Source organism: Maniola hyperantus, chromosome 6 (assembly GCF_902806685.2).
Source record: "Maniola hyperantus chromosome 6, iAphHyp1.2, whole genome shotgun sequence".
NCBI lineage: Eukaryota > Metazoa > Arthropoda > Insecta > Lepidoptera > Nymphalidae > Maniola > Maniola hyperantus.
The window spans coordinates 6051854-6325610 of record NC_048541.1 but is presented as its reverse complement, the minus strand read 5'-3'; the positions used below and the strand labels follow the sequence as shown (position 1 = coordinate 6325610).

The 273757-nt window shown below is 37.3% G+C and overlaps 15 protein-coding genes across 32 annotated transcripts; 9 read left to right on the top strand and 6 right to left on the bottom strand.

Moving 5' to 3' along the window:
- Positions 1–10598: 10598 nt before the first annotated feature.
- LOC117983189 (proton channel OtopLc-like) lies at positions 10599–18511 on the top strand. Its single transcript, XM_034969668.2, has 12 exons — positions 10599–10647; positions 11394–11544; positions 11920–12028; positions 12110–12259; positions 12800–12950; positions 13367–13563; positions 14350–14509; positions 14870–15001; positions 15089–15185; positions 15673–15828; positions 17265–17514; positions 17974–18511. Exons 1-12 carry the CDS (start codon positions 10608–10610, stop codon positions 18292–18294), a joined length of 1914 nt encoding a protein of 637 aa, XP_034825559.2. The 5' UTR covers positions 10599–10607; the 3' UTR covers positions 18295–18511.
- A 58377-nt stretch (positions 18512–76888) lies between these two features.
- On the top strand, positions 76889–93416 carry LOC117982769 (proton channel OtopLc-like). 4 transcript variants are annotated; one of them, XM_069499001.1, is made up of 15 exons: positions 76889–76976; positions 80947–80976; positions 82103–82206; positions 88080–88235; positions 88917–89078; positions 89810–89924; positions 90047–90149; positions 90422–90538; positions 90610–91061; positions 91142–91241; positions 91466–91638; positions 91715–91829; positions 92066–92220; positions 92415–92561; positions 93193–93416. In XM_069499001.1, the coding sequence occupies exons 2-15, from the start codon at positions 80974–80976 to the stop codon at positions 93364–93366; spliced, it is 2076 nt and encodes a 691-aa protein (XP_069355102.1). In that variant the 5' UTR covers positions 76889–76976; positions 80947–80973; the 3' UTR covers positions 93367–93416. The 4 variants fall into 4 exon arrangements, with proteins under 4 accessions (XP_069355102.1, XP_069355103.1, XP_069355101.1 ...); XM_069499002.1 differs by lacking the exon at positions 76889–76976 and adding an exon at positions 80635–80747; XM_034969166.2 differs by lacking the exon at positions 76889–76976 and adding an exon at positions 81362–81601 and having other exon boundaries at positions 80786–80976.
- Positions 93417–94312: 896 nt separating this feature from the next.
- On the top strand, positions 94313–105747 carry LOC117983188 (proton channel OtopLc-like). Of its 3 annotated transcripts, XM_069499079.1 has the most exons (11): positions 94313–94355; positions 94930–95055; positions 97951–98064; positions 99142–99259; positions 99352–99439; positions 100081–100289; positions 101648–102079; positions 102271–102474; positions 103193–103416; positions 104521–104716; positions 105564–105747. In XM_069499079.1, exons 1-11 carry the CDS (start codon positions 94333–94335, stop codon positions 105744–105746), a joined length of 1917 nt encoding a protein of 638 aa, XP_069355180.1. In that variant the 5' UTR covers positions 94313–94332; the 3' UTR covers position 105747. The 3 variants fall into 3 exon arrangements, with proteins under 3 accessions (XP_069355180.1, XP_069355181.1, XP_034825558.1); XM_069499080.1 differs by lacking the exons at positions 94313–94355; positions 94930–95055 and adding an exon at positions 96612–96784; XM_034969667.2 differs by lacking the exons at positions 94313–94355; positions 94930–95055 and adding an exon at positions 96612–96883.
- A 6055-nt stretch (positions 105748–111802) lies between these two features.
- Positions 111803–113933, top strand: Roc1a (Regulator of cullins 1a). The gene is made up of 5 exons (XM_034969169.2): positions 111803–112029; positions 112116–112143; positions 112352–112473; positions 113056–113141; positions 113810–113933. The coding sequence occupies exons 1-5, from the start codon at positions 111937–111939 to the stop codon at positions 113820–113822; spliced, it is 342 nt and encodes a 113-aa protein (XP_034825060.1). The 5' UTR covers positions 111803–111936; the 3' UTR covers positions 113823–113933.
- A 107-nt stretch (positions 113934–114040) lies between these two features.
- Hmt4-20 (Histone methyltransferase 4-20) lies at positions 114041–122948 on the bottom strand. 3 transcript variants are annotated; one of them, XM_069499209.1, is made up of 4 exons: positions 122706–122948; positions 122039–122368; positions 121601–121958; positions 114041–121252 (listed from the first exon to the last, which is right to left on the bottom strand). In XM_069499209.1, exons 2-4 carry the CDS (start codon positions 122357–122359, stop codon positions 120186–120188), a joined length of 1746 nt encoding a protein of 581 aa, XP_069355310.1. In that variant the 5' UTR covers positions 122360–122368; positions 122706–122948; the 3' UTR covers positions 114041–120185. The 3 variants fall into 3 exon arrangements, with proteins under 3 accessions (XP_069355310.1, XP_034825055.1, XP_034825056.1); XM_034969164.2 differs by having other exon boundaries at positions 114041–121958; XM_034969165.2 differs by lacking the exon at positions 122706–122948 and adding an exon at positions 122449–122584 and having other exon boundaries at positions 114041–121958.
- Positions 122949–123975: 1027 nt separating this feature from the next.
- On the top strand, positions 123976–129341 carry LOC117982770 (mitochondrial ornithine transporter 1). The gene is made up of 7 exons (XM_034969168.2): positions 123976–124077; positions 124154–124274; positions 124838–125082; positions 125648–125794; positions 126933–127065; positions 127671–127868; positions 129109–129341. Exons 2-7 carry the CDS (start codon positions 124205–124207, stop codon positions 129228–129230), a joined length of 915 nt encoding a protein of 304 aa, XP_034825059.1. The 5' UTR covers positions 123976–124077; positions 124154–124204; the 3' UTR covers positions 129231–129341.
- Positions 129342–130416: 1075 nt separating this feature from the next.
- Positions 130417–132680, top strand: LOC117983007 (uncharacterized). The gene is made up of 2 exons (XM_034969461.2): positions 130417–130749; positions 131788–132680. Exons 1-2 carry the CDS (start codon positions 130436–130438, stop codon positions 132020–132022), a joined length of 549 nt encoding a protein of 182 aa, XP_034825352.1. The 5' UTR covers positions 130417–130435; the 3' UTR covers positions 132023–132680.
- A 329-nt stretch (positions 132681–133009) lies between these two features.
- On the bottom strand, positions 133010–134141 carry SkpA (SKP1-related A). The gene is made up of 2 exons (XM_034969329.2): positions 133951–134141; positions 133010–133871 (listed from the first exon to the last, which is right to left on the bottom strand). Exon 2 carries the CDS (start codon positions 133869–133871, stop codon positions 133383–133385), a length of 489 nt encoding a protein of 162 aa, XP_034825220.1. The 5' UTR covers positions 133951–134141; the 3' UTR covers positions 133010–133382.
- A 1973-nt stretch (positions 134142–136114) lies between these two features.
- Positions 136115–140680, bottom strand: LOC117982894 (transmembrane reductase CYB561D2-like). Its single transcript, XM_034969328.2, has 2 exons — positions 140271–140680; positions 136115–139922 (listed from the first exon to the last, which is right to left on the bottom strand). Exons 1-2 carry the CDS (start codon positions 140496–140498, stop codon positions 139407–139409), a joined length of 744 nt encoding a protein of 247 aa, XP_034825219.1. The 5' UTR covers positions 140499–140680; the 3' UTR covers positions 136115–139406.
- Positions 140681–141501: 821 nt separating this feature from the next.
- LOC117983187 (uncharacterized) lies at positions 141502–162213 on the top strand. Of its 7 annotated transcripts, none has more exons than XM_069499015.1 (8): positions 141502–141555; positions 150194–150418; positions 150778–150962; positions 151453–151608; positions 153499–153631; positions 154017–154109; positions 155249–155321; positions 155884–162213. In XM_069499015.1, the coding sequence occupies exons 1-8, from the start codon at positions 141527–141529 to the stop codon at positions 156028–156030; spliced, it is 1041 nt and encodes a 346-aa protein (XP_069355116.1). In that variant the 5' UTR covers positions 141502–141526; the 3' UTR covers positions 156031–162213. The 7 variants fall into 7 exon arrangements, with proteins under 7 accessions (XP_069355116.1, XP_069355119.1, XP_069355117.1 ...); XM_069499018.1 differs by lacking the exon at positions 141502–141555 and adding an exon at positions 141562–141770; XM_069499016.1 differs by lacking the exon at positions 141502–141555 and adding an exon at positions 141596–141627.
- Positions 162214–162267: 54 nt separating this feature from the next.
- On the bottom strand, positions 162268–229046 carry btv (dynein cytoplasmic heavy chain beethoven). The gene is made up of 77 exons (XM_034969665.2): positions 228911–229046; positions 228259–228395; positions 227770–227934; positions 227557–227656; positions 227215–227344; positions 226526–226653; positions 225487–225731; positions 224944–225043; positions 223739–223878; positions 223105–223326; positions 222481–222624; positions 222101–222322; positions 220837–221022; positions 220281–220409; positions 220040–220185; positions 219694–219846; positions 219020–219232; positions 218356–218608; positions 217429–217572; positions 217070–217275; positions 216250–216365; positions 215589–215734; positions 215330–215497; positions 214696–214854; positions 214069–214190; positions 198350–198563; positions 197458–197703; positions 196844–197214; positions 196631–196772; positions 194766–194885; positions 193996–194190; positions 192677–192900; positions 192126–192308; positions 191409–191532; positions 190757–190864; positions 189578–189734; positions 188866–189073; positions 188282–188456; positions 187770–187922; positions 187091–187260; positions 186013–186115; positions 185713–185841; positions 185065–185210; positions 184699–184822; positions 184505–184618; positions 184179–184389; positions 184006–184091; positions 183133–183270; positions 181709–181886; positions 181009–181174; positions 180497–180695; positions 179722–179936; positions 179331–179427; positions 178241–178377; positions 177499–177708; positions 176979–177192; positions 176312–176412; positions 175630–175786; positions 175073–175227; positions 174466–174653; positions 173987–174096; positions 173431–173721; positions 172959–173111; positions 172755–172874; positions 172225–172417; positions 171621–171763; positions 171058–171198; positions 170101–170199; positions 169298–169442; positions 168474–168709; positions 166332–166455; positions 165732–165856; positions 165082–165213; positions 164551–164692; positions 163910–164035; positions 163685–163824; positions 162268–162656 (listed from the first exon to the last, which is right to left on the bottom strand). The coding sequence occupies exons 1-77, from the start codon at positions 228945–228947 to the stop codon at positions 162483–162485; spliced, it is 12363 nt and encodes a 4120-aa protein (XP_034825556.2). The 5' UTR covers positions 228948–229046; the 3' UTR covers positions 162268–162482.
- LanB1 (laminin subunit beta-1) lies at positions 199941–206458 on the bottom strand. The gene has a single exon (XM_034969582.2). It carries the CDS (start codon positions 206407–206409, stop codon positions 201058–201060), a length of 5352 nt encoding a protein of 1783 aa, XP_034825473.1. The 5' UTR covers positions 206410–206458; the 3' UTR covers positions 199941–201057.
- A 670-nt stretch (positions 229047–229716) lies between the features above and the next one.
- LOC117983118 (succinate dehydrogenase assembly factor 2-A, mitochondrial-like) lies at positions 229717–237691 on the top strand. 2 transcript variants are annotated; one of them, XR_011236805.1, is made up of 4 exons: positions 229717–229875; positions 229994–230133; positions 231145–231499; positions 237580–237691. XR_011236805.1 is itself a non-coding variant. In XM_034969591.2 (3 exons), exons 1-3 carry the CDS (start codon positions 229858–229860, stop codon positions 231413–231415), a joined length of 429 nt encoding a protein of 142 aa, XP_034825482.1. In that variant the 5' UTR covers positions 229717–229857; the 3' UTR covers positions 231416–231523. The 2 variants fall into 2 exon arrangements, 1 of the variants encoding a protein (XP_034825482.1); XM_034969591.2 differs by lacking the exon at positions 237580–237691 and having other exon boundaries at positions 231145–231523.
- On the top strand, positions 232920–254567 carry Bcat (Branched chain amino acid transaminase). 2 transcript variants are annotated; one of them, XM_034969587.2, is made up of 9 exons: positions 232920–233276; positions 237580–237750; positions 238624–238833; positions 240612–240842; positions 243421–243604; positions 244174–244296; positions 245590–245744; positions 246223–246417; positions 252946–254567. In XM_034969587.2, exons 1-8 carry the CDS (start codon positions 233256–233258, stop codon positions 246409–246411), a joined length of 1284 nt encoding a protein of 427 aa, XP_034825478.1. In that variant the 5' UTR covers positions 232920–233255; the 3' UTR covers positions 246412–246417; positions 252946–254567. The 2 variants fall into 2 exon arrangements, with proteins under 2 accessions (XP_034825478.1, XP_034825477.1); XM_034969586.2 differs by lacking the exon at positions 252946–254567 and having other exon boundaries at positions 232922–233276; positions 246223–247887.
- On the bottom strand, positions 252772–272496 carry nompB (intraflagellar transport protein 88-like protein nompB). Of its 3 annotated transcripts, none has more exons than XM_069498975.1 (19): positions 272284–272496; positions 271162–271304; positions 270205–270331; positions 269787–269891; positions 269224–269337; positions 268722–268825; positions 267329–267438; positions 266754–266872; positions 266513–266673; positions 265684–265933; positions 265175–265370; positions 264658–264826; positions 263816–263918; positions 263038–263151; positions 262570–262678; positions 260898–261005; positions 258311–258376; positions 255296–255353; positions 252772–253007 (listed from the first exon to the last, which is right to left on the bottom strand). In XM_069498975.1, exons 1-19 carry the CDS (start codon positions 272494–272496, stop codon positions 252881–252883), a joined length of 2496 nt encoding a protein of 831 aa, XP_069355076.1. In that variant the 3' UTR covers positions 252772–252880. The 3 variants fall into 3 exon arrangements, with proteins under 3 accessions (XP_069355076.1, XP_034825483.1, XP_069355078.1); XM_034969592.2 differs by having other exon boundaries at positions 265684–265930; XM_069498977.1 differs by lacking the exon at positions 272284–272496 and adding an exon at positions 271491–271546.
- Between the last annotated feature and the right edge of the window lie 1261 nt (positions 272497–273757).

Below are 273757 nucleotides of genomic sequence, written 5' to 3'. Positions count from 1 at the left end.
TTACGCCTTTATTATTGATATGTATCACGGATAACGGATGATAATATTTTTTTTTTCATTACATTTGCGATTTAAATATCAGAATTGATTGTTCATGAAGGGGACATGCCGTACTTCCGTAGTATAGCAATCTGGGAAATGCTACGTTACTAATTGTGATTTATGAATATTTCTGTATAAATATTATTTGAGTATTTAGTGAAAATGACGGAACCAAATATAGATAAATCGGAGATTTTGGACGAAATAGTGAATAGGAAGAATTTGGGTGAAAAAAAATATCACTCTGAAACATCGTTGCAGAAATTTGGAGACGAGAATGAGGAACAAAGCCCAGAAGTCACTAAGGATCCAGGAGTAAGTACTTATTTATAATTTAATTTTTAATATTAAGCTAAACTGACACTATCTGCAAGTTACTAAAGATGCAATATAATCTAAATTGTATATTTAGAAGATAATGTTTTTAATTTAAGTAGTTTTAAATGTTCTAAAAGATAACTTCTACTGCTTTTATTTAGCTTTAATTTCATATATGTACATAATACTACTTAAATATAGGAATACATTGTTTTGAAATCTTGGGATGAATTTTTTCTACTAAGTAAACCGAAATTTGTAGAACTTTGCACTTTATATAAACTGCAAGTTTCAACGCCTGATGCTGCAGAGGAAAACGTAAGAGCATTAGATCACTACCCATATTATTATGAATGCGAAAGTCTGTTTGTTTATTGGTTTTTTGATTTTTTGGTTTGTCCTTCAATCATGTCGCAACGGAGCAACGGATTGACATGTCTTTTTTGCATGAGTATAGTTAAAAACCTGGAAATAGACCGGGATATAAATTACTCTATGTACTTTATATCCCGAAAAATCAAAGAGCTCCCACGGGATTTTGAAAAACCTAATTCCACGCGAACGAAGTCGCGGGCATCAGTTAGTCTAAATATATAAAAGGAAAAGTGACTGACTGACTGATCTATCAACGCACAGCTCAAACTACTGGACGGATCGGGCTTATATTTGGCATGCAGATAGCTATTATGACGTAGGCATCCGTTGAGAAAGGATTTTTGAAAATTCAACCCCTAAGAGGGTGAAATAGGGGTTTGAAATCTGTGTAGTCCACGCGGACGAAATCGCGAGCGTAAGCTAGTATCATATAAATTAAAATGAATTACTTTTATTGAGGGTATTATTTTGCTTGTGTCTTTCTTCAGTTACAAACCACCTTCCAGAACGCCACGTAGGTACAAACCAGCTTTCAGAACGCCACGTAGGTACAAACCACCTTCCAGAACGCCACGTAGGTACAAACCACCTTTCAGAACGCCACGTAGGTACAAACCACCTTCCAGAACGCCACGTAGGTACAAACCACATTTCGGATAGAGTCGTAGATCTCTTAACTTTTTTATAATCTACACTAGTCCGGTCGCCGTGTAGCTCGCAGTTGCAGGATATTTACGTTGGGGATTTTGTCCATTGCGAAGCTTGCCATTTACAAGTGCACCTAGTTTATAGGTGCACGTAGTTTATCTTTCCCAGTTTATTGCATACTTTCTGTAAATATTGGCAAATTTAAATTTTTCGAAATAAATAAGTACTTGCCTACCGCAAAAAGGTACTCTATCACAAACATTATCATCTGTACGTCTGTACTTACTGATTTATTACAAAATAATAAATCAGTGGGTACAGTAATTTTCTGGCAGTGCCTATTGATTAATTATTTCTTAATAATTATTAACAATATTTTGATAAACCAGCCAAGTGCGAGTGAAATCGAGCACGAAGGGTTCCGTGCCATTATCCGTAGACATCGGCTATTAAAGGATTTTTTTAATTCAACCCCCAAGGGGTTAAAATATAGGTTTGAAGTTTGTGTAGTCCACGCAGACGAAGTCGCGAGCATAAGCTAGTTTTTCTATAAAAAGGAAATTTATTTGAGCGTTCAATATAAAGATTACCTTGACTATAAACATAACATATAGGTAGACCTACATTAGTATGTACCTACCTATTGCAAGATAGTAACATAATATTATGACAATTTTATTAATTAAACCGGTCAATGATTTTTTGTTTCCTATGTTTGATGACTCAATAGTTGTTAAAATAAGCTATCTTATCATCATACGATTATGATCAGCAATATGACCATATTCAATCTTACTTACTTGTTATTACAAAATAAAGCAAATTCAGTAGCAGAATAGTAATCTTGTAGGTACAGCATCTAAACAACCTTTGGCTATGTAACTATCAATGTGTATAAAAAGAAAAGTCTTTACTCACTCATGGCTCATCAACTTCCATTCCAACCCCTTGGACCTAGAAAGCTGAAATTTTACACAGAAGTTCCTATTATACAGGATGTAACCAGAACGCTAGCAAAAACTTAGCGTTATCGTTATACTATCTAAACACAAACCAATACCAATAACCATTTACCTCATTTTGTAGTTTTAGTATGTTTCAAATCCGCAATGTATAGCGTGCAAAACTTGGGTCAATGCCCCACCTACGACGCGACGCGATTGACTCCGAGTGGCCTACGTACGCAACGTACGTTGATCTCTAGCGTCAGTCAGATGTTTTATTTGCAATATATCGCGAACTTTTACAAAATATATAGCATTTTTTCGCGTTTTTTTTTGTGGTAGTTTTAGTTACGCCCTGTATAATCATTGTAGGAATAGGGCTAGATTTTTTAAAATTCCCGCGACAGGTACTATAGGAGCCAAACTAGTTCTTCATATAACTATCATTGCAATTGTTTTTATTAGCTGAATCTTAGGTACCGTAGGTACTACTCGCTAAAACAGTGCATTTTAGCCAATATGAGAAGCCGATTGCACCGCCAAGTAGATATATCTACCTATAGTCAATTATGTATTCTGACTTCTGAGTTGCTGAATTTTCCTCTGTCCCGAAAAATCAAAGAGCTCCTTCCAATGTGATTTATAAAAACCTAAATTCACTTCGAAGAATTCGCGGGCACAGAGACGGTTTTGCACACTGGAAACGGATATGGACTACGTAATGTGTCGTGGAAAAGCAAAGAATTCCCTCCTAATTAAAAAAAAACAGAATTCACGCGTACGAAATTGCAGGCATCATATTAATAAAATATAATTATTTATGACAGGTCCTTAATACTTCGGTGAAAGCACTATCTTCAGCTGAAGATGTGCTGGAGCGGCGGCGGACTATGTCCCAGCCGGGACCAGCCTCTGGCAGCTTAGTCACCGCTACAGCAGGCCGCACGCGGCGGCGACCGCCCCGCAACGTCATGTACGCCGCCGATCTTGAAAGAACTGTGAGTTAAAGTTCATTTTAAAGTTAAGTTAAGCCATTAAAAGCAAATTACTTCCGTGGCGCAGTGGTGAGTGCTGTGGTCTTGTGAATGAGGGCTACTAATAGAAACACCATGGCAACGAACGCCACGCATCACATGTACGCTAACAATAAATTCGAACATTTTTTTTAATTTAGGATTCTCGATTTTAAAAAATTAAACTGCATTTATAAATATTTCAAGTATTGAATTTTGATTAGACCAGGTTTAATTTTATTTTATGGTAATAAAAAAAATGTTTGTACCTACTTAAATGTCATTTAGGATTTTATGTCGCAAGCATTAATTGGACACTTACTTATACCTAACGTTTAAGTGCGGGTAAGTCTGACTCTATTTTTACATGAAGATTCAGATACTACGCTGATATCAGAAGTATTCTCTTCACGACTTTTAAATTATATGGGAAATGGTGGGTACTACTCATAACAAAACGTCATGTTCAGATTCCATTACGCAAATAAAGGATTAGTAGATAAATAGGCGTTAAAGTGTGATAAAATTCTCACAACCAACGCTCAAGTAAAGTGGACATGAAATCATAATTGATTGGATATTCTTAATTCCTTTATTTCAACTGCGTACCTATCTGCTTAGGGGATTAAAGTCAAGATACAACTTGATTATATCGGACATACATATTTTCTTAAATTAATTACAATCAGTCAACTATTATTTACGATACCTAGGTACTTCACTTTAAATAAAACAAAGGAAAATCTTTAACAAAAATGATGTCATATATCTGTGATTTACGATTGTGAAATCTTTGCTTGACATCTTAATATCGAAATATAATCTTAATATTAAGCACACTTAATTACTCAATAACCATAAAATCTACTATAATATTCGCTTGATAGAAAATCTAGTGGCTCTATTAAACGATAAAATCTGATACGAGTAATTAATAGATAGTAGAGATTGTTTAGCTGAAACTCATGAATTACACAAAAATATGAATTGTCTACAACAAAAAATACCACGATAGTTATTTGAATCTTTGGCCAGAAGGAGAAACAGTGTTTATTTAATTTACTCTTAAACACTATTTTAAGTACCCTAGGCGGTAGTTCTACACCAGTTGGTAAATTGTTGTGTTTTTGAGAAAAACAGTAACTCCAAATAAAAGAGCTGCTAAAATCTCTTAATACAGTGTCGAATGATAAACGAACTGAGACGTACCTAATCTAAAGGTGGCGGCTGACCTAATTGTACTGTACCTAAGGTAAAATTTGCAGACTGTGTAAACGTCACGGTCGCGACGTACCCCTCGCAGCTTTAGTTTTAAGTTTAGTAATAATTATCACCACTATATCTTACAAATCTAACACCATACCAGACCATCAATAAGAGTAATTTATTACCTATTTTGAATAAATCATTTGACTTTGACTTTCACTTTGACGGCGTCTATCTGCTAAAACTGTAGGTAATGAGAAGCTCACGATAAGTGGTTCGGCTCGCTGTACTGACTATTACGAATGCTCAAATTGTAACAATATATTAGGGGTCGATTAGCTACTAATGTAAATCGACCCTAAGTTATGTTATGTTAATAACTTTATCATGATTCAGGGCAAAGTAAAAACAAGTTATTATAATTCTCAATTATTTATTGTAAAAATCCATACTATAATAATATAAATACGGAAGTATATTGTGTCTGCTAGCTTATCACAGTCCATTTTTAACCAGTTTTGACAAAATTTGGTACAGAGATAGCATACATCTCGGGAAAATGGCAAAATATCCCGGAAAATCAAAGAGTTCCCACGGAATTTTTAAAAACCCAAATCAACGCGGACGAAGTTGCAAATAGCATCTAGTAGTACAATAAATAATTGAATCATCAGCCATAAATATTGTGTAATCACAAAACCAATACACTGCTACCAAGGGATTTACTTCAATAAAACTACACTTCTATTTTGTGATTATAGAAAACATAATGTTCTACACCTAACAGAATTTATCTGGATTAAAAGATTACACAAAGTGATACCCATTATAATATTATCGACTTTTACATTCAAATAGAACAGAATTTTTTCCATAATAATCAATCAATGGATCCGAGCAAATTAAAATATTATCACGGCTTAATTGTGATACACAATCAGTGTTGCGTGATAATATTGTATTTTAATATGAATTGCTAATTGTACTGAATCGATCCAGTTTTACTCTCCGTATAATCTTAGTGAAAATAGTTAACTTATCTAAATCGAAAAGTGCCTACTTACACATTATTCGTACTGGATAAATTATAAATCCCGTAGAGACTCATTGATTTTCCAGGATAAAATGTATGTCCATCTCCAAGATGCAAGCTCTCTCTGAGGTGTCAAATAGACGATGTCTGCGACTTCATTCACGTGGATCGAGGTTTTGTAAAAATCCACCCTTAGGTCTTTTTAAAAATCCGTGGGAGTTCTTTGATTTTCCGGGACGAATTTCATCGAAATTGGTTAAACAGGTGGAACGTGCAAAGGTAGCAAACAGACCAGTTACACCTATATGCTTATCTTTGGATTTAAAAGTGCATAATTTATACAGAGCTATAGTAGGGGTAGGTACAAGATTCGCACTTCATCGAAGGAGCTCTTACTATCTTCAGTTAGAAATTTTCAACTCAAGGATCATGTATTTCACTTCAATGAGATACAAACAATAACAATACTTTAACTACAGAAATATTAACACTAACCTAACCTAAACTTAAAACGAAAGGATATATCTTACATAACAATTGATAACAGATTAGTCGAGAAAAGGTTTTATCAAATACTTGTCACTCACTTGAACTTCTCCGTATAAAACTTTATTATCTGTAACGGTCTATGAAATTTTAAACAATAAAAATTGAAGCAATCATACGACTTATACTACTCTAAGGACTTATAATTTTTATGATAGTCTATTAACTTCACTTCAAAGAAATTTCTAAGTTATTTTAAATTCATATCAAAAATTGCGAAACGGAGCGCCTTAGAGCGCTAGACCACGGTTCATTACGGATGCGATGCCAAGGGAGACGCAGGTTCGAGTCCTACCGGTTCCGCATATTTGATATGTATAATATTTTATTTAATCATACAACTTTTTAAACGACTAAATATTATGTTCTAGATAAAAATATATAGGTACATAATATTACAGAAAATTTATAATAATATAATCTTCTTTATAAAAGTGCAATAAAATTATACAGGTAAGTACCTAATTACTCTTTGTACTATCCCACACACCAGTGAAACAATTTTTATTCTGGTTATAGCAGTACCTACCCATTACTAACTGAGCGCTTTTAATTATGATGATTACGTAAGGCTATGACGAATACGTCTTAGTCATTAATTATAATGATTAGAGATATCTAGTGGATGTACATTGTACACTAGATATCTACTCCAGGGAAAAGGGCGATAAATGCAAGACCAACATTCCAAAGATAAATAATAATTAGTTTGCATATTTAATTTATTACCAAAAACAAAAAGATTAAGTCCATACCTACAAATATTATAAATTCGTAAGTGTTTCTTTCTGTCTGTTGTGTCTTCACGGCCCATCTGTGTAGCCAATTTTGACGAAAGATACCTACGGAGATAAATATTCAGATATTCATTTATTTATTGTGAAAATATACGTAAAGTGGTGTTACAATATTTTTGATAGCAGTGCACTATCGAGTACTTTGTATCCCGAAAATCAAAGTGGTCCCAGGGGATTTCAAAAACTGAAATCTGCGCGGACGAAGGTTTTTAATAAAACAAGACAATAATGGACGTACATATTTGTCACATTATTTGATAAGTTGTGGAGAAATAAATATAATTAATATTTCTAGAACTATCAATTTTTGGTTTGCTATTTGTACCTACTAGAAAATCTACCTATAAGTGCACTGAAAAACTGATTGTTATTCCTAGGCGTCCTAACAGAAACTTGTTACTTGCTGAGCCCTGCTTTCAAAACAAATTTATTTTGAGCTCCGCTGGTAGTTTGAACAGTGAATTCACATGTAGGTGAGTAAAAACTAGAGTATGGAAGCAATGGGCCGTAATAATTTTACCATGAGGATGGCATAGACATGACACTCACAGTGGATACGGTTTTCAATATAGGTAGGTATGAGGTTCAGAAAGACCTAACTAATTTACATCAATATTGTAATTAATAAAAAATTGTTGATTTATAGAAGTTAGTTTCAACATATTCCGTGCATAACCGTACTTTATAATAAATCACTAGCTTATGCTCGCGACTTCGTCTGCGTGGACTGCACAAATTTCAAACCCCTATTTCACTTAGAGGGTTGAATTATTTTCAAAAATTCTTCTTAGCGGGTGCCTACATCATAATAGCTAGCATGCCAAATTTCAGCCCGATCCGTCCTGTAGTTTGAGCTGTGCGTTGATCAGTCAGTCAGTCAGTCACCTTTTCCTTTTATATATTTAGATAAATTTATAAAATAGCAGGAACTTACCTATGGACCTGTGCCTATATTTAAAAATTAAATTGGTCTTTACCAAAAGTGGTAAAAACTTGACTCAAAAAATATATATTTCAATGAACAATATTGAGTGTCATCAGTCCTGTATCGAGTAAAAATAAAAGGCAATAGAATTTGTGTAAAAGGCCAGGTTCAGTTCCATAACATCAAGCGAGCGTCGAGCGCGGGCCGTGTTTGTGAGGCGGGGACTCTCGCGCAGCCAACTGTAAACCTTTTGAGTCCATCCGGCCGCGAGCCTCCCTCGCACCCTCCAGCCCACCACCCCTCGCCGGCTCAGCTGTAAATACCGACTGCGGACACATCGTGCCGCCCCAGCGCCTCGCCTAATGAAAATTCAATCTCTTACTTTTTTACACATACTGCTAACCGGCCTCGTCAATGGAAATATTCATTAACAGCTCCAGTGGCCGACCATTGGAGCTGTTCATCTATCAAAATGTAATTGAGTACCACGATAAGCGGGAGTTCATTACCTACCGATCTACATTTTACTCACACCTTGATTGCATCGATTTCTAGCTTAGTTTAGATCATAAGAGGAATGTGCAACATCCACACAAACTCTAGAGAGTTTTTGGATGTAAAGCGGATAAAGGTACATTTATTATTTTGGTCGAAATAAGGAGAAAAAAAAATCGTTTCTTTTTAATCGTTCATTTAATTACATCATTTCACGTGATTAACGATTGCACTTGAAAACAGAAAAAAACACTAGGTAGATCATCTCACCTTATTACTGTATCTCACTGGAGTAGGAACAAATTATTTAATTGAAAGTGATTCAGCTGCTAAGGTAATTCTATTACCTACAGATTAGATACAGATTGGTACTTGTCCTGCTCATAACTATTTTTAGCTTAGGTTATACTTAATAGGAAAATAAAGCAAAGATTACAAGTGCTATAAATAGCCCAGGTACCATAAAAGTGGATGTAAATAACATGATTGAAAACTGTTTTTATTATCATAATAAAAGATAACTTCGTCGAATTTTGATATGCGAAATCTGATATAAACAGGAAGTTAGGGAAATCCGAAGAATTATGTGCACTGCACATAACGCGTTTTAAAATAATTAAATATGTATGTAATTTGAAATCTTTATAAACATCAACTTACCGCCGCCTCACTATACTTACCATTTTGTTCTCCTCTCGAATGAAAAGTCAAAGTCAAATCATTTATTCAAAATCCATTCTAATATTATAAATGCGAAAGTGTGTCTGTCTGTCTGTCTGTCTGCTAGCTTTTCACGGCCAAACCGTTCAACCGATTTTGATAAAATTTGGTACAGAGTTAGCTTATATCCCGGGGAAGGACATAGGCTACTTTTCATCCTGGAAAATTGATGAGTTCCCACGGGATTTTTAAAAACCTAAATCCACGCGTACGAAGTCGCGGGCATCAGCTAGTAGGAAATAAATTACACTTTTTGATGGTCGGTTGTTGGATTTGTAAGATGATATAGTGGTGATAATTTTTACGCGAACTTAAAACTAAAGCTACGAGGGTTCCAACGCGCCCAGGTCTGAAAAGAGCCCACAACAAACTGCAGTTAAATATCATTTACTTTAACGGTGAAGGAAAACATCGTGAGCGTCGTGTCTTCATGCTGAGAATTTTACATAATGTCCGCACTTGGCCAGCGTGACAGACTATGGCCTAATAAGCCTTCTTATTCTATAGAGCAGACATGTGCTCCGTAGTAAACTTGCGATGGGTTGCCGGTTGGTCATGATACTGATGATGATATCAAAAAACTGCTGACTTTGTAGCTTTTTACAATCGTACCTTCATATACCAACATTGTGTAGTTTTTTCTTCTCTCGTTGAAAACATACAGCCGAAAAATTTGTTTCGAGACCGTGGAGCACCGTAATGGGATTATAGTGAAATACAGGGTGGTGTCGATCGGGAGAAACAAGCGACTAATGAAGTTATTAATCCGATTTTGCCCGGCTTTCCATGTTCACGCAACATTTTTTCGTTCAGATTTACGATGCTGTGAGCTGTATCTCTATTTAAATACAACATTCCTGCACTAGGTAATAAATAACTTTGTTTGCAGGACTCTACAGAAAGACTGCCGAAGTTCTTCGTAAGTAATAGAGAGGATTATCCCTTTCCTCCTACGCCATTAGGTAAGTAACTCAGCCTATTTCCAACGTACCTAGATTTTTTTTAAATCTGAAAATGTATTTTAACATCGCACATAACATAAGTGGATTTAAACTGATGACCTGGCGAACAAAACAATGTACTTAAGTAATTACAAAAGTAAAGAGGAGCAAAAACTAAATAATTTTATTCAGATACAAGTTAGCCCTTGACTGCAATTTCACCTGGTGATGATGCAATCTAAGATGTAAGCGGGCTAGCCTGGAAAGGGTACAATTTTGGGGGAGGGCGGGAATTGGGAAATGAGTTTTGAACATTATGGAGAACTCTCAGGCATACAGGTTTCCTCACGATGTTTTCCTTCACCGTTCAAGTAAGTGATATTTAATTACTTAAAACGCACATACCTACTTAACTCGGAAAAGTTAAAGGTGTGTACCCGGGATTGAACCCCCGATCTCCGATTAGAAGGCGCACGTCCTAACCACTAGGCTATCACAGCTTATTGCACAATACTATGAATTAATTTTGGTTTTTCCTTTTGTTGTTAAAGCATACGAAAACACACCAAGTCCACTTCCGTACAATGGAAACGGAAATGGAAGTATGTACGGAAATTTTAGAAATGGAGACATCAAATCTCTTAGTGAGTATCTTTATTTGTCCTAAAAATAATTATACCTAAATCAGCCCAATACAACAATATAAAACAATTTAAGTACTTTATAAACTGGCGTGGACATAAAAATATCATTTAACTATCTTTATAACATTATTAGTTATGCTTTCATTGGTTTGTGAAACTTTTTAAAAAACCAGCCAAGTGCGAGTAAGGCTCGCGCAACGAGGCTTCCGTAACCGGGTATTTTTTTTCGACATTTTGCACGATAAATCAAAAACTATTATGCATAAAAATAAATAAAAATCTGTTTAAGAATCTACAGGTAAAGCCCTTTTATATGATACCTCACTTGGTATAGTTATCTTACTTTGGAAATCGAAAATACCTAGGTACAATTATTATTTATTAATGAACACATTTTTTTTTATGAAACTACAAATTTACGGTTTCAGATTTTTTCGTTTAGCTACTTGTGCTATAAAATCTACCTACTTATCAAAGTAATGTACCTAACTGCCAAATTTCATCATTCTAGGTCAACGAGAAGTACCTAGGTACTTAATAAATTTCATGATTCTAGGTCAAAAGAAAGTACCCTATAGGTTTTCTTGACATACACGACAGACGGACAGACGGACAGATGGACAGACGGACAGGCAGATAGACAACGAAATGATCCTATAAGGGTTCCTTTTTACTTTTGAAGTACGGAGCCCTAAAAAAGAAAAAAGATTTTTTTTAAAGTGAATCAAAACTCAGGAATGTTTTAGGTAGCTATCGCATGAATACACCAATCGAGATGCGTGGCGGAACGACCCCGCGCAAGAGGTCAGTGGTGACCATGGACGCTCAGTCCATTCGCTCCGTAGAGACTCAAGCGCCGCCGCCTACGAGTCCGGAGGAAAACGCCCGCCTTACTGTGTGAGTGTCATAAACATCGCACTTATTGCGATTGAGGGCCGATTTTTCAATCGCCAAATAATATTTATCTGAGGAATAAATTTTGGCTTAGGACATAAAAGGATGTTTGGCAGTTTTTGAAACTTTTTGTAAGGAAAGCAGACATTGTCTACGGAAAACGAATTATAAAAACATGGAACTTAAAAAACAGATAATAGTCATGCGACTTAGATTTATTTTCCTTTAAAAAATATATTCGCAAAATACTTATTTGTGAAATTAAAATCCTTTCAAAATAAAATTTTACTACAAGATCACTGTACAAAATATTACTCTTAATTACATAAATGTTGTGTTCAAAATAAATCGGTTTTTTAATGAGTGTTTCTTTTTCAGAAAATACCTCACATTAATGTTAAGCTGTATGTACGCAGTATTATTAGTGACACTTGCTTTCATAGTTTACCTCACTGATCCATTTCTCCGAGATATATCAACGTCTCCGGTAATCATTGCTTTCTTATTAGGTACTTCTAATTAAATAGCAGTGTAGAGAAGTTTAAAACGTAAATCTTTCAATTTACAGATTTACTCCCTGGTTCTTCTGGGAATCGGGTTTTTCTATCATATCTACTTAGTGATCGATATCACAAGATACAAAAAGATAGCAGTAAAAAACCAAAAGATCAAAGGAGTTCATAATAAAAACATTCAAGATTTTTTCAGAAAACAAGAGGTAAGAAATTCACAATTTTTTTTTCACTTAGTCAATTTTATTCTAATAAAAAGCCTGCTTTTTGAAATCTTGCGAATGAAATTCTAAAATTTGAACAAGATTGTTTCAACTACGATTTAAACTTGCCATTTGGCAATTTTTATGAATACTTTGTTTATATACATTTTTGCTTTTTTTGAAAAATAAAACCAGCAAAACGCTCTTTATTTAATTGTCTATCTATTCGTTGCAAATTAATCGTGTTAGTTGCAAGTTAAAATAATGTTTAATTTAGGATGCAATGCAGAAATCAATAAATCAATATACTTATTTCTCATTTTTGAGGTGCTTTGGTTTTTAATTTATAATATATATTTTAAAGTATCCAAGTATATATTTTATGAAATTCAATTAATATTATATTTTACCAAAAAAAAATTTGATTTGATAGTTCTTTAGAATAGATTTTCTTTAATAATACAGCTAGCGCAGCGTTTTGCTTGGGGACGCATCTTAAAGAAGCTTATTTATTACCCCAAAATATACATATCTACTTTACAGGAGGAATTTGGCTACAGTCCTGGTGAGCGTACTCCCGGTAGCACGGCATCACAAGCATTCCCCTCAGCGGCTCTGCTCCCTATGAATCATGACTATTGCTTCAGCCATGGACGGCATTCGGGCAGCTTTTATCTCAAGCTAGGCGCTGCTGGTGAGACATTTACCTTTTACTAGCTAATGCCCGCTACTTCATCCGCATGGACTACACAAATTTCAAACCCCTGTTTATCCCTTTAAATTTTCAAAAATCCTTTCTTGACGGATGTACTACGTCATAATAGCTATCTGCATGCCAAATGCTCGAGCCGTCCAGTAGTTTGAGCTGTGCGTTACAGCATAGAGCAGTCAGTCAGTCAGCGTTTCCTTTTATATTTAAAAATTGAGAAACTAAGTTTAACTTCAAACTAGAGTTTGTTCACAAAAAAAGTTATATTCGTTGAGATTATTGTATATTATAATGATTATGAACCCATTGCCCTACTAAGCACGGGTCTCCTCTGATAATGAGAAGGTAATATAAAGATTATGAAGTTTTAAATGTAATCAAAGCTTTATTCTATTTTTCAGGTTTTGCACTTGGTCATTTAATTCATTCGGTCCTACAGATAACCGTCCAAGTGGGCTATCTCGTTGACGATGATATTAACAATGACGAGTGCATAGATTATCCGCAATTCGCTTACGATATCGCGAGTCCACTGTACTGCTTTATACAGCTTTACTTCATCTTCAAATACTCTAACGTCCACATATTAAAAGCTCAGGTACGTGTTTGCAAGTATTCAGTGATTTAGTCTATTTAGCATTTGCCCACACATATAGCTCAGTTTACGACAGTGGAAACTTCTGACAAAACGGCAAGGCTTTCTACGTCACTGGCAGGCGTCAAATTTTATTAGTACATTTGACGCAAGTAGCCTTAATGTAGCCCTATATTTCTTTGATTTTATGTCACCATAGCCTAATATTTGACATATCGTAGATTCAGGATCAACCCGAGAGGTTTACTCTAGTTCACTCTGCTTATAGACTATACCTATACAAAGAGCTAGTTCACTCTAGCAAGCGCGCTAGCGCCAAAATCTTTATAAGTATCTTTACTTATATTGTTATAAATGCGAAAGTGTGTTTGTCTGTCTATCTTTCTGCTAGCTTTTCACGTTTAACGTATTGGTAACTGATTTTGATGCTTGAATCCCGGCGACGGATAAGGCTATTTTTTATCCCAGATAATCGAAGAGTTCCCATAGGAAATTTAAATTAACATTAATTTCACGTGGACAAAGTCGCGGGCATCATCAAGAATATAGTACTCTAGGGACTCTACTTGTAAAACCTCAAGTTTCTAAACACAATGCAAAGGCTTAAGCTGTACTTGAGGTTGTGTCAGTCATTCAGTTTTCCTATTAGATGTATAATATTAAGATACCCACCGACAGTCGTAACTGCTAGTGGTATGTATGTACCTAGTATTGAAAATAGATGTAAAATATCAGTTACCTCAGTGAAAATTGTTTTCAATTAATAATCATTTATTTATTTTTGAACAGGGATTAGCCCACTTTGGGTTCATGCACATGATCGGCAGCAGCCTGAGTTTCTGGCTTTACAACATAGTGCGGGAGACTGTTCTAGCTCTGACTATATATGCTGGCATTTTGCATGGCAACAAAACAGTAGCAGAAGAACCTCCTGTGGATCCTATATTTGGTAAAATTATAAGTTTTAATTTTTTTATAGCCATTTTTTACAATTAGTCAGTCAGGGTTTCGATTCCGGGCATACACCTCTAACTTTTCAGAGTAATGTGTTTTAAGCAGATGAGGAAAACATTGTGTGGAAATCTGCCTACCTGAGAGTTCTCCATAATGTTTCAAAGGTATGTTAGGTCTGCCAATCCGCACTTAGCCAGCGTGGGGGACTATGAAACCCTTCTCAGTCTGAGAGAAGACCCGTGCTCAATACTGAGCTAGCGATAGGTTGATCATGATGATGATGGCATTTTATATAAGTTACATATTTTTTTTATAACCGTGGTTAATTAATATTTAATTTTTGATTTTTTTTTAGTGCAGCAGCCTACCCTTGATGTAAGCATTCTACACAACGAGAACTGTACGGGTTCGCGAGCTATCACGTCGATTATTGAAAACTTTTCACCCTATCTATATCCGTTCGGTGTGGAATATAACATCCTCATCGGTGCGTATGAGAAATAAATTCTTTGATATGATTTAGGTATGAGTACAACTGGAATCACTATAATTTTGTTCAATACATTGATTGCAGTTGCCGTTTACTACATGATCTGGAGCCATATTGGAATTTGTGACAACGAAGATTCAGATGACAGTTCTGATTCTGGCGATAATCAAACTGTTTGCAAGTGCGTAGAAAATTTAAATGCTTAAAGTATTCAGTGGGCATTCAGTCGGCGTTCAGTTCTAGTTCGGAAATACAGTGTGAAAGGAATGTCTAATGATTTTCGATACGTGTAAAAAGTAGCCGTAAAATAGGACGAATATGTAGCTCAGGTCTAAAATTGGATTACTACCAACCAGTGGCGTGCACAGTGTTTGAAGCCAGGGTAGGCATTAGTTAGGTAGGTGCCTGTTTACTGGCAGATCATAATGAAAAATATGCATTGAGCTATTGGAACTGGGGTAAGCAGTGCATTTATGCCTCTATGACCTGCACGCCACTGCTACCAACGGCACCGACTACTTAAAGTGTTCTCTGAGACAAAAAGGCTAAATTCAGACTTCAAAAGACAATATTCATTAATCAGTTGACTGAATTGCGCAGTCGCAACCTCGCTTCGCCACCCTCATCAATATACATATATTGAATATAGATCAATCCTGTGTTCACAGAATACCAACAGCAAACGAAGAGAACGACTACACGAGTAACGTTGTCATCCACGCGGACTGCCACGCCTCCAACAAAGGCTTGTTCCTAGGACTCGTACTTAGTGTGGCAGTCGCTGGGTTGCTCATACTTGGATTTGTTTTCAGCAGTGTTGGAGAGTAAGTCTTCATTATTCTAGCATTTACTCGATTTAATAACCTAAACGGTTTAGAACAAAAAGCAGACTATTATAAGTAAAGACAATAAATATAAAAACATAAAACTAACCGGCCACAAATTTATACATCTGCAACCGGCTAAGAATAATTTAGTAGCCTGATTAAAAACCCTTTTTCTACAATTATTATCAGATGTTAATAATAATATCCGGAATAGATGGCGGAGAAGACGTGCAGGGGAAATTTAGTCTAAATTAAAATTTCGACTTTAAAATTCCTAGTAAATATGTAAGTAAAATCCACTTACCAACTTGTGTCAACGTTGCCTCACCCTCAAAAGGATGGTGTGGCCTCAGCATTGGAAAATAGTTTGGTAGCTATATAAAAATTATACCGTTGCCTTCAATACAAAAAAACCGGTCAAGTGCGAGTCAGGCTCGCACACTGAGGGTTCCGTACTACAGTCGTATTTTTTCGACATTTTGCACGATAATTCAAAACTATGATGCATAAAAATAAATCAAAATCTGTTTTAGCATGCACAGGTAAAGCGCTTTCATATGATACCCCACTTGATATAGTTATCTTACTTCGAATAGTAAAAACCTTATTATTAGTTCATGACCACAATTTAATTTTTTTTGTGTGATCTAACCCTAAATTCACGGTTTTCAGATTTTTCCCCTAAAGCCAGCTATAAGACCCACCTACGTGCCAAATTTCATGATTCCCTTACATTACATTACCCTGTAGGTTTCTTGACAGACAGACAGACAGACAGACAGACAACAAAGTGATCCTATAAGGGTTCCGTTTTTCCTTTTGAGGTACGGAACCCTAAATAATTAAACTTCCTGTTCTTTCACGAATCAAAACAAGCTTTCTAAATCATAAATTGAAATATGTAGTTTTTTGGCGGCTCTGTGAATTTCTTTGATGCAGACATCAACACATACTCGAAAACATAGCAATAATATGACGACGGAATAAAAAGTTAAAAGTACTTATTTTGATTGAAACTCTATGCCATTCGATGCTGCAAGAATTCTACAAGAATTTCATATCAAAGTGCACCAAAAAAGTTTCAATTTTCCTCAGATTGTAATAGAAGTAATAAAATGCCTGCATGTGTTTACTATTCCTATTACATCATCATCATCCTCAACCGATAAAAGTCCACTGCTTGATATAGGTCTCTTGTAGGGACTTCCAACGCCTCGGTCTTGCGCCGCTTGATCAAGCGGCTCCCCGGAGATTCGTTTGATGTCGTCTGTCTATCGGAGGGGTCTTCCAACGCTGCGCTTTCCGGTACGAAGTCGCCATTTCAACAATTCGGGACCCCAACGTCTATCGGTTTTTCGAACTATGATATCCCTATTGCAATATTCTAGATCATATTCTGCGAATCCTATAGCAATATCCTTTTATCGTTTCAGTGAATACCTGGAGCTGGGTTATTTTCTCAATTCCTGCACTAAACTAGGCCTGCACATACTCATGCTCTTTGCTGTTGTGATCGCTTACAACCAGACGAGGAAGCTGGACATCAACGAACACCCAGTATCACTCCTTGATGATATTCTTCTGTTCATTTGTTTGCCAGCCTTCTTCATGGAGACAGTATTTTCACTGATTGCCACCATCAACATATTGAATATAATCAAATCTATTGACGTTCTTGTTATGGTAAGTAACTAACTAAATAATTTATTGGTTAATCTATTGGTACATCTAGATACACATAATACAAATTAGGGTAATTTATATGTTACCAGAGCATGGGCAAAATAAACGCCCATTTTTTTAAAAATCTGTATGTCCGCGAGATCTTGTCTTTAAAAAGGCCAAACCGATTTTGACGAGACTTTTTCAAATAGGTAAAGACTTTGCAAATGATCTGGACTTCTTTTTATTCTAAAATACCCACCCCATAAAACGACAGTATTCTGCTGTCTTCGCGGGTGAAGACGTGGGCTACAGCTAGTTTTTCTATAAAAATCAAGGCATGCTACTACACACTACGTTTCACATAAATCTATTATTCACTTATGTTAAGTACTTTGTTTTATTTATTATAACAAATATATGCTTTAGGTAGTTAATTAAAAGTTACTATAATCTTCTAATGACAAAATTCACCCTCAGGCCATCCAAGTCATCATTCAAACAACTCTCCTCGTGGACGGCCTTCGACGCTGCAGCAATAGTCGCAAGCTACGGCGTTCGAAGCCAGGCAGAGAGGTTCTCATGTTCCTTCTCATTGGCAACGTGGCGATGTGGCTCTTGTACACCTTCTCTTACAAAGCTCCCGACAGCCTCGACGAAAGATACGAATTCTATGGCAAAGTGTTATGGACTATTCTGGGCCACGTCTGCTTGCCACTTATCATGTTCTACAGATTCCACTCCAGCGTGTGTTTTGCGGATATCTGGGGTGGCGCTTATAAACCTGGTTCTGATCATTAATAACATAATATGCATTGTAGTTGTAGTTAATTACATTAGTTTGACGTTAAGGCCCACTTGCCCAGATCTAGTTAAATTTTGGCTTGAGCATAATGCGGTTGCCTAAAAGTGATACTATTAAAAAAACTAAATCAATTTGAGTGATCCCTGTGCAAGTGAGCCTTAATGTTTAAATTAAATTAAGTTTAGTCATTAATAGTTATGTAATAGAAATATCTTTTATAAAGACTTTTGTAGGTAGCCCAATTATGTTATTTAATAATAGATCTTAAATATACGTTTATTCCAATTTGCAGTATATTTTTTACACTTTCTACTAAATAAATATACATGAGTTTTCTAAAATGAGTCTTCCCCGATACCAGTACAGGCAGATGCGGTTCGCAAAGCACGTATCAATTCGGCGTCTTAGCCTAACCAAGTCGGAGAGGCAGTTAATTAGTTCTACTGCCCTATAATACAATTACCGAATATTAGGTTAAGTACTCGGGCGGTCCAGCATCGTGCAGGACGCACTTAGATGCCGAGATACAAACTAGTTAACGGAACAACCCCCATACATGCACAGCGTTGTCTGTTGCATACTTGCACATAGTATGTTACATTAACTGACTAAAATGTTATACCCTCTAGGTAAATAAATTTAGGTTTCGTTGTAATAAGAACTTTATGCCCAGAATGTAAAGTATGGGCTGTTAAAACTATTGAGATTCTGAACCAAAAATATTAAATAATTTTTTATTGATATACCTACTTATTATTTATAATATGTTATTGATTATGTAGTACTAAAATAACGCTTTCTATAACATCTTTTCTTTGGCAACTTAAAATAAAAATATTTTAAATAAAATCTGTAACAGTGCTATTAGAAATCATACAAAGTGTGCACTCAAATATTGTGTTTCCCCGCTCTCATACCTACCAGAGAAAAATAATCTGCAATTGTTCGATCGGCAACAATTTCCTATTGGAATATAGTATGTGTATCACAAGCAATAAGAGCTATGCGTGTGTAGTAGGTGAGGCCCAATGTATCACTAGGGCAGAACGCCAGCACGGATATGCGCTCGGCTGACCAATGCCACAGTTGTCTAATTGTTTCCGATCTTCTCTACATAACCGCTGCGTTGAATTGTCAAAATTTGAACACGTGAATGGCGGATGGCGGCCGATAAAAGGTGTCCAAATGCTCCAACGATCCCACTTTGGTGATTTGGTAGGCATATCGATCCGATTTATGAATGTGAAATTTAGGACAAGCGTGAATTGTACCTAGACTTGTTGCCGGTAGATATTAATTGGTCTTGAAGAATAGAAGTAAGTAAATAAATAAGACATTTGTTGAATGTACCTAACCAACTATGACTCGAACCCGTTTCTATTCGAACTTCAGGGCCACCCCGAGCAAACTTAGCGTCCTAGGCGAATTACTGGACTCGCGCCCCTTACGACAAAAATTTAGCAAATTTAAAAAATGCAATAATAAAACACCAAAGACCATTCAAATACTCTCCAGACAAGAAACTTAGACAACATAAATAAAAAAATTAAATAAAAGAGAATCAAACTCGAACACCTAGGTACTCCTTGTCTAGGAGGGTGGAACGCTGATGTATTAGGATTTTCAGATCACTACCCATATTATAAATACGAAAGTGTGCTGGTTTATTGGTTAGTTGGTTGGGTATAGTTATAAAGACCTGGAGAGTGACATAGGCTATTTTTATCTATCTTTATTAACTAAATCCACGCGAACGAAGTCACAGGCAAGAGGCATCAGTTAGTACTGAATAATATCGAGAGCCAAGAGTGCTTATAAGTTATGTAGATTAAAAGCTTACTTACGTACTAGATTTGAGAATATTACGAAAATATATTAACATTGAACCTGTTATACAAGCATGACTAACACGACAAAATTTTCAGACATATTATGGCACTAATAAAAACTAAGTATATTTTTATATTTTTTATTGCAATTTACTATGCTGACTAACATGCTACATGCATGTCCAGTGTCCCATATGTTCGCTATAATGCCACTACACAAACTCGAGTTCAATACACATAGCATGACAAATATATTCGAATATTCAAGTAACATGATACTTATATATACATAATTTTATTAAAAAGTAAAAAGTATTAGTAAAAAAGTAAGCATATTCAAATAACATCTAGTAGAACTAGAACCAATACTTAATTTTATTTAAAAGTAAATGGTAAAAATAGTAAAAAGTACACTCACGCAAATCAGTTACAATGTTCCACTTCACTCTTATCAGTAGGTAGTAGGTACAATATGCCATTCAGTTAAAACTATCTTACAATTTTGACTTAATTAATTTTTGCCGAAAGCAAAATTCACTATTATTCGTGAATCCTGATAGTAACAAAATTTCACCGTCGAAAACACCTCAAAGGTTATTGTTAAAAGCATATCAGTATTTTCCTGGAAAAGTAAATTTTATATGATGAAAACATTTTAAAACAAACGCTGAAGTGCGGGACTTCCATTAGCATGTCACTATTAAATTGATACCCCGTTTGTTTTTCGCAACACTTAATAAAATGTATCCAGTAATTGCATCATAAAAGCCATTGGTGTACGTGGTTCTTACTAATTAGTTTAAACAATGGACCCTTTAATGATTGCACTTTAATAAAGAATTTAATTATTTGCCAATTTAAATTATAAGTACCTACATATTATATTATATGAAAAAGCCGTGATAGACAAGTAACACAGAATATATAATAATTAGTAATTAAGACGTCCGCCTCCTGCTCGGGAGGTCAGGAGACAGGGGTCGACATCTCTAACTTTTTGGAGTTATGTGCGTTTAAGCAATCAAAATCACTAGATTTAATGGGGAAAACATAGTCTGCCTGAGATTTCTCTATATGGTCTCAATGTTGTGTGAGGGCTGCCAGTCCACGCGTGGTGGACTATGCTCAAACCTTTCTCATTCATAAATATTTTAAAGCTATTTATTAATTCAGGAACGACAGTGAAGCGAGACGAAATCATTTCATTTTTTAAATAGAGCAGAAATTTTTTTCAGATTTTTTTGTTTTTTATCCGCTTTTTATTAAACTAATTGATAGTAAAGTTAGTACTTTATTTACTCGACTCATAAATGCATAGTAACGGTATCATAAACCTATGTAAATTATAACAAATCCATGAGCTTGGTACATGGTTGGTCACGGTGGTTGCGCGGCGCCCGCGCACCGGAAGGGCGCGACATCGCCCCGACCAGTGACACGGGCACACGCGTATTGTTACCCACAAACGACACACGCGATATTATACGAATCCGATTTGCAATGATTTTAGATGAAAAAATCTTTTGTTTATTTTTTTTAAATAAAAACTTTATTTCCCGTACTTTCCGTGCTAAAAGTATAAGCATGATTGTGTGATTGATTTTACCTTATTTAAAAGTGTCACGCCAACTAAATCAAATCAAAATGACGTAATTGGGTGTCTACACTCAGCGGGACCCCACATTGGTACAAGTTTGAACTGAAAAAGAGTTGAACCAATAAGTATTTTTATTAGCTGTTTACCAAGTACCAATAAAATGTGTTTACCACTAACTATAGTGTAACACTGTGATGTACTCAAGATACCCTCGCTTATTACATTTGACGTGAAAAGGCAATTGCTGAGCTTTACTTTCTCCTTCAAAGGTAAGTAAGTGATCATTCAATCTTTCAATCGAGAAACACATTAATTGTTTTTCTGCTTGTACTAGACGTCTTAGGCTTGCATTGTAAATATAGGTGACTTCAAGATTGAATAGGCATCTTTTAGGCAAGCACGCTCCATCTAAGGCTGCATTATCACTTGCCAGCAGGTCTAATTGCAGCCAAGCACTATAAATTAAAACTACTCTACTCTATAAATTAAATAAAAAGACGAAAATCGCATAGACTGCTGAACAAGTAGGTAATTATAAACTACTTCACAAACGTAAATATGTACCTACCACAAAGCTCTTCTAAATATAAAAGCAGCAAAGATCTTCTAAATATATAAAAGGAAAAAGTGACTGACTGACTGACTGACTGATCTATCAACGCACAGCTCAAACTACTGGACGGATCGGGCTAAAATTTGGCATGAAGATAGCTATTATGATGTAAGCATGATAGCCCTATGAAGCAAGATGGCCCTAACAGCCGTACTCAGAGTCGTTAATCGTTACTTAAGATTGAGTTAAAATGAGACAGATTTATGTGAGAGATATAGCTCTGTCTCGTTTTAACTAAACTTAAGTAACGATTAAGTGACTCTGAGTACGGATGTAAGAGGTTGAAATAGGGGTTTGAAATTTGTATAGTCCACGCGGACGAAGTCGCTAGCATAAGCTAGTGCAAGCATAAAGTTTTACAAGAATATTTACAGAAAGTAGAAATAAGCAACGAAGCCATAAAAATAAGGGAAATTGCGTTACTAAATGGTTATCACCCTCGCGTACGTTGATTTTTATAGAATTTGTCATCTACGCGATAGTGAATTCAATTTATTACATCACTAGATTTATTAAACGGTAAGTAAAGCTTGGCGAAATCTAATAATTCACTCCATTTTGTAAAAGAAGTTGATATAATATTTTACTGTCCTTAAAACTTAACAACAGGAAGTTGAAATCGTAATTAATTATTAGGTATCTATAGCTATGCCGTTAAATTTCGCTACTAGTGTAAAGAAAACATGGGCATACATAGATATTTTATGTTATTTTATGTACATAGCCTTATTAATTTGTATAATATAGATATTATTTAAAGAGATTATTAACAAATGGACTTTCGTTTAAAATTTCACATTTGGAGACAAACAAAAAAATTCAGTCTATTCTCATTGTCAATAGCTATACCATTTATTTGGGGTGAAAAATTGAATTACTATGCTATCGGAAAACGGTTTCAGACAAGCGTCAACAAAATATTTTGAATAATTAAAAATCTAAACAATTGAAAAGCAAAACGTTCATTATTATGAACAAAATTCTCCATACTTTTAATAGGGTAAGGTAACCTATCAACTTACCCTTACTTTCCCGTACTAAATTTCGTAGAACTAAAAGAATAAATACTAATAATATTTTATTTTTATCATCAAAATATACCTATTCAAGCCTTTGTCCGTGACTTCATTCACGTGTTATACTTAATTAGCTTATGCTCGCGACTTCGTCCGCGTGGACTACATAAATTTTAAACCCCCATTTAACCCACTTAGGGGTAGAAATTCGAAAAATCCTTTCTTATTGGATACCTACTTTACAAAAAACACACCCCCCAAATTTTATGTCTCTAGTATATATTAATTTATATTTTAATTTTAATATAAATCAGTCAGTCAGTCAATCAAGACTTTGAATTTTATATAATATACAGATTTATAATCCATAGCACTCGGCGATAATGGAGCTATCTACGAGTATCAGTGAAAGAATTTTTAGAATCCGATAATTAGTTCCGACGTAATCCCCCTATATAAAAATTCACACATTAACAAAATACCTCTTTATAATAAGTTCAGTTCAGTCACTTTTATAGGTCACTCGAAATCCGTACCGTCTTAAGACATTATCCATTGCAACTTTCCGATAACAATCTTAGAGATAAAATATAAACAAATCAAATTACACAAGCGAGCGCTGAGGACTTGTTAGCCATAGTTACTTCGTCAATTTGACTTCTCGGGCTAGTCGATGGTGATCAAAGAAGCGTCGCCGCTCGTCCGGAAAATTGCCCGAACCCAATGAATATTATTAAACTCTTCAATAGTTCCACGTACTTTATCCTCGTTAAGAAAACCTTGTGCATTTTCCTAGGAAAATGTGCAACTGCCTTGTGCACTATTAGCGAGCGGATATTATGATGCAGATTACATTACTGTTTCTCATCCAGATAATTACATGTCAACATCATAAGTGATCTATAGAGTAACATGCTCTTGCAATCTTAAATCGTTTTCGTAGCTCGTAGGCCGTAGCGCTCCGTAGCAATTTATACGACAACTAAATGATTCCCGCGATTTCGTTCGCGTGGATTGAAATTTTTAAAAATACCGTGGGAACGATAGGGGATAAAAAGTAGCCTATGTACATCACCATGACACTAGTAGGCTAGTAGCCTATGTCTCTCTATAGGTTTATTGTATATCATAGCAAAAAATCATGATACTCTTGCTTCGTTGCGGCGTGATTGAGGGACAATCCAACAAACAAACACACTTCTGCATTTTTAATATGGGTAGTGATAAAGTCAAATGAATCATGCCATATTATACATGTTACATTCATATTACATAGCGCTCTAGAAAATAAATGTGACTCACCCAAGTGTCATAAGTTTAAGTCTTCACTTGAGATAACTTATGTAACGTATCTATTTCTTTTTTACATATGTATAAAATATCATTAAAGAAAGATATTTTGGTACATATTTATTTAAGACTCGTAGATTCTTTTGTAGTTAACCTGTCTTCTGTAATGAGCTTTCGTACGTAAGCGTTCCTGATCATGAAAGCAAGCTCATATGGTAGGTAAGCGAGCGTTGGATGCGCTTAATCCGAGCGGTGTGAGCGCCACGCTCCGCCGGTCATATTTAGAGATATGTGACGATCCAGCGGATGCCCAGTGAACCGAGAGAGGATGTGAGTTATTAAGTGGTACACTTTCAGGTGATCTCTCGAGTGAGAGAATCGCGCCGGATCCCCGTCCGACCTGATTCCCACTGAATAATCCTAGCTCTACAAAATATTGATACAGCTTTGACAATAATAACAATGTAATATTGTGTTTTTCATTTGCCATTTTTTTAATATAAGTAAGTATGTGTTCAATTTTGTAGGCTTCATATTTTTCGTTGACTGAATTCAACAACTTTGAATATATTTTTACTATAACTCTGAAGTAGAAACGACACAACAATATAAAAAACTGGCCAAGTACGAGTCAAACTGGCTCAGTGTGGGAACTGTACCTAAGAAACGTACAGATTAAATTAATCTACCAATTCAAAAACAAAGTTTCGGACAACACAGTTTCGGCAACACTAAAAGCTTAGTGCTAATTTGTAAAAAAATGTGTTGGTCAGAGAGTTAGGAGTTAATTTTAAATTTTCTTTACTATTTACATAAACCTCTATTTTTTTATTTTATTTTTTGTTATATTTTAGTTTTTCACTTTGAAACATGGAACATTTTTTAAATATTTGTTTATTTTTGAGTCATAAACCATGTGATTTAAAAATGAATGAAAGTATTTAGTAAAGAGTGAGCAAACAAAGCTCTTTCGTAGGATATCCAATTACACCTAGTTTTAAAAATTAAAATTCCAAACTCTCCGTTTCAGCCCCTTTAAAAATTAAAATAAGTATATTTTTTGTATTCATTTGCAAAAAATTGGTCAAGCTATTTTTAAAACTATACCAGATTTCAAGTTAATAAGAAAATTTAATAGTTACTGAATTAGCAGCTGTGATGGACGATAAAAGTCGCACCACGGGTTCCTTTTTTACCATTACGTTACTGAACCCTAAAACCAATAAAGGCGTTGCATTTATAAAAATTACACCATCTTTTACCATGGTCTTTTTGCAGGAAAGTGAACTGCAGTGTCGGTATTGCCCTGTACGGTTCATAAATTCCAATCACTCGTGCCATTATAAACACTATGAAACATGGCAACGAGAGCATTTTACTTTTTAACGGCCTCTTTGTGAACTAGAGTCAATTTAGAAAACAATGTTTCGAAAATTGCCTCAGGCATTTTACTGCCCCAATCGCTTGTGTAACTATTCAAGTTATCTTAACAAGACATATTATCCGTTGACTTTTTTTTTCAACACGTTCAATACATAATTTTATCAGAGCCCTATTTTTATTAATGTTGATCTTATACCATCAATATTCGTTATTTGTTAAAGTGTAGTTGATCAAATAACTAATAATAATTGTGAATTTATTACATACACAACAAGTTCAGTATAAAAACGACAACGATGAAATAAACTTCCTGATTAGATAGTTCTATACGATTCTGGTACTCATACCCAAAGAAAATATAATAACTAACGCGGCAGCACGCGGCAGAAAGTATGTTCATCGGCCTTTAGGATGATATTTCGCCTTTGTAGAGCGTTGTCTCTGTCATTCATACCTATATGACGTTTTGTCGGTCTCAACGACAGAGAACGCTCTACAAATCTGCTGTCTCCTTCTAAAGGTCGATATACATTACTTTCTGCCGCGTCCTGTACCTATTAGTCGAGGTACTAATATTATATACGCTGGACTTGCTATTGCCGACCGGTTCCCTCTCTATTTTCGATATTTTGGCACTGATCAGCATTGAGCGCCAAGTGAGCGTAATTGGAACTAAACGTTAGTGATGAGACATCTGTCATCATAGCGTTAACATAATATTTAACGCTATGTTGAAAAAAGCGTCAATTTCAATTCCCCGTACGCTCGGTGAGACACCTGGAATCGGCACAAAAATTAACTGTTATTTTGTATGGCACACTTCTTCCAACGTACTTGTATGATAGGTATGTCGAATTCAGTTAGAACTACGCATAAGATGGGTCGCGTATAAAATAGTATTCAAATTAGAATTGTACAAAATAGACATGGTATTTAAAATTATTTGCCTCATCCATTAACCTGGTATGCGATAGAGCGTACTGCAATGTTGACATTCATGTCCCGCGCGGTTCATCCATTCGAATCACCCTCTGATGTTATTCATACCATATCAAACGTTTAGAAAGCAGTACACCGATTTATCTTCTTAATGTGATTATGATAATCACCTGATTGTTTAGATACATCCAGTGTTTTGCGTTTTTAATTTTTTGACGCAGAGGTTATATTAACTTATTATAATTTATATGTTAACGACGACGCTGAATTTCTTTAAGTTTAAGCAAACTAGTCGTGTAATCACTCATAATAATCGTTTTTGTGTCTGCAATACGGTATTTGCCTATGTAAAAACTTAATTATAAATTATTAAGTGATTATTAAATAGAGGGTCTTCCAAAATACATAAAATCCACGTCCTTTCTTAGTTTTAAGTATAATAAAAATTTTGAATTATCGATTAAATTAAAAAAGCTCAAAGATACAAAGTAGCCTATGTCCTTCCCAGGGATGCAAGCTATCTCTGTACCAAATTAAGTCATAATCAGTTTAACGGATAGGCCGTAAAAAGCCAGCAGACAGACAGACAGACAGACAAACAGACAGACGGACACACTTTCGCACATGATATTAGTATGGATTTCATAGATGACAGTTTATGGCTTTGGCGCTGCAAAGTAGATTCTTTCTACTAAATAATCATCAACACATCGCCAGCTCACTACTGAGCACTTTATCTCACACAGAATGAGAATGGTTTGGCCAAAGTCTATCACGCTTGCCAAAAGCGTCCAATCAAAACTACCTACAACAGCAACCTACCTACCCATAATTTCAAGTCAAAAATAATAAACATAGATTTAAAAAATCCATAAACTAAAGTGTTACGCAACTAAAAACGCTCATTAACCCTAATTAAATGTTTTAAGTACCCGATCATATCGGGCGACCTCGTGAAAATTAATTACCCACAACGCATCACAAAGCTTATGTGGTGTATGGGAGGCTGCAACGGAACCGAGCTTCATTGGCCCCAGTAAATCAATATCCGGTGGGCGCGCCTGTCAAGCTTTTGCCTCCATTTGAATAAAACTCTAACTACGTTTGGCTACAATACTCGAGTTGCTCCTGAATAGTTTTCCCATGTGTAGCCTCGCAGCTAAATGTAAGAGTTAACTTACCGGCAGTGTTCATATTAGGTTTGTGTATAGTTTTATGTAAAAGTCAAAGGCACCGTGATTGCTTATTGGTTAAAACGTCCGCCTCCTTTTCGGGTGGTTGGGGGTTAGATACGTCGAACATCTAACTTTTCAGTGTTAGGTATAATAATAATAATAATCTTTATTTGATACAAATTTACAAGGTATATATAAGTACATAACCCTGGTAGTAGCAATGCAAAGTTCCTGGCCCCCAAACTAGGATTCCCTGTGCTATGGGAAGCCAGTCTTTCTAGGTATATTATGTGCGTTTTAAGTAATTAAATATCACTTGCTTTAACGGTGAAGGAAAACGTCGTAAGAATGCCTGAGAGTTCTCAATTATGTTCTCAAATGTGTGTGAAGTCTGCCCATCCGCACTGGGTCAGCGTGGCGGACTTTAGCCTAAACTCTTCTCATTCTGAGCGAAGACCTGTGCGCAATAGTGGGCCAGTGAAGTGCGATGGGTTTATCATAATGAGGATGATGATGAAAAGTCATAATAAAATAGACTAAAAAACTGATCAATAGTCCATTTTTGGACCCGAGAGCTGTCATATTACTGGAGGAGCAAACTAAGAAACGTCAAAAAAGCGCCACTAACATACGTTACAAAATTACCAGTTTGCAATAAAATGAGCCATCCTTTCAGTCACTGAAAGACGCAACCAAACGGTAAATATTATCTTACTATGTAACTTAACGAAGGATGCGAAAAAGATTTTTAATTAATTTGTTTCTGTTAAATTATCTAGTAAAAATCACGCATGCGGAACGTATTTTCTAACCCTGAGAGGCTTGCAGAAACACTTAAAGCAAGGTCGAAAGTCTATCAACAGGCGAGTAGCATGGCTTGCAGACAGTACGGTCTTCGTGCTTCGTTTACTATGATTGCACCATTAGAAACGTAGCTTGCGAGATGAGCAAAACTCGTTAGAAATTATTTCGAACGAGTTTTTCTCATCTTATTATGACACTAGCTGATTCAACTGGCTTCGCTCGAGAGGCATTTCCAAAAAAAACCTGAAACGAGTACCCATTCCCTAATTTTTAACTGAAAGCCTAAATATAAGTACTTTTCAAGCATAGGTGTAAATTGAAAAATAACGGACTTTCATACAAATGGTCAGCCCCTTCAGATTTTTTTTGCAAGTTTCTTAGATATGAAAAAAGATTCCGACGAAAAAAAAATGGATAACGAACGCCTTTTCGTAAAGAGAGCATTACAAAAACCTCAGAAAAAAAATCGGGCATAGGTAGTCCGTCGTTCACGCCTGTGCCATTCGTGCTCTTATTCTTCAGCATTACCTATACATACGATAACGATATTAACTTAGCTTGAGAGGAAGTTATTTCAAACCCTTCCTTCGTGAAGAGGAACAGCCTTATGACGTCACTTCCGTTTCATAATCAGCTCCGTGCCGCGAGTGTTTGTAAACATACATTTTGCTATCTTGTAACGCCGCGCCACTATAGAAATAAAAATTTGCAGGTTTTTGTATATCTATCTACAAGTAGAGTAAAAACCTACTTGAGATCAGGGAGTAAAGTGCAGTGGTTTGTCAAAACGGGGCCGAACACGGCCGGAAGCGCCGTTAAAGGCATTATTATCCGGACGGTCGCGCTGCAAATAAATCGTCTACCGAGCGGCCGCTCTTTCGATTATCCTCAAATCTTCATTACACCGACGTATGCTTTCGCCTTACACCCCTCAAGTGTCGTTTTATTTTCTATTTCGATTATGAAACGATTATCGCAGTATTTTTCGAAGACATTTAACTTTATTTTTATGGCGCCGTCGATCCTGCTGTCCACAGCTCAGAGATTTGCCTCACTAGATAACAGTACCTAAGTATGATTTTATTTGGCAAACTGTGTTAATTGGATATGTGTCCAATGTGAGAAAACTCATAAAAACTGCACTTCGTTGTACGGAATTCTTAATAAACCGAAATCCACGCGAACGAAGTTGTCAGTTACACAGAAATAGCTTGCGTACTTCATACGCTAATTTTTATCCTAGAAAATCAAAGAGTTCCCACAGGATTTTAGAAGAAACTACTTAAATCCAGGCAGACGAAATCGGCGGGTATCATGCTAACAAGATAAATTCCAATAAATGTATTTTATTTTAATTTTGGTCAAGACAAGTATTTTACACAATATGATGTTTACTATGTATATATTCCGTTACAATATTTATTAAGAGTACAGTTATTATGAATACCGATCACGTAATAAGGAAATCCATTTGGTCTTCAAAAACTTCCTTAGTTAATATTGGTTTCACATTGCGATTTCAAGAAATTCTGCCAATACGCCCGGTAAGTATGAAGAACTTCAGTTTGGTAACAAACTTTTAATGAAACATCAATAGTTTATAGAAACGTGAGTTTTATTCGTTTTGAAAAGTAAAGATAAGGATATTTTGACAGGATAATATCGAATGATGAATGATTGGCAAAACAGTATCTAAATAAGTATCCATACTACATATTTAATATTATTATCAATGCGAAAGTGTCTGTCTGGTAGTCTACTAGCTTTTCAGGGCCCATCCATTAACCGATTAAGATGAAGTTAAAGCTCAATTGTATAGTTCCCACAGGATTTTAAACTACATCCACACGGATGAAGTCGCGGGCAGCATCTATTGTGTTACTTAAATGAAGTTTTAAAATTTTGTTAATTTGTATTTTTTTACAAAAACAATTCTAAATTGTGCAGAAACATTTTCGTAATTATAGATTCTGAACTCATAATAGTCCTAGCATAAGTATAATGGGTATTATGTCACTGTAATACTTGGCGCAAAAAATAAAGCCATCCAGACCGACATTCGAGCACCCTGACTCCACGCAGTCTTGTATGTCTCTTACCCCTAATGTGATTTTGTAAAACGCGAAGCCAGAAACTTACGAAGAAGGCTGTAGCCAAATGAAGGTCGAGTAGGTTTAAAGTTGAATGAAGAGGAGATGGACCGAGTCATTTAAAAAACTGGATACCTCTGGATTAAAAATGGTGCCAACAGTGACTCTCAAGCGCGAATTACTAAAGTACCGCTAGCGGCATCCTCTACAGTGCCTGTAGAAGTTTATGGTATGCCGCTTATCACGGCAACGCAACCCAAAGTGATAGAATACCGCTAAAGGGCCCGCATACACTTCCTAATTTATTTTTTCTTAACAGTTATTAAAATATTAAGGATGTCTCTCAGTTTGAAAGTTAGCTAATAACTGAGGGACACGACAGCCGCGTCAATAAACATGACAAAATAGGCCCATAATAAATATGGAATAGGGTTTCCAATCAAGTCTACTTCGCGCCCCCCGCTTGCGTCTGCCCCACTAGGTGAGTGCTACAGAGCTATGAATATCACAGACATTTTATGATATCCATACCATAAAATTATGACCGTGTCTGTATCCATGTTTCGTGACACAAGAAATAAGTACGAAGCATACTAGACTTCCAGTGTAATCCCAGATACAACTAATATCATACCTTCCTACTTGATAAATCCGCGTTACTTCTCCGCATCTCACTATAATTGAGCTACATAAGCCGGGAAATAGCCTAACAAGGAAAAGCAGACGAAAAGTAAATTTTACTACAGATAACGTATTTTTACAAGAAAGCCCGAAAGAAACATTGATATGTAAACCTGTAAATCGGTTAAACACTACCCCTATTATAAATGCGAAAGTGTTTGTTTGTTGGTTTGTCCTCCAATCACATCTCAACGGAGCAACAGATGGACGTGATTTTTTGGATGGGTATAGTCTGTGACCAGCAGAGAGTGACATTACTACACTCTACTTTTTATCCAGGAAAATTAAAGAGTTCCCATGCGTTCCCATCTTTTTAAACTAACTTGTGCCAACTTATTTAAAGCCCGCTGACCACGCGATGACTACAAGAGGGCTACCAAACTCTCGAATAGAGACTTTTTTACCCGACTGGTAACACAGAACAATATTCATTGTTGTGTTCATCAGTCTATGTGATACGTTTGTTTGTCCCTTTGTAGTGTTCTAGAGACTAAACGCGTAGACTGATTTTAACGATTCTTACACCTTTGTCTTTGTAGCAAAAAACATTAAAAATAAAATCGTTATGAAAAAATAAGTTGGGTGTCATTGGATTGATCTTTTAAAGTCACAGGTAGGTTTCAAAACTTGACACTAGATGATGCCTTGCGAATGACTTTAGGTTTTTTGGAAAAAAATTAAATAAGGTAACTCTAGGAGACTTGCAACACTGCATGCGGGGGCGGTTTGTGCCAGGCGACCGGCACCTTGCCCGCATAATATAGACAACGCAGGCGACGCCTTCGGGACAAATTTTTAAATTGCCTAAGCCCTACAGACGTATATGCGCTCATTGCTACTAATCTAATGTATTTGCAGTACGCAGTGTTTCCTTAATGCATAAAATATTAAGCTACAAGATAAGCTGAACAGAGTAATATACAAAGAAGATTAGCTTATGATAATCTTTATAAAATTATGCATACAATACACAATATATGGCAGATACCTCAAAATGTTTCTATACCTACAATAATAATCTAAATACATAAATAAAAATCATGTATGAAATTTTGTTTGGTTTGAGGCACTAATATGTTCAAACTACTCATTTCACAAAAAAGTTAATTCCACCCACCGTAAACTTACGAATGTTGATCGCAACACTTATTTAAGGTACGCTTACCTGGGCAATTGAAATTCCTCGATTTCAGGCAATTTGTCATTTGTGACGTCACGACCCCATGAAGCAATTTACTGCAATACCCAGCAATATCTGAAAATTATAGCAAACTTATAAAAAATACTTGCTCCAAATTTCTCCACTTATAACTTTAGATTCATACGTGTTTCCGAGAAAAAATTAAAAATGAAAAAAATAAATTACTTAAAAAATTGCCCATGTAAGCGCACCATTAGACATAATTTATTATGATCGCCAAAACAAGCACTTTAATTTCAGTGTGAAATTCTACATGCACAAAACTATGGTTAAGGTTCTCCGTTATTGTTTACAAGCAAGTCTCGCCGCTATCCCCAAGCAGTACAATGTTTATTCGGACAAATAATATATTTGGATATTTGCATAATTCCGCCGGCCGCCAGAATGATTCCGCGCTAGATCTGTTATACACTAAATGAACATATCCCAAGATCCCGCTTACAAATTGAGCCACGTTCGGGGCTTATTCTATGAGTACTCGCAATTTCATAAGCTTAATTAATATGCAACTTGGTTAAATTTATAAAATTGTCAAATAATTTTTTAATTGACATTAGTTCATCTGTTTTAACTATAAATTGTTTTTATTGGTTATTTTTTTAAATTTACTATTGTCATTGTACAATATACCAACATCCAAACTCAATAACATATAAAATTATTTATCTGCCTAAAATTCACGTTACCAAATAAGCCGTAGGAATAATAAATCTTTATAATATTAACTAAAGGATTAAAGTTAAGAGGAATTCAGAGAATAGGAGCTTTCCTACCCATTGGGACGTTGTTGGGCGAATGGAGCGCGCATACTAATTCGTGGTCGTTCATGGCACATTCAAATAGCAAGCAAGCCAGGCTTACGGGGGATATGTGAGACGGGCCCCAAGATTTAGTTTACAACTTAGATTACGAGCGCCGCCTGTGCCACTAGTGGTCAAGAATTAAACAAGTAATCTAATGGGCCACACGTACTCCCCCAAACAATCCATTTGAAGGGATTTCAATTATACACGATACGTATTTTGCGGTACACGTAATCAAAGAGGATTATGGACCTGTTTCAATTTATTTTAATGTTAAAATAAAATTTAACGGCTGCAATATATTCATTGCCATATATGTATCCCCAAATGAATCGCTGCGAGTATCGCAAATAAAATAAATAAATACTTTTATATAGAGTTTTATCGTATTACGGGAATCAAGAAAAGACAAAAATTCCCATCCAGATAATAAACAAAATCCTGTCCCAGGAATAAATTTGCGCTTTAATCCTGCCGACTCTTATAAACAAGCAATTTGAATTGTAAATTAGACATTTTATAATTATTTGACAAATTCACCTTCCTTTTTCATTACTACGCGTAGCATAAAGTCATGTACCTACCTATACTTAAATCGATTTGATACCAAATGGCTCTTTGCCAATGGGTTCGGCTTGTATGTTTTCTTTAAATCTGTCTCTACTTTTTCATAATAATATATAGCATTGATATAGAATTAGTAGGTATATAATAACTGTTTACATTACATCATTCAATAAGACACTATTTATTCGTAGCAGTCGTAGCACTCATCCATTTTGAAAGACTATAAAGTTAAGTAGCCATAAAAGAATCGTAGCCGGGAAGCTCGAGTGAGAAAGCTGTACCTGTTGCGCGAGCTGGCACTACGGCCTACATCCCGTGCACGGAAGCTTACAGCTCACTTATTTTCTTTTTGTATGCATTTACGTTTCAGATTAAAAGATCCAATCGCCACCCCTAGCACTCGGCGGTGCCCGGCTGAGATCGGAAGGCTTCGCTAGAATCGACGTGGAGCCATTGGTCGGCTGGAAATGGGGTGAGTGATGACGCGCTAAAGGGAAGTTTTCATCGTCGAAAATCAGTTGTGGTCGCGGGGTTGAATAGAGCGGCCGTATGCCAGCTGCAATCTGGCAACCCGCCGTTCGTTGCTCGCCGCCCGCCTCGAGGGTAAGTGAACATTTTATTTGATTAAAAAGCAATTTCTTCGGAGAAGTCGTGAATTTAACGGCTGTAAATAGCAAGAAAATCACGTCTGCAAAACTACAACCCATGCTGTGCTGAGTGAGGAAATGCAGTCATGGATCAAATCGTGGATTTCAGGAAGTATTTTATTTACGTCATACTAGTACCGGCACGTGCCACGTGACTTTTGCAGTTTCGGTAAGAAATGTTAACACTTTAAGCGAGCAATAATAATTTTTTACTTTATTTATGTATATGTATGTACTTTATGAAATTGATTTCTCGGAAATGGTTCTAATGATCTGAATAAAATTTCGTATTTATATAATGTTAAGTTATGCTTTGCAAGTTTATCTAGAGAAAATTAATTATGATCAAAAATGACAACTGAAACTAATCGCCAATGTACTATAATATTACGACTATTATGAGTACAATAGTTGTGATTTTCATTTAATTCATAAATGGAGTAAGATTTAGTTTTTAATGAGTTGTTGTTGTGAAAAAAGGACTGATAGGCAATTTTTTACTTATTCAATACTAGTAATTTTATATGCCAAGTTTTGAAGTTTTTACGTGGAATTTAAAATTTTAATAGACGAATAATAAGGCCCGGGTTAGGGGTGAAAATACAATTAACTTTTATAATTACGCGTCTTCAACCGTGTATAGAATGCAGTCTTAAATCTATTAAATGACTTTTATTTATAATTATTTTGCTCAAATTCATATAAGAACACAAGATTAGCAAAGCAATTTTACAGGGCAAGCTTATTTCTACAATATAGGCAACCTACCTACCAAATAATATTAAAAATATAGTATTTCAAGATATAAATTGTTCAGTTTTTCAAATTTACGTTTTAAAAATCAAAGAAACGTAAAGGTTACGTATAGACCATGTAAATTCTTAAAAATAAATGCGATCCATGCTAATATTATAAATGAGAGTGTGTCTGTCTGTCTGTCAGCTAGCCTTTCACGGCCCATCCGTTCAACCGATTTTGACTTAATTTGGTACAGATATAGCTTGAATCCCGGGAAAGAACATAGGCTACTTTTTATCCCAGAAAATCAAAGGGTTCTCACGGGATTTTTAAAAACCTAATCCACGCGGACGAAGTTGCGGGCATTATCTATTTTAAAATAAAGTTAAAAGAAATAGATATCAAAACTATAACGATTCCTGGAATAATACCATAAAAGCTGATAGGCGAGTTGCTTAGTTTCTAATCCGATAAAAGTTAGATAATAACCCGGCGCAACTAAATGGCCCCGTATTTACACAAGAACATTGGGTTTGTGGTGGAGTTTTCCTATCTGGAGCTATTAAATTGCAACTGATTATTATATTCCTAGCAAAGATATAAGAAGACACTCTAGATAGGCAAAGCACACATAATTTCATTTTAAAAAGTGAAGGCAGATAGCAGAAGCATAACTAAATTTTGTGTAGATAATGACGCATCCTGTTCTTGCTAATGTAATATGAAAAGGACAGACACTGTCTGACAGTTTTCAATTTAATTTAGGCCTCATATTTAATTCAAACCCCGTGACCTTAGCTCGTGCTAGTCGTGTGCCTATTGCTTGCGCACTAATTTTTTTTGTATTTAAATGTATCATTCATGTTCCATTCCGTTTTAGTAATATTAAAAAGAAAAAGATGCAGATACTCTTTTAGTTTAGAGAAAGACAACAGAACCAGCAGTATTGTACGCTTGTGTCTGACACACATCTGACACAATAATTACGCGTAACACAGACTACATAGATATTGGTGCGAGGTTTCCGCACCTTTTGACAACTACGACCGTGCTTCAAAAAATGGCACCCAGTTGCCAGAGTTGATTTCAAGTAAGAATTTTTTTCTTTCTTTGTTTTTGAAATTTATTTTCAGGCAGAAAAATATAAAACAAGCAGTTAAATTACTTATTTAAATAGGAAATCGGTTTTTTGCATCGCGTTTTGACCTATAAAGTTGGACTCTTGTTGAAATTGGTTGTTTGTGGGTAGCTCGGGCATGAGAACGGAACTATTTGAGAATTTTAAATACAGAAGTTTGGACGTCTCTGTAGGCGATATGTGTATGTAGCCTAACTTTTTTATTAATAGGCGCTTGACGACAATCATACTACTCAGCTTTTAAAAGCTCAACGCAGATTCTAGCTTCCGAAAAGCTAGCGAAGCTTCCATGATCAAATCGTGGATCGATATTATCGTTATCCCTAAATATTAATTAACCATTGAATTAGGCCTACTTTATAAGCTCTTATTGAAACGTTATGTGACTGATTTTGTACTCTACCACCGGCTTGAAAAGCAGAAACATCAGTGAGGGACCCGTGCCCGGTATAAACCTTACACATGAAACTTAGTAGATGCTAAAAGTGTCGTTAGCCCTTAATAGTATCATCACCTCATCGCTGGCTCACTACCGAGCACCGGTCTCTATAAGAATGAGAAGAGATATAATTGAATATTTCAAATAGGCCTACTCTACTGTAGAGGCCTCGGTAGAGGTTCACTTAAATGCCAAGCTTGTGTCATGTGTTCATTATGTGGAACCGCCGAATTTTTTTGCTGGTTCTTCTCGATAGGAACAGCATTCCGAACCAGTGGTACCTAAATTATTTTGAAGAAAAGCACCTGTCAAAGTTTATTTAAACAAAAATACTTATATCGTATTTTTTTCTATGTGACTCTACATCCGTTTTGAAAACAGAAAGAACTCTAATAAAACTGGCATAAAACTTACACGCAAAGCTCTACATGCTGATATCTAATTTGTATAACGCGCTTCAAGAATTAATACGCAATTAGCAACATCCTAAGAGTTAAAGGAAAATCTTATAAAGTAATTTGCATTACTTATTAAGTTTCAGAGGAAGCTCTCTTTATTATTTTTCAGCACACATTATACATTGTAAGTACTTGTACTACATAATCGTTTTGGTTCAAAAAACCGTAGCTGTAAAAACCGTATTCAGACTGAATAAATTATAATTTATGTTTACAGGTTTTAAGACAATTGAATAGTGATATCGTGAATTCGTTAATCGATATTCTTTGTTATACCTTACGCTTTTTTTTCATTACGAAAAAATATGCTGACTCAAGACTTTTAGGAAGCATCCATGCACGAATTCCTTACAAATTGTAATACACATAAGATAGATATATCATAACAATATAAAATCATAGGTAGGTTCTTAATTTTTATATATTTCGCTCTCATAAAAAAATACGACCAAAAGAACTCATCAACTATAATTGGAACTACAAAACTTCAAGCACCGGCATGTTATACTATGTGGAGCACAAGACCGGAAATAACGAAATGTTATAACAAAGGGAAAGCCAGTGTTATACCACCGCCAGTCGCCATCGGTCCAGTCATCTGTAGTAATGAACTGTGGCCCAGAAGAGCCACTCTATGTGAAGCACACACATAGAATGCGCCCCCATTTTATTATTTTTTCACTCCCTGGACGCACAGATCACTACCCATATTATAAATGCGAAAGTGTGAACTTAGTAGCTATATTTTTTTTCTATTCCAAACAACACTAATAACTAAATGCAAAAGTGTGTCTGTTTGGCTGTCTCTGTTTAATTCATTTTGACGGAATTTGGAACAGAGATAGTTTGCATGCTGTATACGGACATAGGCTGCTTATTATCCCGAAAACCTAAATCCACGCGAAAGATGTCGTGGGCATCATCTAGTAGGTACCTATAATACGCGACAGGGCGAGATGGTAATCGGGGAGAGAACGCCCCGCACACCCACACAACCCCCGCGCTAAACCAGTGCGCGTAAACGCGGGTGACATGCGGGTGTGCGGGGCATCCCCCGTCTCATACCCCGATTGCCACCTCGACCCGTCGCGTTCTATACTTATCAATAAAATATACCTACACAGTAACCAAAAATAATGATTTTAGACTTAATTCATGGTTAAACGATTTATTATAATGTTAATATCTAAATTAACTAATGGTATAATAATTATGGCTATTAGTTATTTAATTAAATTTTAATAGAACACATTTTTCGTCGAAGAATAAAAAAAATATAGGTATATACTTATTGCGTAAAGCTTATTACATAAAAATACATAGGTACCTAAACTGATAAAATAGGAACTCATGGACAAAAAAGATAAATGCTTTTTTTAATCTAATTGAATGTGGCCCAGATCTAGTCATTGTTGGTGCACGGCATCTGCCACACCCCGTATGAACCGTCGCGTTAGCTCGCTCAATCATGACTTTCCACAAAGAAACACTACAAGGTGATATTGTGCCATAAATAAAAAGTAAAAGAAATCTAATTTTATAAACAAAAAAAACAAGTTACAGCTAAAATTATATTTTACCATATTTGATTTATGTTACGACATTTTCTCTTCACTTTTTAATGAGTTTTGATGATTTCACAACTTCTTGCGACTTGAAACCAATCAAACTTTTCCGTGTTTGTCAGCGCTTCTATGAAAATACCGCATATTATAAGATATACAAATATATTTTCAGATCGAAAAATTATTACGTGTGCCTCAATAAATGTCAAATGCCTCAAATGAGACTTCACGCATGTAAGATTTTTCAAATCTTCTGTCTTGTTGATTAAAAAACTCTTTAAGGTCTAAATAAATTTGAGACTTATCGTACCTCAAGCTTGGACCGAGGCTTGAGTCTGAGACAGTAAAACGACGCAGGAGCATGCATTTTTTAAGCCAAAAAAGATAAATTAGGAACCATAGTGTGTCTCTTATAATTTGACTGTTTCTGCCGTACCAGTTGAAAGATTCTTATTACTCTAGTACTTAGTTGACGTGTTAAAGTTTGATAAAGCTAGGTAACCAAGTCAATATTTATTATAAAGGTATTTATTATTAACAATATTTATTACAATGGCAAATTTTTACAATTATTCCAGCCACGTGTAGTAATATATTACCACAGCTATACGATGTAATTACCTACTTCAACTTCTATATCGTGAATTTTTATGTACTCATCGAGATCGGCTCGATCAAAGCCAACAGCTTTCGCTTATTTGAAAGGTGTAAGGGAATACTTTAGGCATATGTAGAAAGGCATAAATAAATATCTCTACAACCTTTAAAAACATTGCTTACCTTAAAAATAGCCCTATAACCTTTAATAATAACTGGTTCCTCATTATATAAATAACAAAAAAATGATTCTGAAGGAAATTCACAGCTTGATCAAGTTCTGAAGCAGATGGATGCCGACAACATGATTTATTGAGTATCAATAACATATTATTATACCATACATATTATGTAAATACCATAAGTGCAATTCAGCAAGCAGCACAGTTCAAATAAAGAGAAATTTTATGAAGATAGCAGAGGAAATAAAGACGATCGTAATGCACGGTAAACGCCGTACTATTTCACTTCGCATTAAGCGCTATACGCCTTGTATACGACTACGGCACAGTATTCAGTTGATTGATCGAATTCGCCCGCCTTCCATTCAATGTCCTATTGTAGACACGTAGATAGGCTCAGCGCCGCAGACGCGTTGACGTCAATAGTCGGCCGTCCATGCTTCGCTCTTCATCCCATCCATGCTGTGATTCGATAACTTTGCCGTTTCATGAACTCACACTTTTAACGTGACAATCTCATCTTCGAAACAACAAGCCTGCAAAGTACAAATATGAATAAGAATAGCCCATAAAAAGATTTTGATATTTTATCTTCGGCTAACAAAGTATAAAATTATTTTTTCTCAAAATATTAGCCAAAGATCTATTAACTCTACATTTGTTTTGATGGCAACTTTTTAAAGTGCTAAGAATTTAAAAGAACCAGGATTTTTACATATAATATAATTTTATATAATTTTTGACCCACGCCGGCTTCGCACGGGTATTATTACCACTCACGTAGCACACGCCACGGAAGTTCTCAGATGGGACGGTTTTTTCGACTTAATTCACTTCATCGTCATATTATGGCTGGTGGCTTATTCTCGAAATTTTTAGATGATTTCTCTGTATATGGTGAAAACCGTATGTAAATCCGTACATTAGTTTCTGAGATTAGCCCTAACAAATACGAAGTCAGCGCGGCGGGGGACCTTAATTTATATGAGTGCTACGCTTATGCAATAACTCTGTGTCACAAAGTTCAATCGGTCAATTCTGATATTTTACCGTGAAAATATTAGTCTTCTATTAATATTACAAACGTTGCTAATGTGATCACGAAATACGAATAGTCACGTAAGTAAGTTCCATTTAAGATAGCTGAAACTACAACACTCTGCCACTTCAGAAAGGACAAAAGAAAACGACGGGCAACTCTGCGAACTCTTTTCAAAACAACATAACGTGATCGATAATTAATTTTAATACCTACATAATATCTGCTCATTAGCGGTTATGTAGGTAAATGTATGTAATGTAGGAGATACGGAGGAAATGAAGATGCAATGTCGAAAGTTACGGCATTTCAAGAACTTGTAACAGAACTATGCTAAGCTACACCTACCAACGTAATACTACATCTCATAATGTTAACATAATAATTAATAGAATTCTGATGAAACTGTTCAGTATCGAGATTCACAATGTACCTAATACAATTATTGGCTGTTAAACATCAAAGTGAACCTTGCCTAAATAAATGATGTAAATACGCGTAGGTATATAACTTATGGGATACCTTTTTTATTTTCTCGCTGTCTCATATATCTACGGTCAGTCCTTCAACTATAAACAGATTTGGGGTTCTTAAATGTTTACAATTTAGGCTTTGCACATCCAGCGATGTGACATCCCTTTAACATGAAGTACCTCATTATTACTAATATATGTATATGTATATGCTGGTCAATCAAAGACATTTAACAAACTTTATTTAATTTTTTTTAAACTAGATTGTTAAGCATCTAGTATCAAAATATAACATTAGTGGACGGAACGGAAAGCTGGTTTCATTGCCTGCGTGTTTGTCGAAACTCTTTAATCTTCCGGGATAAAAACAGCTTCATCCTCCAGGTCTTTAACATAATATACATAGATACTTACATGGAAAAAAAATAAAAAATACATCATTTCATAGCTCCATTCCAGCGTTATTGAAAGACAAACAAACACACTTCTATTTTAAAATGTTCTTATTTGATTTTTCGGAAGGAATAAATTATACTACACCAAAACTTATTATAGAAAACCTACATATAGGTAGTCGTAGGAGAGCAATTCTTTCGAATTACAATTTAGTATTCTCAATCGTAGGAATTCATTTCCAAACCAATTAAGTTAACCTTAAGACTAATGAATAGCTTATGAACCTATTCATTAGTCTAAAACCTAATTGGTTTTTCTTTAATTTGAGTCGACTTAACTTACTTTTCCTACAGTATATATTTACTATGTCCCAACCTTTTGTGATGCCAGTGAGCCAATTGAGTCGTAAAATCAAAATCACACCATACGTAATTTGTATTATGTGTAACAAGTAATATGATGCAGGATGCAGGGCATTACGTTATACACCCATTCTGAAATGACATCCTAGATACAGATAATCTAGTTAGGAGTCAGATCTACCAAGTTCTGGCCAAGTTGTAACTTTTAGAGTTTCCTGGTTTATTAAGTATTACGGATCGATAAGGCCGCCTTTGCATGCTACAGCTATTAGATGAAGATCCTTGTATGTTCTTTTTATGTTTACTTTGTGTTGTGTGCAATAAATAAAGTATAATAAATAATATAATTGATAATTGATTCTGAGTAACGTCACAGATGAAAAATGTAACATTTGTATTTATCCTATGACACCATTGGTGACAATAATTTTCTGTCTTTTATTTACTTCTTAGTAAATTAATAACCTGTTCAATTGTTATTCCTAATTAAATAGGCACCTACATGAATACATAAGTCGATTGCAGTAAATGCGGTCGGCGTCTTAACGTATTATAAAGTCGGCAGACAAAATAACGATTATGACTTTTCACGGGCGGTCGGCTTACGTCCAACCGCTTAACTTTGTAAGTCTGCCACAATTACTTCTAGCATAGCTTAATAAGAAGACCCGTAGAGGCGGAATTGTGAGGAGTTTAAGAATTTCCGCCGCAATAGTCCGGCGCGTTCGCTCGTATAAATGGAGCTCGTTCCACGTATGCTGGCTTTAATCCTCTCAATGTAGGTAATCGTGCGTGCAGTTATTGATATTGCTGTACCTGCCTTTTATTTCAAACTTTCCTTTTAAATTAATATCCCAATTTGAGTGCTGCTCGGGTTCGATCACGGACACGCACCTACTATTCTATATAACTATTTGGAGTTATATGCGTTCTGCAATTAAGTATCACTCGCTTTAATGATGAAGCATTGTGAGGAAACCTGCATGCCTGAGACTTCCCCATAATGTTCTTAAAGGTATGTCTGGCGACCGGCGCTTGACCCACTTGGTAGACTATAGCCAAACCCTTCACATTTTGAGAGGAGACCCATACTCAGTAGTGAGTCGGTGATGGATCGGTGATGATGATGATAGTCATTTTATGAATCACTACCCCTATTGTAAATGCGAAAGTGTGTTTGTTTGTTGATTTCTTGGTTTGTTGGTTTGTCCTTCAACCACGTCGTAACGGAGCAACGGATTGACGTGATTTTTTGCATTGGTATAGTTTTTTTTTTAAAGAATATTAGCCATGTTAAATGACTAATATTCCCCTTTCCTCTCCAACTAAGCGTCAGGCTTGTGCTAGGATTAGGTACGACAATAGTGCAACGGGCGGGGTTTGCAGTCCACTCCTTTACCGGTTGAGCTATTGAGGCTCTAAAGTTTGAGACCTGTAGAGTGACATAGGCTACTTTTTATCCCGGAAAATCAGAGTTCCCACGGGATTTTTAAAAACCTAAATCCACGCGGACGAAGTTGCGGGCATCAGCTAGTAAATACATAAACTTCATACATATTAGGTAGAAACATTGTAAATTGTAATGCTAGGAAACATAAATCAAGCCATCTTTAATATCGAATAGATTCATTTCCATTACGCAATATTGTAGCTGTCTCGGAATATTGCAAGGAAAATTTAAGGCGAAGCCAAGCACTTTAAATGTAACCAATATTGGTGTAAGGGATCCGCTGATTGTCTGCAGACGATCCTTTGCCTAACGAGCTAGTCGTGACTCGTGGCATGTCCTTTGTATTGCTGTCGCCGCAATCCCCGGTGAGCAACTTGCACTCACCGAGATTATCCAAATATTATGCTGTTTTAAGGCCTACTTCTGAGTTTGTTACATCTTTATTGATATCTAGACTGGATGATCGGACTATAACTTTAAAAAAATTCTTGATCATTAAAATAGATTATTCAGTTCCCTCAATCCGCACTTGGCCAGCGTGATGGACTAAGGCCCTTCTCTTACTTAGAAGAGACCCGTGCTCTGTAGTAAGCCGGTGATGGGTTGATCATGATGATGATATCTCCCTACCGAATGTCGATAGACTTTTAAAACTATTTAAATTTTTAGGTCATTATGTTCGCAGAACTCTGCAATGAGGAGGTTTTCGGGCAACGTTCGAGAAAAATTTCATAGATGGCGCTGAATATATTACCACCACTAAAGACGAAAAATAATACCTATATTTATATCATGCTTTAAATTTTTAAATTTAAATCGGATGCGGAATTAATTAATTATTTCTATTATATTAGGCATATATTATAGTTCACAGATTTTGTGGGGAAGAAACCTAAGGAAAATTGCAGCGCACGCTAGCTCTTTACTCTTCATCTATGTCATTGATTGACACAACCTTAACATTATAGATATAGGTATTATTATTTCTCTTTCGTGGCGACCTATGCGAAATATTCAAGAGACATCTATGAAAATTTTATTGAAGCTGTCCCTGAAACTTCCTCATTGAGAATTAAGAAGCGCAAGAAATGTAAGCTATAGTGGTGTCAAAGATATGGCTAGGTGTCTGCAAACAATACTGCATCTAACGAGCAAGTCGCGACCCCCTCTTTGTAGTGTTGTCACCACAATCCACTCTGAGCGCCTTGCACTTGATTGGATTATCTAAATACATAGCTGCCTTCAAGACCTACTTTCATTACTATTATAATTTTTCTGGACATTTTTAACTTAAACTTGCTGTCGCGCTACGGTTTTGCTTGTGTATAATTTTTTAAATACTTTCTCAATGTCTTTAGAGAGTAAATTATTATTTAAGTTAGTGTGCAGTGGTATACCGCAAATCTACGAGAAGGAAAATGAAAAATATCAAATTTCTAGACCCAGCGCGGCAGTTTGATCTGTGCGTGATGTAACTATCAGTCAGTTTATTCTTTTCGTGTAAATAGGTATCGTATTTTTTAGTTACACACTGGCTATAATTACTCATTTGTGCCATTTGGAGTAATATAAGCCATGTATTAAATGCCTTGTATTTATTACTTTTGTCATACTTTTATAAATAAATTTTATAAAACCATTTTTCACTGTTGTCATGTTTACGGATTTCATGTTCTTTATATATTTACAACATACTTGCAAACTATGTCTATGTATATTATCTAGATCTTCTAGATACTATTTTGATACAATCTCTGTAGGTATACCTAATGCTGTGGCATACCGACAATATTGCGATGGAAATATATCCGTAACGTCTCGGGAAGATGAGGTTAGGACCGATGTGTAGGTGTACCAAAAAAAAATTTGTATAGAAGCAGGCGTTACTTTGCGGAAGTCCATGACATACAATGAACCAAAAAATTAATTTGCTGTAATCCGCGGAGTGCTGTAACAATTTGCTGTAAGCGGATTACAGCAAATTAAGTTTTTGGTTCATTGTAAAAAAAAAATGAGCTCGTAGCGTAATACATATTACATACCCGTGTAAGATACTTAAAACACCCTTTAAATACAGGGCGTATAGTAAGGAGGAGAGTATAAAGGAGAGTTAATAGTATAAAGGAGAGTAAATGCAGCAACCCTACAAACAGCTGATCGCAGAATGAACTCGTCAAAAACTTCTGTGAAATCGAAAGAGATTTGAACTTGTGTCAAGTAACAGAGAACGAAATAATCTATATGGCACTAACTATTTGGTACTACACACCTCATATTTTGTCATGTTGTATGAATTATCCAATACGCTGAATGCATGGAACGGCTAGTCTGAACAATAATCGTGTTCTATGAAGCTAGCAAAATTAGTATGGCAGTGGACGTACAGTTGTAAGAAATAAAAAAAATTTACAAAAAATAAAAACCGACTGCGATACACAAACACTAAAAATTTAAAATAATTTAATTTATTACCGAATATATTATGTATACAAGAGTTAATATAGTTTCATAATAATACTTTTTGGTGCCGGTGCCAATTAGCTTTAGCTGCGCGAATCGTCTAGACTTCATATTATTTTTATGAGACTCCACAATGGCACCTCATTGGCACCGACCCCAAAAAATATTATTATGAAACTATATTAACTCTTGTATACATAATATATTCGGTAATAAATTAAATTATTTTTCAATTTTTAGTGTTTGTGTATCGAAGTCGGTTTTTATTTTTTTTGTAAAAAAAATTTATTTCACAATTTTTAGTGGTCCCATGGAATTATGCTATGACTGGTTAAAAATCTACTGTTTACTAAGCTATTACACTGATCGCGAGCAATTTACTCTTATCCGTTGAAGAGTTCCAGTATCTATCTTCGAAGATGTTCATCAGATCTTCACCAAATTTAAATGGGACCAACTTTGAAGTATACCCTTTCAAACAAAAAAAGAATTTTCAAAATCGGTCCAGGCGTCTTCGCGTAATCAGGGAACATACATAAAAAATAAAAAATAAAAAAAATAAAAAGATTCCGACGAATTGAGAACCTCTTCCTTTTTTTGAAGTCGGTTAAAAACAAGGTGCGGCCCACTTAAATTGTTGTTCGGGATGGCCCGTCTAGTGCGTAGTCTTGGTAGTACTACAGAGAAGACGTTGCCGAAAACTTAAAAATCGAACAAGATTAAGTGCTTCCATATATAATTCTTATATATTATATACAACAAAATATTATAGATGCGACGGGGCGGAGTGCATTTCGCATTGTCCTCGAAGAATACCGCTTTATTGTCTGCGAAACCAAATAACCTCTTTTATATCTCAGTTTTATATCAGACGCTTATCGAGCTAACAAACGGTTCGGAGTAATATCATACAGCTTATTTCGACTGCATAAAATGAATATCTACCTACTTACCACTCCTTGAATTAAATTAATGGAACGGCTATTCCGAACAACAATCGTGTTCTACCAAGATAGCTTGTGTCCCGCACGCACAACAGACGGAAAAGTTTAAGTGCGGAAACCAGCCCAGAGAGAGAAGAAGACAAGCTTGTGTCCCGAAGAAAGACATAGGTAACTTTTTATTTCGGAAAATCTCAGAGTTCCCTCGGGATTTTCAAAAAACTAAATCCAAGACGACGAAGTCGCGGACACCATCCCCAGTACTTTTAAATTCAAGTTTACCTTTACAGTGTAGTGTTGTAAGTAGGTATATGTATATTCAAAGTGCACTGTAGAGGAATGGGATGAAGTGAGGCGTAGAGTGTAGTAGGTTGCGTAACTACCGTAAGTAATGTCAAAGCTTTCATTGTTTCCACGATAAACGTCGAGCGACGCCCAAGCAGCGATGGGCCAACGTCGAGCGATATCCCTCCTACATTGTCCAATGATCCTAATTGAACAGAACTAATGGACCACGTTCTACGGTACGTACGGCCATGTATGCTTCTTGAACTGTAAAAATGAGACTTATTTCTGCACTTGTCTGCCTGGATTCAACGTTTTGTCGATTTAACTTAAGGGCAGGTAAGGTTTACTTCCGGTAAAGAGCCTAAATTAATGTGCTCATTTGTCTGTCATACTTTTTATTTGGCAAAAATTTTGTTTAATGTCGCTTAACTTTTTTTCTTCCTTCCATGTAGCAAGTTTCGGTAGGTATGACGTCTGAAGTAATTCTACCAGTCGATTGTTGCTCTGAATTAATTAAAACTAATAGTATATGTTAGGTTATACAGCGTTTATATTAGTTTATTTTCTCTCTCGTTGCTAAATAAATTTAAAAATGCTTTTGTAGCTAATGTCGCGCCTGCCTGCCCATCCGTACACAAAGTGTTTTTCAAAAGCGTTCAACCGTTAGCCTTTCGAGTAAAATAAACAGAGGGGTTTCATATACTAGGCCCTATAGAGTACACATAATATGCTTGGATTAAATTACTTTAGCATTTTATTGCAGTTTATACCGGTGGAATATTTTTGCAACAACACGCGCCTACTACCAATGTTAAACACAATCAAGTATTGGAAATTTTGAAGAGGTGCTTGATAAAAACTGTAAAAAGGTTTAGTGATCCTTCGCCGTTGCCTGATTGGTAAAACTGTTGAACTGAGCACTAGACCTGCAGCTGTTTAGTGGTGTCATTATGAATACTGCCGTAATGTTACTCCGGATTTCTAAAAACTTAACAGAATTTGATGGTTCCTTTTCGTCTTCAGATGCGACTTCAGATTTTCGCTTCCTTATGATTTGCATTATTAAAATGCAGCTCAACAAAATGTTTCAATAATGAAGTAGGTATCTATCTATTTATTGTGGAAGTTGACCCAATTTTGTCTCCAACTCCACTATTACCCGGACCCTTCGACAGCACAATAAAAATGATTTATAGAGCGTCGAAATCGTCCGCTCAAGAATATAATACGACTTTATTTATTGTGAAGGAAAGTGATAATAAACATCTGGGTGGCACTGATTTTTATTGAGAAAGTAAAGCTTTTCTTGTGAGCTAATTATTTGTTTATTACTAGGTAAATTGTGTTGGGGACGAACTCTATAGATACTGAGGTCCCAAGATTGACGCGGCCGCGGCGGGCGTTGAGGACCTAATCCACCTTTTTTTTTTTTTTTTTTTTTAATAGATATAGCGAGCAAGCGAGCAGGCGGGTCACCTGATGTTAAGTGATTACCGCCGCCCATGAACATTTGCAGCACCAGAGGAGCCGCCGATGCGTTGCCGGCCTTTTAGGAATTTGTTGGTCCGCCCCTTGAATAACCCCATGTTATAATCTAGTGGGAACACCGCCGATGGGAGTTGGTTCCACAGTTTGCACGTGCGTGGAAAGAAGGATCTGGCGCAGCGGACGGTCGAAGTGCACCAGACACCCAGATGGTGAGGGTGAAATTCCTTACGGTGGCCTAATGTGGGCTATCTTACATCATGATAACAAGTGCGAGTCAGGCTCGCGCAACGAGGGTTTCGTAATACAGTCGTATTTTTCGACATTTTGCAAGATAATTCAAAAACTATGATGCATAAAAATAAATAAAAAACTGTTTTAGAATGCACAGGTGAAGCCCTTTCATATGATACCCCACGTCTTGATATAGTTATCTTACTTCGAAAATTGAAAATACTAATTTTTAGTTCATGACCACAATTTAATTTTTTTTGTGTGATGTAACCACAAATTCACGGTTTTCAGATTTTTCCCCAAATGTCAGCTATAAGATCTACCTACCTGCCAAATTTCATGATTCTAGGTCAACGGGAAGTACTCTGTAGGTTTCTTGACAGACAGACGGACAGACGGACAGACGGACAGACAACAAAGTGATCCTTTAAGGGTTCCGTTTTTCCTTTTGAGGTACGGAACCCTAAAAATTAAAATAAATGAATAAATCTATACTTCCATACTAATATTATATAAATGCGAAAGTGTGTCTGTCTGTCTATCTGTTTCCTAGCTTTTCACGGCCCAACAGTTAAACTGATTTTGATGAAATATGGCACAGAGTTAACTTACATCACGGGGAAGGTCATAGACTACTTTTTAATACCTAATTAGAGACAAGATAGTTTAAATTTCTAGAGCGTAGAGGTTTTTACAAGAATTTAGTGTAATTGACGAGGGCCCCCGCGTGGCAGGGCCATTATTATTGGCCACATATTTGCGGCTAAGCGGCGCTCTACTCGCTGCTGAACAAACTAATCTGAAAATTACACGCGCACTCGACTACCCCTGCTCCCCTCCACCCGACCCCCTGCCGCGGTGCATGAAGCGGCAAACTGGACGTAATGTTAACAAACGGGTTGTTTGTTAAGGTTTACTGGTTACATATTTTAAAGGCTTTAAGTCTATTATTTAAAACCAATAGGCAGCAGTCCCATCGTGAAAGTTACCTACTTTGTTAACGATGGTAATATTGTTGTTCTCTTTTTTCAGCGCCTTGTATTTGTTTCAGGAGTACAATTCATTACAACTTGCTTATAAAATCACAATCTAAATACTCAAACAAACAGTCAAATCTCAACTTAAAAGTTACGGTCTTAAAAGTAACCTTAACTTTAGAGCAATGAGCACTAAATATGTATTATCGAAAACAGTGATAAGAATTGGTAAGAAACAGTTAGATACTTATAAGACTGTCATATTATTGCACCGCCTAACTGTTTCATTTCCTCATAAAATATTTACGTAATAAAATCCGATAAACGTTCCCACAAAGTAGAAAATCCTTTGCCGCGAGGTCGAGACATTAATTTCAAGCAAGCAATAAAGGGACAACGAAATGTCTTCACAACGGTGCGGTGGCGGCCCGTACGGTGATGCTCTTAAACGCTGCTCTATAAATTTTCCCATAAAAACCAGCTCTCATAGCATCACCGCAAAATACACCTTCAGGGGACTAAGTAAAACATATCTCCCACGGAACCCTAAGTGTGCACTTTCGGAAATCACGATTAACGAGGAAATAATATACTATGATACAATTTACTTTTCATAACAGCCCCGCGCACGAGTTTAGAACGTAATCCCTCCGTTTAAGATCCTTATTCAAATATTGAAGTTTGAGAAAATATCATTTTGGGCAATTGATTTTACCTAGGAGATTAACGCTGTGGCTTTGGCCTCGCCGTGTCGTAAAATGTAAGCGAGCCTTATTCAATTAAATTTGGCGACATTATAACAATCTCGGCGAGCTCATTTTGAGTTAAATCGCTGTCAACCTCGTTTATTGCCCTGAATTTATATCCTGAAAAATTACTCCTTATTTTTGCTTTTAAATAAACATCTGGTTCTCTAACACGATGAAATCGCTTTAAGATTTTTGTTTGCATTATAGACTTTACAAACATCTTTCTAAATCAACATATCACCACAACGCAACACAACAATCACATCCTACAACACCCAAATAGAACAAAAAGACCGAAGAAAGTTTGTCTATAGGTAGAGGCTGTAAAGTTGTCAGACAAAAATCTTATACTTAACTTCTTCAAGTGTTGGAAAGAAACCTACATATAGATATTTGCTAAATATGTTAGTCAGTTAACCATTTAAAATTTTACTGCTACTTACATTTAACATTTTACTTAGCTTTATATTAACAGGAGATTAATAACAGATTATCACTGCTGTACATAATCAGCCCCAGATGTAAATAACAGTAGAATTTCCACGATTGTGTTGATCAGCGCGGCTCGTGAATAGCGTTCTGTTTGTTGATTAATAGCACAGCAATTCAACAACCAAACCACATTTCCCGCGTCATTGCAAACAAGAACAATCAATGAATTCATGTACCTTTCTAAAATCAATAAGAACTCTCCACAATCATCCGAAGTGCTGAACTTAATTACTTAATTAGGTATCCCGTAAACAGGTTGACAATAAAGGGGTAGATAAAGATCCGGCTCCGGAGGTATATAGATTCATTCGCTTGTATACATATAGTACGCGACAGGTCGAGATGGCAATCGGGGAGGGAACGGCCCGCACACCCGAACCCCTTGCCATCTTGACCTGTCGCGTACTATACAATTCAAGACAACGACCGATAAGAAAACGTTCTCAGCAAATACCTTAAAATAATATAACACCATTACGAACCTTGTCTAAGTAAAAAAGGGTTTATTGATATAAGGCTTAATAGTCATTGGGCTTGAAAAGACAGAGAACGAAAAACTTTAAGGTATTTGGTAAACCTTAACGACGTAGATTTGCTCTTTTAGTAGACTCCCAGTGATATGATATTAAGTCAATGTAGACTCCAGTCAACCTGAGAGTGAAGACTGCTTACAAGTTTGCAAACCGTAAGCACGAGCGTACCTACTCAAAAAAATAATTTCTGTGTTATAAAATACGTAAACGAAAAGCCTATTTTCACCTAAAATCAAAAGACCTAAAGAGAAATCGTAAAAACGGGACAACAATGAACAACTGTAAAATACCAACAAACCAGTAGGTAGTTCAAATCGATTCTGATTGTGTGTGCAATGTGCATACCACTACGTAAATTGAGTTACATAAAAATTGCACGCCAATGATACGTTTTAAAGTCCCTACGATAGAATTTCCACCGTAGCTTCGTAATAGCCCATCGCTGAGCTTATTACCTGATGCCATCTATTGAGAACGGCTTTACAGGGGCGTCCCGAATAGGTTGTAGTCTGTGCTAAAGCTAATATAGCTGCTTATTTTATTTTCCATTTTCATACCTGCGACGTTGCCTGCTAGTTGTTAGGTACAGGCTAATGTTTCATAAAATACTTACCTCTACGAGCGCTCAACGGTTTCCATTTTTATATGCAATGAAGCTTGAATATAACCTTTTAAAAAGGTCTTTATGAAATTTTTAACCTAGCTATTGCTTGCCACGCTGGCCGAGTTTGTTACATAGTAAATAATATGCAATGATTTGTTATATGCACCATTTCCATCGTACCGCCCCAAAAACGACAACAAAAAAAACTATTTACTTACTACACTCCTTCAAAGCACCAAAGTTTTATACTTACCTATCTATTCATTTTTAAATAGTGATTCTATACTGAAAAAATTGCGACAAAGTATATTTTGTAATCCATTTAAAAAACAATGCAGACAAAACAAGTTTAATTTTTGGATAAAATATTTAATATTAAACGGGCGTTATTAAAGGAGCTAATACATTCTTTTCGTTCTTTCGACAAACTTTTGTTCATAAAAACAAAATTAGGTATTCAATTTGAGTTATTTTATGGGATGTTTTCTTTAGGCTCAGGTTCGAAACAGCTTGTAACTTATTAAGTGCAGTAAATACTAATTAAAGTGTTGCTAAGTTCGGCAGTTGCTGCGGTGTCCGCGGTCAGGCGACGGCAACTAGTCGGCGTAGCTGCAAACTTTTGTCCCCCGAGTCCAAGTTGTACGCTAAGAAAATTATTCTACTAAACAGCAACTTAGAGCGCACACCTATCGTTTTATGCTCTAAAGACTGTATATTGCTTTGCATATAAAATTAAGGCTTAAGGGCAATTTACAAAAGGATAGTGTGCCGACGATAAAGGTTAAGTTAAGAAGTCTGCGGGTTTGCAGGAGACGAACCGGACACAATTACAGGCGACAATCGCCGTGGCTGGCCGTTTCAACGAGCGGAATATAAGCTCTTATACTTAATGGAGAAGCTCTTTCATTATCGTGATCCGGCTACGATTCCCCTCGACTGACCACTACGCTCTTTACTTTCAAACTCAATAATACCTATTGTAGCCATAGAGCTTTCAAAGTTAAGTAGTTAAACTCTACCTTTACATTACACAATATAATACCTTATGTTTGACCAAAAACACTTAATTGTTTAAGAATCTTTAAATAGATAGATAAATAACCACAACTTTTTGTAAATCGTAACACGCAAGCTAAATCACCAACAACTTTTCAATTTAAATGAGCTTACAATATGAGAAGAGAGTAGAGACTATAAGAATGAGTACGGTATTATAATTTTTTTATTAAAAGCTTTTTATTAGGTTGCTTTGTTCGTATGTTTTCTTTCCGTCGAAATTGGTAACTGATTTTTCGGCTACTGCCACTTGTCCGATTATGTTGTACAAACGTGTGGCTTGTATTAGACATGCTACGGAGGTTCGATTCCGATTCCGAAAGTTCGGAACTTTCAATTGATTTTGCACCTTCGATTCCGATTTCGGTTCCGATAAATTTTAATATAATGATATAACGACTTCCACTGATGATGGAGGCGTGAGATGGACATTGGAACTCTCTGATGACTTAAAGCATGATAGTCAAATGAAATGAAAACAAAGCAAATGTGACCAAATGGTTTTTTTTTTTTTAATACAATAAAACTTAAAGCTAGCCTTATCTAATTACTATATAAATCATGACCGCGTGGAATGGTGCCAAGAATACTGGCTGCATTTCCGCGCTGGACAGCTAGGCTGATCCGCTGCGCAAAAAATGAGCCAGCCCTTCTGTCACCAGTTGAGGCTATTAATCGCGGTGAAATGTCTCGTAAAAAATTTTTAGCACTAAGACTCCATGGCCCCAGGGTCTCCACGGCAAACGGCACAAAAATGTAACTCTCTATAAGAGAGGCATACTTGCGCCGCTTGCCGTTTTCAGCTGTTTCTGCTGCGGCTCCCGGTCTTGATGCTGTCTTCCTGATATGACACGGGGCCAATGTGTCAACGCAAGTTGCGTCCCACATTAGCGCCCGTCCCCGTTCCCAGGGAACCAGCGTCAATCCATCAGGTCTCTTGCCATCATCCCGACTAATCCCTGCCGGCTCAATGAGCGCAGGAATATTTATGGTGGCAAGAGCTCTTTTAATTGTATCGTTAAGAGAGCCATGCCTAAACAGCCTACCGGAGCTCCTTTGGCAAGAGAGTCCGTGGATTCCAAATTTATCAACCTCTTTTCCACACGGACATCTGTGCTGATGGCACAGTGGTGTTCCCAATCTGAGACCTAGAGCCACACGAAAACTTTCGTTATCTAAAAGTGTGCCGAGATTTTTTGATGGCAAGGCATGCAGCCAATACCCAGATTCCTTTTCGGATAATGCTAGAAGCCTGGCACGATCTCTGTCACTTGTAAGATTTTGGAAATGGTTGCATTTGCTTTATTTTCATGGGTACTTTTCAAAAGCACAATGATAAATCTCTGACGATGGGAATTGGGACGGAATTGGATCTAATAGCATATGGCAGAATAGTTGAACTTGGATATTTGTTTTAATTTAATGAATTACACTTGGTGACTAGTAGGTACATTAAAAGGGTTTTTTACATTTAACTTATTTAATATTTAAGTTAGTTCTATTCGTATTCTTAAACAACCGCAATCCTAGTTTTATTGTAGGCTCCTTGAAAGCCAATACACCTCGTGGAGTGGTTAATGCGCCGACCGTAATATCAATAAAGAGGGTGAAAGAGGGGCGTCCTCCAGGTGTCGCCTCCGTGTAGACTTTCTTCCGATACTTAAAATATGGCGTGTCATCTTATCTGATCCGGTTACTCGTTTGAACAAAGAGATTTGTCTCGCGATTGTTTCGGAAAATACATTTTTGTAATCCGACGTTTATGTATTGCACTATAAATAACTCGATACGAGAATTTCAACCTATTTTTTAAATAAAAAAAATAATTTTACGAATTATACAGATATAAGTTTATGCTCGCAACTTCGTCCGCGTGGACTACACAAATTTCACCCCCTATTTCACCCCCATATGAGTTCAATTCTTAAAAAGTCCTTTGTTAGCGGATGGCTACGTCGTAATAGCTATCTGCTAGCCAAATTTCAGCCCGATCCGTCCAGTTGTTTGAGCTGTGATAGATCAGTCAGTCAGTCAGTCACCTTTTCCTTTTATATATTTAGATTAAAATGCCCTCATTTATTTTAAAGACCGCCAGCGATTGGGAATATCTTATTTCTATTTTCTAGGCCTGTGGTTTTTTCAAAATGTGTTCAATTGCTTCGTTGTCTAGAAAAATGACCACAAATTTGGGCCTTTTTTGATCGAAAAATACAAATCTTTGAGCCTGTGTAACTTTGAAACTACAAACTTTTAGAGAAATTTCGAAACTACTGTCACATATATTTGTTTCTAGAATGTGTATGCAAAATGTCATAGACTTTGGGTGCTTAATATTCAAATAAGAATCAAACTACAACTATCACTGTTACTACTACTACCTACTACTATAACTATCCATACAAATGGAGTAAGTGACGGAGAGACCTCTGTTAACAATAAAATTATGCTTTAGAACCGCGCGTGATTAGACCGTCGCGGTTATGTCACGCGTGCAAGGGCATTTTGTTTGATAGAACTATAGGCGTTATTATGTTGTTCTATAATAGTATCGTTTTATTGAATTTCCTATTTTGTTCTGTTTAGTGGTCAATACAGATTTTATTTATTAATTTATTAATTTTTATTTATATATTTATATACCTACCTACTATTCATCTGGTCTCATAATGTTATTATTAAGTAATGTCAGACATGCATTGCGATGCGACTCGTGCCCCACCTTAATGTACATTGATGGTACTGTATCAGAAAGTCCGAACAACAACTGTACAACGCACGTTTCAATTCAATCGATCGAATGATGCACAAACGCATATGCAACGATTAGACGGAAAGACAAACATTAATTTTAGTCTGCCAATGGTAGATGAATCTGATGATTCAAAAGTACTGGAAGTTTATTTGAATAAAAAATGTTTATTTATCTCAGATATATCTTTTTTTTAATTAATAGGCTAGCGCTTGGCCGCTATCAGACTGGCTAGGTGATTCGCTAACTCAGTGTCTAACACAGAATGATAGCCACCGAGGTTGATTGGTTCTATATTGCTGCTTCACTGGGTGGTAGTAAAATATTTATTCGTAGAAAACCTTCAACGGATTAAAAAATGAGCTCTGTGGCTATCGTTCAGTGTTAGAACCTGAGTTACAAAATCACCCCGCTGCCTGGCGTAAGATGGAGCGCGCTTGATTTAGATCTATTTACCTAAAACAAGAAAAAAATACTTTAATCATTATAGTTTCATTTTGTTGACGTAACATATGAGATTATGGTTCGAATCCTACAGTGACTCGCTGATTCATAATAATTTCGATATGGCCCCTCTTGTTTATAAAACTTTTTAATAAAATAATTCATAATAATTATTTAATGTTAGGTACCATGGCCACAAACTTAATTACTCATGATTTTTCAATATATTAATCTTAATGGTTTCTTCCAATGCATTTTCTTTTTTATCTTTTTATAAATAAATAAAATAAAAATAAATAAATAAATATATATATTTTTTCAATTAAACTTTTACAAGTATTTTTGAATCGTGAGATGCATTTACCACTGGTTCGGAATGCCTTTCCTACCGAGAAGAACCAGCAAGAAACTAGGCGGTTGTCCTCTTCAAAGATTTGATATACAATACTATGCCATATAAGAAAAGTATTTGCTGTCCTGCGCGTTGCATGCTGGAACGAGCTACAGGTCAAATTCACGATCTTTTAGCATTTAGATAATCTTTAATTGTGTAATATGCTTTTTTCAGGAGCATACTTTTAATAGATTTTTAAACTTGTGTAAAGGCAAGTTTAAAATAGTTTGCGGGATTTTGTTATAAAAGGTTAGGTGTACCCACAAATGACTTTTGGACTTTCCTGAGGCGGAAGGTAGGAGTTGCAAGCTTATTACCGTTTCTAGTTAGCTTATTGTGTAGATCACACCGAGTTGGATAAATGTCTGTGGTACCAATGTTCTTGTAACTAAGAATGTCGTACAAAAATCTCTACTCTACTCTAGTATTATTTGCGTATTTTCAATGCGTGTAAGAGATTTCACCCTCTCTAAAAGGGTGATAAAAGCCTGCAATGTCAACACGCTGTATAAAAGTAATCTCAACTGTTTTCTTTTTCCTCACAACCTACCGCTCAAAATATTCCACTTGAATATGATCACACATTACTTACCAACGAAACTATTTATTTATGAAACAAGAAATAAGAAAAGGTTATAAATAAATTAATAATGTTATTAAAAGACATAAAATCGATATCTATAGGTACTAATGTTATAAATGCGAAAGTGTGTTTGTTTGTTGGTTTATTGGTCTGGTTTTTTTAGGGTTCCGTACCTCAAAAGGAAAAACGGAACCCTTATACATAGGATCACTTCGTACGATGTACAAAAGCGGCCTTTTAAATAAATTCGATAAGTAAAAACCGGCCGAGTGCGAGTCAGGCTCGCACACCGAGAGTTCCGTAGTACAGTCATATTTTTTCGACATTTTGCACGATAAATCAAAAACTATGATTCATAAAAATAAATAAAAATCTGTTTTAGAATTTACAGGTGAAGACCTTTCATATGATACCCCACTTGATATAGTCACTCACTTCGAAAGTTGAAAATACTAATTATTAGTTCATGACCACAATTTAATTTTTTTGTGTGATCTAACCCTAAATTCACGGTTTTCAGATTTTTCCCCAAATGTCAGCTATAAGATCTACCTACCTGCCAAATTTCATGATTATAGGTCAACGGGAAGTACCCTGTAGGTTTCTTGACAGACAGACAGACAGACAACAAAGTGATTCTATAAGGGTTCCGTTTTTCCTTTTGAGGTATGGAACCCTAAAAACAAATCAGCTCAAAGAGCTTAGGTACTTATAATATTTTTTGCCCACAACTCGTTGTCATTATCCATACTTTATTCAGAAAAAACAATATATGGCTTTTCAAATCTCCAATCTTGAAGCTGAAATTTTCAGATTAGCAATCGGAATATAGGAAGCATATTCACTAACACCACTCACCCGTCTGTTACGGGAACGACCTGTCAGGATGCTTGCACATGAATTAACATGCAACCTCTGATTTCATACGGAACTGATCTTTTAGCAGTTAAGTTTCGAAATAGCTGATGATACGAGCTGAATACGTAATATTACGATGATGTATAGTGATCTATAACTGATCGTTCAAATAGTTATTATGTTATTAGGGAGGATTTCTGTAAACTAGTCTGATCTAAAAAAGCCTTGTGTGTAGGTAAGATACTTACCTAGGGTACGTTAGTACTATTATATATTCTGTGCCTAGGGTTAGCACTTAGCATCTCAACCGGAGTCGAGTAAACTGAAAATTATATAAAGTGCCTATGGTTTTAGTGCTGCTATACAGCTGGCCGATTCTATTCTACGATATGGTATTTATGTTTTTTTTTTGATTCACATCAGCTCACTGGCCCTATACTCTTAATAACGATATCAGTAGGAACTTTTTTATTATAAAAATGCATATGACAATTTTGTAATGGTACTAATTTATGACGGTGCAGATAAGTTGACAGTTACCTACGTGATTTGTAGAAACGTTTCACAAGATTTTCATTATAAAACTACAGGCGAAATGACTATGACAATTTAATTTAAGGATACTTTAATAACTTAATATCCGGTAACTTCTTGAGGATCTTACATTAACACTCAAAGATATAAAAATTGATATCCAACTAACAACTTTTACGAATTACTTTAAATCACATCACGGTATTTAATCAAATATCAAATAAGACCACTTAAAAATAACCCGGCTACATCCAATTTAAGTTTAATTTTCAAACCATAAATTCAGTTTAGCTTCCCGGAGCGGTGCGGGATTGAGTCGTTGACTCTCCGCGAAATTGCAGCGTACATTTTTATCCCTTTGTTGTAGTTGAGAAATTTAAGAGATCCTTTAAGTCTTTGTAATTTTGTTACTCGTTTTGATTGTTCCGCCGATGAAGCGTTGCGGTCGAGCGACTCCGATTGTAAAATTTAAAAGGCTTAAAATATTGCGGTCTATTTAACTATTGGAAATAAACAGTAGGTATGAGACTAAAATACTTAATGTCTGTTTACTTGTTATCTGAATGAAACACATAGTGTTATATCTTGTAAAATGGTACGGTAATGTAAAACTCTTCTGTGCAAGTCTTACTCGCACTTGACCGGTTTTTAAAAAGCAAATATTATAGATTGGTATTTAAGTATGTTGTAGACTACCTAATTACACAATGAACTATTTTTGTGCTATTTCTTACTTACTCACATACTTAATATAATATGAATTGGTAAAAAAGTACATTTTCCAACATTGCCTATACCCGATGCTTGCCTACATGAATACGGTTTGGCGTTCACACTACATTCATGGTAAAATAAAACAGTTTTTTCGCCAAACAATCCGCCCCTTTCGTATACCAAATTAAATTTGAAAGTAATTTTTTCCCAGAAAACAACTTTTATATTCGCCATTTTGTAGACTTCCTTTTTTCTCCCGTAAGCGATTATCTGGAAATTCTGTGAACAGATTTTCTACTAAGGAAAACCCTAAGTTTTGCTATACTTTGAATCTATTAAAATTAAAAAGCTTAAATATTTTAATCAAGTAAATTACTTTGTTCTGTCCGTCGTTGATAAGTAAACTTGCAGTAGTTTAATATTATTCCATGATTAGAATATAATATGTAATTATAGGCGAAACTAAAAGGCGAAGATTTATTTTAATAGTAAATTATATGAGGAAAATCTTCACTCGAGTACAAAAATACGTATCTACATGAAAGATAAGCTTAAATATGCACAAGGCTTTCATATCGAAACCAGCCCGTCACTTCTCTTTGAGCAGATTTTCTCAATTTCTACGCTTTTCAATTTCTTTAGTTAAGAAATGAGACCTGATCAAATGATTCATATATTTTGTAATGTGAATGCCTGAGAATACTCTTACCAGTGCGGGATCTCCGGGCAAAACCCATCTTTTTATATGTATAGCTTGTATATTATACCTACTTACGTAAAAATCATTTTTTAATAAAGAATATGATTTTGTGATAGATTCATAATTTAATCGATGTAAAATGTAAAGCGACGTGTAAAACGATTGCGCATTAGTGGAAACTGTTTCGCGTCGATGTATGTTATAATACACCCGCGTTAGCACCCGCTGCATTCGCATTTAAATATGAATATGTCGTCGTCTCGAGGCGGTTAATAAGCTGTGATTTTTCCGCACATCTGATCCTGAACTCTATGCACTAACAGATGCGAAGCAATCAAAGCCGTTCTATACACGATTCACGGCACTAACGAACATACAAAATAATAATTTAACTTGCATCATTTTATTTTATACTCGTACTTTTTCGTAACGTGTTAACATTTTAAACGAATTTAAAGATTTTCTTTTCTTTATAGAGTACCTACTAGCTTTTGCCAGCGACTTCGACCGCTTGACGAAGTCTAGAAGAAAATTTGTAGCCTATTATCACGCACCTAATTTTTCAGTCAAGATGCTCATCAAATTTTTTTGGTGAACATTTCCCTGCTTGGAATATAGAACCTCAATTAATTTTAGATGTGTATGTAAATGTGTATGGTTTGCCACTCTCTTGATAATATTACCTACCCTACCTATACCTAATTTATATAAGAAAATTGGAAAACTTACCTACAACTTTTAAATATCTTGTCTTACAAATATTTGCCAGAGTCCTTTTTTGATGCTTTATAATTTTTTTGTCACGTCTTAAGTTTCCTTATGAAATTGAGATAACAATCTCGTCATAGACGTTTTGTATGAGAGTAATTTGCGTCCCTAGGGAAAACTTTCGTCACTTTTTGTACTATAAAAGTTTTGATTTGTATTCTTTTACCCAGAAAAAAGGATCCCAATTTTGTACATTCACGTGATAGAATTTTGTTTACTATCTATTATATCACACTATCACACTAATATTATAAAGGCAAAAGTTTGTATGTGTGTATGTTTGCTACTCTTTCACGCAAAATCTAGGTACTACACTGATTTCGATGAAATTTGGAATGGAGATAAATTACACCCTGGAATAACACACGCTACTTTTTTCCAGAAAATCAAAGAGTTTCCAGAGATTATGAAAAATCTAAATCCACGCGGACGAAGTCGCGGGCATTAACTGGTTTGTTATGTTACCTATATATTTTAAAATAGTGAAGAGTGAGTAGTTCTTTGAATGAATAGCGATATTTAAGCTAAATCCTTTAAAAGGGCTCTATGCGTATAGTCAAGATTTACGGATACCTACGTACAAAAAATATCGTATACAAATCCACAGACACACTTAAAACGTGACCAAGCATAAAATAAAATAAGTAAGTGGGTTTGTACCTCGCTACATCCAATAAAATGAATTGAGCCAAAGGAAGCCAGAAGATAACCTACTTACTGATCCTGCGTATTCTATTTGCCTGTAATAATCGCGATGACAATCTGATATTACATAAAAGATTTGCCCTCTTTTCGATCGAAATGCGATTTTCTCCCTTCATAGCTATTGCCGGGTCGTCTCAAAAATTTTTCTCTATTGAAAGGAGCGCTACTACTATTAGAAAATTTTGAATGTATTCGAATGAATAATAAATTTTGGCACCACGGGAGCATCGCGTTGAAGAGCTCTGTGGACGGGGGAAAATTATGAGAAATATCTAATTTTGAATTGAAGTTTAAAAGCTAATTACTAAATTTATTATTTGTACCAATTTTGGATGAGGAAAATAATCCACATGTTCGGATGAAATTTTTAATATTACATATTAGCTTCCCGTAGCAGGAAATTCTAGCTTGGAGGTTTAGGGTAGGAACTTAGCTAGTTTTTTATCATTTTGTACCTACTACGTACCTTGTTATGCATCACTTCATGCATTGTTTATTCCTAAATTATGTATATATCTATTTGTACCTAAATGCATGTTTGATACAAAACCAGTATACTTACTTGAAATTTCTTTCTTGAATAAAACTTTAAACATATAGGTTAAGTAGTATAGTAGGTATAATGACATCACAAGCATGACATCAAATTATCTTAAAGTGATTCACATCCAAAAATAGATTTTGGGCCCTTCATCAAACAATCCCTCGAATGATTATAAGCTCACATTCAATACTATGTTAACATTATTCAAACAAAACTAGGCCTATGAGTTTCGGCTATTATATAGATATTCGTAGGTAGGTGACAATTTAGGAAGATAACGTTATAGTAAGTGAATTTGGGCGTAGGCACGTTGCGACCGCGGCATGGGGCGTTTGTAGCATTAGCCTCGGGAATAAGTTTGTTCATTACGGCGGGAACAATGCGGGTAGGCTCGACGGCTGCGGAGGAAACGTGCGCCGACGCTGCGACAATAGGCCCGCCCGCCTTATCATGCCGGAACGCGGCGCCCGCCGCCGCACCCGCCCGCCCGCGTCGTCGCGCCGCTACATCCACTTGACGTATGAGCGCTGAATAAATGGTAAAACTTTTAGCGGCAGCCTCTATGAAGACTCGAACAATTGGTCATCTGTTTTGCGGGAAAACGCTTAAATATACCTTATTCTTCTGATGTACCTACAGCTACATCATGAATGAAATTGTGGTATACATAATAATATGTTGAATTACCACATTTGAATAGTTTCTATTAAGATTTTAGTTACTTACGAGGCGTTTTTTAAGTTTTATAAAGCTTCAATGCTTTGTGCTTTATGTATACTTGTATAACAAGTACATATTTCCCACTTTTTTGATAAAGATAGTGGAGACTTTTTACTTGAATGTAAATAAACAGGTTTATTTAATTGCTATCAAGGAGTTGACTGTAAATTCTATCTTTGAATTTTAAAAGCGAGCAGCATCCTACTTTCCTAAGAAACAGGACACCGAGACGACGACGGAGTCACTCATCAGTTTGTTTATTAAGCAAGGCCATTTTCCTAAGTAATTAATTGCCCGTTCCAATTCCATAATTAAAATTTAGTTAAACTCATTTTCTCCTTTTGTGTAGGTTTCATTGGATCGTTATCGTGGAGTCGAGATAGCCTGCCAAATGAGCTAGAATAAAAAGACCTGGGTTTTGAGAACATACTGGAAATAATACATACCTACCTATTTATATACTTAGATTATTTCTGTATACTCACATACACTTATATTCACAAAAATCAACCTGACACAACTGCAATATTATAATATCAAAGATAGGTATTAAAGACCACCAGATAGGCAAAGCTCAGTAAAAAGTGAAGACATAACTCGTAGGCTTGTGCGTGATAAATCGCTTAGCGCCTTCGAGCACGCTTCAAAAAATGGCAGTCCGTTACCAAGGTTGTATTATACATATTAATATTACCTAACCATATTATTGTGAACATTTTGTAATAGTATATAGATTAAATATAATAGAATAGTATAAATAAGTTCTGAAGATAAAAGAGAAGATAGCAGTAAAGAAGAAACCGCACATAATTCGGGTTTCGGGACGATGAAACCGTAATAATTATAGTTGGTTCGTTGTCGACGAAACCTGCAAAATGTGCGGCGAACTCCAACTGATGCCTAACTCTGAAGAATCAACTTCACTCAATCGGAATATTATTATGACCAATCCCCTCGATGGAAGCCTGTCGCGATGCTGGCACTGCCTTAATACTTGCTTGTTGTAAGCTGGATAATGTCCGTGACTTGATGCGCGTAGGTTTAGTTTTTTAAAAAATCTGTGGGAACTCTGGTTTTTCGGGACAAGTAGTAGCAAGATACGTAGGATACAGGATACTGCGACAAAAAGTAGAGTATGTGGATGCTCTTCTCTGGGATGCAAGCTATATCTGTACCAACTTTTATCAAAAACAGTTAAACAGTGGGCCGTGAAAAGCAAGCAGAAAGCAGACAGACGGCCGCACTTTCGCATAATTATAATATTAGGACGGATCTGTTTCATATTTAAATGTAAAATAATGATGGCAAGGACCACTGATCGAAGTGCAAAACAACGAATGTTCTTATTTTGCGATTTGAATAATCAAAAATATGTGAAGTACTATTATTTCTACATAACTTATGTTTGTATAAAATATTTCAATTTAACTTCAGAGTATTCTTTAGTTATAATGTTATTCATTTTTCTAGTACGCTGTCCACGTTATCGTTCACTAAATATTATAATATGTGTATTTTCGCAAATAATTTAGTTATTATATATAATAACTGTCCAGGCTTTACTCACGTGTTTAGTCGACGTTAGCCCGACTAGTTTCGAACCCATCCGGGGTCCTTTTTCAAGGGAGTCAGTTCGCGCACGCGTTGCGGTTTTGACTGTAAGGACCCGGATGGGTTTGAAACTAGTCGGGCTAACGTCGACTAAACACGTGAGTAAAGCCGGGACAGATATTATATATAATGGAAATCACTCACGATAGTTTAAACGCTAATCTAGTTATTCATTCAAATTTATTGTACCTAATAATAAAATTATTCAACGCATTTTAAATTCACAGTAAACTTTAAGGTTTTGTGGAAGCACGGCGCACACCGGCGGTTGGATGAAGAAAGAAAAGAAACTTATATTTCGTCGACTTACTGTATTGTAATTTAAATTATGAACATAATTTTAATATGTATAAGGCGACCAACATTACACAATCATTGTTAAATTTTAAATTTATATTTTCTTTATTGTTATTAATGTGTGTTATTTTATATAGCATGCTGCATGGGTATTGGGTACCTACCTACCTACTATTTACAAAGTAACTCTTGAGTCCACATTGTCAATTACTTAACTCATCTTCTATAATATAAAAATGAATCACTATATTTAGATACAGAAGTAAAATTCAATTAAAAACACACAATTTATTAACACAAAACCAAATACTTTTACAATTATCAAACTTTTAATGATTGGAACAAAATTTAACACGTAAGACACAAAAAGTAAAAGTCGGAAATAAAGAAAAACATAATTCAAACCAGACCACGTTGATTACAGCACAAAAATCAGCAGCGAAATGAGCCTCATACTTGGGCGCACCTCGCTTTTATAGGCGACTACCGCCTACAATCTAAGACGGCCTCTCCTGACTATGCGGCGTCCTCGTCCGCCGTCATAGCCAGAAAAGGTCGTGAGATCTTCTCTGCGGAGACTTGCAGCTGGTGCCGCAACGCTGTCGGCGTGCGGTGCGCGAGGGGAGACCGGTGAGGAGCTCGCCGAATGGAGCGATGCCTCTGCCTCTACCGCGTAAGGTGCCGGGGCAAACTCAGGTGCGGAAGGGGGACCAGCACCTGGGCATACTACTTCATAGTCATCACCTGAAATTAGTTTCGATATAGCACAACTCCATAGCTACAAATGTTAACACAATGGGTAAGCAATTCGAAATGCGACTTAACATTAGCTAGACATGTAGATAAATCATTTTGTTTTATGGGGTGTCCCTATCACCCAGAGGAGGTGACACCTATCAACCTATGAGACGTCTTAAACCTAGCGCGCGCTTCTTCTCGTCATCTTCAGACCGCCAGACTCGGGGAACGGTCTCAGACCGCCAGACTCGGGCAACGGTCTATGGAGCAGGAACTTGAGATGACCTTCATCAGACCACCAGACTCGGGCAACGGTCTCAGACCACCAGACTCGGGCAACGGTCTATGGAGCAGGAACTTGAGATGAACTTCATCAGACCACCAGACTCGGGCAACGGTCTCAGACCACCAGACTCGGGCAACGGTCTATGGAGCAGGAACTTGAGATGACCATCATCAGACCACCGGGCTCGGGCAACAGTCTATGAAAGTGCATCTCAACCAGCCACCGTTGAACTTCCCTTGAGGAGTAAAGCATTACCGTGATTCGTTTAGTCATAGCAGAAAAATAGATGTGTGTCAGTCCGTAATTAGATAAGTAGGTAAGGGAGCAAGCAAGGCCTTTTTAGTTAGGAGGCTAAGAGTTTTAGAGCTATGATTAACAAAATCACGACTTTAATCTTCACCACCACAAAGTAGGCAACAAGCTGAACTCGCACTTGAAGAAAGCAGTACACGCGTCCAGGCGCCACTCTCCTCGCCAGGGCACCATGCCCTCCACTGCCACCTGAGTAGTCGTGCCATACGACCCACTCAGCAGTTCCAGCTCGTAACGGCTGCTTGGCAGGGTATTCAGGACCTTGTATGGCCCCCGCATACCAGGATCAAGTTTCCCCGTGGACTGGGAGTACTTGATCACAAACACCATGGCTCCAGCCTGAAACACACGAGGCGGACGACGATTCTGATTAGCATAGGCATCCCTGCCGGGCACGATTTCACTCAGCAGCTCAGTCGCCCTGGAGCGTCACATTTCACGCCATGCCACTCGATCAAGCCGTACAGTTTCAGCAACCACACTGTTGTCTGCTAGTGCGGAACTCTAGAGATCTGCTTGTTTGATATACAAACCAGGCAGTGAGCCACATACTTGACTACGAACTGAAGTAGCCCAGGAAACCAGAAGTACTTCGGGATCAGGTTCAGAGTCTTTTCGGCAAAGACTTGCAGCAGACGACGGTATCACAACTACCACGCTTCCGCTCTTACTGGTAAGTAGCGGTAATAGAGCGTAACACTTTAATACCGATGAGAGTCTAGCTGTCCCACTTACAGATACTCGACGAGCTTGTCCAGATCTGCGACCTGCACCATCTGAGCCCAGTTGCTCGGCTTGGTGATGCTGTTGACTTAAAGGGTTGCAGCTAAAATAGTCGCCATAGCACATCATCGTGCGCTTTTGGTACTCAAAGTCGAAGATGAAGTCATGGTAATAAATCCACATACGAGTAACTTGCAGCAGTAACGTCTTCTTGCGCTCGGTGGCTGTGAAAGCGTTGTAGTTGGTCACACCCTTAAACTGAAGACAAACCAAATGGTGGCGGAAGTGTTGACTGCCAACGCTTCCAGCACATAGGAGTACTGCCTACTCACTGCACCCTGGGTAAACCTTGCTAAAACAGGCGACCACACGCTTCTTGCCGTCGTTGTGGATCCACCTCAGCGCCGGGCCATAGCCGATGCTGCTGAAGTCAGTGTGCACCTCTGTTTGGCAAATCTGTCAAGACTGCTACCTTGGACTCAGTGGTGAGTCCCCGAGTGATGTCCTGAGATACCTTTTCCTGCTCTGGCCTCAATGAAAAGGAACCTCTTTTTCCGACAGACGTGCAAGGGAGGCTGTCTGGATAGCATACTCCTCAACGTAGCGCCTAAAGTACCCAGCTAGATCTTAGATTGCCAGATTTGTTGTACTCAAGGGACTTTACCTACGTTATGGCCTTGTCTTAAAGACTCGGCCTCGCCTGACCCTAACAAATGAATCTAATCAAAACGGCAAAATCGGAAACAATCGGTAACGGGAATTATCAGATTTTCTAAAAGAGTTGAATCTACCCACGTTACATTATTTACGAACGCACTACAGTGCGTCACTGACTCGCATAATATACGAAACACCTTTAAGTCCAAGACGGTATGCGTAGGTAACGTGATTTACTACAACACATAGGTACCTATCGAAATCATGGACACTAACTTTAAAAAAGAACATTCTCACCAATCAGCTCGTACAAGGGCTCGGCAGCACTTATGTTGCCCCACGATGCGCGCGGCATCGTGTCACAATACCAGTGAGCTGCAACGTTTGCGAAGGGCGCCGAAGCTTGGAGCAGGATGCGCGGTTTGGTGCCGCGACACCAGTGAGCCCCATGCTCGCGAGAGGCACCATAGCCCGCAGCGGCGCACGCAGCGCAGTACCACCAGCGCGCCGTCACGCTCGTGCAGAGCGCAGAGAGGCGCAGCAGCTGCGCGGCACGGCGCGGCACGGCGCAGCAAGGTGCGGCACGGCGCAGCAAGGCGCGGCACGGCGCAGCAACGCCAGCGCAGCGTCAGGCCAGAGCATAGCCAGCCTCGCTCTCATGCAGAATTCCAAAGCCCGCAGCCAAGCGTGCAGCATTGCGTCGGAACATTCGAGAAAAGAAAGATAAATGTGAGCACTATGTTCGACTATGTTCGAATCGTGTTCGAATATAAGTATTTCCCAGTTGGTTTAGTACAGTCCTTATTACGACAGATCCACCTATTCATACAACGATCTAACACGACATGAAGACTGATTTCTAATCTTGTGGAAACTCAATTTGTTATCTCGTGGCAAAAATAATTGTTTAGCAAAAACTCATCTACCTACATTACGGTTACTCTTTTTACAAAAATAACACTGAACTGCATCAAAACCGATGTTTTTGGTTTTCGATAAGTTTTAACTTTTCGCACAGTAGGTACACTCTGTGATCCTAATTTTCACTCAGAAAACCGCGTGATTGGAAAGTACTATGACTAAGACTACGCTTTCTAGTCTTAAACTGCGAATTTAAATTGCGGATATCTTGGTGAGATACTTCATGAAGTGACTAATGGACCGACATAGACGTGTTCTTAATCTCAATATCAACCTTTCGTGGGCACAGCGGAATAAATTCCGTTTTAAAATTGATCTAAGACTGATCATAACAAAACCCTTTTGTACAAGTTCCAATACACGAGACTACCTCCCGGCTATGCCATCGGTTGAGGTTACGAACATGATCAACTTTTTCTACACCATGCATCAACATCATTAAAAATCGAGACCAAAAATAAAGACATGGTTGGATCTCACCTGGTTAATTCCACTACGTTCCACTAATTTTACGACACTGACTAGCACGCCTTTGTTCATTATGCAATTTACGTGAATTACTTTTATGCTTACATCGATTACCAGATTTAGACGACGGCATTATTAATTCACAAAACACGTAGGGTAGGCATAAATTTTTTACACTTATAAAACTTTTTTGAACAAAAAATCGGGACAAGAATATTTAAACTGGATACGTCCACGTGACTAATACGTGCTTAGCCATAAAGCCAAAGGTACTTGATTTTAAAGATTTAATTGCAGTGACTTCATCTTGTGCGGAACAAGGTGCGGAAACGGGAGTGATGCATTCTGTTTGAACGGTCACAGTGTTACGGAGACGATAAATATTACACTCGCGTGTAGTTACTACCGAGGTTAAACTATTTTCGACAAGTCTCGACACGTTTTTCTATCGCGGAGTATTGAGTGTAACGTTTGGATAAAAACACGACTAAGTGCGTGATCTCGCGACCTATATCTAGGCCCTGCTGTTTCACATAGACGTGGTCTGCTTCAAAAACTTCGAGTTTGATCACGGCACATCACGGCTACGATCGCGGTTACGATACCCGCGATCCGACATCGTACAAGAACAACAACAAAAATTTAAAGGTTAGAATTTTGTTCCAATTTAAGCAAACTGATTGTCAGTGACTAGATTTTAACTATAGTGGGCTATTGAATAGGAATCCCAGTTCTGAATTTAGATACAGAAGTAAAATTCAATTAAAAACACACAATTTATTAACACAAAACCAAATACTTTTACAATTATCAAACTTTTAATGATTGGAACAAAATTTAACACGTAAGACACAAAAAGTAAAAGTCGGAAATAAAGAAAAACATAATTCAAACCAGACCACGTTGATTACAGCACAAAAATCAGCAGCGAAATGAGCCTCATACTTGGGCGCACCTCGCTTTTATAGGCGACTACCGCCTACAATCTAAGACTATATTATGTGTTGCTCATCGCAAATCTCGAGAACAGCTGAACCGATTTCGCTAATTCTTTTTTATAATATTCTTTGAAGTACGAGGATGGTTCCTACGGAGAGAAAAATTTAAAAAATTTGAATCAACTGTTAGGCGGAACGAGGTTCGCCAGGACAGCTGGTATCATATAAATTCTTGTCAGCCAATAGATACATAAGTACAACAACAACAACAAGTTCAACTTCTCTTGTTAGTTTATATTAACTATTATTTTAAAAAGCTTTCAGTAAGTAAGCCTTTATTCGCAAACTTTTGACTTCAATAACCCATAGGTGAGCAAAATTCAATTACCTTCGCAGAAATTAAAACTCACTCTGTATACTATCGACAGGTACATTTTACCAGGTTTATTTTGAATATTCAAGTGCTTTTTTAATTTGACAGGTGAGCGAACACGCCTTACTCTCGCCTATTGTATCGTGAAAGTATCGAAATTGAACGAGCGCAGTCCATTTGGTAGCTGTATGGGACCCGACAATACCCAGCCGTACGATTCTCGCTCTCTGAATATCAGAATGATTTTCCTCAATTTCATTTCATTTCGACTGCTGCCATTTTGTTGCAGTGATTTTTATCGCATCATCCATAGGCACGGCGATAAGTTAATTACGCGAGTTATCCGACGTTTTATTAACGTCGCTCGTTGGCTTTAAAACGGATTATTATTTATTAGTGGATTTTATGTTATTTTGTTTCTGACTGGTTAATGGCTGGGCTATTTGGTTGCAATAAAGATATTATAAAGCTTTAGATATTTTAAACAGTGAAGATAAACCTTGTGTGCTTTTTTTTGCCTACCTTGTGACACAGACTACATAGATTTTTTAATTTTTTTTACAGCTCTTGATACCAATATAAAATCGCTTGGTACTAATTATTATTGTAAAGTTATTACAATATTGGCACAGCGTTTACACACCTATAACATCTACGAGCGTGCTTTAAAAATTGGCGCTCCGTTACCAGGGCTGGGTCGTAACATAAAATATATTGTTTTTTTTTTTAAATAAAGGACCTATCCTAAGGAGAATATCTATTAAACGCAATTTAACTTGATTTTACATGAAAAATTCACAGAAGTTTTTTACATTGATGATGAATGATTATATTGATGCACTAGCTGACCCGCCCCGGCTTCGCTCGGGTGGAGTATTTCGGACTGGGAGTGTCATCGTGAAGCCGTTGCTTGATACCTAAAATATCAATTCACTATCAGAAATTCTAAAATCCCCACGATTTAGGACTTTAGTACTTTGCAGCATCAGGATTGAGGAGTTAGGATCCGAAGTTCAATGATGTAGCCTATGCTTGGTACCTAAATTAATTTTGCATCATCCGCAGTTACTGAAACATTATAGTTTAGGAGTGCTGTACCCTACATCATCAGGGTTGAGGAGTTGGGACTTGAAGTCTGAGAATGAAGTCGTTGCTTGGTACCTACAATATGAATTCACTATGAACATTTCCTGAATCTTGATAACTCAGGCGGGCAGTAACCCTGCAGCATCAGGATTAAGGAGTTGAATCCAGAATTTTTTATGTGACCACCACGAAAACTTTTTTTGTTGATTTAAAAAAAAATTGCAAATCGGTCCAGAAACCTCGAAAAAATCGATGTAGAAAAAAGAACCACCTCCTTTTTGACAGTCGGTTAAAAACCGATGACCTTGAAATATTTACGGATCAATTTTTAAAATATCCCCTTTCTAACAAAAAAGAATGAATGAAATCGGACTACGCGTTAATGAATTACAACTCAGTATACATTTTAACTTTCATCCCCTCTCCTACGAGAACCATGCTGAATTTCGGGATAAAAAGTATCCTATATTCTTCCTCATAGTATGACCTCAAATCGTACCAAGTTTCATTGGAATCCATTCAGTAGTTTCAGCGTGATGCGCGGCCGTGATACAGACAGACAGACAGACAAAAATGAAAAAAATTACAGTTTTGGGTTCAGTATCGATTATAGAGTGCCCTCGAAAAAAAAAATTCAAAATATCTTCAATGTACAGAATTTGACCTGTTACAGTTTTATTATAAGTATATATAATAAATATGATATATATATATTGATTGATGATGATATTTTTGTCCATTGCATTTATTATTATTACTATACATAATAAATTATAAATATAAAGACGTGTTTGTTTGTTGGTTTGTCCTTCAATCATGCCGTGACGGAGCAACTGATCGATGTAATTTTTTGCATAGATATAGTTAAAAACAAGGAAGGGACCTAGGCTGCATTTTTATGCCGGAAAATCAAATAGTTCTCACGTTTTTTTGCAGGTATCTGCTACTCTACTATAATTTCAAGAGTTCTGAAAATGTATTTTTACAGATTTGTAGGCCTGTGTGAACCACTATTTGGTTACACACAGACCTAACATCATTTGGTAGACATATCATGTCTTACATTATCATATTATATTCTCGTGATAGAGTATCACTATAATGATAGAACCGTGATTGGTGTATGGTTAGATGATGAGGTTGAGTTAGTATCCAAGCCACTTGCATTGACAAATGTGCAGCCAATGGTAAGGCAGTAGTTTCCGTAATAATAGCTCTATATCAATGCAGATCACGATGAATGGCGATCATTAGGCCACTGTCGAATTATTGTGATCATCATTTGCATCAACATTGACGTTTGGTATGCAAAGTGGAATACGTTTGAAATACGTTTAAAATAAAACTTAGGTAGGTACCTATATCTATTTTACTTAGATTACCTATGTAATTTATTTATGTTATTTACTAGCTGACTAGGTACTTTGCCCAGCCATTTAACTGATTTTACAAAAGGTACAGTATTAATATTATCCTGGTGTGGGGCATATGCTACTTTTTATCCCGGAAAATCATAGAGTTCCCACGAGATTTTTAAAAACCTAAATCCACGCGGACAAAGTCGCGGGCATCATCTAGTCTTGAATTCTAATCCTAATAATATTATAAATGTGAAAGTCTGGATGTTTCGATGTTTGGATATTTGGATGTTTGGATGTTTGGATGTTTGGATGTTTGTTACTCAATCACGCAAAAACGGTTGAACGGATTTAGATGAAATTTAGAATGGAGATAGATTATACCCTGGATTAACACATAGGCTACTTTTTATCCCGGAAAATCAAAGAGTTCCCGCGGGCTTATAAAAAATGTAAATCCACGCGGACGAAGTCGCGGGAATCAGCTAATATGTTAAATATTTCTAAAAGTAAAAGTTTATAAAAGTTTGTCATCGCCCAAGCTTAAACCACACGAGTAGATATATAGACCAGAGGGGAAGCTTCATACTAGCGGCTGGCTGTAGGTTCACTCACTCTAGCGCAGCTCACGCACACCACGACGTGTCACGGCCGCTCCGTTTGCCGCCAAACTGGGCGCACGGAGCGTCCGTGGCACGTCGTGGTGTGCGTGAGCTAGTGTGAAGCTTTCCCTCTGGTCTATAATACCTACTCGTGTGCTTAAACTGAGTTTTAATTTTTTTACAGGCGGATAATAACTACCAGCACTTAGCTTTTACACTTTTGAAATAGTACAAAAATGCAATTTCCTTGACCATTAGCTTTTAAAAGGCTTCACACGATTCATATTCAGTAGGCCGGAGCATATTAACTTATTCGTGAGCGCAAATCGTAGCAATGAATGGGCATGCAATGACTGCGGAGTGCAAGCTTTGAGTGCAGAGACACGTGTGTGTCGTCATCTGATTCAGGTGTGCAGGGCGCACCGTCGTCCAATTTCGCGCGCTAAATTGTTCATAACGGAAGTTCATATCCGGACGTCGGGCCGCCCTACGCTTCGGGCGAGATTAGGCGGTAATTACCATTTCCTGTGACACAGGACGCAGACAGCGTTCGAGAAGTGGTTCCTTCTCAGGAGCGGCTCGACGGAAACGTTCCGCATTCGACGCCAAGGGAAGGAAAAATTACGGCTGCAGTTCCCCGCGATATTGCTTTTTAATTACCCTATATTGTAACATAATATAATTTAGTGACAGGATATCAGCAAAAGAAACAAGACCTGCTGTCAATATCAAAGCAAATAAAAGATTCCGCAAAATAACAGCTCCAATGGAAGAGGTTATTTACGTATACGCTCGCTTAAATTGAGTGTACAGCATTTTGAGCCGGAAAAACTGATTATATGAGAATGAAGTAAAGTAGGTACACGGATAGGCTGCATCGCATCGCCGTATGGAAAGCGTGCCTCGCTGCCGATATGATTGAATAAGTGAGCACGGTGCTCCCTAATGAAACATATTGAACGTGTATCGAATCACTTAGGCGCGTCGGTGCGCTCCTGCACTCGCTTTTTGGGGCAAGTCAACAAGCGTAGGTGAAGCCAACAAATAACATTATGACAGAGTTTCATTTTAAGAGAGACAACAAATTGAATTAACTCTGGTAACTTTACGTCAAAGAGAAGTAAAAATTTCATCTTCATTTTGCTAAATAAATTTCACGTGGCATCAGCGCCTCACTCTTTGTTCAAGAAAATATTTATTTAAAGCAGTGCTTTGAATGACCTAATTAATAGACCTAATAAATCCTAATTGATCCATTTAAAATTTCAGCTTTGGGTTTGGGTAGGGTATTGATGAATCAATCAATGAGTGAGTCAAGTCTATTCTATTTATATTAGAACTACCTTATGCCTGCGACTTTGTCTGCGTGGACTACACAAATTTTGAACCCCTATTTTACCCCCTTAGGGGTTGAATTTACAAAAATTTTTTCTTAGCGGGTGTCTACGTCGTATGTCGTATGTGGTGTCCGTCCAGTAGTTTGAGCTGTGCGTTGATAGATTAGTCAGTCAGTCAGTCACCTTTTCGTTTTTGTACATATATTTAGATTTAGATATATGTATATACTTATAGATTATTATTTACCTTTCCATTTTCATCGTAGTAGTAATTCGATTTTAACAAACTTTTTGGCAAACTTCATCGGTCTGACAAGTACGAAGCGAGCGCGGGCTTACAAAGCTACGGATTTTTCGCCGCTCAGTGCAGACCGGACACGCTCAAAGAGCTTTGCTGTCCACCGCAGTGTTATTGGGTGTCACCAAGTTGGTTGCTACTCCACTAAGTTTTTTTTTTCGTAAAAATTTCAGTTTTGTTTTCGTAAAATTATCTTGAAATATTATAAATAAGAAGAATCAGAACTGTTATGATATATAAAAGAAGTGACCAGTAAAGAAAAATATATCGTCTAAATTATTGTTTTAGAGTTGTAAAGTTGTTTCCAGACCAACGTAATAAGATCTGGGAGCAGGGAAAATTAATATGTACTTTTTATCAGTTTTTGCTGAATTTTTCTAAGTATAGAGGCATCTCAGACGATCATTTGATTGAAAACTAGAAAATTACTTTCCGTGAAAAATCACCAGTGAATAAAAATAATAATTACACGAAATGAAATGATTTAAAAGTACAAACTTAGGAATAATATCCACAAGCCATAATTTCATCTACTTACGTATTCTTAATTTTAATAAAATTTAGATAGATACACGCACCGTGTCTGCTTAATTAGGTACGTTACTTACAATAAAATGCATAGCTATTTTACTAACCGAAATAGTATGCTGGTGACAAGAGATGCTATGTCATAAGTTGCAATGCAATGTGTCTAGCACAATGGCCTCAACCTGAAACGAGTCGTACATTCTATCGTTCATTAAATTGGTGCAGTGCAACCTTTTACTCTGATTGTCAATCATATCGCTTTCTTTACTATATGACCATATGATCCTATAACTGGACTAAAGTAAGATAATACTAATATTTTCTTCAAAAATGTGTATTTGTTATCTTTGTAATCAACTAATCATGAGGTGGGGAGGCTTTTTGAAGTTTGCTATATGGCTCTGTATAGCTCTGTACTCTGTACTGACTGACATATTTGATACAGCTCAAACCACTGGGTCTAAAAGCTTAAGATTTTGCATGTAGGATTTCTCAATATAGAAGACCTCCTGAAGAAAGGCTTTTCAGAAATCCCACTGGAGCAAAGCCATAATGGATCAACGCATAAATTTCCACGTCATCATTAACCGATAGACGTTTACCGCTGGACATAGGTATCTTATAGGGACTTCCACAGTATTGCGCCACGCCGCCTGCACGAAGGATTTTCCAATGCTACACTTTCCGGAGGGAGATCGCCATTCCAGCACCTTGGAACCCCAGCCCCTATCGGTTTTTCAAACTACTTATTTGCCCCACCCATTGCCATTGCAGCTGAAATTTGGAATAGAGATAGCGTATACCCTGAATTAACACATAAGCTACTTTTTATCCCGGAAAATAAAAGAGTTCCCACGGGATTTTTAAAAAACCTATACCGATTTCGCGGGCATTATCTAATGTAATATTTATTTATAGTTACTTTAATCAAGGTGCCAATAAACCATAAAATGTATACAATTTAAAATCGTGCTATAAAATTCGTCATTTAATTAGCATACTAGGTATTGATTACAGCTGGCGACTTCGGTAGATGACTTCAGTACAAAATAAAGCAAAATATGGTGCTCACCTCTGATTTGATGGACGATTTTCTGTGTGTGAATACCTAAATGAATACGGCATAGGATTAATGAAGAACGTAAGTTGCTACTAAGAATTAATTAATACAATTAACATTGTAATTCAGCCCTTTATTATATTTACCCGTTGAAACTTATTTTAGGCATTTGTTTCCTCATTTAATTTCTAAAACTATGTTAAACCCATTTATTTCGCAATAATCGAGGTAATTAATATTCTCAATTTTGAACAGCTAAGTGTAATTTTGCTAACCATAATCGGCCCATATTAATTTTGCTATTACAAAACTTTGCTCGCTTATCTAATATTTTATTATTTAGTGAAAATAATTCCTATTTTTAGCTATGTTTATACTTTTAAATGTTTTAAAATTACATTTAGCAAATCTGAAAAAATTGTTTATTTTTACGAATAATAAGTATGTAGATTGTAGGTGTTTAGTGTTTGTAATTGATAAAAATAGTTTGTTCATTGAATCATTTCTCTATAAAGACAATCTGATAAAAAAACAACGCATTTTTACATCATAGCAAATAAACTCCCTATCAAACGACATAGCTCATTTGGTGTTGAGCTAACAATTTCAATATGTGGTTTGCAGTATTTTGTGTAGTCCACGCGGATGAAGTCGCGGCCACAAGCTATAGTCTCTACATAGTATAAAAAATTACAAAAAAATAAAAACCGACTTCAATACCTAACCACAAACACTAAAAATTAAAAAATAATTTAATTTATTACCGAATAAATTATGTATACAAGAGTTAATATAGTGCCATAATAATACTTTTTGGTGGTAGTGGTAAGATTCCGACGAATTGAGAACCTCCTCCTTTTTTGAAGTCGGTTAGTAAAGTCTCTTCCCGCCGTATGTCCCTCTGTACGGTTTTCATCAAAAGATAGATAGATAGATAGAATGGTTTAAGAGGAAGCTTAATACGTATACTTACTAGTTTATTATTGTTTTGTGTTAATTTGTTAAAATGTGATTTTTCAACTAACAGCTACCATCATTGTTTACCATAGATCGTTAATAAATTAATAATTACATTTTACGATAGGAATAATAAAATACGTTCATGATTTGTTATTTGCGTCTAACATTATAGACGCAAATAACGTGCAAAATACGCAAATTAAGATAGATCACGAGTTGAGGCGCTAACTGGTGCAGAGTGATTGTTTACAATGATCGCACTTGACCAATCGACGACAGCTAATAAGTTTATCTATCAGGTAATAAGTAAATTTCATACCTACATGAAAACTCCAACCACGTTTGTGTGAGTCTCAATGTATATTTAGATAAGACTTGGTCCCGTGGATTTAGATTTTAAAAATCCCATGGGAATTCTTTGACTTTCCGGGAGAAAAGGATAAAAAGAAGCCTGTGTCTGGCCCGGGGACAAAATGTAATTCTGTAACAAATTTCATTAAAATCGGTTAATCCAATGGGCCGTGAAAAACTAGCAGAAATACAGACATTGTAATATATAAATTACTAGATGATGTCTGCGCCTTCAACCGCAAGGATTTCGGTTTATAAAAATCCCGTGAGAACTCTTTGATTTTCCGAGATCAAATGTAGCCTTAAAAAAAGTCCTTCCCCGGGATATTAAGCTAACTCTGTACCAAATTTCATCAAAATCGGTTAAACTGTTGGGTCGTGAAAAGCTAGCAGACAGATAGACAGTAGACACACTTTCGCATGTAGTCACCTTCATATGTTTTGACATATTACAATCATCTACTAAACAAATCTAGCCGTTTTCATGAAAAATAAATATAAATATAGTCATGTTGCATAATATAGCAAACTAAAAAATATTAGGTCATCTACTATTTATTACTATTTATTGTAGGTTTGTACAGTAAGTAAAAGGAAAAATGATTCGTACACTAAGATAAGTTACATGTTCATCTCGTCAATTATAAGATACATTTTGGCTCATTTAGAACGGTTTTTCTTTAAAAATAATCCAGTATTTTTCCGTATGGGGAAGTCCCCAAAAAATAAACCATCAAGATCATTTAAGTTGAAAAGTATCTGAACCATTTACCTATGTGAAAATATATTGTTGTTGACATTAAAACAAAATACAAAATATTATATTACAATATATCATAATTCTAGTATCTATTTATTCATCTACTCATAAAAATGATAATGAATGATGGTAGAGAATAAAAATAGCAAAATCCTTTTAGTTAAAATAAAAGTATTATACTTACTTTCCATCAGGCAAAGAACAAGAAACAAATGTGAATGTCTAGGATTTAAGCCCAGGTGTAAATACATCTCACAAAAACTGCAAAACCATGGAATGCTCCATAAGCAAAAAGCGCATCTTCTTACATAATGGACTAAGAGCCAACGCGTGCCAGACCTTCGTTATCTTATAAAAGCTGAAAGTTTCTCTGCCTATCATCCCCAACACTGGGAGTAACGTTTGTGTGCATGTTTGTTTGGATCATGGTGGCTTTGGGAGATAACAGGTAACAAACATGTAACAAATCTTACGTCACAAACGTGTTACACCATCGCGTCGTACGAGAAATAATATTCTTGGCGACCATTTTGCAATTTTTATTATTTGTATAGCGGCAATGGAAATACACATTATGTGACAACTCTACCTTTATGGTTCACGAGCTACAGCCCGCTGACAGACAGATGGACGGACCGACGGATGGATAGCAAAGGCTTAGTAGTAGGGTCATGTTGGCACCCTCCGGGTACGGATCCCTAAAAATTAAAAAACAAGACTGATCTGCCATATTGATCTTTTTTTCTTCAACAAAAACATGAGGAGATTAATTTCTCAAAATAATAATATATGTTCTGTACTCTATGTATTATATTATTAAGTATTCTTTTTGTTTCCTGTGAAATATTTTGAAATATTATTTACTATTTGTACAACAGATTATTTTGCGGCACCCGTAGTTACTTTTTCACTTCAATATTTGCTAGCGGCTTTTTGTTTGCATAAATCACGGCGAGTTTAGAGTGCAGCGACATCTAAGGCATCAGGTGCGATACACTCACGCAAATATTTTATGAAAATACTGAGAATGTTCTGCTAGGGACGCGCTCCATCGATACTTGTAAAATTATGCAACCAAAACAAAGAGTTATACTTAATATGCTACTAAAAGGCGTCTAGTGTAAGTTGTTGGTATTTTGACAAAAAAAAATTAAAGCAAAGTTGGCAAAGTTACCTTTAGGTAAATATAGACGAACTATACGGTCTACCGCTATCAGTAGTAGGTAGTCGTCTCTCGTAGCCGTAGCCAAAGATATTGACAAGTAAAATATCTTTGGTCGTAGTCTTCGCTATGCTGGTCGTAGATAATATTATTATGTAGAATGGTGGCCGCAAAACTCACTCTCATATTGATATAAATGCACTTATTTGTAAATACTTGTGATAATTAAGAAATACAATTTTTATTTTACCTGTAATAATTTACTAAACAACCGAATTTTTAGGTTATCGTTTTATTATCAGGTATCTTAAATTTTCAACCTAAGTAAGAATTTTAGCTTATTAAAAAACATTAAAGCTAGTATCATCTTGATAGAAATGACATCATATCACTCATTGGACGATCATAAAACTCATGATAAAAATGCAAATTGAAACAATACATTGTAAATGTAATTAAGAAACTCATTTAACTTTCTAGCCATTTAGTATTCAGTCCGCAATTATTAGTTTGAGACATAAAAAGTAATAAGTTTTAAAAATATCGAGTATAGCGTTATTAGACATGACTAGGAGGCTGGAGGGGTGTCGGCGACGCGGCCGCATCCTACAGCCAAACGGTAAACACTTTGCTGTAATCTCGAGATGAGAAAACTTTCAGTTCTCTTAATTCAGAAACTTATTCAACAACCTAACAACCTTAGAGCGGACCGCCCGGCGGACACAAGACAAACAAACTTACTCTTTAATCTTTGTCTTTATTAAAATAAACATTAAATAAAATACTCAATATGAGATCACTTTTTTATCTTTTTACAGAGAATAAAGGAATAAAAGAAGTTTAAAATGGTGAGTATAATAATTTAGAAGGGATATATATAAGTACATTTAAGTACATAAAATTTAAATACATTTTACATTTCCTTTATATACAAAAGTATGATACATGGCATACACTTACCTGCTCTATTAATATTGAATAAAATTATTGTATATATATACTACTTACCTATTATTATTATATGTCTCACAGAATAATGTTAGAAATTAGAATAGCTTAAAAATATCAACTCTATGAAATGTTTTGTTCAATTTATTGACAGACTGAAGTGGGGCTTCAGTAACAAAAAGTAGGCGATAATACAACCAAATGGATATTATAGGATTAGTTATCTATCATAATCTGCATATCTGAGCCATGATAATGATCTCAATGAAACATCTCCGCCAACAGAATCACATTTTGCCGCTCAGAAGTAACTGAGCATCATAGGAGACGTATGTCTTTAGCAGTCATATTCATGTACCTATAGTTCAAATGGAATAAAATGAAAAAATAAAAACATTCGCCAAAAGCAATTTGGATGTGCCGTGTCAATTCAATTACTAACGCCGAGCGCTTCAGTACCTCGTTGAAGATTAGGGCAATGAAAAAGTATTGCAGGAAAAAATCTAGCAAACATTTAATAGACAGGTAGGTGCCCTAAGCTTTTGATTATTTCTCAGATATATGCAAAGTTTATTAAGACTTGTATTTTGCCTAGGCATGCAAACCTTTTAGGCAACCCTTTTTGTTCAACTCCCATAATACCATGTCTATTATTATGGACAAAATAAAGCAGCGGATCAGCCTGACTGTCCAGCGCGGAAATGAAGCTAGTATTCTTGGCACCATTTCACGCGGGAATTATTTGTATAGTAATTAGATAAGGCTAACTTAAGGTTTTATTGTAATATTTTCTACTAGAAAAAGAAACATATATATTTAAAATAATCTATATTTTACCTAATGAGTAATGCTCTAACCCAATATCACCCTCGAATCGAATGAAAAAACTAGTGCGCGTTTAAACTTTTCCCTTTATTTAGTAAGTATTTCAAATTAACGTTATACAATATGTGGTACTTCAGGATAATTTAGATTGATCTGAATGTTTTGTTAGCAAGGCCAAGTGATGATGTTGTCATTTCATAGATGAATTCAGCCAAGAGGATTCCACTGTGCGAAGCGACTGAGACGCGTCCGGGCGTCACTGTAACTGATATGGACACCGTCCAAGAGGAAAATGATAATGACAGGTATGTTTAAAAAATCAAAAAACTAATTAGGGTAATGGCGTGATAGATGCCCAATTTTTGAAAAAAGTTCTAATTTCAAAAATAATAATATAATTTGAATGATACCTGTTAGTATAGCTAGTTTTATCTTTCATGTAACGTCACGACTAGTTTTTGTTGACCTAACAATTACTGGTTTTGCAAAAATTGAAGTTTTGCAGACTCATTTTTATGGGGATAGATGCCTTTTGAAGGCATAGATGCCCCGCCATGAAAATGCCAAGTATAGATGCCCTATGGTAAAAAATAAGTAAAATATGTAATTATTAAAATGTTTTATTTATAATCTTTGAACATAATTCTAAAGTGAGTCTCACAACCATATTAAAATTAAAAAAAAACCGGCCAAGTGCGAGTCAGGCTCGCGCAATGAGGGTTCCGTACTACAGTCGTATTTTTTCGACATTTTGCACGATAAATCAAAAACTATGATGCATAAAAATAAATAAAAATCTGTTTTAGAATGTACAAGTGAAGACCTTTCATATGATACCCCACTTGATATTGTCACTTAGTTCGAAAGTTGAAAATACTAATTATTAGTTCATGATCACAATTTAATTTATTTTGTGTGATCTAACCCTAAATTCAGATTTTTCCCCAAATGTCAGCTATAAGATCTACCTACCTGCCAAATTTCATGATTCTAGGTCAACGGAAAGTACCCTGTAGGTTTTTTGACAGACAGACGGACAGACAGACAGACAGACAGACAACAAAGTGATCCTATAAGGGTTCTGTTTTTTCTTTTTAGGTACGGAACCCTAAAAAAACCCTTTCCAACAAAAAATAACTCAACATTTAACTTTTAACGTTCCCTATGTAATTTCATTGATTCCCATGTTGTTTTGGTCTATTTCTGAGAACTATATTTCAAAATATATAGTAGTTCCATAACAACATTAAAATAGTTAAAATACGCTGACATATTATATGTAAAAGGGTATGGGGGATAGATGCCCCTAAGGAACTCCTAAGGGCATCTATCCCGCAAAAAATCGAGGCGTCTATCCTTTTTGATAAGGATAGATGCCCTTTCATTTTTAACTAAATTAAGTACAAAACAGAGATTAACACCTAGTTGTGTAGATACTTTATGAACCAATGTATTGACATAAAAAAACAGAACGGAACTTATTGGTACCTACTTATAAAGTTATGCAACAATAAATACTTACGTTTGAGTTTATCAAGCATTTTTCGCGCTCGCGGAGATGATCACACGCACAAGCCAAACACATCTGTTCTGCAAGACGACCTGCGGGGACTTAGGTGTGTGGTGCCTAAACTACTTATTTAAACTATTAATTCTTTGTTGCGATTTTGGGAAGTTTGGTTTTTTGAAAGTGTGGCATCTATCAGTAGTATATATACATATAATCAATTTTAAAGGAAAACTATCATGGCTAAGTAGGGTTCACAAGTTAAGGAGTCATATCTGTATTTCGAGGTTAATTGTGACTACGGAACCCTACACTGCGCGTGGCCCGCCACACACTTGGCCGTTTTTAGTAATAGAACCTACATATTGTTACTCGCCCTCCATCTGTAAATAAAACTATCTTGTTTTATTTTACATTTAGTCCAAAAAATACTGATTTCAATATTATTTTTATTATTTCAGCATTATTTTATTCATATTTCCAGCCGCAAAGTTAAGATAATATTATGCTAACGATTTAATTAAAGTTTCTTTTAAAATGCCTTTACGTTCTTTCTTTGTCTTGGTTAGATCATATCGCTTATCTTATGAGATCAGTTGCACGCATACTTCTTTGTTTATTAAAGAAATCTCTTGCTTTAAGTCTTTCTACCATTTGCTGATGGTAGCTACGCTAGGTAGAATATTAATTAAAAGCGTTTTTATCTATTTTATCACTATTGTACGCGACAGGTCGAGATGGCAATCGGGGTATGAGGCGGGAGAAACCCCGCACACCTGCACGTCAATCGCGCTCGCCCGCACCGGGTTAGAGCGGGGGCTGTGCGGGTGTGCAGGGCGTTCCCACCCCGTTTGCCATCTCGAACTTTCGCATACTGTAGGTAGTTACTTGTCCATGTAGGTAATATTAAAATTGTGTGATGCAAACTTTGGTAAACAATAGATCTCGACTCTAGTATCATAAGGTCGGATGTGTACTTCCGACCAAACTCACTTTTTTACATAAATGTAATGAGCATTTCGGGCTCTTTCTGCCAAGCTGACACCAGTATTTCTATCTCTTTTCGTTGCAAAGATAAATACATGCATAATGTCGTATCTGAACACATTCTAAAAATTTGGAGAACCATAATTATATTTTTTGACTTGCGTATGTATGCACCAAAGCAATGGAGAAAAATGATAGATGTATTTTGAGTTCGACCATTATGCTACGAAATTAGTTTATTTGTAATACTAGCTGGTACTCCAGTTACGCACTTCTGCTTCTAAAATATGTAATAATTTTGTTAGGTAAAATCACAACAGATGTTATGCTTCGAATTTTTTGTATTAATATTTGGACTGTGAATCATTTAAGACTTTTTGCCTTGTAATATAAATAATTTTGCAATAAAATTCATGGAAGTAAGTTGAAATAAAGCTTTTTGTTTGTGACTACATTAAAGTTGATGTGATTAATAGGTAGGAGATCCATCCTATTTCACCAAAATTTTGGACTAAACTGCGGGAAAAAAGTAAGGAGCCCGAATAAAGCTGAAGACATTATGAAAATGTAGACTAGAAAATCTTTTAGGACCACAAAAATCACACCATGGAAATCTAAAACTATATTATAATAATACCCCACTAAGCAAAAAACCGTGCATTTATGGTGTTTTTTATGAATCATAGTTCAAATCATCAGTTCAAAAATTTATTGCCCTAGTTTTTAAGGTAGCCTTAAAAAATTAGAGTACCTAATCAATTTTTTTCTTCTTTACCCGTCTTATAATCGACCGAATTTCATATTAATCGAGAGCAGAAATTATAAGTCACCTACAATATGTGATGATAGTGATTCTAACAAAACATACCTAATTATAGGAAGCTTTAGATTATGTTAATTTAAATATAAATGTAGTATAAATTAATTTATTAATTAAACAACTAATAAAAGTGAAAGTAAAAAAATAAAAAAACTTAACTAAAACACGAAAGAAACAGTTTAAAAAAGTATCTGTTAAAAAGAACAGTCGAAACAGAAGCAATGGAATTTTCAAGAAAGCAGAAAGTATTTTTTTTATTAAAAAAGTGGCAATGCCGGATTTGACTAACAGTAAATCCTTATACCTGCGTAGTTTCTGCACCTTAAAAACGATTCATGATGCTACCAGCAGTGTTGCTACTTTAATGTGGTCTGAAAACATCAGCTGCAGCGGAAGGAATAAAACAGTATCTAGTCTTATTTCATTAATCTACTAGAGAAGAAACAAAGTATTCTCGAAATTGTTGAAGAATCGACTTTGTGGTCTGAAAATTGTGTCGGTCATTATCGGAGCATGATAATCGTTATGGCTTACTTATGATTATTATAAGGATTGCCACACTAAAAAGTGATAAATCACAAGCTTTATGCTAAAATGCAACATGTACCTACGTGGAGTAAGATATAATCCATGCACAAATAGAAAAAAAGGGAACAGCTGAAAACAATGCAGATTACTAAACTAAGAGATTGGTCACAGTTTACATGAACATGCGAAGGAAAAAAACTTTTTGATAAGTTTGATTTGGCACTACAACATATTTTTAAAGACCACATCCCTTTACAAAGGTGATAGACCATTTGTTATATCAAAAAAAAAATAAGAACGGCGGGGATTTTCAGATTTCGGAATATATTACCTGGCTACAACTAACGCAATAATGCTGGGTGTTAATTTTTTATTAAAACTACTTACTTTAAAGACTTTTTTGTATTTCATTAGTATGTTATAGGTACATATAAACTTAAAAATTCTTCCCCGCTTTCGCCCAATATACGACATAATGAGAAACCATTATCCACTGTAAAATATAACCAACTTTTGCAGTAGGTACCTGCTGACCCCCATTCTTACTTTACGTACCTAATCATTATAAGGAAAATCAGGCTATGTTGGCATGTTTTAGATTTCTATATTGATGTAACCGTCATGTATGCAATTCCACAAAAAATGTTTGGCCCACTGTAGGTTTCTAATTACTTTGTAAATTTTTTTTTCAATTTTTGGCCGTTGTTTTTAATTAATGGGCTTTATTTGTGAATTTGTAAATGTTATTTTCATTCATTCAGAAGACACAAGGTTTACACGGATGCAATGGTCAGACTATCGGGCGAATGCAATTATTATGTTTCAGATCTAACTAATCAGTTTCAGAAAAATCAGATAGGTACATTGTTGCTATCTCACAAAACTCCTAAATGTTTTTTGTGAGATAGCTACTGTGATCTTTTGTCCGAATATTACTTATGTATAATCAGTTAAGACGTATTATGAAATATTAAGTAATAGATCCGACTTTTATTTCAAATTTGTAATAGTAAAAATTGCAGCCATAAAGTCGGTTTACAACTTATGCACACAATTTTTTAGCACAGTTACGAATATTACCAGCATAAAGTCGCATATCGTCCATTTTGAAGAAATTGTGAGTTTATATTTTATTTATTAATGATAAAGTATTTCTAGTAATGGTTAATGATAGGTACAGTTAAGTGTTAAATATTACAAAAACAACTGAAATTGTATCTCTAGTAGTTTAGAAATTATGACCCGATTTCCCTAGCATTTTTGTTTTGGCTCTCCTGAAAAGTAGCAAAAATCCACATCCGACCTTATGATACTAGAGTCGAGAGATAAATTCTATACAAATCTGGTAAACAAAGACTTCATGCATGAATGTGTTATATTTTTGAAATTCAAAAGATAGATATTTATGGAAGCTTACGGGATCATAGACGCCGTAGATATAGGAGCATAATATTTGGAGATTTGGCGCTTAGTCTTGGAGTCGAAATAGCTCAATAAAGAAAGACTGGATTCCTATTTTTAAAACTTTAAATAAAAATATTGAGTAGGTACTCTAAATAAAAGGAATCTATTAATTTGAATCTTTTGCTTAGTAACTTGTAATCAGAAGTGAGAAATAATAATTTGATATACTGTATATTTGTATTTAATGCGCTTAATCCTAATACTTGGAAAATGCTGCAAAAATAATTCGCCTAGTAAATAAGAAGTATTTATTTAAATATTTTATGAAATAAAATATAAACCATGATGTTGCAATGGTTTTATATATTAAATTCTGATTTCTGAAAGTCCAATTCAGGACGCGCTTTCGATCAGTCTGTATGAGATCGGAAAGTATGAAATGCGTACACAAAGAGGGATTTCGGTGAAGAACCAGTACATGAGCTGTGAAAATATTTATGACCTTTGATAGACCGCTTTGTGTCGCATAACACTGTTCAAGCTCGTCTGCTCTCAAACGAACTCAAAACTAAGCTCTAAACTTGTAATCCGGTCTCTACCATAATATGTGTCGTTCTATATTTTTACACACAGAGCTATTTGGGCTTTATACCTAAGCCATCACACTTTTTTACAAGGGAATTTTAATATTAATTTTTCAAAAAGGGCTTAGGTGAGGTTCAGACTAATAGTAAACTTTTAAAATCAGAATAGTTAAGGTGCCAAAATTAAAATTTGGTTATTCTGAGTAAAACATATCACTACGTTAATGTTACTGAATATGTAAACATGTAAAAATATTAGGTTTCCTAACCAGGTAGGTAATTAGACGAAAATTGAATTGAATTTGAAGAAGAAAAAGATGATTTTAATTTCTGTTTTTTCACCATCAGTGATGAGTCGTCGTACTCCGACCTGGGGCATCTAAGGGAGCGCACCCAGGCAATGTTAAGCCCAGTTCAGGAACCGCTTATTCAGAATTCCTTGCCGAACAGTCGACGTGTCTCCCATGACATAGATTCCAAACTCGCAGCTAACCTTAACACAAGGTACGTATTTATCTAAATACTTAGTATAGTAAACAAAATGAAATCCACACACTTTATATTTTTATAAGGAATTGGCGAACAAAATGGAGTAATAACATTTTTTCTCTTTAATCCTAACGTTTTTGGCCCATTGAATAAAAATCATTTATTCTAGTTTTAATTTTATTTTAAATGAAAATATTATAATACAACTTAAAGCTAGCCTTATCTGATTACTTTACAAATCATGCTCACGTGGAATGGTGCCAAGAATACTGGCTGCATTTCCACGCTGGCCAGCCAGCCTCCGTTGCGCAAAAAATGAGCCACCAGAGCCTTCTGTCACCAGATTAGGCTATTAATCGCGGTCTCTTAAAAAAAATTTGCATTAAGACTCCATGGCCCCAGGGTCTCTACGGCAAACGGAACAAAAATGTGACTCTCGATAAGAGAGACAACTAAAAAACTATCCCAACTATACACTCGTTTCTCGTAGCTGCCAATTCGTTTCTGAAAACAAATTGGCAGCAACGAGACTGGTTTATAGCGCAACTCGTTTCTCGCTAATCGTCGGCAGTCGGACAAGTTACCTAATTAAAGACTGTCAATATTTTTGAAAACGTTTTTACATAGTGGCCTTACATTACTACCATATTCCTGTAGGTACCTATATGTAAATTTTTGATATTCTATTCTGCAAAGGCGACCGTCGGCGATAATAGCAGCGTTTCGACGTCCGTCACAAGCTCTTGCACTATGCGCTGCTACACAAAGACGTTTCTTGTCAGAGCTGTCGCCCAATTCGCGAACCTCTATGGCTTCAACCCATGAGCACCCTGCGTCTGCCGCGGAAATCATGGGCCAGTAAGAACAAAATATTACAGTATACAGCGTGTAAAGAAAGTTCTTTAAAATACTGAAGGGTGTGTGGTAAACTCAAGAACTGTATGGGGCTTCGGTTCCAACACCTATGCTCAAAAATTGTATAGAGTGTATCTGTAGTCATACGCCTATAAAATCCATACTTCCCTTACGCACTGTATAAAAGTTATCAGTAAAATTTTTATGTCCAGTTTCATTTCGTTTCTAACATCATGTATCATTCATTTACCTACTAGTCCTAATATAAATTGGCTTAGAAATGTAACCTTAACCATATAAAAACATATTGCTTTAGATTACCTACCCATATTTTCAAATAGAATTAGATGCTAAAAGGCTCATCACGACTATAACCGATGTACTAGACGAGAGACCTATTTCAAACTAAATAGCTCCGATGGCGCTATGCCTGCATTATATCTCTGACAATACTTGACACCTACAATGCGTCCACACAATTCAAAAGCATACACTTCAGTTGTTAACAGAGAGACTGCTTGACAATGCTTTTGTTAGCATTCGCTATAAATGCTCCTCACAAATTGTAATTAAAATATGAATATGTTTTCAATATACTGCACGTCATATATCTCCATTCTCTCTCAAAAAGGTCGTTTTATTTCTTTACTTTCACGTCGTTTTTCACAATAATTGTGGTAACATAAATGTTTCGCCATAACTACATAACGTTTTAATGGTTTGGTTATTTTTAGCGAAGCCTTGAGCAAAGCATTATCTGCTCTATACGCTAAACTTTTAGTAGTGCTTGGATTGGCATTTCCAGTAACTGAAGTTATAGCAAACGGTGTACCAGATGCTTATTATCAGGTAAAACCACCATCAAAATCAAAGACATGCTTTACACATTTTTGTAGAAATAGAAAGTAGAAATAAATATTACTTAAGTATAACATTAGAATATAGCATAATTATTATTGCATCTTTTACAGGGATTTTACATGTATCTTTACTTAGTATCACTCATATTTGTAATATTTCAATATGCGAACTTAATGCGAGAAAAGGCATTCAACACACTAATTAATACCAGAGGTAAGGATACGTCGTCTAAGCAATTAAGTTTACTTTAAGTTAAGTAAAATAACAAAAATCTCTAGCCTTAGTAATTAGTCGCATTTGCGTAACAAAATGCGACATTAAAATCACATCTTGTTTGCATAATTACCACTGCAAAGAATACCTTCTTAACTTTGTATTCCACTAACGTTTTTAGTCATTCATGTAATGGATGTTTGTTAATTGTATATGACTATTTTTATGACTGTCAAAATATGTACCTTAACGAAATAATTGTTCATTTTTAGGTGTAGTAGACAAAGAAGATAAGAACTGTACCGGCAAAGCTACACCTACTGAAAGGTTGAAAGGAAAGGAAACAATATCTCGTTATGGAAGTTTTTATTTAAGGCTCGGGGCTATAGGTATATATGACGTGACATCTGCTCAATTTGTTATTTGTTAACTATGAGTTTTATAACTAAATTTTTGGCAGCGTTTGGTATCGGATCGATGGTATATAGTGGATTGGAGTTCGGCGAATATTTTGAAATGTCTGATCGGTGTCGTTCGGTGTTGGCTGCGCTAACTCCGGCATTACGCATGGCGTTAACACTCGCTCAAATGCAGTTCATATTTCTAACAAACAAAGACATCGAAGTCGGGAGCTACAAAATGATACAAAGATTTGGATTTATGCATATGATCGCAACGAATCTATGCGAGTGGCTGTACGTTCTCGTTGAAGAAACAAAACATGAAATAAATCATCTCGAACATTCAATGTTTGCAAAGTCTAATAGTAGTCACAACAGTACAGAGGAGATGCCTTGCCGGCGATCAAATATTATGGGCACACTTGTACAAAATGCATCTCCATTTCTATTTCCGTGTACTATTGAATACTCACTTATCTGTGCTGTTATTTTGTACGAAATGTGGAAAGAGGTAAAATTTCGATATAGGCAATTTATTCAATTAATATTAATTAACTTGGGGCATCGTAACTAAATTGGTGTCACTTTCAGGTTAAATGCACACCTGAAGATTTTGAAAAGAAACTTATCCATTCTAAAAACAAATCTCGTAATAATTCAGTAACTCCTGAAAAAATTTTACAACAATTTGGTATGTAGTTTTATTAATCATAATTCAAAATTAAATGTTCGGGTATAATAACCTTTGTTGGTGGTGATAATAATGCATTAAATTGCAATAAGGTGTAATTCCTTCTCATCCTGTGAGGAGACCCATTCATAGTAGTGAGCCGACGATAGAATGATCATGATGAAGTGGTAATTAAAAAAAATTGAACTCTTACGATAGGTGTAATTTCAATCTTTTTTTTTCAGCTGGCATGCTGGGTGTAACTTCACCTCACGGCAGTCGCACAGCACTACACCATTTCTCAGTGGATTGTTCACACGCGCATAGAGGCCTTTTCGCAGGAATACTCCTTATTGTTCTAACAATCATATCATTAATCATGTTCTTCGTACTTGCAAGCATCCCAAACACGGTCAATGTAAGGTGAAGTTTGAAGATAATCATAATTTAACGAATCACTATAAGAGTTATATTTTTATCCATTTCTTTTTCAGGACGCAATATTCCAAGTGAACATATGCGAGTTAATATTGTACACGTTAAGTATATTAGCGTCTGCAACTGCTTTGAAACAAATGAGAGTACTTCCATACAAAAGAAAAACACAAGGTTGGTTTTAATAACCGAGTTAAAAACTGCAACTTGCTCTTTAACCAAAACAAATCTAATCAGCCATTCTGAAATGATATCTATAGAACGTTAAAAATGTATTCAAACCAGTCCAGGAGTTTCTTACCCAAAATGCTTAATATTTTCGTGAGTGGAAAATATTTATTGCTTTTGCAGTCATAAATAGTCCTGTGGAGATATAGGATTTTTTAAAGATTTTATTTTATTTGTTCTAGCTGTTTTAGTATTAGATACGTCTTTACTAATTCTTGCGCAATCTGGAATGTTCGTGTACTGTATGTTCAGCCTTATTGGGTGTCACCACACGATCAATAACAGCAATGGGGCTGGTCTAACGGGTTTCTTCTCTGAATTTTTATCTTTGAATCAGGTAATTCTCACCTACTTACATATTTTTTTTAAATTGAAAACTATTTATAGAATTCACACTATAGTATGACCTAATAAATTAAGAATTTATCTAAAATATACCTATCTAGAAATTAATCATTGTATCAGGATATTTTCATGGGTCTTTTAATAAGAAATTAATAATGGTGATATAACCATACAATAATTTTTCAGACAATTTTGCAGTCACTGTTCATAATAGACGCATGGTGGCGCAGAAGTGGCACCTCAGAGCAAAGAAGAAAGAAACCAGGGAGACAGTTGGTCACGTTTCTTCTTGTAGCAAACATGGCTATGTGGGCAATCAATACGCTCGAAAAGGTATGGTTTAGTGAAATTCGAAACGAAAAGTAAGCGTTTGAGGCACAGACACATGCAACCGATGATAGACCTCGCCTGATAAGAAAATATTTATTCCGCACTTGGTCAATATACCAATACAGGTATCTAAGTGCGGACCGTACTAAAATACCTATATTGATTTCAAAGTAAGTACCTAAGGTTGGTGGAGGAAATCGGAAACTGGATGGCCCAGATCTTAGCAGTGCGAATTAGAAACAATTTTCGAAAAAGTAACTTTAATTTAAAAAAAAAAAAACCGACTTCCAAAACCACACCAAAGTAAAAAATAACTTTTGTTTCTAGTTTCTACACGTGCAGGTATGTATGTATGTTGAAGTCGGGTGAGCTACACGCTTTGATTCTAGTTTCTTTTATGCTTTATTTTAAGCTTTTACTTTTTTTGCAAATCGGTACTGTAAATGTACATACATTAAAAAAAGGCGAAAAAAAACGGGCTGAATTGAGAACCACCTCCTTTTTGAAACTCGGTAAAAAATACTAGTTTCTTTAGAAGACCTACATTTTTCCTACAGGATCCTACACTCTCGCTCGCTCATCTTAAATGATTCTTTTATTTTGCCTTGTCTTAATCTTAACTCCATTTAAACAGAATCGTGCAGAATTCCGACCAGCCCACCTCGCTTTCTACGGGCCCTGGGCGTGGACAATCATCACTCACGTCTCCATGCCACTTGCTATCTTCTATCGATTCCACTCTACAATCTGCCTCTTCGAAATCTGGAAAAACAGCTTCAAAAATAAACCGATATATTTAAATATATGACAAAAATGTTTAAAATATGAAAATAAATGAATAAACGATCTACATTCTTGTGTACCTGCTGATTTATTGAAATTATTTAGAGCCTTGTTTTAAAATATTTTTTCTAGATATAGAGGTATCTCAGTAAATTTGAGAAAATATATTATGAAGGATTAAGGTATTATTAGATCGAAATGACAAATAGGTATTGTGAGTAGATATTACTTGTTCCTAAAAGACGGCGTTCACTCAATAGTTACTAAGTAATATGGCTGATTTGAATGATTGTAGCAGATCAAAAATCAGATAACAATAATATATTCATTATATTAATGGTAAATTTTATATTTCCTACAGACTTATATTCTGTCAAGAAAATAAAATAAACTAAAGTATTAAATTGTTTGGTCAAATTTCCGCCGAACGTGATGAAGCATTTAACGCATCGAATGCTTACCCTTTGTCACGACCAACACTCGCAACAATACTCGCTAATTGTTTGCATTTACTCCACGACTATATAATTGCTCCAATATATTAACCCTGAAAAGGGAAAACCAATGCTGTATTTCTGCTACGAATTTCAAGTATGCGTAGGTAGGTACCTACATCCAATTTTCCATCTTATTACTAGTCGACTAGACAAACAAAATCTGTTACTCGACATCAAGATCAAACACCTATGCGTCATCGGTCATAAATTTTTACGGCAGTACTTACTGAGAAATTTTTGGGCAGAATCACAATATCATATAAGCAGCACGCCAAAACATCAGTACAGGATTGCGTCACTGATTTTATCATTAGATTTCCTGAATCTTCAATATTATGAGATATCTTATCTCGTAAAATTGAATATACTATCCTTAGACATTCATGATAATCATCGCAAGGGCTTTGAGCGAGCCGAAAATGCAGAAAAAACAAAGATCGAGAAACACAAAGTACATTGATCCTGCAACACATGCTGATTCGAAGACAAACAAAATGGACGACTTTATCGAACAATGGTAAGTAAAAATATTAACAATTTACGTCGCTTGTCTACTAGATATTATAGGATGCTATTAGGCAAAACAATACTTAAAATTTTAACTTAAATTATAGGCTGCTATTTAAATAAATTCAAAATTACGTTGTCATAATAAATACAGATTGATATAATCCATATTAATATTATAAATGCGAAAGTGCGTCTGTCTGTCTGCTAGCTTTTCAAGGCCCAACAGTTTAACAGATTTTGATGAAATTTGGTACAGGGGAAGGACATAGGCATATACTTTTTATCCCGGAAAATTAAAGAGTTCCTACGGGATTTTTAAAAAACCTAAATCCACGCGGACGAAGTCGCGGGCAGCATCTAGTTATAAAATAAATACATAATGCATTTCTCATTACATAATCAGAAAAGTGTGTTCGCATTGACTGTCTGTTTGTAGCGCTCAAGTGTTTACCTACTCAAGTTTTCACCAAAAAATTAAGTGTTTCTCGGAAGAAAATTCTTATAAATACGTAGAGGTAGGGGCGAGTCAGCTATTGTTCGTAATTGTTAATATAATAATAATTACATTGAATATTTTATAGGACAAGTGACGCACGAGATTGGAACAAGTCTTCGACTTCTACAGTTTACGAGCACGGTCCACATCACCATTACCACCCTCTTCGGCAGACAAGCACTAGCTTAGAACGGAAAATTCGACACGGACGGTTGGTAGTTTGTACCCTTGCTTTAGTTAAGATGCACTCTAGTCTAAACTAGAACCTTGGTCATGATTTCATATTTTATTTAAAGCTTATAACTACTGAAAACGCATTAGATTTTTTTTATTTGTTCTGATGAAATTGTCTTTATTTTTTTTAACTGTGCTCCAAAAACTATTTAACTCATTTAACTTCGTAAATCAAACAATTAGAATTTTCTCCTCTGAATATTGGCAAAGTTATACTTTAGTTTTCTTGAAAGGACTTTTTGAATAAGATATATAGTTTTATGGCGAAGCTATAATATGTACCTACCTAGCTGTGACCAATATTATGTGGCGTCAGCAGTAAAAATAAAAATACCGACTAGCTTGCAGAAACCTAACATGCAGACGCAATTTAATGTTATTTTTTATTTATATTTATCAGATTAATATTAGCTAAGATAGATCAAACGGTAAGGCAGACCTTTTAGAGGTAGACGTCTAATTAATCGCGTAGTGTTGAGGATAAGAAGTGGAGGGAAGGGGTGCATGTGCTCGTTAGGAGGGCCGTCTGAAACTGACACCGCCCGTGCTAATTATTTACCCGTAAGGACATCTAGCCTACAGACCAATGCAAATTTAGTGCAATTAATAGAACGTGCATTATATAAAGGAGATGCAGAGCTAGGTTTTTCAACTCCGCACAGAGTGTAGGTATCTCATAAATCTCATATGTATCACATAAAATGCCACCATTATTGTAGATGATATTTTAGTATAGACAAGTTATGGGTAGCACAGTTCATTTTAGTCTGTCAATAAACTAGGCAACTTTCAGTTTTTAAATATTTTAATCACCTGGCCGGAAAATAGATTTTCCTGAAAACCCGTTAGGCAAAAGCCGCAGTTTTGGCCTTGGACGAAGCTCTCTGTGCATTTCTGAGGAATGCTTGGCCAATCGCGCAATGTACCTACTACCTACCGACTTTTGGGCTTTGGGCTACTAATAAGTAACGTAATATTATTTATGAGAGCCCCTAGTGTAAATTTTCAAGTAAGTAAATGACCGTAACGCCAAAATTACATTAATCTTTTAAATTTTTGTGGAATTGTCAAATCACTACAAAATGACAGGTTTTACACAAGCCCCGTTTCACGTTTGAAAACTTTAAAATTACACCAAGGATTAAGAAAATATTTCAATACTAGCTGTCTTCATCCGCGTTGATTTAGCTTTTTAACAATCCCGCGGGAACTCTTAAGATTTTCGGGATAAAAATGACTTTGACTATACCCATGCAAAAAATCAAGTTAATCCGTCGCTCCGTTGCGACGTGATTAAAGGACAAAGCAATACACCAACAAACCAATAAACCAACAAACCAACAAACAAACACACTTTCGCATTTATAATAATGGTACCGATTCTTGTGGACTGTAAGCCAAAGATTACCGTTGTTGGTAGTAATCTATTTTGCATTTAAGCTACCTAACCTTATTACAAATTATTATCAATTACTAATTCTTTACACACATGTGTAACTTCTAGCGTCACAATAATGACTCTTCGGAACTTAACACAGTACGCTAATAACACTACGAGTATCCACATGAGATATTTTCGTCTCACTATTTTATTTGATCTGGCTAATCTCGTTAGCGACTTTAGGAGTAAGGACTTGGTGGCGTAATTAAAAAGTGATTGTGTAAACGTGATGCAATTGAAGTGAAAATCTGAGTCTAAGTGAGAGGTAAATTATGTCTAAAAATAAAGAGAAATCCAATCAGATAGCGGCAAAGGATTGGCGGGAGAGATCGGAGCCTCTGCTCTCGGTGCCTGAGGATGAAAGGTGAGGCCGAGAGCTTCATTAAATGCACTATTAGGCGAAAAGCGCTCGTTCGAACAAAACACCTCTCTTATTATTTATTATATCGCCGCCTGATTTGTTTCAAAATACTTTGCTAGAGCCTTATTATTTTAAGCCAACGTTTTGTTTATGTTGGTCTACGGTTAAGGAGCTTATAATTTAATAACCACCTAGTTACTTACGTCCTATTAGATACTTATTACTACCTTCCTTCATTCTCTAATATCTATTCGACTCTTGGCGATAGGATTACAATGATAAAATTATTGATGGTGATAAAAATTGCATGGCAACATTTCATGCGGGAAGAATTTAATAAATAGCAAACAAGATTAAGTACAAGCGAATTCTGAACGGTAAAATTATTTGCATTCATGATACATTTTTAACGAGCTAAAAATCATTGACCATTATTTTATGCGTAGCCACTGGTTAAAATATTGATAATGTAATTTAGCTTATATACAGTTTTGATTCAATTAAATTTATATACGTACTTTACATCAAAATTAACAATATTAGGATAAATAATTATGTAGTGTTATTATGTTACGGATGAAGTAGGTACAAAATGCATTATAATACCTATAGCTTAAAAAAATAAATTATGTAGTCCCTTTGGCATTATCATTGTGGACAATAAATACCTTTGTGGGCTATCTTGGAGTGTGCCCAAGATTTTTTGGCCTGGTTACTCCTTTACCTTTTTACTATCTTACCTACCTCTAGGCATCGTTAAAGTCTGCAAACGTACGTAGTCGTAATTTCACAGATACATGGATAAGAAGCGATTTTCCTGCTCGTTTCTAATTCGACCCACTTATATCCCAGATATTGAACGCCTTTTCGGCATCTGTTTTCACCTGTATTTTTAATAAAGTTATCTAAGCAAGTGCGCTGTATCATAGACTGGATCCTCAATTGCCAGCAATTTTGATTGCAGCCCAGCCCAGTGTTACAAAGTTTAAAAAAAAAACAAGAATTACATGTACTGTAATTCTTGTTTTTTTTAAAACTTGAAAACGTATACTTACTGCGATTTTTTTCAGAGAGCACCCACCACATGCACTACCAAGACTTAGTGTGGTGTTGCCGTGCAGTACAAGCACCAGCGTGGATCGTATATCTATTGTACAAACCACAAAACGGCTGTCACATGGCGAGTGAGTAAACTAAACCACCTACTAAATCACAATTAGACATACCCATTCGTAGGTAACGTCCACGTAACGTTTTTTATTAATTGATCGCGTAAAATTTTCAAGATTTAAAAAATAATCTATTCCATTACATCCATCTGATAATTTAACTTTTAAAAAGGACTCAATTATAAGGCTGCCTTTCCACCAGAGATTTGCTTGGTTCCTAAGTTACGAATACAAACCCATACGAATAGGTTCACTAAGCTTCCTTTTTATAGATTAGCTAAGCTCTGGTGGGTGGAAAGGGCTAAGTGTTTTCACATACTAGTTGCGAGGTAAACATGCGAGTTAAAGATGTGTGCTAGTGATACGCGAGTGGTGTAGCTATGGGAGGTATAGAACTATAGAACACAGCCAATGACTAATTGTACTTTAGCTTGCGTTGAGCATGATGTTCCTCGCACAGTTATCAAAGCAAGACACATCTTCATATCACATCTTACCCGCTCCACTACTACAACTTTGGTAGAAATAGACACATAGTTTCGTAGCTTGACTTCAAAGTTCAACCTCGCTCACCGCTTAGCTGCATCGCACATATCTGGTGGAAACGCAACCTAATACCTACCCAAAGTACCCAAGGGATCTTATATCAATATATCTATTTATTATAAACGCGTACAGTATACAATAGTGATATATAGATAGGGATATCGTATTTACTAATATGGATTAATACGGTGAATTTGCTGAACGCCTGACTACACTAAATCTACTACAATACATAGATACCTAATTATAATAGACTAGCTTCTACTCTACCGCATGCTTTGCTCGCGGAGTAGGTACAAGCAGTATGAAATGATGTGTTCTCATGCTTGGCCGGTTTTAATGCCTACTATAGATTTAACGCCTACAGTCTTAGTCAGTTATATGATAAATCTACTAATTCTATATCAATGCCTATAGTGCTGTGATATAGATCAAATTGCCAGATTCTCAATATAGTTTGGAAACTATTCAACAGGTACACTAATTTCTATTGCCTCCATTGTTAGAGGATTACACTAATTAATACAATATATCAAATTGTTTCAGTGAATCTATGACCGTGGTGCTGTCAGCATTTTACGCAAAATTGTTAATAGTTTTAGGCTTAGCATTACCTATTACCAGCACAATCCAAAATGAACTCTACACGAATATCACATCTGATGTATGTACCTACTTATGAATTTTCAAATTAAATAATAATTGGCAAGGGCATAATAGCATTTCAGTGCGTATTTGCATATTATTATGTTTCAGATATTTACAATGTATCTCTACGTAGTGAGTATGCTGTTCCTTGCGTATACGTTTTATCATCTTCGAATTGCAAAGAAAACTAAATATGGTTAGTACCTCATATTGTGTTATCGTTAGGTAATTAAGGTTCACTAGACAGACACTAAACTAAATTAGGTTTGTTTAATAACAAATAAAAACTTGAAATGCTTGAATTAGCTTTTGCGTTTCCAAAGATCCAATTTTTGTATTGTGTCAGTTTCTCATACTAAGTATGGATTTTGTCGAAAAAAACCGGCCAAGTAAGAGTCAGGCTCGCGCAATGAGGGTTCCGTACTACAGTCGTATTTTTTCGACATTTTGCAGGGTAATTCAAAAACTATGAAACATAAAAATAAATAAAAATCTGTTTTAGAATGTACAGATCAAGACCTTTCATATGATACCCCACTTGATTTAGAACTCATTTAGTTATCTTGCTTAGAAAATTGAAAATACTAATTATTATTAGTTCATGACCACAATTTTTTTTTGTATGATCTAACCCTAAATTCACGGTTTTCAAATTTTTCCCCAAATGTCAGCTATAAGATCTACCTACCTGCCAAATTTCGTGATTCTAGGTCAACGGGAAGTACCCTGTAGGTTTCTTGGCAGACAGACAGACAACAAAGTGATCCTATAAGGGTTCGGTTTTTCCTTTTGAGGTACGGAACCCTAAAAAGTAACAGCCAGGCCTATTTTTTTCAGATAATGTAAAACGAACGCGATACGGCAGTTTTTACTTGCACATGGGAGTGGCAGGGTTCAGTGTGGGCTCCATTATCTACTCCTGCCTACAGTTTGGCGAGTATTTCGATCTCTCTGGCGACTGTCAGCTAATTATTGTGGCTCTCAAGCCTGCGCTCCGAATTCTCTTTTTGGTGGCACAAACGATTTTTATATTTTCTTACACGGATGTAAGTACTCAGTTTGCGTTACAACGCGACTCGCGCGTCATCTGTTGTTCTTTGATGATTTTTTATTTATTCCGATACAAGTTAGCACTTGACTGCAATTTCACCTGGTGGTAAGTGATGATGCAGTCTAAGATGGAAGCGGGCTAACCTGGAAGGAGTATGGCAGTTATATGGGTAAACTGTTAAAAATTATATGGGTATAAAACCCATATATGGGTTTAATAAAAACTGCCATACTCCTTCCGTGTATACACCTTTGGTTTCTGCACGGCATCGTACCGGAACGCTAAACCGCTTGGCGGCACGGCTTTGCTGGTAGGTTGGTAACTAGCTACGGCCGTAGTCTCCCGCCAGACCAGACCAAAAATTTAGAAATTATAAAATTCCTAACCCCTGCTAGGAATCGAACCCGGGACCTCCCACTAATAAGACCACGGCGCTTGCCGCTTACCACTGCGCCAGGGAGGTCGTCAAGTACCTACCAAGTATGTCAGAAACCTACTCGGAAGTATCGGGTGAACGATGAGCAAACATAGTTGAGCAAACACATAGTTTACAAACTGATGGACAGATAGACAAACAAACAGTATTTTTTATATATAAGACGATATAATAAGACATGCTTAAAATTTAAATAAGACTAAAATATTTGCTTAACCGTGTAAAGCCTGTGCTAGGTACAATAGTATAGGTAATCCCAGGGATAGAATTTGAACCCAAGACATTTCACGTTTCATTTCAATAAAAAATCCATATAGGATTGAAAAAAAAATTGATAAAACTATATACTTATTATATATTATTATGGTTGTATCTAATTCAGTGAACACGAAGTTTTATAATTATAAACAAACTTTAAGTAGTTTTTAGGATTAGCATACTAAAAAGTGCTAATTGCAAAGCCAGGATTTGGTGACACTGGATTTCAGATTATTTGCACATGACTTTGACCGAGTATTTGAAGGTTAAAATATTTATTTTGATGCAGTCTAAGATGGAACCGGGCTAACCTGGACGAGGTATATTTGTTTGGATCATGGTGACGTAAGATTTTTTTGCACCTTTATTACCTGTTATCTCCCAAAGCCACCATGCTCCAAACAAACATCCAAATAAACGTTCCTCCCAGTGTTTGGGGCAACACGCAGATAAAGCTTTTTATAAAATAACGATGGTCTGGCACGCGCTGACTCTTAGTCCACTAGTCGACATAGGACCTATTAGCAAAAGCACTTAAGTACCTACTCCTAAAAAGTCCTTTTCGCCTAATGACTTATTTTAAAAAGATTTGTTCGCCAAATGACTTATTCTTAAGATTTACTTTACAAAATTATTTTTAAAATTTTATCTTATTGCAGGTTCTAGATCCTATGCGAGGCGTAGTTCTAGACAGATTTGGTCTAATGCATTTAATAGCTACTAACGTATGCGAGTGGCTTAACGTAGTTATACAAGAAACTAGGGATGATATTGTCGCGGTTGCATACGATCAACCAGCTCAATTGCGGTACACAAATATGAGTGGTCCATCGAAACTAGTTATGACTGAAGAAGTAATAAACACAACTTCACTAGAAGACTATATAAATGGAAATTTCACAAACAGCTCACTAATTCATGCAAACTTAACCGCTAAGGTAGAGGCTTGGAGTTGCAATGTCTCGGACATGATAACGCCACTAATTAGAACCATGAATCCTTATTTGAGGCCTTGCGGAGTTGAATACAGCCTGCTCTGCTCAGTAATCATAGTTGTTATTTACAATGATATCTGCACCGTACCTGGATCGGTAATTATATTGCTTTATATGACTAGAAAGACTGATGTTTAGAAATTAGTTACGAAGCCTTCGTTTTTATTGATTTTTTTCCAAAAAAGAAGAGTTTTATTGAGGTTCTTCCGAAAAATGTCTATCCTGTTGTACGTATCTTCAAATTCTGAACATCATTTTGTTTTTGAATGAACTATCCAAAAATGCAGAAAACTGAAAAAACCAACGTAAAGCTTGATGAGAGGCAATGCTGCGGAAGGATAAAATCGAACAGCCACTTCTCAGTAGACTGTGGCAGTGCGCATAAAGGTCTTTTCATGGGCGTAGCAGTTCTCGCCGGCACTATCGTCAGTCTTATGTTGTTCAATGGACTTTTCCAAAACGAGAAACACATTGAACTTGCTTTACTACAAGTAAGTTTACCTGACCTCTTTATTTAAACTAATACCTTACTATATTTAAACTACCTTACTATATTATTACAATGAACGCAAAACTAGTACTAATTTAGTCCAATCTGAATTTGCAACATAGCGGCATGAGCAGTAAGTAGGATAAAAAATACAAGCCCCCACGCTGAGATCTGTTTTTACCGGACATACGGCAAACTCAAAATGAAGGGTTATGATTTTGGCAGTTTATGTATGTATGTAGGTTTGTAATAACAATAACAGAACAGATAATGTCCCGACGGCTTTCAGGTTATAATGATCGTTTGCTTCAGGTCATTAGTTCTAGCCATATCTATCATTATTTTATGTTTCCCATCACTTGAAGAAATGAATAAAATGTATGAAAATGCGGAATCATCGAACGTGTATAACTTGGTTCAAAGCAATCCTACAACTTTAGTGCCATATTAACTATTGCTCTAAATGGCTAGTTCTAACAATACCTACGTGGCATTTTTTTTTGTTAGCTGGCACTTTCAGAAAAGGCCCAAAAATTATGATCTCCTTTATACCAGCGATATAGGTAACGTCATCTTGTTTTAACAGTGTCGCAAAGTCAAAGTGCGCTCTTTAGATCTGGTGGTGGCTTCGCAGTCAAGGCCTAACATGTACTTATCCGAATAAATAAATAAAATGAGAAAAGTAAGAAAATAGTAACCCACGAATTCTATATTTTCAGATAAATATATGGGAAACAGTTATATTTGTACTAATGATAATGGGATCAGGAATATGTATACAGCGGATGCGCAAACTAAATTTACGCCAGACGTCCGCCACGATGCCATTAGAACACGCTCTGCTATTGGTGACGCAATGTGGGGTGTATCTTTATTATTTGTTTCAAATAATCGGTGCTGGTTTCCTCATACACCAGGGTCCAGAGGGAAAGAGAGCAACAAGGTGACAACACGATGTACATTGTACAATTAATATAATATTAATTTTAAATAGACGCCTTATGTAGTCTGGTATTAAGATCAACGGAGCTATATTAATAATTATTTTATGCTGATTTTTTAGTCTTTTTTAGTAATAATAATATGGACTTTATATCTTCTGTAAGAGTTTGTCTGGCTGGTTTTAATTTTCGTTAGAGGATCAAAACGATCTAGGAAATGGTACATTACTATACGAGACCGGGAAGTAAGCGTTTTCTGGTCGAGTGTGAGTTAGACGACCGAGCCTTGGCGAGGAGGTCTATAATACCCACCGAGGAAAAAGTCTCTGATAATACCTAGCTCTTTTATATAGCACATTAAATCTAATGTGTGCGCCAAAAATCAGTATCACGTCTCGTGCAGTAATGTACCTACTATTTCTTGAGATCAAATCACTGGAATACGTACACATGGGTTGAGCCATGGGTGTTCTCCATATTAGATTAAATATTTAAAAAAAGCCCATAAAAATAATTTAAGTATCTTTGTTTGTTTGTACCTTATGCGCTCCTACCTTATAATATCATATTATGTACATCCGATTGCGATGAAACTTTGTTCAGTCGTTGTTGGAACTTATAGGACTTGCGAGAAAGTTTCTTACAGTATCATTTTACGTGCAATAAGTGGCACGTAGTAATTCATACAGAATGCCATTCCAACTTATTCATCATCACTAGAAATGCCCGCGACTTCATCCGCGTGGATTTAGGTGCGTTTTTAAAAATCCAGTGGGAACTCTTGGCTTTTTCGGGGTAAAAAGTTGCCTATATCAATTTCCGGGATGCAAGCTACCTCTGTACCAAATTTCTCATAAATCGGTAAAACGGATGGGCCTTTAAGAATCCCGTGGAAACTCCTTGATTTTCCGGAATAAAAAGCGGGATGTAAGCTAACTCTGTACCAAATTTCATCAAAATTGGTTAAACTGTTGGGCCGTAAAAAGCTAGCAGACAGACAACCAGACAGACACACTTTCGCATTTATAATATTAGTATGGATATGGATTATAATCAGAACCCATCGCCGACTCACTACTGAGCACGGATACTTGTCCACGTTTCAGAATCATAGCACCACTGTGCGCCGTAATACAAAGCTCATGTCAAACCCTACTGGTGCTGGACGCGTGGTCCCGGCGCTGCGCTGGCAGCAAGGAGCGGCCAGGTCGCCAGCTGGTGACCTTCCTCCTCGTGAGCAACCTGGCGCTATGGCTGCTCAACCGCGTCAAGAATGCCCGCGCTGAATTTCATCCAATGCAGGTAGATCTCATTCTATTCTGAGGGTCCTGGGTTCGATCCCGGGCAAGCACCACTAACTTTTCGGAGTTATGTGCATTTTAAGCAATTGCAATAACTTGCTTTAACGATGCCTGAAAGAAAACTGAGGAAACCTGCATGCCTGAAAGTTCTCTATAATGTTCTAAAAGGTGTGTGAAATCTGCCCGTCCACACCTTGTTCAGCGTGGTAGACTAAAAATCAAATCCTTCTCATACTGAGAGGTGAGCAGGCGACGGGTTGATCGTAATGATGATTTGTATTTTGTTGGTATGTTGTCATTTGCAGCTTGTTGCCTAGCGCAGCGGTAAGCACCAGCGGTGTGCCAGGTTCGATTCTTGGCTAGATCATAATAAGGGAATTCCTAATTTCTAAACTAGCTCAGTTTTGCTTCGATGGCAGCCATTGGCCGAGGATATTTATTATTTGCCACCCGACAGTGCCACTAAGCAAGTAGGTACTTTAAGGTTTAGGTGCGAAGCCTACCTACAAAAACTGATCATCAATGGGTATGGGTTTTTTAAATATTTTTTGCTTGCAACTGTGACCACAAACTTAACCTTTCTACCACAAAATACTTTTAGTAGGTACTTTAGTTTCTAACTGACAATTAAAATATTATAACAAATGAAAAACCTAGCACCAGAAGGTCTAAAGCGCCGGGCAAATGGCGTCGCTTACGTGTTTCTCCGAAATGGTTGCTTTCATTTGTTTATTACATCAGCTAATCGTCTGAATGAAGGAGCGCCATAACTGTTGAGTTGTTGAGACTCTAAATAACATTATTGAATTGATTGAATAATAATACATAAATGAATTTTGAATTTCTAGATGGAGTTTTACGGAGTGTGGGCTTGGACCTTGATTACCCACGTGTCAGTTCCGCTCTTGGTGTGCTACAGGTTTCAGGCAACTGTGTGTTTCTACGAAATATGGAAGAACTCATACAAAAGACAAAAAGAAGGCTACACTCAAGCTGACGAAATTGAATTAAAAAATTATCATGTAGCATAAATATTTGGGGGTTGCTATAGAATACAATACCATCCATTGGGATAGAGGGCAGTAAAGGGGGTGCTCCTGAAACTCTAAGTTAAAATTTCAGAGCTCGAAAATCATTTTTTTAAATAAAATTAATCACTTTAATCACAATTAGCGTTTATAGAATAAACTCAACAAACACAATACAAAATCGCAAAATACGATAGATACTGTCATAGGTTACCACCGTTAACACCTGTAATACTTTATTTTTAACTGGTTTTACGGCTCTGGGTTCTAATCTATAATACTCTTGCTGCTGCTGTACAGACCAGTAAAGTAAACTTTTTTTTTCTATAGGCTTTAAAGCGAGTCTTCTGGCGTAGCCTGTTTTAAAAAACTTAAGGATTGGGTAGGTTAGGGGGGGGGGGGGGGTTATCCCCTTCTAACCTAACCATTCCGAGTCGGAGTGCCCCAAGTCCCGAGCTCGCTTCGCTCGCTCTTGATGGTGGGAGCGGGGGGGAGGAAAGAGACCCCCCACCATAGTGGTGGTCTCTTCTCGTCGACCGGGGCCCGTCGACGGAGCCCCGCTTCGCGGGGCTCCATTTTTCTGGGTGGTAAAAAAAGAAATAACCCACGAAGGGGATGGCGGGGTCTTACAGACCCCGCCATCCCCTTCTAACCTAACCGTTCCGAGTCGGAGTGCCCCAAGTCCCGAGCTCGCTTCGCTCGCTCTTGATGGTGGGAGCGGGGGGGAGAAAAGAGACCCCCCACGATAGTGGTGGTCTCTTCTCGTCGACCGGGGCCCGTCGACGGAGCCCCGCTTCGCGGGGCTCCTTTTTTCTGGGTGGTAAAAAAAGAAATAACCCACGAAGGGGATGGCGGGGTCTTACAGACCCCGCCATCCCCTTCTAACCTAACCGTTCCGAGTCGGAGTGCCCCAAGTCCCGAGCTCGCTTCGCTTGCTCTTGATGGTGGGAGCGAGGGGGAGAAAAGAGACCCCCCACCATAGTAAGCGGTCTCTTCCGTCGGCCCGGTCGACATATAAAAGATTTAGTGAATTCTTAAAGTATTTATCAAACAGTTAATTTTATCAAACAATTCATTTTATCAAAAAAAAGTGCGATATGTTGTTTTACTAATTAACACGATTAAAGAAATCAATTGTTTGTCAAATGATATTTTATGAAATGACAATTTGTCTGGTAATTTGTTTTATCAAGTGAATTATTTGTAGAAATATAAGTTTTATAACGATCATAAAACGATTCATAATTTTGCCAAAATTTGTTTAGGAAATGAAACTTTGTCATTTGTTTTTTGTCAATTGGTTATTGGTCTTTGGTTCCCAGCAAGATTATTATAGATTAGAACCCAGAGCCGTAAAACCAGTTAAAAAAAAAGTAATATAGGTTTATGTTATGGTAATCTTTATAATATGAGTTCGTAGTTCGTACTTTGCGATTTTGTGTTTGTACTTTGTTAAGTTCATTCTAAAAATGCTAGGGACCTAATTAATTTAATTTTATTTACCTAAGTCTGTATAAAATACGCGATTACGTGTCTTGAAATTAAGAAATTACGTAAAGATCAGTGCAAATTAATCTCTTTCCAGTGAATATTAACGAAATCTATGTAGTAATCGTGTTTTCTATTTATAATGTTAATCATTTTAAAATTGTATAAATCTCTATAAATACGTGTCTCCAAAACTTGAAATTACAGATATGTAAAGTGCAAATGAACCTCTTTACACTGAATATTACCGCTATACCTATATCAGTATAATATTCGTGAATAAATAGTGGTGAACCTTTCTATAGTGGAGCCATGTACCTACCTACCTACCTACCATAAGATTATAATAATTACAATAATCCTAGCAGGTAGGTAGATATACCTATGTAGTATGTACACTTTCAACAAATAAACAGACACGCTATCTATACTTAGTACTAAATAAGTAGGACCTTTTGAAATCGTATCATCATACCCAATAGGTACTTTCCTTTTATTTTTTCAAATAGTGATGTCTAGAATAGATAGCCATGAGTGGTCGCTTAAAGCATTAGGTATTCTGCCAATGGTGCATGCACTTATTGCAAAAATATGATAAGATTTCATTTTTAATAGAAGTGTTTAAAGTAGGTACGCTTTCGGTAGCCGGCGCGGCGTACCATCTAGCGTAACTCAGTCCTAACCACAACTAAGTAGTCCAGTACGAAGTCTGATCACATCACATCGACTCCACGTATTCTTGACTCTTACCTGTTCTACTCCTACCCCTAGTGCATAGATTCCCTAGTGTTTTTGTTTTTGTAATGGGTGAAGCCAAAAACTTGCTAGGAAGGTCATAATGTAATATAATAGATAATCTATGGTCCTAAAATCCTAAATGAAGCGAACACACGAGGCCGAGTGGAGCCAGCCGTAACGAAACGAATTACCTAGAGATGTGTTAACTCGACTTACTAACTCGAACTAACTCGAGTTGTGCTAAGTTCGATATAACTCGAGTTGAATAATAATTATTCTCCCTAACTCGTGTTTGAGCTGGAAAAGAACGAATCAAGCGAAAAAGCGAGAGCACGATTCGCCGTTCATAGGGTGCCGCCATTGCATCGACCGAATGACACCGACGATGACGAAGTTTAGCAATGATAACTGTCAGAGGGTTAGATGGAAGAATAAAATATATGTAAAAAAGTAATTTGTAACAAATCAAACACTCAGTTTCTTTCTATTAACTCGAGCTGTTGTGCAACTCGAAACCCATTCCGAGTTAACTACCTGAATTTCAACTCTAGTTAATTCGAGTCGTATTTTTTCCGAATGTGCACATCTCTAAAACGAAAGTCGAATAGCTGAACATCTCGAAACAATAGCACGTGTAATCACTAATCAGCGTAGATAGAGGAATAAACGTAGATAAAGGAACGTTTGCTTTCTCATTCACACTAAAAAGAGAGCACAGATAAAGTTACTAATGTGATAAACAGAGACGCAGCTAACCTATTTTTTGTCCCTTATCGTGTAACTGGTTTTTTTCAAGAATACATACAACTTACATACAAGCTTGGACGATCTAACCTAAGGACGCGCCTCGCATGATTATTCCCCTCTGTCAATAGTAATGGATTTTTAATCCACTGCGTTTATAAACACTGTTTGCGGAATCGATTTTGTCATTGTCAGAATCGTTTTCGATGTGTGACGACGTCTTACACGCTGGGTGAAAAATGCCTGTTTGTGCCGTTAGTGAGTGCAAGAACAAATCAAACACATCAAATTTACAAAAAGATGGAATTTCATTTCATAAGTAAGTATTTTTGGTGTAATAAACGCTTTCTATAAATTAAATTACATAAATTATTATAATAAAATAACAATCGAGAACTTTACCGATTCAGTAATTGAGTACGTAATAATTCGGTAGAAACGAGTCACACTTCTCACGAGACTATATTTTGTTTTTTCTAAACAATTGCAACCCTCGTTATATACAAATTAGGTTAAAATTTGAATACGCGTGAACAGCATGAAATTACGTAGTAGTAAAAATAACACTAGTCTCGTGGGAAGTGCGGTATACTAAAGACGGAGAGCCAGCGCCCAAAAAACTGTTTGAATTTACTAAGGCTAATTTTTTGCGCATACTGACCAGCTCTGTCCCCATATTCCCCCATGACTCCCCATGACTAACCATTACAACTTTTATTTATATGCAATATACAAGTTATATAACAATTTTCAGCCTTAGTAAATTCATTTTATTACCTCGCAGGTACGACACCTTTGATAGCGCACCTGAGTCACTGTTCTCAGGTTCACTTGACTGACCGCAGTATGTTTGTGTACGCAACCGTTCTAATGAACTATAAAAAAATTAGCCTTAGTAAATTCAAACAGTATTTTGGGCCCTGGCTCTCCGTCTATAGTATACCGCACTCCCCACGAGACTATTGTGTTATTTTTACCAAATTTTTCAGTATTAGATTTAATTGCATAGGACATAAGGTTCGATTTTTAAGAATCATGTGATAGTGATTGCGGTTCGATTATCGATATCGATGAAAACATTTTCTTTATTATTAACGACTAAATTACCGTCTTCAAGTCAAGTAAAGAATAGTTATTATTAATTACCACAATTTTTTCGCTACCTATACTTGTAATAAAACTGGTCGATTTCTGTGATTTCACGTACTTAATACATTTAAAAAAATATTAAAGCAACGCAATTTTAGTGATAGGCGAGAAACGGGGTAGGGTGTCTCTGAACTGGGTAATTTGTAGCTAAAAGGTGTACCTTTCTCAAGGATGAGGATTAGGTAATAATTTATCATAATCGTTTTATTTTTACAGATTTCGATATTTTTACAGAGAGAATCGCCAAGAATATACATAACATTAACCTAATGGTAAATAATGGCCCCGATTCTCTAGTCTCTCTCTAAACTAAATTTAGAGTATCTGCATCCTTTTCTTTTTACTAATGCTAAAAAAGGAACGGAACATGACTTTCACATTTAAAGACTCTAAATTTTAGTGCACAATACAAATTTAAACAGTAGGTTCGCGAGTGCGTGCTAAAACACGGGTTTTACCATCTAAAAATTTAATTTAGAAATGTCAAACTGCTTCTGTCCTTTTCATATTACATTAGTAAGAAGAGGGTGCGAATACTCTAAAATTAGGTTGTGCTTAGAATCGGTGCCAATGACGTGTTAAAAATAGAAGAGGCCACCGTGTGTGTTTACTAATTTATTTTCATAGTATCATATATGTCTTATGGAATTTTGCTGTGGGGTAAAAGCGGCAGGTATTGAGAAAAATTTTGCATTGCTAATTTGTAAGGGCAATACGTGTAATATTTAATAACTTACATTTAATTTTTTTGGACAAAGAGTACACCATATTGGAATTACCATGTAAACCCAATGTGCAATAAATAAATGATTGATTGGAAAGAAAAAAACATTTTATTGATTGATATACCTACTAATTATGTTTGGTAGGTTTTTGCGCGGTCAGGTTTATTTTGTATTATATAATAATATAAGTCATTAATAAGCACATTTTCACTATCGAAATTTTAAATGAAAATTTCGTTATATAAAAAAATACAAAAGATTAAAAATGATATAAAATAAGTAAAAAAGTATGTGCATATTTTTTAAATAAATATTTTTCTTATTTTTACGTTGCATTATTAGTTTTTGGGATAATTACCTATTAAGTGAGGTGAATGTATGCAAGAATACGCTACGCTGACCAAACACTGGTTTTAAGTAATTAAATACGAGTAATAAATTCTTACTTCTACTTTTGTTTCTGAAAAACTATCGATATATTTTAAAATATCGATACGGTAGCATCGCAAATCAATTTGACTGTCTTACACTCGTAATGTCTTTGTATGTTGATGTATATAACTTATTAGTGTGCGTAAAATGTAGTAGTGTTGAAGATTTAGATATATGTGTGTTAATAATGACACAAAACTTTGTTGAGTCAGTGTGTCAAGTTGTCTATGTAGTGTTTCCTCGTCCCGCACCAAAAGTGACAGAAATTTTTATTCGTAATATTAGGCGCGTTACAAGTCCATAGGTTAGATCGTCCAAGCATACAAGGCATGCAACTTTAGTTGCGAAACAAGCTTTGAGAATTCGTGGCGTAATTGTATTTCTCATGAGTTATTTACTTGTTTTCACATAAAAAACGTTTAATACAAATATTGTTGATCGGTTAATACAAATATTGACTACTAAACAATGGTAATAATAATTGTCGTGTTATTCATCGTTACGTCGTGCTATCGCTATCTCATACGCGGTTACACAGTACTATCTACCTATTATTCTATCTAGTGTATCTAGTAAATGGTTAAGAAACCTAACTCCAGAAAAACACCATGTTTAAGCAAAACTTTCATCATGCCATAAAAACGCCCGCTATCAAACTAATGTTACCCATTTCTACCGTAAGTTGCCAAGTTTCTGGTCGAAATCGAAAGCGCTTCGTTCCTAAATTCGCAAGATTTCAGAACGGTAAGTTGTCTGTCAATGTCAACTCTTTGTCTGCGGCTGCTGTCAATGTTAATCGACTACCTACCGAGTAAATATAACGAAAATAATGAAATTTCCTATTGCCTAAAAAATAAAACTTACAAAAATTGTCATTTCTAAAATTTTACGTTCAATAGTAAGGTATTCCTAAAGAAATGGCTGCAGCCATGGATGTTGACGATGAAGAGGTCGAAATGGCTTCTTCCAGCAGCGGTAAAGGTGATAAAAAAAGATTTGAAGTTAAAAAGGTAATAGTCATTTACGCTTACTCATTGCGATGTTACCAATTATGTTTATCAACAAAAAAGAATCTCATCTGTATTTTTGTCCACAGTGGAATGCTGTAGCGTTATGGGCATGGGGTATGTTAAACAACAATAATTAATTTATCAAATGACAACATAACCCTAGTTATAACGAAAACGCGATCCTTTGTTTCTTACCTATAAGATTTCAGTATAGTACAGATTTTTGCAATTATATTGGTTTCTTGCTAGGTCAAAGAAGTCATGTTGTATGAAAAAAATAGTAGGTAGTTATCTAACCATAATGCATTTTACTTTATTTTAGATATTGTGGTAGACAACTGTGCAATCTGTCGTAACCACATAATGGACCTATGTATAGAATGTCAAGCGAACCAGGCATCAGCAACAAGTGAAGAATGCACAGTAGCATGGGGAGTATGTAATGTAAGTTAGAACTGAATAAACCCTGACCTCTACTAATACAAGTATGCTAGACTTACTATTGCGGATCTGTTTTTGAGACGTGATTATCACCATTTTGAGAGCTGATAACAGCAGTGAGCGTCATATAAGCATACTTCAACTTAAAATATCAGTGGTGAGACATCTGTCAACATAGTGTCAACACAAAGACCATTGAATTTTAATTCCCAGTACCATCAACAGGGTGCTTTGAATCAGCACAAAAACAACTGCCATTTTATATGGCACACCTTATCTAGGGTACTTGATAATATGTCATTGGGGCTAATTCCATTGTACACAATCTCTAAACTAAACTAAAATGGCACGTCTAAATCTATTGCTATCCCTTTCATAATGTTGCTTGCGGAAAAGGATAGCATTAGATTTAGATCTGTTAATTTAGTTTAGTTTAGAGATTGTGTACTAGAGAATCGGCCCCAATATCTGTGGAATAAATTTTGAAAAGTACATTTATTCTGAGATACATATTTTTAGAGTCACAAATGTTATATTTCTGAGAGATCAGGATAAAAATATAATAATGACATATATTTGTTTCAGCATGCATTCCACTTCCATTGCATTTCTCGCTGGCTCAAAACTCGGCAAGTGTGTCCACTAGATAACAGAGAGTGGGAATTCCAAAAGTATGTTTCAACATTTTTACTTAAGATTTTTTCTGTTTTCTTAATTTTTAAAAGTTAGGACAATTTTACAGATTCAAGTTGTTACTGGATTAACAACTACCTTCTTATTAGAATATAGACTGATAGGTACATTGATTTAGCTAAGATCTAATAGAATCTGTTTAAAGTTTCATTGTGCAGTGCCCCCAGTTGAGTGGTGCCGAGACATGGTTTCTTCCCTTTTTATCAACATAATTATGACATAATCTTTTAGTTGAAATTGTTATTATAAATATGAGCTCGCAATCTAGCAGCACATCGCGTAGAGCCTAGTCCACGCCACTCGCCACGCTGCATGTGAATTGTAACTCTTAGTGTGCTTGATCTGCTGGTTGTGGATTTAGTCTGTGGCCCAGGTGAGAGTTGGTGCGTTCTGCGGGTTGGCCAATGTGTAGAACAAATTCTTAATGTCGAGAGAGGATCAGAGAGTACGGTATCGCGCTCGCTGGTCATCCCGAAGGACGCACCCGTTCCCACCTGGGCCACAGACTTTATCTTTAAATCCACAACTTGTTCACAAAAATTGAAACATCTTTATACAAATCAATCTTCTGAAATCTGAAAAATGTGAGGCACTTGAGCAAATTTTGTTTAGTAGTGTATTCTGAAAATGTTTTTATTCTTTACAGATATGGACATTAGAAACTGCATTAGTACAGCTGAAGCTGTTTGCTACAGGCATCCCTTTTTGTGAATCTAAGGAGAATTAATGTCATACAGCATAAGTTTTAATAATAAATTTACTCAGAATAATTTTTGTTATTAATTTGGCATTTCTTTCAAATTTGTAAGCAGGTAAATAATAATAAATAAATGTACTTATGGTAATTTTGACAAAAAAAATAGTAAAAGATGACCCATCCATGAAAATGTTTATTTTTAAAATAGCAATAATTGTAAGTAACTCAAATTTCAAACTACACAAAATAATTTTGAATATACATGCTTACCATGTCTATTCTATTCCAGATTGGTAACCAACTTTGGAGGTCTAATTTGAGTTACCTTCCCACTGTGCCTGTCTCTGTACGATACGCTTCTTTATGGTCGTATTTACTCATTGGTGAGGGTTGCGAGTTGTGACTCCTTACCGCGAATCAGATGACGGCACGAGTTCTCTTGGGACAATAATGTGGTGGGTTCCCAGATACTTCCACATGCAACTCACTAAGAGAACGAGATTTCGATTCTTAGGTTTTACAGTTACTATCAGATGTTAGTGATAATAACCGGGACCGCCGGCTTAGTCTGCTCTCCAAGGCACGGAGGAATTGAGAAGGCCAAATTTGGACCTCCAAAGTTGGTCACCCATCCAGTTACCGACTTGGGTCAACGTAGCTTAGCAATCGCAAAAGAACGCGACGGCTGTACGTGCGCTTGGACCTCCAAAGTCGGTCACCCATCCAGTTACCGACTTGGGTCAACGTAGCTTAGCAATCGCAACAGAACGCGACGGCTATACGTGCGCTTCGCAATATGTAGGTAGGTATAGTTGCTTACAATAAAATATTTTCTAGGAATCATTGTAGGTAGCACACGATGCACGATGGTTGCAGTTGCTAGTGGTAATTGTATTGTATAGTACGCGACAGGTCGAGTAAGTCAGCAATCGGGGAGGAAACGCCCCGCACACCTGCGCACAGCCCCCACGCTAACCCGGTACGGGCGAGTGCGTATCTCTTTCAATCGACCGCCATAATGAATTTATGAGCGGTGATTATTGGCCTCCTATTCGGGTGGTCGTGGGTTTGATCCTGGGCACGCAGTTATGTGCGTTTTAAGCACGAGACGGTTTTAAGCAATTTAAATAAGCATCACTTTCTTTAATCGGTGAATGAAAACATCGTGACGAAAACTGTATACCTACTTGAGGGTTCTCCACAATGTTCTCAAAGGTGTGTGATGTCTGCCAATCCACACTAGGCCAGCGTGGCAGACTATGGCCTAAAAACACTCATTCTGACAGGACACCCGTGCTCAGAAGTGGGCCAGCGATAGGTTGATCATAATGATGAATGACTTAATTACTCATTCAGTCTGGTTCAGTTTAATGAACGCTAACCCGGTGCGGGATAGCAGGTATGTGCGTGGCGACTGGCGTCCCCTCCGTCTCATTCCCCGATTGCCATCTCGACCTGTCACGTACTATAGGTAGGTAACTGAAAATTGATTAGAGGAATTGAAAATCGTAAGTTAATATGCAAGGTGCATAATCAAAATGTTATAAGAGTTGAGGCTTTTTATTATCATAATTAATTTTTACATACACTAACTATTCCTTTTTGGAATATCACAAAAGCTAGTCATCCTCTAACTAGCAGTTAAGTATATTTTACATATAGGTACATAATATATCACCAACAATATATTATAACTTTACACAATTAAAGTAAATGATGCGCATTTTTAATGAAGTAGGTTTGCGAATTGACAAATTAACCTACCTAGCTGCAAAAATAATTGAAGCCATGCACTTTTGTCTATCCCTACCCCTACCATTCTTTTTTCTAGTTGGGCTGCAATTACACTAGCCATTCCCTTACTTCTCACTGATACAAGTTAGCCCTTGACTGCGATCTCACCTAGTGGTAAGTGATTATAAGTAGTGTATGTAGGTACCTACTGTACTTTCCGAATAGAGTTAAATAATCGCACGACATCATTTATAATCATATAATAATTACATTATCATTTTAGCCTAAGACTTACTTATCGACTGTAAATTGGCAACGGGTAGGTACCTACTATATCAATTTTAACAACTTTATGAACTTTACGTATAGTTCTTGCAATTCACGAAGGCGAGTGAACTTTACTTGTGGCTACGTCGTATAAATGGACATTGCGTAAGTGTGCGTGCACGTCGGACCAATCAGTCGCGAGCAAGCGTTAGCAAACGCACACATTTACTGCTTACATATACCGATACAACTTACACACAAGCATGACCCACTCGCCCTCGTGAATTGCAAAAACTATACAGAATGAAGGAAAAACTAGTTTCCTTCAACTAAGTAGTGATCGTATACGCCTCCCAGTGTAGGTTAGCCTTGTGCTTTTTAGGGTTCCGTACCCTATTAATGTCACCATGATACTCTCTGTCCGCGTTCGCAGGTATCTAGCTCGTAGACGAAATGAGTTACAAAGCTGAAATTTTGGTCTAGAATGTTGATCCAAAATCAAATATTGAATCAGAAATTCAATTAAATTATTTTTCATGAAAGCTCCCATACATGAAAAAGGAGCCCAAAAAAATGTTTTTTTTTATCCTAGCATGTGGAGTATCATTATTTAGAGCTTATTGAACGAATATATTTTTTAATTCTTTTTTATCTTATAAGTAAGGAAATGAGAGGGCCATCAAAGTTGTCAGTTTTAGACCATTTTTGTGACGGGAGCTAGCTCAAAACTAAACAAGTTAGGATAATATGAAATTTCGGTATATTATGTACCATATTATATTACTATATGCAAACAAAAAATACTTAAAACAACGATTTATAGAATAGTTTGTGAGCTGTGACTAAAACAAACGAATATTTTTGGGTTCTTGTTTCAGTTTATTGCGATGTTCTAGCTCGGCAAAGAAATATTACATACATACGGAACCCTTAAAGAGCGAGGCCCGACTCGCATTTGGCCAGTTTTTCAATTTTTTGTTCCAAGCTAGATAACTGTCTTGAACTGTGACACTGTGGAATACGAAATACTAAGTATAACATCAAAAAAATTATATATGTAGGACAGAGGTAATTATTGCCAGTTGACAGTTGATATTACGAGTTTATAAGTGCCTTTACCCTACTAAGTCATAAGTGCTATGATAAGTATAAATAACACACTAATTACGTAAATGTGATGTCAACGATTATCAAAATCATTCGCAAAATTAGCGAATACCATAAGACAAGATAAGTACCTCTTAGAAACTATTATTACGTAAACAGTAAAATAAAGTTCAGGAAGCGTTTGCAATATTAATTACCATTAAAGAAAGTACACCTACTGTATACTATTGGATACTACATATTTAATGACTTGAAATACTGTAGGTATTTGATTTTACAAGATTTTTTCAGTAATAAATAATTTACTAGTGGTTCACCCCGAACTAAGACCTCGCGATATCCCATAATTCCCACCCATAAGAAAGTTTTAACTATATAATATACCTATTGTATTATTTAACTTTTAAGATTATAGTGGAGTCAATGAAGCTGTAAAACAGCCAATCTTAGGAAGTCCTTAGTTTCTCTTTATGATTTTAAATAATATATAAAAAACAAGAATTTTAAAAAAATCGGAGCTGTTTCTAAGGACTTCCGACGAAAACGCTTCATGACTCCACTATAAGCCGCAAATAGAGCTAGAGTTATTGGAGACGTTCGTCTGTTAAAATGCTGAGAGCAGTAACGCAAGAAGTTCGCTTCACTATTATTTATTGCAAAGTTATGTTAAAAATACTGATGCCCATTAAAAATGAAGTAATTTTGATTCTTTAAAATATTTGTATTTTTTGTTTAAGTCCAGGATATAACTGAAATTATTCACAAGTTTCAGTATCTAATATGTAGCCGTTTTTGATATATAGCGTCGAATTCAATCTCCACTTTAAAGCCCCCATTTCGTATGGGAGCCCCCCTGAAAACTTTTTATATTTTTTTTATGCAATATTCGGATGAAGGCCATCAGTTTACATATTGTTTGAAGTACAGACTTTGACAGACGGACAAGTGCAATTTCACTCAAGTAGACTCCGCTCGGTCAATTAAGTTCATAATATTGTAACATTTTCAAAATATAAGTAGATGCGCACCATTTACATTTTAAAGTTCCCACACTGGAAAGGTGGTGTAATATTAAGGTATAACAAGTTCAAACTAGGAATAGGACTGAATTTCTGCCATATTGTGACCTCATACCTGGAAATTATAATATGTACTACCCGTGCGCGATAAGTTGAGACTCGCCTGGAATGCAACCCTCCGCCCGCTTGCCCTGTAACTTCCCCTCAAGCTTCCGTGTTGTACTGTAGACAACGCCATTTTTTTAACATCTTAGTCTCGTACTTGCTTACGTCACGCAACGACGACGCGCTCCGATTTTTGTCTACAGTACAACCACGCGTCTGTGGCGTCACCGCCCCCCAGGTCTCAACTTTTTGCGCACGAGTAGTACCTACCTATTTTAATTCAACAATTTTTAAATTAAAATTAAAAATAATGTTGAAAAAAATCGTTATTTTTCTTGCAACCCGAAAAGGCTCTGTCCCAATGCAAGTAATAGGTAGAGTTGAAGTTTTCACAGAATGTATTTTTCTATTGCCGCTATTACAACAAAAAAAAAAATGGCCGCCATGAAAATTACAGTGTTATTTCTTGTACGATGGCACGGAACCCTTCGTGGTCGAGAACGATTTTTTTTAACTTCAAGTGACAGTTGACAAACGGAGATCATTGGCCGGGTATTCTTAGTTTGAACGAGTATTAAAGTGAATGTTTTTGCTTTATAAGGCCGGAATTACACCTCAAGAAATCAGATTGCTTTGGCCACTTAATCGTGAATCAGAAGAATGAACATTGGGTGCCCTCAATCGAGGAGTAGAGTATGGGGTGCGACTAAGTCCGTCTGTCTGTCAAATCTGCTTATTTCAGTAACTACTTGACATAATATTGTATTTAAAATTTGGAATAGTTTAAAAAAAATACTTGCCTTCCCTTCCACATTGCAAAAGAATTGTGAAAAAGGAAAAATGACCCCAGATGGGTTCGAAACTAGTCCGTCTTACGTCGACTAAATACGTGAATAAAGCCGGATTCTTCTTATCTAAATATATAAAAGGAAAAGATGACTGACTGACTGACTGACTGATATATCAACACACAGCTCAAACTACTGGACGGATAGGGCTGAAATTTGGCATGCAGATAGCTATTATGACCTAGGCGTCTGCTAAGAGAGGATTTTTGAAAATTCAACTCCTAAGGGGGTGAAATAGGGGTTTGAAATTTGTGTAGTACACGCTGACGAAGTCGCGGGCATAAGCTAGTATTAATTATAACTGGGATTTGTTTTTGAGACTGTAGATTAATTTTAAGCAACTAATTGTTTCAAAGCTACGGAACCTTGGGTGTACGAGTCACACTTGGTAGGGTTTTTAATTGAATATAATGTGACTACAAAAAGGTACTTTATGTGGAATCTTCCTAAAGATTTGTATTGTTATCATAACACTTTAGACTACCTAGTGTTCTGTGCTAATTTCAATCATTACTTACAATTAATTAGCGTAATTCCGGCAGTACATTTTCTTTAACTATTTAGGGCCAACACACACGCCGTTTTTTTCATCTGCAATTTTGATACTGTATCGGTTGAATGTGAAACATGCAATCGCTGTGTCGATTCCGGTACAAACAGTGCCCTCTTAACAGTTTAATTCCCAGTTTGTAGCTTCCGAAAAAGGATCATACACTGGTTGCAGATGCTTAAAAGCAGTGTGTGTATGTTAGCCCTTATATCTCAAATTCTCGTCATTTAAAATTATTACCTATAATATACATGTTTCTAAGTATCTTAGAAAATCCAAATTCAAAATTTACACTGACAATACTTTACATGCATGGAATAGAATGTACTGGTAAAAAGTAAATATTAAATATTTTATAAAAAAATTAAAGCTGGAAAAAAGATATACACATAGATATGAAATAAAAATAATGCAAATTGGTTCCTTATAGTTACTAATTTTACAAAAGCATAAAGGAACCTTAATTTAAGCATTAACTTTTGACAATATTTGAAATAACACAATTGCATTTTCTTTCTTACTAAATAATTTCATGGATTTATGAATTAAAACAATTTGTTACCTATCACAATACTTGAATTCAATTTCACTTTACAATAATAAATACTAGATAAAATAATCCTAGTCAGTGACATTAATTAAACTAATAATTGAATATTAACGGTGGAAACATAACCACAAGCCTGTTGTGGCTGTCAGTCTGCTGATATATCAGGAGGTAAGTCAATAGTACGACTTTCATTACCAAAAATTAATCTTAAGCGTTTCATAGGAGGCAAGGGACGGATAGGGCTATGCTTGCGGTGCCGCTCTTTAGATCTACGTCTTTTCTTTAGTCGTCGTGCTGTTTCAGGGTCTACACCCTCTAATCTTAGCACTTCATATTCAGGAGCCTCAGCAGGACCTCCACAATCCATAACTTCCTCAACAACGGGGCTGCGCTTGACGCGAAGAGTCAGTTTCAAACCACGGCGTGGAGGGGTACAGGGGCATTCACTGCTTTTGTTAGAATTGTCTGCCAACCATGGAGGTCCTGATTCAGATTCTTTTTTCGTTTCTTCAGTCCTACTTGAAACATCAACTTTATGATGCTTATTTATTTTACTATCCTTAGATTCACTTGGGTTAACATTTTCTCTAAAGTCACAATTTTCACTTTTTATACATGCATCATCACTTACACACTTAATATTTTCTATAGCTGGTTCATTTGTATTTACATTATCTGTTTTGGAAGTTTCTGTTTTTGTAGTAACTAATAAAGGCATTTCACTTTGCTGCAGAGATTCATTTGTATCACATTTGTTCTCTGTCGGTAATGTATCCATTTCACTAATAGTAACCTGCTGAGGTTCAGATACACAGTGTTCTTTTTGTAGGTCTTGGGCAGTTTCAGATTTAATACTTATATTGTAAGTTTCTAAATTAGCAGTGTCAGAATCAGTTTTAGATATAATATTATGGTCTCCACTCAATTTACCTTCAGAAACTGATTTAATAGAATTCTTAGTTTTTGAACAAGTTGATTGATTACAATTATCAGTGAGACGTTTTTGACTTCTTAAAACTATACCAGAATGTGAATCTCGACTGCTACGAGAACTGGTAATACTACAACACCGCACCGGAGGTGCTCTGGCAGTGGGCATGGCTCCGCTCTGACGGCCGCTGTCCGTCCGGCGGCGCAGGCGCTCGCCGCGGCTCGAGGCAGACGACTCTCTGCTGCTCTGAGCTTCTTTGCTAATGGCTCCATCTACAACATCTGCAATGCATCCCTGAGCTATTAGTAGTTCAGCGTCATACTTCGTTAAGCCTTTCTGCTTCATTTCTTTCATACTTAGTGGAGATACTATATTATTAGAAACTTGCCTATTTGATATTCGAGTTTTTTCTGGATTTTTACCATTAATGGGTTTTTGTGTTTTCTTTGCTTTTGTCCTATTTATTCTATTATCTGTTTCTCTAAATCTATACCTAGTTGCTTGTTCATCATTATGTGCATTTTGTAAAGAAAATGCACCTTTCCCACGTCTTTCACAAGTTTCACATTCACAGTAACAATTGCTATTACCAAAAAAATCTTCACCATAAAAACATGTTATTTCCTCACCTACATCAATATCCCTCAACACACGAACGAAGGCCTTACCACGATCGGTGGCTTCAAATGTACATGTGGGCCTGCAATCATGATTGATGTAAGCAGCAGGACCCAGCCACAATTGAGCACAATTCTTTCTACAACTGTACATAACTGAAAAATCATTTTTCCCAGGATGAAGCAACTGTTTTTCCTCCTCTTCAGTCATCTCAGCTATGCAGCCAACCAAAAAATCAATCCTTTCATGTTTCAAAAATTTTTTTGTAGTTGAAATTTTAGCCCCAACCTGACCTTCTAAAGAATATCTATAACATGGCTCGATTGCAAACCCAGCTTTTTTATCGAAAACTCGAAGATAACGGTATATCTGAAATAGGTTATAAATTTAAATTAATGAAATACCTAATTCGAGTTTTAAAAATTATCTGATTAATAATAATTACTTACATGTTCTCTTAACTTATTTTGTTGATGTTTATTTTTACTAAAATGTCTTGGCATCCATTCACCACGGGCAAGTTTTGAGTAAGCCTTATTGTAATCTTGAGTTTGGATAAACTCTTTGATTATGTTTTTTAATTCTTCCTTATTTGCTTTCAATGGTCTGTACCGAATGTTCATTTTGTGTGTTGTAATGCCGAGATAAGGATCCACTATAAGTGCCGTGGCAATGTCGTCGTATTCGGACAACTCGCGGGGCGTCATGCCCATAGGCTGCATTTTGTGGAGCACTTGCCTCCCTGGATAAGCCGCCGAGCCAACAACCATCCTGAACACCTAAAAACAAAGACGCGACCATCATAGTAATGGGGATAATAACGACTTAATAAAGACTCTTAGAATATGTAGGTAACCACAATAATGGCTCGGTAACAACTTCCTTTTGTGTGATACACGTGTACAGAGAGCCGCTAATGTGGTATCTTATTAGAAATTTAAGCATTATTACTAAACTGATACAATAAAGTTATAAAGGACAAACATGGCGGCCGAGCACGAAACTAAAAACGACACGTCAAAAATATTCTCAAATTTTCTGTTCATAGATCACGGGAAATAGCAAAATTTTAATTAAGTACTTCGGAGAAGATATTACACAATTAAATGCACTTACTTAAAACATTAAATGTGATTAAAATTCATGTTTATTTCTATTACAAACTGAACTGTCTTAGCACTTCTTGACATTAACAGTAGGTTATTCATAAAATTCATCAAGTATAACCAAAAATTTAGGTTTTAATTATTTTTTTATAATTCATAATTTAATTGTAATTATAATATTTGTGATTATGTACTAAGATTTAAAAACTCTTAAAAGAACGCTGAAAAACAACCATGTTTTCGTGCACTTCATTCATAGCGGTAGGTAGCATTTACAGAGCATCACAAAGTACTTTGTTGCAGAGCATCAACAATGAACAAACGGGATTGGGTGCTAATAATTTTACTATTGTTAAAAATGGTGGGGTTGACTGTTGAGGTTTGGATAACAACAAAATTGTAGAAAAATCAAAAAATATACTTTTGAAAAATTTCGTAACCATATAAAAATACAAAGGTTTTTTTAAAATCTTTCTTTGAGATTCTTTGTAAATGTTAAGGCTTAACTTCATGCGGGTAACATTGACTTTCAACGGGGATTTTACTTTATGAGATTATAGAAATCCGTAGATGGAGACTAATCAAAAAACATAGGTAGGTACTTTTGAAAAATTTCGAAACCGTATAAAAATACAAAGGTTGTTTTTAATCTTTCTTTGAGATTCTTTGATGTTAAGGCTAAACTTCGTGCGGGTAACATTGATTTTCAGCGGGGATTTTATTTTATGAGATTATAGAAATCCGTAGATGGAGACTATAGATCATCTATAGATAGAGTAATAAAGGTAGATTAAAGTACTGTGTAATCGCGTATGAGATAGCGATAGCACGACGTAACGATGAATAACACTGTTTAGTAGTCAATATTTGTATTAACCGGTCAACAATATATTTTGTATTAAACATTTTTTATGTAAAAACGAGTAAATAACTAATGAGAAATACAATGACGCCCTGAATTCTCAAAGTTTGCTTTGCAACTAAAGTTGCACTCCTTGTATGTATTTTGAAAAAAACCAGTTACACGATAAGGGACAAAAAATAGGTTAGCTGCGTCTCTGTTTATCACATTAGTAACTTTATCAGTGCTCTCTTTTTAGTGAGAATGAGAAAGCAAACGTTCCTGTATCTACCTTTATTACCCTATCTACGCTATGTAGGATGCCCTAGGAATAGGATGCCAATAAAAAATGCGATAAAGTATTGTTGGAAAAACTCGTAGTGATTATCATAGAGTAGGATGTACCTATATCAGTAAATGTGTTCTGTGATGTATATAGGGTACCTATTTTATTCTCTTTGCATAGGGAACAAAAAAGGTTTATGAAGTTATGTTATGATCTTATTGGCCTGTGATGATCTTGATCAGATGATTTGTAGTGATTAGGTATATGATTTGTAGTGATTATATACTCTTTGATCATTTTAACAAAGAGTATATTATAATCACTACAACTACATTTTAATTTCAATTAACTTTTTGGTCCTAAATGTGTTAAATGTTTAAAAATGGCTCATTCATCAGGATCTAATGGCAATTTGAAAAGTGGACTTATAGATTTTACTGCAGGGTCTCTAGGTAAATATATAAATTAAGTTAGGTATGCGAATATTTTAATTTTTTTATTCGTTTGGAAGGTTTTATAGTAATTACAGACAATTCTAATAAATAAACTTAATCTAAATCAAAATAAAAAATATTAAATTAAAACTATTATTAAAATAGGCATACTTTATAGATATCTCCTTCAGTTCCTCCATCGGAGTTCTATTGTAAAACCTCAATAGCTCAGCGCACGTTCAAGCAGTGGACCACCGACCAGAAAAAAAAGCAGTGGACTGAAATCCGAAAAGTTGACGGTCCAAACCGCATTCTTTGCGAGCTAATGCGAGTCATCCTAGAGTTTGATAGAGCACTATGTTCCTGAATCAACTTACTGGGCTGTTTCTCAAAAGTACAACAACAACAAGTTACAAGAAGATAATGTGTTAATTCAGCATTTACATTTAGGCCATCTCCATTCCCAATTCTAGCCAAATTGGTTTAGTCATTATCTTGTGAACAATCATTCAAACACATTTTTTGATATTAAGTTAGATTGTAGTGACCGACGGTTAAACAATGGCTTATTAAAATTTTAGGTGGAATAGCTGTAGTATATGTTGGACAGCCATTAGATACTGTGAAGGTTAAAATGCAAACCTTCCCTCATCTATACAAGGGGATGTATGATTGTTTGAAACAAACATTTAGAAATGATGGTATAGTCAGAGGACTGTATGCGGGAACAACACCAGCAATCATGGCTAATGTTGCTGAGAATTCAGTCCTCTTTGCAGCTTATGGTTACTGCCAAAAATTTGTTTGTCATATGACAGATACTGAGGTAATAATTATTAGTTTACATTTTTTTCATTGCCGTTATTATTGAAAAATAATAACAATAAAATTTATTTATTTACTTAAATTCTAACATGACGATTTTTTGACATTTTGAAGCAATTCGCTAGAGAACAAGATCTGTTTCTTGTCTAACAGAAACTTGTAACAAATAATTAAAAGCAACAGCTGTATACATGACATGCTAAACCTCTGGAAACAGGAAGTTGTTTCGCTCTCTTGTAAAGTTGCTAATTTTGACTTACATGGTGTTACCCCCGGCCACACACTGCCTGTGTGGCATGGGCAGTAGCAAGGAAATGAGGTAGAGATGTTGTGTGTGACTCTACTCTTTTCTACAAAATTTATTTGTAGTGTATATATAGGAACTAGCTGATGCCCACTACTTCGTTTGCGTGGAACCAATAAACTGACAAACAAACAAACATACTTTCACATTTATAATATGGGTAGTGATGTGCAGTGCTTAGATGAGCCGTCAAATGTTTGAAAGTGTGAAGAAATCATTTAACTATAATTTTTAAATAAATAATAAATATATTTCCTTTTAGAGTGTGGATCAACTATCAACCCTGGGCAATGCGACAGCTGGTTTCCTTGCATCATTCTTCTCATCATTCACACTGTGTCCAACGGAACTAATCAAGTGCCAGTTGCAAGCGATGAGGGAAGTCAATGTCCAAGGCTCACAAACAGCTGTATGATGATATGATGACTCCTTTGGGTATTTCGTTAAATATATTTCACTATTGAGACACCACAAATATTAGCACCCGAATACTGAAATTGATTTTAATACAAAAGCTGGTTTGTATGTGAGTCAGACTCGCATACAAAGGCTTCTGACAAAGCAATGCATGATATAGCACACGTTTATGCATAACATTGTTTCAAAGTTGCGGGTGTTGCGTGTGCATCCACAAACGAGGGAGATGTAAGAAAGTGTGTACATTGTTGCATGCATCACATACATACATCTGGGTAGTCAGCGCATGCATCTAATGAGAGTTGAAAATGCATTAGTGTAGTTTGTGTAGTTTGACCTAAGGACTGATTTTTTATATTAAAATATCTTTCAGTATTCAGCTGTGAATATATTAAAAGAAGTATATTTTTTTTTCAAGTATCATTCTCATTATTATTAAGTACCTATATCATTTAAAGCTTTTGTGACTGTTTGCACTTTAGACTGATTTCACTTGCTATTTCAGCTCTATGTTTGTCATGCAAAAGTATTTCCCTTTTTCAATTCAATTCCCAATTATTGGCTTTTAGGTGTGCCAGCTGGGCACAGAGTGTTTTCCCTTTTTAAAATGAGGACTAAAATGACTAAAATCGTACTTTTGACAATATTATGACAGTTGACACATAGAGCTAAAATGGCAAGTGAGATCTCAAAATGTATGCATCATTAGGCCAGTTAATAGTAGGTAGGTGTATACCCTGGGTGTCATGTCTTTTCTGGATTATTTACATAATATGGAAGTTTTTTGTCAACTTTAGTAACTTTTTAGCCAAAAGATTCAATTAAACAGCTGTTAATATTCAAAAGTGATTGCATATTGAAATGAGTCCTCATCCCTGTAATAAAAAAGTCCTTCATTTGATTATCTCTTTATTACTAACAGCCGCACTCAGAGTCGCTTAATCGTTACTTAAGGCACTCCTTGTCCATATTAATTCATGCCTTAAGTAACGATTAAGCGACGAGTGCGGCTATTAGACAACCTGTGAGGCTGGGCATGCTGCATGCAGCATCATATTATCGAAACAAAGTTTTTCGTTAGAATCTATGTATTTTCAACAAATATAATCATCAGTAATCACATATTTTAGGTGAAAACATCTCCTATCCAGTTAACACAACAGATATTTCGTCAATATGGCATACAAGGTTTATTTAGGGGACTTGTACCCACTATCATGAGGGAAATGCCTGGGTATTTCTTCTTTTTCGGTGCATATGAAGGTAAATACTTAATTTATAAACCATAATATATCAACAGGAACAACCTACTCCAAACCATACTCTGTTGGATGGCACTTGAACATCAACACTACTTCTTTTAGTGCTTTCTAGACCTAAATTGAATCACAACCTAACTTTATTTACTTTAGTTTATTTTAACTAGTACACCTAATTTAAACCATAATATTTTTAATAATGTAATGGTTGTATAGTCAAAACAAATTGAATGAAGGACCGCACCGCGCGCCACTTATATCGCTAAGCTAAAGTAAATAAAGCTTAGTTTGAGACGTATTAAACACCGGTAAGCGGCGAGTCAGACTCGCATGCGAAGGGTTCCGTACAAGATTTTTATTGTTTGTAATTTTCATTTTGGTTATTTTGATATTTTTATTATTTGTTGTTATAGCGGCAATAGGAATACATATTCTGTGAAAATTTCAACTCTAACCTCTATTACGGTTCATGAGATACAGCCCCCAGACAAACAGACAGATGGGCGGACGGACAGCGGAGGCTTAGTTAAGGGTCTCGTTGGTACACTTGATGTATGGACTACGAAACCCTAAAAGCAAGATTTTGTCAACGTGGTGCGTATTTTTCAGGTACCAGAGAATTGTTAGCGAAGCCGGGCCAGTCTAAAGACGACATTGGTTTGTTCAGGACCATGATAGCTGGAGCAGTGGGAGGCCTAGTGCTGTGGACAGTCATATTCCCGTCGGATGTAATCAAATCGCGTGTTCAAATATCGAACAAGAGCCAAAAATTCATTACCGTTGGTCTAGAGATCATACGAAAAGAAGGTTTGTACAGCCCTCGCTAATCTATTGTAAATAGCCACATAACATCATCATCATTATCAACCGTAGACGGAGTAAAAAATCTAGACAAAGGAACGTTTGCTTTCTCATTCACACTAAAAAGAGAGCATAGATAAAGTTACTAATGTGATAAACAGAGACGCAGCAAACCTATTTTTTATCCCTTATCGTGTAACCGATTTTTTTCATGGAATACAACTTTAGTTGCAAAACAAACTGAGAATTCGTGGCATCATTGTATTTCTCATTAGTTATTTACTTGTTTTCACATAAAAAAACGTTTAATACAATTATTAATGTTGTTGATCGGTTAATACATATTGACTACTAAACAATGGCAATTGTCGTGTTCATCGTTACGTCGGGCTATCGCAATCTCAGTCGCGGTTACACAGTACTAAACACGTACGTATAAAAAAGCTAGACTAAAGTCTAGCTTTTTTGTTCAGTCTACGTTATCAACCGATAGACGTCCACGGCTGGACATAGGTTTCCTGTAGAGACTTCCACACACCACGGTAGTCGATACCTATTGCGCCGTCTGAATCCAGCGGCTTCCTGCTACTCGTTTGATGTCGTCTGTCCACCTAGTGGGGGGTCTTGCAACGCTACGCATTCCGGTGCGAGGTTGCCATTCTAGCATCTTGGAACCCAACGTCTATCAGATTTTCAAACTATGTGCCCTGCCCATTGCCACTTTAGCTTCGCCACCCGCTGAGCTATGTTGATTACTCTGGTTATGCTACGGATCTCCTCATTTCTCATTTGATCACAACATACAATAGACATATACCTAGACTTAAAATTTTGTACACAAATAAAATTATCCTGCACAGTGTATACCTAGTGTAATTAATATTATAGTGATCTCTTTGCCGTGATAACCTGGTGGTTACGACGTCCGCCTCCTATTCGGGAGGTCGGGGGTTCGATCCCGGACACGCACTTCTCACTTTTCAGAGTTACGAGTATGTACGTTTAAAAAAAATTAATATAACTTGCTTTAACGGTGAAGTAAACATCGTGGGAAATCCTGCATGCCTGAACATTATGAAGATCTATAATGTTCTCAAAGGTGTGTGAAGTCTGCCAATCGCGCCACGAAACCAATGCGTAGTTTAGTTTAGTTCAGTCATCATTGGTGCATTGGTGCAGTCAGTCTTGCGATTCGCGGAGGATATAATGTTCGTATGTGTTCTTAATGAATTTAAATTTTTTACAGGACCTTTAGCTCTTTACAACGGGCTCAAACCTACGCTAGTTAGAACCATTCCAGCCACGGCAGCTCTCTTCGTGGTATACGAATATTCCAAAAAGTTTATGCACCAGTCCTTTGGGGATTGATGTGGGATTAATATTATAAAATTGCGCACACATGATTAGTCTAGTCTCAATAAATAAAGTAGATGGGTATCATAACGGTTATCATAATAAACTTATTTTATTGACGTTAAACGTATTTTTATTAATACTTACTACGCATTTGACCTAATTTCGTTTAGTGCTAATAAGATAACGTCAATCTAGTATCTACGTCTTATTGTTTTGATTGTATTAATTTGATAACGTTAGGTACAAATATTAATAAACTAGCTGATGCCCGCGACTTCGTCCGCGTGGAATTAGGTTTTTAAAAATCCCGTGGGAATTCTTTGATTTTCAGGGATAAAAAGTAGCCTATGTCTAGCCACTCTCCAGGTCTCATTCCCATGCAAAAAATCACGTCAATCCGTTGCACTGTTGCGACGTTATTGAAGGACAAACAAACACACTTTCGCATTTATAATACCTAATAATTAGTGTTTTAAATTTTCAAGGTAAGATTACTATACCAAGTGGGGTATCATTTCATATGAAAGGACTTTACTTGTACATTCTAAAACAGATTTTTGTTTATTTTATGCATACCTAATAGTTTTTGATTTATTGTGCAAAATTTCGATAAAAATACGCGATTACGGAACCTTCGGTACGCGAGTCTGACTCGCACTTGGCCGGTTTTTTTTTCTGAAACAGGTTGACTGCGATCTCACCTGATGGCAAGTGATGATGCAGTCTAAGATGATAGCGGGCTAACTTTGAAGACAGTTTCATTAAAAACCCAAACCTCAGATCGGCTTCTAGTTTCTACATTGCATCATACCAGAACGCTAAATCGCTTGGCGGCATGGCTTTGCCGTTAGAGTAGTAACTAGCCACGTCCAAAGCTTCCCACCAGATCAGACCAGAGGAAAGTTAGAAAATATAAAGTTCCAAATTGTCCCTGCCGGGAATCGAACCCAGAGCCGGAACCTCCCACTATGATAGCTAAGCGGTGTGCTCTATTAAAAAGGTTTTATTTTATTAATAAAGATTAAGAACTTTAAGAATCTCTATGATTCAATGACAGAGTCTGAGTTAACAATGACGCTATGACGATTGACGACATGATGATTTGATAAAGGATTTATTATTGACTTGTTGATAAAGCTCTACTTGATACATTAAATCTGTACCTACATAATTAATTTATATTTACGAGGTATTTTTGTCCATAAATACCTGCTCAAATGCCAAATGAGGAATACCAATTTAAAAATATTTTACACTACAGTAGAAAAACATTTAAGAGCAGGATTGGTAACCCTTTAGAAGTCTACACTAGCAGGAGAGAAGATACTAATGAGGATTTGCCGGACTCTCCGAGAAGTGATCGAGTGATTTTAGACCCCACTGCAGGCTGCAGTTGTGAGAATGGTCCAGACAGCGAAATTGCTAGCATCCTTCACAAAAAGTGTCCTGTAATTGCTTTAGCGCAACGACAGCTCAACAGGCTATTAGATGAAACGGATAAATTGCTCTGTGATAATACAAGATGTTGCAGGTGACTGTTAGGCGCCATCTCCACAGGCGAGGGAATCACAACGAGTCCGACCTAGTATCGTCGGTAGCCGATAGTATCGCCTTGTGGAGATTTATCTATAGCCCCCGCCCCCCGGGCATGGAAAATAGCGAGGAAAGGAGGCAGAGACGTGGTATGGCTGCGTTACTTGCGTTCATGCCCGAACGAGGAACATGGCGTGCGGCATGCGAGTAACGCAGCCACACTACGTCTCTGCCTCCTTTCTTCGCTACTTCCCATGTCACACGGGCAGTGTTGCCGGGGGGTAAGAGTTGTACCTAATTTGGTGGCACGGCGATACCACCGATATTATCCCTCGTCCGTGCAATGGCGCCTTTATTAAGTAGTTTAGCCTAGATGAGCGTTTGCTGAGCGCGACGAACGAGGGTGTCTCCTCGGGTTTCCACCCGCGCCGCTGGCTTACTTACATCGTTTATCCACCCTCTAGCGTGTCTACTCGGAGACGTGTGTCCATCCCGGACGGCGAATATTTTTTTGTTTGAGGTGGATAGACATTAGACGGACACGTTTTAGAGTAGGTATAGTACACTCCCTAGCTTGGCTGCTTTCGGGTGGATAAGCAGCTCCAATACATTGATAAATGAAAAAACGGTCAAGTGCGAGCGACTCGCACGGTACCTAGTCGGTTCCGTACCATTGTACAAGAAATAACACTTAAAAAAAAAAAAATGGCGGTAATTTTGAAATGAAATGTTTAGTAGGTAGGTATTTGTTGTTATAGCGGCAATAGATAATACACATTCTGTGACAGGACCTATTATATGGTTCACGAGATACATCCCGCTGACAGACGGACGGACGGACATCAGCCTTAGCAATAAGGTCCCTTTGGCACCCTTCGGCTACGGAACCCAAACAATGAATATCTGTTGGTTTGCGCCTTCAGTGTGTTAGAACGTACAGTAGGTATGCTACTATACGTTCCACCGTTTTTAAGAATGTATGACCGCCAAAGTTTTAATAATGTTCTTAATTAGAGTTAACATTTTATTATTTCAGATCAGCCTACGATTTTCTTATTTTATGCCAGCAAGCACTCTCGAACCAAAACAAATTGTGGTACATATTTGTGATTTTAGTCGTATTAACGTTCGGTTTTGGATTGGTTCTGGGTGCAGCCTCCTGCGGAACAACCTTTCGGAAGTTTAATAGTCCCTTACTTACATGCATAGATAACTTTTTCATATCTGATAATTACTTAACCAGTAAAGAAGACTTTCGGGGCATTGTATAAATAATAATTAATTTGGCCTAGGTACCATGAACATTTTATTGGCCTAGTAGGATAGGCATAATTGCATAATTTTATAGCTATGCAATGGTTTGTGCTAAATACCTACCCAAAAACCTATTTTAAGAGTTAAGTCAGCTGTAATTTGAGCTGTATGTAGGAAATAATGTGGTTTTTCTCATATTCTGAAACTAGCTGATGCCCAGGACTTCATCCGCGTAGATTTTGGTTTTTACAAATCCCGTGGTAACTCTTTGATTTTCCTGAATAAAAAGTAGCCTATGTCACTCTCTGTCCATTGAACTATCTCAAAATCTCATTGATCTAAAATCAAGTTAATTTGTTGCTTAATTAGGCTGTTGAAGGAAGGAAAAACAAACATACTTTCGCATTTATAATATTAGTAATAATAGTATAGAAAGAAAAATCTGTCCACAAATACCTACTGTGGGGTTTCAACATAGCTACAAATTATTGTTTTAATTATGATAAAAGATACATATTCGAATTCAAGCCCATAATATGAATTTATTTATATTTGAGTAATAAAATTAATGTCTTATTAGTAATAATTTAATTATTAATTAAATCAATACTGCCTAGTTTCTACCAATTAGTAGTATCAACTATCAATCAACCAATTAAAGTATATTATGCACCTACCCTGTTGGTTTTATTTTTTAGAAATACTTGTAACTACAGTAAATTGACTATAAAACACACAGGCCAGGTGGGGCTTGGGCGTTGGGGCACGACCAAGGTGATACAAAATACCAGAACTGCTGTGGTATTCTGAATCATATTTTACAAAAATCTAACTTTGTAAATATCCTGCCTTGGTGGTACTTTTTCCGTAATCAAGCAATTAGCAAATACACAACTAACAATAATTGATTATGTGGTTGATTGACCATGATTATTTAGATTATAGAATGTAACAAATATCATGAAACATTAAGTTTATACAGGTAACAAATCAAAGCCTAGATGAACGTGAATTTCATATTAGTGATAAAGTTTTATTCACAAATTTGACAAACATATTCTAATTTAAACTAAAAGAATGACACCATAATGCATTCATTAATACACAATGTAAGAAATGCTCTTAATTAGCTTTAATATTTTAGATAAAAACGTAGATAGATCAAAGAAACACATCAAACCTGTTCTCAAACTGGGATTTTATAATTTGCTTTATTTTGGTATTTCATTAATATTATAATACCATATAATAACTGAAAGGTAATCAAGTCTGGGGAAACATATCATTTTAATGCAATTTCAAACTGGAAGCAGAAAATCAGAAATGTTAATTGATACTTCTTATTAGTGTAATTTGTTTAATAATTAATCATAACAATTATTTCTCCTCACACCATTCATTTTCTTTGCGCACCTGTTCTTCTTCAGCTGCTGTAAAATCATTTTTGATATTGAACGTTTTGCGAATTTCTTCAGGTGTTTTGCCTTTTATCATATTTGCTACTGTTTTACATGTAACATCCAACAGCCCTTTAATATCTAAATAATTAGCTGCCAGTATTAGTTCGAATAATGTGCCTTGGTCAACTTTCAAAAAGTCTGCATCCCATGAAGAAATGTCGTCGGTTCGTTTTTCTTTGTTTTCGTCGTCTTCGGGTAGAGGAGGATCATCTTTATGAAAAGTAGCCCATTGGATAACCTTCTTTAAGATAGCAGAATTCACGTTCGGTAAAGGAACCACTTCTTCCTCGTCATCGTCCATTCCCAAGTCTTCCAACATAGTTTTTATAGTAACCGAACATTTAGCGATTTCCACGTCAACATCAAAGATCTCATTATCAGACGATTGCAATTTAATGTTCGGCATCTGTGAAAACATTTATATAAAAATTCGAGGTGAATATTGAGAGAGACGCCATCTTATTTTTAAAAATAGTGCAACTTACCGTATTTCTTGGATTTTTTATTCGCTAATTACTTATGAGGTAAAGTGAATACTGGTATCTGAACAATATTAAAGTGTATTTTATGAAAATCCCTTCAGAGATTTGAACATGGAAAATACGAAAACAATGATTTGCTATGGATTGGATTTGCTGAATTTTGAATTTGACAGCACTGCACACAGATCACAGACTATAGTCTATTCTCAAGTAAATGTATTCTGTGGTCTATTCCGCACCACAGATGTACAGTGTGACAAGGCTATCTTGGCGCGTGGCGAAAATCGGAACTAACGTCACTAACGTTGCCATCAAGTGTCCCATTTGTTCTTGTTATGAAATATTCATATTCTAAGCATTTGTTTTCCAACAGCGCCTCAGCAACGGAACCATTATAGATTCGTCATGTCTGTCTCTGTCCGTCCGTATGTAACAGCCACTTTTTTCCGAAACTATAAGAGATATACTGTTGAAACTTGGTAAGTAGATGTATTCTGTGAACCACATTATGATTTTTACACAAAAATAGAAAAAATATTGGGGTTCTCCCGTAGATAGAATAATAGGTAGATTTAAGTACTGTGTAACCGCGTATGAGATAACGATAGCACGACGTAACGATGAATAACACGACAATTATTACCATTGTTTAGTAGTCATTGGGGCCGATTCTCTTGTACAAAATCTCGTAACTAAACTAAAATGACACGCGTAAATCTATTGCTATCCCTGTCATAATATTGCTTGCGGAAAAGGATAGCACTAGATTTAGACCTGTTCATTTAGTTTAGAAATTGTGTACAAGAGAATCAGCCCCAATATTTGTATTAACCGATCAACAATATTTGTATTAAACGTTTTTTATGTGAAAACAAATAAATAACTCATGAGAAATACAATTACGCCACGAATTCTCAAAGTTTGCAACTTCTTGTATGTAAGTTGTGTATTCTTGAAAAAAACCAGTTACACGATAAGGGACAAAAAATAGGTTAGCTGCGTCTCACATTACTAACTTTATCTGTGCTCTCTTTTTAGTGCGAATGAGAAAGTAAACGTTCCTGCATCTACCTTTATTACTCTATCTACGACTTCCCCATACTTAGAACTGAAACTCAATTTTTTTTTCATCAAACCCCCGTCGTTCTATCTAGAACAAATGGGACTAAGAGCGATCACGCACTCATCCGATCCGAATCCATGAAAATACGGACATAAAAAATATCTACGTCATAAAGTGATTTAAGCTAGGTACCATACAAATAAGTACTTACTACCAGAGACATGCTTTAGGTATCACGTCTCTACGACTACTCCGGAACGTATTACGGACTCGGATCGGATGAGTCGGTAACCGCCCTTACGCCTTATCAAGAACTGAAATAATTGCTTCAAATGCGGTCCGAAGTCAAATGATTTATTATAAGATAGATTATAAAATAGGTAATAAGTTACTCTTTTTGATGGTCAGATGTTGGATTTGTACCTAAGATATTATAGTGGTGATAATTATTACGCAAACTTAAAACTAAAGCTACGAGGGTTCCAAACGCGCCCATCTGAGTAGAGCCCACAACAAACTCAGCTCCGAAAATAAGAGCCAATGGTCCTTATTTCAAATCACTGAAATTTTAAGTCTAATTGCTGTTAGCCGGCAACAAACTCTGCAGTTACACTTTTCTAAACAAGTAGGAATAGGTTAGATTATTACGTAGGTACCCTAAGAGACTTGAAAATTATAATTGCTTAGATTATGGAAGTTGGAACTATATTACAACTACAACTATATTACAATTAGTTAATTACTACACGTAATTAAATATCACTTACGTTAACGGTGAAGGATAACATCGTGAGGAAACCTGCTTCATATAATGCTATCAAAGTTTTTTGAAAAAAAAAATCTGTATTGATGTTTCTTGAATAAAACAATTTATTTATTTAAAGGTGTGTTAACTGTTAAGTCTGCCAATCCGCGCTTGGCCAGCATGGTAGACTATGGATAAACCCCTTCTCATTCCGAGAGGAGACCCGTGCTCTATAGTAAGCCTGCAGTGAGTTGATCATCATGATTATGATGATGATACAATTATTTGCAGTGTGCCTTTCTATAGACTGCGTCATTCATTCATCAGTCTTAAACTGTACACATAATAAAAATAAAAACTTATTATGCTTGCATTCTATATATTAATACATCTTTTATTTATATGATTATAATTTTGGTAGACAACTATAGGTACAAATAGGCATATTACGTGGTACATGACACACAATACATAGGTACATAACACATGATGACATACAATAAGACGAGACCCGCGGTGAGCGACGCTCCACGCTTTACATATTTATACGACTGTAAAGACTACGAACCATAATGTGATACAGTTCTTGCAATTCACGAAGGCGAGTGAACTTTACTTGTGGTTATGAAAATACTGGTGGTGATAACTGATAATGGACGTACCAGTAGTGGTGGTAATGGTGGCAGTAATGAGAACATGTGAAAAAAAAGAGTCTGTTTTTGCATGCGTGCAATCCATATGATTGATTAAAAACTTCTGTAGTGTTTAAGACAGACAACTTGGTGGATGGTGTATTTTTCGACGGAAATTCCTAAACGTATATTTTCACAGAATATTCTGCCAGTCCTATGTAGTAAATAAAATCAAATTCAGCCAGAGCAGTCATTCTGTACCAATCTATTACTACTATTCTAGGATGCTCTCATTTGTCTGATGTTATCGTGCTTAGCGTATAAGTTAGGTACATATGGTTTATTTCTTATTAAAATACAAGATATTAATAATTATGTAATGTATGTATATATTTTAATAAAATAAGTTACAAAGACATTTAATTTTATAATATAGGTATTATGTTAAAAACAGACAATAACAAATAATAATCAACAGTTGATTAACAAGACTATTTAAAGCTAGGCTTGAAAGGTAGATCAATAAAAAATTCACATGCTAGAATGGTAGAGTAATGGTACTATTCGAGTTTAATTTAATTATTATGAATGACAAGATTTGGCACATTTTAAAAATGATATTTATTCTAAACTTATATTACGAATAAAACTGTTTAATAATAGGCAGAATAGTATACGGTTGCAACATCATGCAATACTATAATATTATGCAACCACATCACTGATAATTATATGTATTATTTTATAATATTTCGGTCATAGAAAAACTTATCTATTTTTATTGTACACCACAAATGTGAAAATACAGACTTTTTAGTGAATAAATGCATTATTTTAAATAAGAATATACAAAAAATATGTTTTGGTTTTGAAATACCTACACAAACACTGCAGGCACACAAAAATATATTTCTCTACTATATTAACTAGCAAAGCCTGACTTTGCACAGGTTGAACTATGCATATGGTTATTAAGCCTATGCCCATCTGAAATAACGTCATATTCAATTGGTGAACGAATTTTTCAAATTGGTGGCTGTGGTTCTGTATGACCACATATACAAACAAACTCACAAAATTCACACTCTCACATTGTAGTAGTTAGATTATTATCGAAAAATAACAACACAAATCATAATGCTTTTATAAAAATATACCATAGCATTAACAATGAATTAAAAATATATTAACAAAAAAAAAAACTATTTTGTCGAGATCTTGATCATTTTATTTAACTTTTTGAAAATCGACGTTGATTTAGAAGTACCTACATATTTGCTTATTTTAACGATTTAATAAAATATATCCTATAAATAAGAGTTATGCCCTACCGCCTAAGCACATCAATAAAATATAATTTACCTATAATATTAGATAGGTACTTCAGGATAATACAAGCTTTATTTGACGTTTTTATTACAACAATTTTACACAAGTAGAAACTGTAAAATTGATAAAAATGAAGATTACTTATTTGGCATAATTACAGGCAAGAAGTTCATTCATAACTATTTTTATTTGAAAAATTGAGCAAACATAAAAAATGCTAAGTATAAGTACCTAATGAAAGTTTTTTTTAAATTATGGTTTAAAAGTCTGTATGTTACATAACCGATACAAACTAATATACTATATAATAATGTTAATTTGCTTAGCATATTTAACTACACAGTATCCAAATATAGGTAAAAAATAAAAATGGAATAATAATAATTACGATGTATTTTGTTATAAGTAAATAAACTAGTTACTTACGACACTTCAATCCTATTTTGCGAATTCTGTGAATTTTGAATTTACTCATTTACTTAAATTTAAATAACAAGAGTCATCATAATTCAGATCAATCAGAGTCTTAATGGACTAAGAGCCAACGCCACAAAAATAACGTCAGCGTATACAGTCAAATTTTTTTTCTTCTTCAGAATAGTATTAGATATCACGTCATGCATTGCAAGACACTAAGTATAATGGCAACTCCCTGCCAACAAGTTGGATGTAAGATTTTACACCTTTATTACCTGTTATCTCCCATGATCCAAACAAACGTTCCTTCCAGTGTTGGGAACAACACGCAGATAAACTTTCAGCTTTTATAAAATAATGAAGATCTGGCACGCGCTGGCTCTCTCTCTATAACGCCACCACTGTAGTAGGATGTAGCTTTAGATAGTGTGATAAGGCAAGTATAATAGGTATCATATTGATTTTATTATTACCTATAATATATGTAATTTTAATTGTAGTGGGCAGATCTGAAGGAGACAATTTGGAGATACTTTCTTGACCTGTCTAGTTTTTTGAATAGTAGGAATATTAATATGATAATATACTAGCACATACTAGATTTTGTTTATAAAAATAGAGAGTACTTACTACTAATTAAGATTAATCAATTGGAATGATCAGTTTGTGCATTAGTATTCTAAAATATAGTTACCTAATAAACAAAGTAAAATTCGAAAACTTTAAGAGCTAATATTCCATACTCGTAAATGTATATAAAATATTCTAAATCTGAAAAACTTTGTATAAATGTAATCAGAATTTCAGGTAAATCACACAATTATCAAAATTAAGTGCTTGTGACATATTATTACACTTAACAAGATATAACATCAAATTCAGAATTATAATATTAGGTTTCATTGCATTTAATGTATAATCTTGCATTAGAGCCCCAATAGCTCAACGGGTAGAGGAGTGGACTGAAAACTGAAAGGTTGACGGTTCAAACCCCGCCCGTTGCACTATTGTCATACCTACTCCTAGCACAAGCTTTACGCTTAGTTGGAGAGGAATAGGGAATATTAGTCATTTAACAAGGCTAATATTCTTTTTGAAAAAGAAAAAAAATAATTAATGTAAAATATTGTGCCTTGCTACATGTGTAGGTGTTATAATAGAAAATGACACATTTGAATACATGGAAAATATTAAATCTTTGCTACAACACTAGGTATTTATTGCACATTGATCGCTCTGCACACAAAGCATAATATTTTTATATCATTTAAAGTTAATTATTTGAATAACCAAGCCTTTCCTTCAAACGGAAATAAACCTTTAGACAAGGGCGTAATACTGTTAATATCAGTATGATAAGAGCTAACACTAGACTTGTGTATCTCAAAACTTCTCCAAATGACCACCATTTTGAGAAAGTTCCAAGTATGATCGTTATAGTACCCAAACAAAATGTTACCAGACCAACTGATGCATGGAGTAGTTTTATATAGATAGGAGCCAGATAATCTTTCAGTTTAAGACTATAAAGCGCACCTAGACCACCAAAACTTGTGAAGCATACAAATACCAAAGCAGCCAAACCAAATTTAGCATGAAGAGTTTGAAAATGATACTTGTTGTTAATAATTTTATTTGAAAGAATAACTAGAAATCCAACAAGAATGATAAGACCTGCTAGTAATTGTAGGACCCAGTGGCGAGCGCTTCGAAGCCTGATTGGCATCCACTCTGTAGCGAAGTCTCCCGGTGTAACAGCATTGATAGCAGAAGTCATCAGAATCAGCCACTAGAATGTGATTAATACGCATAGGTCAGATTAAGGTGCAAAAATGTCACAATGTTAATTTGTAATGTCCTATGTTGCAATTTGTAATGTCTTCATGCGGTCACGCTTAATATAATATTTCATGAATTTTAAAGTACTTTTAAGTGGAATATATTATTATACATCGCAAGACTCATAGTTGTTGGATCAACAATTAAATACGTTATTTCCCCAACCGGTGACCTGCTAGCAGCGTTCATAAAGAATAAAGTTATTTGATTTGTTAGTACTAAAACGAAAACAAAACAAAGTCCATCTAAGCACTTAATCATTTATTTTAAAAGTTATTTTAGATTCAGGATTACTTACCCCTAGAGCCATTAACGTGGGATGGAACGAGAAAAGACTTGCTCCATCCTTGAAACAACAGTAAAGTATTATTCCCGTAAAAATCAATGCACATATGTTACTGACAAGGTTCAAATAACTCGGCTTCGGCGAATTATTTGGTGTAACTAGATGAGAAGATTCGGATGTCCTTTCTACAGGCGGCATTTCTGAGAGATTTGTCGTGATCTGACTGGCCTCCGTTTCCATAGAATATACTGTGGACCTTAATGATTACGCCTGAACTGAACCATCTGTTGCGCACAATGTTCAATGTAATATTACTTTACAATGATTTTTGACACTTTTGTGTAGCATTTATCGAGCGATTTCAAATTTTTTCATTTTCCCATCATTTGTCATTTCCTTCCTAGAATTTAGTCCACAGAGTATTATATTTAGTCCGACACACCGGTCCGACAGCCGACCTCTATTCAGGCGACAAGGCTCTTTGTCTATATACATCCTACTCTATGCTCTTTGTCTTTTGCACTGCTTTTGGCACTTGAATGACATTGACAGGGGGGCGTAGGTAGTTGTAGAACAAAGACTGCCAGCAAATAAAATCTCCTCAATTTTACGGAATATATTGAAAATATCGAAAATCGAGAAAGTTTTATCGAATTTTAACTGAATGAGAAATTGGGAAAGCCGTCCCTGTTTCAAAATCGAGAAAGAATAATAAAAACCATTTATAGCCCATGGGTTTGCAACTTATCATGTTTACCTGCTCAAATACTATATTTACTTAGTGCTAAATATAGTTATAAGATACAGACACATTTATGCTGTGTCTATTATCAGGATATATAATATCATGATGTTACGTACTTATATGGAATGGCTATAATATTTGAAAAAACAGTGAATTTCAGATTTATTACATAGCAACACCACGTATAAGGCAACATCGTGACACTTCACCATAGAAATATAAAACAAGAATCGCAGTGGTTGATGCAGGTTTTACGAAATCGACCTACTGCATTAAATCATTATTACAATCTCAGTTGTTGTGATTGGTTGTATTTGTGCAATTCTTATTGCAACAATGCATTGTAGCCAATAGTGAGCGAGTGTCAACCAATCAGAGGTGATTGCGATCGTGACATTTTAGCTGTCATTCTACCGCAATCGAGCCTTAATCGAGCGCACTAATTAATTGTCTTTGGTGCTGACTGGCACCTGCCTCTTTTCAATAAACTGTAGATGACAGAGAAGGAAAATGAAACTCGAGCATGTCGAGACTTGTCTTCTGTCCGAGCAGGTTGCTGTCAATTTTTTTACTGTTTTTGTATTGTTTGTATCGAGATGAAGCAAATATTATCATGTTGAATCAGTCAGTATTCCTCAGTTGATCCCATTGTTATGTCGTGCGAATTGTGGTTGATCCTATTAAGAATAATATCTGTGCAGTTGGTGTGTAGTGTATACTGTATTGGTGTATTTAAAGAACTACCTACAATTATTAATCATGGAATGGTATGTTAAATTATTTAAAACTAGATGATGCCCGCGACTTCGTCGTGGATTTAGGTTTTTTTAAAAATTCTGTGGGAACTTCAATTTTCCGGGATAAAAAGTAGCCTCTATGCCCTTCCCCGGGATGCAAGATATATCTGTACCAAATTTCGTCAAAATCGGTTGCACGGTTGAGCCGTGCAAAGCTAACAGACAGACAGACAGACACACTTTCGCATTTATAATATTAGTATGGATAAAAGTCCAATATAATAATGCGTTCAGGATTTTGTTGCGGCAACCTCGGTTCTGTAGTGCATCAGCTATGTTTGCTGAGGCGCGGACAGATGGCTTCGATGCCATCTGGCGCAAGAAAACAGCATCACTGTTGTCCAGAGTCCGAGGAAGCAGCAACGGGATCCTGCGCATGATAGCGGGCAAAATGGATAGTCCTCTGTTGGGGAAACTCGTGCAGAGGACTAAATCCCTTTTAGTTATTAAGTACTAACATAGTGATTAAGTATTTTGTTACTAACTCCTTAGTGTTTAAGTATTAACATAGTTATTAAGTATTTATTGTTACTAACACATAATGGATCAATTGTTGTCCGACTTAATAAATAAATTAAATTAAATTAAATTAAATTAAAGGTGCCATTACTTATGACTTGTGGTGAAGATGTCGACGTCTTAATCAGGGGGTCTTGGGGTCCAATCCTGGCATGCACCTCTTTTCGGAATTATGTGCTCACTTGCTTTAACGGTGCAGGAAAACATCTCGAGGAAACCTGCATAGGCACTGAGAATTCTCCATATTGTTCTCAAAGGTGTGTAAAGTCTGCCAATCTGCACTTGGCCAGTGTAGTGGACTATGGCTCTTCATTTTAAGAGGATACCTGTACTTATAGTGTGCTAGCAATGCAAATGGGTTAAGATGATGATGATGTTAACTTATAGTCTTAGAATAAGCTTAGTGGTAAGTAAATAAACACTTTTGGGTTGAGTATGTAATAGTTTTAGCACAATACTCTGCCACTACCCATATCATAAATGCGAAAGTGTGTTTGTTTGTTGGTTTGTCCATCAATCACGTCGCAAGGGAACAATGGATCAATGTGATCCTTTGCATGGATTTAGTTAAAGACCTGGACAGTGACATGGGCTACTTTTTTCCTGAAAAATCATAGAGCTCCCACTGGACTTTCAAAACCTATTTCCATGCTAACAAAGTCGCAGGCATCAGCTAGTAAGAAATTTAATTAAAAAAAAAATTAATTCTTCAAAGAAAGTTTTTTCGTTACAAAATTCATGATTCTAGGACTTGTATTTCACATACACTGTCCATGTGCATATTAACTGCCTTAGTAATAAAAATTGTACAGCAGTTTACACCAATTTTGGAAGAACAATTAGTACAATTGCTATGCAACATTTATTAGTATAGGAGTTTAGAAATAAGTTATTTTATTAGCAAGATGATAAATAAACACAAGGATAATATTATTATGATAATTATTATACTACTATGCATAGGTCAAACATATTTTAATATAGGTGAGTAATGCATCTCAACTATAATACAGTAGCCAGCAAGAAATATTGTACATCAACCTTTAGAATGAGATTTTGGCTTTGTAGAGTTGTCTCTGTCACTCACACCTATGTGACGTTTTGTCGGTCCCAACGACGGAGACAACGCTCTAAGAAACCGTTATATTCTCTTTCTAAAGGTTGATGTTACAATATTTCCTGCCGGGTGCTGTACGTCCATGACAGATATACATTGGCATTTTCAAATTGTTACACAAACGGTTATTACTACCCATCATCCATACTAATATTATAAATGTGAAAGTGTGTCTGTCTACGTCTGTCTGTCTGTCTGTCTGCTAGCTTTTCACGGCCCATCCGTTCAACCGATTTTGACGAAATTTGGTACAGAGATAGCTTGCATTCTGAGGAAGGACATAGGCTACTTTTTATCCCGGAAAATTAAAGAGTTCCCACGGGATTTTGAAAACCTAAATCCACGCGGACGGAGTCGCGGGCATCATTTAGTTACCCATATTTATAAATGCGAAAATGTATTTGTTGGTTGGGTTATTGATTTTTTTGGTTTGTCTTTCAATCACGTCGCAGCGGAGCAACGGGTTGACGTGATTTTTAGGGTTCCGTACCTCAAAAGGAAAAACGGAACCCTTTTAGGATCACTTTGTTGTCTATCTGTCTGTCTGTCTAGGTAGGCAGGTAGGTGGGTCTTATAGCTGGCTTTAGGGAAAAAATCTGAAAACCGTGAATTTAGAGTTAGATCACACAAAAAAAATTGAATTGTGGTTATGAACTAATAATTAGTATTTTCAATATTCGAAGTAAGATAACTATATCAAGTGGGGTATCATATGAAAGGGCTTCATCTGTGCATTCTAAAACAGATTTTTATTTATTTTTATGCATCATAGTTTTTGAATTATCGTGCAAAATGTCGGAAAAATATGACTAGTACGGAACCCTCAGTGTGCGAGCCTGACTCGCACTTGGCCGGTTTTTTTGTATGGATATAGTAGAAGACTTGGAGAATGCCATAGGCTACTTTTTATCCTGGAAAATCAAAGAATGCCCACAGGATTTTTAAAAACCTTAATCCACGCGTTAGTTCTATTTAGTTTAGCCATAAACAGGTTTAATTTGATAATTGGTTTGTCTAGTTTTGAATATTGATATGAAACAATAGGTAGGTATCTGACTGAAATTGGATTTAGGTTGGCGCATGCCTAAACTGTAAAATGGGGGTGATGTGATCACAATAGATCTGCAATGGTCAACGTGGTACAGGGTCTGGAAAAACCCTGCACAGCTGCCAATGACAAAGAAGAAGAAGAACAGTGCCTAGTCCAAACTAAGATCAGTTTGTTAAACCAACCTATGTTTAAAATTTCAAGCCCCTAGCTTATCGGAAAGTTAGTTTAAAATCGATTGCAAATTGCCAGACAAACAAACAGACGAACAAGAAAGTGAGTTAGTAATGTGTCAAAAAGTAAGTTCACAGTTTGTGTTGGGCCCTGGAAGTGTTTGAAAATCTGTATCTCAGGGTCACTGCTCTTCCTTTTAAGTCCTTGTTCTCTGTCTCAAACATAAATATTTTTAAGTAACAACTACTGACGATAAAATTAAGTACAAAATAATTAGCATGCAAAGTGTCCTGTGTGATAATATGACGTAATATTGCATCATAATAAATTATATCACATTGACATGGTGCGGGCGCATCCTTTATCCCTATACCTGTGAATGAAGTAACCTGCGCGCGCGGCTAACGACTTTTTTGTTTAGTTTTTCACTTTTTGTTGTTGCTGTGATAGCCCGTGCTTGGCACTCGCTATCCCGCGATATGGTGACTCATGCACTCTCCGGTCCTAGCCAAAGCCTACCGCGAGAACAAAAACCGGATTACGGCTGTCTCTTTCTCTTTTTAAAAATAAAATACATAACGCCCTGTAACCGTGCAAACCCGTCCACCATGCCATTTTAAACTTTAAAGACGTTCGTGACGCATCACAAACAGAGCTGGCGATACCAACACCATAAATGATAATAATGATATTGGTTCATCTCACGCTTTTCGCTTTACGTTTTACCACCTGTTAAGTAGGTATTGGTATAATATTATTAGGTAATAGGTACTTACCAAGTTTGTAAGTAACTATAGTCCGCGACAGGTTGAGATGGCAATCGGAGTATAAGGCGGGGGGACGCCCCGCACACTCGCACGTCACCCGCGCTCGCCCGTACCGGATTAGCGCGGGGGTTGTGCGGGGCGTCCCCACCCCGATTGCGATCTCGACATGTCGCGTACTAAATGTATACCTAATGTATTTTACAGTTTTTGTAGTTTTGATTGAGCCTCTCACAGAGACATTGTAGATATAGGTATAACACTACTTACCTACTTTGATCACGTTTATTTGGAACCTGAAGGTCATCTTCGGAGACGCTTTTTGTTTTGCCGTTTGCGTAACAAATACCTACTCACTTGCTTTGTAGGTATATGTACTTAGAGTACTTATTTATTTACTAGACAATGAGCCCGCGCCTTCGTCCGCAAGGACATAGGTTCTTTAAAAATCAGATAATTCTATTCCGGGATAAAAACAGCCAATTCGGTTCGGTTCTTGACCCCATGGTGGTCCACAATACGCTCAAAGACCGAAAAAGCTCATTGACTGAAAAAACACAACCATTTACAACGCGTTGTGGCAATCGTAGAAAGGCCACAACGTGAAATTTGTGTTAAAAAGTTAATGGCTCTTGAAAACGCTTACGAGACGTTGTTGCAATCGCAGAAAGGATAAATAGCGAAATTCGTGTCGTGGCTATCATCCTATTCGATCACAACGCGTTGTGGCTATGAAGGAAAGCCACAACGCGTTCTTAACCCTAGTTGGTGTTGACTGTCGTAACTCGCAGGCCGCAGCCAACTAGCTTAATAATTAGACGTTAACAACTAGATCAATTAATGTGACAAAAAAGGAGGGTAGGACAGGCATGACTGCGTGGAGACGGGGTGCTTAAATTTTGTTCTGGCTTAGTGCTCATAATGCGGTCGTGGCTTTTCTCCATTGCCACCACGCGTCGTGAGCGTTTTTAAAGAACCTTAACACAAACTTCGCGTCGAGGCTTTTCTGCGATTGCCACAACGCGTTGTGAGCTATTTTTTCGCAAATGATAATTTAGGTATGAGACAGAATTTTCTGCCGCTTACGGAACTACAAGGCACCCTAATTAAAGGGCAAAGATAACAAGAGTCTGACTGAAAAATCTGCTTGATATAACAACACCTAGATTACCTACTAGATGATGTTTGTGACTTCGTTCGTGTTAATTCGAGCTTTAATATTTCCTGCGAGGCTAATATGTTCTATAGTTGGCAAATAGGTAACCTACCTAGATGATAGCCGCGACTTCTTTGGTGTGGCTTAGATTTTTTTTAATTCCGTGTGAACTCTTCGACATTCCAGGATTAAAAGTAGACTTGGGCAAGCTATCTGTGTACCAAATTTCGATACCAAAATCGGATCGGTGAAACGGATAGGCCGTGAAACGGTAGCAGACAGCTCGCATTCATCATATTAAGTAGAGGTAGAGATAATAATATATTGTAGAGGTTACGTCTGGTCAGATTGTACCTACTCATATACCTAGATTGTACCTTATTACGACGAAATGAATGCACATAACAAAGTAGATAGTTTCAAAACGCTGAATTTGCTTTTTGGACCTCTCACTCATTCTTCAAAGTTTTTTTGGTTCTTATTTACCTAGCTGGTAGGTAATAATAACGATGAAATAAATCCCTTTGACAAGTTTTAACATGTTTGAGTCAGGTTTATTGTCGTTCTAAATCGAAAGGGTGTAGATAAAAGAATCGATCAAGTAGGTACGAGTCGGATACGCACATGGAGGTTTCCTTACCGGCCATCGTACAAGAAATATCTAATACTTTTAATAATTTTTATGGTGATCATTTTAATTTTTTTATTAAGTAGGTATCTACCTACTTATTTATTGTTATAGCGGCAATAGAAATTTCTGTTATAATTCTCTACCTATTACGATTGACAGACGGACCGGACGGACAGTGGAGGCTCAGTAGGTAATAGGGTCCCGTTGGCTCGCTTCGGGTACGGAACCCCAGAAGCAATATTGTACAGATAGTTTTACTTATCGAAAAAGTGAAATTCTGTATAGAAAATACATACATAATAAACATAGGTACATACTACATACAGGTCAAAACCTCCTTTGGGCTTCGCCGCAGTCGGGTAATACGAGTTCTAATGAAGTTTGTTACAAATAAACCAAAGCTTCAAGTAGGTAATTTTATCGTTGATTGCATCACCGTCTGTTTTAGAGGAGCTCGCGTACAGGACACGTGTGTGGATTTAGTATTAAATTAAAATAGTGCAGTGAATAAGCAGATCGGCGACTCGGTAAAGACTCTTGGACTCTTCCCTCTCGCCGCCGTTGTATCTGTCGGTCTCGGCGATTATCCTTTTTGTTGTTTTGCACACCTCATGTTGCAAAGCTTCTGTTAGTCATGTTTTCTAAAAGTATTTTATTTATACTTGCCTCTGGTTCTACGTCTAATGCTTACAGCTTAGTCTTATTTCGATCAAGTGGAGAGCTAAAAGTAAAACACCGAAAGCATTCTACTCACGAGTCACGACAGTGCGGCAGGGCCGATTTAGGAGGCAGCTAGATTGGAGCAATCTAGGGTGGTTTCTACACATGGGTCTGCCGCTCAGTGGGATATCGGATGCATAAATAATAATATCTGCTCCTGCCGGCCGATCTGAGATCCGACCTAGGTCCTAGAATGACCCTATACACGACATGTTTAGGAGGTAATCTAGGATCCTCCCCACTTTTTTACCCTAAATCGACCCTGTCGCAATGTCGTGAGTAGAATGCTTAAAATAAAAACCGGCAAAGTGCGAGTCAGGCTCGCGCAATGAGGGTTCCGTACTACAGTCGTATTTTTTCGACATTTTGCACGATAATTCAAAAACTATGATGCATAAAAATAAATAAAAGTCTGTTTTATAATGTACAGGTGAAGACCTTTCATATGATACCCCACATGATATAGTCACTCACTTCGAAAGTTCAAAATACTAATTATTAGTTCATGACCACAATTTAATTTTTTTTGTATGATCTAACCCTAAATTCACGGTTTTCAAATTTTTTCCCAAATGTCAGCTATAAGATCTACCTACCTGCCAATTTTCATGATTCTAGGTCAACGGGAAGTACCCTGTAGGTTTCTTGACAGACAGACGGACAGACAGACAGACAGACAACAAAGTGATCCTATAAGGGTTCCGTTTTTTCTTTTGAGGTACAGAAGCCTAATAAGAGCTACTTAATAATAAATGAAAATAATTGCTACTTCGTAATTATTGTAGACCAAGATAGCATGCATAATAATAATAATAACTGACAGATAAGGTGCGTGGTATTGGAGATCAGACCATTTTATCATTATCGCCTCATTCGATGCGTCAGCGAATCCGGAGGCCGGTCGCAACGCGCACCGTGCAACGATCTCGAGTGACGAAGGCTGCACTTGTGCTAGGTAGTAGGTACCTATAGTACGCGACAGGTCGAGATGGCAATCTGGGAGGGAACGCCCCGCACACCCGCACAGTCCCCGAGCTAACCCGGTGCGGCATAGCGCGGGTGACGTGTGGGTGTGCGGGGCGTTCCCCCGCCTCATGCCCCGATTGCCACCTCGACCTGTCGCGTACTATACGTAGGTAGTACTCAGAGACTGGTAGGTACCTAGTACCTGTGAACATACTTGTTTTAAAACACAAGTCATAAGCATAACACACAATATGTTGTTTATGTGTAATTATCTCGTGCTTATTACAGCTCATACTTATAAAGTTATATGTTTGTATTGTTGTAGATAGCTTGTAAAATATTTATGTAGGAACTTACCTACTGCTACAATTTTCGCCTGATTATCTTTAGTTTGAAAGTCTAATATCGGGAAGTTTTGGAAAGATAAATGCTGAGGTTCGGCTATCAATCTAATCAATACAGGTATCAAATACTTTTTGTACTTAATGAATATAATATGTAAGTATCTATTTGTGTGAAAGAAACTCGATTAACATTACTTAAACCATTTCTTTTCTATAAATCTAAAATGTTTGTTATATTGCAACTTTAATTTTTTGTAGACATGCTTTACAAAGTCTTGCTAAAGTTAAAAATAAAAATGCTTAACAAAAAATTCGTGGCCGAGTATGTATGTAGGTAGTAGGCACTATCCTATTTATAAAATAGTGCACCCTAATAAATAATGCCTACAATATTTTTTTTCATTGATGGACATGACTCGACCTAAACCCATTTTTCGATTGGGCAATAATTCCCTTTTTCAGGATAAAGAAAGCATATACCTATGAATACTCAGAGAAAAATATTATTCACCTAGAAAGAGATTGCAAGAAAATTATTTGCTTAGCATTTAAAATGTTAGTGGCTGTGAGACTTTAGGAACTTTTTGGAAACAATACTTTTGCGGGCGAGCGCAACAACAATACAACAATACTTGAAAACAATAATCTTTAAAACCAGAAAATTTCAAATTTGAAAAAGAAATCTTTTAGGATACTTACTAATTTGTTCTACTAGTAGGACCACGAGGAAGCCCAGTTCCTCATGGTCATAAATCATAATATATATACCAATAAGATCCACCATATATATTATACATATACCCATATATACCAATTTATTATGTAACTGTTTATGAGGTGGAATAATCTTAGTTGAATTTTTCTTATCTCACTATTCATCTTGCTTGCACAACTTTGGTTGACAGCTACTTGGATATTCCAATTTAATACTAGAGGCTTTATTTTTTTTTACAGGGTCGTGATAGTTTGCGCGGCTACTGCGTACGTTCACATGGGTGCGCATGCGCAGCCGTTGACGTGTAAAACAGACGACCAATGCGAGACCGGCTTCTACTGCGACCGAGATGTTGCGTACGTCTGTCGACAATGCCTCGACTGCGAGCAGCTGAAGCGGAACCCGCCGCTGATGCCTTCCCAGTGCATCAAATCTGTCGCGGAGTGCGGATCTTGCATCACAGGGTAAGTTTCATGTTATCTATGTAGTAAGTATAGTCCGCGACAGGTTAAGATGGCAATCGGGAATCGGGATACGAGCCCCACAAACGACCCGTCGCGTACCTATTATAATAAAGTAGTTTGATGACCTCCCGTTTTCTATCTATACCTAGGTGAACTAGATATATGTAGATAGAAAACGGATCAATTTTAATTAGCTTTGGTTGCATATTATATTTATCGGTATACGTTTGTCATAATATTACCACAGTGTCATCATCGACATCATCATCATTATCAACCAATAGACGTCCACAGCTCTATAACTAAACTACCTGTGAGCTAAGGATATTTTGAACAAGTGAATCGTGTTATTGTTGCAGACTGGTGGAGGACCTCAGAGGCGACGTGACGTTGCAATGCGTGCCAGCCGACGTGCACGGGCACGCCGCTGTGCCGGCCTACGTGTGGGGCATCATCAGCGTCGTGGCTCTGCTGCTGTTCGCGCTGGTGGTGTTCATCGTCACCTACGTGCTTCGCAATACTTACACCTTCAAGATATTTGCGAGTGAGTCTTTTATTAACGCACTAATTTGCGACATTGGTATAGTCATCGTCATCTACAATTACATCCTTCGCAACACTTCCACCTTCAAGAAACTGGCTTGTGAGTAACTGACCTAATTACTCGTATCGTACCTACGAGTGGTTCATTTGAAGGTCTAAACCACAAAGGCGGTGATATCATTGCTATAAACAAGGATTGAGTTTATGATCGTATTTATGGCTCGTGGTCCATCGATCGATACAATGTTAACTAAAATATTTGTTAAATTATTGCAGTTACCGAAAAATTGAAGAGTTCCCACAGTATTTTTAAAAAGCTAAATCCATGCGGATGAAGTCACGGGCATCATCTAGTTTTATATATTTCTCTCTCTATTAGGAGATCGAAGGGAGAGCTGCCGGCGAGCCGCGCTGTAGATGTACAATGTACATCTCGGGCCACGTAACCAAATGAGTCCAGCCTAGTAACAATATGAATTTGTATTGTTTAGTGACCCGTGCATCGGTCCAGTCGCCGCGCGGCGCTGGCGCAGGCGTGCACGGCGGCCCGGCCAGCGCGCCCGAAATGCCGCCGCCCTACAACGCGCACTACATCATTGACATGCCGCCCGAGCAGCATCACGACGATGCGCACAACCACGATGAAGGTAACATAACACCTAAGCTACAGACGGAAACCTAAGGCCGCGTATGCCACTCTGCGGCTATACAGGACTGCTGCAAAGTAACATGAAATGAAAGAATTTGCCGTCCGTCAATGTGACACACTTTGTAATAAATTCTCATAGTCTTCAGTTTAAATACAGCTTCTTCTGGACCGCGCGCCCTTCTGAGGCGCGACGTTGGCGTGATGAATTAGATAAAACAGTTAGGGGGCTGAAGAGGCACGGAATAGGGAGTTGTGGAGAAAACGGACATAGTTGCCCCGTTGTGATAGTCGGGATAGTCTAAGGTTTGTTATTGTGAATAATTTATTTCACTTGAGCTTTGTAAGTAATTATGATTCATAGTAATAAAATAATTTCAGTAAATTACTTTTAGGTTTTCCTTAAAGATAGCGAACCAAGGTTGGGATGAAACTATTAAACACTGCAAAGTGCATTGTGCTGAGTCATGCGTAGTGTGATGCATATCACTCACCTATTGCACTAATAACGCGCACCTTAGTTCGTATCGTACATTCAACCGCTAATTCACTTACTGGTTGGATTTGACCTTGTATCTTACATATTTAATAATATTTTTCGCCTTGTAGAGCGTTGTCTCTGTCACTTATACCTATATGACATTTTGTCGATCTCATCGACAGAGACAGTGCTCTAGAAATTTGCTATCTCCTTCTAAAGGTCGATGTACATTACTTTCGGCCTCGTACTGTACGTCATATTGTACTTTATGGCTCATGGTGCATTCATCCTGTTCCCGTATAATAAGCTATCGGAAATGATCGTACATTATAATACGACGTCATCACACTGCATGCACGGACCGCCTACTGCAGTCGCCATGCCGCCATTATTTTAATTTTGTGATACCTCCTAAGATTATTCTAAATTAAATGATACAAAAGACAATGGCATCGATTCCGTTGTCTTTCTCTAAACTAAATTTAGAATATCTGCATCCTTTTCTTTTTAATAATGCTAAAAAGGGACAGAACATGAACTTTACATTTAAAGACTCTAAATTTTAGTGCACGCTACAAATCTAAACGGTAGGCTCGCGACTGTGCGCTAAAATCACGGGTTTTGCACCATCTAAAAATTTAATTTAAAACTGTCAAACTGCGTTTGTCCTTTCATATTACATTAGTAAGAAGAGGATGCAAATACTCTAAAATTTGGTTGTGCTCAGAATCAGTACCAATTTAGGTCTAAATTAAATACTTGAGAAGCCAACAATTTTATTTTGATAAGGATTTATACGTTAGTAAAAACACATTCGAAAGTAAAGATTTGTTTTAGACCACATTTGAAAATCACAAAAATGGAAATTGTTAGATATATATGCTATCGCGGACGTTTTTTAGAGAAACAATTTCACCATGGTATTGTTTTCGTCTAACTTTAACTATTTATGCAGCGCACGCCAAGGAAGATCTCAGATAAGACGATTTTTCTCGACTTAATCCACATTATTACAATTTTCATCGGGATGTCTATTTTTTTAAAAATATAATAACGCCTATGTTATTCGCTGAGTATGTAGCTTTCTATAAGTGAAAGAATTTTTCAAATCGGTTGAGTAGTTTTTGAGTTTATTCGTTACAAACATACAAATATCTTTCCTCTTTATAATATTAGTGTAGATTGGAAATGGGAATAAGTATAATCTAAATCATTTCTGAATCGCTCATATTTTTTTTATTTTGTTTATTTGAAAGTATAATTATTATTTAAATCTAAATCTAGTTTTAACAGAAGGCCACAAGGGATTACTTAAAATTATAATGAAAACTATTTTTATGATTGTAGTTTTTTTACTTTAGAAATGGTGTTCAACTGAATAAGCAGCAATGCCTTGTTATGTTTGTATAGAGTGGCCGTTCATCAAACGCACACCATCGGGCCACAGCGCGCACCAGGGCGGCGCGCGCGAGTCAGCGGACAGCCAGGCGGCGATGGTGTACAACAGCCCGGCCTACGTGCGCGGGTCTCATGTGCCGCTGAGGTAAGTCAGAACCGTCCTGGTCGTTCATCAAACGCGCGCCGTCGGGCCACAGCGCGCACCATGTCGGCGCGCGTGAGTGTACGGCAACCCAGGCCCAGGTCAGCGCGTTTATTGGTCAGAGTCGTCTTGGCCGTTCACAAAGCGCAATTGTTGTGTAATTTGCTAAATCCCAGCGGTTAGAGCTTTATACGTATATAGTACGCGACAGGTCAAGATGGCGATCGTGGTATGAACCGGGTATATTAGTTTAGAAGTACAGATAGTCTAGATATAAATTTAGATTGATTAAAAACGTATATAGTGTACTTACAAAAGCCATGTAAAATTTAGTTTTATAATCCTAATTTAGTCGTGTTATTTTATGTTCACATTTGTACCACCTCAGCTACAGCGACGAGGAGCGCGACATGCTCGCTGTCGACGACGAGACCGTCGCGAGCACCTGGACGCCCGGCAGCAGCCACAGCGACAACGCCAAGTGAGTAGCGAGCAGCTTCTTACAGTACGCGGTAGAAAATAATGTACATCGACCTTTACAATGAGATTTCGGCTTTGTAGAGCATTGTCTCTATCACTCATACCTATTTGACGTTTTGTCGGTCTCAACGACAGAAACAATGCCCTACAAAACCGCTATCTCTTTCTAATGCTCTTTCATTATTTTCTGCCGCGTACTGTACTTCGGAATAGCGGTGCTCTAAGACAATTTGCTATGGAAGCCTCCAACTTCAAACTGGCTCTTACTGTACACATTTGGGATTTTAGTAAAAAACTTGTCAATGTTTGGAGCTTAAGGCCACAAGACTCAAGACCTGGGACAGATCGCCCTTCCGCTCCACCCTGGGTCCACCAATGTTTCCAAAACTATTTTTAGACCAATTTTTTTTTTCAGTACGGGAAACTGATGTAGTCCAAGTTCAACTGTTTTCTATATTTTAATGGGTTATATTGTAAGTACTAAACAAAGCGACGACGCACTTCAAATGGTATAGATTGTCTTCAGTCGGCGTATAACCCTGCACACGTGAGCCACCGCGACGCGATATGCACGTGGCCTGGCTCGTGTGATGCATGCTTTATATCTGCTTTGGACGCCATCTCCACGGGCGAGAGTATCGCGGCGATAGTCTCGCCGTGCCACCAAATTCGATACAACTCTTATGGGCTAATCTTCACAGGGCGATACCATTGAGTCTCGCACTGATACGTTACGCCGGAGTTGAGAGGCGCAAGTCACGTCACACGGCGATCCGTTGAGGTCTCGTGGCGTTTCGTGACACGCTGGCGGAATTGGGATGACTATGTCAAAAATAAATTATTTCTTACGAACTATTAAATTGAAGATGTTTCAAAATTCCTAAAATTTGTTAACCATTTTAAGTTAAAAGTATGTTTACGTCAAATGTGTAGTATGACGTCGCATCTGATCTGTACAAGCCCCCTTACTTCGCGAGGGTTTTGAAGTTTGATAAAACTATCAAACGTAATCAAACCCTATTATCGTTGTACCGTGTAGATTGTCCGACGATAGTAGTACGGACTCGTTGCGATTCTCTCATTCGTGGAGCTGGCGCCTTAGCATTTTGCATAATAAAACAATGTGCATATTGCCCACAGCGCGCCGAGCGGTGCGGCGAGCGGCCTGTCGGCGCAACTGGCCGCGGCACGCGCCACCACGCTCGTGTGTCAGGTTGGTATCATCGTGTACATACTAACGCGAACTAACGAACAAAATGACGTACATACTGGATGGGTGACTCCATCCCGCCACCTCGTGCAGCCACGCTTGTGTGTTCGCATTTACGCACGTATCTATTCTACTATATGGCAATTTCCGATTCGTACTAGTTGTGTCTTGGTAGTTCGCCACCGCGCCCACGACTCTAGCACTAAGAATTGCCTAGTAAATTGGTACTAAGACTGAACACGTTGCTGAACCCATCCATGCGAACGTTTTTTATCGACGTTTGGGCTCCACTGCCGTGAAGTAAAATGAGAAACAAAGTCCCCGTACATCCCCGAGACAGACACGAGAAAGGAACTTACATTTTACTTAACTTTTTTTATTAATTAACTGACAATCTGTCCAGTCCGTTCTAGTCAAAATGCGTTGAAACTCCTCCTATCGGGCACTACGCTTGAGGTTTTTTTGGCCTCCTTTTTGTCATCTTAGCGTTGACCGTGGCATGCGTGCTAGATTCCTAGGGTAAATCATCAACATGATTAATGAGTTGCAGTAATGTTTGGCGCAGGACTCTAACAACAACTGCAACGCGAGCGAGGCGGACAGCGGCGCGGCGGGCCCGTCCGGCGCGCCATCATCATCAATAATCATCAACGTGGTGCAGACCATCCACACCACGCAGCCGCCGCCGCGCCACCACGAGCCCGGCTGCTGACTGACTAGTCACTACCATGCTAACAATAGTTGGGTACATGCCTATTTTATTCTAGCAAAAGCTCGCATCTTCGATCACCATAAGGGATAGCGTCCACCAGGCGGGCCGGATCGGGCCGCATTTCAATGCAAAAATCAGCCTTACCTATACATTTTATATGAAACTGCGTCGACTAGATGTGCAGCTTGCATACAAAATACTCGCCGTACTGTTGCGGCCCGACCCGTCTCTAGTGGACGCCTTCCTTTAAGGATCACAATGTTGTCGGTTAACAAAAAGTGTCCGTATAAATATTAAGCTTACCCACGATAGCACTATCATACGTCGATATCACGCTAGTGATGCCGCAGTGAATAGCTCACGATACCGCAGTGTGTTTTTTAAAATTGTAAAATAATATACGAGTTTATAAGGTTAAAACTAGTTTGTAGGAAAGATATTTTAACTCATTTTTTGATTCTGCTATATACAAATAATAACTATAACTCTGGGACTGCATATCTTGTACTTTAATGATCGAAGTTAAAATATTACTAAATTCTAATCATCCGCCTCTTTTTACGTTTTATAAGTGAGAAATGTGCTGTTGAACGCATGTTCTTGAAATTTTATCCGTGGTTGCGACGCAATACGTAGTATATATATACTACTAAGTAATCTTTTAGCATCTTGATCCCAGTGGGCTTTGTCTGTACCAGTTTCGTATATCACGTCTCACAATAGGGGTGTTTTATATTTTGAAAATTTTACTACTAAGAATGACTTAACTTCTCTGTCATATAATTCTCGATTTATTTTACAAAATGTAACGCTAAGAATAGTTCTGTACCCAATTGTTGTTTATTTTAAACAGCAAAACGATGCTCAAAGACACGAACATTGGGAAACCTCTAAGTGCGCGTCTCAGTCGCTATGTTCCTATATCAAATACTCTGATATTCGAGGTGCTATAGAAAGTAAAGTGTTGCCATATTATGCGTATTTGCATTTAGTTTTAAGTCTAAGTTGAGATTTAAAGAGCTCACTTTGTTTTGTTTAGACTTAAGACACTGTGAAAACGAGACATCGTTATATTACTGGCATAAATCTTATCTCGTTTTGACCAAAATTTAAGTCTTAGCAAAGTCAAAGTACGCCCTATAGTTCGCAGCCTGAATCTCTGCGACTTGAACGCGCCCCTAGGAAGGTTTTCAATTGGTGTCAAATTTCGTAGCTCAAATGGAAATGTGATGCGCGTAGATAATACAGTTAATAACAGAACCGACGTCGTGTCACTATTTTATAGGAAAATTGATGGATTTTGCTCAATTTATATCTGTTGAGATTAAAAGCATTTAATAATTACAGTATATCTTATGATCTTAGTTCGTACCCACTAACGAAAAGTGGCTGACAAATCCAAATGTCATTAGATTTATGTAAATTGTAGTTTTACTGATCACTTTTAATTAAGAATTTTACCGTTTAGTTTTTGTAACTGTTTTTTTTTAATCACATTAACATTTGGATTAGGTCACATTCAACTTTCAATCTAAGCTAACATTTCCGTGAATAGTGTATCACAATAGGTTAGTGAGTGTTCCTATGCGTATTTTTTATAATAGATAATATAGAATATTAAAAAAACTATATTGCCAATGTTTTTAGTTTAATTTAACTTCGGTCCAGTTGCATGACAGGCGGTTACTTTGGCCGCCAATAAAAAGCAAATGATTTTCACAAGTCAGTAAACCATGATTAAGGTCAAAGATAATAATATGGTCTAAAGTTCCTGATTTATGCAACTCATTTTTATTGACGGAGATCAGAGTTTACTAGTTGTAACGAACCCTAATAACGGGCCGCCATATTTAGAAGCACTAGGCGTAAAACGTGCGTAAACCCCACGCTAATAATATCCATGTAATCAGTGTCGCTACGCGTATGTGTCACCACACAAGCGTACTAATTGGACTTCACTTTTTAAAATACAGTTGTATGAACTTTGCCTACCCGGTGTTTTATAATATTTTAGCGTGTAACAGTGCTTTAAACGCATGTCATGACACTGGACCTTACTAAAGTATTTTTTCGTACTGTTTGATCTTGTTATTATTAAGATACATCACTATCTTATGGATAGCGAGTGTTAATTTTTTTAGTGTAAATGTGTTGTCAATTATGCAGAATAATTGATGTGAGACTAAAGTCGATATTGTTGTATTATAAGCTTGTATCAATGCGATGTTACTTAATACTAAATAATTAGATTATTTTTATTTGAAGAACAAATTATAATTGTTTCTACATTGCACAGTAAAATGATTTTGTCAATTAAAATAAAAGATTAAATTAAAGAAAGTTTACCGTATTATTTTACACTTTTACATCGTTTATGTAAAATGAAATAAGTATAAATAATTGAAACCTACAGTGATTTTTTAACTAATTCAATTTTATTAAGTATAGTTTTGTTCTTCAATTAAATTCATAGAGGTATACTTTAGGGTTTAAGTAGATCATTGAATATGAGATTACATATCTGTATAAAATATAAAAAAAATATAATAACATGTTGATAAAATATTTATCGCGATTGCATTTCTGCATTTAAAGAGTCGTAATGAAAGTAATCTGACCGTTTTATCCAAAATGGTTATCTGTCAATTTAAATATTATTAAGTATAAAACGTAATTTAATTTTCAATATTTTGTATGGTTGTACTGATTATTTTATCAACTCAAAAAAATGTATAATAGGTAATTATTAATTATTTTACTTTAGTAGGGTTCACCCCTACTGCTGCATATATTTTTTAAGTAGGTAAATTCTCAGCTACTCTGGTTCATACCAAAATTAGGGGAGCTATTTTTATAATAATTGATTTGATCGATCTCCTTTAGTTCATTTTATGGAATCCGTGGGAAGGTTTTATCTTTAAAATGTAAAAGAAAAAGGTAACTGTCGGACTGATCTAATCTCTCAACGCACAACTCAACTGGACGGATCGGGCTGATATTTGGCATGCATATAGCTGCTACAACGTAAACATCAGCTAAGAAAGAATTTTTGTAAATTCAACCCTAAGGGGGTAAAATAGGGGTTTGAAATAAGTGTAGTTTACATGAAAGAAGTCGCGGGTATAAGCTAGTATGTTATGTGATTTGTGATCCGCCTCATAAGATAAATGTAGAATTTTTTAAATAATTCAAGTCAAAATAATAATATCGCAATTTGTTATATTACTAGCCGATGCCCGCGGCTTCGCCTGCGTGGTTTTAGGTATTAAAATCCTGTTGAAACTTGATTTTCCAGGACAAAAAGTAGCCTATCTGTAGTAGCTCGTCCCCGGGATAGTTTCTAAATCCCATAAGTTTGGTGGTCAAGTCCCCTGCAGGATTGAGGAGTTGGAATTCAATTTTTTTTTTTTTAGCAAACTTTACTATCGATTAAAAAAATGACGCAAATCGGTTCAGCAATCTCGGAGATTTCGGTGTTTATAGGTGGAAAACCAAAACTCCTCCTTTTTTAAAGTCGGTTAAAAATTAGCCTATGTTACTCCCTGGTTAAACCTCTACTTGTCTGAAAGTCCCGACAAAATAGGCTCAGCCGTTCCGAAGATTAGCCCGACAGACAGACCAAAATTTCAAACACGTGTGATTAAGTTCAGGTACAGTTAACCATATGAGCTTAATTTGTGGTAGTTAGTTCGAAATTACAGACAGAAACTTCAATTTTATTTATTAGTATAGATAATTGTTTTTGCGTGTCGTAAATCTAGGCAGATCTGAAATATTTATCTCTCTATATTGTTATGTGATTGTCGCAGTTTTTATTTAATTCAGTTGCGTTACTATTATCGAATGTCTATTTGAGAGATTTTTGTGAATTTAAAGTAAGAATAAACCATTTTTATCAGTTGGGAGGCAATGGGGCCGATTCTCTTGTACACAATCTCTAAACTAACCTAAATTAACAAGTCTAAATCTAGTGCCATCCTTTTTCGCAAGCAACATTATGAAAGGGATAGCAATCGATTTAGACGTGACATTTTAGTTTAGTTTAGAGATTGTCTACAGCGGAATTAGCCACAATGTAACGAAGTTTAAAAATATGTAGCTATTACTGTAAATATTCGATTTGCTTTTGCTATTAGCGATTAACATTTATACAATACGTTCAGAGTGATCTTATTCATAGACAAAATGTTTTCATATTTTTTAATTCTAAAATGATTGTTTTTGACTATGGACAAATGTTAAAAAACATTAGCGTTTGGGACGCTCTTTAAATGATTGAGACGAAATGGTGAAGATATAAAAATAGAGTCGAATATAGCTTACTCAAAAAGAGTATGATTGAAGAGTCTTCCATTTTATATTTATGTACTTAAGTTCGCGTTAAAATAAAATTCCTTGATAGCAGTAGTTAGATGGTTTAATGCGTTTCATTATTTGGCCTAGTTATACAATTAAAATGAGGTTAGATTTTTTAAAAAGTCTACGGGACCAAGAAGTCTGTAACTGTTGCCTTATGTATCGAAATATAAGATTATTATTTAATAAAAATGTTGTATGTGAGCGAAACCTACCCAATCCGATGACACGCGACGCATATTCTGCTAGAATACCTGAACACTGACTTAAATCAATAGATTATTGCTTCAAATTACTTTGGGAAGATAAAGTGCGCAAAGGCGGTTTTATCACTAAAACTGATCTCTAGACAAGTGACTACCCTTTTGGCCAAAAAAGGGGTGTAATGTTTTCAGGGTTCATGTATGTATGTTTCTTTTTTCCACCATAACTTGTGAAATGCCTGCCTGCCTGAACAGATTTACATTTATGCGCTATCGTTAGAATCCTTACATCATCCCGAGTGGTACTGGCTATAAATATTAAAAAAAAAACAATATGGTGGCTGTATGGCGTCATTTTCTAATGAGAGTACTTTTTTACACGTGTTATTGCAATACTTGTGTAAGAAGGTAAGAAAGGTTTCTTTATTATACTAGCTAAATTTTACATACTAATAAAGCTTATTTCACACTACGGGATATAAAAAAATTATATTATAGTCCGGTCAGTATTGGCGTTCCCAACATTCGTACCAATAATTTTAAAGTAATTTTAGAGTAAAAATTGGTACGAATGCTGGGAACGCCATTATCCACCGAATTATAATATCAATTTATATCCCGTAGTTTGAAATAAGCTTTAGAAAGATAAATACATCACACATACAAATAATATTATACAGACTATACATGCGTCGCGTGGAATCGGGGTTCACATAGTTAAGTTTCTGTCCTCATAATTGCATGCAGCTAACTAAATTTCAGCAATGCCATTAAAAGTATGTGGTTAAGACATAAATATTTAAATATTTAGACCCGTTAAAAAGATAGTAGTTATTTTAAATGGCGGCGCTAATCTTAACCTCTCACTCGTATATACATTGTACGCGACAAGTCCTGATAGCAGTCGGGGTAGGCACGCCCCGCCCACCCCACAGCACCCGCGCTGAACAGGCACTGGATAGCACGGGTGACGTGCGGGAGTGTGGGATGTCCCCTGCTTCATACCACGATTGTCATATCGACCTGTCGCGAAATATATATAAATAATTACAGTACGCGGCAGAAAATAATGTACATCGACCTTTAGAAATAAATAGCCGTTTTGTAGGGCATTGTCATTGTCATTGAGACAAAAAAGGTATGAGTGATAGACAACGCTCTACAAAGCAAAAATCTAATTCTAAAGGTCGATGTACATTATTTTCTGCCGCGTATTGCATAATATAGTATAGTTTACGAGTGAAAACGCTTGATTATTCATTTATTTATTGGCGCGGCTCATATAAACAAATGTAATAAAATAACATAAGATTACTTGTATATATATATTTACATTTTTAATAATAAATATGTATGATCAGTTTCACCAAGTGCCTTAACACGATGAACTGGCTGTGATGCACTTGTTTATAAAAAGTAATTTTTATCGTTACTATTGTTTTAAAATTGAGTATACCTACTTACTTATTATGTAAAAATCTTCCTTTAGCGAAATTGTTACTAAGGTATGAGCCATGTATGAGCACGACCAATCCCTCTAGTCACAGCTCACTAAAGATTTAAGTATGTATATCAAATACCTTGTGGAAGGAATGTTTTTACAAATAAAACATTATTTGAATTATTTTTTATTTTTATTTTTCAGCCTTAACATATTAAGTAAACAAATTATCTTATAAATAAACATTTAAACATGTTTTAAAGTGGTACCCGAAGTTAGGCTGTGATCAGCGTGGCTTTTGCAGTGCACTTTGATGTGTGCATGATTTTGTACATACTAAGTTGTATTGCTATTTGCTAGCCACGAGTCTGGTGTCTGGTCATGTGCAGTCATACGCATTGTGTTCAGATTGGACTACTTGTGTGCGTGCACTATACACCCTGTACAAGAATTCAATCGCTGGGCGCTACAAAGAGTGCGAGCGCGTGCAAAAGCGCAGTGCGCGGCGCGAATTGTGCGTGCAGCGGCGCGCGCACCCGCGCCAGCTCGTCGTCGCGCGCCGCGCTCGCGTACACCGGCACTTCGAACGCGTGCGCGTGCTCGCCGTACGGGGCCGACTGCGCGTCCTGCAAAATAGAATAAGAGTATGAGTTCACATCTGACATCTCACAATGTGTTTCCTTAGGTGAAGGCTACATGTTCAATATCGTGGAATGACAATCAGGAATTTGGAAATCTAGAAATCCTGTGATCCATATTGCGATCCGCCAATACTCTAGTCTAATGCTCAGTATGTACATGGAATGAAATAGCTGTGGATCATAATATTTATTGAACGTGTAGCCTTCGCCTTAGAACGATCACGCACTCATCCGATCCGAATCCGTGAAAATACGACTATAAAAATAACTACATCATATTATGTCATGATCTACCATATAAATAATTCTGTGACTACTTCGGAACGTATTCTTACGGACTCGGATAGGATGAGTGCGTAACCGCCCTTACGATTTCAAATCACGTTAGTCATTATAGTAAAATGCTATTCAGGATACAAGCTATCTCTGCTGCAACTCATCCATGTGGATTTAGGTTTTAAAAACCCTGTGGGCTTTTGATTTTCCGAGACCAAAAGTATCCTCCTTTCTCCGGTGGTCGGAATGTAAGCTATCTCTGTAACTTTCGTCAAACTTGGTATGACGGATATGCCATGAAATCTAGTGAACAGACACAGTTTCGCATTTATGTATGAACTATCAATTTCCGTTGATGTAGGAAATTAGTATCACAGATTAACACTGAATATGGAGAAAATTAGTACCTACCTAACGATAGAAGGGGTATTTCAAACAAAAATCGCTATCTTACTGATATGAAGCTGCTAAAATTAGTATGATTGGACATCAAGTTGTAAGCAAAAACGAGGTGCAGGCCGCAAACATATTTCGCAATGTCCCGTCTTGTACTACATAGTAATCGTTGATTTTTTTTACTGAATTACGTAATATTTGGTCTTGAAAAGCGGATACATTTTTTACATTGGAAAATGCACTGATCTTTACTAATACAAGTACGCTGGTTTCTGCACTAGAGCAATAAAGCCAAAATGCCTCGAGCAGAAGAAGCGGAATAAACTATTATATGTACCGACCTGCGGCACATAGCGCAGTAGTAGTGGTGGTGCGGGCGCGTGCGGCGGCACGTCGCGTGGTGCGGCGTGCAGCGCGCCCGCACGCCACTCGCCGCCGCTCAGCAGCAGCCCGCGCACTACCATGTCGTCCGCAATATTCTCTACAAAGTGAAAAAATCCTACAGACGGCTACATATTACGTGTAATTTGATTAAAACTGACCGTTAAATGTAAAAGTAAACATACCAGTCGTAACATCCCACTTCGCAGTGAGAGCGAGCGCGTCGACGGAGCAAGCGCGGCGTGCGGCCGAGTGAGCGCGCGCGCCGCACAGCACGCGCTGCGGACGCACAAACGAGCGCAGGTCCACTTCTGGGCGGCAAGCATTGTATCTCAGTAACATTTCGTTATATGTCAGTACTACACCTATTATGACCTCTAAAGTCCACTCACACCCAACTGTGGTTTAGATAAATTTTGTAATGGCGCCACATTTTTTCACAGCTCAACCGCTATACCGCTATAGTAAAGGGAGATAGGATTCTATATTTTCACCCGCAAAATCAAGAGTTCCAAAATTACAAAAATTTAACCGTAAATTCACGTGGACCTAATCATCAGTTAGTTACTAATATGTCCTACAAAGTGTTATAATTTATCGCTATTTTCATCTGCTCTAGTTCTAAGATTATTACATAATATATCAACAAAAATGTGTGGTTTTGTTTGCTTGTTTTAAACTCTTTATTGCATATAAAAATATAATGTAATTAATAGGCGAATATAATACATATAGAATATAATAATACCCTTCCAGTTAACCCTTGGTAAGGAGGCAAGTGGTTTGATAATCTCATATTGAGATAAAAAGAGAAACAAACACCTACCTGTAGGAAAGTAGTCCTCGTTGGATTTGAGTTCATTCGCTCGAACTCGCTCGACCGCGGCTCGGGCGCGATAGCAGAACTCTTTCAAATACACCTCCGGTATATCGGGGCCGCCCCACAGCAGCTGCCACTCATCTGGCACCTGGAAAGTAAAGCAATCATTTTTCAGTTTTAATAAATAATCAATCAAAAGCTAAGCAGGGTCTCTACTAATTTAATACATTGTGTGTGGGAGAATTCAGAGCGTGAGAAAACTCAGATAATGCTATTGGTATTTATATTACATCGCTTACATTGATCACAGACTATGGAATTATTAAAGACCTAGTTCAGACCTTAGCCTCATTGCGTCTGACGTCAGTGATCGTATTCAATTGTGTAAACAACGTCAAGTCACCTGGATGAGCCTCACTCATGGGTGGAACACTCAAGGCTTTGTTCTAGGTCCATTCATGTTTTGGCCAAACGAGCGATTTTCGATTCGATTCAATACGGGCGATGTGGTGTGTTGCAAGTATGTTTCCGGCTAACCTTGTGCAGTAGCGCGGGCGCGTGCGGCGACGCGTGCGCGAGGCGCGCCAGCGCGGCGTGCAGCGCGCGCGCAGCGTGCCCCGCGTCGCGTAGCTCGGCCGCGCACACCGCGCCCCACCATCCGCCACCCACCTGATATTCCGCATAATATTAAGCTGTTCATAATAATATATGGTACGATTTGTCTTTACGATACGTCGGTTCAGACTGAGCGAAACAACGAATCCATAATTTATTATGTTGGATCAGACGTCCGTCCGCTTTTGATATTCGTAGAGTGGGTTTAAAAACTTTTTACGCACGCAATTCGTACCATTTCCATACAATACTTAATATATAATTATGGGAAAGTGCGTCTGTCTTTCTGCTATTTTATCATTGACCATCCGTTTAGACAAAATTTGATACGGAGCTAGCTTGCATCCCAGAGAAGAACTTATGTCCTTCCCTGGGATGCTACTTTCGGTCCTGGAAAATCAAAGAGATCCCACAGGATTTTTAAAAATCTAAATCCACATGGACTATTTTTTTTAAATTTCGCGCTCGCTTTTTTATTCAAATTATTCCCCTGTCGGTGAACCACGTAAATGTAAAGTGCAATATATTGCACTATCTTATTTTATTGGCTTTCAGAGACCTTAACTACGCACCTTTTCGATATGATAGTCAGCTTTGATAAGAGGGCAGCCGGACATCAACTTTTTCCACAGTGCCAAAAGTGTTTTTAAAGGAGTTGTAGTATCCGTCTTTTTGATTACCGCAGTCGTGTTCAATTCTATAACAAAACAATCGAACGATAATTTAGGAATATCTAAATCTAAAGTATCTACAATCTAACAATGTCTAAATTGACTACGGAAAAGTATAGTAGAAGGCCGCGGCTATGCCTACCACTCTGCAAAGCAGTCATGCGATATATGGTTCCGATACGATGCCGCGTATTCAGTTCAATAAAGGTGTATCCCTCTCCTCTTAGCTTAGTGCGCCTCCCTCTTTGATACATTGTTAAATTGACTATAAAGGTGCAAATACTCTATCGTATTATTATTGTAAAACCGTTAAACTCAGTTGGAACGTAGGGGCGAGTAAGTGCATCATGCTAGGAAAGCAATGTAGAATTTAAAGAAATGATTGATTATTATTTTAATTAAAGAGTTAGATAAGACTCTAAAATATATACTTAATACAGCTAGCGCAGGCATTTTTGGGGGCGCATCTTAATGGTAAAAAATAAAATGGAATAAAGGTACCTCTTAGCCCCGCGACGATGTTCCCGGCGGCGTTGTTCTCCCACGCCACACGGCAGTTGGCCGGCAGCTCCAGCAGCTGCGGCGAGTCGATGTCGGGCAACGCCTCGTATGCTGTTATGTATTCCTGGTGACAGTGGTTTTACAAATGGATAGGTATACCTAATTATATCGGTTTACATAAAATTCAGCATAACTGCTAAGTAATGAAACAAGCGTCGGAAGCTAACTGACATTTATTCTAAACTTTTTAAAACTACCTTGCATACCTCCCTTTTTAAGTACAGCAATAATTACCAAAAATACAAATTAATTTGATTACCTCTTACCAATACCTTACAAACCTACTACATTACAACTTTTGTTTAGTGGAGCGTTTGTACGCTCTCAAAGCGCGCGCCGACACACCGGGCGATGGAGGGGCCGGTTGCTCCGAATTTGGCATTTCCAGCGAGTCTTCGTGCCCCGAAAGTTCTTTATTGTCGTGATTCGTGACTGACTGACCATCTGCATCGCCGGGTGTATCCGTGTCGCTTTCGACACCGGCACCGTTCGCAGTAGCAACTTCGTCTGGCTGGCTTGTGCTTGCGCGCGACAAGGTATATCTATTTTTTTTATCGGGGCCAACTGGTCCTGGTGTCTACGCCATTCATTACCATTACTTATATTTACCTTATAAGACACCGGGCCTGTTTTCTCCGATATTACGCCTTCCGACCATTTCCTCCCCTTCTGGGTATAATCGCGCGCTAGCACAGCTTCACCGACGCTAAACTCTCGGATTAGGCCTTTGCCTCCCTGCTTTTGCTTGTCCTGTGCCTCGCGGACAGTGGAAGCGATGTCTGGGCGCAATGCATCAAGTCTACTCCGGAGTCTATGCCCTAGTAATGCGACTGCTGGCGAAATTCCAGTTGTCGCGTGATCACAATTTCGGTATTGAAAAAGAAATCTGTGTAAAGCAACGGACACATCCTCGTTCTCAAATTTAGCTCGCTTAATAACCTTTTTTACAGTTTTTACCGCGTTTTCCGCTTCTCCGTTCCCTTGAGGTCTATAAGGTGCCGATGTCGTGTGCTTAATACAGTTCTTGAAACAATACGTCCGGAACTCGTCCGATAAAAATGGCGGGCCGTTGTCTGTAACCAATTGGGCACATAGCCCAAATCGGGCAAATATTGATCGCAAAGATTTCACGGTTGCGCTGGCTGTCGTACTTGCCATCTCCATCACTTCAATCCACTTTGAGTGTGCATCTACTACAACCAAATAACGCTTACCAAAACATTCGGCAAAATCCGCGTGTAAACGCTGCCACGGATGCTGAGGGAACTCCCATGGGTGAAGAGGTGCACACGCGGGCGCGTCGCGCACATGCCTGCAAGCTGGACATGAGCGGCAAAGCTCTTCGATATCGTTATCTATGTTTGGCCAATAAACATAATTTCGCGAAATATTTTTCATTTTGTTCATACCCAAGTGTCCCTCATGAAGTTCACTCAGCACCGCTTTCCTTAACCCCGACGGGATAATCACCCTATATTTATACATAAGACATCCTAAATCCATACATATATCATTCTTACGAGCGAAATATGGTTTTTCTACCTCAGAACTGGCAGCCGACGGCCAACCAAACATAACATATTTCGATATTTTACATAGCACGGTATCCTTCTGGATTTCTTTAGAGATCTGTTTATAATTGACAGGCAGGGTTTCCTCTAATAAATTCATATAACTTATTTGTTGGTCGAGGCGTGCGGAAGGTCGCTCGTACGATATCGGTAGACGCGATAACGCGTCGGCTGGCCCGTTGTGTTCAGAGCGTACAAACTCGCCGTTTTCGTTTAATTTTTAACACAAAAAATTGGTCAACTGAGTCGGACTCACACAAGAAGGGTTCCGTACCACCATAAAAGAAATAACTCTTTTCCATTTTTTAAAATTTTCATGGCCTCAATTTGGAAATTTTTAGTATTTGTTGATATAGCGGCAATAGAAATACACATTCTGTGGAAATTTCGAGTTCTACCTATTAAGGTTCAAGAGATACAGCCCGTTGACAGACAGACGGATTGCGGAGTCTTAGTAATAGGGTGCGCCCTTCGGGTACGGAACCCTAAAAATGAGTTACCCAAAGTATACCTGCATGCTAGTGGACAGAGGTAGAGGTGCGGGCAACGCGCTGGCGGCGTCGAGCATGCAGCGCCGCAGCAGCGCGCGCAGCAGCTCGCGGTCGCGCCGCCCGTCCGCGCGCGCCGCGTACAGCGCGCCGCACAGCTCGCGCGCCGCGTGCCCGCCGCCCGCGCCGCCCGCCTGCTGCGCGGCCGCGCGGCTCGCGCTCACGTCACCCCACTCCCATGCGTACCAGCGCGACCAACCTGCGATATAACACGGTCGATCACCGTCGCAGTAGGTATAGGGGCATACCCTAACAGCGTCCAAAACTTGCATATAATTTATTTTAAAGTTTTTGAGACCTAGATTTTGAAATTATTCTTCGTTTTTCATTTAAAGAAGCGCATTTTTATATATTCGAGAAAAAAACCTTTTCTTAACATAAAAGTCACACATCAAAAAGGGTTTGGTAATATTTTTGTCAGGAGTTTTTATTTACCAAATAATATTGATTTTAATTTTTATTAAATTATGAACGTTTGCTTTGATTAATTTCTAGACTATTATTAAAAATCTAGTTTAAAATAATGTAGGAATTAGGATATTCCAAATTATAAATTTGGTGGCCATGCTTAGGACAAAAATAAACATAGTCCTTCATAGAATATCAACTTGACTTCAATCAAACCTGCTGGTAAGTGATGATGCAGCCTAAGATAGAGCGCGGTTGCCCAGAAGATGCATATTCACTCTTAACTTGAAGATACCTATTTAAAAAGTGGAGGGGAAAACTGATATCGGAAGAGCGTTCCATATCCTAGCAATTCGAATTAGAAAGGAAAAGGCAATACCTTGCGGGATGTATGCGCGTCGCTCCTGCACCAGTGCGTGGAACAGCGCGAGGCGCGCAAGGAGCCCTAGCAGCGCCGCGTCACCCTGCACGCGGCCCCACGCGCTCAGCGTATTACACACGTTGCGCTTCACACCTTCTGCTGCCTGAACATAGCAAAATACATAAAGAGAAACTGGAAATAAAACAGTTACTTGTATCGATAGATGTCGTCTATAATCTACATTCTAAGGAAGAGGAATTTCTTCGGGTTGTTTCGGTATGCACGCTTCGAGGCGCACCGTCATGAAGGCCGTCATTGTAATGGTGTGAAGCAAGCGTCCACGTAACCAATCAGTTTGCTGGCCGATGACTCAACTGTACTAAGGAGAACAGCTTCAAGGCGCATGTTTATTTAAAAAAAACACTTCACTTCTATTTTCAGCTTTTTACGTTTTGCCACCCATCTGTTCAAATTACTTTTCTTTAACTGACTATTTCTTATCATGTCTAAATGGTTCTAAAAACTCTAGGTTTTTAAAATACATATTGACAATACCGCAGCTTATTGTGATAATCAGTGGAGAACTTAAAAAAATACCCAATATACTTTGGAAGGAATGAGGTGTTATATGGGAAAATGATTCTTATTTCCTGCACACTGAAATCCCTCAAGTAAACTAAGCGAATATTCAGAGCTCCGAGAATGTATTAGTGTCTCCTTTAAATGTAGCTCAAAGACCTTGTGTGTGTGTCTTTTGAATATAAATACTACAACAAAATACTGAAAAGACACAAGAATGGAAAGATGATGAATGAACTAACCTCAAGAACCACGTTAATGCACGTATTTGATATATTCGTGGGTATGTCGCGATCTTCAGCTAATATCCATAAACGGAATTCATCGCCAAAATCCATTACCTAAAAATCAGAAAGAAAGTTATTTATATTTTATGAACAAGACGCGCAAGAATACAATAATCGCATCGGCATTATAATTCCACGGACACGTACAACGCGATTTGCCTCCTCGTTTCTAATTAAAACCTGTTCGAACGATTCCATATCCCAATATACACCTTTCCGGAATCAGTTGTCCCCTCCACATTTAATATATTTACCTTCAACTCAAGAGTGAATAGGCATTTTATAGGCCAGCGCGCCCTATTTTTAACCGACTTCAAAAAAAGGAGGAGGTTCTCAATTCGTCGGAATCTTTTTTTTTTTTTAGGCGGTATCATGCACTTGCTAGCAGATCAGCGCTAGTCATTTTTTTTTAAACATGCGAAGTGCGATTCAGACTCGCGTACCGAGGATTCTGTACTACAGTCGTATTTTTCGACATTTTGCACGATAAATCAAAAACTAAAATGCGTAAAAATAAATAAACAACTATTTTAAAATCTACAGGTAAAGCCCTTTCATATGATAGATACCCCACTTGGTATAGTAATCTTACTTTGAAAGTTGAAAATACTAATTATTTGTTCATGAACACATTTCAATTTTTTTTGTGATGTAACCACAAATTCACGGTTTTCGGATTTTTCCTTTACTTGTGCTATAAGACCTGCCAAATTTTATGATTCTAGTTCAACGGGAAATACTCTACAGGTTTTCTTGACAGACACGACAGACGGACAGATAGACAGACAACGAAGTGATCCTACAAGGGTTCCTTTTTTCCTTTTGATGTACAGAACCCTAAAAAGGTTGCAAACACCGTCTTTGTATGAACGAATTCAAAACCTGTTTGTTGTCTACTTGGGAACTGCTTACCGGCCTTTGTGCGAGTGACGCGAGGAAGGAAAGCAAGTCTCGGGTGAAAGGCGAGGCGCCAACCACTATGGCGAGCCAACCGCCGCCTCGACTGGTTTCCAGTGCTGCTTCCCAGGAGCTACGGCCTTCTTCTATTCCCACCTGAATGTAATGTTACACAAATTATTGTGTGCTTTCAGTTTCAGATATATTAAGTAAAACACAAACTAAAGGGTATTTCCATAATGGCATTATGGGGATGTCGTCTACCACACAATAAGTTGGCACGGTCTTAGTATCGACACTGGCAGAAAGCCCGTTTGTTCCTACGAGTTCTCTGTTACAAACTCTCGCAAAAAACTTGCTAGAAGACCGCTTATAGTTGAGAGATTTTATCACTTATTTTTGCCACTTTGTTCAATGTAAAAATTATTGTAATGGCTGAAAGACGGGGGGTTTTTCACAAATAAATAAATATAAGTTTCATTTTCATTCATTTCATTTCAAATTAAAGATTATATAGCTAAATAGTTAAATACAAAAATATTAAAGCAAGACATCAAAAAATAGGAGTAGGATGTTACCGTGAGCAGGGTCCGCGAGTGGGTTTGCGCATGCGCAACGAGCGCGTCAGCCGCGTGCGCCGCCAGCAGCAGCACGGGCCGCGTGGGCGCCGCCCAGCGCGCTGCCGCGCCCACGCTCTCCCCGCCGGCCACGCTACCGGCTCCTGACAAAAAAGTACGAAGGGCTAATATGCTTGGTATGAGATTTTAAATCGCACCGATGTTGACAGAAGTCAAGCGTAGTATGTACAAACTTATTAAACAGTGAGATAGGGGCTTGGGCCTTTTTTGCTGCCAGAGGTCATCATCATCATCATCATCAACCGATAGACGTCCACTGCTGGACATAGGTCTCTTGTAGGGACTTCTACACGCCACGGTCTTGCCTCGGTCACGCCGCCTGAATCCAGCGGCTCCTTGCGACTCGTCTGATGTCGTCCGTCCACCTAGTGGGGGGTCTTCCAACACTGCGTCATCCGGTACGAGGTCGCCATTCCAGCACCTACCAGAGGTGCAACTCTTAAAATAAACGAGCTGCTGAAATAGAAATCCAGTAACGTGGCATTAGGAACCCTCTAAAATCTTCTAGAGGAGCTATGCCTTGCTAGGATATCAATTTACGTACCTAGTAGATCATCCACAAATGCAATGATTGCTCTGTACAGGCTATCAGGCCGCATGGCTGCTACCGCGACAATGTTTTCAAACAAACTTAGATTCAGTTTGCCAATAGTATGCAGATCCCCTGACTTTTGGAATTCCAACCAAGTGTCAGATTTATCTAGAGAAAGTCTTGCAAATAATTCGTCATCCTGCACCTGCAGAAGTGAAATTCAAAGGATTAATTGCTGACAAGCAAAATCAAAGATTTCATTTTTGTATCCGTTTCGTTTTTGTTGAGTAATTAATGCGGGCAACATCTGTTGCCAGCATTAATTGCTCAACCAAACAGGCGTAGAAAAGACGAGCCTTCCCTTCTGCCTAATGTATAAGACAGACATTTTATATGCTTATTTTATAAAATAACGCTTATGTCATCGTGTACTGATAACACGTCGCTATGTGTATACTCTGATTGTGTATGTATGTGTGGTGTACCGCATGCATGCATAACCGTACTCCCTTTTGGTTAAGTACATAATGGTTGTTAGTTACCTTTATTTGGGCTAATTTTTTCACACAAACGTCGCTTAGCCACTGGTATTGTTTTTTCACTTCGTTAACCACATTTTTGTCCTCAATAAGACTGAAGTTTCCAATTAATAATTGCCACATCTGTGAATATAAGTACGTTTGTGAAAATACATAGCTATTATAATCATTAAGAATTTGTTTTACCGTTTATTTAAACTTCGTTACCTTTTCCGGTATCAGATGATCGTAGACCTGTCTCAACAAGTGGACGACGCAGATGTACTTGTCTTTCTTGTGCAGGCTGAGCAATACGCGCTCTATGATTCTTCTCGTAAAATACTTCGTGACTTCCACTGAGTTTATATTTTTAGGATCATTCTAAAAATGAAAGAATCAAGCGTCAAACAAACCGGGAAGAAAAGTAACACTATTCGACGCAACACTCTACGAACAAATCATCATAGTTGACCAAGAAGTTCAAACTCTGAACATTTGCAATGCATTCAGCGATTTCAAATTAGTTGTTGCTCGCGACTTACGAGTGGCAACACAATGAAAAAGTCAATTTCTGTTTTAATAGGTATGAGACTGCCAAAAAAGGTTTCGGTCTGAAAATTGTCATTATATGATAATTAATACATACGACAAAAAAAACGACATGTTCAAGGAAATAAAAAACCATAACAAAATGACTTACCCCTGTTCGACGAACTGCGCTTACAAAGACGTCAAGGACAGCATCCATCGGTAGAGATACTAGCGGTCTCTGAGAGCTCAACTGTTTCACCGCGAGCGCCAAATGCGCAGCACGAATCGCACTGGCCTCATAAGCCTCACAAGCTGCCTTCGTTTCAACTTCAATAGCTTTCGCTGAAGTCAGGGCTTCTGATATAGTAACGCTAGTCGTACGCGTCTTTTTGAGGGATGCGAGTAGATTCGCATCGTGTAATATATCACCGTTGCTCGATAGATCTTTGAGAAGATTCTCCTGTTGACAAATTAAAGGCATTAAGATTAACCAAGACATTTTTTCCAAGTTATTCCGTTATTATTTTACTAGCAGTTTATAGCGAAAAAGTGCGCAGCATACTTAGCATGTCTGACGTATACGTGGAGGATGTGGCGTGACCACAACGTCAACATTTCATGGAGCTGTGTCTGCGTCACATCTCGGCCACTTACTACCTCTGTATAAACGACGTCTAAGCTACGAGCTAATTAGGTGATATACTCATATCACATTGAGCACTTACCTGTAATTCATATTGCTGTTTTTGTAAAGTAGCCCTCGTTAATTTAATTTCTTTAGATTTTTCATTCATTTCAGGATTTTGTTTTTGCATAGCATAGTGGACTAATTGATCTAAAAGATTTAGATTATGTTAATATTTATCATTAATAAATTCTATGTTCAGGGCAGAAGTTAGACACGAGCTGATCTATCGGACGCGTTATGAGTTGACTTATGGTTCAATTCACTTCAAGTGAGGCTGATTTGTTGCCTAACCAGTACGCCGCCAAGCTTGCTTTGGTTCGTTCATACTTTCATTGACTTTATGTGTCGCATTGTTAAGATGTCGCATAGCATAGTTAAGATACTTAACGTATATAGTGTGTAGTTGTGAAAAACGTGCGATGAACTCATACTTAACAATTAATTTTCTTGTCACAAAATGACTAGTCCTAGCACAAAATAACCCTACACTTGTTAATTTTCTAGATTGTAACTTACCGACAAGCGCATGAAGTCTCGCGGTGAAGTGTAAGGGCGCGAGCCTAGTGAGCGCGTGCGGCGCTACCCGCGTCAATATCTTCGCGTCGCGCGTCACGAGCAGCGCTCGCGTTTTGCCCGAACTTATTATGTTCCACCACCATTCCTCTATGTTTTCCACTTCAGTTACCACTATGACTCGGTTCAACCTTGTGAATTTATAATAAGTAAGATATCATACGAAGTCACGTAGAATTTTCTTAGCTTACTGTAGATTGACTTATTAAATTGGTTGTTATTATAATTGCCAACTTTGCTATTCGTACAATTCGGTATGTATGTCAATACTTGATAAACTTGCATTGTTCTATCATATATCATTTGGATGACAAGTAAGCTCTCTGCATCGCGAATTTTTTCAAAGAGCATTTGGGCAGATTGCGGAGATACAAATGACATTCCAGTAAGACAGTATGTGATTTATAGAGCGCATTTTCACTGCTCAGTCTTATGTGATCACTGACTGTTGTGACTATTGTGTCAGTGTTAAAACTAGATAGATATATGAAATAGCCAACCGAAATGATTGAAGACAGGTCAAATGGATAATATCGGTAATATAACTCACCTAACGGCATACTGTAGAGCGGTGTGTAGCTTGTCACTGTGCTGAGGAACGAAATCGCTCGGCGTGGCGGCGAGTGTGTGGCCGAGCCATGCCTCGGTCTCGCGCTCCGGGTCGATGATCAGCGGCGTGAGGCTGCACGCGTGTGCCTCAAGATACTGTGACAACAAAAAATGATTTTTATTATCTGAATCGGTAGGAAAGGCATTCCGAACCAGTGCAATTGGTAGATGCATTTGACGATTAAAAGGTTTTTTTTTTCAGATACAAGTTAGCCCTTGACTGCAATCTCACCTGGTGGTAAGTGATGATGCAATCTACGATGCAAGTGCACTAATCTGGAATGGGTATGATAGTTTTTTATCAAACCCAATTACCACTTTGGTTTCTACACGGCATATTTACTTAAAAACGACTTTACTTTAAAGAGTTTATTTGAATAAAAATGTTTCTATTTCTGTTTTATAACCTCGTAATATTTTTAGTTACTAAAATTACACTCTAATTTTACAAAAAATATCTCGTAATTATAACCACTTCAACTGCTTTCGGTTATTTACCTGATCAATAAACACAGCATTTTTGATGGCCGACTGATCTTGTGAAAGTCCATCTGCCTCCCATTTTAATTGCTTCTCAGCGGTTGAAAGAAAATTTATAACAGAAAATGACGAGTCATCAAAGTTTATTAATACTCCCCACTTTTTCAAGTAATTCCTAAAATACAAGAGTTCAATATTAGTACACGCATGTTTATTATAAAACTTGATTATCAGTCTAACTACACTGATGCATGCTCTAACGTACTGCGTAACGTGCTGCGTAAGACGCATGCTCTAACTACCCAGATGTATGCCTGTGCGTATGTATCAATTTATCCCGATAAGTGGCGCATAAGCGAACCGGCCATAGTAGTGTCATCTTTGGAACCGGCTATACTGAGCTGTCAAAGACCATAATTTTTAAAAAAAACTGTCATGTAAACATACAAAACCTCCATATTCTAAGTAAAAAAACTATGCAGATGACAGCTTGCTTTGGCCGAATCTCTTGTGGCGCCCTCTGAGATCAGTTTTGCCTGTGAATCCCCATAGCGTGTGCACAAACCCTGTGGTGCACGCAATAACGCACGCACTCTCTTACATCCTCTCCTAGGTTTTTGACGCACATGCACGAGCTTTTGCTTTTTGAAAGCGCATCAGTGTAGTTAGACCAATCGGGTAAAATCGATTAATCACTTACCTCGACTGTGGTTCAGTTAAATCTGATAAGTATACAAGATATCCAGCTGCCAGTAGTGATCTTTGGTTTAATTCTAGTATTTCCCGTGATATATTTTGCAACTGGAAAAATAAAATACTAGTGTATTTATTATACGTGTTTCGGTCCGGTACCGATAAGTTATCACGATATTGTAAATAAATGTCATTTTATCATCAACATATTTTTCTCATGTATTCATTTTACTATTGTGTGACAAATGGCAATAAAGGCTTTATCTACCTAACGATCTATCTGTTTATTTATATGGTTCGAAAAACCAGTCTTAAATGATCACTAAAAACTATAAGAATTAAGAGCATTTTTTTTACGGGCACTTGAAAACGCAGTATCAGTCCATATTAGCTAACTGCGTTTGACGTACATTATTTATTTTTCTACAGTTCTCGTGGTGTTCACTTTAACCGGGATAAAAAGAGAGAGAAAGAAGAGTTTACGTGATACAAAGAAATTTAAATTTTAGGCCGCAGAGCTGTGCGAGCTGAATAGTATTTTGTTCTTGTATCAAGAGTGACTTTTTTATTTATACTATATCTTTGCAGGGAGAACGTTCATACCTGGAAGGTACTATTAAGTATTGTGCTTTTACCATTTTCGCGATGCGTTCTTTAGGTACTTGTGCACTTACGTCGGTCTCCCAAGACTCATACTCGTGAGCCAGTTGATCGAGCAAGTCTCGCGCCGCCTGTATGGTGTTTACAGCAGTTGAGAGTCGCAGTTCGATCGCAGCCGCTTCTCGCGTGTGTTGCCCCAATTGCTCCTTGAGAGCTGCTACGCGCTCGTCCACTGTCACAAGGCCAGTGGACAGGGCGGCTAATTCGGCTTCCGCTTGGTGCAAGTTTCTATATTTGACCAAACAAAATCACGTTTGCATTTCTGTTGCTGCATATCACAGTGCAAGTATAAACCCAATACTGTAAAGTAATGATACAAAATTCAAAATGGTTTATCTCCAGATATCGATTGATTATTAGACGTGATAAAATTCAAACAAAACCCACGACTTCACCCGCCTGGATTTAAAAAAATCTTGGGAGGGAAGGAAAAAGGAAACTTATCGAAACGAAGTAGCGCTAATTATTCAGTATTACTCACACACTACACATAGGAATAGTGTGTAAATGAAAGAATATGAGTTTAATAAGTACTTGTGGAGTTGTCGCTGCTGCAGCTGCAGCGGCTGCACGCGGGCGAGCGCGCGCGCATAGGCGAGGTTGGCACGCACCCACGCGGCCAGCGGTGCGCATGCTGCGCTCGCGCGCTTGGCCGTCGCCTGCTCGAACGACGCGCCGCGTTTCTCCAATAGTTTCTCCACTGATAGTACTGCTTCTGCACTGATCTGGCTCGCGTCCAAGCACCTAAATATTGTGTACTTTGTGATCGTCGTCATCGTCAACCGATAGATGTCTACTGTTGAACATAGGTCTCTTGTAAAGATTTTTGCACGCCACGATCTATTGCTACCGCATTTTGATTAAGCAAAGATATGATCCGCTACTCACTTGTGTGTGACATGCAAGCGTGTAGCGGTTCAGACTTTATAGATACAGTCGCGATAAAAATAAAACGATAAGTAAAGTAGGTACCTACTTAAAATATAGCACACTATTACCAGTATTTAGAAGTCTTTGATTAAAAAATAATTAATAGACCAATAAAGACACAAATACATTCTAATGCATAAACTTCTGTAACTCTCGTCATACCTGCTTTATATGTCAACTGTCATGTCAAAAGTACAGTTTACCCGTAAGGGTACTAAAGGTAAGTTGGACAATTGACATGACAGTACATAGACACATTAACATAGAGCAAGAATGGCGAGTGAGTTCTCAAATTGTGCGCACATTTATTGTGACATTTTCCTGTTAGGTGTAAAGTAAAACAAACCTAATATCCTCCTTAACACCGCGTTTAGAGAGGAAGTTCTTCATAGAATGCCAGGAAGTGTCCGCGATGCCCATGAGGCGGAGCACACCTTCTAGAACATCGCGCACTACGTCAGGCGGCGCTCGAAGTGAACGTACCTAAAATTTTCATAACTTTAGATAGGTACCCATACTAAATATTAGACAATTAATAAAAGTGAAAGTGTATTTGTCTGCTTGTCTGCTACATTTTCACGACCCATTCGTTAAAATAAAAAAAAAAATGCAAAAAAACAATAAAATAAAAATAAAATAAAAATCATTTTGACGGGTACAGAGATAGTTTGCATCTTAAAGAGAGACAAATGCTACTTTTCATCCCGGAAAATCAAAGAATTCCCACGGGATTTTCAAAAACTTAAACCCATGCGGAAGAAGTAGCGGGCATCAGTCGCGGTTCCAAATAAACTTCATTATTAGTTATTATATCATTGGACACAAGTTTTTTCTAACTCTTTCTTTGTATTATTCAAGGCACATTCACTCATACCGAAGCTGAGGATCTTCTGATTAAAATAATATGATTGAAACAAACTAGCTATAAGCTAATATAAACAACAAATAATACACATACACACACACGCACACACACACAAACACACACGCACACACACACAAACACACACGCACACAAACACACACACATACACACCTTAACACACGCACACACGCACTCGCATACATGCACACCACTATCACTTGTAATAGACACCGGTATAACATGTCCGACCTTAGCGCACCAAATTGTAATAACATTTATTCAAGTTTTTAGAAATGGAGAAGGCAACCCACTGTTATACAGTGTTTTCTAGTGCAGGGGTTGCCCATTCATACGTCCTCAGTAGGCCTAGTCTTAGTCCTAGACCTAGACCTAGGTCTACTTAATTGTTATTACTTGTTTTTTATCTGTATTATTAGTGTGTTTTTGTGTTCCTTATAATATAATTTATGTCAGCACTCAGCAACTTGAAGTCAATAAAAAAACGACGCATTATTACTCAAGAAACGGCTGGTATATTTTTGAGTGATAGAAATATTGACTGAAAACCTACTTCGCTGAGAGATTCTGGTCGAATGTCGCCGACGGCCGCGCGCGCTGCAGCTATAACTGGCTCGACTGATGCTAGTTCTGTTTCGATTTCCTTTTTCCTGAAACACAATACTGATTGTAAAACTTTTCTATTTTTTTGTTTTCAATATTTTTGATCACTATAACAAATAGTACTATATTATAGTGGACTGCATAATAAACGTTATTCATTTTAATTTCTTGGTACCGCGCTTTACAAAAAATATTCTAGGGATAGTTCTGGGCTTATTTATTTAATTTTAGCTTTAGAACGTGTTTAAACTCCAACAGGTCTTAACTTCAGCATATAAAAGATATGGGCTAGCCAATTAAAAAACCGTTGAACTTCATAGAAGCATATAATTTGGCCTTACCGTATCTGCAGTTTCTCATTTTCGAGTTCAATATTCTTCTTCAACTGGTGCATTTCTTCCTTCTTGTCGGTGGTAGCGCGCACGGTAGCGCCGATCTGATCTAACGCCTGGTTGGCCTTTGCTTGTTTCTCTGACAACGCAACTTCTTGCACGGCGGCTTCTTCTTGTAAGGTTGCCACTTCGCTGCGCGCCCGTCTCAGCGCTTCTACGCCCGCCTACAATTAATTATTATGGGCTTAGTAAAAACGAGCATAACGAATGTGTTGTGGGTGAATAGAATAGTTTAGGTAGTGCGAAATAGGACTTGTTGATTAGCCAGAGACATCATACCAAAATTGTGACAAGCATGATGCCAAAGCAGACAGCAGGCTGGGCTGACTTGTCACGTGACCCGAGATATATTTATCCGCGAAAGGGAGCGCTACGCGCCGGCAGCTCCTGTTCCCTTCGATCTCATAAAAGAGAGAGAGTCTTTCTCTGTAAGAGTTTATCCGATAGGCGTTTGTTAAACTCTAGTGCGCAGTGCCAGAGTGAACTTGAGTGAGGGAACTCTCGGTTTGATCCTGAATAGACTATATGTCAAATATTAGACTCTGGTGCCGTAAAATCAAAGAAAAATAAGGCTACTTTATGGCTACCTGCGTCAAATGTACTAACATTTGACGCGAAGTTGCGAGGTTAGCTTTCTATACCTTATAGTGTTTTTTTTTAATTTATAGACTAATGCTTGGCTGCAATTAGATAGAAAATACCACTATTTTGCGGAATAACTTACAGATAATGTATTCTGCCGTTGCAGTAATGCTTGTTTTTTGTTGCTTAAAATGTAGTAGTACGTTCTTATGAAGTGCATGTAGCGGCACGGCGCACGGACCCATTCCGTATCTAGACTTTTGTAAATGCTAACAAATCCTTCGATAGGAATGCTGTCTAGTTCTTCTTTAAATATTTCTTGGGCATTTTCTTTTATTAACCTGAAAATTTTCGCCTATTATTATTATTATGCGAGATAATATTTTGTCTACGAGTATATGAGAGATACTTAAAATAACATTTAAATAGATGAACTTATTACTAATTTTCTATTAAAACTTAAGATTTTTACTCCAACTTCCGTGTGTATTTTATACTCGTAAATTGATGTTAAAATTTCTAATTTTCAATGTAAACATTTCTAATACCAGAGACAAGTGTGACAAGACACTAAAAAAGTGTATAAAAATAGTGCAAATACTCTACCTCTCTCAAAAAAGTGCAAGTGCAGTAACCACGCAAAGTGCTGGGTACCTCTGTACGACAAGCGAAGGCATCTGCCGCAAGGTCTCGTCGGACCAGTGGTCCAGCCAACACAGCCTGCTCGTACTGTGTAACAGTGGATGCGAGTTGAGCAGTTGGTTCAAGTTCTCCTGATCTTTATCCAGGCAAATCATTATGCCTAGGTTTTGTTTTATGTCTGCAATATTTAAAAAAAATTGTCTTTGATTGAATTTTATAGAACTCGTTTAAATTGACTTATTTTTGCTATTTTAAGGTCCATAGCGGTGATAGCCTAGTGGCTAGAACTTCGGCCTCCTATTCAGGGGTCCAGGATTTGATCCCGGGCACTTTCGCAGTCATGAGAGTCTCCATAAAAATGTGTGTGAAGTCTGCCAATCCTCACTTGGCGTCGTGGACTATACGCTAAACCCTTCTCATTCTGAACGGAGACTCGTCCTCATTGCGTCCAAAATTGAATTCCGATGACTTATTATAAGCTTTCTAAACCTAATGACTACAAACCAAAATCGTGTGTCTTGTTTGTCTCTTAGTAAACTTTATTTATATTGATCAGGATCATAGCTGTACCTATGTAAATTTTCTAGAGAGGAAAGGATACGATAATAATGTCCAAGAGGTGAAGGTTTAGATTTCAGTCCAATTCTATTGAGAAATGATTTAGGTATACTCCAAATTTGGTCTACAATTTTTCATTAGTACCTAACCTTACCTGTTAAACTTTGTTGCGACTGCTGTGCTTGTCCCAATGATGCTCCAAAGTTAGACGGAAGCACATGGATAGATATCGCTTTCAGAAATGCCTCAACGAATGCTAGTATATCATCTATGGCCACCGCTTCACATATCACGAGTAATGTACGGGATCCTTCACTTGCTGATGTCAGCGCCTATGACATCATTTGAACAGATTTTATCGAAATTTAGAATTCTATATTTGGGAACATGTTGGGACGATGATTAATGTTCATGACGGTAAACAGTATGCAATCAATCCATACTTAATATTATAAATGCGAAAGTGTGTCTGTCTGTCTGTCTGTCCGTCTGTCTGTCTGTCTGTCTGTCTGTCTGCTAGCCTTTCACGGCCCATCCGTTCAACCGATTTTGACGAAATTTGGTACAGCGATAGCTTGCATCCCGGGGAAGGACATAGGCTACTTTTCATCCCGGAAAATCAAAGAGTTTCCACGGGATTTTTAAAAACTCAAATCCACGCGGATGAAGTCGCGGGCATCATCTAGTGTTAAATAAAAATATATTTATTTCGGGATTCACCCATATACATTAACTATGTCGATAAATCTAAATATATAAAAGGAAAAGGTGTCTGACTGATCTATCAACGCACAGCTCAAACTACTGGACGGATCGGGCTGAAATTCAGCATGCAGATAGTTATTATGACGTAGGTATCCGCTAAGCAAGGATTTTTGAAAATTCAACCCCTAAGGCGGTGAAATAAGGGTTTGAAATTTGTGTAGTCCATGCGGACGAAGTCGCGAGTATAAGCTAGTTATAATATAATTACAGTACCCGGCAGAAAATATTACAATATTTCATCAACCTTCAGAAAGAGATAGCGGTTTCGTAGAGCGCGTTGAGACCAACATAACGTCACATTGGTATGAGTGACAGAGAAAACGATTCTACGAAGCCGAAATCTCTTTCTAAAGGTCGATGTACAATATTTCCTGCTGGCTACTGTAAAAAGTTGAATGGTCTAGAACTTTCTCTCCTGCATAGGTACTGCAACATGTCTATTGCAAGAATGCCGGATTAAGTGAATGGTGGTGGAGCTGTCCCGCACTCTCAAAGCAAGTAGTTAAGGATTTCATGGAATATGGAAATGGGCTAGAATTCTCGATTCTGTCGATAATGGGTCACGATTTAGTATTCACGTGATAGCCATGCAAAACCAGCTATACGTGAGTGACAACAAAAGTAGAAATAGATACAAAAGTGTATGTGTAACGCGTAAAATTTAACTCCTCACGCGCCATTTTAACTTATTGTTTATTAAAAGTATGATTTTAGTCCTTATTTTAATGGTGAACCGTACTTTTGACATGACAGTTGACCCATAGAGCTAAAAGGGCGCGTGAGGAGTCATTTTGTACGGACTACAAGTATTACGTTTTTAAAGACATTGTTGAATTGGTTGCGTTGGTCGACGCTGTACAAGTTGGCAGAGAGCGCGGTGCACACTACAGAGGCGGCGGCGCGGCGGCCGGCGCCGGCCGAGCCGACGCAAGTCACGGCGCCACCGTTTAGCTGCAAGGACATCATTAATATTAACTATAGATCTTGCTGCTATAGATCGTGCTGTGATAGCCTAGTGGTTAGGACGTCCGCCTTCTAATCGAAGGTTGGGGGTTCAATCCCGGGCACGCACCTTTAACTTTTCGGAGCTATGTGCGTTTTAATTAATTAAATATCACTTGCTTTAACGGTGAAGGAAAACATCGTGAGGAAACCTGCATGCCTGAGAGTTCTCCATAATGTTCTCAAAGGTGTGTGAAGTCTACCAATCCGCACATGGCCAGCGTGGTAGACTAAGGCCAAAACCCTTCTCACTCTGAGAGGAGACCCGTGCTCTGTAGTGAGCCGGTGATGGGTTGATCATGATGATGATGATGATGATGATAGATCTTGCATTTCACGAGTACGCGTGGTTTAAGCTTGTGTGTATGCATTCATGTGTGTGTGTGTGCGCGCGTGTGTGTTTAGTCGTATCAGTATAAGTAAAGTAAATATGTGCGCTTGCGAGCTCTTGCTCGCGATAGATTGGTCCGGCTTTTTATTTAGGTAATACATATACGAAAAAAGAGCTAGGCGCTTTGGGTTGATGGTTCATACGGCACCTTACCTCTTACAAATGTTACTCTAGCTTACGAAGAAGGAAAGATGTTACAAAACGTTTTGTACGAGTTAGCTTCCATTGATGTTTTCACTGTCTTCAAAATAAGTATTTAATAAATAATACTTTCTGAGAAGAAATATACTTACAGCAAGCGATATAGCCGAGCACAAAACTGATAATTCCGCACACACTTCCATACCAGTATCACCAAACACGCGTTCATCATCCGTTACTGTAATTATAGTAAGAATTATTTATTACCTTATTATTTTGCTCCACCTAATATTTAAACAGAATGTGATAAGCTTCATTAACTTACGGCACTGGTTAATAACTTTCTGTGTACTTTGGTACCACTCCTTATAATTAACTGATTCTAAGTACACTCCATCTCCACGCAGTTTTGGTTTAAAGAACAATTCGGTTCCATCAGTTTTAAGGAAATTACGAAGCATGGCATTAAATTGAGATTTCTCTTCGTCGGTAAGGAGCCTCTCTCGAAATATCATCTTAGCTTCCATTTTGATAGCCTTAAATTAGAAGAGCAAATATGAAAATTATTGCAGAACTTCGATTTTTATCACTAACTATAAATTTGAAAAAATGTGTTTAAATTACATATAAAAGATTGAAATTAATTCTTACTATGAGCAAATCTGTCATATTAGATGATGGATACCATTTAATATTCTCACACCATTTCTTAAGATGCGAAGGATTCCAAACATAGTGTGGCTTTGAGTGGTAGGTTTCTGTGACCTGCAATAATTAAACTCATAAAACCCATTACAATTGATAAATCACTAAATACAATGTACCTAGTTGAAATCCCTACTAACCTCTTTGTAAAAAGAGAACATGTTCCGAGCCACAACAGAGACATCATTATGTGATATATTATTGCCAACACTTTCTGACAGATAATTTCTCGATAGTTCGGACAGTTCTTCTTCCTCCGGATCACTACAAACGAAAAAATATGATATACCACTAGACCATAGACTCTTTCATCACTTTTCAATATTGCACCCCTAGATCAAAATTGCTTCAACAAAAAACACTTTCATCAGAAACTAAGGAAAACTTTTTTTTATAATTAAGAAGAAAATACAGAAGATAATAAAATTATACAAAAAAGATTTATTGTGGTTTGAAAATTACATTAGGGGTGCGATATTTCACTCGTACTACACTCTAGGACTTACGGTAATACAATAGGCACAAGCATAGCGGCTAGTCGCGGAGACAACAGCGCGTGTGAAGTCGCTGTAGCGACGACACAGACGCGGCCCGTGTTGTACCACTGCGGCCCACCTTCCTCTCGCGCCCAGAATCCATTTTGCTGTATTAACTGTAAGGAACAGTTCATACTACTATATAGTACCACAGAATGCATAATGAGTAGTACATACAGTGGTTTTTTAACTTTTTCTCAAGTCTCAATTTATATTACTCAGGGAGGGTCTTTATCTTCACAAAATGATTCGCTGAAAAAGCATTTTCCAGAGAGGTCACATACTAAATGGGCAACTACCTACCGCAGCCGTTGTAGATACGGGAAAATGTTTTATTTATTTATTTATTTATTATTATACCATAATGTGCACTGTCCTTACAGGGTAGTCCTAATGCGACAGTGCACTCTAATCTATCTTATACCTATTAACAATAATTATACTTAAAATTAAAAAAAATGTTCTTAGGACCATTCCTACCTTTTGGAGTTATGTTGTCCACAGATTCTAATTAAGGAAAAATGTAAGCGTCTTCTAGAAATATTTTCAGGTTTTTCACAAGGCAAATTGATCTAATTTATTATAAGGGTCAAAGTAGCAATAAGTTTGGGAACAAACCTGCAGCAAAAAGGAATGCACTAATGAGGAGCCCCAAGAGTCGCGACTTGCGCGATGTAGCGAGCGAACCAGCACAGTGACGCGACTCGCGCTAGCGCCCGCACGTCCGCCGCTACTTACCACATTTTTCTAAAGCAGAAGAGTACTTTAACGTTTCGCATCCATCTCTCTCGCATAATTTAACAATTTCTAAGTGAGACTTTTACAACTTATTTTAAGCGTTTTGAAATCAAAGGTATGATCAATCAGTGATATGATTTATTTGCAAGTTTTTTTTTTTGGAGAATAATTTGTTCTTACTCTTTTCAATTCGGCAATAATATCCACTGGCTGTAAAATGGGAGTGCAGTCGATCGATATTACGGTAGAGTTGGATTCCTTTAGTATGTATTCGGCTAACGTACTGTAACAAAACAATGAGGTAGTACAAATCTACAATCACAACCCTTCATTGGTTCTAGGATGTCTTGAATAGACTGCAATAGTGGATTATTCAATATGGGGGTAATGTAATGTCTTACGTCACGGGCGCCGGTATAAATCCCAAGCGCAACGAGGGATTGCATCTAAAATCTTAAGTGAAGCGCGGGGTTTAGGACAGTACCCCCAAGTTCAATACTCTACTTTTCACACCTCGCTAGACAATAAAATCAAAATCTTCGTATGCTTAAATATGTACCTACCCATTTGTCTTTAGAAGTTTCTGGAAGCAATCCGTTTATTACACTCTGAGCATTAATAGTTTTCGGAGTTAAATTATTGCTGCTGTCTTCATCACTCGACATTTTTATTTCTGATACCCGCGATTTCATCTGCGTGGATTCAGGTTTTTAAAAATCCCGTGGGAACTCTTTGATTTTCCGGGATAAAAAGAAGCCTATATCACTCTCCAGGTGTTTAACTATACCCATGCAAAAAATCACATCAATCGATTGCCCCGTTGCAACGTGATTGAAGGACATACCAACAAACCAATAAACCAAGAAACAAACACACTTTCGCATTTATAATATGGGTACTGATTGAATAATTAATTAATTTCAATAAGTAACACCACAATACAACGTTTCGGAGATTGTTTTATCACCATAGCCTCATAAATTTCCATAATAATCTATGAGGCTATGGTGAGTGAGAGGGACACCATCATACGCATCTCGCATCGAGACAGCAGATGCAGCTTGAACTAAAAACTATTTGTAAGGAACGGAATTTGCTTCGGGTGCGGGATGATCTAAATTCAATAAATTGACGAAAATCAAATTTCTTCAAAAACAGATCGGCAATTGGTAGTCCAGCGTGCTTGTATTTGTAGAGGTCAGTGATCTCCCCTATCTTGTCTATCTCAGCCTGAGGCGTGTACTAGGATGGTGCTTACTTCTTAGCGCAGGAGTCGGGTCCGATAATAACAAAGTGCCGGTCGTAATGCGCCGCGGCGCGCAGGGCCGGCTCGCACGCACGCACTCGCACGGAGCGATACAACGTGTCCGACCACTCACTGTGCGTAGTTGCCAATACATCCACGCCCATCATCGGTGGCATCTGAAGCTTTAAAGTTAAAACAATTATTTATTTAAATACTAGATGATGTCCGCTACTTCATCTGCGTGGATTTAGTTTTGTGAAAAATCTTGATTTTCCGAGTCAAAACGAAGCCTATTTCCTTTCCTGGGATGCGAGCTTTCTCTATATCAAATTTCGTCAAAAACGGTTTGACAGATGGGCCGTGAAAAGCTAAGAGACAGACAGACACACTTTCGCATTTATAATATTGAGTGTGGATTAGCGACCGCCCGCAGCTTCCAGAGGCAAAAAAATAAAATTATGGTCTTCATTCCCTATCGAATTCGGCCTTATTCCTTGTCTTCTATATAAAGGAAACCTCTATGCAAAATTTCAGCTTTCTATGTCGGTAGTTTTACAAGCCTAAAGTAATTTATTACTATTGCCACTGGTATTTAAAGATGATTCTACCAGGAAACCGGCAAGAACTCAGATGGAATCCTTTCAGCAAAGTTATTGGACGATACTTTTGAAAGACCGATGTGTAAACTTACTTCATAATAAAAGCTGTCGACAGCACTGTTTTTCAGTAAGCCTGCAACACTGCGTTGCACTGCCAAGCAAATAATTTCTTCGGAATTTATGTGGGCTGACGTTGAATTTGTATCTTGTGCAATATATTCAAATTGAGTTAGGATTTGTCTAACCTGAAAATGTTTTTGTACGTTTGACAATGCTCTGAACTAAAAATAATCGCTTACTGAGGATAAAGTCCAACAGTTTATTATTGATACACAACTGGACAAAGGCCTTCTCTTTCATAGGTGAATGGGATGTGGAACCAAGTCCTACGAGTACAACGGCTGGTAACATAAATCTTTGAATTCCTCCAGAGACAAAGATTACCTTTAGTTGTATAAAGAAAAATTTTAAAAATATACCTTTATTGACAAGATGATTTACAATCATTTTCCCAATTGGAATGTTAATTAAATTGTTATTTATAGACTGTCAATTCAGTTTAAATATTCGTGTACATCCATATTAATTCCATTATATAACTTACCAAAGACATACAGCAATGTTTGACAATAACATCAGATTTATGTTTGTTAAGCCATTGTATGCATTTCTTCACTGCTTCGTGCAGCAGTGGCATGGCTAACTTCGCACTTTCCTTCTCAAATTCGGTTTTTTGTAACCAATTTTCCAAAATTTCCTCAGCACAGTTGCTTTCGTCGCTAAAATTATTACATGTACGATACTTTTTACTACTATTGATTTGAGATTTCTACATGTTGTGATTTTAAGATAGGTAGTGTTGTTTTACTTAAAAACTCAGATACAAAAATGTGGCTTAAAGTCAAAGCGATTCATTCAAAATAGGTACCTAATTTAGTAAGATAAAATTGATGTAATGGTGATAATTAATTACGTAAACTTAAAACTAAAGCAAGTCCATCTTAGACTGCATCATCACATACCACCAGGTGAGATTGCAGTCAAGGGCTAACTTGTATCTGAATACAAAAGGAGATAATTGCTTGAAACGCACATAAGTCCGAGAAATTAGAGGTACGCAACTCTAACTTCTTGGAGCCATGCCCGGGATCGAACCGCTCTTTAAAAAAAAATACCGGCAATGATTACCTTAATAATATGATACCCAGTCGTGATATTGTCGCTGGTGATGCGTACTCCAGGCTATGCGTCTCAAATATGAAGTTGACATTGTGTGAGAACTGCACGCGCCAACCCGATGGTAGCGTCAACAGGCGGTTATCATCCAGCACTGAGTTCAGCGCTTCGATCCATTCTGGTTCGATGTCGCCGTCGCAGACCACCCACGACCACACGTCTACAAATATGAACTTGTATAGGCGTCTCCTCCACTAGCAAGTATCGCGGCGACGCGATGGCCTGGCCGGGCCATCTAATTCAAAACTTCAAAAGTGTTCAATAATATTAGGACGTGATTCTACCATTTGCAGATTTTTGAGATATTTATGTTTAATTTATTTCGAAATTCAAGTAGAGCTAAACACAACTATGCCGAGGTGAAATCAAGGGGCCTTGTTTTACCATTGTCATTTGTGTGACATGATAGCTCTTATACAGGTCGTTCGATTTCAATGTATTTTCTTTTGTTTGAAAACTAGTTTATCATGGTGTGATAATGTATACCCTTTTCCCAGAGATCATGGTCAGAAAAGATTCACAGTTTTTGTGCTCATTTGAATCATTTCAAACTGAATTTTATTCATTTGAAAGCGATATTAATAATTACACTAATAGTGAATTATTTTTTGTTTTATTTAAATACAATAATTATTATAAGTACTTGTACAAAGTTATACTTTACCATCAGGCTGATTGGACACTTGCAGTGCGACGGTGGACATAACGCCGTCGGTCCATTGACGCGTGTCGAGCTCGATGTGTCCTAACAACCAGCTGCGATTCATTGCCTTGGGGTATATCACATGCTCCACAATACTCTTTCCTTGCAGTGTAAGTGCCTACAAGTAGTACAGTGTGTATACGCTCTTATATTTATTTCTAACTAGCCGGTGCCCGCGACTTCGTTTGCATGGAATTAGGTTTTTAAAAATACCGTGAGAACTCTTTGATTTTCCGGGATAAAAAGTAGCCTATGTCACTTTCGAGGTCTTCAACTATACCCATGCAAAAAATCACGTAAATCCATGGCTCCATTGCGACGTGATTGAAGAACAAACCAACAAACCAATAAACCAACAAACAAACACACTTTCGGATTTATAATATGGGTAGTGATTTTCCTCTATGGAGTGGAGACATGAACTATATGATTAGAGAGAGGCACAGAAGTGATACGTTCGAAATATGGCGATGGAGACGAATGTTTTACACGAACTCCCGGGCGCAGTGGTGAGCGCTGTGTTCTTATACAAATACAAATTTCTTTTTTGCTAATCTGGGTAAACAGTGGAGATGTTACAAACACAAAAAGGTACAGTCAAATTCTGCCTATCAGCATGCAATTATGTTATGATATACCTAACAACGTGTACAAAGTTTTGATAAAATTAGTCACATTAAACACTTAGTCACAAAAAAAAATTAAAATAACAGTAGTAAGTGTCAAAAATAAGTGGGAGGTCCCTGGTTCGATTCCCGGCAGGGGTAATTTAGAAACTTATATTATCTAAATTATCTCTCGTCTTGTCTGGTGGGATGTTTCGGCCGTGGCTGATTACCACCCTACCGTGGCAAAACCGTGGCGCCAAGCGATTTAGCGTTCTAGTACGATCAAAGGTATTGTGGTTTAATAAAAACTGCCATAGCCCTTCCAAGTTAGTCTGTTTCCGTCTTAGAGTACATCATCACTTACCATTAAGTAGATCGCAGTCAAGGGCTAACATATTGTATCAGAATAAAAATTAAAAAAATGTTGCGCCTACCGTGGACTGCCAACTGCACAAAAGTATCAATTATTTCACAACTAAAAGGTCAAAACGCCTCTTTCCACCATCTGCATTTACTATATTATAATACTTACAGTTTTAAGCATTTGTCTAATAGTGCTTTTCCCGGAGCCCGGTGGACCGACTATTACTACTCCCATTCTTTGTTGCAACTGTTCATATAGCTCCATACACTTTTGCATCTATAAAATGTTAAGACAATAAAAATACAATTTTCTATTAACATTTAAAGCATAATAATAAATTCTGAAGAGTATAAATATAACCTAAAAACCGGCCAAGTGCGAGGCAGATTCGCGCACCGAGGGTTCCGTACTCGGGTATTTTTTTCGACATTTTGCACGGTAAATAAAAAATTAGAATGTGCAGGTAAAGCGCTTTTATATGATACCCCACTTGTTATAGTTATCTTACTTTGAAAATTGAAAATACTAATTATTTGTTCATGAACACATTTTAATTTTTTTTGTGTGATGTGAACAGAAATTCACGGTTTTCGGATTTATTCCTTTGCTTGTGCTAAAAGAGCTACCTACCTACTAAATTTCATGATTCTAGGTCAACGGGAAGTACCCTGTCCCTATAGGTTTTCTTGACAGACATGACGGACAGATGGACATGCAGACAGACAGACAGACAACAAAGTGAAGATATAAGGGTTCCTTTTTTCCTTTTGAGGTACGGAATCCTAAAAATCAATTAAAAATAATGTTATGGTCAAAATACCTGAAGTTTATTATGCACTAAACCGAGGTGTTTCACCGTAGCTTCAAGAGAAGAAAAAATCGGATCTATGGCTACTTTTTCTTCTGGTACGTCGGCAAAGACCATAGATAAAATATTTTCAAACCTGAAATGTTTTGTTCATGTTATACAGACTAAAGCTGTGATAGCCCAGTGGTTAGTACGTCCGCCTTCTAATCGGAGGTCGGGGGGTCGATCCCGCGCACGCACTTCTTGACTTTTCGGAGTTATGTGCGTTTTAAGTAATTAAACATCACTTACTTGGTTAACGGTAAAGGAAAACATTGTGAGGAAGCCTGCATGACTGGGAGTTCTCCATAATGTTCTCAAAGGTATGTGAAGTCTTCCTATCCACACATGGCCAGCGTGGTAGACTATGGCCAAAACCCTCTGAGAGGAGACCCGTGCTCTGTAGTGTGCCGGCGATGGGTTGATGATGATGATGATACAGACTACAATTTCCTTTGCCGTCCAATTAAGTCTTAAGTTTGTAAAATAACTAGATACTACAATATTAATTCGAGTGCTATCATAACGAGCTTTCGAAATAGTTCTGTCCGCTTTTATAATAATTGTTATATTATATTATGAAAATATACGTTTGTGATAATCAGATTTAATCGAAACCTTTTTAGTTGTTGTTGACACTTTCGTGCAGGTTTCTGATATCTAGCCTATACAGGGCTTCACAGGGTTTACCTCTCGGCGTCATACTGCGTAAGCTTGGACAGGTTATTGAGGCGCAGTACTTTGCGCAACAGAGCGCGTTGCTGTTCCGGCGATGCGGACGCGTGTGTCGAGAGCGCTGCGCCGCAGCTGCCCACGGCCGCCTTCAGAGCGCGCAGACCCCAGTCGTAATGCCTTTGACCGCTCAGAAGAGTACTGAAAAGTAGGTAATTGAATGCGTGGGTGGATGGGTTACTTTGTAGATCTTCACAAGGTCGACGCGATGTCTTGTCTATTTTTTTCGGCATAGGTAGGTATATAGGTACTTTTACTTGTGTGAAAACCGCTAGAGAGGTGGTGCGCGCATATAGAGCGAAGTAAACGCATGTACCACTAAATAATACTCGTTTTCGGCGATATCCTAGTCAAAAAAATCTCTTTGTGAAATACATTCTATTTAAACTATCTGCATGTGTGCCCGGTAGGCATTATTTATGTAGGACTTCCTTAGGATCTCCTGTTCAAAATTCATGTTTCTAGACCCTTCGTTTTAAGCTGTGCGTTGTCCATCTAAGTAGATTCACCTAGCTAGTGTGAAGACGGTGTCCAGATCAGCGGCGAGTACATGCGGCTGTGCGGCGGCGTGAGCGGCCAATAGCCGCGCGGCGAGCTCGCGGCGCGGCGGCGCGCGCAGCGCCAACGGTCGCAGGGCGTGCTGCAAGGCCGCCGGCAACGCGCGCCGCCCGCCGTACCCGCGCCCCAAAGGATTCATTGTAGCTGCCACGCCGCACCACTCTGATACTTGAATCTAGAACGAGCGCAGTGCATCTGGTTTCTTTGTGCCAGAAAATAAATAAACGAGCAAACGGTACGGCGAACATTTCGTATGTATTATCCGTCCTGCCGCGCCTCTAGTCGACACAGTTTTATATAAATTATATAGCAAGCGGATTTTTGTGTTACAATGCCACCCGATCCAGCCCGCCCGATGAACGCTATCCCTTAAACGTCGACAACTGTCTCCCGATTCATCATCCACCGATAGACGTCCACTGCTGGCTAGGTCTTTTGTAGAATGTAGGGGTCTCCCGATTACTCTTATAAAATATATTATGACAGCTGCAGTGGGTGTATACATAGCTATAAGATTAGTGATAAACACGCCCCTTGTGTAAGCAATTCAAGCAATACAACTCTACACAGCTGCGTTACTCTAATCAAGCTCACGGCTATGTACTTATAAATTGTCTAGTCTGGTAGGAGGCTTCGGCCTTGGCTAGTTACCACCAAAGCCGTACAGCCACACGATTTAAAGTTGCCGTGCGATGCCACGTAGAAACCTATTAGAACCAATACCGATTTGATTAAACAGCTGTGATAGTCTAGTGGTTAGGACGTCCGCCTCCTAAACGGATTCGGGGGTTCGTCGGGGGTTCAATCCCGGGCATGCACCTCTAACTTTTCTAAGTTATGTGCGTTTTAAGCAATTAAATATCATTTGCTTTTTGCTTTACGGTGAAAGTAAAACATCGTGAGAAAACCGGCATGCCTGAGAGTTCTCCATAATGTTTTCAAAGGTGTGTGAAGTCTGCCAATCCGCACTTGGCTATAGCGTGGTAGACTATGGCTAAAACCCTTCACACTCTAACAGGAGACCAGTGCTCTGTAGTGAGCCGGCGATAGGTAGATTATGATGATGATTAAACAGCCAGGTTAGGCCGTTTCCATCTTATACTTCATTAGCTCTTGCCACCAGGTGTGATTCACACTCTCACAACATATGCTAACTAGGGCAACCGGGAGACTTGTCGATTTGATGTTGATGACCTGTTACAGAGGCAAAAATTGCGCGCGCGTATGACGAGCGAAAATCAAAAGATAACCCCTTCCTGTTTATGCTAACCTGCTTTCCGTTAAGCAGTGCCACAGGCGCAACGGTCGGCGTTCGATTGTGCGTGGCCGCAAGCAGGGACGCGAACTGATGCGACACAGCGGCGAGGGTGTCGGCCGAGAGTCGGTTGAACTCGTCGAAGCAACCCCAGGCGCCGCACAGCGCTACTCCGCTTAGCAACCGCCCCATGCACTGGGTGTCCATGGCCTAAGTTACAATGCATACTTGATACCCGTACTTAATATGATAAACGCGAAATGTATCTATCTGTCCGTCTATCCGCCAGTCCTTTATCGTCACGGCCCATCCGTTTAACCGATTTGACGGAATTTGGCACAGAGATAGCTTGCACTCCGGAAACGGGCATAGGCTACTTTGTATCAGGAAAAATCAAAGTTTTCAAAGGTTTAAAAAAAACTTGAACCCACATTACTACCTATTATAATATATTGCTTTAGCAATAATATATATAAAATAAGGCCGCCTTTGCACCCTTTGTATAGTTTCTTCTGTATCTGTATTGTTTTCCTGTATACGAGTGTGTATGCAATAACGATTTCTAAATAAATAAATACACAAGGACGAAATCGCAGGCATTAAGTACCTATCTATTTGATACAGAGATAGCTTTCATCGCTTGATATTGATATTATATACTACTTTTATCTCGAAAATTCAAAGAGTTCCCACGGAATTAAACCAAAATGAAATTCACGCGGAAAAAGTCGCGGGCATTATCTTGTCCAATATATTTGTAAAATATAGTATTAGATATGACTTACCTCGTCACAGTTAAAGACTAATACCAAACGCCCAACTAAGCCGCCTAAAGCTTTCACCGATTCTGTTTTTCCTGTTCCAGCAGGACCAAACGGATTGCCTACTAACCCAAGATGTAGAGACTGAAAAAAGAGTTACGTATTACACAGAACAACATATCTACATAATATATCAATAGTATGTATGCAATAGCACGACGAATATAATTACGGGGATTCCCCATTAATATAAACTAAGTAGTCGCAATACATATATAAACTCACATTGAAATAGTTATTATGATAAATACATATCTATAGAGCCACATACATCACAACATCAAGCGTCTAAAAAGTAGTCAAAAGTTCCCCCACATCAAAATTGCAACAAATTGCAAAATAAGTATGTCTATCTCTTAGCCTTATCAATATACTTATAATAAAACTGTAACAGGTAAAATTCTGTACATTGAAGATATTTTGAAATTTTTTTTCGAGGGCACTCTATAATCGATACTGAACCCAAAACTGTAATTTTTTTCATTTTTGTCTGTCTGTCTGTCTGTATCACGGCCGCGCATCACGCTGAAACTACTAAATGGATTCCAATGAAACTTGGTACGATTTGAGGTCATACTATGAGGAAGAATATAGGATACTTTTTATCCCGAAATTCAGCATGGTTCCCGTAGGAGAGGGGATGAAAGTTAAAATGTATACTGAGTTGTAATTCATTAACGCGTAGTCCGATTTCATTCGTTCTTTTTTTTGTTAGAAAGGGGATATTTTAAAGATTGTTCCTCGGTCATCGGTTTTTAACCGACTGTCAAAAAGGAGGTGGTTCTTTTTTCAACATCGATTTTTTCGAGGTTTCTGGACCGATTTGCAATTTTTTTTTTAATCAACAAAAAAAGTTTTCGTGGTGGTCACATAAAAAATTCTGGATTCAACTCCTTAATCCTGATGCTGCAGGGTTACTGCCCACCTGAGTTATCAAGATTCAGGAAGTGTTCATAGTGAATTCATATTGTAGGTACCAAGCAACGACTTTATTCTCAGACTTCAAGTCCCAACTCCTCAACCCTGATGATGTAGGGTACAGCACTCCTAAACTATAATGTTTCAGTAACTGCGGATGATGGAAAATTAATTTAGGTACCAAGCATAGGCTATATCATTGATCTTCGGATCCTAACTCCTCAATCCTGATGCTGCAAAGTACTAAAGTCCTAAATCGTGGGGATTTTAGAATTTCTGATAGTGAATTGATATTTTAGGTATCAAGCAACGGCTTCACGATAACACTCCCAGTCCGAAATACTCCACCCGAGCGAAGCCGGGGCGGGTCAGCTAGTTACATAATAATATTACCTAAGTGTGATATAACATATTGTAATACAGACAGGGCATTTATTGACAAACGTAAAAAGTAAAAATAGGTCAGCTCAAATGTACTGACCAGACAAAAATCACGATTATAATAATTCAGCACATTTTGCGGATTATTTCACGCTCTAATACCTAATATGATATTTCACTAGATATGATTTTGACGAATGGGTTCCTACAGATATCTCATGACTTCCCTGGAGCAGTGGTGACCGCTGCGGTCATATAAATGGAAGGCCATGGGTTGGATTTCCGGCAGGGCTACTTATAGAATTTATTAATTTTAAATTGTCTTTGGCCAGCCAGGAGATTTTGGCTGTGGCTAGTTACCATCAAAGTCGTTCATCCAAGCAATTCAGAATTCCGGTATATAATAATATAATCAGTTTGATAAAACTGCCTGGTTAGGCTATTTCCATTTAAGACTGCATCAACTCTTGCCTGCAGGTGAAATAGCAGTTAAGGGTGAACATGTACCTATCGGAAGATAATATACGTACCTGGGTTAAAATAAGAAAGCTCTCGTCTGTGGTTTCGGTACGCACAAATTGTCCGGTACTCACACCGAGATATTCATAGGAGTATGAAATCTGCGCTAATCCCATTTTAGCCACGACTTCCTTAGTGCTTAGTAAGTAAAATCTGTGGAAAATATAATGCACTCAGTAAATTTAGCTTTTTCTCACTAGAAATAATTATTTTGTACCTCTAACCTTAGTTGCTTTTGCCATAACCAGTCGTTAGTTGCTGAGACATTATTTTCAATTAGAGCTTGAACTACTGACATATAATACGCACATTGTAATATAAGAGCTTGTCTTTTATATTTTTCACTTTCACCTTCAATTTCAGTCGATGCATAATACGAGTTTTCCTTTTCAAGATTATCTTTTAACTTGTGCAGTTCTTTGGACATAATTGCCCTCTCAGTCTGTTCAGTGAACCTAATGTTTTGTGCCAGGCATAATATTTGCGTCGGCAGCGAAAATGGATCTTGGTCTTGCAAACTGTTTGCAACTAAGCATTTTAAGGTCATGTTTCGTAGCGATGTACGTATTTCTTGCTCTAGATTTTTAAGCCACATCTAAAATAAATTTAAAAAGTACCTATTTAAAAAACTTAAGTCACTCGTTTATAGTGAAGTTCAGTCAATTATGTTAGTTAATCATCTATATAAAATATTAAACAACTAATTTATAGATAGAGTTTGAAAAAAGACATAACGTAACGGCCTACGACGCAATGAAGCGATTTTTAGTAATGATAACGTATAACGATTCCATTACAAAAATATTTTATAATCAGGGCAAAGTTAGCCGATACCTACCTCTACAGAACAATCAATATCGACTGGATGATCCAGTTGGAATGTTTCACCGTAATGGCTACACAAAGCCGTGATACATATGCCTCCAGGGCCGAGTCGTACGCCGATTATTCCAGGAAATAGTTTTTTCAAATGGTTCTGCATTACCGCCTCTCTGCCTTCAGCGCCGCCTCGCGCTTGTCCAAGTAGTTCTAACAGATCGTCGTCGCTCAAGAAGTACAATCTTGGGAAAATAGAGCGCTTCTCCTGTAAAACAAATTTGACTCTGTGGCGGACTAAGGGTGAGACAGAGTGGGCGGCACGCTTTGGGTTACGGGGCCTCTAAACCTTAAATAAGTCCAAATGTGTTCAGTAAATAAGAGTAAGCTTGGATTTAGAGGTTCCAAACAAAATTAAAGACTAAAGTTATTAATACGATATGATCGTTCCTCTATACTTAACTAAAGAAAAAAAAATCACACTCGCTGTTTTTGTGCTAATATTCCTTCATTAAACATTTTATCGTTAATTTAATAACGTCTTTATAACAACTGACATACAAAAAGGTGTAGTTAATCCACTTTGAATAAAAGATTTCGACTTTGACTTTGAAATCCATCTGGAAGTCAATCCTTAAAAAAAATCAAATTGTGTACAAATACTTTTTTACCGATATTTGAAGGACTTTATCTTTTAAACTACAGACCTAGTTCGAAAGCTTTTTAATTTCAAATCTTATTTTTTTGAAGCAATGTTCTGTAGCTGATAAATAATGCTTGAAATAGTTCTTGTTATTATACTCATGCCGATGAGGTAAGTATTGGCTTATACTTAGAGGCTGGATGTCTAGATTACGTGTTTAAGCATTGGTTTGTACAAAAAGTGTTGCTCAATGTTAATTTACATTACGTACGTCAATATATTCGTGCAGTGCTGATTGGCATGCGTTTAACTGTTCAGAAATAGCATCCAGCATCGGCTGCAGTCTCGGCGACTGTACTAGAGCTGAAAGGCGTGGATCTGACTCAATGATTCTTGTCACTTGCTTGAATCCCTGGTCTACTTTTCGGAACTTGAATCCTAGATCTCCATCATCATTGCAGAGTATGGGCTCTAAATAAAGCCACCTGAAAGGTATAACAAGGTTCTCAGGAAGAAAATTTTTCAGATGGTCCCTACTCTTTCATCTTTAGGCCCAAACTCAATTTTTTTTTGGAATTTTTGTCATGTCTGTCTTTGCACGCTGCTTCACGCTGACTGAGCTGACTTTACTGAGCGGATTTTAACGTAACTTGGCATGTAATAGTAGATAGTTTATCTACAAACTGAAAAACTATCTTATGCCCGTGACTTCGTCCGCGTGGACTAGATAAATTTCAAACCCCTATTTTACCCCCTTAGCGGATGTCTACGTTATAATAGCTATCTGAATGACAGATTTCAGTTCAATCTGTCCAGTAGTTTTGAGCTGTGCGTTGATAGATCAGTCAGTCAGTCACCTTTTCCTTTTGTATATTTAGATGGTAGGTCTGATGCGACCTTTCATATTATGCAAAAACGAGTAGCTCAACGGGTTAAGAATATCAAGATATCAAGCAGGTCCTGATTTTATCGGGATTGCACTAAGAATAACAAAATTACCTAAATGGTATCATACGAAATAAAATGCTAATAACTAGTAGACTAATATCAGGATCAAATCATAAATTATGACGTAACGGTAGGTTTTTCATACAACAAGCCCACCGATAAAATTAACTGGATGTGCCACAATAACATAAATAAACAAACATAAAAAAACAGAAATAAAAGCATTTCTTCGGAGTTATGTGCGTTTTAATTAATTAAATATCACTTGCTTTAACGGTGAAGGAAAACATCGTGAGGAAACCTGCATGTCTAAGAGTTCTCCATAATGTTCTCAAAGGTGTGTGAAGTCTACTTGGCCAGCGTGGTAGACTATGGCCAAAACCCTTCTCACTCTGAGAGGAGACCTGTGCTCTGTAGTGAGCCAGTGATGGGTTGATCATGATGAAGTATAGAAATCATGATGAGCATACCAAAAAATAAGAGCTTCAATTTAATTTTCCAAGATAAATAGTCTATCCTAAGTAGTTTAATATATTTTGGTATCTTTGATTCCGAGTTCGTCTACCTCTACAGGATGGAATTTTGTCAATATCGGTTCACCGATTGAGCCGTAAAAAGGTACCTAGGTATAGTAAACGACAGGTCGAGATAGCAATAGGGGTGGGGACGCCCCGCACATCCACACAGCCTCCACGTTAACCCGATGCGGGACAGAGCGGGTGACGTGCGGGTATGCGGGGCGTCGGCGTCCCCCCGTTTAGTACCCGATTGCCATCTCGACCTGTCGTGTACCTAATAAACAAACTTTCGTTTTTTAAACATGTTTTGTATAGTTCATAAATCATAGTTCATACTTAGGCATAATTGATCACGGGTGTTCATCAAATATAAAGAAAGTAAAAAAAAACAAGAGATTCAGTAAAAAAATTTATTAACAAATTATAATTAAGTAAGTGTGCCCTATAACATGGTTCGTTATAAAAAAAGCTTTGCATCATGCATGCTAGTTAATGAAACTAGGTATGTATTTAATATAGGTAACTACTAACTACCTACCCATATTTTTAATAAATGCATAATTTTAATTAAATTGCGACATACTAATGCGAACTGAAGACAGGGTTTATACTATACTTTTGACAATATTAAACTATTTAGTTTTCTTTTATTTATCTTAAATTACAGACATTGTGGCTAATTCCTTTGTACACAATCTCTAAACTAAACTAAAATATCACGTCTAAATCTATTGCTATCCCTTTCATAATGTTGCTTGCGGAAAAGGAAAGCACTAGATTTAGACCTGTTAATTTAGTTTAGTTTAGAGATTGTGTACTAGAGAATCGGCCCCACATTCAGTTTAATATTTTATTTAAACCACAATGATTGCTATTACAACAATAAATGACAAACTCACATTTATCTACTTTTATACATAATAACATCTTCCACACACAAGTTATTTCAATTTCTTTGGAATAAATCTTACAGAATTAGGATATACATAACACAAAACAATATTATTTTTCAAACATGCACATACAACGCGTCTTAGGTCAAACATGTACGTTTTAAAACAAATGCAGTACCTACCAGTATTCTATTACCTAGATCACTATTTACAAGGTACATAGATATAAAATACAAATGTAATTAATTATTATTTAATTAATTATTTATTACACTCAACCAATGGTACCTACTCTTAGTTTGAATAAGTACCTACCTATTACATAAATAAAACAAAAATGTTAACAATGAATGTGATGGTTTCCTCTACTACTCTGTTACTGTAATTACATTTACAGTAATTACATCTATAGTAATAAAGTCTGATCAAATTTATTTATAAACAGAGCAGTAGATATATTTTTTGTAAACAGCATTGGCCTAATATACTATCATGATTTGTATTTGGATTATTACATTTTTGCATCCACTTGCTCTATCGAAGAGGATAATAATTACATTAATACATTTTTCGATGGAGCAAATGAAACTTTCACATTGAAGTTAAATGTAATACGTAATTTATGTGGTACACGACCTATAGTTGTCGGAACGCTTTGTTATCTCAGATAGATAATAATTCATTTGTGTATTTAAATTGCTCATTTCCTTTTCCAATACAAGTAATTGTTCGTTATGGTCATTATACAGTTCCTCCATGTTTGTTAATAGTTTTAGCTGCGTTTGTGTATCACTTGCCAACTTGGTAGCTTTGTTGAGCAAAAGTTGAGCCCGCTCCCTGGAATTTGATGTTTGGTTGGCTCTATCAGAAAGAGATATGTTTGTTTGTTTAAAATCTTGTCTTAATTGCCTTGCTTTTTGTTCTGCCCCTTCTGCTTTATTTACCACATCATTTGCTTCTTGTTTTACTTGCTCTGCATCACTTTCTATTTTTAGTATATTTTTTTGTAAATCAGAGAGGCGAGAACGAAGCCCCTCAACTTCATCCATAGTTTCATTAGCTTTCTTCTGTGCCTGCTCAGTTTCTAATGCAATGGGTATTAAATCACTTTTAGCAGCTTCAATATCTCGGTTTGCCTTATCTATGGCATTGTCGGCTGCATCTTGAGCAGCTTGTGCTTCATCCAAAGCTCCTAAAACCTTGTTAGCCATCTCTAGAGTTAAATTAGCAGATTTATTGACAACGGTAGCATTTTGCTTTAGCATTTTAGCTCTGTCAAGGTCAGGTTTGGTTTCGGCTATAATGTTTTCAATATTAGTAAGCTGGGATACAGTTGAGTTAATTCGTTGAGATAATTCTGTAATTTCTTTCGGCTGAATACTTATAGATAAATTTAAGATTTCAGTAGCAAGTTGTCTTACATCTTCGGGAGTATTGTACGTTTTGGATAAAAATTCTTTTAATTCGGATGTCAATTGTTGGCTGTCATTAGTGGCTCTTTCTGCTGATAACTTAAATTCACTGGCTATCTCAAATAAATCTTTAGCTCTAGAGCGAACTGTAACAGTATCTTGTTTTACTTGTGAAACTGATCTGAATATCTCCTCTGCTGTTAATTCATGTTCCTTGATTCTGTGTTCTGTTTTATTAGCAAAGTCTAAAGCTTGCTCAGCTTTTGTTATAGCTCCTTGATCACATGATATACCACCACATTTTCCACATCCTGCTCCGCCACAAATATCGCAGGTATCACTCTCTTGACCGCACATTTTCCCATTGATATTTGGTAATTGTGAATCTAAGTGTGACAGCTGTTGTTGAAGGTCATCTAATTTCTTATCGTTTTCACTTCGAGTATTATTAAAATTATAATATTGCATTTCTATAAGCCTGTCTGTATTTTTAATTTGTCTGTCAGTATTTGCTATGATAGTCTGCACACTTTCAGCATCATCTGCTGCTTTAACAGCTCTTTGTTTGGCTTCCCGTGTCAAATTAAGCGCACCTTCTAAGTTAGCCTCCTGTAATTTAGTTGCATTATTACCCAAGTCAAAAGTTTTAGTTTTTAAGTTAGCTATGCTAGTTCTTAATGCATCTAATGTAACATTGCCCAGATTTATTTTCGATGTAATAGCATTAAGATTATCATTACTGTCCTTCACTTTCTTTTCTGCTTCACTTAGTTGATCTTGTAAACTAGATATATTTGATAATAACTCTTTAACTGTGCTTTGACCTAATTTTGCGCTTTGAAGTGAGTTTTCAACATCTGATAATTTTTTTGTCATTTCCTCAAAATCTCTTGTATATGCTCCCGTAGCACCAACAACTTTAATCTTGCTTGCATTTCCAATAGCATATTCAGTTTGAATCCGTAAATCTTCAATCGTTCGATCCCAGTTATCAAAACATTCTCCACATGCGTAACACTCAGGAGCTTCGCCAAGGTAACCTCTGGCACACATATCACATTTGTATCCGCCTATTCCAGGTTTGCAGATACATGATCCATTATCTCGCATGCATTGTTGAGATATAGAACCATACAAATTACAATCGCATTCATGGCATTCAACATTAGGATCACCCCAATGATTTTCTTGACATTGATCACATTGTCTTCCTCCGTGACCTGATTTACATTCACATTTACCAATATAAGGATTACATTGTGGTGAAGTGGATCCAACAGGATCACAGTCACAAGGATCACAGCCGGTACCCAGTGCTATTCTCCAATGATTTTCTGTGCACTGATCGCAATTAATACCCATGACATTATTGAAACAAGGGCATTGTCCTGTCGTTCTGTCGCAACTACCCCGAGTAAAGTTAGTACCCAAAACAGAACAATTACACCTATAACAAGATTTTTCTAAAGCGTTTCCATAAAAGCCTTCTTCACATAATTCGCAGTTTTCGCCTGCTGTATTATGTAAACATTGCAAACACTTTCCCGTGTAAGGGTCACAATTGCCTGGTTTAGTTATGTCTATGTTGTCACTACAATCACATTTTTCGCAGGTACGCTTTATGGGATCTCCATAATAGTTGTCTGCACACACATCACACAATAGTCCAGCATAACCTTCTTTGCAGTCACACACAACATCCTTAGTATCAGGGTCTAATTCACATCTGTCCGCGTGGCTACTTTTGTTTGCATCTCCTTTTACACCAGGGCAAGGACATAGTCTGCAAGGAATATCGACACCGAGCCGTGGATCCCCATAATATCCTTCAGTACATCTTTCACAACGATGACCTTCTGTATAATCTCTACACATTTGACATTCTCCAGTTTTGTCATCACATTCGATGGCATGTCCATTGCAATCACATTGTTGACAATTTGGGAAATTAAAATAGCCTGGTTGACACGAGTCGCAAGCACGGCCATATGTGTTTGCTCTGCATTTACATTGACCACTTGTAACATCGCAGAAATTGTCAAGGGAACCAATACTGTTACAATCACAGCGCTTGCAACCAAATTTACTGAAACCATATGTCCCTGGCGCACAACGGTCACATCTAGCACCGACAATATTTTCCACGCACTGACAATGTCCAGTATAGGGATCACACTGGTGGCTTTTCGAACCAGATGGATCACACTGACAAGATTCTGTTCCGTTTCTGATGTAAAAACCTATGCTTGCGTGATACTTTTTGCAAATTTCAGGAATATTATCTCGGTTAAGATCGTAATAGTAAGAGTCTCCACAATTATAGCGATCAAATTCTTCTCTCATGTTACTGCTATTTGATAAGAACGGTAAATCATCAATTGAGGGTATTAATACTATGGAGTCTATTAAAACCGACGCCCTGCTGTTTGAACTGTGTCCGTCTTGTCTTCCTAAGTATATACGAATTTCAGTTTCCTTGTTTTTCTCCAAACAGATTGGTGGTCGCACAAGAACACTTCGTTGGTTTGCTGGAAGACTCGTAAGGACGGTATCGTCTGCTGGACGTACGGTAGCACAAGGCGAATCTGCATCAATTGGTACGGGTCTTTTGACTAATATTGTTGCCTCTTCCCAGTTTGTATTTGATTGTGGTTCATATCTTATCAAAACATTGTAGTTCATACTTGTCTTCAAATTATTTACAACGAATACTAATGTACTACTTTCTGGAATTTTCATAAAGCCAGGACCTGTCCAAGTTTCTTTACGTCCATCTGGATAATTTTCTCTTATAACAACATGACAAATTTGACTTTGTATCGCATTATCATCAATTTGGGAATTGCACTGACTCGATTCCGCCTCAATAACAATAGAATCAAGAGCTCCTACGAAAAAGTTTTGAATAGGTTGATTACAACGGAGTCCCATTACATTTGGACGGCATTTACACTGCCCGGTTATAACGTCACAATCACGATCTAGAGAACCACCAGGATCACAATCGCAAGATAAACAACCGTCATCACTATCCGATAGTCCATAAAATTCGGGTAAACACTGATCACAATTTCGTCCAGTAACATGACGTTTACAGAAACAATTTCCTGTTGAAGGGTCACAACCCCTTTCATTAACAGTGCCTAATCTATCACACGTACAAGATTGACATCCATCAGGGTTTTGAGGGTCAAATTTCCAATAGCCGTCTTTGCACCTATCGCATCGTGCTCCATCTACATTTGATTTGCAGAGACAACGCCCTGCAGTTTTGTTGTTAATTAGATCCGTGTCATCATCGCATAAAATTTCTTTATCAGTTGTTCCTTCAGGGTCACAATCACAAGATTTGCATATATCGGGACTTTGTATATCTAAATTAGGGTCCCGGTAAAATGTTGGTTTACATCGTTCACAGTTGACTCCCATAGTATTATGTTGGCAATTATCACATACACCACCACTTGTTTTGCCGGTTTTATTATATACAGCTGCATCAAAGTGGCACGTAGTAGCATGATTATTGCAGGTACATCGTACACAAGCATTAGAAGTTTTTCCAACTGCAGGTTGCCAGGGTAAATCATTATAGAAATCTTCACAATATTCACAATTTAATCCACGAGTATTATGAGTACATTCACAGCGTCCATGCACCATATTGTTTTTGGAAGTAACTTCTGGCAAAGGTAAACAACGAGATGCATGACCATAACAGGAGCAGGAACCGCGAACTGTCATTTCATATATAGAATAATAATATTTTTCTTGGATTTCAGGTCTATTATCAAGTAAATCATCTCCGAGAGTGTGAAGCTTAGTGAAGTTAATTCTTAAATTAGTCATACGTAGTAAATTTTGAACTTCTTCGGAGTACGGGTTTACCACGTTGATGTTAGGAGGCAAAACTCTAAATATAACTTCTCCTTCAGTGGATGGCGCAACTCCTGAGTAGCGAGACTCGCACACAACCTCCGTGAGGCTGCGCTGAGTGTGTTTCGGAACAAAAGGAAAAGCTTCGTCGCAGTTGTGTGCAAAGTATTGATAGACACGCCAAGTTTTGCCGAAGTCGAACGATCTCTCAACTAACATAGCAGCCGGTCGAAATGTTTTAAACTGAATTATTAAATGTGTAAGATGAAATTCAGCTTCCATGTCGAGTTGTATTGTAACGTTTTCCTTTCCATTCTCTGACTGCCACCAGGATTTGTTTCGAGTTCCGGGATGATATTTATAAATAATGTTTTGTATTCGATGATTAAGATGTGGATTGTTAATCGTGTTATTTGTCGAATCGCACCAAAAACATTTCTTTCGGTCTTCGAGATGTGATACTATACAAAAACGTTCTCGTCCATGGCTCCCGCACGTCGATGAGGCGGAGAGTCGAGCCTCGCGTCCGATAAGTAGATTGCCCGTGGCAGGATAACACGAGCTTAGTTCACAGGCACGGTCTAGTATTCGCGAATTGACTCGTAAACGGTCGCGTTCTCTGTTAGACACAGCGGTCCCGCCGGCTATTAGCACGGAGAGAATAAACAATGGGGCGCGTAGAGCCATGGCGCGGTCCGGGCCCACCGCGCGTCGCTCTGTGCACTGCCGACTCGAGCGCCTCCGCCGCGCCACTCTCGCGCAGCCCACTTCCCCCGCTTCACCCGTCAAAGCTACTATTGTACAGAGCCGCACTCGGATCATTCATCTCGCTTCGAAAGCATTTAGAGTTCCGTAATTAGACAATTAATAAGGAGCCTTTATGATATAACATATAAAATTCTGTAACAAATAGGTGTAGGTGCCTACCTAAGTAGAGCCACGCTCGTTTTAGGACACTGTACCTATCTCCAAAAAAAAGAACTCTTAGGATCATTTCGTTGTCTGTCTGTCAAGACCCGTCAAGGGAATCTAAACCTTCACTTCCCATTGACTTAGAATCATGTTTAATAGGTAACAATGTCTTATAGGTAACACAAACAAAGAAAAAATCCAAAACGGTGAATTTGTGATTAGGTATAAAAAAGTTTTATTTCTTGTACGATGGTACGCATTCCTTCGTGTGAGATTCCGACGCGCACATGACCGGTTTTTTTAAAACTACTTAATGTACTCGATACAAAGTTGTAAGTATTACCTATAATATCTTGTACGGTGATACGGAACCCTTCGTGTGCGAGTCCGACTCGCACTTGACCGGTTTTATTTTAAACATTTCTTTAAATTTGAATATGTAGCAGGAAATCGAATTCATAGTGTAGAGCAAAACTATTGTTTTTTTTAAATATAGATAAGTAAATATAGGTATAGTTAAGTTTCACTGGAGTCACGGAACCCTTCTAACTGTTCCACGGAAGCCCTGAGCTTCTCTCAGGAACTATCTCTTTCAAAGATCAAATTGACCTAGAACTAGAAAGAAGAGTGACTTGTGCCTGGAAAAGGTACTGGTCCCTAAAAGAAGTTATGAAAAGTAAACACTTCCCTATAGCAGTCAAAAGGAAAGTATTCAACATTTGTATCCTCCTATGCCTGACCTATGGCTGTCAAACTTGGGCCCTCTCCCAGAAAAACTTGCAGAAGCTTAGAACTTGTCAAAGAGGAATGGAAAGAAGTATGTTAGGATTCACTTTAAGAGACAGGAAGAGAGCGAATGACATAAGAAATACCACTAAAGTGCAAGACATACTTGAGACAATTAAAAAGTTGAAATTGCGGTGGACAGGACATATGACAAGGGAAAGCAACGAAAAATGGACACAGAAAATAACTGAATGGTTACCTCGAGATGGACAAAGGAAAAGAGGGAAACAATACAGGCGATGGGAAGACGACATAAGACAAGTTGGAGGAGCAACATGGAAAAGGACAGCGCGTGACAGGCAAAAGTGGAAGCTGCTGGAAGAGGCCTATGTGTCGAGAGGACACGCTGATAGCTAAAGAACAAAACAAATTCTATTTTATAAAGACTAAAATTATAAATTTTATAAAAGAAAAACTATCAGCAATAAAGGCTTAATAAATAAATTAAGTAAATATAGGTATAGTTAAGTTTCACTGGAGTCACGGAACCCTTCTAACTGTTCCACGAAAGCCCTGAGTTCTGCGAAAGCCACTCTATGAATAGTACATGCAGCTAGCAGGTAGTAAAATACGGCCCTGTGCAAGGCGACGACCGCTCCCGCCCGCGCCTTCGAACCATTCTCCGAAATGGGCACTAAAGCAACAAAAATAACACCACTTTTCTGGATGTGCTTTTGTTTAGGCTCTTATTAATTATGTGTGTCTCATTCAAGAGGATTAGGTACTTACTTAAGATTTGAGGCTGTGGATTTAAGACATATATTTGCAGATATGAAATATCTGCAAAAAGTTGTCTCGTCCCCTTAATGTGTTGATGACTCGTTAGTTAGGTATTTCATCATGGATATAATATGTATACTTAATAAATAGGCTAGCTGCAAGATCTTAGATTCTTAGATTGTTAATTAAAACGCAAAAAACGTAATTAGGCAATTTAGTTTGCTGACTTTTGGTTTATGAATAAGTATCTACTCTTTCATTTAACTTAGGTACTTGGCAAATTCTCATTTCTCTTATGTAAAACCAGAAAGCTTTTATCAGTGATTTATTTAATAAATTAATGGCTTTTATTCACGAAATAAACGCTATTTAGGTGGTGTAATAAGTGTCGCGTAGGGCTTGGAACGTGGTAGCGTGCAGAGATACACGAATCGACAGCCGTCGGCCTTCCGTTCTCCACATCCGCCGCTGATAAGACAAATATGATCAAAATGATGTTTTTAATTGATTTTATATTAAATTCGTATTTTTGTAACGCCTGACTACAAAACTTTTTCTTGTATGACACAGTAAAAAAATTAAAAAGGTTAGAAAGTAATCGTACTTGGGTGGTTCTTAGAGAACATTAGCTTATGCCCGCGACTTCGTCCGCGTGCAATACACAAATTTCAAACTCCTTTACCCCCTTAGGGGTTGAATTTTCAAAAATCCTTTCATAGCTGATGTCTACGTCATAATAGGCTACCTGCATGCTAAATTTCAGCCCGATCCGTCCAGTAGTTTCAGCTGTGCGTTGATAGATCAGTCAGTCTGTCTGTCAGCTTTTATGGGTATATCGTCGCTGGTTTGTAAAAAGGGCAAATATATTCGAATTCTATTTATAGAAAAAGGCTTATTCGCCCTTTCTTCAAACCAGCGACGCAAAGTATCCACTTATCTAGGTAATACTTTGTCACTTAGAGGTAGAACGACACATAAGTGACTAAGCTTAACGTAACTTGCTCAACGAGTCAAATTATAGGCAACTTGTTCAATGAGGTGGATTTTCTAGTTCGTAGCTTCATTGAGCACAAATAACAAGTACCTGCCCACAAAGCTTTACCTACACCGAACGTGGTACAAAGCAATTAGTAGATTTGAATGCACTTGTTAAATTTTTATCATGTGAAAGTAACTAGGTCAGTACCTACCACTTGGTACACAAAATGATCAGATGTGGAAAATAATGAATGTGATGAATGTTCACGAAACAGAAAGTTATCAAAACCGGCCAAGTGGTGGCGGGCCACGCGCAGTGTAGGATTAACCGAGGACGGACGGACGGACGGACGGACAGACGGACAGACGGACAAACGGACGGGCATGGCGAAACTATAAGGGCTCCTTGTTTACTACGGATCCCTAAAAACGTAACATACAGACATGCCTATAGTAGGTACGCGACAGGTCGATATGGCAATCGTGGTGGGGACACCCGCACAGCCCCCACGCTAACTCGGCGCGGGCGAGCGCGAGCGTTTGCGGATGTGCGGGGCGTCCCCCACCCTATACACTGATTGCCATCTTTTTTTTTTTTTTTTTATACAGAAGGGGGAAATCCTCATGGACACCCCAATTGGGTAGTGCCGGACTCTTACCGGCTAAAAACCCCTTCTGTCTCCCTGTTGGCCGTGTGCCCGCCTCTCAGCCTAAACACGGCAACATTGTTGTCTATATTATTTTTACTGTTTATTTTGTTTTTTGTCTACGTCTCTCTTCTTCTTCTTTAGAACCTATTATTTTTTCCAAAAAGCCTGCAACAAGCATCCATATGTCCTCATGCTCTATCATTTTGTGCACTAAATTATTGACACATATAGCCCCTATTTTAGAAATGAGGTCTTTCCTCTCTATGTCCCAGTTTACGCAGTGAAACATTGTGTGTTCTATTGATTGCCATCTTGCCTTGTCGCGTACTGTACACAGCTAGAATTAGGTACGGCTTTTTAGGACCAACAGTCAACACCTTTGAAATTCAGTAAATATTCAATACTTACCTATCATAATTTTGGAATAATAGGTGGGTATATATAATTCAAGATGTTTATATAAACAACTAGCTGCCCCGGCGAACTTCGTACCGCCTAACAGTCGATTGTTTTCGGATTTTTTTTAATTTTTCTCTCCGTAAGAACCACCCTCGTACTTCAAGGAATATTATAAAAAAAGAATGAGCGAAATCGGTTCAGCTGTTCTCGAGATTTGCGATGCAATTCATTTTTAGGGTTCCGTACCTCAAAAGGAAAAACTGAATTCAAATTCAAATATGAGAAATTCAAATACCAATTTTGTCAACCGAAATCGAACCTGTTACTAAATAGGGAAGGGATGAAAATGTATGTAAAATATATTATGTATTATGTTTAAAAGCCCACTTTTTACTTAGCTAGTACCTATAGCACTGATCGCCATCGATTTGGCTACCGTTGAGAGATTGAATCCAGGTTTCAGCTCTTAAACTATTCCGCAAATCTTCACTAAGCCATGAGGGCTAAAATCGTAATTTTGACATGAAATTTGACACAAAAAGTTAAAATGGCGCGTGAGGAGTAAAATTTTACGCGTTATACCTGACAGTACAAACTTTGTAAAAAAAGATTTGAACAAAATCTGTTTTAGACGGATTCATGACGGACGGAAAGATTTAATGGAGCTATCAATATCAATACTTATAATAAAACTGTAACAGGTCAAATTCTGTACATTGAAGATATTTTGAAATTTTTTTTTCGAGGGCACTCTATAATCGATACTGAACCCAAAACTGTAATTTTTTTCATTTTTGTCTGTCTGTCTGTCTGTCTATCTGTCTATCTGTCTGTCTGTCTGTCTGTCTGTCTGTCTGTCTGTATCACGGCCGCGCATCACGCTGAAACTACTGAATGGATTCCAATGAAACTTGGTACGATTTGAGGTCATACTATGAGGAAGAATATAGGATACTTTTTATCCCGAAATTCAGCATGGTTCCCGTAGGCGAGGGGATGAAAGTTAAAATGTATACTGAGTTGTAATTCATTAACGCGTAGTCCGATTTCATTCATTCGTTTTTTGTTAGAAAGGGGATATTTTAAAGATTGTTCCGTAAATATTTCAAGGTCATCGGTTTTTAACCGACTGTCAAAAAGGAGGTGGTTCTTTTTTCTACATCGATTTTTTCGAGGTTTCTGGACCGATTTGCAATTTTTTTTTAAATCAACAAAAAAGTTTTCGTGGTGGTCACATAAAAAATTCTGGATTCAACTCCTTAATCCTGATGCTGCAGGGTTACTGCCCGCCTGAGTTATCAAGATTCAGGAAGTGTTCATAGTGAATTCATATTGTAGGTACCAAGCAACGACTTTATTCTCAGACTTCAAGTCCCAACTCCTCAACCCTGATGATGTAGGGTACAGCACTCCTAAACTATAATGTTTCAGTAACTGCGGATGATGCAAAATTAATTTAGGTACCAAGCATAGGCTACATCATTGAACTTCGGATCCTAACTCCTCAATCCTGATGCTGCAAAGTACTAAAGTCCTAAATCATGGGGATTTTAGAATTTCTGATAGTGAATTGATATTTTAGGTATCAAGCAACGGCTTCACGATGACACTCCCAGTCCGAAATACTCCACCCGAGCGAAGCCGGGGCGGGTCAGCTATACATAATACAGTAATATCGCCAAAAATAAATTTATCATTCCCTATCTCGAACGTTGCTTAATGTTTTTCGGGATATAAACTATCCTATATACTGATTACTGATCCGGATGTTAACTACGTGTAGGTATGCCAAGTTGTGCTCAAATCTTTTTTGTGTTATTTTTGAGTCGTTTCAACCTGAGAGTTTTCAAGTTTTTAATCTAAATATACAAAAGGAAAAGGTGACTGAGTGACTGATCTATCAACGCACAGCTCAAACTACTGGACGGATCGGGCTGAAATTTGGCGTGCAGATAGATAGCTATTATGACGTAGGCATCCGCTAAGAAAGGAAATACAACCCCTAAGGGGGTGAAATAGGACTTCGAAGTTTGTGTAGTACACGTGGATGAAGTCGCGAGCATAAGCTAGTAAAATATGTGGGCTCTATATCTCTAGCGATAATTTAATAATGCTTCTTTCCAGTTACAGTTTTATTATAAGCATAGATTATTTCACGGCTCAGTACCTACTTATATGAAATGCGTCATGAATGCTGTGAATGAACGCTTTCGCTTCTCCTATATAAACGTCTTTAGTTTCGCTAGGATAAGGGCTCATTCTTAAAACGACGTTAAAAAACCGCTGGAGTCATAGTTCACAAAAGATATAGATACACTCAAGTACGTACTGATCCGGATCTTTTGTATAATTTTAATTATTTTAGTACGACTTACGAGAAGCTTTAGTTAAAAGTTGTTGACTCCCGATTATACCTAATAAACTTCCTTGTGAAAAATTGGTACTTACATCAGTGTTCTGAATGATAATGAAACCCGTATTTGTCACTGAAATGAAAAATTGTAAGTATGTATACAATTTTTCATTTCATTGACAGGTATGTACCTATTACGACTCTTAAAATAAAAAGATTAACTATATTGGGATATATATAATTATACATATATTGAATTTTAAAGTCCAAACACGACCGCTTTTACTAGATCATTTTATAGCGTGGCGGGCGGCGCTATCTTTATAGCGTTTCACCTAAATTTGGATATCATACGAAGCTTAGTTCACCGAACCCGATGTAGAGAGATAACTTAGTTTCATTCTGTAAGATTACGCATGAAGTATAATATGGTGGTGCATGACGAAATATCGAGTTATTGCGTCATGTGCTTTACGATAAGCATTGAAATAAAATGTCACTTTTAACGCTCAACTTATAAAAAATCGCTGTATTTTAAAAAGAAATTATAAATAGTCATTTGCACTGTTGAGTTATTAGTTAATTATTGTTTAGAGACACTTATTTTATTCAAGAATACTTTTACATTCTATGATATTATTATTATATATTATTATGTATATGATATTATTATGATATTAGACATTAGACATATTAGGTTGGAGCAAACGTGCGTTTGTGCGACTATCTCAACATATCTATACTAATATTACAAAGAGATAAGTTTGTAAGTTTGTAGGTAGGAAGTCATCTCTGGAACTAGTGAACCGATTTGAAAAATTCTTTCACCAGTAGAAAGCTACATTATTCATTAGTGAGCTATATTTCACATATTTTTTTATTAGAGTTATATTATAATTGTAATAAGCTATCCGTGCGAAGCGGGGGCTGGTCAATAGTATAAAATAACGTCGCTTCCCGCTGTCTGTGTGTATGCTTAGATCTTTTAAATTCGGATTTTAATGCGGTTTTTGCCAACAGATAGAGTGGTCCAAGAGAAAGGTTTATACGCATTTTTTATTATTGTTTTGAATATGACGAGAAATGTTCAAAATCTATTAACAGAACTAGCCGAAGTAAAAATAATTAGTATAGATAGAACCTATCTACCTATTCATTGAAAAGTGAATCAAATTAACTGCGTAACTAATTCACGGGCTTCGGACATTTGTGGCCGTGGGACATCTGGCCCCCACATGACGTTGAGACTAACCTTTAGCGCGTAGGTACTTAACAGTACGTTGCAAAAATAATATAAGTACATCGACCTTTAGAAAGAGATAGCGGTTTTGTAGAGCATTGTCTCTGTCGTTGAGAACGACATAACGCCCCGCACACCCGCAAAGCACCCGCGCTAACCGGGTGCGGGCGAGCGAGGGTGATGTGCGGGTGTGCGGGGCGTCCCACCGCCTCATACCCCGATTGCGATCTCAACCTGTCAAGGACTATAGTAAATATAAGGCACAACTTGTGCAGGAAGAAAGTGTACCTATTAATTTTATATCTAACCTGCGTTGAGCATGATGAGCGGAGCGAGCGAGGCGCCGCGCGGCGTCCAGACGCGCGTGCCACGTGGCGCCCGCCGCGCACTCTGCGCCTAGCGACGACACAGCCCACTGCTGCTCTTCCACCTGCGGGCATTTCCACTACTGACACCATGTCCAAATCGCAGCGGACAGATTTGTCACATAAAAGTGCAGGCATCTGCCACTTGCCACACCAATATAAAAATTCAATTCCAGCGTAGATCTTCGTCGTAGGGTTAACCGACCTGAGCACGTAAATCCTTAAAATCTTTATCCATGTATATTTGAAATTTGAATGTAAAATAAAATTATTAATCAGCAAGTACTATAACGGAAGGACAGTAAATCGAGCCGAATCGTAACTCGCGCTCAGAGCATTTCTACCAGCTGTGGATATTCTAAAGAAAGAGACAAGCCCACCTTGGCAAGTAAATTTTTGAAATCTTTCACGATGGGCGTGAGTCACTGCGCCTTGTCCGAGTAGTAGATGACGGCGAGGCGGGCGGAGGCGTACCACAGCTCCAGCTCCTTGAGCGTGCTTTTGACGAACGCTTCGCTACACGCTTCGCTGCTGATATTCTAACTGTAGTATGAGACGAGACAAGCCCACCTTGGCAAGTAAATCCTTGAAATCTTTCACGATGGGTGTGAGGTGCTGCGCCTTGTCCGTGTAGTAGATGACGGCGAGGCGAGCGGATGCGTACCACAGCTCCAGCTCGTTGAGCGTGCTTCTGACGGACGCTTCGCTACACGCTTCGCTGCTGATTTTCTGATAAAAGTTGTAAAAGATAAGAATGCCACTAAAGTTTGCATAGATCATATTTTATTAGAAACTAGCTGATGCCCGCGGCTTGACCCGCGTGGATTTAGGTTTTTAAAAATCCTTTAGGACCTTTTTTTCGTGAAAACATTTAAACGCATGATTCTTTAAAAATCCTGTGGGGTCACCACAATGTAGGAATACAATTTCTTACAGCATCAGGGCTGAGTTAGGTCCTCGAATTCAAAAGTAATTATACTTGGTAGGTACCTCCAATATCAATTTATAACCGACAGTTTCTAAATCCCACCAGCTTTGGTGGTCAGGTCCTGTACAGCATCAGGATTGAGGAGTTGGAATGCAATTTTTTATGGGAAAATATCGCAGTTTCTCTATCGATTAAAAAAATACGCAAATCGGTTCAGAAATCTCGACAATTTCGGTGTATATCAGGAAATTTTATTTTAAATACAGTGCATCTCACCTGTAACGCTTTTATATTCTTCTTAATATTGAGTGCAACGCTCAATAAGTGTTTCAGTTGTAGTGTTTCAGGCTTCACGTACTCCAACTCAACCAGGCTAAACACCTCTCGCCAGTGCTTTTCCGTGAAATCCGACCCACGCAAGTATTTTAATGATGTTGTAAGATCCTGTTTTTGCAAACCATTAAAAATTAAACATTTTTTTTTAACAAAGTGATAATCATAACGCTTCCGTTGATAAGTAAAATTGAATACTTACAGAATATTTATCAAGTTCTTGTTTGATATATAGAGTAACTGATGTATACGGTTCCAGCAGCCCACTCCATTTCATTATGAAATCATCAAGTAAATGCAACTTTTTCTGGTATACTACCCATTCTTGTTCCCCGAGTACTTGGTATTCTACAAAAAATTAAATCTATGAGCAAAAACCAGCCAAGTGCGAGGCAGAATCGCGCACCGAGGCTTCCGCACTACAGTTGTATTTTTTCGACATTTTGCACGATAAATAAAAAACTATTATGCATAAAAATAAAAATAAATTTGTAATAGAATATATAGGTAAAGCCTTTTCATATGATACGCCACTTGATATAGTTATCTTACTTTGAAAATTGAAAATACTAATTATTTGTTCATGGACACATTTTAATTACTTTTTTGTGACGTAACCACAAATTCACGGTTTTTTGGATTTCTCCCTTGACGTGTGATATAAGACCTACCTACCTGCCCATGATTCTAGGTCAACTGGTAGTATCCTATAGGTTTCTTGACAGATACGACAGACAGACAGACAGACAACAGACAGATAGACAGACAGACAAAGTGACCCTACAAGAGTTCCTTTTTCTTTTTAAGGTCCGAAACCCTAAAAGCTTTATAAAATTCAGATAAGGATTTATTAGGATTCTTACCATCATTAAATTCTTTGAATGTAGTCCATAAATGAAGAAATTCAGTTTTTAAACATTCCGCTTCAGTCCACGTTTCGGATGCCTCAAGCTGTATGTTGAACTTGTCACATTCTAACCTGCAATGTCCGCATTACTTTTTGAATTCTAATATAACAAATTATTTGTAAAATAACTAGCTTAAGCTCGCGACTTTGTTTGCGTGGACTACACACATTTCAAACCCCTATTTAACCTCCTTAGGGGTTGAATTTTCAAAAATCCATTATTAGCGGATGCCTACTATCATAATAGCTATCTGCATGCCAAATTTCAGCCCGATCCGTCCAGTATTTTGAGCTGTGCGTTGATAGATCAGTCAGTCAATCACCTTTTCCTTTTATATATTTAGATTATGTACTCGCGAGTGACTTCGAGGTGGGCCTTAGCGTGACTCCAGCGAGACACCCAAGCTTCCACGTTGCTTCGTGTATACTCACATCAACTCCTGCTTCTCGGATAGAAGCTTGTCACAATGTTCCGCGGCGTCGAGCACAGAGCGACATCTGTCAACGATCTCCGCATAAGAGGCGTCGCGAGTGTCTTCGAGGCGGGCCTTAGCGTGACTCCAGCGAGACACCCAAGCTTCCACGTTGCTTCGTGTATACTCACATCAACTCCTGCTTCTCGGATAGAAGCTTGTCACAATGTTCCGCGGCGTCGAGCACAGAGCGACATCTGTCAACGATCTCCGCATAAGAGGCGTCGCGAGTGTCTTCGAGGCGGGCCTTAGCGTGACTCCAGCGAGACACCCAAGCTTCCACGTTGCTTCGTGTATACTCACATCAACTCCTGCTTCTCGGATAGAAGCTTGTCACAATGTTCCGCGGCGTCGAGCACAGAGCGACATCTGTCAACGATCTCCGCATAAGAGGCGTCGCGAGTGTCTTCGAGGCGGGCCTTAGCGTGACTCCAGCGAGACACCCAAGCTTCCGTGTTGCTTTGCAAGTTCTTCCATTCGCCGGTTAGACTTGATTTTACTATTTCAGCCTGTTGATTTAACGTTTTGATAAATGTTGAGGTATGTGAACTGTTCTTAACTAGCTATAGAATTTTACGTTAGCGCAGTAAATGATTTTGTTCATTTTCGGATAGCGGAAACAACAAAAAACAAAACCATCAAAAGTAGGAATGAATATTAACCTGATGTTCAAACATCTGCTGCTGGCTGAGCATTTGTTCGTGCAACTTGTGCCACTCGCGGAAAGTGCTGTCGAGAGTAGAGTCACCACCCCACGTGCGTAACAAATGTCCTTTGCGCTTCAGATTTTCCACCATTTTCTCCATCTACAATTTTTTTTAAAATTATTCTTTAATTTTACCAAACCAAGTGATTGGTCTAGTCGAGTGTTACCGCTCGTAAAACTCCACTAAACTAAACCAAGCCGACAGCGCCGGGCATGCAAGGTTCGCCTCAGTAACAACCTAAATGGTAATAAAAGCCCAGTCCCTACGCGTTTTCACACTGCTGTGATGAACGCCTCAGCGCTTCACGCGCCGCAAAACTTAGCCGTTCAAAATGGTCATAATGAAAAAACTTCGCAACGCTAAAAATGACAGTCGCCATAGACACTTTGGGGAGGAGAGAGGTTTTTTTAAATATAGGCATGCCCTTGACTGTTATTACACAAAATAGTAGGTGATGATTCAATCTAAGGTGGATGCGCCAGCATAAATAATGCCTATTCAGTCTTCTTTTGAAGGTACCAATTTAACATAACAGGTTTAGGGTCACACATACTTAAAGTGCCGCAATTTCTCGGCGTGATCGAATCGAAATCGAAATTAATGTAGAGACAAATTAATGTAATCTTTCAACAAGCAACAAAAATTGTAAACACTTAAGACGAGATAATAAAATAAAGGATACAATAAAAGCAATAGCAAAATATAAATTGGACGTAACAAACATTCTGAAAAACATTCTGAAAAACATTCCAAATCACATTCGAAACAGAATTGAGATTGAACAAACCGATTACAGCTAGACAAATAGGATAAAATGGCATGTCGCATTGCAAAAGAAATATCTAAGATATAACCAGGATGTCCAATTATTTTCTAAATTACCTCAGGCATTTTAGCTCGGAGTGATTGTTGTTTGGCGCTGATTTCAGCGAGCTCCTTGGCATTTTTGGGTATAGCTTTATTCTCCAGCATAAGCGTGGCATTAGCCATGAAAGAGTCTAATTCAGCAGCGTCGTCGCGGCAACTAGTTTGCAAAGACGCCATTAGACTTGCCCACAGGTTACGCGCTTGGGCTTCGAATTCGCGACGCAATGTTACCGTTCCAACAGTTATCCATTCTATTTTTTCGTCCTCGCTAGAAATAACAATCTTATAACCTGTTAAATTTTTAAAAGCAGCCTTAAAGTTCAATTGGATAGAAATAATATTTAGAAGCAAACGTTATAGTTATTACTTCAAAAAATGTATGTATTTCGTAATAAAAAGTTAATATAAGAGTGCGTAATCCCCTTAAACAAAAATAAAAATAAATAATAATAAAATTTGTGAGCAAAAGCTTAAATTTATGCACTAAATTTAGATACCAATAATATCGATCCCTTGTTACTTCTTATGAGACAGAACAAAAACAGCATGAAGTCTTATCCAGACCCAGTGCCATTTAAAATAGCTTAGCGACTGGCTTCTATCGAGGGTGTTGATCCAAAATGCGTTATCATGTAAGCTGTAAGTTGTAACAACAGCGATATGGAATTTGACAACTCACAACATCATTTTAGCGACAGCCTGGCCGTAAGCTTTGCACGCTTTGAAGTTGAGCTCCCAGTCAGCTGGCTCCTTCAAGTGCTCAGCGCACAGCGCGTCCAGGTCGGCCACGCAGCCCAGCGCCGCGCGCTGCGTCCACTTGGCGCACGTGCGCTCCACGCCCGACAGCGCCGCTTCCAGTGAAGGAACTGCTTTGTTGCCTAGCCAACTGTGCCTGCGCAATATTTTATACTTTGTCTGCCTGGGTCCAGAATGAAATAAAAATGTTATAGTAAGATTTCTGACAATCCGCAAGATATAAGACCACTCACTACCCATATTATAAATGTGAAAGTGTGTTTGTTTTTTGGTTTATTGGTTTGTTAGTTTGTCCTTCAATCACGTCGTAACGGAGCAACGGATCAACGTGATTTTTTGCATGGGTATAGTTTAAGACCTGGAGAGTGACATAAACTTTTTATCCCGGAAAGTCAGAGTTCCCATGGGATTTATTAAAACCTAAATCCAAGCGGATGAAGTCGCGGGCATCAGCTAGTGTACTGCCATATCCCTTCCAGGTTAGCCCGCTTCCATCTTAGACTGCATCATCACTCACCACCAGGTGAGATTGCAGTCAAGGCCTAACTTGTATCTGAATTTTTTTTTAAATGTCCTTTTACGATTCGACGCATTTACTTGTCTACTATAGAAGCGAAAACGGAGGACTCATCGGTGATGTTGGCCTGTAGCCCCATAAAGTGCGCCGGCAAAGCCACGAGGCGCCGTAGCTGCGTGTAGTGCTGCACGCGGATTTCCTCCAGCGGCGGTGATGTGCGGACGGCGCGACCGCTGCATAAATAAAAAATATACATTTTACTACAAGCCTTCACATTAATCGAATTAAATTATTTTTAATGAAGTAAATATTTATTAAATTTTATTTTTCAGAAAAAAACTAATGACTCAGGAACTAGCTTTGTTTAATTAAAAATTGACTATATATTACTATGGACAGTGAAAAATTTATTCAAAACATACTAACCGTAAAACCAAATCTACCCTGACGTTCGGGAAGTGCGTATGCAATGACAGCAACGTTTTGATGTACTGGCACTCCAGAGCCTTGTACAGTTGTAGATCCCAATGTGATCGCCACATTCCCGTGTTTTTGTAACCATTCGCTTCCACCTTTAATATATTCATTTTTATAAAACTACATAATTACCTATAGCACAAACTGCGAGGTCTAGTGTCAATTTTATATTAACAAATAAACAAGTTACCTTTTCAATAATTTCCCGTATGTCTTTAATCCCTCTCTTCCATTCTGATTGTTTTGCAAGGAGTTCAGTGTCCATGAGTTTTTCCACTATAGCACGTATCGCTATATGTTGCCCGGTTAAGTAAACATTCTGCAACATAAAGAAGAATATTTGCATGCATTTGAAGAGCAATCCATAATAACCTCTAATGTCTTATGTAGATATCTTTTGGATGTGCTACTTTTCTCATAGTTTTCAAAATCCAAATGAAAGGCTCAATTTCTCTGCGATTTCCTTTGGTTCCCACAAGCAACATTGGAATCAGAATAGACATTGAACTCAAGGTCAGAATCTTTCCAATATGGTAGCCATACTAAACGTGGTTTATTACCGATTATATTACGATATTTTACCTGTCCCCTCTAGTTTGAATTGCTTCAATAGGGATTTCAACGAAAAACATAATTTTATAACCACATGTCAGAAGTTATTATAAAATTGATTTGATAATTACAAAACTGTTTTATCGTAATATGAGTCACTCAAATAATACTTGAAATCGGCAACGATATTTTACCTGTCCCTCTAGTTTGAGCACCATGTGCTTCAGCTGGTCGGTATAGCTGGCCAGATGTTCCTCGTTACGCCAATACAGCGGTTGATGGTCGCTAACGAGAGCTGACAGCTCGAGCGCCGTTTGCAGCATCATGGGCCGGGTGGAAGGGACCATACGCTCGCCCAGTGTGTTGTGGAAAGAGGCGACCTTCAAAGTTTATGATTTTTTTTAATAAATACAACATATTATCATATTGTATGCAAAAAAACTAGTCAAGTTCATGTCAGAAGGTAGGGGTAAACCAAATTTTTTTTCAACTTACACTTTTCATGATCAAGAAATACTCTGAAAGTGCGTTTTTTTTTTTCAAATATGTTTCTAAGTAGTGGTACCTAGCAAGTGTTTGTAACTGCAAAAATTTAACTTGCTCTTATAGTTTATGGACTAGATTACTCATATGAACTGGACATGTTGTTTTGTTTTAAATGTTGGATAGAAGCACAAGTTACTTTGCGAAAGTCCATTTCGGCGAATGATAACGAATTAAGCTTATTGTCTCTTATGTTTCTAGTTTTACTACGTACCCCTAACAAATACCTTTAGGCAATTTGAACATGACTAATATCCCCCCATTCCCAACTATGTGTAAAACTTGTGCTAAAGTGGGTACCACACTAGTTTAAGATGTGGGGTTTGAACTTTTAATATTCCAGAACATTCAAAACTCATCTATAATTTCGTAGGATATTCTATTACTCATACAGATTACAGATGTTCTATTTCATGAAGACTATTTGGCTATGTTTGTGTGAGTGCCCACATACACATTGTTATAATGTGCGTGGCGTTCAGTTTCGACCGCGACGCGATTTACGCTACGCACAGAAATGCGAAGCTGTGATAGCCTAGTGGCTAGGACGTCCGCCTTCTAATCGGAGGTCGGGGGTTCGATCCCGGGCACGCACCTCTGACTTTTCGGAGTTAAATTGCGTTTTAATTAATTAAATATCACTTGCTTCAACGGTGAAGGAAAACATCGTGAGGAAACCTGCATGCCTGAGAGTTCTCCATAATGTTTTCAAAGGTGTGTGAAGTCTACCAATCCGCACATGGCCAGCGTGGTAGACTATGGCCAAAACCCTTCTCACTCTGAGAGGAGACCCGTGCTCTGTAGTGAGCCGGCGATGGGTTGATCATAATGATGATACAAATGCGTTAACGCTTATCGGTACACTCATTACTACAACTGAAGCTGAGAAGTCATCGTGAAATAGAACATCTATACCTGGTGCAAAGCTCTTGCATGCTTGAGCGGCGCAGTGAGCGCCTGCAAGGCGGCAGTGGTGGCCGGATTCGGTGCGGGGAGCCCTAAAGCCGCTAACACACGCGCCTCCGCCTCCGCGCGCACCAGCCGCGGGTCATAGTTCACCACCATTAGCCGGTCGCTGCTTGAAAATTCCACAACTGGCTTCGTTTCTGATATTTGAGTGGCGTGTTTTACCTGTGCCTAAAGACACGATTTCTAATGCATTCGCATGCCAAATGACAAAATTAAAAATAACAAGTTTATTTTTTCGTTTCAAGATAAATAAAAAGTTTTTATACTTTTAGCATAAAGACACCAACATAATGACTGGCATATAAACTATAATAATTTCTAAATACCTGTAAATCTCTGGACCACTCTTCGTGTAACTGTGTGTACATAGTTTTGATATCTTTGAGAACTTTCATTGACAGCTGTAAAACTTCCGCGCTATTCTCGAATTCTGTCAGATAGTTCTCAATACAATTCTTTATTTCCTTTACCTAAAATTACATACAAGATTCATGTTAAAGGTAAGTAACACCTACAAACACCATAAAAATATGATATTGCTCAGCCGCGAGATGCTTTATGAATTTACTAGCTTATGCCCGCGACTTCGTTCGCGAGGACTACACAAATTTCAAACCCCTATTTTACCTCCTAAGGGATTGAATTTTCAAAAATCCTTTCTTAACGGATGTCTTCGTCATAATAGCTATCTTCATTTCAGTCCGATCCGTCAAGTAGTTTGAACTGTGCGATGATAGAATAAAATAGAATTTATTTGCTGAATGTGAGTACACAGGATGTTTTTCAGTTAGTCAGCTGTCTCCATGTTTTACACAAACATGGAGACTACAACCTGCCAATTTGGTCTTGGCCAGCGTGGTACACTATGGTCTAAAGCTAAACCCTTCTCATTCTGAGACGAGTCCAGCGTAGGGGTTGCAACGATGAAGAAACAATGTAATATAACTAACTTTAGCTTCCATCTGCCTGGCCCACTGTACTTGTTGCACCAGCGGTGACATCTCCGCCGGCTGGCACATCTGCACGTCTATCTCGTCCATGTCTAATTGCGCGGGGATAGCTTTGAGCATAGAGAGGAGCGAGCTCACGAATATCTCAAGCTCGTTGCTCAGAGCTTGTTTCACGACTGGTCTGCTTATTAACGTTTTGTACCTCATGAATTCATACAGAATCTGAAAAATTGTGGCAGGTGCTCTTATGCCTGGGTGACACAAGGCTATTTTTCAAGCAGGATTGCAAAATATTGACAGTACTTACGCTAGAACGAAACGATTTTACTCAACGTTTCTGATATGAACAGCTAAGGAACGCCCCTCCGGCGTTCGAGTTTCCTGCCATGTATTACTTAAATGCCTTGAAGGCACGAGTGAATAGCCCTTTTCTAGGCAAGCGCGCTCCAATTTAAAACTTATCATTGCTTTCCTTGTCATCGAAGCGCAAGTGTAATAAAAAGCCAGCGATTTTCACTTCACAGAACTAGTTTATTTTTTGGGGTCAATGAATCCTGCTGTCCTAGCTTGAAAAACTAACCTCGACGCCACGTTACCCAATTACCAATAAATATCGGTACTAAATGAATTCTACCTGTTTTGTTGATGTGCTATGCATCCGTGGCCGTAATTTTTCAGCAATTTTGGCCTCCGCAGGTCTCAAGTTTGCAGAGAATCTGGCGACAGCATTATCCCATATTTGATTTGGGCCATTGTATATCCACACATTGATATCTAATATGAACAAAAAATGAATTAATAATTTTTTCGTACAGTAGGTTTTGTATGTGTACAAAATTGATTTGATAATTAACCGACTTCAAAAAAAGGAGGAGGTTCTCAATTCATCGGAATCTTTTTTTTTTTTTTTTTAATGTATGTTCCCCGATTACTCGAAAACGCCTGGACCGATTTTGAAAATTCTTTTTTTGTTTGAAAGGGTATACTTCAAAGTTGGTCCCATTTCAATTAGGTGAAGATCTGATGAACATCTTCGAAGATAGATACTGGAACTTCTCAACGAATAAGAGTAAATTGCTCGCGATCAGTGTAATAGCTTAGTAAACAGTAGATTTTTAACCAGTCATAGCATAATTCCATGGGGCCACTAAAAATTGTGAAATAAAAATTTTTTACAAAAAAAATAAAAACCGACTTCGTTACACAAACACTAAAAATTGAAAAATAATTTAATTTATTACCGAATATATTATGTATACAAGAGTTAATATAGTTCCATAATAATATTTTTTGGGGTTGGTGCCAATGAGGTGCCATTGTGGAGTCCCATAAAAATATGAAGTCTAGACGATTCGCGCAGCTAAAGCTAATTGGCACCGGCACCAAAAAGTATTATTATGGAACTATATTAACTCTTGTATACATAATATATTCGGTAATAAATTAAATTATTTTTCAATTTTTAGTGTTTGTGTAACGAAGTCTGTTTTTATTTTTTTTGTAAAAAAAAATTATTTATTGATAGATATTTTTTTAAGTCGAGCGAGTCGAGCGAGCGTCTGTGACGTCAGTGACGCCGCGACAGGGCGGAAGATTAATGGACTATGCAAAGAAAAGAAACATTCGAGCGCAGCGACACTGATGCCGCGGTCAATTAGATGCACAAACTCGACTCGAAAGTCGACCTTTAGTTAGACTCGTTAGTTAGATCTTTTAGGCATGGCGCCTACTTACTATTTGCTATGAATGCAGTCAAGCGCATGCCTATAATTAAAAAAAAACATATACTTAAACGGATTTGTCAAAAACAGTCGTGTGATTAACTGCTGACTAACTTACTTTTAAACGGTTCAAACAATTGATCAGTGCTTAACTCGGCTCTCTCGCTTTTTGTTAGCAGTTTGCTCAACTGATTATAAGTGGACCTTATGTTATGTATCTAAAATTAAAAACACATTAGTAAACTTTTATATAACCCTAAATTTGGGTAGATTGAATAGCTTAAATACGTATAAAATATAGGTATTGTTTAATATATATTCAATGAAAAAAAAATCAGGTTTGTCGAGTTTTGGGAGGCTTCGGATGTATCTAGTGTCCACCCTACCGGCGAAGTCGTGCCGCTAAACGATAATACTTATAAAATTGAGTCTCGTCAATCAAAAGTTTTTTGTAGAGAGTGTGGTATATCTAAAGCAATAGCAATTAAAGCCAATTCTTCAAATAAAAATTTCATCTTTCCTTGTTCACAACACTAGCACGTTAGTTCCGAGTTACTGTCCCGTACACGTTACGTATGCAGCAGCCACCTGCCTGCTTCTATCTTCAGTTACATTTCCTTTGATTAAAAGTGAACTTTGTTATTGTATTAATAAAAAATACCTCTTTGAGTCTTGCTTGAAAATTGTTACAAAATATCGGGACATAAGGTTTTCCTTTCCAAGCATGAAGAGCGTAGTTAGGCCAATAAGTGACAGTGAGTGAATTGCAAGCACTAGTCCAAGTTTGTATGGCACTGAGTGTTTCTGATAACAGGACTACAATTTCACTGTCTTTCACTCCACTGTAGACCGTCCATATGTCCACGTTTAAAGCTGCTTTTTGTAATACTGAGCATATAACATGTCCTGTAAAGTTATATTTATATTAAAGTCAGGACTCTTATCCTTCTCTCTTTATATTTTTATCTTGTTAGAATTTCAAGGTGGTTTTTATCAGCATTTAAAACATTCAACCAGGAAGGATAATATATACATGTATGTACATCACATTCAGGCTACGTAAGGCAATTTATTATCAGCAAGTTGAAGGAGTAAGCCAGTTAAAAGTGTGACAATTCTGATGTCTGCCCCCCTTACCTAAAAGACTATTATGCATATTTTTTTATTGTTAAAAAAGGATGGAAAACGAATAGTAAATTGGAAATATTTTTTTTAAAACGTTCCAACCCACAGTCAAGTCAAAATTGAGATATCGAGAGAGGCTGAGTGATTGCGGCATAATGGCATGTCGCATCGCGAAGCAAAAGAATATCCAGGATATTTCTTTTGCAATGCAACATGTCATTTTACCGTAACCGTAAAAGCTGCCAATGGATTTCGGTTTATCCACCCCAGATTAGTTCAGAGCGGTTGTACGCACTGCATCCGATCCGAATTCGTGAAAATACATTCCGAAGTAGTCATAGAACTATTTTTATGGTAGCTTTCGCACTAGATCCGATTTCCGTCACCCGTGCGAATAACTCGGACTCGGATCGGATGAGTGCGTAACCGCTGTCAGGGTTGATAGGCACACGATTCCGAGTATACACGTAAACTGTTTTAGAGTGAATAAACGGAATTAGCTCCATTCTGTGTTTTATTCTGGATTCTCTTCTAAAAATGCTATATCTCTAAAAGTAAAATCAAAAGAGATTTACCAATGATATCAAACACATGTATCATTCTATCTTGTGAATAAGGGAATGCTGTGTATCTCCAAATGTCATCCAATATGCCTGCTATGTTCTCAACTGAATCTCTCACTTCTTGCATAGATTGGATAGATCTAAAACAATATCAAATGCCCGATTTGTTCTTGTTTCGAAATGTTCAAAAGTTACTATTATGAAATAGATTATCTATATAATTCCCATATTAATATTATAAACGCGAAAGTGTGTCTACTCTGTCTGCTATCTTTTCATGGCTCATCCGTTAAACCGATTTTTACAAAATTTGATAAAGATTTAGGCTTGCATCCCAGAGGTTGTGCTAGGCTAGGCTCCTTATTATCCAGGAAAATCACATTTTCCATGGGACTTTTAAAATACCTAAACCTAAAACCTAAAATCATCTAGTTGTATGAAAAGATTACATAACCTACTTGTCCCAATTTTTACTCCAAGATATTAAAGTATTATGTGGTATTACTTACTAGTTAAAATTAAAAATTATATTTTTATTACTGTACTTGTACCTGCTCTTGAGTAAACTAAAAATATTCTATAAAAACTAAAAAATAAAATAATCACTTGTCTAAATAGGCCAGCAATATCATTTAAGTGCCAAAAGAGCCTTGTCGTACTGTACCTACATGTTGTGTTTAAAATATTCCAGTTAAACAAACCTAATTTCTTCACAAATATCTTCGAATAGAACACAAAATGCAGATGCTGCTTCTCTTTCTTTTTTATTGGCATCTCTTTTCTGGCCCAATGTTTGCCAGTATTCAACTTCATCCTCTACAGATAATATGACTGAAATAAATACATCTGGTGGTTTAACAACATATTAATGTAAATAAATAAAATAGCGGGTACATTCCACGACTTATACAATAACTCAAAATCAACATATTAAATTGTGGTATGCACCTGTAATTTACATTGTAATAAAATGCTTGCATCTCATTAAACAAGTTTTCTATTATTATTACCTAATTATTATGTAATTATTTGCATTTTTTTACCTTTAATATTCTCATCTCCTTTTCCATGAGCAATAACTCTTAAGTTGGTTTGCAAGTCCAATAGATTTTTCTGAAGTTTATTAGAATACAAATCATCTCCCTAAAATGACGATAAAAGACAAGTTATAGAAACACTGTAGATAGGTAAAGTACCTTCTGAAAAAATAATTAGTGCCAATATATTATTAAATAATTTCTTATTTGTATACGTACTGAGGTAAGCAAAGGGCTAAAGATTTGTCTTAGTATTTGGTACAAAGATTCTGCTGCACCAGCACTCATAGTAATGATATTTATATTATTTAGCGCATCTTCCCCAAGCAGAGCTTCATGTGATGTTTTATAGAAGATTATACATTTCTTTGCATCTCCTTGAATCTGTAATTATAATTTAATCATTTAAAATTAGATAGGTATGTTCTTCTTGTTCTCGAGTCGACGCGCGACGATCGTCTCAAACACAGGCAGCCCAAAAGCCGCGACCGCAATAACTCAATTGGTAGCATAGTGCATAGACTACAATTACTTAGTGCAGCTTCTCGTTCGTGCAGGTTGTCGGGCACGCAGGGTCGTGTGTGCAATGGTCTGACAGGTTCTTAAAGGTGACCATCGTGTTGAAAAATTTATTAATAATTATTACGTACGGTAGGCATGTTAAAAGTTTATAATATTTAGAGAACAATATTAAAAAAAAATACATACTGTTGTCAAGAAAGTTATCTTATGATCAACATCAATGTAGGTTTGAAGTACTAGAGTTTCCGTATTGTGAATAAAATCCACCAAAATATTTTCATTAATTCCTTCTACTTTTAACGTTGACAGATTGTAGAATGTTTCTGAAATAGGTATAATCTGAATAGGTAGGTAGGTATTCATAATATTGATTTAGATTTTACAATCACTTTCAATTCGTTCGCAGGACAGCGTCAAGACTTTAGGTAAGGTACTATACATATCTACTGTTACATCGAATATTTTTAAAGTAAGTATATAATAATAATATAATATTTATTATCAGACATTACATCCATATTTACGATAATAAGTTTAGATTCGTATGTAATTATTCAATATAAAATCTTCCTTTTATGGTGCACCGGTAATGCATGTGTGCGCCCACCAAGTGCCTCATAAATGATGGAGCATCAAATTTTTCCGAGAGGGTTTTCAGAATGCCATTGGAGGCTTCGCGCATTCTACGCACTACTGATGCTGCTCTTTTCCTCATAATCCCATAGCAGTCGTCCGTATGAGCCTCAGCAAACATCAGTGAAGCACTGCAGAATCGCAGCAACCTCAACAGCACTCTGAACCGTTGTTAAATTGGATACGCAGGTATATAACTATTTACCTGTTGCACTTAAAATAAATTCTCGAATTTCAGTCATTTCTTTAATTAAATCAAAATCATTTTGATATCAAAAAATAAATTGCAAATCATACAATTTCTTGTTTTGATATTCAGAATTTGTTGTCATAGCAACCGCAACGGCCGATGGCCATAAAGCACAGAGTACATTGAATATAGTATAGAATCTTTTTATGTGGCACTAATATAGTAGATAATCTATGTGTGGCACAGACTGGGCACCATCGACATAGGAGGTACCTAATCCTTAGTTGTCACTTCTCTAGTATATAGGTAGTAGATAATCTATGGTTGTCACAGTTAGTTTTAGTACGAAGTACCTACCTAGTACATAAAAATTCTTTGCTAGGCACAGATTGTTCAGAGTTGAGTTCTGGTTCTGAGTTATGTGGTCGATACTTTTTTTTTCTGGTCGGTGGTCACCACAGAACATTATATCTGTCTGTGATCAGTGATCACTACCCTCGTAGTGATTAAAGCTTGATTAAAGGCATGTTAAGCTCTCTGCTCAGCTCTCTTGGCACTTGAATGACATTAAAAGGGGGCGCTGTTGGAGAACAAAGGCGACAAAGGCTTATAATATTCCTCAGATGAGGAATATTCAAACAAGAATAAAGGGGACACTTGACGGCAACGTTAGTTCCGATCTTCGCCACGCGCCAAGATAGCCTTGTCTTATTGCTTTATATTTGTACATACTCTTTGACCCTATCATATACGTACGTTGTGCGTACCAAAGAGTATAAATCACTACGTTTTAGCGTACGTTTTCGATTTTGCATGAAATAACAAATATGAAATCACTTTGATATGTTTGATTTTGATACCTATACTCTTTGAAATCACTGCATAAAAAAATTAAAGTTGGACCTCGATAGTCGATAGAAAAGTACTCTTGAATTACAGAAAGAAAAGAAATATTAATTATAATGCTACGCAGCAAATTGGTAAGAAATATTGTAATACACTTTATATAAGAGTAAAACTAATAAAGTAAAATTATTTGAACATCTAGTAAGCCCTAGGTAGTGGTCCTAGTCGTTCAAACTGATTTATTTATTTCAGTTACAGGTTTCTAACGCAGCCCGCAATTTTCGAGTTGTAGGCTTTTCTAGTGATACGACGAAGGATGTAGACACCACGTACATGGAAATTCCTGTCTACGATGTGGACAAGCCCCAATCTTTAGAGAACAGAAAGGCCAGGTAAAAAGTAATCTTTATTAAAATCTTTACTGAAACAAACATTAGGTATTAACTAACCAATGCATCAGACTATAAATGGCCTAACTTTTGAACCTTGTCTGATTATGTAAATGCTGGAAGCTTGCTATTTCTTGGTTTTGATTGAACTTTGTCTAAGCCTTTTAGCCAAATCTAAAATTGGCAAACCAGTATAATGGTTTTTTACATCTTAATATTATATGTATTATAAAACAAAAAATGTTTCTACCTATGTCTGTTATGGACTTAGAAACCATCCAGCCACAGCTGATGTGCCCCAAACTTGTTTCCTTATGAAGGCAATAATGTGAAGATAATTTTAGACGACTAAAACAATGCATTAGGCACAATGTTTTTAGCGTAGAAGCACATGCCGGGTATCCGCTGGTAATAATATAAACATGAAAAATCCTTTGCCTGTTTGTGACCACTTAATGGGATACTCTACTACAAATAAAAATATGTATCTCCTTAAAGTGCTTCTTAATTTATATTTTTAGTATAATATGTGTTTACATATTATTAATTGATTTTTGAATGCACTTTGTGAATTATATGACTTTATTAAATCTATACCAATATAATAATGAGGAAAGATTAATTGATTTAAAGCATTTACAGACAGATTGTACCAATTTTAACACTTTAAATGTTAAAATTCTTTTACTATCAGGCAGATGGCTGCTTTGTCCAAAAGTAACATAGGCATATTATATAATATTATGTACTTATATCAAATTTCACCTGAGTGAAGCTGGGTGGATCAGCTAGTAAAAAAAAATGAAACTGAAAAACGGTCTATTTGATTCGTTTCCTGTACTTTATCTAGTTGGCAGCCACTTGCGAACCAATTTACAATCATCATGTGGTAGTTAGGGGAATAAACTTTGTCTTATAAGCAACTGACTGATGCCTACAACTTCTTCTTCAGAAATTAATTTAAAAAATCTTATGACAATTTTTAATATTAAAAATATCTCTATATTATTGCAGATTACAGTATCAATCTCGCAAAAGGGGCATGCTGGAGAATGATCTACTTTTGAGTACCTTTGCTAAAAAATACTTAGATGGGTTTACAGAAGAACAAACTATGATGTATGATCGTCTGATCAACTCTCCAAGCAATGACTGGGATATCTTCTATTGGATGGTGGGCAAGCAGCCAACACCAAAAGAGTTTGATAATGAAATTATGAATATGCTAAAGAAACATGCTAAAAATGAAGAGCGAGTTACTCTATCCCAACCACCGCTTCACTAATAGTTCAACTTAATTATCATCATAATTAGTATTATTAGAAAATATAGAAAAAAAGGATAAAATGTTTTAGTTCTTGATAAAAAGGTAAATATATTTATTTATTGTAAATTAGTTTGTTTTCAATTTCTGGGGGTCATAATGTCAGTGAAGTACTATATAACAGTGTGTAAGTCATTTTTGGTGGGTTTTATTTACATGCCATTCGATGAAGTCGTGACAAAACCTTAATAAGTTAAAGATATTTTAATAAAACGTCTTTTATTTCGTCAACTATTTCATTTTAAATCCTTTTTCATTCAAAATATCATACATCAAGGGTTGCTAACGAATATTTTATACAGTTTTCTTGCTTACTCTTCTGAAAGTACACTTTTTTGACTTACACACTGTTAAAACTTCACTGACGATAAGGGATTTTTACAGGCAAAAAAAGACCCTGAGCCATAATAAAATAAACAAATAGGTAATTTTAGCATTTAAACTATCGTGAGTGATTTCCATTATATAAAATATCTCTCAACAGTCTGGCTAACGTCGACTAAATACGTGAGTATAGCTGTTGAGAGATGTGTGAAGCTGTCTACAACTCAATATTTGATGTAATTTAAACAATGAGCTATTATAGGATTATTTTGTGGTTTGCCAATCTATATAATGAAAGTATCAGGTAGGTATGTACCACGGTTTATATGAAGATTTTGATGATGACATATTAATCATAGTACATACCTACCTACTCGATATTTACATTACATTATACAATAAAGCCTGAACCATGTAATAACTTAGGCAAATGTAAGTACTAAGTACTGTACCCAACAAGAAATATTGTACATCAACCTTTAGAAAGAGAGTGTTGTCACATAGGTATGAGTGACAGACACAACACTCTACAAAGCCGAAATGTCTTTCTAAAGGTTGAAGTACAATATTTCTTGCTGGCTACTGTATATGTCTTATAATATATTTTAAAGTATTAATTACTTATTTTAGATATTTAAATATTATTTATCAAAGAATAATTTTTAATGAGAAAAAAGTTTCTTTAACTGTATATAGTTAAATTGGCATAATATGCCATATAGACAGTTTTTTTTTTATTATTTATTTATATTTTAATTTCTTGTAATCCATAACAATTAGTTTCTTTGATTTGATACAACATAGGGTCCAAAATAAGAACTTTTCAATAAAATTCGTGAAGACATTTGCTGCTGAACATTCCGCCGAGACGCGACGTGGCGCCGCGCCACCATATTGAATTAATGATGACGTCAAAATTTATTCAACTCCGTTATTAGGGCTCGACTTATTATTGTGGGTTTAGGAGACCCAAACATATTGTAAGACGTAAATAAACGCCGTTTTGCTGTAAAGTGGACATATTTACATATTCATTAAAATATGTACGAACATGTATTGTCGCTGACCTAATAAAGACATTTCGCTCGACCCCTCGGTGTTACCTTCAGGACCTACGCAGTCGAGCTTGCCGCGGTTTGCTTACTATTTGTGCGCACATTGTCTCCTTGAATAAATAACTTGGTGCGTAATCATTATTTTGATGAGTTTTGCTGTGTTATCCAGTGATGTCTTAGAGTTTGTGTTGATTGTGAATGCGTCAAAGGTCAACCCACAATCTTATCTATTGCTCTTTAAATATTAGCGCCGTGGATCCACACAAGTCAGTTAACTGAGAGCAACGGATGAATATACAAAGCGAAATAGTGTAAAAAGTTACGTGAACGTAATATTATTAGACTGGAAAGTGACACAATTATATCTTATTGATTGTGATATTTTTTTTTAGTGAATTTGGTAAATCAGTGAATTCATCAAAATGCCTATTCGTCGTAGCAAGGTATGAAACTTTACACATAAATAAACTCGTATAATAATACTGTAATAACAGTTAAGTAGGTAAAAACTAAAATCTAATAAAATGCAATAAGGTCGCACTGGGATAGGTCAACAATAGTTGCAAAGGTTACCCACATTTGTAAACTAAACGCGCTAGTAATTTTTCCAAAATTCTGTCGCAATTAAACGTATTAAAAACTTTAGCGTATCTCAATAACTATTGGACTTTAAAATTGTTTAACGACATCACTTATTAGCCTTTAATAATGCGCTTTAAAAAATTAAAATCCTACTACTAGGTAAGAATACATGGTTATTCAAATAGCTGTGAATTTGGCACCCATTTTAAAAAATGGCGACCAGACGACTATGATCTGGACCACGTGACCAATTTTTTTATAAGCCTTGAAATCAAACTTAGCGGACATAATATTAGGGCGCACTGACATTGTCTAACGTCTACATTAAGAGCAAAAACAGCTCTGACCTTAAACCTGCGCAGTGGGTAATTTATGTATCTATGTAGTGGTATAGTACGCGACAGGTCAAGATGGCAATCGAGATGGAGACGCGGGCGCACAGCCCCTGCGATAACCTGGTGCGGGATAGCGCGGATCATGTGCGGTGTAAGGGGAGTCCCCACGCCTAATGTCCTCATACCTCATACCGCGACATCGGAGATGTTCGGTACCTCGCAATGTGAAAATACAGTTACAGCAGCGTTAGTAATAAGTAGGTAGCTAGTTTACAGGATGCCGCGTGTTTCTATGGCCTATATCACGACAAATAACAAAAATTAAAAAAAAAACAAACCTAAGGGTCTCCACATAAAACCTCGGTATACCAGACCGGCCCAAGATTCGGTGCGAGCCCGCCCGGCGCGGCGGCTCCCGATCCCCTTCGATCTCATGAGGGAGAGAATGAGAGAGATAACAGAGTTCACGAAATAGAAAGAGAGTCGTTTGTAAACTTGTGTTGCAGTGCTGTGCGAGCTGAATTGCACTTTATTGCGTAATAACTTTACCACTGGTTCGGAACGCCGTTCCCACCGAGAAGAACCAGCAAGAAACTCGGCGGTTGCTCTTTTTAATTTTTCAATTTACAATGTTATTATACCGTACCGTAAAACTATCATAGTTAGAGTGTTAGTTTTATTTTGTTCTGACTTCTGTAAAAAAAACATAAACTAGCTTATGCTCGTGACTTCATCCGCGTGGACTACCAAATTTCAAACCCCTATTTCACCCCCTTAGGGCTTGAATTGTCAAAAATCCTTCCTTAGCGGATGCCTACGTCATACGCAGCTACGAGTATCTGCATGCCAAATTTCAGTCCGATCCGTTCACTAGTTTGAGCTGTGCGTTGATAGATCAGTCAGTCACCTTTTCGTTTTATAGGTATATTTAGAATTGATATAAATTTACAAGGTAAAACATTAAGTTAACCATGGTAGTAACAGTGCAAAGTTCCTGGCCCCCAAACTAGGATTCCGTGTGCTATGGGAAGCCAGTGTCGCAAATTTCTCTATCGATTAAAAAAATACGCAAATCAAGCAGTTTAACCTACAATATTAATTCACTATGAACATTTCCTGAATCTTTATAACGTAGGCGGGCGGTGACCCTGCAGCATCAGGATTAAGGAGTTGGATCCAGAAATCTGGGACAACCACGAAAACTGCTGTTGATTAAAAAAAAAATTAAAATCGGCCCAGAAATCGAAAAAAATCGGTGTAGGTACACATACATTAAAAGCCGAACCACCTGCGTTTTGGTAGTCGGTTAAAATTTGGGAAGAAAGTAGCCTGTGTCACTCTCCAGTCTTTAACTACATCCATGCAAAACAATCACGTCGATCCGTTGCACCCCTCGCTGCTCTCTCTCTCTCTACCCGCCTTCTACACTCCTGTCCCGCTAGCAAGTAACATACCGATTTCAAAGCCCAATGTAAATGTGAACTCAGTAAGATTTGGAAGCAAGCGGCATCCCGTCGGTTTAGTTGTTCATTTTTCTGACTTAGTAGGCCATATTTTAAATCACCACGATTTAGGAATGCAATTCCTTACAGCATCAGGGTTGAGGAGTTGGGTCCTCGAGTTCATCGATAGTGTTAACTTGGTACTCTTGGTAGGTACCTCTAATATGAATTTATAACCGACAGTTTCTAAATCCCACCAATTTAGGTGTTCAGGTCCCCTGCAGCATCAGTATTGAGGAGTTGGAATCCAATTTTTTAATGGAACAATGTCGCAAAGTTTCTCTGTCAATTAAAAAAGAAACTACGCAAATCGGTTCAGTAGTCTGAGAGATGTCGATGTATACCTATAGGTAGAAAAAACACAACTCCTCCTTTTTTCAAAGTTGGTTAAAAAAGTAGCCTATGTTACTCTCTGGTTAATCCTATACTTGTCTGTGAAAGTCCCGTAAAAATAGGTTCAGCCGTTCCGAAGATTGGCCCGTTCAAACAGACAGACAGATTTTTTTTTAAAACGTTTGATTCAGTTATGGTACAGTTCAAATAAACATATGAGCTTAATATGAGCTAGTTATTTCGAAATAACAGACAGACACTTCAATTTTATTTATTAGTATAGATATGTGGTTTTTGAAATGACCGATTCAATTTTACGTATCCATCCTACGAAACCCTCAGTACGCGAGTCTGACTCGCACTTGACCGGTTGTTTACTTAAAAATCATACTTACCTACCAGCTAGGGTTATGATCTCTAAATTATTTAACATTGCTCTAATTATCATATGTGTAATTATGTAGGTACATATGTACGTATAGTAATTTAAATTTTTAATTTGCAAAATTTGACTAAGTATGAAATAAAGGAAAGTCATTGTTTATTCAGTCAACACTCAACATTCGTATATAAATCAGTAGGTAGGTACCTAGTTTTATAATAAAGGTATAGTAGAATAATTCAAACTTATTGGTGGCTGAGGAGTTAGTCACAAGTAGCGTCGCAATGACATATCTAAATATTATTTTTACCCCTATATCTCGATTAGACAAGCTATTTAGACAAAAAAATAAAACCTTGAAATAAATAACACAGTTTCGATTGCTACTAAGAAATGTTCCTTAGGGCCTTAGAAGTCTCTCCTCAAAAGTCCCCGCCCCTAGGGATGCCGAATGCCGATTAACTAACCCGTACCATAATAGTTTTTGTGGTAATTACAAAAAACCAAGGTTGAGAAGGCATTTAATGGGGGACGGCAGAAGCAGGCATCCTAGGGTTAGGGACTTTTGTGCCATTGACGCCTTGGCCGCGTTCCACTCTGCTGGTGTGCGTTGTGCATGAGAAGTGTGTGTGTATTTTAAATTAAAATTATAAATTAGGTAGGTACGTATATCCATACTAATATTATAAATGCGAAAGTGTGTCTGTCTGTCTGTCTGCTAGCGTTTCACGGCTCAACCGTTCAACCGATTTTGACGAAATTTGGTACAGAGGTAGCTTGCAACCCGGGGAAGGACATAGGCTACTTTTTATCCCGGAAAATTTAAGAGTTCCAACAGGATTTTTAAAAACCTAAATCTACGCGTACGAAGTCGCGGGCATCAGCTAGTAGTTTATAATTTTAGTTAAAAATATTACAATATCAAACCTACCTAATACTTAATAGACTTATCTAATTTGTACCTACAAATGATGTCCGCGTGGAATACTAGCTGCAGCATGTCCGCGTTGGATAGCCAGGCTGATCCTATGCGCAAAAAAATGAGCCAGCCCTTCTGTCTCGTAATTTTTAGGGTTCCGTACCTCAAAAGGAAAAGAGGAGCTCTTATAGGATCAATTTGTTGTCTGTCTGTCTGTCTGTCGTGTCTGTCAAGAAAACCTATAGGGTACTTCCTGTTGACCTAGAGTCATATAATTTGGCAGGTAGGTAGGTCTTATAGCACAAATAAAGGAATAAATCCGAAAACCATGAATTTGTAGTAAAAATAAGACCAGTAAGGAACCCTTGGTGCGCGAGTCTGACTCGCACTTTTTTAACACCGGTTTTTTATCATGGCCCCCGGGTCGTCTCCACGGCAAACGAAACAAAAATTTAAGTCTCGATAAGAGAGGCATAGGCACTTGGGCCGCTTACCGGGTTTAGCCATTTCTGCGGCAGAAATAAAAACGTTATAAGTACTTAGGTATGAAGAGTCTGCGATCGCCTTCTGTCACGTACCTTAGTAATAACGACACATCACAATCCACAACGCAGTAATATGTTTGCGTCTTAAGAAATAGCACTCCATATAAAACTGAAGTTACTTAAGCATAGATCTTAAATTAAATTTTAGGTGTTAGTGAAATGGATCTACGAGAACCAGCACAAGATGCAGACAATACGTTGCTGCAGTTCATTGCTGCGGTACAAGGAGGTGGAGGAGAGCGCACAAGTCGAGCCTGAAACGATCACATGCCCCCAGACAAAACCTACACCTCAAATATCACCTGAGCATACTTTTAAGGTAGGCAAACATTTAAATACTTCGAAGTCAAGAATGAATAGACATCTTCTACATTAAAGAAATAAGTTCAACCAACAATAATTTGTATCTACTCATATAGATTACATACTTATATCTTCTTCTTTCTAAATATATAAAAGGAAAAGGTGACTGACGGACTGATCTATCAACGCTCAGCTCAAACTACTGGACGGATCGGGCTGAAATTTGGCATGCAGGTAGCTATTATGACGTAGGCATCCGCTAAGAAAGAATTTTTGATAATTCAACCCCTAAGGGGGTGAAATAGGGGTTTGGAAATTTGTGTAGTCCACGCGGACGAAGTCGCGAGCATAAGCTAGTGTAATATATTTTTTTAAAGAATATTAGCCATGTTAATTATGACCAATATTCCCCTTTCCCGTCCAAGTAAGCGTAAAGCTTGTGCTAGGAGTAGGTATGACAATAGTGCAATATATATATAAATATAAGTTCGTACCTATAGGTAATATAGATAAAACCCACGTGAATAGGTATTATAATATGTATATCTAAAAGCTTTTTGTGTAAAGAAGAAAACTTTCCCCTGAAGTTACTCTAAAATGCTCCTGTAAATATTACTAATATATTATTATGTTGATGGTACTGCTACATGCAAGTGTCAACCACAACTGTACAAAGTCTCAACTAAGTTAAGAACACACACAATCATTAATTTTTGGGGTTGTGTGTATTCGTTTCCTTAAAGGATAATTTTTTGCTTAAAACGCACATAACTCCGACAAGTGAGGTGCATGCTTGGGTTCGAACCCCCGACCCCCTAATAAAAGACCGACATCTTAACCACTAGGTTGTCACCGCATTTTTCTATACCTATTTTATATTTCTTTGCAGTATAGTGAACTCCAAGTCAGATTAGCAGCACCGTATCAGTTGCAGCCAAAACCAGATGTCAGTGCTTTAGGCTTTGGAAAATACTTTACCGATCATATGCTCAAAGTACACTATCACAAACAGCTGGGAGGCTGGCAGAAACCAGAAATTGTACCTTTCGAGCACCTCACTATACATCCCGCAGCAAAAGCTCTGCACTACGCTATACAGGTGTGTTAATGATTATTGCAAGCTAAGAGGCCGCCTAATCGAATTGCATGGACGGGGTCTTTTTGATAACTACCTAAACAGCGTTATACTACTTTGACATAGCTGAAAGTTGAAATTGGTATATTGAAAACAGCTGAAAATAAACATGGTTTAGACGCACAACACCAAAAATGCAGTACGCCGAATATCTAAATTGTAGAACGCTACATAGGTAGGTACGTGAAATGCCAAATTGCTATGATAGTAATATTTTTTTTTAAAACGACGGAGAATATCGTAACATTTAAGAGGTCCTTAAAATCTTGCTTAAACTACGAATATTTGAGAAATCTTAAAATTTTGGCATTTTGCGTTTTTTACGTTGTGCTTGTTTGGTATTTTGCATTTTTCACAAAATGCTACAACTTTAATTATTTAATTTTGCGGATTTTTTTGTTTGTTGCGTGTTTAAACGGAAACAAAATACGGAAGACACGCGTTATGAGTAAGTAAATGAAGCTTATGTTCTTAATTTGAGTTGTTATCAAGAATGACACCGTACCTCAGCTTTGCACCTAAATGTTCCGCCAAATTAACGCGGCGCGCCCGTGCCGTATTGCTCGCGTTATAGGTACTATAGTAAGGCCATTACGAACATGTGAACGGGTTCATAAATCATTACGATCAAGAGTTATGAGAATGCCACAGAAGTCGTTATCGATAAAGGACGTAAGTAGTAGACGCAGGTACAAAGTATGGGCAATTTTTATAACTTGTTATCGACTATCGACAAATCCTTTTGTTGCTGTTTCAGTTCCATAAGGCCTGTAAGTGCGAAGAGGTCCGATAACAATGATTTATGGCCTAGGTCGCACGTTCGTAATGGCCCTAGTATAACATAGGGGAGATGAAATACTGCGGTGAACGTTAGTCTTTAAAGTATAATTTTTTGCACAAAAATGAAGGACAGTATTTGATTAGAAACAGCTTTAAAATATAGTACATAATGATGACGACACTACTCCTACAACTACATACTTGCCTTTATTTAGATATATCAGCTATCTTAGCATTCTTAGCATATTGATAAGCTTTCATCTTGAACTAATTACAACTGAAATGGTGTGAACTACCGTTTCAACGAATAATTATATTTCTAAACGTTAGATAAATTTGTTGTTGTATCTAGTTACTACTAGATACTACAGATATTGTACTAAGCGAAGCAAGGTCTCTTGCTCAAGCTGGGTCTACTTGGGTGAATTTTCACTTGACGGTCTGTTTAGTTAATAAGCCCCTACATAATAAATAAGAACTCCAAAGATTGATACTTGAAATGTATACAGGTGTAACTAGAACGCTAGCAGAAACGAAGACACCTGTCTACGGCGTATACTGATAATTACTGATATGATACCACAAAAAAATGCGAGTAAAAATATAAAATCATCTTATAATATTGTAAAAGTTTACGATATTTTGCAAATAAAACATCTCACTGACGCTAGAGGTCAACGAACGTTGTGTAACTAGGCCATCGGAATCAATGCCGCGTCGTAGGTGGGGTTTTGCACGCTATACATTGCCGGTTTGAAAAATACTAAATCACTAAAACTACAAAATGAGCCAAATGGTTGTAATACTTACCTACCTTGTTGGTTGTAACCTAAACACACAATGGTATTGTGTTAGGTAGTATAACAATAACGCTAAGTTTTTGCTAGCGTTCTGGGTACAACCTGTATTTTCTCATTAAAAAAGATAACAAACAATTTTCCTATTATTGGATAATTTTGCAGTTGTTCGAAGGTATGAAAGCATATCGAGGAATTGACGATAAATTGCGATTGTTTCGACCGGACTTGAATATGGAAAGAATGAATTTAGCCGCACAGAGGTCCGGTCTGCCGGTGTTTGACGGACAAGAATTAATCAGTTGTCTATCTCGGCTCATACAAATAGACCAAGAGTGGGTTCCGCACTCTGAAACATCTACGCTGTATGTACGACCTACCTTAATAGGAACTGAGGTAAGTGAAAATCTATTTTTAGTATAAATAAGAAGAAATTGTCTGATTGTCGTAGCAAAGAAAGAGAAAACTTGAGATTGGTTTGCATGTAGGTATAGTTTGTACGAAATGACAGCTCACGCGTCATTTTAACTCTGTCTGTCTGTCATGTCAAAAGTATAGTAGGTCATGAGTAGGTCGATTTCGTAAAGGTTTGTGATTGGCTGAATTTGTGCGATTCTTGATGCAACAATGCACTGTAGCCAATATTAAGCGAGCGTCAACCAATCAGTGGTGATTGCGATTGTGACATTGTAGCTGTCCTTCTACCGCAATCGAGCAGCGGTTCACCTTTAAAATAAGGACTTTTGACATGACATTTGACACATAAAGTTAAAATGGCGCATGAAAAGTCATTTTTTATGCATTATAATATTTTAGTAAGGAATGTTAACTATTTCTTAGTTAAAGGATATTACATTAAGAAATTCAAAATTTTCACGTTAAGCACGTATGCTAAAATAGTGAATGTACCCAAATTAGCTTCCTGTATCTAATATTAATATATTATAGTTTGAGGGATCAAATCGTAGTTTCGATTTTCTAGCGAAACTTTATAGGGAAATCAAAAATCTATTACGTAAAATGTTTACATACATCATTTTGTTAAGATAACCACGATTCAATAATTAAATCTCGCTTCATGTAATTATTCTATGACGACGTTAAAATGTTATATCCCTAAGCATTGATAAACTGTGATGATTCAAAAACCTCCTATTACATCAGTAAATGTTTATAGTTTTATTTAACTATAGCAGTTTCCTACTTCCTACTCGTATATATCTACCTAAATATTACTCGCAATAGACAATAGAAATGCCGTATTTATGGAATGAGTAAAACCTACTGCCGGAAAACCCTAAAATATATAAAAAAATGTTGTCTTGTTAGGCTCAGCTCAGGGAGGAAAATTCAAAAACGGCCTTGTTATTGTTTGCTTAGTGTAGATATAGAAAATACTTTGGGTACATTATTAAGAATTAATTTGCTTATCAATTTTATCTAGAGTTTTATTTGCTCTTGAATTTAGATATGACGAAAACGCCCATTGAGGATAACAAAAACAAATGGCATAAAACTAACAATTGTTACGTAATGTTTCATTGTATTTTCCAATTTTTTTATGAGTATAGATATGCGTACGTTCGAATTTAGAAAAGCATCGTTGTAACTTGTAGTATTAATTTCATTTTAATTTTCATTGAGTTTCTGAGATTTAACATACAAGTTAACAGCATTACAGCAAGTTTTGGAGCTCTTATTAAGGATAAAGTTACGTTTCAGTATTCAGCCTTATGAGTAGGTAGGTACTTAGTAATAGGCTAGTTGACACTTTTTTTAAGTAGGTCTTAAATGGTTAATATTTGTCCTATTAGATCAAAAAAATTAACACTATATTTTTTTGCGCCCTAAAAACCGTAAAACTTTAATTTAAAAATATATTTTTCTTAGACAGGTGAAAACACTGTCGGCCATGTTTGGCCGATAGATTATCTGTGCTCTGACGTCATGCATTTGTAAACAACAGCATAACCTCCCAAAGTTTAATTAACATGACTTCTATACTAGTTTACATGAAAAATATAGTAATTATCGTTATTGTATCATCCGAGAATGTAAAAACACATCGATAAAGACCACAGGAAAGTTGTGGATTAGAGCGCCCAGTGAAATAAATATACGTAACACGCGAAGACTTGCTTAAAGGGATCCTATATCACTAACGACTGCAACCCAAATTTATTTGTGCAAAGATCACTTTGTTGTAAGTCTTACTTAATAACTTATTCAATTTATAAAGAGAAAACGACAATTTTTTACGTTTACTATGAGTTTTTAGAAATATATAAAAACTAGCTTATGCTCGTGACTTCGCCCGCGTGGACTTCATAAATTTCAAACCCCCATTTAACCCACTCAGGGGTGGAATTTCAAAAAATCCTTTCCTAGTGGATACCTTCTCTTTACCTACAAAGAACACACCCACCAAATTTCATGTATCTAGGACCAGCTGTTTAGATGTTTAGGCTGTGCGTTGATATATAAGTTAGTCAGGAGGACTTGAAATTTTATATATATGGATACTACGTTAGTCAATAGGGATGACATTTGTTTGTTTACATATTTAATGACGTCACATCATGGCTGACAGCGTTTTCTGAGTTTCAAATAAAAATAAAAACTGTATTTTTTTAAATTGGATTTATATATCCATCCTGCGTTTTTAATAATTGTTATTGATATATTTCGTTGTCTTAAGCAAAATACTATAATAAATAATCATTTATTGGACGAAATTAGATATGAGTCAAGTAGCCTATTCCGCGTCTTTAATCCATAGTAATACTTAATATTATAAATGCGAAAGTGTGTATGTCTGTCTGTCTGTTAGCTTTTCACTGCCCATCTGTTCAACCGATCTTAAAATTGGGGTGAATTTGTCTGTTATTTTGACTAGGAGTAAATTATTAATTTCAACATTTCTCAAAGATTTGAGTTTTTTGTATTTTTATATTGACGTCACGTATTGTTGCAGCCAACGTTCGGTGTGATGGAGCCCGACTCGGCGCTACTGTTCGTAATCATGAGTCCGGTGAGCGCCTACTACAAGACTCGGGACGACGGCGCGGTGTCTATCTACGCGGACCCCAGCGTGGTGCGCGCTTTTCCCGGCGGAGTCGGAAATAGGAAAGTTGGTTCGAACTATGGACCTACTATAGGTGACTATAATTGATTTATCCTATTCATGAATATATAGATGTAGCCCGCGACTTGAACCGCATGGATTCATGTTTTTTTTAAATCCACACTTAGGGCGTTTGTGCACTCATTCGTTATAGTGATTTCGGAAAATACACGCGTACGTGCGTTTTGTATGACGGCCACTTCGAATCGTATTTACATGAATCACGAAAACGAACCGAATACGAATGAGTGCACAAACGCCCTTAGGTACCTACTAACCGAAAAAACCCTAAATCAAGCGCATAAATTAAAAAGTAGTCGCTGATGGATATAAGGTGGAAAAGGTGTGCCATTCATAATGATAGTTATTTTTGTGCCAATTCGTAGCGCCCCACCGAGCGTACCGGAGGTTAAAATTGACACCGTGACAAATGGTCTCCGTGTTGACAGATGTCTCATCACTAAAATTTAGTTTCGAGTACGCTCACTATCAACACTAAAATGGCGAAAATCAATTTTGTTCAAAAACAGCTCGGCAATCACGGGTCCAGCATGCTTGTATTAGTAGAGGTCAGTATCATTGACGGATAACAATTAATTGCAGAGGTCACAGCGCGAGCGGCGAGGCTAGGACACCAACAAGTATTATGGTTATTTGGACCCGACAGAGAGCTCACAGAAGTTGGCGCCATGAACATTTTCATAGTTTACATTAACGAACATGGAGGTAAGCAATGATTTTTTTATCAAGTAGTACCTATACCACATCTATAGCAAAATAAACTGTCTATAGTTACAATTTGGCGGCCTTATCGCTGCCTAGCGGTCTATGACTAATATAACATAATATTATGTCTATTTTCCTCTGAAGTTTTATATCTAAATCTAAGAAAACAATCGAAATGTGCAACTCACACTATAGGTAAACGTCGATCTAGGTCATTGCTATCACCTAACTTAACAGTCTGTCCATGTTGGGAATCTGATGTAGTTCATGTATATTATTTCTTATAAGTAAGCATCGAGTCGCCAGGCTGTGCACGATCCCAGTATGAGGCGATGTTCGTACATTGTCTGGTTATCGCGGCGATAACGCTCCGACCTGTGACCGGTAAATTCTTGTCTCATATCTGAGGCAATAATTGTAGTTGCTCGCATCATTCTCGTTCTTGTAGACTGCAGACTAAAGAAAAAAATAGAACATGAAACGGGCTATCAAAAGATCGAATACGTCTGGAAAAATTCTAACTTATTGGCATACAAAAGAAGCCGTTTGCGCGATGCGGAACGTAACCTTTGCCTACATCACTTTACTGTAACGTTTTAAATGTTCTTACCTAATGCAAGAGCTGCTGAATGTCTAATAAAGATATAAAAAACCGGCCAAGTGCGAATCAGACTCGCGCACTGAGGGTTCCGTAGTACAATTGTATTTTATCGACATTTTGCACGATAAATCAAAAACTACTTACTAGATTTCTTTCAAACCAATTTTCGGTGAAAGTTTGCATGGTAATGTACATCATATATTTTTTTTAGTTTTATCATTCTGTTATTTTTGAAGTTCCGGGGGGGGGGGGGGGGGGGGGGATACACATTTTACAACTTTGGAAGTGTCTCTCGCGCAAACTATTAAGTTTAGAAAATGATATAAGAAACCTCAATATTATCATTTTTGAAGACCTATCCATCGATACCCCACACGTATGGGTTTGATAAAAAAAAAATTGCGTTTCAGTTCTAAGTATGGGGAACACCAAAATTTATTGTTTTTTTTTCTATTTTTGTGTAAAAATCTTAATGCGGTTCACAGAATACATCTACTTACCAAGTTTTAACAGTATAGCTCTTACAGTTTCGGAAAAAAGTGGCTGTGACATACGTACAGACAGACGGACCGACAGACGGACAGACAGACATGACGAATCTATAAGGGTTCCGTTTTTTGCCATTCGGCTACGGAACCCTAAAAAGCACATTGGTTTTAGTTTTTTAATGCATATTATGTGTAATTTTGCAGATAAGCAATTAAGTACTCCACCGTTAAATGGGCTCATTTTACCCGGAGTTACGCGGCGGTCCATTCTAGAGCTGGCCAGCCAGTGGGAGGACTTGACGGTCAAAGAGGAAGTCATCACAATGGACCGCCTGATCCAACTCAACAACCAAGGACGAGTAAGTTGATTTTATAACAACTTGATATTATAATACACTAGATGATTTCTGTAGCTTCATCCTCGTGGATCTAAGTTTTTAAAATCCCGTAGGAACTCTTTGATTTTCGGGGATTCACCAGTTCTTTAATTATATTATGCGAAAAATCACGTTGCTCCGTTGCGGCTTGATTGAGGGACAAACCAACCAACAAATACTTTTGCATTATAATTTTTAGTATGATTTGTGATTTCCCTATTGCAATGTTACCTCTGCAACTGATAAGTAAATAACGACGAAGCCAAAATTACCTCCAAAATTTGTCCAGCTTAAGTATGGAAGGCCTATGTCAACAGTGGACGTCCACAGGCTGATGATGATGATGATGAAGTATGTTACAGAGTTATTTCTGCGTTTAGGGCAACCGACAGATCGACAGTCTCTAATCCCCAGGTCCGTCGGTTCGTTCAAGTTACATTAACAATCAACACATTTGCAGTTACTGGAGATGTTCGGCGCTGGCACCGCAGTGGTGGTAACGCCCATAAGCAACATTGGTTTCGTCGACGAAAACATCCACATACCGACCATGAACCAGTCGCAGCCAGTGTACCAGCGGCTCAAGGACACGCTCCTAGCCATCCAATACGGGCATATAGACCATCCGTTCTGCAAGATACTGTCATAGTACAATGTGAGTGACTCTATGCCTCTCAGTAGTCTAAGGCTGAGATCTATAGACCGTACTTTGACATTGCTCAGACTTAAGTTTCGGTTAAAGAGACAGATTTATGCTGGCGATAAAACGCTGTCTCGTTTTAACAGTATATTAATTCTGAGCAAAGTCAAGGTGTGCTCTATAGATTTGTGTGAGTGACTTAAAAACCAGTGAGTAAAATAGTGAACAATATAAACGGACTCTAAAGAGCTGTAAAATTAGGTACTTTAAAGCTTTAAATTGCGCGATGTAAATTATGTTTTTTATAAAAAAATTCGTGATACCGGATACTGTATTTGGTAAATATTAGGATTTAGAATATACCCGATTATAACGGTAAATAGATTGATACCATGGTGGACTTTTTTAAAATAAAAACTTATTTCACGTCTAAATTATAAGTTGTGAACAAAAGTTCCTACTCGCAGTACGCTCCTTACAAGCGTAGTTTCATGATTCATAATCAATCAAACTTAACGAAATTTTGTAGACACATTTTAGAAATTAGTGGTTGAGTTCGATTTGTTAGAATTCAAAAAAGAAAATGAAAATGAAAAAAATCTTTTATTTACCAAAGTTCAATTTTGTCAATTATAACATTGTCTGATGGTACCCACAATGGGTAGTCCTGTGTCGTGGGTACCTAAGAATCAAACTACGTTTGTAACAGTGCACTCGAGGTGACTTCCATTTTAGTTAAGTGTTGCTATTATATATCTGAGGCCCAATGCACACCGACAGTGGAGTGGAGCCGAGCTGCAACGTCTTTTTTGATAACAATTCAAACTAAGCCTTATTTACTTTAGCATAACACTCTGGCACACCCAAGGCGCTCCAGATCAAGCGCGCTGCACGTTTCTTTGTTTTCATTATACTAATTTTAACCGTATGTCGAAGTACATAAAGTTTAATTTGTTATCTAGGCTCTACTTTTAGGGATTGGCGTATAAAACGTATAGTGTAGTTTTAGGTACTAATGCTGTATTCTACAGAACATACTCTGACTTTTCTCTGAGTTAAAACGAAATAGATACATGTCAGAATCTGACATGTCTCTTTTTATTTTAACTCCAGTAAAGCCTGAGCAAAGTCGAAGTACCTACGCTCTATAAATTTCAGCTAAACTATAGGCAATACAAAATAACTCCTCATTTTAACTCTATAGGTCAACTGTCATGTCAAAAGTACGGTCACCTTTGAAATAAGGATTAAAATCGTATTTTTGACATGAAATTTGACACATAAAGTTAAAATGGCGCGTGTGGAGTTCAATTTTACGCGTTATATCACTGTCGCTTCCGACCACATATCGACCAGAATAACGACCTAATAGGTCAGCAACCCAACTCAGTGTATTTGTATGATTCTGATTAGATACAGGTCAATGGTAGAGAAAAACGTGCATAAAAATTTGCTATCTAGTATCTACGCATTTTGTGCTGTACTTATTTTACCATGCGACCTATCATAATGTAAATAATTAGTATTATTTAAACTTTGTTATCGTTTTGTTTAATTAGTAGCTTTTTTACGCAGCCAATTTTTTATGTTACTTGTGTTTGCCTGTGATGGTCTCCTTCATATATAGTTTCCTATTATTGGCTCATTTCATACATTTATAGCAGTAAATATTATATAATACAGCATTGATTCACCCAATAAAAGTGTCTACTGACTAGGAACAAGTACCTATATTCTCATGTAACAACTTAGAATTCGATTTTGAGCATTACATTAAAACAGTGCAGTACTAACTGGAAGAGCGTTGGCTTTTGGAACACGCACTCCATCCATTCAAAATCCGACCTGATCTGTTATATTATAAGTGAATGCACCTTACAGTCAGAGCCATTACGCACTGTCGACTACTCGGCCAGGCGACTAGTCGACGGCGACCGTGAATAGATGTCATAGGGTGTATGGTAGTCGCCGATTACGTGCACATCCACACTACGACTACATACACACTTCTATATAAATTATAGATTGTCACGGTCGCCGTCGATTAGTCGCCCAACCGACTAGTTGACAGTGCGTAATGTCTAACGGCGGTTACGCACTCGTCCGATCCGAGTCCGTGAAAATACGTTCCTTTTGTATGACATATATGTCGTAGTTAATCGCTGGTATTCTCACGGATGACGGATAGAACTCGGATGACGGAAGTGCACACACGCACACTCGGATCGGATGAGTGCGTAACCGCCGTAAGGGCCAGCGCAAATCAGCGGACAGAACAGCAGACGATACTTTATATCCTTGTTAATCAACTGAATTTTAAATAAATTAATCGATATACCAGCTAAAATCATGAAAAGGAGGTTTATTTGTGCTCTTTGTCAAGAATGTTACTTTCACTGTCATGTTGGCTATGATAGCCAACATGACAGTGAAAGTAACGCAATATATAATCTTTTTTTCTATTTATAAAAATGAATCGCTGAATTCTTTTTTTATAATATTCCTTGAAGTACGAGGACGGTTCTTAGGCTGCCTGTCCACTGGTGCGGAGCGGAGCGGAGATGTGTATTGTTGACCAATCAGAGTTTTGTCAGATAACGGAATGAAATTATCACGTTATTTATCGACAATCTGATTGGTTTGCTCAACACATCTCCGCTCCGCTCCGCACCAGTGGACAGGCAGCCTTACGGAGAGAAAAATTTAAAAAATTGCCTAAAAATTAATCGACTGTTAGGCGGTACGAAGTTCGCCGGGGCAGCTAGTTGTATATATTATTAAGTAATAAGTAGGTATAATGAACCTACTCTGTTTACTATAATTTAATAGTAGGTACTTATTTAAAAACATGTTAATTTAAGATCGCGAATAGTGTAACTATTCCACAATATACTTACATACTATCATTTCATATTTTGCTTTAATTAATAAATAATTTATATTTATTTATGTGTTCTCTATGTGTACTTATTTTACAAGAAATGGTACAATGTAACAAATTATTATACTTATGTTGAGTTCTAGACTAATATGAGACTTTACAATAGTTACCTATGTAGGTACTAACTGCTAATAGTAATAACTACATTCATTGCTCTAAATAGTCCAGAAAAGGGAATGTAATTTTCCTGTATAAATTAGTAGCTTTTGCCCGCGACTTCGTCCGTGGCACATTTATAATTCATACCCTATGTTACTTCTAGATAAAGTGGCGTTCTAATGGTGAACAAATCATTAAAATTGGTTCATTAGTTTCAGAGTTAATTTATTACAAAGAAACAAACAAATCTTTCCTCTTTTTAATATTGGTATAGATAAAATAAGTATAGTTCAGTATTTAATATTAAATGTGAAGGAAGTAAACCTTGAAAAGATACAATAACGCGTGCCATTAAGTAGGAAACGAATCGAGAAGCGAGGCGCTAATCATTTCGTCTCACTCGCACGCCATACCTACCTATCCCTTTCACACACTTGATTACTGCATGAAAAATAATCAGGATCTTGCCTTCATAGTAATAAAACACAAAAAAGTTTTTACTGCGTCAGACTACTTTGAAACCATTCAACCGTTTTGTCCCTTATTGGTTTTATTAGAAAGGAATTGGTTTTTTAGTTATTTTTTTTGTTATTGTTTGCGTTGTTTTGTTATTGTATTTTGTTAATTTTTTGTCTTGCCTTAATTTCGATACTTATCTTACTTTATCAATTGTTAGGTATCTAGGTCGCAGGAGGAGAAGGACAGCTACAGGACTGCCCGGTGCCTCTCGAGTTACCCCCCGCGTCCTCAGAATTGTAGGGATTATATTATATTCCCCTTCCCCACTTTTGGATTCGCTTCTTTAATGGCACGCGTTATAAAGACTAAATTACTTGATATTAATAAAATGTAAATATTAATTTGTAAATATGAATCGGTTAAGGCAAAAAAATAAAAACATTCAATAAAATAACCGTTGGTAGTTTGTTACTAAATATATGTTATAATTACTAAACATAATAATTATTTATAAATGATTATTGCAATAAGGAAAAAATTAATATGTTTTTATTGGATAAATAAAATACACACAATGCACAAACTTTTGAATGAAACTGGTTTTTTTTTCATGTACATTATATGGTGGCCTAAGAGCCAGCGCGTGCCAGACTTTCCTTATTTTATAGAAGCTGAAAGTTTTTCTGCGCATTGTCCCCAACACTGGAAGAAATGTTTGTTTGGATCATAGTGGCTTTGGGAGATAACAGGTAATAAAGGTGTAAAAAATCCTACATCAAAATATTAACTCTAATTTTGTAATATTACAAAATTAGAGTTTATACTTTATACTTTGACTTTTATTCTTCAGAATAGTATTATAAATCACGTCATGTATTGCCAGACACTTAGTATGATGGCAACCCTCTGCCAGACACCTTTAAAGTTATTAACGTTTATGGGTGTCTGGCGGGGGTTCTGACAACACTAAGTGTCTGGCAATCCATGACCGAACTTCTAATACTACTCCGAAGAAAATATAAAAACCTTTACATCTGTTATCTCCCAAAGCCACCATCATCCAAACAAACATTCCTTCCAGTGTTGGGAACAATACGCAGAGAAACGTTCAGCTTTTATAAAATAAGGAAGGTCTGGCACGCGCTGGCTCTAATTGGGACAGGTTTTCATAAAAATCGCAACTATACTTACTTAGTTCTAAACTAAATAAGATCTGTTGAACGTCGTATTTTTTCCAAATACAAACCTTTACGAATTCATTGTAAGAAAACACAGTGCCTGTTGAAATGATGTCATTTTATACAACAATAATTATTATAAATGATAAAAACTGGTCAAATACGTGTCGTACTCGTACATGAAGGGTTCCGTACTATCGTACAAGAAATAACACTTTATTTTATTTTTCATGGCAGTAGTTTGAAATGTTTATTATTTAGCGGCAATAGACATACACTCTGTGAAAATTGTAATTCTCTACTTATTACGGTTCGTGAGATACAGCACGCTGACAGACAGACAGACGGACAGCGGAGGCTGCTTAGTAATAGGATCCCGTTGGCACCATGTCTACTCTTTTATAAAACTATTGAGAAAATTTCCTTTGTGCCCACATAACCACAAAGAAACTACGACGGCATATTTTGGGCTAAGAGGTTACTTAGGTCTGTATCTTCCTCAAAACTATCAATAAACTGATTGTTGTATTACGTAGCTATCAGTTAGTTGACCTTTGGGATGACTGCTAAACAGCTTAAAGCGCTACCGAGAATTTGACGTATAATCTTATTTTTATCAGAGAAATGAATGTTTAATCATTATTTATATTATATTTTATAAACAAAACTGTGGGTAACATAATTACCAATTATTATTATAAAACTGGTCGTAAGATATTGTATAGTCGGCAACAGATCAAGATGGATATCGGGGAGGGACCGCCCCGCACACCCGCACAGCCCCCGCGCTGACCCGGTGCGGGTGAACGCGGATCACGTGCGGGTGTCCCTGCCGCCTCATACCCTGATTGCGATTTCAGCCTGTCGCGTACTATACACAAGTCAAACTAGCAGATCCTCGGTTTTATAACAAGAATAGGTAGGTGTGTTTGGTAACGCATGAAATTTTTAAAATATATGCAATGAATGCATAAAAGTTTTACCTTGAAATATGCGGCCTCCTTTTAAAAAAACCGGCCAAGTGCGAGTCAGGCTCGCGCAATGAGGGTTCCGTACTACAGTCTTCTTTTTTCGACATTTTGCACGATAATTCAAAAACTATGATGCATAAAAATAAATAAAAATCTGTTTTAGAATGTACAGGTGAAGACCTTTCATATGATACCCCACTTGATATAGTCACTCACTTCGAAAGTTGAAAATACTAATTATTAGTTCATGACCACAATTTAATTTTTTTTGTGTGATCTAACCCTAAATTCACGGTTTTCAGATTTTTCCCCAAATATCAGCTATAAGATGTACCTACCTGCCAAATTTCATGATTCTAGGTCCACGGGAAGTACCCTGTAGGTTTCTTGACAGACAGACAGACAGACAACAAAGTGATCCTATAAGGGTTCCGTTTTTCCTTTTGAGGTACGGAACCCTAAAAATGTTAGGACTCGCACACGAAGGATTCCTCGTACACGAAACGACACTTTGGAATGTTTGTTATTTGTAATAGAAATACACATTCATTGAAAATTTCTACTTTCTATCTACTACGGTTTACGGGATAGTACAGCCCGTTGACAGACAGACGGACAGACAGCGGAGACTTAGTAATAGGGTCCCGTTGGCACTCTTCGTGTACGGAACCCTAAAAAGTAATGGCGAACTTTCATGACACACAGGGCAAAAATTAAATAATTTATTAGTTTAATATATTTTATTCATACCGTAGCAAAGTTATAAAAATGTATGTTTCTTATATCTACGAGAATAAACGTGACGCTCGACATACTTCGACGTGACTTCGTTACTCGGGCGGCAAGGGCAAATCGTCGTCGAAGTCTTCCAGATGTTTCTTTTTTTTACTTTCAGAACGGGCGCTAGACCGTGTCGTCGGTTGCATGGAGTCATGGGCGAATGTGTCGTCGCTATTCCTAGAACAAAAATTATACAATCAACAATCTATATTAACTTTATAGTGCGACGTATACAGGGGGTTAGTACAGAAGTCGTGATTATCACGTTGCGATTATCGCAATTCGCTGAATTTCAGGGGCCTACCGGCTACCACCGTAGTTTGACAGCTCCTGTGAATATTCACTCAGCTGAAATAAATTGTTGCAGTAATACCTACTTACCATAAATTCAGTCAACCACAACAATTGGGATTGTAGCAATGATTGATGCATGCAGCTTTTCCGTAAGCGTTCGTTTATCTTACTATTCTTACCACTCCCAAAATAATAATTTATGACTAGGTAAGTAGGTACTACTAATACTTAGGTAGGAACTTCTAATTCTACCAATATACCATCTAATTTGAATTTCTTCATTAATATCAACTGCGCAATATTATGATTTACATAAATTCATGACTTGGAAAGTGAATGAAAACTGTTTAATATATTGTGTTATGTAAGATACCTACTGAGTGACGTAGTTGGCTTTTGAAGGTTTTCCCTGATAATTGGCAGTAGGGTATGTTTTAGCGTTAAACTATCGTGAGTGATTTTTTCATTATAAATGTAAGTAGAATGAAATATAGTGAGTAGGTAAAGCCGGGTTCTTCTACATTTATAATGGGGTGTGTACCGACTTGTTGCATACAGGTATAATATTTATAATTTTGTGTAGTCGAGAAATTCCAACAAAACATAAAAGTATCTAGGTATGTACCTATTTTGCAACCCATCGCCATCGTGTGCGCCCGCGTTCCTTCCCCAATTGTCATCAAGACCTGTCGCATACTATAACAATATTATGTAGATTTGGGTTACATTTGCAAATGCTTTTAAGATTTATTACTAAGTGTAAAGCCTGGAGTCGACCTGAAGCGCGCCGAATCGAGCCGAAACGCATTGATTAAAATTTGTATGACACCATTCGATTCGGCGTACTGCGGCGCGTCCCTACTGATCGACGGAGTTCTATAGTAAATATCATCATCATGATCGCCGTTTCACTACAGAGCATGGATCCCCCTCTCAGAGTGAAAATGATTTGGCCAAGTGCGGATTGGCAGACTATGGTAAATATATAGGTGGTGAATTATGGCCAGGATTAAAAGTAGGTATTCTGATCAAAATGTCGGACAAAAAATAATGTTTGTAAATTCATCTGTGGAACTGGAGTTTAGCTGATAGCAACTTTTATTTCATTTGCCCTCTGATAACTCTTTAAGAGAACACAGCACAAACAAGCTCATTACTTCTACGAAAGTGACTTGCACTCCTCTAGTATGAATTTTTACATCTCGACAACGTTGATCGATTTTGATTATAGAAAAAAAAGTTAAATACTTACTTCAAAAAAACCGACTGTGCAGAAGCCTCCAAAACTTAATACGTCAATACTAAAAAAAATCTCAGCCGGGGTAAATAAAACTAGATTGTTAAACATGTTATTGCTTTCGACACAAGTTTGATTAAAGTATTTAGGCTTCTGCGCAGTCAGGAGTCTTGTTTATTTAATAAAATTATTTTTTATTTCAAGTAGGTATAGTTCTTTTTTTTTTTTTACTGTACCGTAAGATAAACCGTAAACATTATCGTACAATTGTAAAAGAAACCTACTAGTTACAACTCTAACGAGACTAATTTAGAAGGATTTTTTTAAACATGTTTCGATACTCAAAATCTATTAACCGAGTAGTGTAAACTTATACTAAGACTACATGCGCCTCGTACAACTACTATAACTGTAATGAGACTCTAATTTAGAAAGGCTTTTTTAAATCATGTTTCGATACTCAAATCTAATAATCGAGTAGTGTAAACTTATCCTATGACTACAGGGTATTTACTTGGCTTGCGCCGATGTTATTGACACGGCTTGTCGTCTTGTACGCCTACACAAGTTTTAAAATCGAGGTATAATACGTGACAGGTCGACATGGCAATCGGGGTATGAGGCGGGGGGACATCCCGCACATCCGCACGTTGCCCACGCTGTCCCACACAGGATTAGCGCGGGGGCTGTACGAGTCGCCACCCCGATTGCCATATCGACCTGTCGCGTACTATACAACAGTGGCGTGTACAGGGCTTAAAGTCAGGGTATGCATTTAGCTAGGAAACTATTTACTGTCAGGTCATAAATCATAATGAAAAAAAAGCATACTGTTTTTACAACTAAGGTAGAGGCATACAAACCTACCTACGCAGTGTTTGTATGCCTCTATGACCTGTACGCGCACTGGGCACTGACGTATATAAAAACTTACGTGCGCGCACGCGCTGGAACTCCTGACGCAGACGTTGCGCTGTCAGCTCGAGATATACCTGGAATTTTTTCATTATCTAAGGGCCTATTTCCCAACCGCCAAATAAACTTTATCTTACGTATAAATTTGACATTTCGACAGATCCCTATTGTCACAAAAACTGTCACATTGTCTTTATTCGTTACATGAAGTTAATCTAGGGATTGTGAAACAGGCCCTAAATATATAAAACATCGGTCAAGTGCGAGTCAAACTCGCACACATAGGGTTCCGTACCATTGTGAAAGAAATAACACTTTTTAATTTTCATGGCGGCTAGTTTGAAATTTTTATTTATACCGGCAATAGAAATATCTACACATTCTGTGAAAATCTCAACTCTGTACTGTTACGGTCCATGAGATACAGCCCTCTGACAGACAGACGGACGGACAGCGGAGACTTAGTAAAAGGGCCCCATTGGCACCCTTCGGGTACAGAACCCTAGAGATATTGGTTGTAATTTTTCAAGTGGCCACTACCTTTGTTTGCTTGGTGAAAAACAATGTATTTTTTTCCAGCTGGATCATGGAGCCCCGCGTAAGCCCAATCCAAGCACTTGGACCTAGAAAGCTGAAATTTTGCTTAGGGGTTCCCTTTATAATACAAACATAGAATAAGGCCGGATTTTTCAATCTTCCGCGAGAGCGACGTTTTTCATTCTAAAACAGTTCTTTCTAACCATAATTGAATATCGATATGAAGGCAGTGGAATTTTTAAAAGTCACTTACAAATAATATCTACCTACCATAATAACTAAACAGTGACCTATCGTTATCAGTTATTGTTTTTCACTCTTAAGACAACAACTTATATTAATGAGAGAACTGGCTTGATCTGGTTGCCTTTATCTGAGGTCTATGATCCACATCACCCGATGCTGTAATCGCCCGTAATCGTAAAACGTTTGGTACGACATACGGAAAAAAATTGCCTTGGCACATTTTATTTTTATAAAAAAAATCAGGGGCCACCCTAAGCTAAATACTAAATGTTTAAGTACCTACTAAACAACTTTATATTTTTCTGAGGTGCAACGCGCGAGGTAGGTACGTACTCCGATGAGTCCGAGCTCGTAAACCGGGAGCACGCTATTTAAACGATCGTAACCGCGCGCCCACTTTTTAAATTTTTAACGAGTAGTTATACAGAGTAAGTCCACAGGCTACAAGCATGTTGAAAAATAATATTACTTACTACAAAAATGCACCTGATCGACCATTTCGATGACGTCAAGATGTAAGCCGAGCGAAAGATTAGTATAAGAGACGTTGCGTGCGAGCGGGAGGAACGCATTCCACTGGGATAGACAGACAAGTTATTAAGGCGGAATTTTAAATTATAAGTTTGAATGATCTCGTTAATTCTATATTAATAATAATAATAATTAATATACTTAGCAGATAGGATTTTTAAATAATATTATCTTAAATAATATATTGTGACGATGTAGAGTTAAAAAGTGTCGTTGCCAAATATAAATTGAAATAATTGTTTGACCTAAATATAGGTAAAATTGTCTATTTAGTATTAACTTACTGCAATTTCACTGAAAAACATGTTTTCGTATCTTCTGTTATGTTTGTGACGTTGCATCATTTATTTGCAGTGGGATTTATCGCCTTTATTAGTCGATTATTTGCTTTTAATTACTTGGAACTAGTTTCCATAGCATTTGCTGTTATCTTAGACACTACTAGCTGCTGCCCGCGACTTTATTCGCATGTTTTTCTTCCTTTGTGTTCTTCTGTGGAATTAAGGCATTTTCCTATGCCAGCCAATTTCAACCTCCGGCAAGCCAAATATCTCTGTGTAGAATTTTGTCAAGATCGGTTCAGCATCTTTCGCTTTTATATAAGTACCTATGGATAAATAAGATGTACCTACCTACTTAATATGTAAAATTCCACAGAATACCAGAAACATTCGGGTATAGTTTATCTCATGTCTGTGTTCCACTTTACATGTTTCTGGTTATACCTACTTAAACACATTGAAAAAAAAATAGTATGTACCTACCTACTTAGTTATTATGTTATCTATCTCCTATCAATAGCAACATAACAACATCAGCCGAATAACAGTACGTGTGAGTCATCGTGAATGGCCGGTTTTCGATGTGAGCGACGCGACGTCCTAAATGGGGAGTTCGAGAACTTTCATTCCATCGTCAAAAATAAATCAAAGATGGAACCCGCGTGTTTTACAAAAAATTACAGTTAAATCAAAACTCAAATCTTTTAAATTTCTCATCATGAAATTGTACGATTTACGGTTATCTATCATCGGAGATACGACATGCGGGGCGCTTAAACACCTGAGACTGGTGATTCATAGACCCTGCTCGCATTGGCTGTTTTCAAACGTGCATAAAGCCAGTGAGCTTTAGCCTTATATCAAGGTTAAGTAAAGAAAAAGAATAAAGGGGAAGAAGATCCCCTACTTCATTGTTTTCCTTTCGTTCTCACAACAGCAAAAGGCCGTTAGTGCAAATAAGATCGCTGTCACAGTACAGCGGTCGTATTTGCGATGTTGCTATAGAATAGCGTTATATCTATATCATTTTTAAGCTATAGTCTTCTATAGTCTTAAGTCTGAGACCTTGGTACCATCTTGGCACATTCCGATATACTTAGTGCATATTTTGTGAACTCACTCACCATAATATTTGTTCTATGTTATCAACTATCAACCGTCATGTCAAAAGTACGGTTTGCCCTTCGATTAAGGATTACATTGTACCGCATTTTTGAAGGGAACCTTTTTACCCGACTGTGTATATAAAATTGCTAAGAATAAAAATGGCGGATTTTATACGCTTTAATGTACGGGCTGAAAAAAATCCAGTGCCAACCGCAGTGGGGGTTTTTATTGAAAACTTTTTAAATATGTAACTGGTTTCAACACTGGTGACGTGTACCTACTCATTGAGTTTGTGTATTAAGCTAATTTCAACAGCGACAGAATCTGTTTACCTTGCATTTGTTGTACAGGTGATTGGCTCGCTCCCGAAGATCCGCTGCCCGCTGACGTAATGCTAACTGTAGATAAGGAGAAATTATGTATCTTTTCTTTATCTTCATGTTATTATGTCAAATGGAATCGAAACAGATTGAAGCTTTAATCTTATAAGTAACAAGTTTTTATTATTTAAACCCTATTTTTTTATTATTTAAATAACCTAAATGTCGATTTTCACGTCTCTAACTTCAAAAACATAGGACTTTCATACAACCTTTGACCCTCCCTTTCACCCCCTTAGGGTGTAATTTAGTTAAGAGAAACCTACCTAGTCTAGAAAAACCTACGTTTCAAATTTCAAGTTAAAATAACAATATTTAAAACTTTTCTATAAAAACTTTTCCCCCCTATTTTACCACCCTTAAGGGGGGAATTTTCCAAAATGACTTATACAGGTTTTTATTATTTAAACCTATTAACCTAAATGTCGATTTTCACGACTCTGACTTCAAAAACATAGGACTTTCATACAACCTTCCACCCCCCATTTCACCTCCTTAGGGGGGGGGGGGGGGTTTGGTCTCAACACCGTTTCTTAGCTGACACCTACTGTAGGCTTTATAGTTCTTGAGATTTCGTGATTAGTCAGTGAGTGAGTGAGTGGTATTTCTCTTTTATATATTTAGACTAGCTTATGCCTGCGGCTTCATCCGCGTGGACTACACAAATTTCAAACCCTTGAAATTTCAAAGGAGGATTGAATTTTCAAAGACTCTTTATTAGCGGATGTTTACGGCATAAAAGCTATCTGCATGCCAAATTTCAGCCCAATCCGTCCAGTAGTTTGAGCTATGCGTTGATAGATAAGTCGGTCAGTCAGCTTTTCTTTTTATATAACATTTACACTATTTTGTTTTCCAAAGCAAAATAAATCTGTCTTATCAACCGGTGATGAGAAAACAAAACAAGAATCATGTCACTTAATTTCATAGAACCCCAGAATACCTACTATGAATTAATTCGCAAAATTAAGTGCTCTAGTTTTTCCAAAAGATAATTTTAAACACCTACAAAAAAATAGAGCACTCTCTCTCACTCTCTAGACTCAATATGACGCATCTTTTTATTTCTTCTTCTTCTCTCTCTGGGCTGGTTTCCGCACATAAACGTTTCCGTCTGTTGTGCGTGATATTTTTATTTATAATCTATTCTATTTGATCTAAAAATATCCATTATTATATCAGTATAATATTCAAATAACAATTGCTTGCATTCTCATTTTTACTAGCTTCCGTGTTTAATCATCAGCTAATTCCTAAACTGTTATCTGTTATAAACTGGAGTATACGAATAATTACTCAAAAACATTATCCCAATTCTGTGAACGTTTCGTATTATTAATTTACGTACGTCATCAACATAAATTATCCTTATCGGGGTTCAAAGTTGGCGATAACGTTCTCACTTTTGATACCATTGTACCATTTAAACAAAAACAACGGGGGGTTTGTGTCCGTGAAGCGATGAAAACAACTCGCCTCATAACATTCGTGATACAATGTGCTACAACAACGAAGATGTGGGAGCTATAATAAAAGCAAATTGATAACACATGTATGTTTTGTTTTATTCTCAACTTGGCAACAACTGTAATAATTTGCTGACGTCAAATTCTGTTATGCTCTGACTATTTACAAATGAAATAAACAACAAGCTAATTTTTTAATAATATTTATGGATTTCATTCATCTCACTGGCATAAAGATGTAAAAGGTATAAAGATTTCTGTTTTACTTGGCGCCCCATTGTGGTGCGTCTTGTTCGAGTCCAGCAGTGGGTGTTTCCACAGATCAGTTTAATGATTACCTAATGGATGTGACCAAATGTTTACCTACGCCATCTAATCTGATTGGTCTGTTCCTGCACGTATCCATTCCGCTTCACTTGTTGCTCACTCTTCAACGGCAACGTGTTCAGTGCTGTTCGGCTAAAGCGAGACAGATTTATGCCAGCGATATACCTATCTCCTTTTAGACATCTATAAAGCGCACGCTTTATAGATCTCAGCCTTAGACTTTCTATAGAATTCTCTGTGACTTTCTATCTATCGCTGCTTAAAGTGCGAAACCATCGAATACTATTCTCTATCCGCGGAAAGAAGTTAGTATAGCGCTCTCTCTGTTACGAAATCCATACAAATGATAGATGCAAAACTCTTACTGGGCGTTAATCATTTTGAGCCACCAACCAATCACAAACATGTTTGGAAAAAATATTCGAAATTAAATTCGATTTTTTTTCAAAAACATTCTAAATTGAATTCGAAAATGTTTTCAAAAAACATTCGAAATTCAATTAGAAAACATATGTAGCTTCGTTTATAATTGGCTGGTTTTTCAAAATGGTTAGGGCCCACTGAGACTTTTGCCTCTATCATTTGTATGGGATTACGTAACAGAGAGAGCACTATACTAACTTCTTTCCGCGTATAAAATATCAATGAATGCCATTTTCTGAACGATCAACACCAGTGAAGTACCTAAATCCAACTTAAACTAAGTATTATATTTATATAATCCAAAGTACTACTTATATACGGACCTCTCTCTTGTTGTTTGTGGCGCGCCTGCGCTCGTTGCAGCTCGCGGCTCCACGCACTCGTCTCCTCCAGGCGCTGGTCTCCGCACAGCTTCACGATTAACTTCAGACCTGTACCAGGTCACATATTAGGTATTTAGTATAGTTCTTGCATTTCACGAGGGCGAGTGGCTAATGCTTGTGTTAACTGTTAAGTTGTATCGGTATAAGTAAGGTACATCTGTGCGTTTGCGAGCGCTTGCTCGCGAGTCGCGACTGATTGGTCCCACATGCACGCACACGCACACTTACACAATGCCCTTGTATACGACGTAACCACAAGTAAAGTTCACTCGCCTTCGTGAATTGCAAGAACTGTACATGTTATTTGCCGCGATGAAAGCGTCAGCCTCCTATTATGAGGTTCCAGTGTTCGCAGTGGTAAGCGCTGTGGTCTTGTCAGTGGGAGGTCCCGAGTTCGATTCCCGGTAGGGGTTTTGAATTTCATAAATTCTAAATTTCTGGTCTGGTCTGGTGGGAGGCTTCGGCTGTGGCTAGTTATCACCCTACCGGCAAAGCCGTGCACCAAGCGATTTAGCGTTCCGGTACGATGCCATATAGAAACCAAAGGGGTTTAATAAAATAGAATAGAATAGAATGTTTTTTTATTCATGTAAACTTTTTACAAGTGCTTATGAATAGTCAGGTAGTTTTAATTTACCACTGGTTCGGAACGCCGTTCCCACCGAGAAGAACCAGCAAGAAACTCGGCGGTTGCTCTTTTTAATTTTTCAATTAACAATGATATTATACCGTACTATACAAGCCATTGCAGCCCCGTGCATTGCTGGAGCGAGTCAAATCCAAGCTTTTTTATCGTTTACATAGTCTGCGACTGTATAATATGCTTTTTTTAGGAGCATACTTTTAACACATTTTTTAAACTTGTGTAAAGGCAAGTCTAAAATTGCTTGTGGAATTTTATTATAAAATATTACACTCATTCCCACAAATGACTTTCCCACCTTCCAGAGGCGGAGCGCAGGAGTAGCTAGCTTATTTTTGTTTCTAGTTTGCCTATCATGGAGATCACTGTTTTTTTTTGTAACTGTGAATGTTTTGTCGTACAAAAATTATATTATTGTAAATATATTGGGAAGCTACTGGAAGAATACCTATTTCCTTAAATATCTCTCGTAGGGAATAAAAACGTAAAAAAACTGCCATACCCCTTCCGGTTAGTCCGCATCTTAGATCTTAGATTGCATCATCACTGAATGAATAAATGAATTAAAAAAACGTACCTATAGCGTTTTGGCATTTAAATAGAGATACCACTTGGTTGGTGGGTAAGGTGAAGAAAAACATCAAGGGGAAACCTCCATGTATGAGGGTTCTCTATAATGTTCTCAAAGGTGTGTGAAGTCTGTTAATCCGCACTTGGTTAACGTGGTGGACTGTTGGTTGAGACACGTGCTCAGGTTATTTTAAAGATTTCACTTTTTATCTGTTCTACAAATATCCAAAACACGTGATACCGTAGCCGCCATGTTAATTCTCACTGTGAAGTCACACGGATTGAAGTTGTCATGTATTTCACTAAGAAAATACCGTTACCAATACGTGTGACGTCATGACAGCTCATGAACCTAAAAAGATGGCTCTTGAACCTAAGAAGAACCATATCACCACTCACATTGAACATTATCAGGAAATCTTGAATTAAGTTTCTTATAGAGAGCTAGGGCTTCTTGGTACCGACCAGTGGCACGCAGACAGCCTCCTAGTAGTAGTCCCCATTCCGGCTAAACAAAATAAACAAAATCAGATATCATAGTACGCGACAGTCAGGGGGGTAAGGGGGGGGGAGCATCTCGACCTACTCTATATATCTCGACTATAATATAAAAACGTTAAAATTGCGGAGTCGCACTGTTGCCTTCCACTTACACAAGTACCTTCTTTTATATTACTAATTTAAATAGACTTGAAAATAAATTTACATTTTTCGTTTGTTTCTTTTTATATAGAACTCCAATTAGTAGGCAATTAGTATCCAAAGAAAAAGTGCTTTAACTTGCTTTCGTAGTTTGTGGCTTGGTTATGAGAGTATTATGATATTAATTCTGAAGGAATGTGGAATGCTACTTTTGTGTCAACTCACATTATTGGGCTGCAACCTCGCAGCGCGGCGGTAGTACTGCAACGCTTGCTCGGGTGATGTCTCGCTCGCCAACCACTGCAGCACGCTCACATCACAAGGCCAAACCGCTTCCACCTATGTGGATATTAAATTATGATGCCCAGAACTGTAGGAACAGACACTTCAATACAAACTTAAAGCAGATTTTAGGTAGAGATCTATAGAGCGTACTTTGACTTTGCTCATGGAGACTTAAGACACTGTTAACTGAAACTTAAGTCTGAGCAAAGCCAAAGTAAGCTCTACAGATCTCAACCTAAGACTCAAGCATTGTCTCAGTGGCGGCCACGTCGCAGTGGCCAGTTAGTTCTTCTCCGATTGAACAAGTCCAGCGGCCACATTCTGGTCGCGCGGCCAGCAAAAACATCACTCAATGTGTATACACACTTGTCACGGCGTCCACCCGTTTTTCTTATGTATACCGAAGGCCGTCGTCGTTAAAAATTCAAAGTAGAAGAGCCATATGGAATCAATCAGATGACCATTCTGATAACGCTTGGTCGTTAGGGGCATCCTAACTGGCCCCCAGAGGAGCCGCAGTATAGCCCGCGCATGTACTGGTCGCTGCGGCTACGACCGCGAGTCCTGGCCATCTAATGCGTTATGACTGAGTCTAAAGACGAGATCCTCCTCCTCCAGATTGAACTACGGTATGGTAGGCATTTTTGATTTCTTAGCTAATAGATCATCACAGGAATAATAAGGGCAAGTATTCTAATAATAATCGATTGGTACATACGTCTTGGTAGTGATGTTTGGCACTCTGTGCGTCGCCCATGTCGCTGTGCAGCTGCGCCAGCGCGCACGTCACTCCCGCGTCCCAAGTGCCTATCATGCTATACCTATCAAATTAATAAAAAATACGAGTTCCTACATTTTGTCCGTGTGGATTTATGTTTTATAAATCCCACTTTCCTATGGGGGTTTTAAAAATCTAAATCTTTGATTCTCCGGGATAAAAAGTAGCCGTGCCGGGATACAAGCTATCTTTGGTCGAAATAAATTAAACGGATGAGCCGTGAAAAGGTAGCAGACAAACAAATACACTTTCGCATTTATAATATTAGTACCTTTGGAGTCAAGGTCGTTGCGGATGCCAATATTTTGACATCCGCGAATGTGGATACGGATTACTAGAATTTCACATCCGCGGAAACAGATGCGGATGTCTGGATTAATGCGAATGTACCGCATATGCGGATGCATCGATGCGTGGATGTCTGGATTCATACGAAATTCCGCATTTTCGAATGCAGATGCGGATATCCGTAACACCCCTGCTATGGAGTATGGATATTTACACCCAGCAATTAAGACGGGAAATTGGCTTCTCACTAACATGCGGAAGCATTATACGCATGTGCATGAGTAGCCACATTCCCAATAGTGTATTTTGGAGAATGCGGGTTGCGCGCATGCATCTTGCTTGGTTGGTGGCTTGCTTTTCCTGCATGCTTAGCTGTGGGAAGGCAGGCGGTGCATATCGCATGCTGCACGTTACAACATGCAAATTTGTTTGTTTCTATTGTTGTTGGGTTATACTTAAAGCTCCGCAAAGTAACGCATCTATACAAGATTTACCAATGCTCGGCGGCGGACACCGCAGTGTCGTCGTTGTGCGAGTGCGCGAGACGCGCTAGGCCAGCCGCAGCCAACGCGCGCAGCGTGGCGCCCGCGCCTGCTGCGCCGCGGATGCGCTGCCAGCGCGCCTCTGCGCCGCTCTCTTCGCCCGTCATCTCCAGGGCGAGAGCTGAAAAACAATCTTATTTTAATTACAAGTATATATAGTACGCGACAGGTCGCGATGTCAAACGATGAGGTAACGCCCCGTACACTCGCACATCCCTTTCGCTAACCCAGTGCGGGCGAGCACGGGTGACGTGCGGGTGTGCTGGGCATCCTTCCGCCTCATAACCCGATTGCCATCTCAACCTGTCGCAGACTATAGCTTGCGCTAGACGATAGTCATCCATACTAAATTATAAATGCGAAAATGTTTATGTCTGTATGTTAGATTTTCACGTTTAAGCCGCCTTTGCCTTACGCCTTTCCTGTATAAATTGCGCCTAACATGAAGGCGCACTAGCGTAGTTGTTACCCGAGTCATGCATCACGATGAGGTCGGTGGGGTCGAGGTGCGTGGCGGCGACGAGGCGCGCGGCGGCGGCGGGCGGCGCGGGCGAGGCGGGCTGCGCCAGGTCGGCCAGCGCGCCGCACACGCGCGCCGCGCAGCCGTACGGGTCGTCGCGCGACGCCGCTTCGCTCAGAGACCGCGCCTCCGAGTATTTACCTAGCTGGCATTCAAACTATCATTAAAAGTCTATTCTGTAACAAGGTGTATCATGGCGCATGAAAGAATAAAAAGAAAATGCATTTATTTGTTGTTGGCGTTACAAATAAATAAAAACAAAGCATACAAACGTAACATTTTGGGATTGGTAAAATATTGGGGTGCCAAATGCTAGTTCTTCTCGGTAGAATAGGCATTTCGAACCAGTGGAAGATGTATAGGTCATAGGAAGATGTATAGGCCATCATATAGTAGGTATCCACGTAGGTAATATGCTAGAAAATCTAAAAAAGTAAAATAAGTTCAGAAAAACTTACCGCATATGCAACGAAAGCGGCATCGGCGTTAGCTTCTGCACGCAAAACTCTATCATTAGGATGCGCCCGCGCGACCGCTTTCAGCCGCTGCAGCGCTCGAACCCCGGCGGCCATCGGCCCCGCACTCGGGTTGGAGCCCGCCCCTGCAGCGCTCCGCAGCGTCGCCAAAGCGCTGCCGAGCTCCAGCCGCGCGCCCGCGCCTCCACCCGAGTACCCGCGAAGAGCTTCCACACACCACGACGTACCACTACTTTATGGTAATTGGCATTAAAGAAACGATTAGCATTTCCGAAAAACAGAAAATGCTAAGGAATGTTTGAAAAACAAAAAAATAAAAGGAATTAGGAACCGAAACATTTTTATATTTTATCGATTTACAAATACACTTTCTTACTTCGGCTTACTTAAATTATCCATACTTCCATACTAATATTATGCGAATTATAATGCGAAAGTGTGTCTGTCTGTTAGCTTTTCACGGCCCATCCGTTTAATCGATTTCGATGAAATTTGGTACAGAGATAGCTTGTATCCCGGGGAAGGACAAATCAAAGAGTTCCCACAGGATTTAAAAAAACAATCTACGCCGACTAAGTCGCGAGCATCATCTAGTTATCAATAAAACTAAAAAAACCTGTCTTTTTTATGTGAGAGCTCATATAAGATATAGTACGCAACAGGTCGAGATGGCAATCGGAGTATGAGGCAGGGGGACTCCCCGCACACCCGCACGTTACGCACGTTATCCGGCACCGAATTAGTGCGGGGGCGGTGCGGGTGTGTACCGGAAACCTGGTTCTTTATGCCCACACCCTAAGGTGAAACTTACCCTGAGTCATCGTCGCGGTGCGTGCGCGCCTGGGGCCGCATGAGCGCGGCGGCGGCAAGCGCCAGGCACCGCTCGGCGAGCGCGGCGGCCGCTCGAGACCAGCGCGACAGTTTGTCCCCGCGGACTACGTCGCGTACTACACACTCGTAAGCGTCATTTTCCTGCGATAACATTCACAAATAAAAAAAAACGTTTATTTATAAATTATGCTACAAATCAAGTGGGAGAAAAAGAGACTTACATCGTCAACAGCGATATCGTGATGGTAGGTGGGCGGCTCCACGTCCAGCATGGCATGGAACGCCGCTTTGCCGCCCTCTGCGTCGGCAAGGGCCACCGAACACAACACTAGGTGTAAACCTACAGCAAAGTAAAAAATTCCTAAAAGGCCGGCAACGCATCGGCAGTTCCTCTGATGCTGCCAAATGCCAATGTTCATGGGCGGCGGTAATCGCTAGCTTTGGTTTTTTTTAATCTCTTGGGAACTCTTTAAATTTCCGGGATAAAAAGTCGCCTATGCTCGTCTCCAAATTTCATCAAAATTTGTTTAAAAGACTATTTCACATTTATAATATTACTAGCTGATGCCCGCGACTTCGTACGCGTGGATTAAAGTTTTTAAAAATCCCGTGGGAACTCATCAATTTTCTAGGATGAAAAGTAGCCTATGTCCTTCCCCGGGATATAAGCTAACTCTGTACCAAATTTCATCAAAATCAGTTGAACGGTTGGACCGTGAAAAGCTAGCAGACAGACAGACGACAGACACACTTTCGCATTTATAATATTAAGTATGGAAGTATGGATTGTTCATACCTGTCTGAAAATCACCTTGCTCGTGCATTATATGTTGAAAATTCGTAACAGCATCACGAAATTTACCCATACGTACGAGCAATAGTCCAATATTGTGCATCACCTTCATTCTGTAAAAACCCGTCATAATAACTATGCTTCAATGCAAGGAACCATAGAGCCTCAATAGCTCAACGGGTACAAGAGTGGACTGAAAACCGAAAGGTCGACGCGACGACGGTTCAAACCCCGCCTGTTGCACTATTGTCGTACCTACTCCTAGCACAAGCTTTACGCTTAGTTGGAGAGGGAAGGGGAATATTAGTCATTTAACATGGCTAATATTCTTTTTAAAAAAAATTGTTTTAGCAGATTGTAGCAAATTGTATATCAAGGACTTTCGCAAAGTATTGCCTGTTTCTATAGAACAAAGATATACCTACTTTGCGAGCCGTGGTCATAAGCGGAAGGACCTGTAGGGCGATTGTCTAAAACCTGCATCAATCATTATTACAATCTCAATTGTTCTGATTGGCTGAATTTGTGCGATTCTTGTTGCAACAATGCATTGTGGCCAATAGTGAGCGAGCATTAACCAATCAAAGATGATTGCGATCGTGACATTGTAGCTGTCAAACAACCGCGGTAGGGCCACTGGATTCGATTCCTAGCAAGGGCAATCTGGGGAATTGTTAGTTCTAAATAGCCTCTGGTCTGGCATAGCTAGAACCTCCCTGCCGGCAAAGCTGTACCGTACCGCCAAGCGATTTAACGTTCCGGCACGATATGCCGCTTAGAAACCAATTAAGGGTTTGGGTTTAACAAAATTGCTACACCCCTCCGGGTTAGCCCACTTCCATCTTAGACGGCATCATCACTTACCACCAGGTGAGATCAGTCAACGGCTAACTTGTAGTTAAATAAAAAAAAATTGACAGTCAGTAGGGTCTGCCGACAGAAGTGGAAACTTAAAACTATGAAGAAAATTAGGAGTTCTTACCCTTGTAAGAACTCCTAGATTTTTTTCATAGTTTTAATAGTTCATAGTTTACTCCGACTACCGAAAGCATACTTGATACTTCTATGAAATTGAACCGTAACAGGTAGCCTTAAGGAACAAATTTTAAGAATTAATAAAATTAGCATGTCAATAATGCGACCTTGAAGTTTTTACCCATTTTACCCATTGGAATCGCCAAACGCGCGTCTATAGAAGTTTTCACTTCAAAAGATGTCAGGACATCTTGTTGAAGTGAAAATTACTGCGGTAGTGTGAAGTTGTTGTTGTCTACCAATCCGCACAAGGCCAGCGTGGTAGACTATGGCCAAAACCCTTCTCACTCTGAGAGGAGACCCGTGCTCTGTAGTGAGCCGGTGATGGGTTAATCATGATGAGTGTGAAGTTGGGGCATACCTTAAATCTTTTTCAGCTGTAGGTGTTTGATCTAATGCCATTCTATAAAGTTTCAGTGCTTTTGGGTGTTCACCCATCTTAAAGTAAATATTGCCCATATTTACCTGCAAATACATAACATGTCATAAATTATAATAAGTCATCCGGTGGCTTAGTAGATATTAGTTATTTCATCAATCATAAGTAATTTGTAAAAGTTCATTATATTAATTTATCCGCTATAGGCACTTGTCCCACACCGCCAATAAAGAAGCGCTACTAGCTATCGATTTTTCTCTCGCTCAAGAAACGTACAATCGACCTGTATAGTATACAGGTGCGACGAATTGCAAACTTGCTCAGCTCAGCGACAAAAATATCCCAACTGTACATTCGCTTTTTGTTGCTCGCCTATCAACTCGTTTGTATTTTTTAGCTCAACTCGTCGACGATGGGACAAGTATGACATTTGTAGCTTGATATTAAAGAAACATTGCATAATATTTGTTAATATCAACCATACTTTGAGTCTGTTGGCGTGCGGAAAGAGCTTATTCCTGGTGAGAAGTTGATACGTGTTAAGTGCTTCGGTGTACATTTCATTTAGTGCGTACTGGTCAGCCAAATTGCAGAGTACCTGTAAGTCGTAACGTAACTTAGAACCCATCGCTTTACATTAACTTTAATAAGATTAACTCTTGCGGCGCGGTGGCCCGGAACCTTATGAGGTAGCGTAAAATTTGGCACATACTTTAAATATAAATATAAAACCTACATTAATCCTATTCTAACTGACAGTATCTTTCACAAAATCGATTAAGCAGATAGGTCCTGAAAAGCTAGCAAACAGAGTAACAGACACACTTCATAATAATTAAAAAATATTAGTCTGGATGGAGTTTATTTTTAAGCTATCTTTTTATAGGTAGGTACCATAAGACCATGACTATGCCTTCGCTATTTGTCCTTTGTATAACTAACACCATTGTCTGTGAGAGACGCATGTCTGCGCCACGTCTTCGCATGTCCACGTTTCTGTATACAAGTGCCTTAAGTTTTATAATCCTAACAATCTTCTATACATACAGCAAAAGTTAGATCCAAGTTGTGAGTGTCTCCTAAGTTCGCCTGCTCCTGCACTCGAATTAACTGCCTTTCCAACGTAGAAGCTTCTTGAGCTTTCGCTAGTGCCTGGAAACCAAAATAAAAATATGAGTATCATAGGCTTAGTATATTTTATTTTGCACCAAACGTTGGTAGAGGTCGAGCGTTGAAACACTTTAGCATTAAAATAAAATAGGCTTTAGCTGCCTTGTTTTTAGTTCAATCTCATCCATACATTTACAGCCAGCACTCCAAGCGGAAACTTTGCGAACTTAAAATTGACGTTACTGAAGTTTCGACTTTAAATCAAGTAATTTTAGGTTTATTTTACTCTGACGTTATTTCGGTTCAATATAACAATTTTCAATTATATTGGTAAAATCATAGGAAATTTTCTTGCCTGGCTCAGGTTTTGTTCTCGTTTACTGACATTTTCTTCATCCGAGTTGGATCGCGCGCTCAGCATACAAGATTCCTCTACCAAGGTCATTATTTTAGATTCCATTTGTTTTATTTTATCTTCGACACTGAAATTATATTACTCTCATAATTATCGTAATAATAAACGACCTAATTTAAATGGGCGAGTATTTGAAGAAAGGCATTCGACGTAGTAAGCATACATACCTAATATAATATATCATCACTGCATTATAATCCATACAAATATTATAAATGCGAAAGTGTGTCTGTCTGTCTGTAAGCCTTTCACGGCTCATCCGTTCAACCGATTTTGACGAAATTTGGTACAGAGATAGCTTACATCCCGGGGAAGGACAAAGCTCTACTTTTTATCCCGGAAAAGAAGAGTTCCCACGGGATTTTTGAAAACCTAAATCCACGCGAACGAAGTCGCGGGCATTACCTAGTGAAAATATAAGAAATTCGCGTAGGTAGAGTTATATTAGTTTTTCCTGATTGCCTATTAAATCCCAAGTATAGTTCGCGACAGGTTGAGATGGCAATCGGAGTATGAGGCGGGGGGGCGCCCCGCACAACCGCACGTTCGCCCGCACCAGGTAAGCGCTGGTGCTGTGCCAGGCTAGAAACACTCATATCTAGAATGCGTCAAATTTAACTCCTGACGCGCATTTTAACTCCATTTTAGTTATTCCGTTTTAACTTTTTGTGTCAAATTTCATGTCAAAAGTACGATTTTAGTCCTTATTTTAAAGGTAAACCCAGTCAATGGCTAAACCGTACATTTGACACGACAGTTGACCCATAGAGTTAAAATGGCACAGATTACATAGTAGATCCAGTATCTGTATGTGTTTATGCACCTTTGGGTGAAACGATACCTACGAACATGCTTCAAAATATCCCGTCAGCAGTCTATACAAGTCGTTATACGAACCTGTCTTCTTTCTTCTCTTCCCTGCTGGGCGTGTCTCTCGTGGAGGTGTAGCCGGCGGCGCGCACGGCCGTAACGGGGCGCGCAGCCGCCGTCCCCGCGCGGGACTGCCCGCCGCGCACGCTCACCGTGCCCAAACGGAACATCTGAAATATTCTACTCAAAGTCATGTGCTTAAATTGCCCCACCCGCCTAGTAAAATTATTGAATTTTCCAAAAGTTTTTTTTTCGCATGGGCCACTTTTGTAATTATAATCACTTGCCCAGCTATATAATTGAAGCGCGAGAAAGTTAAAAGAAAGTTGAAAAAACTTCTGTTAGAAAAGACATACCCATTACTTGAGGCGCGTACACTTTGCTCGTTTATTTTGTACTAGACCCCACAGCAGACTGTCAGAAATAAGAATTAATAGGTGCAGTACACTTACAAATTCTGTCCTTACAATAAAGTCAAATTGCTGCCCTGGTAAATTATACACATGCTTTTGATGTTCGCAGAGTGCTTAGTAATAGGATACCGTTGGTAATCATTCTTCAGGTACGGAACCCTAAACAGAGTTTACTATGCAACAACTGCAGGGCAGATTTTATTATTTTGCACCGCAGACCACCACATATAGACGCCTAATAGCCGGACACCCCTGATCGCCAAACTTAGGCAGTTGCGTAGGATAAAAGTCGGCCCACTCCCGTTCGGTACCCTCATTCCGCACATTGTCACAACAAATCATTCTCCCCTGTCCCCCGCCAACATTTTACGATTTTGTTTTCATGCATAACCTTGCATATATTAGTACGGATATCGACATGCCTCTTAAATCTATATATTGATAATTTATTTATTATTTAACGAGCCGTGATAGTCTAGTAGCTAGGACGGACATCGCATGCACCTCCAATTCGGGAGATCGGAGTTCGATCCCGGACCTCTAAATTTTCAGAGTTATGCGCGTTTTAAGAAATTAAATATCACTCGTTTTAACGGTGAAAGAAAACATCACGGAGAAAACCTGCGCGCGTGAGAGTTCTATATAATGTTGTCAAAAGCGTGTGAAGTCTGCCGATCCAGCAAGGCAAACAAGCCAATACACAGTACGATACGGAATTACAAAAATGTTTACTAACCCCAGTGCCCATCCGACTTGGCACTTGTCTGCCAATCCCAGCACTGCGCAGCGTCTGCTGGAAGGCCTGATCTTCTCGCAGGCTCCTGGTGTCTAGAGCCGGGGACACGTCGTTGAAGCCGGCGTATAACTCGTCTTCGTCGTCGATCACGATGGCCGTCCGCGGCGGTTTGTCTGCACCGTGCCTGGACATACTGTATCTGGACCCTAACATTTTATAAAATGTTTCACGAAAGTTATGTACCTACTTCGAAAATGGCATAAAATATCAATCAAGATTTATAATAGTAAGTACGTAGCAGTTAGCACGTGTAAAATCTTCAATTAAGCTTTGTTGTGACGCCGTTGTCATGGAAACGACATTGACTTAAATCAAGGAGATCAAGGAATATAATACCCTCTGCCACATGTATGAAGAAGAGATTCTTTGGTTGGATTTATATCATTGGCAAGCAGGTACATATGCGTAAAATTTAACTCCTCACGCGCCATTTTAACTTTATATTATGATAATGTCAAAAGTACCATTTTAGTGGTTCTGGTGGTTCGTACTTTCGTCATGAAAATTTGAACCATAGAGTTGAAATGGCGCGTGAGGAGTCATTTTGTACGGACTATAATATCTTACATAATATTAAACTTTTCCTTATCTTTGGACGTCGAACTAGGATTCTAAATAGGTTCCGATTTTATCATAGATTATCTACTATATACTAGAGGATTTTATGAAATGAAATAATTTTTTATCCACATAATTTTTGCATATCCATACTAATATTATAAATGTAAAAGTATATCTGTCTGTCTGCTAGCTTTTCACGGCCTAACAGTTTAACAGATTTTGATGGAATTTGGTACAGAGTTAGCTTACATCCCGGGGAATGACAAAATTAAAGAATTCCCACGGGATTTTTAAAAACCTAAATCCACGCAGACGAAGTCGCGGCCATCATCTAGTTTTACAATAATAGGTACATACCAATGACTGGTATAATTACAAGTGCCTACCAACTGCGGCGCGGCGGTTCAATTCTGCGGTTATAGATAGTTCACTCCATGATGACGCACCCCACTCTCTCCCAATCGCTTACAATGTAATTGTGCTATGCACTGTTAGAATGTAAGTTCTATCGTAAGTCGTAACGCACCGATCAGCGATGTGGGCACACACACAAGAAGATAAATTAGGTAAAGATTACTTACTGTCCGCACCCGTGGTTTCCCCACACGAAAAATAGTGGGGCGCGTCTTCAAGGATTGAACTATCTATACCTACCTAACCAGTAAACTAGGATGCACACAATTATAACGCTCGTACAGCGAGAAAAAGCTAGTGAAAACTCAAAAAAAAGAAAAAAACCCACAAAATAGTAAAAATCGGACGGCATGATCTCATTCATCAGACGAACGCCACTAGTTACTTATAACGTTTATAAGAGGATTATCTGACTAAAGATCGTAGGTTCGTATGTTCC

Coding starts and splice junctions, on each gene's coding strand:
- LOC117983007 (XM_034969461.2), top strand. CDS start 130,436: ATGCCAAATGAGGAATACCAATTTAAAAATATTTTACACTACAGTAGA. Junction 130,750..131,787: donor GATAATACAAGATGTTGCAG/GTGACTGTTAGG, acceptor TTATTATTTCAG/ATCAGCCTACGATTTTCTTA.
- LOC117982894 (XM_034969328.2), bottom strand. CDS start 140,498: ATGGAAACGGAGGCCAGTCAGATCACGACAAATCTCTCAGAAATGCCG. Junction 139,923..140,270: donor CCACGTTAATGGCTCTAGGG/GTAAGTAATCCT, acceptor ATCACATTCTAG/TGGCTGATTCTGATGACTTC.
- LOC117983188 (XM_069499079.1), top strand. CDS start 94,333: ATGGACGACTTTATCGAACAATG. Junction 95,056..97,950: donor CGGAAAATTCGACACGGACG/GTTGGTAGTTTG, acceptor GATTTTTTTCAG/AGAGCACCCACCACATGCAC. Junction 99,260..99,351: donor ACACGAATATCACATCTGAT/GTATGTACCTAC, acceptor ATTATGTTTCAG/ATATTTACAATGTATCTCTA.
- LOC117982769 (XM_069499001.1), top strand. Junction 88,236..88,916: donor GCAGCTAACCTTAACACAAG/GTACGTATTTAT, acceptor TATTCTGCAAAG/GCGACCGTCGGCGATAATAG. Junction 91,242..91,465: donor AAAAATTTTACAACAATTTG/GTATGTAGTTTT, acceptor TTTTTTTTTCAG/CTGGCATGCTGGGTGTAACT.
- Bcat (XM_034969587.2), top strand. CDS start 233,256: ATGCCTATTCGTCGTAGCAAG. Junction 233,277..237,579: donor TGCCTATTCGTCGTAGCAAG/GTATGAAACTTT, acceptor ATTAAATTTTAG/GTGTTAGTGAAATGGATCTA. Junction 237,751..238,623: donor CACCTGAGCATACTTTTAAG/GTAGGCAAACAT, acceptor ATTTCTTTGCAG/TATAGTGAACTCCAAGTCAG.
- nompB (XM_069498975.1), bottom strand. CDS start 272,496: ATGTTAGGGTCCAGATACAGTATGTCCAGGCACGGTGCAGACAAACCG. Junction 263,152..263,815: donor CCAAACATCACTACCAAGAC/GTATGTACCAAT, acceptor ATATCCACATAG/GTGGAAGCGGTTTGGCCTTG. Junction 258,377..260,897: donor CCACAAACAACAAGAGAGAG/GTCCGTATATAA, acceptor CCTTATCTACAG/TTAGCATTACGTCAGCGGGC.
- LOC117983189 (XM_034969668.2), top strand. CDS start 10,608: ATGTACGGAAATTTTAGAAATGGAGACATCAAATCTCTTA. Junction 12,951..13,366: donor TCTCAAGCTAGGCGCTGCTG/GTGAGACATTTA, acceptor TCTATTTTTCAG/GTTTTGCACTTGGTCATTTA. Junction 14,510..14,869: donor TCCTGTGGATCCTATATTTG/GTAAAATTATAA, acceptor ATTTTTTTTTAG/TGCAGCAGCCTACCCTTGAT.
- LOC117983118 (XM_034969591.2), top strand. Junction 230,134..231,144: donor TTAGAGAACAGAAAGGCCAG/GTAAAAAGTAAT, acceptor ATATTATTGCAG/ATTACAGTATCAATCTCGCA.
- LanB1 (XM_034969582.2), bottom strand. CDS start 206,409: ATGGCTCTACGCGCCCCATTGTTTATTCTCTCCGTGCTAATAGCCGGC.
- SkpA (XM_034969329.2), bottom strand. CDS start 133,871: ATGCCGAACATTAAATTGCAATCGTCTGATAATGAGATCTTTGATGTT.
- LOC117983187 (XM_069499015.1), top strand. CDS start 141,527: ATGTCGAGACTTGTCTTCTGTCCGAGCAG. Junction 150,419..150,777: donor TGCGGATCTTGCATCACAGG/GTAAGTTTCATG, acceptor TTATTGTTGCAG/ACTGGTGGAGGACCTCAGAG. Junction 154,110..155,248: donor AGCCACAGCGACAACGCCAA/GTGAGTAGCGAG, acceptor TATTGCCCACAG/CGCGCCGAGCGGTGCGGCGA.
- Hmt4-20 (XM_034969164.2), bottom strand. CDS start 122,359: ATGGTTGTTGGCTCGGCGGCTTATCCAGGGAGGCAAGTGCTCCACAAA. Junction 121,959..122,038: donor AAAATAAGTTAAGAGAACAT/GTAAGTAATTAT, acceptor AACCTATTTCAG/ATATACCGTTATCTTCGAGT.
- btv (XM_034969665.2), bottom strand. CDS start 228,947: ATGACTGAAATTCGAGAATTTATTTTAAGTGCAACAG. Junction 223,327..223,738: donor ATAGCACATCAACAAAACAG/GTAGAATTCATT, acceptor ACAATTTTTCAG/ATTCTGTATGAATTCATGAG. Junction 171,764..172,224: donor ATTTGTGGATGATCTACTAG/GTACGTAAATTG, acceptor CTTTTTTGTCAG/GAGCCGGTAGCGTGGCCGGC.
- LOC117982770 (XM_034969168.2), top strand. CDS start 124,205: ATGGCTCATTCATCAGGATCTAATGGCAATTTGAAAAGTGGACTTATA. Junction 125,083..125,647: donor GTCATATGACAGATACTGAG/GTAATAATTATT, acceptor ATTTCCTTTTAG/AGTGTGGATCAACTATCAAC. Junction 125,795..126,932: donor TCCAAGGCTCACAAACAGCT/GTATGATGATAT, acceptor CACATATTTTAG/GTGAAAACATCTCCTATCCA.
- Roc1a (XM_034969169.2), top strand. CDS start 111,937: ATGGCTGCAGCCATGGATGTTGACGATGAAGAGGTCGAAATGGCTTCT. Junction 112,144..112,351: donor TGTAGCGTTATGGGCATGGG/GTATGTTAAACA, acceptor ACTTTATTTTAG/ATATTGTGGTAGACAACTGT. Junction 112,474..113,055: donor TAGCATGGGGAGTATGTAAT/GTAAGTTAGAAC, acceptor TATTTGTTTCAG/CATGCATTCCACTTCCATTG.